At 46.1% G+C, this 288,358-nt stretch overlaps 1 protein-coding gene across 1 annotated transcript; it reads left to right on the plus strand.

The window, feature by feature from the left end:
* Nucleotides 1-2,351: 2,351 nt before the first annotated feature.
* CCT3 (chaperonin containing TCP1 subunit 3) lies at nt 2,352-195,384 on the plus strand. Its single transcript, XM_069217997.1, has 14 exons — nt 2,352-2,507; nt 18,969-19,030; nt 39,640-39,690; nt 40,782-40,844; nt 42,911-43,007; nt 43,813-43,930; nt 55,639-55,825; nt 56,321-56,470; nt 56,675-56,807; nt 64,309-64,390; nt 99,287-99,467; nt 100,226-100,471; nt 151,095-151,226; nt 195,013-195,384. The coding sequence occupies exons 1-14, from the start codon at nt 2,477-2,479 to the stop codon at nt 195,109-195,111; spliced, it is 1,632 nt and encodes a 543-aa protein (XP_069074098.1). The 5' UTR covers nt 2,352-2,476; the 3' UTR covers nt 195,112-195,384.
* Nucleotides 195,385-288,358: the final 92,974 nt, after the last annotated feature.

Below are 288,358 nucleotides of genomic sequence, written 5' to 3' on the forward strand. Positions count from 1 at the left end.
TATACTGGGGCACGTTGTGACGCCACGTGGCGCTCTGGAAGCTTTGCCTACCTGTGTTAAAGGGTGGTATAGCAGACCCTGATCTGGAATTGTATTATATAGCAGGGAAGTTGCAATGGGTAGCTTGTTGGTGGTCCTAACTTTAGGATGCTTTCGGCATGCAAGAGAGTGGTTCCCTGGCTAAGGAGTTATTGACCAGGATTTTGTTATGGCCTTCCCCTCCGCTAGTGTATAAAGTTTGAATATGCTTATCACAACTGCACGTTATGTTTGGGCAAGGGCTTTTATGAGGTTGCATGCCACAACACTGTATACTCGTGAACTTCCGCTCCTGGTTGCTCACCGCTGGGAGCATCGAGGGAGTTGGTTTGGCCTCCACTGTTAGAAGACAGCCAGGGTTGAGGTATTGAGTGATCATGCCATGTTCCGTGTGGCAGCAACAGGGTGCCCTCAATGTGTTGCTGAAGATGCTGTTTTTTTTTCATATGGTCTGGTCTTGCTTCCTCTTGTCGCCGTACTGCACTTTGGTTCTCCAGGTGGTCCATAGAGCCATTGATCATGAATTTGCACTTAGCCCATAGTAGTTTTTACTGGGCCTTCACAAGCACACCGCGGCCCCCAAGGCTATGGATAGATTTCTGGATCTGGTCCTGATGCTCGCTTGCAGACGAGCTCAGGGGCAAGATATATATATATAGATGGCGGCTGAAACTGGTAAGATGGGTGGACTGTGAGCGAGAGACACTTCGCAGGAAAGAGGGCAGAAGGGTGCCGAGGGTGCCGATCTTGCCCACATGGGACACCATACTGTTGGCTTGTCCTCGGGTGAGTCGTGGATGACCCAGTCTCAGAAGTCTCTTCACCTGCTGCTGACTCGTAAGTCACGGTGCTGGCCTGAATGAACGCTGTTGAGGAACCCTATTTGTGACAGCCTTAGCACAGAGTGTGTGAGCATGCCGTAGTACTCTGTGGGTGGATGAGTGTTTGAGTGACTGTGATGGAGGGTGGTGTAACGGCTCTGCGGAGGGATGGGCTCCTCAGATGGGTTTATGTTCTTATTTTATATCTGTGTTGGTTCTAGTGATACTGACCTAACCACTTGTTAACGATATTACCTCTACATGCTCTGCCTGACGATTTTTTTATATAATTGTTTTATTATTTTGTATATTTCGCTGCAACAAAAAATTAATAAAAACATTTTAAAAACTATACACTGACTTATACATTCATGTATTGATTATAGGTTTGCAACCAATTTGATGACTCGGTTTGTAACTTTGCTAATCTTTTAATAAACCTTTCTGGTTTTAAAACGTAACTACTCCAGGTCTTCCTTGCGAAGTCAAATGCACTTTACCTTTTTAAATTGTATTAAAATTTGATGTTTAGCGTCAGTTGGAACTAAAGATTGATTAGTGACCGCTTCATGGACCTGAATTTCCACAAACCAATGCGCTGAAGCATAAGCAGCATAATTTTGTAATTGTAATTACTTTGCTTTTGATGACCATAAGTACTTTAATTTTGTATCTACAACGTTCATCTCGTAAAAGAAATATGTACCGAAATGTTGCATTATTTAATTTACTTACCAAAGTTAAAATGGAGAGACTCGTCGGTTTAAAAACACAGGGTTTGAAGGATTTTAATGTTTACTGCAGTGATCACGCCTCTTTTAGAAGAAATGCTAAGGCGCCTAGGAAACCAGCAAACGTTGCCATATTTAGACAGGGAGCTACTAACGAATAAACAGCTGCGCTCACTGCAGCAACTATGTAACCACAGACACCGCGCCTGGCTTGTCGTCAAATACTACAATTTCCATGCACTCTAAATGCACCAATGGGTCCAGACAGCAGCACTCTCCCAGCCCAGCCTTTGGGAAGAGCATGCATCGCCTACAATTCCAAACCAAAAAGTGCAAAATAGCCAAAACCCAACATTTCCCATCATGCTTCAGCTGTCAATCTCTTTATTTGAGGGCATGTTCACTAAACTCCTATTGATGTTTCTTTATGGCGAATATACTATGTTCACTGTCCACATTAGTCTTTTTATAGTATAATTAAGATATAACTCTACATTTTACAACAAAAACCTGTCTCCCTTGGAAGTTTACTTTTACAGGACTACAAGCCCCGACATCAACCCCGACTTCCTCTTTCCTGGAAACATGCGCACAGCTCCACCTATCTGCACGCGGACTGGAGAGGAATTAACGGCGTTTCACGGCAACCGAGCTTGATGTGACCCCTGCTTAGAAGGGCGGGTATCTGGTCTCTCGCGTATCTGATTGGATAAATACACCGGCATATTACGAGTCTTCGCATGCGATTGGATTATACATCCTGTCTTTCTTTTCTTTCTCCCTTGACGGCTCTGTAGAGTGTCTCAGTGAAACAGCTATCCTTTCTGTACAAACCCCCGTCTCCAGAAGGTTCTCTCCGGGGTTTGGTCCTCTCAAGCCTCCAAGATGATGGGCGGTCGGCCAGTTGTAGTGCTCAGTAAGTAAGAGTGGGAGATGTATTTCTTGTAGTGGGTGGGGCCCATGGCTCTTTATCCACGAGGATGGATGCTTGACGCTGTCAGTGCTGGTGCCGAAGGTGGCCGGCACTCAAACAGCACAGTTCAATACATTGCCTGGCGGTTGGTTTGAAAGGCTGCGAGCGAGAACCGCCTAGAGCTCTTACTCAAGGTTTAAGGTTAAATTATTTCTCCTACCTCCTGCTGCTCTGTAGTAGTATGCTTTCCCGAGCTGACATCGCAGGGGGTGGGAGCAACCCAGTTCCGATCCAAGACAATTAAACCGCTCTCTGGCAGATAAGTCAGGTATGAATGACGTTTGTCATTGTTGGTGGCTGTGACATAATCTCTCTGGGTGTTGCTCTTAGTCTCATAGATGCGTAACTCTAACCCGGAATAAAAACTGGTTTATCTTTACCGGTGCCAACCTCATTACTTACCATTTCAGAGGAATACACGTGTTTTTCTGTCTTTATAAGGCATCTAATAATATTCTCTTTGTACAAGAACTAGATTAACATTTTTATTAGGTCACGTTTAGCCCTTTCTTCATGTCGTACTATTTGACTGCTGCAGCAGCGCTCATTCCCCCACTAATGGCGGTTTAATTCACGATGCTCCCAAATATGAGTACTACCATTAAGACCCTTCTAAACTGGGCAGTGCCATCGAAAAGTCGTGCAGCATTCCAGCATACAAATGTATCTGCAACCTTCAGTGTCACTTCCTTTTTAGACCTGCATTGTCCTCCTAAGCATGTTTTACTTATCCTTGGAGAGAGAACTTTTTGAGAGGTATGGGATGACAAGGCATTGTGTAGGTTATGATCTGAACACTCTTGTTCTGTCCGTTCTCTCGCACTGTCTCGATATTTTGCGATTCATCTATTACTACTCGTGTCTGTCGCCATCCTTGTGTCTTCCTTGGCACTTTTACCTGTTAGTTTTGCTACCACGGATGGTGGACTTAAGTGAGGGAAAGCTAGGGATTTTTCCCCAGATCCACTGGTATATCTGTTGATCTTTAAATGCAGAAGCATATTTTAACCTATCAGTGGTGAAAATTATTTGGAAAATTGGAAGTGGACTGTGCCTTTGGCAGTGAAGTATTAGCTCCATTTATAAGTGATGATCAATGCTGTTTTTATTTGTGGGTTTAGGATTTCTGCCAAAGCGCTGCTTGACCTCAAAGGGATCCTAACTGGATAGGAACGTGCACAACACCCGCAAGTGGAGGAGAAATTACATAAATACATTTAGGGAAGTGAGGGTTATATACTTTAGTGATTGGCATAATTATAACCCTGGAGCATGTAAACAATATCTACAGTCGTAGGTGGTAGTTACTAAATATACAACAGTGGTACAGTTGTAAGATACATAAGTTGAAACAACTTGTAATAACTTTCAAGCAGTAGTTGTGGAAAAGATAATAAGGTGACATTATTATTAGTACATAAGTGAAACATGGAGCTCACTTGGCCCTCTGCGTGGCAATGTGAAGTTGACCTATTGTTTCCAGTCGTGGTGTTATTCATTTTAGCACCAGTCCAGTGTAATGCAACAATGAGAAGTTTTTGTATCTTTATTTAAATCTTTTTATAAACAAGAGTAACAAAAAACAAAGAATAGCATAAGCTTGATAAAGGCAATTCAATCATAGTACGAGATGTGCCAAGAATGAAAGGAAGGATTGCAAAAAAAGAGGTGGCGAAAGGCGAACGGTAAGAAGATAATAAAGAAGAGAAACATGACAAAATGGGGAATAAAAGGTACGGCAGAGGCCACAAGCATGTTCCGAGAGGCAGGGTGACATACAGTTATGGAGAAGATTCCTCATTGTCATCAATTGCGGGATCTTGAGGTAGGTTCTGACCGACTGCCATATATCGTTAGGTTGTGAAGATGGAGGTTGCAGGGAAGCATAGAGTTCGCTAGTGGTGTCGCAGTAGGTCGGGTCCCACAGTCAAGACACCACTGTATGGCGTGTACTACTGCCCCAATGAAGGGCAATCTGTCATTTGTCCAACAGTAGCGCTAGAGCAGCAAATCGTCATGTACCCTCAGGGGCTTAACAAACCCTAACGGGGCCAGCAGTGGATCAGGTGCAAGTTCCTGTTCTATCATGCAAGACAATAGAGTGAGCGTCCTCCCAGAATGTAGAAATAGCAGCACAGTTCCAGGCTAAGTGAATAATGTCAACGTCTTCCGCAGTGCATTTGGGGCAGCAATGTGACCGAGTCGGGTCTAGTTAGCAAGGGCATGGGGGGTGGGGTGGGTGTAAACACAATGCAGATATTTATAATGCAATAGCTTGTGGCGGTTATTATTTGAAATCAGCTTAGTTTATGCGCAGCAGTAGTACCATGTTTTATCTGGGAAGGAATGTCTCAAGTCTCTCTCCCAAGCAGCACTTGACTTTTCTGTCCCACAGGGTCTGAACTGGAGAGAGGTGATGTGCACTCAAGATATTAGATGGGTGCAATCAGGAGCAGAGTTAATTAAGGAATGGGGGGGGACTCCCTAGGTTCTTCAGGGTATGTAGGCAGAGTAGCGCGCAGTGTGCTTTGTAACTGATGCAATGTAGACCAATCAGTATGGGAGGTGTTGCGCCCGTTGTTAAATGAGACTGAGCACACCATGGAGTCGACCAACATGTCGCCAGTGGTGTATAGCATCAATGTTGCGAGTGTTTGCTGAGTTAATTGCTCATAAGTGAGTGACAGCCACAGGTTATTGGAGAGGGGGATGTGCAGAGAATATAGGGTATCATAGCCCAATTAGCGTCGTAGCTTGGTCCAGGCCCAACATGCTGTGGGAAGTGTCTGGATTTCTAGATAAGTCTTGAGGCAATAAGGTAGAAAGGGTTGAGGGAGAGGCTTGTGACTGGTTCGGCTTAAGATACTGGATTTTAACGTCTGTATGATACCAGAAGTATGTAAAATGTACCTGGGCAACTAAATTGTAGAGCTAGAGGTCAGGAACTCCAAAACCACCTTGATCACACAGGAGCGTAAATGTGCTCCAGCGTATTTGAGACTGACCACCCACCCACACCAAACGTGTAAGCAGTCCAAGCAGGGTGTCAAAAAATTGTCCAGTTAGGGCAATAGGAATATTTAAAAACAAGCATTAAAAAACGAGGAAGGACTTTCATTTTAATTATGGCTACTCGTCCAGCTAAGGATTGGGGCATGGTCATCCACTGCTCGATTTGAGCTGAAAGCTTCTCAACTGCTGGGCCATAATTGCTCCAAATCACTTTAGCGCTGTTTCTCTGTAGATGTATGCCAAGATATTTGGGTGATTCTTAAGACCAAATTAGAGGATAGTTGAATGCCCAGGGGACTGAGGCCGCGTTGAGCAGAAAGAGCTCTGCTCTGTTCCGATTAATGGATAAACCAGAAAAAACTCCTAAGCAAAACACTTATTCAGTCAATGTGGGGAGATTGATTGTGGGATCCTAGGCAAATAACAGTATATCATCAGCATAAAGCAAGGCCAGCAGAAGGCTACAAAGTAAACGGAGACCCTGGTGAAGATGATACTCCTGCAGATGAAATACCAAAGGATCCATGCACAAATAAATAATAGGCAGGAAAGCGGGCAGCCCTTCTGGGTGCCACCGGTAATTAATAACATTTTGAAGAGGGCGATACTAACCAGGAGGCACGCAGCTCCAGGGCTATGTTGTTGATGACCACAAATACCGTGCTCGGGTTAATTGAGGTAGAACGGTGGGGAACAAACCCAGATTGCATGGGGTCAATTATTCGGTCAATCAACAAGGCTAAACGTGTAGCACTCACCTTCACTAATATCTTATTGTCATATTTTAACATGGTCAGGGGCCTTCCTGATGTACATGGATGAGGCGGCTTTCCGGGTTTGAGGAGTGAAATTACTGCTTCTTGCATAATAGGAGGGAGGGCACCATGCTCTAGGGACTCAGCGTAAATCTTCAACAGGTGTGGGACCAAGGACGTCTTTATATGCTTTATAGAAGTCACCAGTAAAGTCATCTAGCCCAGAGGCTTTAGAGCCATTTAGGGCATCTGTGGCTTGAGAACTCTCTTCGCTGCTGAAGGGAGAGGCTAAAAATTGCTGTTGGCCATCGTCGAGCCACACCATTGCAGATCTCGGCTAGGTGATCCGCAAGGGTATCAGCAGTCGTGGTGGTGCATGATGTGTAGAGACTTATAGTATGTGGTGAATGCCAACTGTATGCTGGGAGTGTCCATGGTCATCGGGCTGTCTTTGTGCAGTGAATTGGTGATATTTGAAGCCTGATATATAAAGCCTGATGGAGTGGTGCAATAATTGGGGAAAGTGTACGTCCAGGCCCCTCCCTCTCCCCGTATAAGCACCTCCTGGTGTATTTACCGAGGTAAAACCACCTCGCATTCAGCAAGCTCCTAGTGTGTGAATACTGGGTAGGTGAAGATGATATGACCTGGCAGTCTATATCATGGAGCTTCTTTTCAACCTTTGCTAGTTCCCCTCTGAAAGAACAGAGTACTCCAGCATGTTTAGCTATACACATCTCCCTGATATAAGCTTTGAAGGCTTCCCAGAGTGTTGCACGGTACCAGCATTGAGCGTGAAATACTCGGTTATTGCGTCACGGATCTCGGTATGGAATACAGTGTCATGCAGCGCATTTACAGGGAAACTGCTTGTTCTAAGCAGTGGAGTTTGACAAGGGATTCACAGAGTAGCCACCACTGGGAAGTCGTCTGATAGAGTGCATGGGTAATGGGAGGGTTCTGAGAGTCAGAGGAGTGTCGTAGGGGACTGATACCAGTGGTTAATGCAAGGAGAAACTCCTTCACCGATACTTTTGTCGTGGAGAGGGCTCATCAGTCTCTTGGCAAAGCACTCGCAGGGGGGGACTGACAAGGGACTTGTGTGGACTAGAGTAAAAGGTACAGCTTATAGTGGAGGGATTTTGGGTGCGCCGGGCATCAGTGAGCTGGGAAGCGTCAAGGATATTAGTTAATGCTTGTAGGGAGCGTGGTTTGGTGTCCAAAGAAGAGCCAGTGGTATCAAGCTGTGGGTGACACGTTAGGTTAAAATCGCCTCCAAAAAGGATGTGATCCGGCTGAAGTCGATCCTTGTGAGTCAGATGTCCTGGAAGAACTCGGGTGAATGTGTATTTGGCGTGTATACGTTAAGAAGTAGAAGCAATGTGCCAGACATCCGTATACCAGTGTATATTGCCCCTCTGGACCTGAAAGAGGTTCTCGACACCCGAAGGGGATGCTTCTGTGAGTAAGTGTGCAGACTCCCTGAGAGTAGGAGCTGTAATGTGAAAAATAAATGATTCCCACTCCAATGTTTAGCAAAAGTGCAGTTAGTGCCAGATTGGTCTCCTGCAAAAACGCTAGTTTAATGCCGTGCCTATTTACGTAAGGAAGAACCTACTTCCCTTTCCTAGGGATATTAGGACCTCTAATGTTCTGTGTCGCAGGGGACATCAATGGCATAGTTGCCGAGCATTCGTAGTGCCATGTAGGGAAAGGTGAATGTATGATGTTAGGACAGAGGGTGCAATGTGAGTTGTGCTGGAGGATATAATACATGTGGTTATCAAGTACAAATATAACAAGGTCAAACAGTCCCCCACACCACAGGGAGCAACCCTCTGTGAAATTCCCATGAAACCCAACCTGAACATAAAACTAAAAAGTTGGTGTATACCTTGGAGATGTAGCAACACTCCATACGAGGAAAAACATTGCCATGTTCTAAAATAGGAATGTAGATTGTGTGTGTGTGTGTGTATATATATATATATATATATATATATATATATATATATATATATGTGTGTGTGTGTGTGTATATATATATATATATATATATATATATATATATATATATAACACGCAGGGGGCATTGATTTTAAATATGTATTTTCTCGACAGCCAGTAGAGGAAGTTGGACGCTCGGGCATCAGGAGCAGTGATCTTTAAGGGGAGGGGCACTCTGTGAGTCTAATTGTGAGAGGTTCAGGGAGCCACCTGAGGAGTGCCGTCCAGATGTGGCCTGCCCCAGGTTATGTTGTTTGCAAACAGTGCAGCATCTGCAGGGGTATTGAAGATATGATGCTTGCAATTCGTAGGTCTGCTAGATATAACATACCATACCGTTGGTCATATTTCTGTAACAACCACTTAACTTAAGCATACTTGCGCTGCGCTTCCTGGACCACAGGGGTGAGGTCCGGGAACGGTGACAAGGTCATTCCCTGATACTGCAGCGGGTCCTTGTCTCATGCTTGGAGTGCAGATTCCTGATCTCTAAAGTTGGGCAACCAGGCAATTATCTGGCGTGGAGGGGCACCTGGGACTAGGCATGGCCAAGAGACTGATGAGCCCTCTTCACAACAAAAGTATCAGTGAAGGAGTCTCTTCCAAACAGTTCAACAAGCAATTTTTCAACAAAGGTGTCCATGCTCCCGATGTTAGTCGGCTCAGCCACCCCAGTGATGCAAATATTGTTGTGGCGTGAGCAAGCTTCGAAGTCTTCGTTTTTGGGAGCAACAGTTTTTGGTAAGCGCTCAATCCTCTACACACATTTGGTAAGGGCGGGGTTACTGTCATCAATATCCGATATCCTATATTCAGCACCATCCAATCTGTTGGAGTGCCCATCTAATCGTGCCCTCCAGTTGGGAGGCAGAGGTGGCATCATTAGCATGCCCAGGTCTGTGGAATCCTCCGACTCCTGTCTCCTGGGGGTCCTGGTGGAGTCAAAAGACAACTGCTGCTGTTTGGGGTCCCCGTTGCCCATTGTATGGCAATAATTGAAACCTGTATGGTATATAAACAGGCAGTCCGCAACTGCAGCAATGAGGGGGTGGCCCCAACAGCATTAAGAGGCCAACTATGTGTTCTGCCCCGAGTGCGGCTAGTGGGGCTAGCAGGAGCCTAGTAGTGAAGTCCGTGTTGGAGTATAGGACCCAAGGCCGCGTGTCGTATAGAGCGCTCCAGGAGAGCAAAAACGCAAACACTCTTGATGCAGGTGGTTGCTCCGAGGTGTTCTAGAATGAATGGTAATAATATTGGCAATTGCATATGTACTGCTGAGTGTACAGGTGGGGTAAGGTCGCTGGCCACTCACCATGTTCTTCAAAGTCACCCGCGCCTGAGGGTCTCTTCTGTGCATAGGCGGTGAGAAAGTGATCAGCCAGTCCCAGGGAGACTTCTCGCCAAAGGCAGCAGCCCGCTCATGTGGCAGGGGAGATGTGACTTCCTCTGCGGCCACTGCCCAACAGGAGCTGTAGGTATGAAGCCCTCCACTGGCAGGCAGCAAACTCCTAGGAGAGTTGCATGCAAAGGGGGTGCCGTACTCTATGTAGGGCGTGCATGTCTCAGCCTCATCCTCAGGCTCGCCTGTGGTCCCTGTCACCAAGGGGGCCCGAGGACTGCATCAGGCCACAGCGGACGGCAATGAGCCCCTCGTTCTCCACCGTCACTGAGGCACGGCCCAGGCCTCCATGCAGGAGGGTAAGTGCAAAAACCAGGGGAAACCCTATAACTCTACCTTGCCTAGGGTACATATAACATCAACAAAGAAAAGAGTGGCAGGTAGAGACAAATTTCATCTTAAATTATAAGAACAGTCCTATATTCTGTTACTTCTGAGTTTATTTCTTTCTCAAATTTATTTCAACCAAATTATTCAAATAGCAAAAAAGGAATTATGGTAATAGAACACTTATAACCATTATTACAATAACAATACACCGGATGACACTTGACAAGACATACATAATAGGCCACATCAAAGATTTACCACTATAAAAACATCTTAAAATAATGCCCTATATATTTGAGTGGTGGTCACTGTTATCACTCCACATGTGATCCACTTTTATGTGCTAAGGCATTGGGCTTTTTTTTAACATCATCAACATGTTATATATTTCTTTCCAACAAGCATGATATAATGCGTCTCAAATCTTTCCAATATAATCCATTATTTAACCAACCCAATACATTTGCAAAACAAAAAGGTCGACGCGTTTCGGCCTGCTGATTTAAGGCCTCCTCAGGACTGAAAAAGGGCAATCGTAGTTCTAGAAAAGACAAAAGAAAGAACTTAGGAAAAGCTTACAAATATACATTCATCCATATAATAAATAAATCAGTTTAAAGGTGTATGATACATGCCTACAGAATATATCATATTACTTAAATTTATTTGGAACCATTATTCACTGAATTTAGTAGTTTAAACCTCTATGCAGACCTGCATAAAACGATTTTATAACTCGCTGTGGACAACTCCTTCACTGCTTCTGGAGTGGACAAAGTTATTTCTCCATATATACTCTATTTAAATTATACCTATAATAACAGGCTGGTGTATTTACCTTAATTAGAAACCGAGTAACAAGCACCCAAGATCTTGTGTATCATCCTTAGTTAACATAGTTAACTTAGTTGTTTGTAAAGAACTACTGGCAATTAGGTAAGTGAGCGACAGTGTACTGTACGGCAACCAATCTGTGTGGGTGAGCAGGAGGATCTAACGTGTAAAAAGGGGTAAAGGCCATATATGAGCTACACCACATCTGAAGGTGACCACCTATTTGAGCACTTAATTTCATTGTATTATTGCACTTACAATTATGGGTTTCCCTGTGAAAAGCCTCAGATTAGAGTGAAAAAGCTAAGGCTGGATGAGTTATGTAGACCTTGCTTTGTACAATGCTACATCTTTTAGACTCCTCAGAACACCTGACAAATATTGTCGTTGCTTAATAATTTTTTACAGTTCTTGTATTTAAAGTTGAACTGAAAAGAAGCTGTGGTTCATCACTCAGGATCACTGCCACAGTTAAAGGTATTGGTGTGAGGCCTGGGATGGAAGGGTGAGCATTTAAAGTAGAATCACATCAGTGATTAGTGCTTAAGCAAAGCCAAATCAAAATGTTCTTTGTGTTTTAGGACCTGACATTAGGCTCCATGGACCATATTTGTCCCTAAGTTCTTAGTAATAAACAAGGCATTATAGAATCTTTTTTGTTTTAATGTAGCCTGCATTGCCATTGTTCTCTTGCTTTGGGCCTAGTGGAAAGGAGTAAGTTATGGTTTTACTGTTGACAAATTGACACTAAAGCAATTCACCTGCATGTTGCTTCACATTACATATTGCAGTCAGTCATTCCAATGTGTCCCCTGCCGGTGAATGAGTGCAAGGTGCTGCTTAATTTAGGAGCCAGATGAGCCTTGAAGATAGAATAACTAGGACTTGTCAAAATATCATCTACTTATAGACTTATGTTCATCCTGGCTCATGGTTTATTTTTGTAGAGAATGAAAACCTTATACTTTAAATACAATTTAGATGCGTTTGTTGTTTAAAACTCCCTCTGCGCATACATTCCCAAACAAGCAGTCTGGGGATGGTTACAATGATTTAGAGGTACAAAAGAAACCCAAGTACATCAGAAATCTAAATAGAACTGGGACTGCTGCATAATTGGTAATAACTTAATAAGAAACAAAAGTTATGAATAAAAATAGAAAACTAAATACATTCTTAAGTGTTGGAACCTCATGGAGACAGCAGTGAAGTCTAAGGTCAGTACTATTTTTTTTTTTTTTTTTTTTTCATCTGGGTAGAGGTTTTGGTCCAGACCTCTAGTACCATGACATTAGTCATGTTTCCTAGTGTTTTCCAAGTTGTCAAAATCGAAATGTTCCTCAGAAAACCTTCCAGAAGGCAACAGGATTATGACCAGTCTTCTAGGAACCAGGATAAACCATTTTGTTCTGTCAAGAAACAGAAATAAGATGTGGTTTTGAAGGACCAGCAATCCTGAATATACCAGAGTAAGACGAAGAGATGCCCAGTCATGAATGGTTGAAGGACAGATTCCTCAATTCTTAAATGAATGGAAAATGATAAACACAGACAAGTGAGACTTACAGGTTGTCAGGATAGATATTAGATTGAATTCCAGTCATTACCAAAGTCTTCAGGGATCGTTTATTTTTCCATATAAAATAATCAACTAAAAAAAAATCTCCTTGTGGGAATACCAGCTTTATTACAACTGGAAGAAATCTGTCCAGTTAGAATGAAGGAGAAATGTCTAGAGGTCTACTCATTTGTATTTCTGGTTCAGAAGGCAGCATGAGGGTTTAGCCTTGTAACATATTATATTCCGGAACTGAACAATTCTGTCCAGAATATCCAATTCAAGATGACAATACTACAGAGAATTATTGCTTTGATCCTGTTAAGTTATTTTTGATTACTTAGAGAAGCATATCTACATATGATACCAAATAATCATGAAAGTTTACTGCGATTTTTCTGTGGGGAATCCACTCTGGCAGTTCATGGTTCTTCAGCCTGAAATTGCCAACAAATAGTCTTTACAAAGGCGATATCCTCTCTGATTGTGCATCTTCATTTACAGGGACATCCAGGATACCCTTGTCTGGATGATTGGTTATTTCATGCTCCTTCGAGATAGCAGTATTTTCTCTTCTTAATCAAGATAATGACTGTGATAAACTGTGTGTGATTTCTTCTTATTGCACCCAAGTACCTACTTCAACCTTCGAGAGACCTCAAAAACAATGGTGCAAGGTGCTAAATGGATCTATGGAAGGTCTTTCTCCCGGAGGAGCTGGAGATCCAAGGACATATCACAGCCTGTGTTTTCACATTTTGATTTGCCAGACTCTTTCTGTCCGTTTTTGTTGCCCCTGCACAAATTCTGTTCTTGAACAATTAAACTTGTGCAGAGTGCAGATCCTCTTTCAATTGAGATAAAACAGAAACTAAATTTAGTGGTTGAAAATGGAGAACTTTTTCAAAGATGTAGTTATGCACCCTCAGAAACGTTTGATCTTAACAGATGGCTGACAAATAGACTTGGGCCACTTAGAATCGGTGTTCTTGCAAAGTCAAATGCTCAACAGAAGAGGACATCATGGAATTTAAGAGTTAACTGCAATCTATAGCGCTCTTCAGAAATCCAGGTCCATTGTTCTTCAGAGGGATGTTTCTGTCAGGTAAGAAAACACTGTCAGTAGCTTACATCAACCTTCTGAGCAGTACTTGAGCCAAATCTCTGATTCAAGTGGTAAATCTCCTAGACGTATGGTGTTAAAGCAGTCTCTTAAGTCTAGTCACTTCAAAGGAAAAGTCTGCACACAGGCAGATTGTTAAGCAGAAACACATCCCATTATTGGCAAACCAATCAGTCCTACAAATTCTGTTCCAGAATATTTGCAAGAGGTTTGGGGCTCCTTTTCTGGACCCTTTTGTATAATGGAAAAGAGCCCTGATACAGATTTTTTGTATAGTTCAACAAGAAGGGAGGCTGGAGTATGGATGCATGCCCAATGGAGTGGTGAAGGAGGTTACCTTATGCCCACCCTCCATTTCCTCTTATTCCAAAGGTCTTAGCCAAGATTCAGGAAGAGAAGGTAGAAGTAATATTATGGTTCACTTCAGCCACAACAGTCTTTGTTTCCTGTATGGAAAACCCCAACTTTGCACGCTCCTTGGGTACTTCTCCTCTTCTTATCTCAAACAGCCTGTTTTAGAACTTGAAAGGTTGAGCTTATCGTGTCGTCCATTACAACTATTTGACACATCAAAATTCTAGGAGACCCTGTACCTTAAAAGTTTATTCCAAACACTGGGTGTCTTTTGATAGTTGATGATCTTCTCATGGTCTGTCAGCTCACTCATGTTTTTTCTTCAGTCTTGCAATTTTCGTTATTTGGCTTTCACTTTGTTCTTTCATTATTTTCTCTGAAATGGCAATGGTTTGCTGTTAACTCATCAAGGGAGTTTGTGGAGCCCTGATTGAGATTGCACAATTACAAGATCTCTTTCACAGAATTCTTCCCTATTTTTGCATCTTTCTTATGTTTTGATCTCTGTAGGGGGGTCGTCCTTTGGAACCTATGCAAACAGCAGATCTTAATCTTCTTTTTGATAAAGTTAGTTTTTTGGCTGCAGTTACGTCTGCTTATAGGGTTAAGGGATTTCTGCCCTACTGTGTCGGTCTCTTTTTTTTTTAAAGCTTGTTAATAATTAAGTGATCTTGGAACCTGGCCCTTGTAACTCTTCTGTTAATTTATCATGAGGTGCCTTTTAGGTTGAGCCTAGACAGCGCTTGCGCTGTCGCTTAGATAACAGTTATATAATCTGTGGGCTTACAGCCTGCCCCCTGCTTGTCATTTGTTAAAGTCAGTGTCCTTTAAAAATCCTTGCTTGTTAGTGGTTAATATGTGCCCTTTGTCCCACCTTTTGCTCAGTTGTTTACTTCCACGGAGCAACGCTGTAGTACTTGTGCCCTCCCATTATAGTAACTGTAAAGGGACTACTTTTTTCTTTGCTCAAGAGTACTGCACACAAGCGCTCGCTCTTTCCAGTTGTGCCAACCTCCAATTAAGTAAACAACACAGTGCCCACTTCACAGCTGCCGCCCTTCGTATTTCACCATAGCAGCCGCGTGCTTTACTTTTCCCCAGACGGTGCACACGTGTGCCAGATTCACGGCTGCCCCATTTCATGGTTTTTTTTTTTGTTTTGTTGTTTTGTTAGTACCCATCACGGAAGAGAGAAAAACACACACCTGCATCATCTTTCGCCAGACATGGGCTACTTTAACATCAGTGCAAATGTCACGCTATTCATGCCCTTCTTGGTTCCTCTTTCTCCCAATCTCCATTCGGCGTTCACCCTCATCGTCAGATAGGTACTCAGTTGCCTTGGTCTGTTTGCGTCCTCCTCCTCTGTTCAGTGCTCTGTTGTTGCTGACTCAGGACAGGCTCGGCTCGCCATCAAGAGGTGGTGTTCAGGAAGGGACAGCAAATCTCCCACAAAAAGGGTTTCGTTTGATGGCTAATTTCTTCTTGCATTTGAAATTCTAAGCCGTAAGTCTTGAACTCACTGTACTTCAACCGTCAAAAGAAGCTTGCATTGACGTTCAAAGTATTTTTATAGCGCTATCTTAGTACTATAAATTGTGGCCATATTGAAAAAATACAAGAGCCGAGCAAATGTTTGTGCGGTTAATCAGAACTGCATCATTGATAAGCCACTCCAGTGTATATATGTAGTTTGTTAATCACAAATTATCATTACCCAAGCGCCACACTTCTAGTGTGTGACTTGTATTGTGTTTGCTGGCGGGCTGTTTGAATAATTCTTATGGAGCACGGTTCTATTGTATCTTCACACTACTCAGATGCTTGGCTGCATGCGTTTTTTGAAATCTGAAAGATTGGGTCATTTTAAGCTACGCAGCTCACAGTCTTTGTAAACTGACATCTGATGCTCCTTAAAAAACAGCATTCACATGCCAAGCAGTCCTTTCTGTGTGTGTGGGGGGGGGGGGAATATATATGAACATCTGCGTAGAAAAGTGAACTCTGTATACGTGAAATATTACCTTGCACTTAAACTGTGGCTTAAGCAGTTTAGTGCACTGGTGGGGGTTATACGAAGACACAAAAGAATCCACTTGTAAAGTTGTTCTCACAGTGGTCCTGGATATTACTAGTCAGAAATTGACAGCTGGCATTGGTTTGACAAGAGGAATCAGGGAGGAGCTCAAGTGTCGTAAGCCGGGCAGTCTGACCCACAGATTCCTAGACTATAAAACTGGCTCAGCCTATGAGACCTCTTTTGACACAATCTTGGGCCTCCTGCCAAAGCAGTTCTTCTTTGAATGTAGGAATGGATCTTTACATATTATCAGTTTCACTGCCACCTGGGGAAGCAACCTGGGCGTGATCAATCTGTGCCCGGCGTGTAGGCTTGTCCTTGAGAGTCTGCATCATTTTATCCTAATTTGCTAGGCCTACAAGCTCCCCCTTAAGAAGTGGCTCTTACCAAAGTGCAAACTGCTAGGTCTTGGGCATTATGAGGTGGCCCTAAGAATCCTCAAGTCTGATACTAGAAAAGTGGTAGTCATAAGTGTCACCAAGTATTTACAAGTGTCTTGGCTCGTATGGGGAAACGTGTACAGAGAATATTTTATGCACCTCCTTCAGTAGTAGTTGAAGATAGATTATGCAGCCCTAGGTGAATGTCTTACATGGATACTTTCCTTGTCCATTTCTTCTTCCACTAATAAGGCTGGATCTTCCCACTTGCACATCTTAACTAAAAGTTTCTCAGTGAAACTGTGATGTTATAAAACTTGGGAAGGTGCCCTTTTTTTAACTGTATGATTACTTGTCTATGCTGTTTTGCACATACGTTGTAGAGCTATTTTAGCTGTTACAGAAGTAATTGCTGATTGTATTACTTTCCTGCTGGACTGTTTTATTGTAGCAAATTGTGATTTTAATCTATGCATGTTTTATGGAACAATTTTCCGAAATAAACTATTAATATGGTCAATTTGATTTTCTTTGATTATTTACGTAGCTTTAGAAATTCCATGCGATTGCTTATGTAGAGCGATCAGCAAATTCAGAATGCAAATGATCCTCCAGCAGACTGTGCTTTACAAGTCACACTTCAGATGATGGCCTTAGATTAAAGCTCAGTAGTTCAAACCAGCAAGAGTCTTAATTTTTCCTTTTTTGGACTGCCTCTTTTAATATTAATTAATAACTGACTCATTTATAGACCATCCATATTTTGATGTAGCAAGAGAACACACCACAAGATACAAATTTGTGTTTTTTAGGTCGAGCGTAAGCGTTCGACCTCGTGTATACTTTTAGTATACTTCTTATGGCTTAAAGCGATTTAATTTGTTGGTTGCAGTATCCTATAAAAATTCATGCTCGCTAGAGGTCAGTTCTCCCTTTTTATCCCTCTTTTTTTTTTTTTCTTCAGAGCAGTGACCAACTAATGTAGTATTCCACTTTAGTTTCTTTATCTGTTGCTGTGACTGACTATTTTTGTTTATTTCTGTGGTGCTCCACTTTCACTGTGAGTGTTTTAAGCTGGTAGCTGCATGCGTTTTATTGCAGCTTTCCGTTCCTCCCACCTCCTCCCATGTCAGTGTCATTTATTTTGGCTGTATTCCAGTGCTTTCCTTGTTTACCTCTGGCTCCTAAAATAAATGTATTTTACAAAAGAAACAGCCGGTCGTTTAGCTCACTGCTCACCAAAGCCATAAAATGCCCTTTCTAGTAGAATGTAGCTAAGCCTAGAAGCAATGATGTGAAACTTGCTTAGTGTCGTATCTGGAGCCTCTCTGGGTCCCTCCCTGCCAGCGCTCGCAACATCGCACACAGGGCACTGCTTATCTCCTTTATTGGAGCCATAAACCTTCTTAGGCTGCTCTGCCCGTTGAAATGTGAGGCAAGAATGCTTGAAAGACTTGTGATTTTGTTAAAAGAAAATACTTTTCCAGTAGTGCAGTCATCTCGTCTCTCCTCAAGGGCTTGTGATTTCTGATGTCAGTAGCCGTCAGTGACGACCAAAACATGGCAGGAAAAGACGGAATTATGAGACGGGGGTTGACCAATTTAAGTGGCAAGAAAAGTCCAGTTCTGAATTTATAATGCCAATAGCTCTAACTCCAGAAAATGTGAGACCTATTACTTTACAATAGCTTGTTAATGTATTATGTTGCTCATGAACTAGGCTGTTATGAGTTAAGTTGTTATGGACATTTCAAGTAATACTTGTGAAAATTAAACATTTGACTGGAATTAATTAATCTGGTTGTCATCATCTTACTTGTTTACAGTGATGTTCGCATCACCAATTAATTCAAGTTGAAGAGCTTGGGACGAAGATTGATTTTGGGGCAGGCATTGAAGATTGCTGAAATAAGCCTTGCAGATCATAAAGGCAACAGTGATGACTAAATAGTCCATAGTGTCAATGGCAAAGGGAGTGGTTGTTATTTGAAGTTCCACCCCCCTAAGAATGTTCTCTGTGATGGTGGTTTGTGCACTGTATTTGTAATGGAAACTTTTTTTTTTTTTTTTTTTTTTTTAACATCCTCTCCCAAAACACTTGCATGCTTTTTGGTGTATCTTTTCGCCTTTGCAAAAGTACTTGATTGGAATTGAGAAGGGACTATTTAACATATGAAAAGTACACTTAATCATCACACTGCTTGTAACGTTCTGTTCTTTCCCATATACGCATATATAAAACAATCATTCTTTACTATTTTTGTCCCAGTATGGACAAAATCACTACAGCAGCTTTAATGAATAGACAGCGTTTGTGTGTTGAATGCATGTTAACTCCATATAAATACCTCTGTATAGTATCTTTGAATAGCGTGCAAGCCTATTTACACAATTTTCATAATTGGACTAAATAGCATATGTGTTCCAATTGGGCCACAATGGTATTATTCGTAACAATGTATAGCAATTGGGTAGTAACAGGCTCATATTGACAAGAGGTGTACAAACAGCACTTAAATATGTCTGATTTCTTAATCTGGAAAGGTCAGCTTTTTTTCTTTTTGGGTTTCAGGCCAGAACATGAAACGCGAGTCCGGCAGAAAGGTGCAGACTGGTAACATCAACGCGGCTAAGGTAATGTTCCAACCTGTCCATCACACTGAGAAACTAAATACTGATAACTTAAGTGTTGCTGTTTACATTGTTTGTACAAATTGATGTACGTGATGTAGGATTTTCGATAGTCTGTTAAATTCACCTAAGCAGTTATTCTAATCTTTAGTAAGGTAATGTTTTGGAAGTGGATGGTCTATCCATTTTTCTTCTAGAGAAAATCTGGTATTTGAAATCCTAATACTCTGCTGGCATACTAGTTTATCTTCACCCCTAAGCTACCGCATATCTGTCTCTGCCTTTTTTTTCCCCTCTGTACAGCACTTGGTTCCAGTGCTTTTGGGTGGTTAATGTTTTCACACACTCGTGTAGAATGAGCTTGCATTACATGAACGTGCTTGTGCTGTGAAGTCACTCCTTGCTTTTCTATTTCAATATATATCTTGATTCTTCTACCATATGGTCATGTTCAGGTACAATTTGTATTTGAATGCATTTGGTGAATTGAGCTCGGTACTTACTGTTGTAACCACTCTGTAATTGTCCCGTACCACATTATCGCTTCTTTCTAGAAGTTGTTCCTGGGTCATTGACTAACTTTTAAAATTGGGCAGTCTCTCCGTTAAAATGTTGTGATGTTATATGTAGAGTTTTGCATGAGTGTCAATGTCGTCCCCTGATTGGGAGTTAGAGTAGCCATGGACAACAGGGCACTGACCGTGGTGGTGAGATTATTTGCCACTGGTTTCTGGTCTCCTGTGAACTGGGCCAGGCACAACCCTTTCCACACTTGACTCTGTATTGAGGGCAGGTGATCACAGGGTTCTCAGGAAGGTAGGGTTGTGGCAATAGCTCAACAGCAAAATCAATACAAAACGTAAGGACTAGTCAAGTGTTTATCTTTATTAAAAAAGGAATGTACTTTTAATCTTGTAGCAGAACTGAATACTATACAATCCAAGTAATACTCCATACAAGATTATGCAAGTTGCGCTTTCATCTTTAAGCGCTACACTTACCCTTCCTTGTCCTTTAACTGTGGGAACGTGGTGAACCTCTCCTCCTGGGCAGTCTCTTCCCCCCAGCAGGGCCAGGCACCCTCTTACCCTCTCAGCAGTCAGACAGGATTCGGGGCTCTTGAGGAAGAGCCTTTGCTTTTCCATCACAAAGTGCTTTCTTCAGCATCTCTAAGTGCTCTACAGAGTACTCCCTTCCTAGATCAAGAATAACTTCGAACGGGAACAATGTGGCATGGTTTGGCTCCAATACATTTTCCCAGCCGGGGACTGTGGATCCCTGTCTAAAGCGTCCAAACCAGCTTTGGGTTGGCTGCCTTAGAAACGTTCTTTCCAGGCTCATCTCCATACACACCCTTTGTGCAAAGTGATGGCTCAACCAGCAGGCAGCAGTGGGGCTACCTCCAAGCAGGAGTACCCACAACATTGGTACAATAAAGTGCACCTAGTTGTGATGAGCCTTTTTCAAATAGTAATCCTAGATTGGGCAGGCCCTTCCTTAGGAACTTCATTGCCTTGAACCACAGAAACTGCAGTCTCACGCCTCATTCCTACTATCCAGCAAATAGTAGTGCACACAATCTGTTTCAACTCTCCAAATACAAGAATGCAGGAAATATAGTTGGAGTGTCAGTTAACTACCCTTATCCTCTACTACGTTCCATGGTACCACCAGGGACATCTAAAATGGATCTTGCTGGCATCAGTACTCCTACTCTTATGCACACAGGGTTCAACTACCATGTACGTGTCCGGTGTTCACTTTAAACACACTCTTACTCAGTATGCACATAGAATGTCAGTGTTGGGTTCCAAGTCGCACATGACCAAGGAACTGTACATGAGGGTGTCAGTAGACCATGCTCTCGCTGACAAAGGGGGGAAAAAAAAGGTCTGGTCAAACTTCAAATCAAAAAAACATGGTAGACTTCTGCCTCCACCACTTTCAATGTTACACTTGGGACAAGGACAGTAGTCCACTGTCTTATTAGAAAGTATGCCTGGTTTTCCCCTCGACATCATTTGACAGGTCTTGGACCTCATGTTCGAGGACAGGCCTGGGCCTCTGCTCTCATGCTACGTTTGCATGCCGCCAGGGCAAAAAAAAAAAAACGGGATACTAGTTACACATGCAGTCGAGCATTCAGGACAAGGGTACACATGTATCCATGTATGCACAAGTATTTTTTTTTTTTTTTTTTTCTTTTTTTTTTTAAGAATAAAAAGACGAATCTAGGTATAGACAATAATAGGCTTGGCAGCCCAAAGTGACCAGAAATGGCCACATTTCATTTGTTTTAATTTTTTAAAACATCCAAAATTGTGTAAAATAAGTCACTGTTTCTAAAGTGAATAGAAATACGAGTCTCAAACCTCTTTTTAAATAGCGAAAATAAAGAAAATGCAGGACGATGTTAGCCTATCAGCTGCACAGTTAGAGTGTTAAAACTGAGACTGTACCTTTTTAAGGGTCTTACCTTTACTTCAGTATCCCATCATGGACCAGAGGCAATTCATTTTTCCAACTGCTGTCAACAGAAGTGCTGAGCTTTTGCCTTTTTTGTTATATTTTCTCTAAAAAACTTTTCTGAACCTGATCTAACCAGTGTGACTCTACGTCCTTAAAACCTAGATAGGTCTTTTCATTATATTCTGATATGATTTCACCAAATTTGCCAGTCAGAATGCCTTCACTTTTAGAGAAATGCCCTAACTGTGCTGAGAAAAAAGTCCAGTCAGACCCTCCTGACCTCTTTATTCTATGTCTTCCTGAAGATCACCACCCAGAGTTCTGCAGACATTGATAAAACAAAATGTTGAGAATAGCCCTGAAGGTTTGGAGAAGGCTCTGACTGCTTGGTCTATTGGAAAGGCTTCAGGAAACTGCCTCTGTATGACAAGAACAGAGAAAGCTATCCACCTACATCTGCACCTTCATCTCACTCTAGTGATTACCCAAAAGTTAGATCTAAAGACTGCGGGAAATCACATAATAAATGAAGATCCTGAACAACATTAAGGCCTACATCATTAAGCATAGGTAATGTAGCCACTTGCCACTGAGACATGGTACCTCAAAGATGTCGAAGACAAAGTAAATAGACATTGAAACCAATACCTGCACCAATGTTGAGAAAATCATCATTTAAGTAGGCTTCTTTTTTTGACAAAAATAAATAACTATATTAAAATCTTTACCCACTTCTCCATTGCGGAGGCATGCAGCAGTTTGGCTCTGTTACCTTTAAAAGGAGGACAGTACCACACTCCTCGGATTTAGAGGACTGTAGGGCATACCCAACCATGGGGAATGGCACACATCTGGCCAGTCTGGTCTCCCACTACTTCATCCTGAAGGTCTGTGTCTCCATGCTTTTCACTGGCACCACCAGCTTCTCCTGGTTCACTACAGTGACCAAGGTCGCTGGTGGTCCCACAAGATCCATCGAGACCTGTGCATAAAAACACTCCACGGAAAAGATGATGTAATAAATATAGATCTCCAGAACAGTATACATTACTGTTAAGATGTGGCGGAAGATCAACTTCACACAGAACCTCCAGGCATAGACTCTGTACATCAATGTCCTCTACGTGTTCATCTTTTAAAGACTACTCTGACTCTTTAGAATTCACCACCAGCCAGAGTATCGCCAATAGACATTAAGATTTTCAATGAAGTATTTATTGGTAAGGGTAGTTACCAAGCGGAACATCCCTAAACCAACACCTACCACTTCGACGTCAGTCATTTTTTAAACTCTTCACTATAGGGGTTCTTCAATTACGTTCTTGGCCTTGGTTTCTGTTCCTTTGGAAACAGCCATCCAACATTTTCTAGCACCAGCCTCTGCTCAAGCTGCACTTTCCAGACTAATGAAAAAATAGAAAGCTCTAGCTCGAGATCCCCTGTTTTTGAGATTGGAACCTCCTGCTGATAGGGCAATAATCTTTGTCACAAATAATTCTCACGTTGTTGCACCTTCATCCTCTGTTCCTCCTGACAAGGAGAGTAAACAAATGGTTTCAGTCTGCTGACAAAGATGCGACTAGCATGACAACTGCAAGCGCAGCTGCCTAATTAGGTGGATACAACAGATCTTTGAAGATACTTCAAGCCTTATGGAAGGTATTAGCCCAGAGGGTTCAAGTCCCTCAATGGCAGCCTCAACAACAGTAACAAAGGCAGTCTTATCCTGAAGAGCCCTCTAGAAGCAGAGGAGGCCAATAAACATCTTCTGCTGCGGGGAAACCTCAGCAAAAACATGGAGGTCTTCCTCCCAGTCTCGGTCATGCTCTCCTCCACTTACTGTACCACCGAAGAATTCCTTTCATTTTTATCAAGGCTTGCTTCGCTAGGAAGTGAACACCCTACTTTAAAAGAATAAGGTGGAGGAGGTACCTTCTTATCAAAAAGGAATAGGTATTTATTTCTGTTACTTTCTGGTGCAAAAGAAAGATCCATCAAGAGAATTCAGACCATTCTCGATCTGAGACTAACAAACAAATGGATAAAGACAGATTCAGGATATTGGCCTTGCACCAAATCTACCCACAATGGCATCAAGGGACTTGGATATGCTGCGATGGATCTTAAAGATGCGTATTCCACATTCCAGTCATAAGGAAACACTGGAATTTCTTGAGATTTGTAGTAGGAAAAAAAATCACTACTAGTTCAGAGTTCTCCCCTTCGTCCTCAAGTTAGTTCCTTTCACCTTTTCAAAGTGCATGGGAGCAGTAGCTGCTTACCAATGAAAACAAAAGATTTACGTTGACTTTTAACTAGACAATTGGCTAATAATAGTATTATCTCCAGATACAGTAAGAAAAAAAACTTTTATATGTCAGCAAACATCTTGCAGAATCTAGGATTGAAAATCAATTTTCAAAAGTCAACTATAATCCCAGTAAAAAAGGATTTACTATTTGAGGGCAACACCATGCACCATGTTGCAAAAGTGTTAGACTCCAGTCTATCCAGCAGAAATGCTGCAGTCTGAAACAAACACTCCACCCAACAGGGCGCCTAATGTACTTACTGGATCAATGGAATGTGTACTTTTCTAACACTGAATGTCAGACTCCATCATATATAGCAGTTACAATAATGCCAGAAGGATGAATGGAACCAGAAATCAGGAAGCTGAGAAAACAAGTTAAAGTTATCCCATTTTCTAGGTGATGCAAAGCAACTAATCTTCTGCAGGTGGTTCCTTTCATCAGGGCATTCCTTCACACACTATAGTAACAAAAACAATCCCTTATTGGATGGGGTGCTCACACAGAAGGAGAAATCCTATCTCTTCGATTTAGTGCTGTTGCAGGCTGCCAGTCTAGCTCTGAAATAATATCTCCCTTCATTCGTAACCCATGGACATCTTGTATCAGTCTGACAATACAGCTAGAATGTATTATCTGAACAAGAACGGAGGAGGTAATCAGGACTCTCAATCCGCTACCTTAAGTCATTTGATTCAAGGAAATCATGACGGGATCTCCAACAGTAAAGTATTGCAAGACCTCTTCAAAGACAGGGGTTATCTTCAAATAGATCTTTTTGTAGCCCCAAACAACCAAACGTGCCTAAACTTCGTCCTAAGATATTATCAACCTGGAAGCATGGGAAATGCCCTTTTCATCAGTGTGTCGTGGAAATTTCACTACTCTTTTCCTTCCATCCCTCTGATTGCAGTAGTGTTGATTAAACTACTTTGTTCCAAAGTAATAATGATTCTAATAGTCCCAGAATGGCTTTGGTAGGTGTGGTTCTCAGATCTTCACCTATGCGAGAGACCACATAGGAAGTTGCTTTGCAGACTGGACTTTCCCTTCAAGTTCCGAGGCCAGATCCTAAACTCTAACGTTCTGTAGATGAATTTAGTGGTTTGACTCCTGAATTTTGCAATACAAACCCTTAGATCTTCCACAGATTCACAAGATTGCATGAACCTCTTCAAAGCATATGATGTCCTTGTGGAGGGCCTCTTTCAAGTGGAAGAGATTGCGCATCTGGTACATTCAGAATAACCACAACCCTGTTACATGCTAAGACAAGATGGTTATTCCAGATCTTTTGCACCTGGCAAGATACAGCTTTTATTTTTCCTCCATAAATGTTTCTTTCAGCAATTACTGCATATAGGAGATCTCTTCACTAATGGGTTTCTTTAAATGGCTGTAGTATAGGATTTCTTAGATTTTTTTTTTTTTTTTCTTTTCTTTTTTTTTCTATCATTCAAACCCCTTAAGCACCACCCTGGCTGAGTAAAACTCACTGTCATCACCCCGTTGGGAACAGTGGTCTCCTGGCAGGTCTGCCCGACAGGGTTGTAATGTGGCATTCGGACCGCCACAGTTGTGGGAGTCCGACTTTCACCTCAAGACCGCCAGCCTCGTAATGAGGCCCTAAATTTAAAGTGACTGCAACATTTATCATGGAAGACAGCCTTCTTGTAGCCACTACAGTATTGGTATGCAGAGTCTGGGAAATTCAAGCTATATGCTCAAAAGACCCTTATGCAGTTTTTCATAAGAACAGGGTTGTAATGAGAACTGGTCCTTCCCTTTTTCCAAAGGTAATGTCATATTTGTATGTCAATCGGACAATTTGTTTACCAACCTTTTTCTTAAATCCCTCTAGCCCTGTGGAAAGTACCCTTCATTCATTGGATTGTCAAGAGTATTAACATCGTATCTTGAAAAAGCATAAGAGTTCAAACACACTGACCATCTTTTTGTGAACTACAGTCCTGTTAGGACTGGTTTATTTCAATACATGCATTTCCAGCAGGGTTGTCCGTTCCATTTTCTGTTAGCAATTAAATATCTCCCTGTTAAGCTTGAAACTTACTGAACTAGTGTGGAAGCAGCAACTATGACTAATGAAAATAAATGTACCAATCGCTCAAATACATAAAGCTGCGCTATTGAGATCAATACATACATTTACCAGACACTATTGTTTGCATTCAGATTTGAGAGCAGATGCCGACGTTGGACGGACATCTTGAAGCCCTTCTCCTTTTCTGTGTGTTTTTTGTAGTAGGACAAGCTTGCTATTTTACTCAATATTTGACTATTGGTGTGGGTCCCCTAGCAGAGAAGGAGACATTTCTCACCTGTAATCTGATTCTCTTCCAGGGGAGTTTTCATCAAAATCGTAAGCAACCCTCCCACATCCCCTTGATAAGAGTTTAAAACAAAACTTCATATTTGGTGCCCATGATCTTGAGCTTCGTAAGAATGCATTGTCACCCCTTGTGCATGATGGGATACTGGAGTAAGGGTTGCGATTCTCAAAGTCACAGTGACTTATTTAATATTCCAGCTATGCAGCCTATGGGTCTGTGAATGATAATTCTAGTCATTTTAGGAACACTGACTATATTTATACAATTGGGGATGTTTTTAAAGATAAAACCTAAGTGGAATTGGGCTAGTTCTAGCCATTTTTGGGCTGCAAAGCCTATTTTCTATACTTAAATACATCTTTCTATTCTTTAAAACTGAGCTTGCACCTATATGGATATATATTTTGCAAAGTACTCCGGGATCCCACATGTGGCCAGGGCAAGTCGGTGCTTATTACATCGGTGAGGTTGACCTGAAATAAAACTAGGATTATATGTACAAACTGTTCTTTCCCCTTTGTAGAATTATACCATCCCTTTAGGGTGCTCTAGTCCAGAATCTCAGATCATATTGACCTACTTTGGAAATGCATATAACATATACCCTGTTGCCATAATCAAGCCCGCACACACACTTCATACGCCAGGTTGTGCGGTAGGAAGGAGGATGCGGCTGCAGCTCGTCAGATGGCCTCAATCTATTGTCTAGTTTCTTGAGATTCCCTGAGACCGATTTGGACTTGTACTGCTAGCTGATCATGTTGAGGCTTCCCGCCCGCTTTGGTCTCTTTGACCTCCGCTAACTCTGTCGCTGTCTCCACTGTATCTGGCTCGCCTGTGGAGATGGGCGGGTACGTGTGTGCAGCTGGGCGGTAGAGCAGCAGGTGCTGTGCTGTTGTGGTTGCAGTAGCTGTGGTAGCGGTCGCGAGGGAGGTCTCCTACAGCAGCTGTAAAGACCCAGGGTTATGCCTTGGTGGTGAAATGGCCAAATTAGATCCTGAACTCTTAGATCACTGGGTGTTGCTGTGTACTAATAAAAGCAGACCCTCAGACAGAGACTCTCTTTACTCTATTGACTTCTTTGGGTCTGTTGATCCCATTGACCATTCCATGTGTCCATCAATTATCGTGGCATGGTGAGGCTGTGGGTGGAGGCGGTGGCATCCAGCAAGATCAGGGGGAGGAGGTAAGTGACTGCTGCTTCTTCTCTGGATAATGTTTCTGGTTGTTCCAGGCTGCTGCATTGTACTCAAATGACAACGTGTCATTTTTCTACATTGCACCACCTTGACTGTCTTGACTTTAGGGTTCCCTGCCTGTAAAAGTGATTCTGGTGATTGTCTGTCGTGGGACCTTCGGGAGAAAAGTTGCGCTGCTAAAGCCGCTTAACAGGTCCTTCAGGCAAAGATTGGGTCCGTATCATATTGGCAGGTTATAGACGTTGGAGGCTCGGCACCCAACGCGCCTGGAAAAGGACTTTAGGACTCGCAAGCACTCTGAATCCCTTTGCGCAGAGGAAAGGGTCGGGGATTGTCCAGGTGGTCTCTAAGGAGCCTCCTCGTGTGTTGACTGAGAAGGTGTCACCTCCTGCTGGTGCCTCTGTCGATCGTACCGTCTTGGCGCTACCAGCAGGGGGAGAGCGAGTATTGTAACTGTTGTTCACAGCCCAGCAGGACATGGCGAGCGAGGACATGTGACATTTGATGGTGGCTCCAGTATCTCATGCTGACAAGTGGTTCTTGGCAACACAATCAGGGTGGCCCTCTTCCCAGCTTGGACTTAACCCTGCTTGTTGTTCATATGGGGTGGTATTAGCTGGTGTACCATTGTTATCTAAAAGTTGGAAAGAGTCTTACTTGGGTTTAAAAAACAATGTGCCACAGGAATGCAGACTTTTCACACTCTGAATATAATGACATTCTTCTAGTTAGGAGGGTGTGCTGGGTAGGCCGCTAGGCAAAGTCAGTTCAAAGGGATTGTGTTGTGATGAATTGTAGCTATCCAGCAGTGGCTTTACGATTAATTACAACAGGCTGCAAGGTGGATAGACTGACTGGTGGTGCTAGTATCACTGCTCTTTCTTTAGGCTACTTTTATAAACCGATCTCATCTCATTTGCTTGGATGCCTGCATGTCCCGGTCATCAAGTCAGGATGGTGTGGGTCCTTTTGCTGTCCTTACCAACAATAGATTCTTACTGCTTAGTGATCTGGAAGAAGTCAATTGACTCCCTATCCCCATGAGAGAGGTCAGGATCCCATGCTGTAGTGAAATGTCGACAGGGTGCCTCAGCAATCGCGATCCCAGTGAACTGTCAGGTGATGTAGTCCACCCTTTGATGCCGGTCTCTCCGCCTTCAGTAGTCAGTGGGATGATGCACAGCCTCTGTTGCTAGTTGACACATTTGCAATCAATTTTGGCGGCACCTTGTCCCTGAAGAGCACTCCGTCTAGAATAATTTTTTGAAACATTGCTGGGGTAAACAATAAGCTGGCATGCCCGGAATAGGGCAAATTTGTAGACTGTTTTGATATAAACTTACTTCAGGAAACTTGAGCAGGTAAATCCTGCTTCCCTTGTGGGTTTTCCGAACTTTCGTCAAGGAAGGGTAGGCCTTCGGGTGGAGCTAGCTACAGTTAAAACGACTTTGCAGTGTACTATCAAGGTCCTCGGTCTTGCCTCCCCTGATGTTTAGTTCTCAAATTTACTTCAGGTGATTGTTCTAGTGGTTACAATGTTTATTGTTGGAGTGCGGGCCCAAGGGCTAACATCCTGATCCTTGAGCTGCTCAATGCCCACCTGCGGACACTCCCAGCTGGCCTTTTTAGAATTATAGCTGGTGATTTAAAATACAATTTCGAACCCCCCTGGTCTTGGTCTAGGCTTCCTGGGTGACACACTGGGTGTTGGGCAGGCTAATGATAAAGACGGTGTTTGGGTAATACCTGCTTTGTCACTTCCCCCATCGAAATAGTCTTCTTCAGCCCTTCAGCGTAATGCCTTCACCTTGAATAATGGCCTGGGTGCCTGTAACGGATGGGCTCAATCTGATAAAGGGGAGGAAACACACTTTTAAACGACTGGGGAAGTACCAGCTTGATTGATAATATTCTTCTAGATGTCAGGTTATGGCCACAGCTGATTGACATGGGCGCAGTCTCCCATCAAGATAGGGACTGCAATGCCTTGGACCTCACTCTGAGATCACTAGGTGCTATACTTTGTAGAGCTGACAATGAACTATTTGATAGGAGGCTAGTGCTTACAAACCATAGATGCAGGTTTAAGTTCTGTAGACTGTACCATCAGACAAGGATTTGTTCTTGCTCTGTCCATATTTCTATTGTATATTAACATTCTGGTGGCTCAGTAAGACCTTTGTAATCCTGATGTCCGATACTGGATAGCAGAAAGGTCCAAGCACTCTTGTTTGCCAATGGCTCTCTGTTGGCCTCCAAATCACCCAGGGTTATACAAATTCTGTTAAATCAGTTTGGGGTCCTTTGCAAACAGACAGGCCTGAAAATTAACCAAGTTTATGATGCTCTATCCCTGCCAGTCCTCTCATGCCCATCCTGTATTAGACAGCATCACCTTGGAGAGAGTACATACATTGGAGTACTTGGGTGTTTCTGCCCACAGAAAAATTCAGTAGGACACTGCAAATCCAAAAGAATAGATTAAAATTAGGGCAGCACACAGGAGGGTTACTGAGAGCTATAAGGGGGGGGTCCACTTTTAGCCCAATTTCTCCTGCTTTACAAATTTATAACATGCAAGCTCTTGAAGCATATTTATAATGGGGGGGGCCGGGGGGCTCTGGGGCCATGCTAATGTTGGTGAAGTGGAATGTGAGGAGAATAAGTTCCTGCAGTCCTTACTTATTCTCCCAGTTAGCACACCGCTTGTTCTATTAAGGCTTGAGCTGGGGCATAGACCCTTGGCATTAAAAATTGGTCTTAGACCCCTGTTGTATTGAAGGGAGATTCTGATGGATACACCTACCTGTGGATTCTTCACCTAAATAATTTTCCCCCATGTGCCAGCTTTGACAGAAATTTTTCTTCTAGCTCTGCACGTCGACGTCACAATTGCCTGACTCCACGCGACGCCGTATGACGTCATCCAGGCAATAAGAAGCCCTCGTCGACGTGCAGATGTCAGTTCCCTTTTTTCCGTGCCTTTGAGTAACGGTTTTCCTTCTAGGCTAACAGGGAGCTACAGTTGCACTTCGGTGTTACTATGTCTCAGCCGAGAAAATCTGGCTTTAAACCTTGTAACCAGAGTGGGGGTCGGATGTCGGTCACGGACCCCCATGAAAATTGTTTATGGTGCCTTGGCTCCGACCATGAGGTCGAGTCATGCGGATCGTGTCAACGCATGAATCCTAAGGCACTTAAGGAGAGAGAGGCGAAGTTATTCCTGGCCCGTTCTAAGTAAAGGAAGGAAAGGCGTCATCGCAGAGAGTCTGCTTTGAAGACTCATCGACACCACAGGGACTCTCAGCGTCGACCGACGTGGGAGGTTAGCCCGACCGTCACACCTCCGACTCCGGCTTCTTCGACTTCCTTTGCCTGGTCCATCATCGGCCTCTATGCCGGCGCCGGTTGCACAGGCTTATCCGGCTTTCCCGGCGCTGGGTACAGATCCCGCTGCATTTTTAAATGCAATGTTTAATATCTTTTCCACCAGGGCGTCTGGTGGAGGGCATGCAGGTCCGTCAGGCCCTTTTGGCTTTTAACTTGGGTGCTCCGGCTTCTTACAAGCCGACACCTTTTATGCCCTTTCTTCCTTCTGGAGCCACTTTGGCGCTGATGCTCTTGGCGTCGCCCAGGAGGCCTGCGACGCCGACGACGTCTGCTGTCCCGGCGCCAGTGGATTCACCACGGATCCAGTCTACAGTGAAATGGCTTGTGACGCCGGAGGGTCCGGCGTTGGATGGATCCGAAGAGCGGCGCCAGCAAAGATCTTATCGGCGCCGGGACTTGAAATCAAGGCTCTGATCCAGGAGATTCGCTTTACGGCTCCTGGTGGAAGAGGAATACAGCAGGCAACATTTGGAGGAAGGCGAGATCTTGGAGCCTTCGGGTGATTTCCAAGGCTTGGACACAGCAGGTGGCATTGACACTTCCCCTGAATGGGATCTGGCTTCCCCAGGGGAGTATACTGAGGAAGCTGCATCATTTCATGCAGTAGTAAGGAAGGCTGCAGATTTTTTTTTGGACCTTCCTCTTTCTGCTGCAGAGGTGAAAACAAACCTTCTGACTGAAGTGCTGCATCCGGCGTCTGCGGTGGCGGAGCCTGTCTTGCCCTTCAATGAGGCTCTTTTGGACCCCATTAAAGATATCTGGAAGAAGCCAGTGACTTCAGCAGCTATCAGCAGGGCAGTAGCGAGACGCTATTGTGCAGCTCCAGGTGACCCGGACTTTCTCTCCAAACATCCAACTCCGGAGAGTTTGGTTGTTCAGGCATCGTGCTCCTCTCGGTCAGCTCCTGGTTCGTTCCCCGGGACCCCTGCGGACAGGGAGTCTAAGAAAATGGACCAGGCAGCAAAGAAGGCCTTTTCTTCGTGCAGCATGGCCTTGAAGTCGACCAATGCGACCTGCATTTTGGGGCGTTTATATTCATGCCCTTATGGAGGAGGCTAAGGGTCATTCTGAATTGCCACAGGAGGTGTTGCATCTATTAACGGACGCTCAGGCGGCGGCGACCCAGGTGATTCAATCTGGGTTGGACACCTCGGACTCCGTGGCAAGAGCTATGGGTACATCCATAGTGACGAGGAGACAGGCTTGGCTGCGTTCATCAGGTTTCTCCCTGGATGTGCAGGCTACTCTCCTGGACCTGCCTTTTGACGGAGCAAAACTCTTTGGGACAAAAGCAGATTCTGCCCTTGAACGCTTTAAAGAGAGCAGAGCCACAGCGAGGTTGTTGGGACTTCAAGCAGCCACTTCCTCTAGATATTTTAGAAAATTTAGGGGTTTTGGTTGTGGCACCTCCTTTCGTGGCGGGTTCCAGGTGGCGCAGCAATCTGCAGGATCCCTACCTTACAGATCCTTCAGAGGCAGGGGTAGAGTACGAACTAGAGGGGCCACTTAGCAGCACTCTGCCTCTTCCTCTCCCTCAGGAGGGGTGCAGCAGGGAAAGCAGCCTTAGTCCTCCACCAGTCCCTGCTCACGTGTCTCCGGTAGGGGGGAGACTTGCCTGTTTTCTTCCCATGTGGGAGTTTATAACATCAGACTCCTGGGTCATCGACATAGTGAAGAAGGGGTATGCTTTTCCCTTCCGGGAATTCCCTCCTCCCTTCCCTCCCCGCCCATCCTTCTGTTTGGACGACCTTCTTCTGTTACTACAACAGGAGGTGTTATCCCTTTTGTCAAAGGGCGCAGTGGAGTTGGTCCCTGAGCAGGAGAGGGGTCAGGGCTGTTATTCAAGATACTTCCTGATCCCCAAAAAGGATGGTCGGTTGAGACCAATCCTGGACCTGAGGATTTTGAATTTGTTCCTCAAACAGGAAAAGTTCAAGATGCTGACCCTATCACAGGCTCTTTTGGCGTTGATCGAAGGAGATTGGATGGTGTCTGTCGATTTTGCAGGATGCGTACTTCCATATTCCGATCCTCAAATCAGACAGGAAGTATCTCCAGTTTGTAGTGGGGTCGCAGCATTATCAGTTTGCGGTCCTCCCGTTTGGTCTTACTTCAGCACCTCGAGTCTTCACAAAGGTGATGGCGGTGGTTGCAGCAGAGCTCAGAAGAAGGGGGATAGCGGTATTTCCCTATCTGGACGATTGGTTGATCAAAGCCAAGTTTCCAGAGCTCGTGCGGCGTCACCTGCAGTCGACAACTCAGTTGTTGTTCTACCTGGGTTTCTCAATCAATGTGCCCAAATCTCCCTGGGAGCCCTCAACGCCTCCTGTTCATAGGGGCAGTACTGGACACAACTTTGAATCGGGCCTTTCCTCCGCCCCAGCGGGTTCAGGACATTCAGGCATTGGTTCCATGTTTCGAAATGGAGCGGTAGTTCCAGTCCTTAGTCAGCTCGGTCTGTTTGCTTCTTTCATACTGCTGGTCACTCATGCACGCTGGCACATGAGGGCTCTTCAGTGGTGTGACCGCAGGCAGTGGTTTCAGCACAAAGGAGATCTCAAGGATTCCTTAAGGATCTCCAGAGACACTGCTGTGGATCTTCAGTGGTGGGCTGCAGTCGGCAACCTGTTGCAAGGAAGGCCGTTCTCGCTGCCTCCGCCAGTGGCCACAGTTGTAACGGATGCTTCCACTCTAGTGTGGGGAGCTCATCTGGGGGACCTGGAGATCAAAGGCCTTTGGTCTCCAGCGGAACAGAGGTTTCAAATCAATCTGTTGGAATTGCGGGCAGTACGTCTGGCTCTCAAGGCCTTTCTCCCTTCCCTTCGCGGTCCGTCAGTCCAGGTCCTGACGGACAACACTACTGCGATGTGGTATATAAACAAGCAAGGAGGAGTGGGGTCATATCTTCTCTACAGAGAAGCTCTTCGACTCTGGCCCTGGCTTCAGGACTACAAGATTTGCTTGGTAGCAAATCATTTGGCCGTGATTCTGAATGTACGAACGGTTGTTGTCAGTCAACGCATCTCGGTCGACCACGAGTGGCGCCTTCATCCGGATCTGGTTCTTTACATCTTCCAGATGTGGGGGTGTCCGCATATAGATCTGTTTGCTACTCAGGAGAACTCGCAGTGCCTGTTGTTTTGCAGCCTCCAGTATCCGGTGCAAGGAGCTTTGGGGGACGCGTTTCAGATGTCCTAGAAGGGTCAGTTGCTTTACGCGTTTCCTCCCATACCCCTAATTCCTCGAGTTCTAAGGAAGATCCGCCAAGACTGGGCCCAGGTCATCTTGATAGCCCCGGATTGGCTGAGAAGGGTGTGGTATTCAGACCTTCTCCAACTCTCTCTGTGCCCTCCGCTCCGTCTCCCTTACAAGGTAGACCTCCTCTCGCAGTCGCAGGGTCAGATTCTACACCCCCACCTCCAGAGTCTGCACCTTCATGCCTGGAGATTGAACGGGGCAATCTGAGTGCTTTTTCTATTCCGCCTGAAGACAGGCGGCACTCCACCAAATCGATCTATGCAAGCAGGTGGGCCAGATTTGTAGGTTTGTGTGGAGAGAACCAAATTAATCCCTTAAAGGCTCAATTGTCTGACATATTATTTGCTCTTTCCTTGGCACAGAAGGGTTGTGCAGTTGCCACAGTTAAGGGCTATTTATCAGCGCTGTTGGCTTTTCTGTGCCTCCCAGACCAACCCTCCTTGTTTAAATCACCACTTCTTTTGAGATTCATTAAGGGTCTCACTAATAGGTTTCCGCCCACTCCGTTTGTTATGCCACAGTGGGATCTTAATTTAGTATTGGCATTTCTGATGGGATCGCCATTTGAGCCGATGCACTCTTGTTCTTTGTGTTTGCTGGTCTTAAAAACTGTATTTCTGGTAGCCATAACATCGGCCAGAAGAGTGAGTGAGCTTCAGGCTCTTACTGTAGAGTCTCCATACCTTTCCTTCTTTAGAGACAAAGTGGTGATAAGGACCAAGGCGGCTTTCCTCCTGAAGGTTGTTACACCCTTTCACTTGGGGCATTCTATTACTCTCTTCCTTTTACCCTCCGCCTCATCCATCCAAGGAGGAAGAGAGGCTCCACCGATTGGATCCACGAAGAGCATTGAGCTTCTTTGTCGACAGGACAAGGGAGTTCAGGCAAGACGATCAGCTCTTCGTTGGATACGTGGGGAAGAGGAAAGGCAGAGCAGTCCACAAGAGAATGCTGTCCAGGTGGGTCATTCTCTGTATCAAACTTAGTTATTCGTTAGCAAAGAAAGAACCACCTGTGGGGCTTCGTGCTCATTCCACCAGAGCTAAGGCTGCTTCTTCGGCCTTGGCTAGGGGTGTTCCTGTGGTTGACATCTGCAAGGCGGCAACTTGGGCATCCCTCCATACTTTTGTCAAACATTATTGTTTGGACTCTGAGGTCAGGAGGGATGGCCATTTTGCACGCTCAGTGCTGCAGGATTTCTTGGTTCGACCATTCAGGCACCCACCTCCGGATGGTAGTACTGCTTTTGGACTCTATTCTTTACGTGAGGAATCCACAGGTAAGTGTACCCATCAGAAGAATAAGTTACTTACCTTCGGTAACGCCTTTTCTGGTGGATACATCAACTACCTGTGGATTCCTCACGGTCCCACCCGCCTCCCCGTTGCCTGGCTGGTCTTACCACGAAATCCGTGGGTGAGCACCGTTTTCCTGTATATTTGTGTAGGAAGTTGGCTCTGTATGTGCTATTTCAAAGTAAGGAATAGCATGCACAGAGTCCAAGGGTTCCCCTTAGAGGTAAGATAGTGGCAAAAAGAGATAATACTAATGCTCTATTTTGTGGTAGTGTGGTCGAGCAGTAGGCTTATCAAAGGAGTAGTGTTAAGCATTTGTTGTACATACACACAGGCAATAAATGAGGAACACACACTCAGAGACAAATCCAGCCAATAGGTTTTGTTATAGAAAAATATCTTTTCTTAGTTTATTTTAAGAATCACAGGTTCAAATTCCACATGTAATATCTCATTTGAAAGGTATTGCAGGTAAGTACTTTAGGAACTTTGAATAATTACAGTAGCATATATACTTTTCACATAAAACACAAGTAGCTGTTTTAAAAGTGGACACAGTGCAATTTTCACAGTTCCTGGGGGAGGTAAAGTATTGTTATTTTTAGCAGGTAAGTAAGTCACTTACAGGTCACAGTTTTGGGTCCAAGGTAGCCCACCGTTGGGGGTTCAGGGCAACCCCAAAGTTACCACACCAGCAGCTCAGGGCCAGTCAGGTGCAGAGGTCAAAGAGGTGCCCAAAACACATAGGCTTCAATGGAGAGAAGGGGGTGCCCCGGTTCCAGTCTGCCAGCGGGTAAGTACCCGCGTCTTCGGAGGACAGACCAGGGGGGTTTTGTAGGGCACCGGGGGGGGACACAAGTCAGCACAAAAAGTACACCCTCAGCAGCGCGGGGGCGGCCGGGTGCAGTGTGCAAACAAGCGTCTGGTTCTCTGTTGATTTCAATGGGAGACCAAGGGGTCTCTTCAGCGGTGCAGGCAGGCAAGGGGGGGGGCTCCTCTGGGTAGCCACCACCTGGGCAAGGGAGAGGGCCTCCTGGGGGTCACTCCTGCACAGAAGTTCCGTTCCTTCAGGTGCTGGGGGCTGCGGGTGCAGGGTCTTTTCCAGCCGTCGGGACTTTAGGTTCAGGCAGTCGCGGTCAGGGGGAGCCTCGGGATTCCCTCTGCAGGCGTCGCTGTGGGGGCTCATGGGGGACAACTTTGGTTACTCACGGTCTCGGAGTCGCCGGAGGGTCCTCCCTGAGGTGTTGGTTCTCCACCAGTCGAGTCGGGGTCGCCGGTTGCAGTGTTGCAAGTCTCACGCTTCTTGCGGGGATTTGCAGGGGTCTTTAAATCTGCTCCTCTGTAACAAAGTTGCAGTTCTTTTGGAGCAGTGCCGCTGTCCTCAGGAGTTTCTTGTCTTTCTTGAAGCAGGGCAGTCCTCTGAGGATTCAGAGGTCGCTGGTCCTTGGGAAAGCGTCGCTGGAGCAGGTTTCTTTGGAAGGCAGGAGACAGGCCGGTAGGTCTGGGGCCAAAGCAGTTGGTGTCTTCTTTTCTTCCTCTGCAGGGGTCTTTCAGCTCAGCAGTCCTCTTCTTGTAAGTTGCAGGAATCTAAATTCTTAGGTTCAGGGGAGCCCTTAAATACTAAATTTAAGGGCGTGTTTAGGTCTGGGGGGTTAGTAGCCAATGGCTACTAGCCCTGAGGGTGGGTACACCCTCTTTGTGCCTCCTCCCAAGGGGAGGGGGTCACATTCCTATCCCTATTGGGGGAATCCTCCTTCTATAAGATGGAGGATTTCTAAAAGTCAGAGTCACCTCAGCTCAGGACACCTTAGGGGCTGTCCTGACTGGCCAGTGACTCCTCCTTGTTTTTCTCATTATCTCTCCTGGACTTGCCGCCAAAAGTGGGGGCTGGGTCCAGGAGGCGGGCATCTCCACTAGCTGGAGTGCCCTGGGGCATTGTAACACGAAGCTTGAGCCTTTGAGGCTCAATGCTAGGTGTTACAGTTCCTGCAGGGGGAGGTGTGAAGCACCTCCACCCAGAGCAGGCTTTGTTTCTGTCCTCAGAGAGCACAAAGGCCCTCACCGCATGGGGTCAGAAACTCGTCTCTCAGCAGCAGGCTGGCAGAGACCAGTCAGTCCTGCACTGAACAATTGGGTAAAATACAGGGGGCATCTCTAAGATGACCTCTGTGTGCATTTTTTAATAAATCAACACTGGCATCAGTGTGGGTTTATTATTCTGAGGAGTTTGATACTAAACTTCCCAGTATTCAGTGTAGCCATTATGGAGCTGTGAAGTTCGTTTTTGACAGACTCTCAGACCATATATTCTTATGGCTACCCTGCACTTACAATGTCTAAGGTTTTGTTTAGACACTGTAGGGGCATAGTGCTCATGCACCTATGCCCTCACCTGTGGTATAGTGCACCCTGCCTTAGGGCTGTAAGGCCTGCTAGAGGGGTGACTTACCTATGCCACAGGCAGTGTGAGGTTGGCATGGCACCCTGAGGGGAGTGCCATGTCGACTTAGTCATTTTCTCCCCACCAGCACACACAAGCTGGCAAGCAGTGTGTCTGTGCTGAGTGAGGGGTCCCTAGGGTGGCATAAGACATGCTGCAGCCCTTAGAGACCTTCCCTGGCATCAGGGCCCTTGGTACCAGGGGTACCAGTTACAATGGACTTACCTGGGTGCCAGGGTTGTGCCAATTGTGGAGACAACTGTACATTTTAGGTGAAAGAACACTGGTGCTGGGGCCTGGTTAGCAGGGTCCCAGCACACTTCTCAGTCAAGTCAGCATCAGTATCAGGCAAAAAGTGGGGGGTAACTGCAACAGGGAGCCATTTCTTAACAATTTGTATAATTAGGTCATGTATATAATGATGGCATGTATATATGTATTTCTTTCTCTAATTTATATATTTCAAGGAAACATGGTCGGACTTGATTGTGTACATATGTTTCCATATGAAAAGTGCTGTTGCCGTTAGTTTCTTTTTAATTTTATTATAATAAATGTTGGGGTTTCACTTTACTTGATGCGATTATGTTCTCTTAAAGGTCAATGTTTATCTGTTCGCCTCAAAGGCACGTAAAAAATGGTGATAACTGACCTCTGCACGTCGACGAGGGCTTCTCATTGCTTGGATGACGTCATACGGCGTCGCGTGGATTCGGGCAATTGTGAAGTCATCGTCGACGTGCAGAGCTAGAAGAAAAATTTCCGTCTAAGCTGGCGCGTGGGGGGGAAATTCTTTAGGTGAGTAATCCACAGGTAGTTAATATATCCACCCGAAGGTAAGTAACTTATTCTTTGGGCTTCTTCCGAATTGTTGACTTATCGGTTGGGTTTTGATGACATTTTGAGGTGACCTGGCACCACTAGGATACCCTAGCTTCAGTTAATTAAATGACACCTTACTGAAATTGGTTTTGAGGAACTGTGGTCAGCCCAGCAGAGCACTTGTGCACTCTCAAAATCTGTGTTTAAGGACGCTTATTGGCAGTATTGGGATGAAGGATTTTTTTAGACACGGAGGTGGGGGACTCTCTCTCTCTGCTGCCTTCCTGGAATTCAAAGATGATTATATATTAGAAGGCTATTTAGATGAGAGAGTTACCAATGGCAAAGTCACTCTATGTGAAATTCCGTATTTGGGTCTCTGCCCCAATGCACATCAACAGTAAAATTGCAACAACCCGGTTCTGTGCTGTTACTTTTGCTCTTAAGCACCAGAATCAGTTGAGCATGTTCTCATATTTTGTTCAATGTATTGCGGATCTAGGAGGAGGTGGCTTTTGCCTTTGTTGCAGATTTTCGGCCAAAGCTAATAAGACTGTTTTTTAGGATGTCAAAAACTGACACATCGCAACCTGTCGTCTTCACCATCTCCTGTCTTCTATTAAATATCTAGCGGACTTGGGAAAGCAATCTGCATTTGTGGTTGGCGCCTTGTCCGCCTTGTTTCTTTTATAGTGCTGTGTGAAGTTTTGACTGATTTTCTTTTCTAATGAATTAACCATGACTCAATCTGATTTTTATATGGTTTTTAATTGATTTTGTTTTAATATCCTTTTTTAACTATGTGCTTTTATGGCAAGTTGCCAAACTAAATATCATGAATATATACATAGAACATATATTTTGGAGACAGTTGCAAGCTTTGACCTTCCATGTTTATGGTTTACATCACGTAATATATGTAACTCCATTTATTAGCCTGTGGGTTGAAATTCAATGACAACTTTCAAGCTTTACATTTTATGGTCATCTTGATTTTAACAAAAATTGTTTTTTTTCCTTGCTACCTTATGACCATGTTAGACCACTTTAAACTTTTTTTCTTTTTACATTTTCAGACTATTGCTGACGTTATTCGAACATGTTTGGGACCAAGGGCTATGATGAAGGTGATGTATTTTGAATGCACGCATCTTCTGTTACCATCTGTGTCTTGGATTGTTGCACACCGGGAGGGGGTGGTTCTTTAACACAAATAAAAGTTAACTGATGTGTCTGTGCCTCCTGTCTCCTAGACTGGTCGAGCACTGCCTGGGTTTCTGCAAAATGGCCCTCTTCAACTGATTCACTGGTAGCCTCATATCACTTTCCATAGACTATTTTCTATTTTTAACAGTTAATATCTTCCATCAAGACAGACTTCGTAAGACATCTAGAAGATTAACAATATACTATTTAATGTGGTTTTACAGTGGGAGGGAACTAAATGTTGCTGATTGTTTTTGGGAAGAGAATGGAAGATTCATATGGGAGTTGTTTTACCCTCCCATTCAAAAATAAGTATTAAACTGTTGGTGGCCATGTAAATGTTGTTTAGCTTTTGAATCATGACCTTTTTGTGATAACATATAATAATTCATACATAATGATGCACATTAATAATATCTCTCTGGTGCTGCCCCTAGCTCACTATTTTCATGTTGTGCTGATAGTGGGAACAGATTAGAATCTATGATGAACAAAGCAAGGATGAAAGGCCCTTCTATGTCATTGGTCACTTTTGTTTGGGTTATTGGAAACTGGTTAAATTCATGATGGGATTTATATTCTTTTTCTGACATCCTCGAAGAGAAAATTACTTTGGGCATGATAACAAGTAGTTTTTATGCCTCCCTTTCCATTCAATTATTTTCCAACTGCAGGGATGTAAAAGAAAATCCCACCAAGGCAGTACAATTGGCTTTTTAAAATGTATATATTTTACTGGTGATACCTCTGTTTTTTTTTTCTTTCCCATATCCTGCTCTTTAATTAATGTTAACTTGTGAGCTTTCAGCTGTTTAGACCATTGTTCGCCCAGTAAAATAACATGTTAAAAAATAGAAAATACCCTTTCAGCTTGCATTTCTGGGGAATACAATTATTCTTCCATAGAAGCACTATTTAGAAACCCATATCGATACACTGAGGAAGGGTCCGATTTATGCCAAAATGTTTCATCAAAATGTTTGTTAAACAGCATTTTTGTTTCTCCTTTTAGATGCTTTTGGATCCAATGGGTGGCATTGTTATGACCAATGATGGGAACGCTATTCTGAGAGAGGTAAATATTTATTGTATACATTTTAAAGCAGGTGATTCAGGTTTATCCAAACCTTTTGTGGATGTTGCATTTAAAGGAAAAATAACAGTTAACTGGATGCAAACAGATAATATTAGTGTACTCAGTAAGATAAGGGGAAAACTAAGTTTAAATAGGGAACAGACCTTTCAGGTTGAACCTTTTTCTTGTTTTCTGCATTAATTTCCTTTTAGTGCGGAACTTTATTATTTACTTGAATGAATGTCCTATGCATCACACACAGGGTGAGTTGTAGTGACTCATCAAATTGCCTGGTAAAGCATGGGGCATCTCATCTCCTTTATTTTTTTTTTTTATTTTTTTTTTTGCCTTTTACTCGAAAGGCTGCATGTGGATGGGACCGAATGAGGGGCATGTGTGAAATGCAGATAACAAGGCTATAAGTTTCAATGTTGAAACTTGCAGTGACCAGTACCAGCTTTTTTCTTTGAAATCCAGTCGTCTGATCATCACGGTTTGATTTATTCAGGATGTGTAAGTTGTCTTCTTGGAGCTACAATAACCCTTATTGTTCATTTCCAAGATCTTGAAACCATGAAGAGAAAACTGCTAGCCATTTTTCTTTATTTCCTAGGGGATGTGATGGTAGTTCTTTCCCGAAGCTTTGTAACACTTTTCTTTCTCTTGCGCCAAAGCATTTAACTCTGAGGAGCAAGAAGCAAAGCCTCCAGAGGTTTGCTGAATTATTTATTGGTATGGAAGGTAAACAGGAGAAAGATCTGTATTTAGACTCAGACAAAAACGGTCCTCCGTAATTGAGGTATAATCAAGCACGTATAACCACACACACTCTGAAGTTGTGGTGTTAAGTCATTAGAGAAGTGAGAAATCATCCAAATTTCCTATTCTCGTTGCTTTGATACTGTATGTAATTAGAGAAGTACATCCCACTTTTGGTTTTCAGTCAATATTTTTTCCATAGGAACATAATTTGATTAACTCTAGAATGACCAAAACTATGATCATATTTTACTAATCAAGCTTGTGATGGAGGTACTTCTTAAAGGCCTTGTTAAAGGTCAAGAAGGTAGCACTTGTAGTTTATTTGAATAAGTGTTCCGTATTATTAGAAACCGATCTTTCACAGTGCACAAGGGTAGGTACGGTGTATGTAACCGATCATTTGATGTGAGTTAAGTGGGGTGTTGGCTGGAATAGTGGCAGCTGACCCTCTTTCCCTTAATCTGGCACCAATTTTAGAGGTTAGGCAGTACTGTGTGATTATTGGTGTTTGTTCCTATGAGCAAAGCAAGCTCTTTCTAATTTTAAAAACTTCGATCCTCAATCGCACTCTGCTGCCCTTGTTTGGAGATGACAAATGAAGTAGTGATTTTGCTGTGAGGTTTCCTACAGGGTGCCAAAACTAGAAAAAGTAGACCTGCTTTCTTCTGTAGTTAAGTGGCCGTTGATATGGTTTCTGTGAGCGTGAGGCATATGCTCTTTACTACTTTTAGTAATGTTGTCAAGTTGGAGAGTAGATTGAGCTGTGTTGACATTTTTGCACGCTAACCCCTTAGCTAAAGAATTGGTGGGCCTTGCAATGTTTCTCAAGAGCCGTGCACTGTCTGCCATTGTGTCAGCAGATGTGTTCAGGACCTTTATTTTTGGATCCATGGACAGTGACGGTTTTGCAGAGGCCCTCGTTTTTCTTTCCTCCTTAATTAAAAAACAAAATGTGTACTTGAGAAAATTCCTAATCCGGTTAAAGTTATAGATAAAATTATCAGCTCAACTGACTTGGAGCAGATAAACATAAATGGAAGCTAAAATCAGTCCATGACTGTTAAATGTGCGTGAAATGCCCATGCCCGTGGCCTTGATGGGCTGCAACAATGTGTGCTCTTTGCCAAGGTCAAACCTGTATGTAGCGCACAGGCTTTGAACTCCTCGTTGAAGTCGAAGGCCCAATTACAGATAGAAACCAGAGCAATTTCTTGTTCAGCCCAGCAGTTCCAATTGTATGTGTCTTTGAATAACTTGATAATGGACAAAGAAAAAATGCACCACTTAACATTCTCTTTTTGCAGATTCAAGTCCAACACCCGGCTGCAAAGTCCATGATTGAAATCAGTCGTACTCAAGATGAAGAGGTTGGAGATGGAACCACATCAGTAATTATTCTTGGTAGGAATTTGTTTGCTTCTGTCAATAGTGTTGGTACACAAATTCGTTTTTATCTTACTTAGTACATGCTGTTTTATGGCAAGCCTTATCCCCAGTCGCCCCAACCCATACATGGCGTCTTTGGATAGAGCGTGTTTGGGCACTCCAAAGGCAATTTCCCTCTTTCATCCCACTTCTGCTTCTCACAGGTTGTATTTAACCAGCAATTCTGACCCCCTGAAGCAGAGTATCTGAGGCTTTTACCTGCCTGGACTAACTGTATTATCTCATTCACGTTTTGCTAATTACTTCCTCCTGATGCCCAGACATGTTATCACTGTACAGTGTCTGGCTCCTGCTTTGAATGGAGTGTACATCAGTCCTTTTAGACTGGTGGTATAGATAATGCTTCTTTGAGTAGTATGTTAGGTTAGCTTGCATTGAAGCACAGTAAATCCTTGCATAACCTTCTGGATTGTTAGCCATCTGTATGCTGCCGTTAATCTAAATGCCCAAAGCCCATTTAATGTATTGTGATTGCTGTCATTAGTAGGTATTCCTAGAAAATTTGAAAACTTGTTTTTCAGCTCATCATGAAATGCATGTTTCTTCCAGCTATTAATTTTTTAATTAGTTACACGGTGATTTGGTGATCAGTGTTAAAATTAATATTCAAAGCAAAATCCAGCTTTATTTAGTTTTAAATATCCCTGATAACTTTAGGAAATATGACCATAATAACTACAGTAATAATTGTACTTATAAGTAATGTGATTGAAAGGTTTCCGTGTTGCAGTAGAGTAATACTTATACTTTGTGATTGTAGCTGGAGAACTTTTAGCTGTTTCTGAGCAATTTCTAGAACAACAAATGCACCCAACTGTCATTATCAGTGCATATCGGAAAGCGTTGGATGACATGGTAACTACTCTTAAAGAAATCAGGTAAGCAGAACTATAGCACTTCATCTTGTATTTTAGTTTTCCAAACATTCAGACTTGTTTCATTGCTACATATTTCAGCACCTTCCTTTCCCATGTTCAGGTTTTGTTTTCGAATACTACCTTTGCTTAGACTTCATTTTCTCAGTGGTGCAAGAAGTGGCAAAATCTGAAGTTTGTTTTGTAAACCAAATGCTTTCCTTAAAAACGACCAGGTGACCTATTTTGTTTTTGATTACTGGGGAAACACTTTCCTCTTAGAGCTTGAACAATGGCCACATAATAGAGCAGTTGGAAAAGGCTTGGCAAGTTTAGCTAGAAGTATAGGTTCATAATCTCATCCCAAAGCTGGGACACTCGGATTTTACTGAGTAGTTGTATGCATTTGGAAGAAATAATGTGAACTGTTGCTGATGGTCTTTTCTTCTAAAATATAAAAATTACGATGAGAGATTTCTATTTATATAGTTAAGAAGATTTAAGCTCTGCCATTGGTACAGACCATTGCTTCATCGCTTCCCAAAGCTGTGCCCCATAACAATATTTTTAAGTCCTTCCTTATGTTTTTTTCTTTTAGTTAACAGTAGTTTACTGGCGATACTCCTTGCTTTTAATTTCTAGGTCTGCATGTGGGAGGGAGACTTCTTGGCCACATATCCTAAGTTACAGGTTGATTGTTTCTGATGCTATGAACATTGTAGTCCAGGGATTTATGCCATTTGATATGCACCCCATGTTGAATTTGTCAAGTTGCTGTCTCTGGTAAAGAAAGGTCTGTCCAGTCCCGTATAATCCGGGTCTTTTGCCTGATGGAACGTTTTAGCGAGAAATGTAAATTCTCTGTCCCTTGAGGAAACCAGCTTCATAAAGTCTTTATCGCTACGCTGTGGCACATTTATTTTGGTTCTTTATGCTGCTGTGGCATCTGTAGTGATATTTGACATACCAGGTTTATGCCACTGCTTTATCCAACCATTTCTGGTCAGTCCCACCTATAGTAGTGTTTCTCCTTTGGCTCGGTTGTTTAAAAACCTTGATTTCTCAGGAAGAATGTTTTCTTGCCTGTCATTGCCCTGAAACAAGTGTTGGAAAAATCAGTAGGTCTCAATTTGGGAAGCCAGTCAGTTGTAATATTTTATTTCGGCGATTAAGCCATAAACGTTTACATAAAACAACAATAAAACTAATTTTGATAAAATGCCATACTTAAAGTACAAAATATACAGGATAATATATACTTAATTAAAAATCCACAGTCGTTAGGGTGGTAGAATGAAGGATTCTTCCACTAGTATATGCAAAACTTGTTATTATGACATCATACCATAATTATAATCTAATGCAAAAGTATCTGATGATACAAAATCCCCGAATATAATAGAATAAATTAATTACAAGAAAGTGGCCACAGGGCCCTGCAACCATAGCAGATGACGAGTAATCTCTGCCTAGGATAAACCTCAAATAGGTCCACTATGTACAGCAGGAATATCGGTGCGGTTCAGTTCAGTTCAGTTCAGTTCTGTTCAAAGTCTTTATAAAATAACTGGAAGCTTCTAAAAGTAGGTTATGGCTTAAATAATCAATACGTTGCAGGTTTAGGACAAGATGTGGTTACTGCACAAGAGCTATCCCAATAGAACAATTGTTCACAGATAGGTGGCCATTGAGTTCATGCTGTGAGCACTGACAGCCATGCGCGAAGGGGAGAGACCAAACAAAACAAAAAAAACTTGCTGTTGCAGTCCAGCAGCCTAGGCGACAGAGGGAGGATTTGCAAGCAGAGCTTCTCCATCTGCAATCATATTTGTAGAATTTACCCAAGAATCTGAATGCTTTTTTTTTTTTTTTTTTTTCTTCTTTTTCCTGCATGTTTGTTAGCCAAAAAAGCTTGGGTATTATTGAAACGGCGACTACCTCTTTCTACTGAGCTTCTGCAAATCTGTATATATACTTTTTGGGAAATTAATTGCGCATCATAGTTTCATCTGTTATTTTTTCATATTTTCTTTTGTACAATTGTATACATTTTCCCGTGTTGCATAGATTCTCTGTCACCTCCCCTGGCGCTTTTTGGATTTTGGTTGTTCCTTTTTGTGCAGATCTGCAGAATATGGCGTCTCCTCGCTGTGGCCCGTTTTAAAAATAAGCTCAGGCTGCCAGTTTTTGTTTTTCTTTTGTCTGCAAATTTTAATAAAAAACTGTCTGAGAATTTTGGAAAGGTACTTTGGAAGGGAAAAGAAGGGGCCACCTCAAGGGAAAAGTATTATTATTATTATTATTAAGAAGGGATGGAAAAAGGGGCGGAGACACATTTCATATGGTGGATAGACTGACTTGTGTGATTGCTCAAAGCGCTTATTATTGAGAGGGTCTTGACCAATAAAACATTTTAAGTTTATTTTTCTTTCTGCATTTTTAATTCAGCTATGAAAAATTAAGATTTGTGTTATTTTAAATAGAACACGTTGGCTGGGGACTACTTTGAAGTTGTTGTTTAATAGGGAGTGATAAAGATTTACAAATTAAAGAGCAAAATCCATGCTTATTTTAAATTCTATAAATGTACTATTTGGTATTTACAAGTGCCTGAAAATTCTGAATCATGCCTGTCATTGTATACATAGTTGGGCCATGCACCGTGAGAGCCCATGCACTCAGAGCATTTGTATAAAACAAATGTAACTTTAAATATTTGTAGTGTTTAGGATGAGGCTTCTTTGTTTAGAATACTATCGGAACAACAGCCATTTTCTGCAGATCCTGTTGTGGTGGATGCTCTGTAAAACATGGTGGTTAAACAGTTTTTAACCCCAAAAGCTTTACTTATACATTTACGTGTTGGATTTTCTGGGGACTTTTATTCATGGTAATCAGTCTTACGGTGATTGTTGTGGGGTGAATTTGGTTAATATTTTTGCAGGATGGTTCTTTGGTAGTGGTCTCATTCCAAGGATGACATCCCGATTCCCAAGTTAATGTGTCAGTAACTTGTCCAGGACAACATTTTTTTGCTTTGCATTTTGCTTGTTGTAGTCTTGTTTGTTCCATTTTAAAATCAGGACTACAAGTCCCATAAGCTAAAGGAAAATCCTAGGAAACTTTAGCTTCCTGACGTGCTGTTGTTTACGTGGTCTTTCTGGATGCATTTTGGTGGTCAGCCTGTAATAGAACGTACAGGTGAGTTCACCCCAATGTACATAGGATTGTAAGCATATTACATTTGTGTTTGACTGAGCCAGGGGACCTGCTTTCCCAGTTTTTTTTAATATTCTGCAGAACTGATACCTAATCATGTTAGTGCCATAGTTTGTCCCTCTCCAGCAAGGACATTAACCATATGCGCTTGCGTATGAGGAGTCCAAACTTCCACTAGACAAAAGTATGTCCTCTATCCAAAAAGAATATTAATCGCCAGAATTATTTTGACATTTTTATATTATATGCACTCTGATCTGCATAGTACACATTTTTGCAGAACGCATATTCATTTTGGGACTTTTAGTTTAATTTTTATAATGTGATACAAGCTGCAAATACAAAGCAGAAACCTGACTAGATGAACTACACATGTTAGAGTCTGTGAAACTTGACCTGTGTGTGCGTGTATTTATAAAAGTAACCTTGAGGAGAGCTTACAGTTTATGCTGTAGAATGGCCAACATTTTATAACTAATATGTCAGTTCAAGACTGACTGAGGATCGTCATTATCATGTGAGGTGGCTCTGCTCAAGCGTGTGAAAAACCATGCACGTTTTATTCGACTCCCCGGACTGCAGGAAAGGGACAGTGATCCAGTAAGCACGCATTCTGGTAGTACAGTTATTTATTCATTGCCACGCGGGCAATGTTGCCTGAACCAACTACCAGGCAAATATGTTTTGCACCTGGGAATAGTGTGTTTTTTAATGGCCTTGTTTTAAAAAAAATATTGCAGTAGGCCTGCTACACAGTTATTTATATGCAGGGCTACCAGAATTATGTGGCAGAAAAGACTAAAATATGTGGCAGGGTTGACCAATTAATGTGGCAAAAAAAAGTCCAGTTATGCATTTACAATGCCAATAGCTCCAGGTCAAGTAAATGGGAGACCTGTTCTAAGTCCCCTCACTCCCATTTATCCCCCCCCCCCCCCGAAGGTATGCCTAACCTGCATTATATTAAAGTGGAGAACAAACATTTACTGTTTTCAACAAGTCCTGACAGTAAAAACTTCACATTGTCGTTTTTACTATAGCCAGGTTACTAGCCCCATTGACTAATATGGAGTTACATGCCCACAAAGCAGCAGTGCTAACTTCCAAATGGGACTACTTAAACTGGTACTGCAAGGTATCAAAAGATTTGTTTCATTAAACCCGACTTGATGCCCAAGTCTAATTTAGTGTAAGTATTTAACAATGGTCAATTTTAGACATTTGCCACTTTTGATGCCAACAGTTTCCCTGAAGTAGTTTGAAAACGAACTACTGTATCCCGGGGCACCTTGCCCCCCCCCACCCCCCTTCACCTCTTCACCCCACCATGCAGATGAGGTGTAAATGACTCTCTGGGAGGAAAACAAAAGACCTGCATCGGGAGGTGGTGTGATCTCCCACTGGCAGGATGCCCGGCGCAGTGTGAACCACAGATGGCGAGCTTCAAAGGGGAAGTCTCCGCTGAAGAGCAAATATGAGTCACTAGTTTGGGACACCACAATAATTGAAGCAGACAGGCTGGCCTCCCTGGGAGGAAAACTAGTGTTTCAAATGGTTTTCAAGGGTTAGTGTGCCCCCCAGGTTGCGACACCTCTGAGTTTGGCTAGGGAGCTCATACACCAGAAGAAGAGTCTGGCCATCTTTAGAGTGCGCAGAAGTGTGTTCCCGGATAGCTAGATACCACGCTTAGCAGAAAGTAGCTACCAGGTGGTTTGGGTTGCCCAAATTAACTGGTAGCCAATTGGCTGGTTAGTCGCCCTACCCTTCAGCCTTGTAGGTGACATAAAAGTGGCACCCATTACACCTAGAACTCACATTACTGCTGGAACCAAAGAAGACAGAAGAAGGGCTGTACCTACTGAGTTGCTGGGCTGCACAAACAGAAGCTGCAGTAAGACTGGACTGCACCTGCTGCACCCTAGCACTTTCAAAGAGGAGAGGTCCTGCTGTCATGGACATGGAGAGAGACCCAAGGGCGGAATCAACTTCCACTTAACAAGAACTCAGTGTGTCTCCAAAGACCAGTTGGGCTAGTCCGCTGTTAAGCTACAGAACCACAAAAGGCTAAGGAGACTGCTGGCTAGTGTCCAGCTGTTCCACTACTGCGCTTGCCTTGTCAACACTAGTGCATGCGGGGAGACTGAGTCCTGACCTGCGGCTAGAGGTAAGACTGGACTCTTGCACCTCGCATTGCTGTTGCTGTAAACTTAGTTAGCCCATACCAACTGGTCCTGCACAGGACCCTGCTAGAGTGTTGTAGGAGTCAAGGACTGCGGCCACAGGTGACAACTGACCTTTGTGGACCCAGGGCTTGGCCCTCAAAGGACTCATCTCCTCATAGCATCCTTTGCAAGAACTGCAGCCTCACCGTCCTGTATCCTTTCCATCAGGATCACTTCCTTTGACTTCTGTAGCAGAAAGAAGAAAGGTTACGGAAAAGGACTAGCAACTGCTCAATACAAGTAACTGTCCTTCTGCTTCTGATGGGTTGCTGTGACAGACTTCCTATTGGAGATGGCCCGTCAAAGTACCTGCTAAGGGCATTTCCAGCTCTTAAATTTGTGACTAGCCTTAAACAAGATTGCGGTAGATTACAACTATTTATTGCATTTTTGAAATCCAGTAATTTCATGTTTTAGTTGAAAAATATCTGTGGTTCCCCTTGATAGATTTGTCATTCAGGTGTCAATAAATTGGTACTGATTTCTTTTTTTTCCTTTTATTAAGCTTTTGATTCTTTCTTATTAACTGTTTTGTTACTCTTAAGTGCTGTACACTTGTTCCTTTGTCTAAGGCTGACTGCTCAGTGCCACAGCTACCCAGGACTGAGCTAAGGTTTTTCAAACAAACCTAACTGGACCTGATAAAGATTGTGCATTATTACATGAAGAGGTCTCACAACCACACCACAAAATAATCCACTTTCCTATGCATGCATTTTCACATGATTGTTGGCAGACGATCTCCTGACCAGCCTTTATGGAGCAAACTGAGTTTGGCCCTCCAAACACTTGCACGAACTTAAACTAGAGTTGTATCATTGCTAAATGTAATTACTTCTCTGAAAGGAAGTAAGTACTTGTGGCTAAACTATCTGAAATCAAATACCAGGACTATACCTGTCTGATAATCCATGATCTACCACAGACCACTATCCAGGAGAGCTGCTTCCAGACCGAGTTAAAATAAGCAGAGGAAAAGAAGTAAAAAATGGACTGCTCCTTTAATTAACACATTTGATTCCAAATTAAATTTTACTGATTCACCCGCCATGTAACCAGTAAGAAAGGAAGCAGCAATTTTCGAATAGGGACTCCTTAGCCACAGAATATGACACACAATATTTATCAACGTTAGCAACCTGAAACTCAGCAAATGGAATCAAACCTTCAGTGGCAGAAACCAAAATATTCAAATGTCACAAGGGCGAAGTGAACGCAACAGGAGTACCAGTTAAGAACCTTGAAGAAGCACATCCAATGGCTGGCCAGTGGAACCCCCGACTGCCCTGGTACTCAACTCCCAGGGAGTTTTCTGGAGTAGATGGATAAGCCTCATTGGAAAATGTTAGGAGGGCAAGCTGCCCTGGTAGGGCAGGACAAGGAAGGAGATAACATAGCTTGACGGTTCTTCACCCTGTAGGGCTCCGACAGAGCAGCAGCTTACCATAACTACCCAATCCTAAAATTAGTATTGTGGTTGCACCCAACTTACTAACCTAGCACTGTTTAAGTGCACTCGTAGCGGAATCTCTGCAATTAGAAAATGAAGTGTGAAGCCTCTTCCAAGACTGCGGAAGCCCTTTGTGAATCGGACCCATAGTAGCATATTGTAGGAAGTTGGCTCTGTATGTGCTATTTCAAAGTAAGGAATAGCATGCACAGAGTCCAAGGGTTCCCCTTAGAGGTAAAATAGTGGTAAAAATAGATAATACTAATGCTCTATTTTGTGGTAGTGTGGTCGAGCAGTAGGCTTATCCAAGGAGTAGTGTTAAGCATTTGTTGTACATACACATAGACAATAAATGAGGTACACACACTCAGGGACAAATCCAGCCAATAGGTTTTTATATAGAAAAATATCTTTTCTTAGTTTATTTTAAGAACCACAGGTTCAAATTCTACATGTAATATCTCATTCGAAAGGTATTGCAGGTAAGTACTTTAGGAACTTCAAATCATCAAAATTGCATGTATACTTTTCAAGTTATTGACAAATAGCTGTTTTAAAAGTGGACACTTAGTGCAATTTTCACAGTTCCTAGGGGAGGTAAGTATTTGTTAGGTTAACCAGGTAAGTAAGACACTTACGGGGCTTAGTTCTTGGTCCAAGGTAGCCCACCGTTGGGGGTTCAGAGCAACCCCAAAGTCACCACACCAGCAGCTCAGGGCCGGTCAGGTGCAGAGTTCAAAGTGGTGCCCAAAACACATAGGCTAGAATGGAGAGAAGGGGGTGCCCCGGTTCCGGTCTGCTTGCAGGTAAGTACCCGCGTCTTCGGAGGGCAGACCAGGGGGGTTTTGTAGGGCACCGGGGGGGACACAAGTCCACACAGAGATTTCACCCTCAGCAGCGCGGGGGCGGCCGGGTGCAGTGTAGAAACAAGCGTCGGGTTTTCAATGTTAGTCTATGAGAGATCTCGGGATCTCTTCAGCGCTGCAGGCAGGCAAGGGGGGGATTCCTCGGGGAAACCTCCACTTGGGCGAGGGAGAGGGACTCCTGGGGGTCACTCCTCCAGTGAAAGTCCGGTCCTTCAGGTCCTGGGGGCTGCGGGTGCAGGGTCTCTCCCAGGCGTCGGGACTTTAGGTTCAAAGAGTCGCGGTCAGGGGAAGCCTCGGGATTCCCTCTGCAGGCGGCGCTGTGGGGGCTCAGGGGGGGACAGGTTTTGGTACTCACAGTATCAGAGTAGTCCTGGGGTCCCTCCTGAGGTGTTGGATCGCCACCAGCCGAGTCGGGGTCGCCGGGTGCAATGTGGCAAGTCTCACGCTTCTTGCGGGGAGCTTGCAGGGTTCTTTAAAGCTGCTGGAAACAAAGTTGCAGCTTTTCTTGGAGCAGGTCCGCTGTCCTCGGGAGTTTCTTGTCTTTTCGAAGCAGGGGCAGTCCTCAGAGGATGTCGAGGTCGCTGGTCCCTTTGGAAGGCGTCGCTGGAGCAGGATCTTTGGAAGGCAGGAGACAGGCCGGTGAGTTTCTGGAGCCAAGGCAGTTGTCGTCTTCTGGTCTTCCGCTGCAGGGGTTTTCAGCTGGGCAGTCCTTCTTCTTGTAGTTGCAGGAATCTAATTTTCTAGGGTTCAGGGTAGCCCTTAAATACTAAATTTAAGGGCGTGTTTAGGTCTGGGGGGTTAGTAGCCAATGGCTACTAGCCCTGAGGGTGGGTACACCCTCTTTGTGCCTCCTCCCAAGGGGAGGGGGTCACAATCCTAACCCTATTGGGGGAATCCTCCATCTGCAAGATGGAGGATTTCTAAAAGTTAGAGTCACCTCAGCTCAGGACACCTTAGGGGCTGTCCTGACTGGCCAGTGACTCCTCCTTGTTTTTCTCATTATTTTCTCCGGCCTTGCCGCCAAAAGTGGGGCCTGGCCGGAGGGGGCGGGCAACTCCACTAGCTGGAGTGTCCTGCTGGGTTGGCACAAAGGAGGTGAGCCTTTGAGGCTCACCGCCAGGTGTGACAATTCCTGCCTGGGGGAGGTGTTAGCATCTCCACCCAGTGCAGGCTTTGTTACTGGCCTCAGAGTGACAAAGGCACTCTCCCCATGGGGCCAGCAACATGTCTCGGTTTGTGGCAGGCTGCTAAAACTAGTCAGCCTACACAGATAGTCGGTTAAGTTTCAGGGGGCACCTCTAAGGTGCCCTCTGGGGTGTATTTTACAATAAAATGTACACTGGCATCAGTGTGCATTTATTGTGCTGAGAAGTTTGATACCAAACTTCCCAGTTTTCAGTGTAGCCATTATGGTGCTGTGGAGTTCGTGTTTGACAAACTCCCAGACCATATACTCTTATGGCTACCCTGCACTTACAATGTCTAAGGTTTTGTTTAGACACTGTAGGGGTACCATGCTCATGCACTGGTACCCTCACCTATGGTATAGTGCACCCTGCCTTAGGGCTGTAAGGCCTGCTAGAGGGGTGTCTTACCTATACTGCATAGGCAGTGAGAGGCTGGCATGGCACCCTGAGGGGAGTGCCATGTCGACTTACTCGTTTTGTCCTCACTAGCACACACAAGCTGGCAAGCAGTGTGTCTGTGCTGAGTGAGAGGTCTCCAGGGTGGCATAAGACATGCTGCAGCCCTTAGAGACCTTCCTTGGCATCAGGGCCCTTGGTACTAGAAGTACCAGTTACAAGGGACTTATCTGGATGCCAGGGTCTACCAATTGTGGATACAAAAGTACAGGTTAGGGAAAGAACACTGGTGCTGGGGCCTGGTTAGCAGGCCTCAGCACACTTTCAATTGTAAACATAGCATCAGCAAAGGCAAAAAGTCAGGGGGCAACCATGCCAAGGAGGCATTTCCTTACACATATACAGGCCAAGCCCTACTCCTCTAAGGTCAGTATGTCCATTAATTCCTGATGCTGAGACTACTCTCCTGTATCCTAAAGCGGCTAAGTGCCCCAACTAAAAGTGAGGTGACTTTGAAGATCATTTAAAACTCAGTAGCAAAACCTTCTCTGTCTCTAGGAGACCCATTTAACTTCAGTGGATCAAAAAAGAATGAGTCATAAAGCCTGTCTGACTGTTTATTCCTCAAGAGAATACCAGCTTGGTCGCCATTTTCTGAAGAAAACTTCAAAGAATGATCGTGTCTAAAAACTACAAATAAAGTACATTTCTGATACTCACACTTCGATTAGTTGGCCATCCCTTTAAATAGCCAGAGCATATGTCCCAAATGTTAGTCAAGGTATACATTTACAAAACGTTTCTAGCCCTAGTGTTGGAGTTTAAGATGAGACATCATTCTGACCTGCAACTTTAATGGACTTGAGTCATGTAGACCAGTGGTTCCTAACCTTTTGACTAACGTGGACCCCCACTTTATTATCACTGGAACCCAGGAACCACCACTGAATCATTAATGGAATCTGCCCCCACCCCTTCCTCCCCCCCCTTGAGTCATTACTGAAAGCTGGCGACCTAATCTGTTAATATTGTTTAATTTTCTAAGCAGTCGCGGACCCACTGAGGAGGCTTTACGGACCCCCAAGGGTCCACGGATCACAGGTTGGAAACCAGTGTTGTAGATTGCCACCAGAGACCAGCTTTTTTTTTTTTGTTTTTTTTTTTTTTTTGTTTTTTTTTTTAGGAAACTTGAGTTGATATTCGATTAAGTAGTTCTTCAAGTCTCGTGCTAAGTGTAACACCCCTGGGCTAAAGAGGTCACTGTTTTTTCTCAGATGTATGCTGCACATGCTTACAGATTGACTTCATTTAGTCAGTAACCAGTTAATTTCTCTTGTCACAAAAGTAGGCATGGGTCTGATCACACTATCAGTTTATTTGCTCTTTAACCCAGTTGCGTGCCTGCTGTTTTGTATGAAGAACTTTGGTTTATTCTGAAAGGAAAATGTTTGATCTTTTTGTTTCAAAGAAATGCAGCCTAAATCTGGAACCTGCTGTTTGCTTTAAAACTGTTTATTCCTCTTGTCTTTTAGTACCACAAACCAATTTATTTGCCAATATGCCTCTTTAAACATTAATGCTTCCCCCCCCCCCCCAATTGCTTACCTCTAAACTTGCTTCGCTTTGACCTCTTAATGCTAACTTATGGAAGACTTTTACGTTTGTAAAATATTATTTTGATGTAGCATTTGTATACTGTGCCACACTAAATTAATTATAAATTGACCACACTGAATATAAACAAGTATGTCCACTTTTTAGGTCGAGCACATAAGCGCTTTGACCTGTTGTAAGTATTGTGGGCTTTTAACCACACCCACCTCACGCCCTTCACTTTGTCGTTCGTGGGCTTGCCTTTCAAAAATCCTTTCTTATCATTTGGTAAATGCTTTGTTTGTCCCGCCTTGGGGAGGTTTTGTTACCGCCCTACAGACTGACCCTGTTACATAGATAATTACACGATTGCTGAGATGTTTGACTGTGAGCAAACTTTTTTCCTTTTGTGTCTCTCCTTCGCGCTCATGCTGTCCATGATTCTTTGAATCAGCTCACTTATGTCAACTGTCCAATTAGGAATTGTCAGTGCCAATAGCTCTAACTCTAGCAAATGTGAACCCCATTGCATTGCAAATGCTCATTTACTCTTGCTTGCACTTGTCTGAGACATTGTGGGTCTGCTGCCTTCTTGCACTTTATAGCTACCATTTTTTTTGTGCAGACCCATCTGAGCGCAGTACATGTTTTTTTAAATCTGAAATCGCTACATCTGTATCAGTCATTCCTTTTTGGTTCCTGATGAGTGGAACACTGCTGCACAAAAAGCTGAAATCTGGGGGTTTTCACATTAAATTGATCCTCCCATCTCACAAGTGGTATATTTGATCTGTCACAGCACCCCGGTAGACGTGAACAACCGTGAAATGATGCTAATGATAATAAAGAGTGCAATCAACACCAAAGTCATTAACCTTTGGGCTGACCTGGCATGCAACATTGCTCTTGATGCTGTGAAAACGGTGGAGTTTGAAGAAAATGGCAGGAAAGAGATTGATATCAAGAAGTATGCAAAAGTTGAAAAGGTAAATAGTCTATATATTTGAGTGAGCTGTGTTTATGCTGTCAATTATCAAACAGTTTAGCGCTTCTAAGAATTGCCCTAAACTACTACAAGACAATGGGTATTGTAATCCATGTACACCTTTTGAATGGGAGCAGAGATAGCCAGTACAACGTAGGCAATAATCAAAGCAAGTGTTTCCATGATAGTTATTAATTTGAACAGTGCAAAAGGGGCTGCACTATAGCATTGGAAGCGAGTGTAGCTTTTTATTTGATAGGTTAATCGAAGTGAAGTGGAGATTGGAGGGTTGGCATATGATGGGAGTTTTAGCATATGATGGGAGTTTTAGCATGTTCCATGGAGCTAACAAAGCTTTGAGATTGTTGATAAGGCTTCAGTGACTAGCTAGCAAGTGCGTGGGAACAGTTGGAGAATTAAGAATTTATTTAAATTTTTTTTGAAGAATTTCTGTATCTATTATTTATCTAATTTCTTCATGTTGGTCTTTTGCCAGATTCCTGGAGGTATTATTGAAGACTCTTGTGTGCTGCGTGGTGTTATGGTAAACAAAGATATTACTCACCCTAAAATGCGCAGACACATCAAGAACCCTCGCATTGTCTTGTTGGATTGCTCTTTGGAGTACAAGAAAGGAGAGAGCCAGGTGAGGCTTGTGTGCTTTACGTTGCAGACTGTTGGATGAAAGTGTAGAATGTAACTTGATACTCTAATCTTTGGGCTCTTAGACTTTTTTTTTTGTATGGACTGTTGCCATGGGTATGTTAAAGGGAATAATGTTCTGAAGTAAGAGTGTACCTGGTGATTGGAAATATTAACTGGGCTTTCTGATGTGGCTCTGTCCTTTCAGACGGAGATTGAAATCACTAGAGAGGAAGACTTTGCTCGTATTCTACAAATGGAGGAAGAATATATTCAGCAGATTTGTGAGGATATCATCCGTCTAAAACCAGATGTCATCTTCACAGAAAAAGGAATCTCAGGTAATTGTATAATTCTATTCTTTTTAAAATGTGGTTTGTTCCGTCAAGTGGTGGTCCTTGTTTTTACTGGCAATTCGAGGCTGCTTGTTCCAAGTTATTAATTGCTCTACATCTGCACCGATAACATTGCCTTGTTTTACTTAGTCAGTGTAGAGAGTAATAGTAATATTGGGTTTTGAATTTTGCAAAGTTCTTTTAACTCTTCACGGTTCAATAAAAAAACATTGTGTTTTTTTTGTCTGTAATTGAATGGCTGTCTTGTGTATAAATTATACCAGTGTAAGATTAATCACCAAATATGTTGATTATCTTGCTGACTAGCTCAGTTTGGGGAAGAGATGTGAATAACTTACTGCTGACTCGATGATATCCAATAAAGCTTTGTTGAAACCCTGAAAATTATTTTTGTACTAATCTTCTTTCATTGGTAGTGAAACCGCACATACACCCCCAATTGCTTTTGACTTTAGCGTGTTTTGGCACGCCTTTAATTTCATAGACCTCATAGATACAAGACCTAATCTACAAATATATACTGAATGTAATTACATTCGGTATCATATATTAGAAAGTGAGACTTCAAAGCTCTTTAAAGTGCCTCAGCTTATTGATAGAACAAACAGAGACACCATTTTATTCTGTAACCTAGTTCCTGGAATCTCTAGCTGTTTACTTCCAAATTTCATTCAGCACCTCCGAGAAGTAATAGTTTAGGGTCTGAGGAAGAGCTTGGGACTTATTTGGTTTCATAGAACTTAAAGCCATGAATAGTTTTTGGGACCAGCCAACGTATTGCCTTAATATTGGGCATACCCACCTCAACTTTATCTGCACATCAACCCTCAACCTTTTTTTCTTTTGGCTGGCTATGTGGTCTTATTTCATTAACTCAAAATTATCTGCACTGTTCTAATTTACACTAACAGCAATTTAACGATCAAAGATTGAGGCGTTCTTAAGCATTCAGTTGATCAATGGAGCAGAACATAAAGACATGGACCAGGCCTCTTTTATGAAATGATTTAAATATTAGGCATATTTATGAAAGATAAAATAAATGAAAATGCTCTGCCTTTGTGACCACCATTTCCTGAGGGACAAAAGACAGGTCTTCCTTCAAAGTTAACACATGTCACTTCCGTCATTTTCCTTCTTGGGACCCTACACAGATGGTTATTGTTGGCATGTTGACACCAAAGACAATGAGGGTTTCTGTGATTTCTTTCAGGTGGACCATAAAGATATTAAAAAGTAATGGTGGCAGCAAGAGGACCTTAGACATTGAATGCTCTAAATGAATGTGTTGCTTCTGATTGAGCATGCTTCTCATTCAACATGAGTATGCTCCATGAACAATGACTACATCTAAAACCGAGAATATACTCACTAACGCTTAGCCTCTCCACAATTAAGGGATTTGCTCATAGACCGCATAAATACTTTTTCCTTGGATTTGGCAAAAGTTGCTGTAAAACCTAACAGCCCTAACTCCTCCTCTTGCAAAATACTGTGTGAAGGCTGCCATCGGTGCACCTTCTTGAGCCAATCATTCCTCACGTTTGCTGCAGTGAACACCGCTAAATCACATCTTCAGAAGTATTATAGATCTCCAAACTCTTATTTTTTCCACAGCTATTTACAGTGCCATTTCCTGTTTATCAATAGTTCTGGGCAAAGAGAGCAAGAGACTAGTTTGGGTTACCTCAAACGTTGCAGCATAGCTACCATTTTAATGAAGGGGGCTAGTGCAACTGCAGTGTTAGTTTTATTTTATTAAGGGACTCTCTAAGCATGTTGCTGCTGTTTCACTCCAGAGGAAGAAAGAGGATATTGCAAGGCATTTTTACTGAATTAATGATAGTCTCTAGACAAGTAATTAGTATAGTAGCATGCACAAGGCTATTGCTAGTGTTGCAACATGGTTGAAGTTTACCACCTTAAACACAAATGCCCAACAGAATTTGTTTTTGCTTTTTCAGTCAATCAAATTATTTTTGGGCTGAAATTTAGCCATAAAAGATCTTTACATAAAGAGTTAAAATATAATCGTAAGATTCAATAAAATACATATGAAGCATAAGATTACGTTATAAACAATTTTAAAATAATAAAATGCTCAGATCAGTTTGTTCAGCGGTACACAAGCAAAAAACTAAATACTTTTCCTAATATTAATCAAACTCTGTATAAAATGTATTATAATGGCCAGGGTGATAAGAGTAGGGGAAGGTCTGCAACAAAAAAAAAAGCGCATGGTGACACTGCCTTACGTTAACAGTGCAAAGTATCAGCATCTAATAGATTTTGCTGGGGTTTATATATGTAGGAAGCTGGCTTTTTATGTAGTGTACCAAAATTAGGTACACTATGTAAAAAGTCCAGACGACTCCGACTGGCTTACAGGACTTAAATTAATAAATCCAAATGCTTTTTTATGTGGTAGTGTGGGCGAGCAGTTTAGGCTTGTCAGAGGATAGTGTTAATCATTTGTTGTACACACATTCAGATTAGAAATGCACTCAAGAAGAAACTCTTGACCAATTTAGAAAAATGGCATAGATTTTATATTAATTTAGATGCCAAGATCTTCGGGATAAGGTAAGTACTTTTCGAGTTAGCGAAATTTAAAAATACAGAGCATACAGCTATCCTATTTGGTGCATGAGCCTCAAACACGGGAATGTTATCCTAAGGGAGAAACATACACTGCATAGGGTCACTTGCAAATGATTTACAGTACTGTTCTTCTGGACTTAAGGTAAGTAGGGACCAAGGTCCGAGAAAGCACCTACAGTTCAAGTTCACCTGCCCTGGTGTGTCGAGGTGCAGAGGTGGTTTCAGCGGTGGTAGCCTCAAACGCTACAGGGTAAAGTCAATGGTGAAAAGTACTTGCAAGAAGAGGCTGCAAATGGGGCTGGGGGACCAATCTGGCAGAACCCTCAGACATGGGGAGGGGGTGGGGGGGTGGCTCGGTTCAGCTCTTGAGGGTCTCTGTTCCTCAGGGACACAGTTGGTTGCAATGGACTAAGGCTATGGGGCTCGGGTGCATAGTTGTTTTGTCTGGTGGAACGACAAGTTTTAGGTTCTCGCAGTTCTGGTGCACCTGCAGAAGAGGGGAAAAGAAACACAGCAAGACAACTTCTGACGTGTATCTGGCCTCTCTTGAAGTCTCTTGATGTGTAGGTACGTTTTGGGAGCAGTGGTGTTCGGACTGAACACAAACAAGCCTTGGTGCTGTTAAAGAGGGCAATAGGGTCGTGGTCACCAGGCACATTTGGACTAGCACCATCAGAATAAGAAATGGTAATCTCTTTGGTACTCTTTTGGTTTGTGAGCATAAACTTGTACATGTGAAGCCAATTCCTCTTCTAAATTGTCAGTTTCTTCAGTGAGTGCTACCACAGCTGAAGACAAGAAGGTTAGATTGGAAGACTTACCCCAAACTGATCTTGAGCCATTTACATCCTTCTAGATGGATGCCTCCTAAAGGGCTTTAGCTTTATGTTAGCCTATTTTGTTGAACTCTTTAGGGCCTACGCAAGGCTGGCCGGATGAAAAGGGGGGGAGGGGGGGGGGGGTCCGGTCCTGTCTTGTCTTTATCAAGCACAACCCACGCAGTGGGAGATATGGCGTGCTCTGAAGCGCATGGGGGTCAAGGCTCCTCCCTCTTCCTGGCGACTCTGGGTACGAGGTGCTATAGCGGCCTGGAGTCACCCCACGATAACTGCTGCGGTTTTGCAGAAGTCCACGGGTACTGTGTATCTGTGTGTCGATACCCACCAGGAGGAAACTATATCAAGTAATGAATCAAATTAACCATGAAGCGAGTTAGACAAAACCTTGCTTGTGGGTTTAACATATACAAAAGATAGCGTTCGATCAAAGACTGGAGATAAATGGTGCCATATAACGTAATCAATGGCTTATTGTGCTTATTCATTCTGGACTTCTCAGCAAAAAAGGTTTTTACACCCATTTTCTGGAATATATTTTAAAGAAACCTTAGCCACTGTATGCCTGCTTCCAAAGACAATCATTTAAAATAGCTCTGTTAACCTAGGCTCAAGTTTCCCCCAGATGGCAGCCCATAAAAGTCGAGTTTTGATCTTTATCAAATCCTCCACATACAGGACCCCCAACTCCTCAATATGCACAAAGACCGAGCAGCTTTGCAGTACTGTCCAAGTCTCGCAGACAGTGTGTTTTTTTTTTTTTGTCCTCTGAATCAATTTACAGTCCCAAACTCCCCACAGTCCCACCCCATATGCCGTCACAGATATAGATTTGAACTTTTAAATTGTCCTCATTTGAGGTAACTATTTCAGTACCAACCTAGTGGTAAATCTGAACACTGCCTTCAATACTATAGGGAACTATTGGTTCCTGGCCTTATGTATGTTCACCCTTGTGAAAGACCAGGGTATCAGGATTCCAAAATAATAGCAAGAGAACCCAACCAAGTACTCACAATGAGGCGGCCCCTGGATTTGGATATTCTAGATACGCATCTCATGGTAAAAATATTAGTAACATTTGTTGATGGACCCTTCTGATGCATAGAGGTGTGTAAGAGTCCAACAGTCTTTGTAACCCATTTGCAGTCCTGACAAGCACGACTGCATCGCCGGCATCTAGCAGTACTGGTATTGGTAGTCTACCTACTTAGGGGTAAATGTTTACCTTGCTGGAGCATGAAATGATCTAAATTGTTAATATACAACGTGAGGAGAAACAGTACTAAAACACACTCTTGATGCACTTGCTTTTTCAGTGAGCACAAGAGCAGAGTAAGTTACAAGAATGCCAAGAAGTCACAAAAGGCTATTGTGTAAAACTGCTGTGCGTTGATGGTCAAGAGATCTCCTGCTGCCTGTGATTCAATTCCACCAGGGCAGACTACTGACAGAAGTAACCAAACTTATGAAAAGACATGCCATCAAGAAGGTCCCATGTTTATGCAATAGAAAGATAATCTGTTCCTGTTGCTTTCTAGTTCGAAAGAAAAGACCCAGCCAAGAATTTAGACCAATTCTTGGCAGCATCCCACAAATGTGACTTTTTCACAAACTGTCATCCAATTCTACCCATCAGGGATGATGGAGAATGTGATTTTTTTTTTTTGTCACCCCTGTTCATTGTAATGTATTTACTAGTTTTCAGTAATCCCTTGGTCCTCATCAAGCTAAGCTACTCTGAAACAGGATGATTTAGGTTACTCCACTTCGGGGTGGCCACACTTGAGTTGCATCACCAATCTCCTCCATGTGTTGGGGGAGCATTAACACAGGAGGCTGCTATGCAAGCCGGGTCCTTTTTTTCATGTTCTAGATCAGCGGTTCTTAACCTGTGGTCCGGAGACACCTGGTGGTCCCGGACATCTAGTCAGGGTGTCCGCGACTGATCACAAAATTAAATGATAACAGAGTAATATGTGTAAATAAATAAAAAATTTACTATTTTAAAACACTCTGTAAATGTGAAGGAATCTGAAATAGGAGGCTAAAAATTAAGTTTTATCCTAGGATTGATTCATTTGAGCAGTGCAAGTGCATCAAACAATGTGGTATGGGTGATGGGTGGCCTCAATGATGATTAGAAAAGCTTCAACCTTGCAATTAAATGTAGAATTGTATTTTTTATGTGTTTGTAATTTAAATATTTACACATTTGTGTGATAAATGCTTGTTTCTATATTTTTGTGTACTGTTTTGGGGTTCAAATCATTGAAATTGCGTGGGCTTGGGGGTCTGTGGCTTCCTGTGATGACTCAGTGACGAGCTCCAGATTCCATCAGTTATTCATTGGGGGTTCCTAGATTCCATTATTGATTAAGTGGGGGTCCACAGAAGTCAGGTTAAGTACCACTGTTCTAGATCTTACACCTCAACTTACTGTGGCTGTGCTTGGAAGGTTCGCTTATGAACATGTCTAGAATGGGTGTTAAAATGTGCCTCAGGCGAGCATGGGCATTCTACTAGGCCAAACACCATCCTTCCTTGCCTCAGGAGGAAACACATAGGGTAATGGAAGCCCCCATTGTGCATGCAAAAAAGCTGATATTCGGAAGCACCTGGAAGATTCCACTCTCCTATATTTGCTATGTCTGGTGAAATCTGAGTTGCAATGCTCATCAATTTAAATACATCTTGCAACCATAACAGCACATATAAATTGTCCTTCACACGATTTTTTCAAACCTTTTTAACAAAGGCTGTAAATGAGAGAATGGGAAAAATGTTTTTTCCAGCTATTAAACATTCTCTCCTTCAGGAGTAATTATTTCAAAGCACATAATTACTGCCTTTGTGTCTATCCATAAAACTTGATTGCAATATTAATTTTAGAATCCAGCCTTTCTTGAGGGTGTGATGTAGGCCTTCATGGTTAGTAAAATAACACCATTGTGTTCTCATAAAATGTATGTTTCACACGAATAGAGTGGTCATGAACACTTACCTAGGTTTCCTTCCCAAAAGTAGTTTGCATGTGTTTTTTATTTTTTATTTTTTAAACATTTTTTAATGCCTTTTCCCTCCCAACCTTTATATCTTATCACTTGCCAGAGAGGTCTACTTACATTGGATGTCAGATAGGTTTTAGATTTAGTCTGGACAAAACCTAAGACTTTAGAAAAGTTTGTTGTTTTTCAGCTATGGACCATGTATTTGCGTGTATTTAGACATGCTCAAACAGTCCCTTTTGAAGATGGCGACTCTCATATAGAATTTGGTGTTGCTTTAAAAAAAAAAAAAAAAAAAAAAAGCTTTAAAAAATCCCTCAATGTTGGACCAAAGAATCGCTCTGCAGGAAGCAGAAAAGCTACTGCCAATACCTTAAACATTTTTGTTTCAGAGATGTCCGAAAAATAAACTTGAAGATTTATTCATACCATTAGAAGATTAAAATGTACAATTATAAGATGGACATAGGCTATCCCCCCCCCCCTTTTTTTTTTTTTTTTGTTGTAACTTATTTTTTAAAAAATAAATTTTCTTCAAGAAAGTTTCTTTAGTTGTATGTAGGACACCATCGGATTGCAGACTAAGAAGTGTTAAAAAATAAAAAAAAAAAAAAAAAAGCACCAGGCATTTTCCACCTATACACGCAGGATCTGGAACAACCTCCCAGTGTCCATCAGGAGCACCCCAATGCTGCTTCCTAGAGTTGAAGACTCTTCTTTAAAGAACGCTATATCAGAATGCATTAACCATCCATAATGTGGCTACCTCTCCTATCATTCATTCACTTTATGCTTGTCTTTGACCCCGTACAGTGATTCACTGCCTTTTGGCTAGGTTTGCACAATAGAAATACCATGTACATACTTACATTATCTAGTGCTCTGGGATCCTATGTGTAGACACAACTTTTAAATATGTTTGACTGAAATGAAGATTCCAGCAATGAGAACTAGGTTTACAAGTAATGTTTTTCTCGTTAAACAGCTTGGCGTGATGGGGCTCTTTTGGTTTGTTAACTTTTATTAAATATATTTTTTCAGATTTGGCCCAACATTATTTGGTAAAAGCCAACATAACTGCTATTCGCAGAGTCAGGAAAACTGATAACAACAGAATTGCAAGGTATGTTCAGGCACTTACATATTTTTTCCTCAGTAGTTAAAGCAAGTAATTGTGAGTTCCTTGAACGTACACTAATTTACTTGCTTTTTTTCTAAAAATATATATTGTGCTTCATGAGACCTTGTTTTGTGTTTGTTCTTTCTATTCCCCCAGACATATAAGGCACATTTGTCAAACAAGTTATGTGCCAGATGCAAACTTGCATCACACTTACAAACTAGCATCCTACTGCTGATCACTTGCTTCTGATATTATATATTTTTTTTCTCCCTCATCATGTTCAAGCTTTAGATGCATTTGCTAGTGGAATTTCTCGACCTCGAGATGGGGATCCTTCATTTAAAAAAAAAAAAAAAAAGACAATAGAAAATGTTATACCGTAATCCAGGGTTACTCCAGTATTGGAAGCTTTCATAGATTCACATGCTTGAATACTTCCCCGTCGTCGAGATGGGAGACCCCAGTGTAATACAAAAGATATGCTTAAATGCATAACTACATTACATGCATTAGGCCTTTAGCTTAGTAACATATCAGTCATTTTTGTAAAAAAGACCCAAACTCAAAATTCAACCAATCAGGCTTCACTACCCTCTAGAAGCCTCCTGTGAGGAACTGCCTTCCCTCAGATTTTCCACCGCACGTCGTGCTGAGGAGTCTCCTTTGAGTTCTGCTCAGTTTTTCTCAAACTTTTTTCCTGGGTTTTCGGGATTTACATCTCTTCTGGTGCTTCACACTGGCTGCCATGTCAGAGACACCAAAAATTGGACTTTTCAGATCCTGTGCGACCTGTCTGGAAAAAAAGATTATATGTGGATGACCCACATGATGATTGCATATACTGCTTATACCCAAATCACAAGACTAAAAGACTGCAAGGTATGTAGAAACATCTCTACAAAGACTTTAAAGGACAGAGATGGTAGGCTTCTTTTGTGGCTTCAAAATTGTAAATCCTGCCATCCACCCTCTGACCAGGACAGTGCCTCATCTTCTATCCCTGTCACAAAGACACCTGTTAAAAGAAAAAATGAAGGCTCAGATATTAAGGAACCTCCTGAAAAGGCTCCAAAAAGTCATCTGAGGGCTTTTAAAAAATTCACAGCCCTGTGAAGAAAATGCAGTCTGGCATTCCGAGAGGGTCAGGCTCCCTCATAAAACCGAAAAAGAAAACTCTTTCTGAGCCCCTAAAGCCAGCTCTTAAAATTAAACATAAATTCAAGAAGCCAGGATCTGTGCCGTCGATAGCACCGTCGACTAAGTTCTCTTCGACTTTATCATCAACAGTGACATCAACCATAGTTACTATTTCAGTGTCGATGGCGGCGGCCTCCGGATCCTTGTCGACGACTCTTTCACCCTCGTCGAAGGGGCGACCCATCTCGTCGCAAGGGATCTACTTGTCTACTGTTCTCCTCCCCTCCCCAAATCGACTGTCTCGTCTATAGACCTCACGTCGACGACGGCTACCTTCTTGTCGACAACAGCTACTCTTCTATCATCGACGATAAAACGAATGCCTACAAAAAGGCAAAGACCATCTTCATTGCCTCTTTACCCGTCGATGGAACATATGCCACTTATAAAGATGTCTAAAACTCATCTAACGCCATCCATGACATCCCCAAGTAAGGTATCAAGGCTTTTACTATCATGCCTGTTGGAGGACGATGATGATGGGGTATATGGAGTGGCTAGGCGTCCATCCCAATTACATGTTAGGAAATGGTATGTTTGCCCTCTGATCTGGTTTCTGACCTTCAAGCCATGCTGGGAGATTATAAAGAACGCTTCCATCCACAGCCTATAGTCATTCCCAAGCCAGTGGTTTCCGCACCAAGTACTCCAGTCGCTACATATGCAGGTACAACCTACCACTCAGCATGTTTCTCTGCAGAATCCGCTAATCCATGCTTCGTCACATGATGAAGAGGAAGACTGAGAAGTACTTACAACACAGGATGAGTGGAACGACTATATATTGCCAATTCATGCCTCTCTGGAGCCAACTTCTGTCGAGTCCCCTCCAGAAGTTATTGGTACATTACATAATCTATTGGAGAAAGGAGCCACACGATTTGAATTGCAATTGCCCACAACCCAGCAAGATTGTTTATTGTATGACTTTAAAGAACCTCATAGGAAAGTCATCAGAGCTATCCCAATAATAGACCATGTGTGGAATTGGGGTTAGAAAAAATGCGTAACCCTGCTACCGTACCAGCGGTCTTGCCTAAGCTGGATAAAAAGCACAAAGCAAAGGATGACGCTCCTGCCTGCCTGAGGTCATCCGAAGCTGGATTCAGTTATTTCCCAAGTGGCACAAAGACCTTCTAGGAACCCTTCTGCACCTCTGACCGCGCCTCCGGACAAAGAAGGTAGGCGCCTTGATAACATCGGGAAAAGATTCTCCTCAATGTCTGCCATTGTGGTGCGTGCAGCAAACTCCTTAGCGATCCTTGGCAGGTACGATAGGCAACTATGGTCGGACATCACTCACTCCTTAGACTAGCTTCCAGAAATGAATAAAGCAGAAGCTAGGAAAATTCTTCTGGAAGGGCAGCGCTCGTCTTCAGAGATAATAGACTGCACGTTAGATATTGCTGCTGTGGGTTTTAGGCTTTTGGCTGGATCAGCAGTGTTAAGGCGCGAAGGATGGCTTAAAGTCACTAACTTTCGACCTGAAGTCCGAAGAAAGATTCTGGACCTTCCTTATGATGGGGAAGCCTTTTTCGGCAAACATGTTGACGATGCCCTCCAGACAATCAAAGCAGACGCGGACACTGCCAAATCGCGAGGCTCCCTACAATATAAGAAAACAGCCTTTCAAAGTGCCAGAGGCAGAGGGCAGTCTTTCTTTCGTGGAGGATACCAGCAATACCGGTACCCAGCTTATTCCTATAACTTCCAACCTACCAGACCCCAGTATCACCAAAGACAACCGCCTGCACCGGCATATAGCAGGCCTCCTCACAGAGGAATGTCTGGGAGACAAGCCAAAAATCCCTCCCATGGGTAATGACAACCTCCAATAGTCGGCTGCCTCTTCTTCCTCACTAAAACACCACCTTCATTGTTGGTGTCAAATAACGAACGACAAGTGGGTCCTAGACATAATACCATTCGGTCACCTTCTAATATTTATATGTATGCCCCCGTGGACATCTCCCTCCCAAGTAAATCAAAGACATCTCCATCTTCTCAACCTAGAAACGGAGGTGATGTTAACCAAAGGGGCAATAGAATTTGTACCCCATACTCAAAGGGGAAAGGGTTTCTATTCTCACTTCTTCCTAACCAGGAAAAAATATCGTCTATGGAGACCCATACCGGATCTAAGAGAGCTGAACAAGTATCTGGAAAAAACAGTAATTCCGCATGGTGACATTGAAAGACATCTTGCAGCTTCTCAACAGGGTGGACTACATGGCTTCCCTAGACCACATACCCATCCACCCAAAACACGAAGTTCCTAAGATTTATGGTAGCCGGCAGGCACTTACAATTTAAGGTGCTCCCTTCCGTGCTCAAGTCCGCTCCCCGGATTTTTACCAAGTGTCTAGCCCCTGTTGCAGCATATCTAAGGCGCAAGCAACATCACATTTTTCCATACCTAGACGATTTATTAGTAAAGGCTTCCGACATCCAGTCAGTACGCAGTTCTCTCAAGGCGACCTTACTCCTTTTCAGACAATTGGGCCTCCCTCTCAACCTTGACAAGTCCCAGCTTCTGCCATCCATAAGCATAGTCTTCCTGGGCGCCGTACTGGATACAGTCCAAACCAGGGCTTATCCAACAGTGGACAGACAACACAAGTTAGTCAGGCTAGCGAGAATAATTCAATAAAGTCTTTCAGTTCGTCACCACAAGTCAATGCTGGGTATGATGTCATCTTGCATAAATCCTATTCCCCTCTGTCGCCTTCATATACGTCCATTCCAGGAAAAGCTAGACAAGCAATGGAAGCAGACACAAGGCTCTTTCAAGGTAATACATGTAACCCCACGTATGGCATCTTCTCTCGATTGGTGGATAACACCGAGAACATTTCCAGAGGCCTATGCTTCTTAACCCAGGTCCCTCCGCTAACTAGGTCAACGGACGCATCAATGGTGGGATGGGGTGCATGTCTGCAGGACCTTCAAGTAAGTGGCAAATGCCCCCACCTCACATCACTCTTCACATAAACTGCTCTGAGTTCGAGGAGGTTGATCTGGCATTGTAGGCTTTCCTTCCAAGAATCCAAGGCTCTTCAGTGCTTGTCCCAATGGAAAATACAACCACGATGCACTACATCAACAAGCAAGGAGGGACTCTGTCGCATCTACTATCCAAAGAAGCACAGACCATTTGGAGCTGGTGCATTTGACACTCAATGCGCATAAAAGCGGAGCAAATAACAGGAACGCACAACACCACTGCGGATTCGCTGAGCAGGCTTAACACATCTCCCCACGAATGGGAATTGAACCAGGAAATGTTGGGCAGAATATTCCTCAGGTGGGGAAAACCAAATCTGGACCTGTTCGCGATGTCCCAGAATGCCAAATGCCAATTTTATGCAAGTCGGCATCACCAGCTAGGATCGTGGGGAAGTGCCTTTTCAATAGCATGGTCAGGGATTTAGGCTTGCGATTTTACTGTCCTCCCACGAGTGATCTGCAAAATCACATCGGAGCCCTGTCAAATACTCCTAATTGCACCAGCCTGGCCGCGTCAACCTTGGTACACGGAGCTACTGCTGCTGTCGTCGTGTCCACCCATCAGGATAACACTGATTCCGGAATTGCCAACCATCAATCAAGGTCAGGTGAGACGCCCAGATCCCAAGTCTCTCAACTTATTTGCATGGCTCCTGAATTCAATGAGTTCGTCCAGTTAGACATTTCTAACGACTGTAAGGACATCCTGGCTAAAGCGCGTGCAGATAGTACAAGTAAGACATACCAATTAAAGTGGAAACGCGTCTGCCTGTGGTGTGTCTCCAAGAACATACACCCCCTTTCTTCCACTCCGGAACAAATCTTACCTTACCTACTTTATATAGCACGCTCAGGCCTTGCCCATGTGTTCATCAAGGTTCACTTGGCAGCCATTCCTTATACAGTAGAATATCTAAGGACCATCCCTCTGGTGTCACAGACTTCTAAAACAATTTATGAAGGGTCTTTTTTGGTCTTTTCCTTCAGTTAATGCCCCTCCTCCAGCTCGGCAGCTTAATACAGTCTTGGGCCAGCTGATGAATGAACCATTTGAGCCCATCCGTAAAGCGGACATCAAACACCTCACATGGGAAGTAGTGCTCCTCTTCGCTCTAACATCTGCTCGCAGAGTCTGCGAAATACAAGCATTTACAATCCAAGAGCCTTTTCTACAGTTCAGAGGGGATAGAGTTATCCTACGTACCAACCCTAAATGTATCCCCAAAGTACCATTAAACTTTATTATCAATGAGCCAATAGTACTGAAGTCCTTCTTGCCACAACTTCAAACTGGAGCAGAAAGATCTCTCAATTCTCTTAACTTGAAAAGATGTCTCAAATTCTACTTACACAGAACAAAGTCAATCAGGAAATTGAACCAACTCTTCATAGCCTCCAGTCTACTCAGAAGAGGACATTCAGTTACTAAATAGACCATTTCCAAGTGGATTTCGAACACAATAGCCTTTTGCCATCGAAAGGCTGCTCGACCTTTGGGCGTGAGTGCGTACCCATTCCACTAGAGCGGTTTCCACCTCTCATTGTTCTCGGGCGTATCCCTAGCAGACATCTGCCGAGCGGCAACATGGAAAATGGCACATGCTTTCACTAGGCACTATTGCTTAGATGCTGAAATGCTCCGAGATGCAGCGGTTGGCCAAGCAGTCCTTAGGCATTTGTTCCAATGAAGGTGAGCCATTTCTCTATTCCCGCCATCCGCTCCTACTGGTTAGTACCACGTTTTCTGTATAATGGATTTGCCTGTAAAAATGTGTGTGTGTGTGTGTGTGTGTGTGTGTGTGTGTGTATGTGTGTGTATATATATATATATATATATATATATATATATATGTTCGATGGCATGTGTAGCTGCAGATACACATGCTGTGCACAGTCCGCCATCTGGTGTTGGGCTCGGAGTGTTACAAGTTGTTTTTCTTCGAAGAAGTCTTTTCGAGTCACGAGACCGAGGGACTCCTCCCATTTCGATTCCATTGCGCATGGGCGTCGACTCCATCTTAGATTGTTTTTTTTTTTTTTTTTTCCGCCATCGGGTTCGGACGTGTTCCTTTTCGCTCCGTGTTTCGGGTCGGAAAGTTAGTTAGAATCTCGGAAAAAAACGTCAGTATTGTTTGCGTTCGGTATCGGGTTAGTTAGAACAAATCGACACCGAATTTTGAAGAGCTCCGGTGGCCCTTCGGGGTTTTTTCGATTCCCCCGTCGGGGCCTGGTCGGCCCGGCCACGTGCGACTTCAATGGTGATGGAACTGACCCCATTCCGCTTCTACCCAAAATGCCATCACAAGTATCCGTATACGGATCACCATCTGGTTTGTAACTTGTGCTTGTCCCCCGAGCACAAGGAGGATACTTGTGAAGCCTGTCGAGCGTTTCGGTCGAGGAAGACGCTGAGAGACCGAAGAGCCAGGAGACTACAAATGGCGTCCACGCCGACAGGTCAAGATCGTTTCGAGGAGGAAGAAGAAGCTTTCTCCGTCCATGAGTCGGATTCTGAAGAACTCTACGCCGAAGAAACACCCAAAACCGTGAGTAAGACGTCGAAAATCAAGACTCACGAGAAGTCCACAAAAGCCCAGGGGACGCCACCGCCAACAGGCCATGGCATAACCCGCAAAAATAGGTGACCCATCCAAGGCACCGAAAAAGGGCATGCTGGTGTCGAAGTCATCCGACTCCGCTCGAGATACCGCCACACAGCAACCTCGGAGCCGAGACAGCGGCTCCGAGAAACTTCGGCACAGAGACAGCGGCACCGAAGAATTTCGGCACCGAGATACCACGCCGAAAACAAAGAAGGTTTCTTCGGAGCCTAAAAAGACTTCCGAAAACGTTTCGGTTCAAAACATCCAGCCTCGGAGCCGAAAACTAGTTCCTATACAGAGGAACAAGGATTAACCTCCCAATTACATAGATTTGGAGAGGCGCTTCAAGCTGTAGAGCCTGACTACACGCAAAGAAGGCTTCATATTCATGAGGACAAAGGGAAGATAACCACTCTTCCCCCCCCCCCCCCCCCCCACCAATCAAAATAAAAAGGAAACTTGCCTTTCAACAAAAGGACAAGCAACCACAGGCAAAGGTGGCAAGGAAAACAACCCCACCACCGTCTCCACCACCATCAATACATGCATCACCAGCAACAACTCCACCACTGATGCACTCACCAGCTCATACTACAATGAGTCAGGATGATCCCGATGCATGGGACCTTTACGATGCTCCAGTGTCTGACAACAGCCCAGACTCCTATCCTACAAAACCGTCACCACCTGAGGACAGTACATCCTACACACAGGTGGTCGCAAGGGCAGCCAAATTTCACAATGTCACCTTACATTCTGAACCAATTGAGGATGACTTTCTGTTTAACACCCTATCCTCCACCCATAGCCAGTAGCAAAGCCTTCCCATGCTCCCAGGAATGCTAAGACATTCAAAACAAATATTTCAGGATCCAGTTAAAGGCAGAGCCATAACTCCAAGGGTGGAGAAAAAGTACAAGCCACCGCCAACAGATCCAATCTATATTACAACACAACTAACACCAGACTCAGTAGTTGTCGGGGCAGCTCGTAAGAGAGCCAACTCTCATACCTCAGGAGACGCATCACCTCCAGACAAGGAGAGCCGCAAATTTGATGCAGCGGGCAAAAGGGTTGCAGCACAAGCAGCAAATCAATGGCGTATTGCCAATTCACAAGCACTTTTGGCAAGATACGACAGAGCTCATTGGGATGAAATGCAACATTTCATCGAACACTTACCCAAGGAGTTCCAAAAAAGAGCGCAATAGGTGGTGGAAGAGGGACAAAGTATCTCAAATAATCAGATACGGTCTTCCATGGATGCAGCAGATACAGCTGCGAGGACAATAAACACCGCAATCACGATACGAAGGCACGCATGGCTACGCACTTCAGGGTTCAAGCCGGAAATCCAACAAGCTGTGCTCAATATGCCATTTATTGAACAGCAATTGTTTGGGCCGGAGGTGGACACTGCCATTGACAAACTCAAAAAAGACACCGATACAGCCAAAGCCATGGGCGCACTCTACTCCCCGCAGAGCAGAGTCACATTTCGAAAAACACCTTTTAGGGGAGGGTTTCGAGGTCAACCCACAGAAGCCACAACCTCACAAACAAGGCCTACTTACCAGGGTCAATATCAGAGGGGAGGTTTTCAGGGGCAATATAGAGGGGGACAATTCCAAAAAAATAGAGGAAAATTCCAAAGCCCCAAAACTCCTCAAAATAAGCAGTGACTTACAAGTCACACATCCCCATCACATAACACCTGTGGGGGGAAGACTAAGCCAATTTTACAAACATTGGGAGGAGATAACAACAGGTTCGATGGCATCTGTCGCTGTAGATACACATGGTATGCATGAGCTCGCCATCTGGTGTTGGGTCGGAGTGTTACAAGTTGTTTTTCTTCGAAGAAGTGTTTTCGAGTCACGGGACCGAGTGACTCCACCTTCTGTGCTCATTGCGCATGGGCGTCGACTCCATCTTCGATTGTTTTCTTTCCGCCATCGGGTTCGGACGTGTTCCTGTCGCTCCGAGTTTCGGAACGGAAAGATAGCTGAAGACGGAAGATTTTCGACGGTATCGTTGCGATCCGGTTACAGATAAACACATACGACGACGCGTTGAACATCGAAGCGCTTCGGTGCCCTTCGGGGTAGATTTCGGCACCCCGTCGGGGCCTAGTCGGCCCGACCGCGTGGAGGACAACGCCGATGGAACGGACCCCGTTTCGATTCTGCCCCGAATGCCACAACAAATATCCTTATACGGACCTACACTCGGTCTGTAATCTGTGCCTGTCACCCGAGCACAGCGAAGAATCCTGTGAGGCCTGTCGGGCGTTCCGGTCCCGAAAAACTCTGCGCGACCGTCGAGCGAGAAGACTGCAGATGGCGTCCACGCCAAAAGAGCGTCGACAGTTCGAGACAGAAGAGGAACAGGAGGAATCCTTTTCCATCCAGGATTCAGACTCCGACGAGCTACACTCTACAAGAACTGTGAGTAAGACGTCGAGATCAAACCTTAAAAAAGGAAAGAAGGCCCAGGGGACGCCACTGCCAACCGGCCATGGCTCCACCCAAATTCTCGGTGACCAACAATCGGCACCGAAAAAGGCCCATTCAGTGTCGAGATCGTCCGACTCCGGTCGAGACACCGGCACGCAGCCTCCTCGAGACCGAGAGAGTGCTAAACAGAAGCATCGACACCGAGAGTTCGGTGTCGACACGGATCGACGCCGAGACAGTGGCGCCGAAGACCATAGAGGCCCAGAATTTTCGGCACAGAAAAAGAGGAAGGTTACCTCGGAGCCGAAAAAACAATCGACAGGGTTTTCGGAGCCGAAAAAAGCGACATCAGACCCTGTTTCTGGCTCCTACACTGAAGAGCATTCTATGTCTTCTCAAATGAAGAAACATAGATTTGAACAAGAACTGCAATCCACTGACGTGGATCACACGCAAAAGCGTATCTTTATTCAGCAGGGGACTGGGAAGATCAGTACCCTTCCACCTGTCAAACGAAAGAGAACGCTTCAGTTTACTTCTCAGCAACAAACAGCACAAAAGGTAACACCTCCTCCCTCGCCTCCACCTGTAACTCCGGCTTCGCCAACTTACACCCCGTCACATTCGCCAGCTCACACCGCCATGAGCCACGATGACCAAGATCAGGATGCGTGGGACTTGTACGACGCACCAGTGTCTGATAACAGCCCAGACACATACCCAACTAGGCCATCACCACCGGAAGACAGCACAGCCTACTCACAAGTGGTGGCTAGAGCAGCACTATTCCATAATGTGGAACTACACTCGGAACAAGTTGAGGATGATTTTTTATTTAACACCCTCTCCTCAACCCACAGCTCCTACCAAAGCCTGCCGATGCTCCCAGGCATGCTACGCCATGCAAAGGACATTTTCAAGGAGCCAGTTAAAAGTAGGGCAGTGACGCCTAGGGTGGACAAAAAGTATAAGGCGCCTCCTACGGACCCTGTATTCATCACCTCTCAGCTGCCACCAGACTCTGTGGTGGTAGGGGCTGCCAGAAAACGGGCAAACTCACACACTTCTGGGGATGCACCTCCCCCAGATAAAGAAAGTAGGAAGTTCGATGCAGCCAGGAAGAGGGTTGCTGTCCAAGCAGCAAACCAGTGGCGCATCGCAAATTCACAAGCGCTGCTAGCGCGATACGACAGAGCCCACTGGGATGAGATGCAGCATCTCATTGAACATCTCCCAAAAGATCTGCAAAAAAGAGCAAAACAGGTTGTTGAGGAGGGTCAAAACATTTCCAACAATCAAATACGCTCCTCCATGGATGCAGCAGACACGGCCGCAAGAACCATTAATACGTCGGTTACCATCCGTAGGCACGCATGGCTCAGAACGTCTGGATTCAAGCCAGAAATTCAGCAGGCAGTGCTTAACATGCCAGTAAACGAGAAACTTCTGTTCGGTCCGGAGGTCGACACAGCCATAGAAAAGCTCAAGAAGGACACTGACACTGCCAAGGCCATGGGCGCACTCTACTCCCCGCAGAGCAGAGGATCTTATAACACCTTCCGCAAAACACCTTTTAGAGGAGGGTTTCGGGGTCAGGCCACACAAGCTAGCACCTCACAGTCCGCACCGCCCACCTACCAGGGACAGTACAGGGGAGGTTTTCGGGGCCAGTATAGAGGGGGGCAATTTCCTAGGAATAGAGGAAGATTTCAAAGCCCCAAAACCACTACCAACAAGCAGTGACTCACACGTCACTCACCCCTCCCACACAACACCAGTGGGGGGGAGGATACATCAATATTACGAAGCATGGGACAAAATAACTACAGACACATGGGTCCTAGCAATTATCCAACATGGTTATTGCATAGAATTCATGCAATTCCCTCCAAACATACCACCAAAATCACAAAATTTATCAAAATACCATTCACAGCTTCTAGAGATAGAAGTTCAAGCACTACTGCAAAAAAATGCAATAGAATTAGTACCAAGCACACAAATAAACACAGGAGTTTATTCACTGTACTTCTTGATACCAAAAAAGGACGAAACAATGAGACCAATTCTAGACCTCAGAGTAGTAAACACATTCATCAAATCAGACCACTTTCACATGGTCACACTACAAGAAGTGTTACCATTGCTCAGAAAACACGACTACATGACAACCCTAGACCTCAAGGACGCATATTTCCATATACCAATACATCAATCACACAGGAAATATCTAAGGTTTGTATTCAAAGGAATACATTACCAATTCAAAGTATTGCCTTTTGGTTTAACAACCGCTCCAAGAGTATTCACAAAATGCCTAGCAGTAGTCGCTGCACACATCAGAAGGCAGCAAATACATGTGTTCCCGTATCTAGACGACTGGCTAATCAAAACCAGTTCGCTCACACAATGCTCAAACCACACAAATCAAGTCATACAAACCCTCTACAATCTAGGGTTCACCGTCAACTTTGCAAAATCAAACATTCTGCCAAGCAAAGTACAGCAATATCTAGGAGCCATAATAGACACGACAAAAGGAGTAGCAACGCCAACTCCACAAAGGATCCACAATTTCAACAGGGTCATTCAACACATGTCTCCAAACCAAACAATACAAGCAAGAACAATACTACAGCTCCTAGGCATGATGTCCTCATGCATAGCCATTGTCCCAAACGCAAGACTGCACATGAGGCCCTTACAACAATGCCTAGCCTCACAGTGGTCTCAAGCACAGGGTCACCTTCTAGATCTGGTGTTGCTAGACCGCCAAACTTACCTATCGCTTCTATGGTGGAACAGTATAAATTTAAACATAGGGCGGCCTTTCCAAGACCCAGTGCCACAGTACGTAATAACAACAGATGCTTCCATGACAGGGTGGGGAGCACATCTCAATCAACACAACATAAGAGGACAATGGAACATACATCAAACAAAACTGCATATAAATCATCTAGAATTATTAGCAGTTTTTCAAGCACTAAAAGCTTTCCAACCAATCATAACCCACAAATACATCCTTGTCAAAACAGACAACATGACAACGATGTATTATCTAAACAAACAAGGAGGAACACATTCAACGCAGTTAAGCTTGTTAGCTCAAAAAATATGGAAGTGGGCAATCCACCATCAAATTGGTCTAATAGCACAGTTTATTCCGGGGATCCAGAATCAGCTGGCAGACAATCTCTCTCGAGATCACCAGCAAGTCCACGAATGGGAAATCCACCCACAAATTCTGAACACCTACTTCACACTCTGGGGAACACCACAAATAGACTTATTTGCAACAAAAGAGAACGCAAAATGCCAAAACTTCGCGTCCAGATACCCACACAAGCAATCCCAAGGCAATGCCCTATGGATGAACTGGTCAGGAATATTTGCTTACGCTTTTCCTCCTCTCCCTCTCCTTCCTTACCTAGTAAACAAATTGAGTCAAAACAAACTCAAACTCATTTTAATAGCACCAACGTGGGCAAGACAACCCTGGTACACAACACTGCTAGATCTGTCTGTAGTACCACACATCAAACTGCCCAACAAACCAGATCTGTTAACGCAACACAACCAACAGATCAGACACCCGGACCCAGCATCGCTGAATCTAGCAATCTGGCTCCTGAAATCCTAGAATTCGGACACTTACAACTTAGCCAAGAGTGTATGGAAGTCATAAAGCAGGCCAGAAGGCCATCCACTAGACACTGCTACGCAAGTAAGTGGAAAAGATTTGTTTGGTACTGCCATCATAATCAGATACAACCACTAGAGGCAACTCCAAAACATATAGTAAATTACTTGCTCCATTTACAAAAAGCAAAGCTAGCCTTCTCTTCTATTAAAATACACCTTGCAGCAATATCTGCATACCTGCAAACTACATATTCAACTTCCTTGTATAGGATACCAGTTATCAAAGCATTCATAGAAGGGCTTAAAAGAATTATACCACCAAGAACACCACCTGTTCCTTCATGGAACCTAAACGTGGTTCTAACAAGACTCATGGGCCCACCTTTCGAACCCATGCACTCTTGCGGAATACAATTCCTCACCTGGAAAGTTGCCTTTCTCATCGCCATTACATCTCTAAGAAGAGTAAGTGAAATTCAAGCGTTCACAACACAAGAGCCTTTTATACAAATACATAAAAATAAGGTCGTCCTACGACCTAATCCAAAATTTTTACCAAAAGTTATTTCTCCATTCCATCTAAATCAAACGGTAGAACTACCAGTATTCTTCCCACAGCCAGATTCTGTGGCTGAAAGAGCACTACATACATTAGATGTCAAAAGAGCATTAATGTACTACATTGACAGAACGAAGAACATCAGAAAAACTAAACAGCTATTTATTGCATTCCAAAAACCTCATGCAGGTAACCCAATATCAAAACAAGGTATAGCCAGATGGATAGTTAAATGCATCCAAATCTGCTACCTTAAAGCAAAAAGACAACTGCCCATTACTCCCAGGGCACATTCAACAAGGAAAAAAGGTGCTTCAATGGCCTTTTTAGGAAACATCCCAATGCAAGAAATATGTAAGGCAGCCACTTGGTCTACGCCTCACACATTCACCAAACACTACTGTATAGATGTGCTATCCGCACAACAAGCTACAGTAGGTCAAGCTGTATTAAGAACTCTATTTCAGACAACTTCTACTCCTACAGGCTAAACCACCGCTTATGGGGAACTAACTGCTTACTAGTCTATGCATACCATGTGTATCTACAGCGACAGATGCCATCGAACTGAAAATGTCACTTACCCAGTGTACATCTGTTCGTGGCATCAGTCGCTGAGATTCACATGGACCCACCCACCTCCCCGGAAGCCTGTAGCAGTTCAGAAGTTACCTTCAATTTTGTACATTTGTATATATATTACTTAATCCTTTAATAGGTACATACTTACATTTTTCATTGCGCGGGCACTATTACTATAGTACAACTCCTACCTCACCCTCTGCGGGGAAAACAATCGAAGATGGAGTCGACGCCCATGCGCAATGAGCACAGAAGGTGGAGTCACTCGGTCCCGTGACTCGAAAACACTTCTTCGAAGAAAAACAACTTGTAACACTCCGACCCAACACCAGATGGCGAGCTCATGCATACCATGTGAATCTCAGCGACTGATGCCACGAACAGATGTACACTGGGTAAGTGACATTTTCATTCTCTTCCAGGGGATCCTCATCAATAGTCATAAACATTGAATATTCCCGCCCTTGTGCGGGGACCCCGGAGCATATATAAAATACACGCATATTATACATGTGTAAAACAGCAATGCAGGCTATAATGTTAAAAACAGGCTAAAATGCTTTATTTCTATGAAGTGTGGTTTTTTTTTTTTTTTTTTTTACATTATAAAATTACAATATACAATAGAGAATAAATATCTACCCAAGCCCCCAAAACTGAGCTTAGGGAAGTAAGCAGCAGTAAACTCTAGAGAAAAAGAGAAAAAACTGCATTGAAAAACAATGGAGCATTCTTAGCCAATAGGCTGCATGCAGGTTAACACAGGAGAACCATAAAAACTTTGGCACCGTGCCTTTAAGACCCTGAGCACCTCCAGTATCCCACCATGCCTCAGGGGTGAAGGAAAGGTGACAGTTGGTTCACAGTTAGGTCAGTTCTTTTTTCCGGCTTCTTCTGAGAGGATCCTGGAGCATTGAGCTCTCAGTTTTTTTTCTGAGTTTTCTCAGAAAAATCCTTTGAAAGAGCGTTTTTTCCTTTTTCATTCGACAAATAACATCTTTGTCTGAGCTTGGCAGTTTTTTCCTGACCGAAAAATGCCTTCACTTTTTGTCAAATGCCCTGCTTGTGGGAAGAAGAAGGCCCAGTCAGACCCACACTCTCTGTGTATAGTGTGCCTGCCTCAGAGTCACTGCCCTGACACTTGTAAGCACTGCAAGGATATGTCAAAGAGGACTCTGAAAGACAGAGAAAAGATCAGGCTACATGGGCTTCAGGAGAGGCAGAAAACATCGTCCTCTTCACTTCCCAGACATGCAGCAGGCCATTCTCAGGAGAGAATGGCTAGGTCGACGTCAGCAGGTAGGAAAGTACCTGTTTGTTCCCCGTCGACGTCGTCGCTACCACCGTCTCACCGGCATAGATCGCCGTCGGCGGCGACACACCCGACGTCGAAGGAGACGGCGTCGAGGGAACACCATCGCAGGGGCAGGTCTCCGTCGACGGCAGCCCGCCGATCGACGTCGAGCCATCGCCGGCGTGCCCGGTCGCCGCCAAAGGCTGTGCGCCCCCGACGTCTAGAGACACGACGTCGAAATCACCACGACGGCATGAGAGACATCCGCCGTCGGCCTCCCACCGCTCCATGTCGAGGCACACGACGGCGAGCAGGTCGAGGTCCAAGGATCGACGTTCGACGTCGAGACACTCAACGTCGAGGCATGAAAAACCTGTGGGGCGCCCTTCGACGTCGACACAGCCATCGACGTCGACACAGGTTTTACCTGTCCCGCAGGGAGTAGAACATCCCCCCACGCCAGACAAGGCTGCGCCATCTCCAGTGGTCTCCATACCGAGCGACTCTTCTCGGTCAAGAGCGGCATCATCTGGGCATGTCTCGCCCATCAATCTATCTCCAAGATGGCTGGAGAGCCTTAACAGACCAGCGGCTTCCCCAGATTCGCAATATTCGCGAATGTACTCGCCTACTGCCTCCCTGCCAAGAACGCCATCACCGACAGCAAGGGCAGGACGGGCTCGTTCTGCTCCTCGTCAACCGGCCGCGAGGCCTGGGCGCTCTGCTACAGCGTCTCGCAGCAGGTCTCGTTCTCAACGACGATCCAGGTCTCGTTCACGAAGAAGATCACCTTCTTGGTCGTCTTCAGGATCATCTGTCGGGCGTTATTCACCCACCCTAACAGATTCACCACCTGCTAGGGTCTCACCGGTGGATGACATTACCACGTTTAACGAGGTGCTGCTAAGAGGAGCGCAGAAACTAAACATAGAAGTTCCAGAGCCATCTACCTCCTCGTCAGTCATCTTTGAGACTCTACAACAGAGATCAGCATCAAAAAAGCTGCTGCCTCTAGTGCCTGGTTTGTTGCAGCCAACCATGGACACTTTTCTGGCCCCAGCCTCGCTCAAATCTGCCCCGGCTAGGATTCTCAAAAAATACAAGGCTCCCGAACAGGACCCTCTGTTCCTAAGGAAGGATCCGCCACCGGACTCGGTAATATTAGCCGCAGCCCGAAAGACCCACTCGGTGGCATCATCATCCACGGTCCCCCCGGATAAAGAGCAGGCATCTAGACTCTCTGGGGAGAAAGATATGCGGGACGGCGGCTTCGGCAATGAAAGTCTCCAGTGCTTCTGCACTCCTGGGCAGGTATGATCGTTCTCTGTGGGACTCTCTCAATAGATTCACAGAGAAATTGCCCAGAGAGGACGGACGAGATTTCCAAGAGATCCTGCAAGAAGGATGCCTGGTATCCAACCAGGTTATCAGCGTGGCAGCAGATGGGGCAGATTTAGCTGCACATGGGTACGCGCATGGAATCTGTGCAAGGAGGTCCTCCTGGCTGAGGCTCACTGGCTTAAAGCAGGAAGCACAACAACGCATCCTGAATCTCCCATTTGCCGGGAACTCTCTTTTTGGTGCCCATGCAGACAAGGAAATGGCCCGCATGAAGACAGAGGTGGATACCATGAGGGCAGTGGGCCTGGAAAGAAAGAAAGATTTCAGAAGGAGGTACAGGCCTTATGACAGGTGCCCTTTCCAGCAGAGGGTTCAAACCCCTCACTGGTCCCAAAGGTCACAGCAACGACAGGGGCGCCCTCTTTTTCAGCGAAGGAACACAAGGGAGCGAGGGTCAAGTAGACCTCAGCAGTCCACTCCAAAAGCACCCACCAAACAATGAGATCTCGCTTCCCTCGACACTGTACACCACTCGGGTGGGGGGAAGTATTACAGCTTATCTTCACGAGTGGCACTCTATCACAAGAGACAAATGGGTGCTCAATATTGTCGAACATGGCTACTCTCTTCTTTTCAAACAGCCTCCGCCACACTTGCCACCAACCAAAGGCAATCCATCTCATCTCAGCCTGCTGCGCAAAGAGGCTCTCGCCCTCCTACAAAAGAATGCCGTAGAAAAGGTTCCACCTGCGCACAGAGGAAAGGGGGTTTACTCCCGTTACTTTCTGGTGGCGAAGAAGGGTCGAGAGGGCGTTTTTAGGCCAATTCTGGACCTACGGCTGCTGAACAAATACATGAGGAAACCGAAGTTCAGGATGCTAGCGCTTCACCAGATTTTCCCTCAGCTACATCAGGGAGACTGGATGTGCTCCATCGACCTGCAGGATGCTTATTTTCACATCCCAATAGCTCCAAAACATCAAATTCCTGCGCTTCCAAGTAGCGTTACAGCATTACCAGTTCAGAGTTCTGCCATTTGGCCTGAAATCTGCCCCACGCGTCTTCTCGAAATGTATGGCAGTGGTAGCGGCGCATCTTCGAAAACAAAAGATATTCATATATCCATACCTAGACGACTGGTTACTGAAGGCTTCTTCTCCGGAGCAGGCGAGAAGCCATCGGGACATTGTGCTCGGAGTTTGCGAGTCTCTAGGTCTTCAGGTCAATTACCAAAAGTCAACCTTGATTCCAACACAGAACCTTCACTACCTGGGAGCTATCATAAACACAGAACTCCAAAGAGTGTATCCTTCGGAGGAACGTCTATCCTCAATAGACAGGAAGTGTCAGGACCTGTTGAGAGCCAACGCACCTACGGCACGTCAGGTGACATCGCTGCTGGGCTCCATGGCATCATGCATTTTTATTGTCCCAAATGCCAGACTCCACATGAGGCCCCTCCAAGAGGCATTGGTGAACAACTGGAGCCAAAGGACAGGTCGCTGGGAGGACAGAGTGCGACTACCGGCAGTAGCACTTCAGTCATTGAGATGGATGCACAGATCTCACCTGTCAGTGGGTGCTCCGTTTCACCAGGTAGTTCCATCCGACACTCTGGTAACGGATGCGTCTCTTCAGGGATGGGGGGCTCATCTGGGTCCCTTGCAAGCTCCGGGCCTATGGTCAGACAAGGAAAAGCAGTACCACATCAATCTGCTAGAACTCAGAGCGGCCCATCTGGCTCTCAAGTCTTTCATACCACTAATTCAGGGGAAAGCTCTCCTAATACAAACGGACAATACAACCACGATGTATTATTTGAACAAACAGGGGGGGAACGATATCCCTACCCCTATCTCGAGAGTCCCAAACGATATGGGATTGGCTCCTGGCCAGAGGAATGTCACTTACAGCGGTTCACCTGCCAGGTCAACAGAACGTGGAAGCAGATTTTCTGAGCAGACACCTAGAGGACGCTCACGATTGGGTCCTACACGGCGAAGTCGCAGAATACATCTTCGCTCAATGGGGTCGGCCTCAACTGGACCTCTTCGCAGACGAAGTAAACAAGAAATGCCCAGACTTCGCATCCAGGTTCTACCGTCCGGGATCTCGAGGGAATGCCCTGTTGATCGACTGGTCAGGGATATTTCTCTACGCTTTTCCGCCGATTCCCCTCATACCGGCAGTGATCAACAAACTTTACAGATCCAGGACCAGAATGATTCTCATAGCGCCACAATGGCCCCGTCAATTCTGGTACACAGATCTCCTCAACCTATCGGAACAACCTCACAGGAGGCTGCCGTGCAGACCGGATCTTCTGAGCAGGATGGAGGGCAGGGTTCTGCATCCCAACCTACCCTCTCTGAGCTTGACAGCATGGCTCCTGAATTCCTGCAGTATGGGCACCTAGGGCTCTCGCAGGAATGCATGAACATCTTGAAAGAGTCCAAACGGCCTTCCACGCGGCGTTCTTACGCTTTTAAGTGGAAGAGATTCTACATATGGTGCTGTCAACAAGGTCAGAATCCCATACGGGCTCCGGAAGATGTCACTGTCCTATTTGCTTCATCTGGCAAAGTCCGGTCTGCAGGTATCATCTATTAAGGTACATTTGTCTGCTATTACAGCCTATCGCAAGTCACCTTCTCAGGAATCCTTCTTTACGAAACCTGTAGTAAAGGATTTCTTAGAAGGTTTGAAGAAAATGTTTCCGCCCATTCGGAGACCTTCTCCTCCATGGGAACTGAACATAGTATTGGCAAAACTTATGGGCCCTCCTTTTGAACCTATACATAAGGCCTCTTTACAGCACCTTACGTGGAAGGCGGCTTTTTTAGTGGCCATTACTTCAGCGAGGAGGGTCAGCGAAATCCAAGCTTGGTCTTCCAAAGAACCGTACACGGTTTTTCATGACAAAAGAGTGGTTCTGCGAACTCACCCATCTTTCCTTCCAAAGGTGGTGTCAGAATTCCATATTAATCAGACTATATCTTTACCGACTTTCTTTCCCAATCCGGAGACTCCGGCAGAGAAAGCTTTGCACTCCTTAGACTTGAAAAGAGTGCTGAAATTTTATCTGGATAAGACAAAATCGATTAGACACTCTAACCGATTGTTTGTAAATTTATGGCCATTTGAGGACAGGAGAGGCAGCATCTAAACGAACGATATCAAGATGGATAGTTTCTTGTATTGTTGATACTTACCAGCTGGCTAATAAACAATTACTAGCGAGGCCTAAAGCGCATTCCACAAGGGGAAAAGCGGCTACTGCTGCCCTCCTTAACAATGTTCCAATATCTGAGATTTGTAAGGCTGCTACATGGAAGTCTGTACATACGTTTACTAGACATTACTGTTTAGACTCAGATGCAAGAGCGGATGCCCAAGTGGGGCAGGCCTCTCTAAGAAACTTATTTGCATAATACGTATCTATTCCTGCACTTCTATCGGACAGTCCGCAGAGTTTAGGGATGGGCTTGCTAATCTAGTCAATGTTTATGACTATTGATGAGGATCCCCTGGAAGAGAAGGATAAGTTACTTACCTGTAAATCCTAGTTCTCTTCCAGGGGTATCCTCATCAAAGTCATAAACAACCCACCCTCCTCCCCGGACGCACGTCTCCTAGAAGTGCAGGACAGAATGTATATTTAATCAGTTACACAGATTGTCACCGTAAAAAAGAACTGACCTAACTGTGAACCAACTGTCACCTTAACTTCACCCCTGAGGCATGGTGGGATACTGGAGGTGCTCAGGGTCTTAAAGGCACGGTGCCAAAGTTTTTATGGTTCTCCTGTGTTAACCTGCATGCAGCCTATTGGCTAAGAATGCTCCATTGTTTTTCAATGCAGTTTTTTCTCTTTTTCTCTAGAGTTTACTGCTGCTTACTTCCCTAAGCCCAGTTTTGGGGGCTTGGGTAGATATTTATTCTCTATTGTATATTGTAATTTTATAATGTAAAAAAAAAAAACTTCATAGAAATAAAGCATTTTAGCCTGTTTTTAACATTATAGCCTGCATTGCTGTTTTACACATGTATAATATGTGTGTATTTTATATATGCTCCGGGGTCCCCGCACAAGGGCGGGAATATTCAATGTTTATGACTTTGATGAGGATACCCCTGGAAGAGAACTAGGATTTACAGGTAAGTAACTTATCCATACTTGGGTACTAGCAATTATCCAGCATGGTTATTGCATAGAATTTCTCGAATTCCCTCCAACAGTCCCACCGAAAACACACAGTATGTCAAAACAACATATAAATCTTCTAGGATTAGAAGTTCAAGCATTGCTCCAAAAAGAGGCAATAGAATTAGTACCAAAACAAGAACTAAACACAGGAGTTTACTCACTGTACTTTCTGATACCCCAAAAAGACAAAAGTCTAAGACCTATACTAGATCTCAGAATATTAAATACATACATCAAATCATACCACTTTCACATGGTTACATTACAAGAAGTAATCCCATTGCTCAAACAACAAGACTACATGACAACACTGGATCTAAAGGATGCATATTTCCATATACCAATACATCCTTCACACAGAAAGTACCTAAGGTTTGTATTCCAAGGGATACATTACCAATTCAAAGTGTTGCCATTCGGAATAACAACTGCGCCAAGAGTTTTTACAAAATGTCTAGCCGTAGTAGCTGCACATATCAGAAGGCAGTAAATACATGTGTTCCCGTACCTAGACGATTGGTTAATCAAAACCAACACGCAAATACAGTGTTCACAACACACAAATTGTCATAGAAACCCTACACAAACTAGGTTTCTCAATCAATTACTCAAAGTCACACCTTCTGCCGTGTCATACACAGCAATACCTAGGGGCAACAATCAACACAGTAAAAGGAATTGCCACTCCAAGTCCACAAAGAGTCCAAACATTTCACAATGTAATACAAGCCATGTATCCAAACCAAAAGATACAGGTCAAATTGGTAATAAAACTGCTAGGCATGATGTCTTCATGCATAGCCATTGTCCCAAACGCAAGGCTGCACATGCGGCCCTTACAACAGTGCCTAGCATCACAATGGTCACAAGCACAGGGTCAACTTCTAGATCTGGTGTTGATAGACCGCCAAACATACATCTCGCTTCAATGGTGGAACAGTATAAATTTAAACCAAAGGCGGCCTTTTCAAGACCCAGTGCCACAATACGTAATAACGACAGATGCATCCATGACAGGGTGGGGAGCACACCTCAATCAATACAGCATCCAAGGACAATGGGACATTCAGCAAAGACAGTTTCATATAAATCACTTAGAACTGTTAGCGGTGTTTCTAGCGCTGAAAGCATTTCAACCCATAATAACCCACAAATACACTCTTGTCAAGAGAGACAACATGACAACAATGTATTACCTAAACAAACAGGGAGGAACACACTCGACACAGTTGTGTCTCCTGACACAAAAAATATGGCATTGGGCGATTCACAACCACATTCGCCTAATAGCACAATTTATTCCAGGGATTCAGAATCAGTTAGCAGACAATCTCTCTCGGGATCACCAACAGATCCACGAATGGGAAATTCACCCCCAAATACTGAACACTTACTTTCAAATTTGGGGAACACCTCAAATAGATCTATTTGCAACAAAAGAAAACGCAAAATGCCAAAACTTCGCATCCAGGTACCCACACAGGTACTCCCAAGGCAATGCTCTATGGATGAATTGGTCAGGGATATTTGCGTACGCTTTTCCCCCTCTCCTTCCATATCTAGTAAATAGATTGAGTCAAAACAAACTCAAACTCATACTAATAGCACCAACATGGGCAAGACAACCTTGGTATACGACACTACTAGACCTGTCAGTAGTACCTCATGTCAAACTACCCAACAGACCAGATCTGTTAACACAACACAAACAACAGATCAGGCATCCAAACCCAGCATCGCTGAATCTAGCAATTTGGCTCCTGAAATCCTAGAATTTGGACACTTAGACCTCACACAAGAATGCATGGAGGTCATAAAACAAGCTAGAAAACCTTCCACTAGACACTGCTATGCAAGTAAATGGAAAAGATTTGTTTATTACTGCCATAATGATCAAATTCATCCATTGCATGCGTCTCCAAAAGATGTAGTAGGATATTTACTACATTTGCAAAAATCCAATCTAGCTTTCTCTTCCATAAAGATACATCTCGCAGCAATATCTGCTTACCTGCAGATTACTCATTCAACTTCCCTGTTTAGAATACCTGTCATTAAAGCGTTTATGGAAGGCCTAAAGAGAATCATACCACCAAGGACACCACCTGTTCCTTCATGGAAACTCAACATTGTCTTAACAAGGCTCATGGGTCCACCTTTCGAACCCATGCATTCTTGTGAAATGCAATACTTAACGTGGAAAGTTGCATTTCTCATTGCCATCACATCTCTAAGAAGAGTAAGTGAAATACAGACGTTTACCATACAAGAACCATTTATTCAAATACACAAGAATAAAGTAGTTCTAAGAACAAATCCAAAATTCTTACCAAAGGTTATCTCGCCGTTCCACTTAAATCAAACAGTAGAATTACCAGTGTTCTTCCCACAGCCAGATTCAATAGCTGAAAGAGCACTACATACATTAGACATCAAAAGAGCACTAATGTACTACATTGACAGAACAAAAGTAATTAGAAAGACAAAACAACTATTTATTGCCTTTCAAAAACCTCATACAGGAAATTCAATTTCAAAACAAGGTATTGCAAGATGGATAGTTAGGTGCATCCAAACCTGCTATCTTAAAGCAAAGAGAGAGCTGCCTATTACACCAAAGGCACACTCAACCAGAAAGAAAGGTGCTACTATGGCCTTTCTAGGAAATATTCCAATGAACGAAATATGTAAGGCAGCAACATGGTCTACGCCTCATACATTTACTAAGCACTACTGTGTAGATGTGCTATCTGCACAACAAGCCACAGTAGGGCAAGCCGTACTAAGAACTTTATTTCAAACTACTTCCACTCCTACAGGCTGAACCAATGCTTTTGGGGAGATAACTGCTTACTAGTCTATGCACAGCATGTGTATCTGCAGCTACACATGCCAACGAACGGAAAATGTCACTTACCCAGTGTACATCTGTTCGTGGCATTAGTCGCTGCAGATTCACATGCGCCCACCCACCTCCCCGGGAGCCTGTAGCCGTTTGGAAGTATATCTTCAACATTTGTACATTTGTAAATATATTACTTTAACCTTCATTTGGTACATACATATTCATTCCATTGCATGGGCACTATTACTAGCATACACAACTCCTACCTCACCCTCTGCGGGGAAAACAATCTAAGATGGAGTTGACGCCCAGTGGAACCGAAGTGGGAGGAGTCCCTCGGTCTCGTGACTCGAAAAGACTTCTTCGAAGAAAAACAACTTGTAACACTCCGAGCCCAACACCAGACGGCGGACTATGCACAGCATGTGAATCTGCAGCGACTAATGCCACGAACAGATGTACACTGGGTAAGTGACATTTTAGATATATATATATCTATCTCAGACATAAATTTATCTAAATGCAGATACTATCTCATATGGTAGAATGTTCTTACAAATACAGAAAATGTGCTAATCACTGCTTGCTATTCTTATTCATTCATATGAATCTATTAAAGTTCCAATACTGGAGTAAGAAATAAAGTTACTTATCTGTAACTGTGGATCTCCAGTATTGGAAGCTTTCATTGATTCACATGTGGCCCACCCACCTCCCCTTCGGAGCTCACCTTCTCTCTTCTCTCTTCTCGGTGTTTCTTAATATTGCAGCACTTATGCTCGGAAAATCTGAGGAAAGGCAGTTCCTCAGAAGAGGCTTCTAGAGGGCGGTGCAGCCTCATTGGTTGAATTTTGAGTTTGGGTCTTTTTTACAAAATGACTGCGATAAGTTACTAAGCTGAAGGCCTAATGCATGTAATGATGTTAAACATTTAAGCATATCTTATGTATTACACCGGGGACTCCCATCTCTGCGACGGGGAGGTATTCAAGCACGTGAATCTATGAAAGCTTCCAATACTGGAGAACTACAGTTACAGGTAAGTAACTTATTTCTTCTGGAGAAAGGACTTTTCTACATTAAGTAGCGCTCACATTTTTGTACATGTGGGTTAAGAGCGAAAATAGATGTAATTTGGAGTTTTGATGTTATCAATGGTGGAGCACTGCTTATGGATATATGGTAGCACAATGTGGGTTCTTTGTACGATTAATTGGCTGGTTACACAAGTATTGCTGTATGATTATGCCTGTATCGCTCTGGTGCCATATATTTATGATTTCTTATTTATGTATGTAGTTGATCAAAATTGAATAAGATAGTATATTAACTCATTGTAAATGAAATAAGTAAAAAATCATGCATGAAGGAGAAGAAATGCCACTTGGCACTGAATGGTAAATTAATTGTAATTGGACAATTATACACAGGTAAAACTAAAGATTATAAAATTTTAAATTATAAAAATGTAGAATTGAGGATTTTTCTGGTTGTCAGAAATAGGATGATGTATTTGATAGGGCATGGTAAAATAATGTATTTGGTGGTTGTTCTGGGATAATGTCGATAGTATTTTTTTCATGTCTATTAAACTGCAGGATATAGTTTCTAGAGGCGGTAGGGCTTGGGTATTGAATTATGGGCTATGAGTAAGACCGACACTGTTGAAACGCGTTAGCTGAAATTGTGCAGCGTATGATGAAAGAAGAATAAATCGATTGGACAAAAGATGTCTGGAGTGTTCCGGCTTTTCCTTTCGTGAGACAAGTGAAAGGACAGTTTTTGGATAATTACGGGTCCTGCGCCCGTGGCGGAGCACCAACCCCGATGGTGGTAGCAGTCAGTAATTAGCAGGGACTTTGGATGATTATATATGAGAGACATACATTTATCTAAAAAATGCTGATCCTATCTTATATGGTAGAATGTTCTTACAAACAGAAAATGTGCTAGTCACTGCTTACTATTCTTATTCAAGCATGTGAATCTATGAAAGTTCCAATACTGGAGAACTACAGTTACAGGTAAGTAACTTATTTCTTCTGGAGAAAGGACTTTTCTACATTAAGTAACACTCACATTTTCCCATACTGATGCCTCCCTCTAGCATCTCCCTTGTTCGGAATCTTGCACGAATGTTACTGAATGTGAATCCTCTATAGCTCTTATCTGCTTTCATGAACATAGGTGGCTCTTTTGGCTACTTCTTTTTGTTTGTGGATTTTCCTGTGCTTTATGTACTTTGAAGAGTGTACTTTCGGTTTATTTACGATTTTAGTAGAACCTCTCCCTTTAAAATAATGTAAAAGAACAGATGATGGACGGAATGCAGAGCAAATCAAACATTCACCCCCAGTCGCAAAGATCTGGGTTTAATCCATCGTTTGTTTGGCTCACCACGCCACCCCAGTTTGGACCCAGCCATATGCAAATCAGTCTTGACCCTGTTCCTCATGGGAACAGTCCAGCCTGAACTGCCAACCCAGGTCCTCCCTGGACCGGAAACAAGCATCGTAGGACCGGTTTCAGGGTATCACCCTTCATCAGCCAGGCTAGCTTGAATCCAGTGGTGCAGTGAGCACGGGACCCACGTCTGGGCATACCCTTCCCACTTGGGGCAACAAATGCAAAAAGAACAGATGATGGAAGGAATGGACATTATACGTTAAAATAAAGTATGTCAGTGGAACATTTTTAGGTTTAAATATTTTTGTTATTTAGAGACAAACACAAGAGCAGTGCAATATAGCATACCCAGTAGAGCCGTTGATCCACACCTCGCAACAGCCTTTCATGTCCCTAAATATTCACCAGGTATCAAGTACCTAATATTTTCTTCATTAAATTTGATATGAAGTGTAAATAACAGACCCAATAATGGCCAATATAGTAAAAAGGAAAGACAAAATGTAATGAAATTCAAAGAGATACACTGTTATCTTCCAAATCATTGTTGCAATTCCCTCCCATGGGAGAATTCCCAGGCCTTCCGGCTTCTGTCTCACTCCCCTCAGTACCAAAGAAGTCATGGTTGTATTGCGTCAGTCATAAAGGCTATAGTCCAGTATCTTTAGGGGGTACTCCAAAACCGCTCTTTGGGAGTATACCTGTGAAAATACACAGGATTTCCTATTGCCTGGTACACTAAGGGGTGCAAGAAATGCTGTCAACACTTCCTAGTCTTTTACCATCATCTCTTCTTACTCCAATAAGGGTTCTATTGGCTCTCTTTCTTGTCAAAACATCAGTTCAAATCAGGGAAAAGGAAGAAGCATGGAGAGTGGGTAGTTCATACGGAACGCTACGTTTCTGGGAGCATAGATTAGTTCATTGGAAGTAAGACTAGCGCCCATGTGATCACCAAGGGTCCTGATCACCTAAATCTAGGAGGGTCCCTGCATGTGTTGCAGTACTATAGTAAGAAAGTTGGTATCAAACACCTAGTTGTCAAGGAGTACTTTTACTTCTTCAGAGAAGAATAAGAATTTTTTAGGTCCTGGTGAATCACTGCTAGATCCTTGAGACTGTTCAGGCGAGAAACATGTTGACCCATGGGTATGGGTTTTGTAGTGTAGGAATGACCAGCACACAACCCTCTTAGGCAGACACCAACAGTTGGTTGAGGTTTTAGGCATACATTAGGCATACATTAGGTATAGATGTGAGGGAACCAGATCATTATACTCTGTTTTCCCTTCCTTTGTTTTGAACCTTGACGGGTGTCAGGTCATAGTAAAGATTGCCTTTTTTTTGGCACCTGTATTAAATTTTAAGGCACTTTTGTGTCAAATTCCTCTGTCTTGCACTCAACTCTGCCATTGATCTTTTTGATGTAATTGCCAAAGAGCTCTCTAGCGGGGCCCGTCAGGCATTGCAGCTCCAGCCTGACGAGAAGCATGGCCTGATGATGAAGCATGTCACTGAGGGCTAGTGTTCCTGGCAAACAAATGCTTGCAGGGATCACAAGGCTCCTGCCGTAATAGGTAGTGTGAATTCTTATTCCTTGCAACAGTGCACTTCGTTTTTTGACTATATCCATCAGTACCACCTTCTTTGCCCTGGCTGTCAAGTTTTGGTCCCTCCATTTTGATGAATATAAGGTGACAACTGTGCCTCCCATATCCGGATCACCTCCATGGGCGCTTGAAAGAAACCTAGGTGCAGACTTTACTGCTCGCAGATTTGACTTGCCTACCACTTTCGTCATGTGTCGACAGTGTCTCTGCAGGTGCTCATTGGGACATCCAAGAACCTAAGAATGGTTGTCCAGCACTAGTTGTCTACCTGTTCTATTTTAGCATCTAAAGTCTGAATCCTAACGGTCACTAAGGATCGGAAGGATTCCATGTTTTGAACAGCAGCATCACCCTCCACAAACCTGAGCCTGCTGATTTTGCAGAGTCTTGCCAAATTACTGCTCCATACCTTGCTGCTTGGTCACCGGTCTCTTCACTGCGTAAGTTGTCTCTGCCATTTTCTTGCCAAATGTGTTCACATTACCGTATTTAAATGCAACTGTGCGGTTTCCCCCAAGTCTCCCTTCTGTCTGTCTCAATTCCTCCTCCTCCTACTGTACTTCTGCAGATGATTCTTAAAGTGACTTAAAGTCCTTTCTTTGATCTTGCATGGCTTCTGTATTCTATCAGGTAAGGAAAAACTACCCGGTTTCAGTTAGGCAAGACAATTCGTTTTTTGTTGCAGTCTCTGCTGTGTACAGTATGTCTCATACATAAAGTGTATCCCAAGTATGGTGATTGATGTCTCCGTCCTACTACTGGGCTCCTCAATGAACAGCACTACCCAGGCCAGACCTGCTGCTGCCACCCAACAGACTTACCTCAACTAGGCCTGCCACTGCCCCCAGTTGTAAATCTTGTATCACGTGCATCTCTTCCATGTTTGTGGAGGGTATACCTCTAATTCCTCCATCAAAGTGGGAGACTATTGAAGGCACTAAAGGGGATGCCCTATCCCACATTGCACCCTCCTGTATCTCATCTCGACGTTGCTAGGTAGTTCTGTGCCAAAGCAGAGGATATCAGAAAGGAGCCAGTTGCAGCGGCTTCCAAGACACATGGCGATCTTGTGCTCCGTTTGCGCAACCAACCTAGCTCCAACCACCTTGTCTAACATTTTAAAGAAAGATTCACACACAGAGGGTAGCCTTTCTCTGTGCAGAAAGAAAGGGGGCCATTAGAATGATGTATTATGAACATGTCCAGATTGATAACTAAAACTGTCTTCTCTTCAAATGATCAGATTTCAAAGCCTTCATACCAATTTTCTGGTAAAGCGTCATCCTTAGTGGTAATGTGAGATTTAGTGTTGATACTCTGGTGTCCATGCCTGCACATTCTTCAGTGTTAACTACATTTTCAAAGTCATCAAGTTGAATATTGGGCCCATCATCGTATGCCTCAGTGGAATCGTGTCCATGCAATTTGAAGAACTTAAACTACTGCAATGTGTGAAGAAAGTAAACTAAAAGTTGCAGGCAAGGAGGAGGCAAAAGGAGAAACTGGAACCCCCAGGTGAAGGCTATTTCCGAATGCCAGCCCTCTTTTAAAGGCAACTATATGGAGGTTAATTTTGAGAGACTTTAACCACAGAATGGAGACTTGGCTCCTCAGTGTCACCTTTGACCACAAGGACTTTTTCATGCTTGTTACCAGCTGAAGGCACACAGTCCTCTAATCCACCCAGGAGCTCTGAGTATTACGAGAGGACAACCTAACTAGGTAGTTGGAGGCAAAAAATCCAGTCTACATGTCTTTGTTGTTGCTGTTACATAGGCGGTCAGCTGTAGCAACATATTTCTGCCTAAAGTCAGTTAGCCTTGTCTGCCCCGTGGTAAAAAGTAATGAATCTTCTCTCTGAGTAATGCATTTTCTGCTGACTCTAACTTAGTCTAGTAAGGCGCTTCTCTACTAATTCTTACCTCGTTCATTAAACAGATAACTTTTATATCCTTTTAGAGTCTTCTGTAGGGAAAGCAATTGCTTCTTGGAACCCAATCTGGCCTTAAATTAAATGCCACTATATTTGCTAACTAAGGAATTAAACCCAGGCTCTATGGGCTCTTGTTTGAAAGGGCCAGAGTTTTCTGTGCCTACCAGTACCTCGAACTGCATAGTACCAGAAGAGAGAATGACCAGGCAATATCCTGAGGTCAAACAAAATGTACAGATCCTTCTGACACCCACCCAGTTAAACTGGAGAGTAGTTTTAAGCCTTTAGGTCATCACGTACATCTTCTGCTATCAATCAGTTTCTTGCTACCAAAGCCAGCAATAAACGTTTGAGGCAGGGTGGCAGGTCCTTTGCTGTTCTGAGTCCTACTCTCTGGAACCCTCTCCCTCTGAAAATCTGAATGTGGACATCTCTCCTGGAGTTTTGTAGACTGCTGAAAACTTGGTTGTTCTGAGATTCTTGCTATCCCTGTCCTTATAGAAAGCACTGGGAAACTAAGAGTAGCCATTCGCTCTAGAAATGCAATGATTGTTTGATTGATGTCCACAAACCCAAATCATTACACAATCTAGAAGGCCAATATATTTCTTCTGTGTTGAGTACAGCACTAGAGGAACTCTCTCGTCCGGGACCAGACATAAATTAACCTCCCTCCCCCTCCCTCCAATCAGTCAAAATAAAGCTGCATCACTAACACTCACTAGTTCGTCCCTGAGCATGTTTACTGTCTTCCATGCTACTACCCAGAACAAAAACCATTGTCCTGATCATGATTCCAGTGGGTGTTTATAAAAGACAGTGTTTGGTCTAATAAGATGCACACCGCGGTCACTGGGACATACAGCATGAATAAAAAAAATAGATTCCTACAATATCTGCCACAGCTCAGCCTGTTTTAGTCAAAAGTGTTTCTGGCCGATATGCCATTTGAACACTCAGAAATTGGAAACCGACTAAAAACTGGATTGGAAACGGACTATGAAAAACAGAGTTGTTAGTACACCTCATATTAATGGCCAAAAAAATCTGATTTCCGTAGGATGACATTTGATGACCTCTAAAAGCAGACCTAAGCAAGGTATTGTCAACAACCATACATGCCTCCTAGACATATGGTGGTCCAAATCGACTTGCTTGGAAAGTCAATATGATAGAGACTTCTAGCTGCAGGTTCCTTACCTTAGAATTCTCCCCAGGCGTCAGACTGGATCCGGAATATAGGATTTTTTTTTTTTTTTTTTGTGAGCAGTACCCCTGCGTGCCGCTAAGTGGCGTCTATTTACTCCACGTCCGAAGTCAGCCTGCTGGAAGTGACATCGCACTAACCATATAGGTGCCACCCAGGCACACTGGTGTCACTTTCTTTTCACAGCTTTCCTCGTGTGGAGCTATGAAGAACACTGACCACAGGTGTGTCAAAAAAACTAGGGGCCTGAAAATGGCATCCCTGTCCCTAGAAATCTGTTCGCAGAGCTGGGAGGATGGGTGGGATGGTAAGGAATCTGCAGCTAGATAAGTAACTTGTTCATCTGATAGACTTCTAGCTTCAGATTCCTTACCTTAGAATAGATACCAAAGCAATACTATCCCTGGAGGTGGGTCTGCGAGAAAATTTCAAATGAGAAAGTCATGCAGGACTGAACAGGCAAAGTGCGGCATCCCCACGGACCTAACTGTCCGAGCAGTAATGTTTAGTAAACTTGTGCAGAGATGCCCACGTTGCTGCATGGCAGATGTCCAGGACCGGAACACCACATGCTAACACATTGGTCGCAGATTTAGCTCTGGTGAATGAGCTCACAAACCATCAGGCGGTTGCTTCTTGGCCAGTGCATAGCAGATCTTTATGCAGCATACGACCCAACAAGAGATAGTTCGCTTCTACACTGCTTGACCTTTCTTCGCTCCCACGTACCACACAGAGTTAGTCATGCAGCTTGAACTCATGGGTCCAGTCAAGGTAGAACACTTATGCTCTTTTTGGGTCTAGTCAGTGGAGTCTCTCCTCTCCCCTAGAAGGGTGTGGGAGTGCATAAAAATTAGGCAAGGTGATTGATTGGCCTACATGAAAAGGTGTGCCCATTTTTGGCAGAAAAGAGGCCCTTGTACGAAGCACCCATTTTTCAGGATATATAGAGAGGGACGGCCGCTTAGCTGACCAGGCCTGCAGCTCACTCACTCACTCGACGAGCAGATGTGATTGCTCCAAGGAAGGCTGTTTTCAGCGTGAGAAGCCTGGTGAGGACAATTGTGGAAAGGCTTGAAAGGAGCGCACATCAAAAAAGTTAGTCAAATTAAGGTCCCACTGGGGCATAATGAATGGGAAAGACGGAAAGAGATGAGTAAGACCTATGTAAAATATGGAACATGTACAAAGAGGGTTGATCAGGCGTTGATCATGCGACCGCAGGAAGGTAGAAATGGAAGATAAATAGCCCTTAGGAGTGCCCGAAGTAGAGCCCTGCTGGGCGAGGGATAGAATGAAAAGTAAAGCCTCAGAAAGGGGATCAATGGATTTTTTATTTTTTTTTATTTTTTTTTCCTTGCACACCTTGCCACAAATTTCTTCCAACGGCAGGCGACTACTGTATTGGCGGAGTGACGCCTGGATGCCAAGCTGACATCACAAAAAATCGCCTTGGGGACGAATTCTAAGGTAAGCAATCTGCAGCTAGGTATAGTCTGCACCAGATCAGGTGTGACCAAAGGTAAGTAACTTGTTCTTCCAGCTTTAATCAATCCAGGCCCACCATATTGCCAAACTCAACATGACTAATCCCAGCCAAACCAATAGATTGCTTAATGTCCCTGCAAGCACAGTCCAACTACTCATGCAGATTCAACACAATCCCTTATACATGCTGTTGTGCTGACATTTGCTCAAGTGGAAATACATACTGTTGGAAGGTCTGGGTAAATGGTGGCAACCAAGAGGTAGCGCAATGAAGGATGATTAAAAGAAAAAAACACCAAAAATTCTCACTACCAAATACCTTTAATGGCGGTGGATAGAAGAGTATTGCAAATCTTTGAAGGTGACCCGGTCATTCCAGGATTCCTCAAAGCCTCTGCCTCACTTAAGTATATACTTGAGGGCATGTGCTGGATTAGTGACAAAAAAAATGTACATCCAGTTCTAAACTTGATACGGAGTAGTGTTTTATCCACAACAGTGTATTCACACTTGGTATCCTCAGTTCTTTAACTTCATTGTATCATTTGCCATCCTTCCTGGTGATGTCAGGGTATGCACACAGCCTCTTACTCTGGTTTCTGAGCTCACCTACTTCTTGTGCTACTGGAAGTAAGTTGATCTTATTGCAAAACCACAGTATCCTGATCATGAGTGGCCTGAGACAAGAGGTTTTAGGAGATCTTTGACCAGGAGAGTGGGTTATAATTTCACTAACCAATATTAAAGTCCTCCTTTCCCAAGAACAATTTATGAATTGTTATATGTATTGTTTCATTTGCCCTATTAGGGCCCCACCAAAAAGTCTAGTAAGCACACATCTTATTGCACCTTCCATGTCCTGAATGTAATTCTGGTGCTGCGCTACACCTCAAGACAAGATACCCCATCTACCTTCAGCATGAGGCACTTTTTTGGAGGAAGTGGATCACCAACAGGGCATTCATCCGAAACAATGAAGCAATATCACCATTAGTTGTCAACCCAGCAGAAGGGGCAAGTGTCTTGGTCCGGGTGAAGCTGCTTTCATGAAACTCAGTATGTGTGTGCTGTTTTGTCCCACTTGTTGAATATGTATAAGCTTCCAGCAGAATATATGCTTTCATTGGTCACTAAACACACCAGGTATCTGGTAGGACGAGACTACAGCCATAATAGAAGAACTTTGGTTGATCACCTAAAGCTATGCTTCAGATCCCATAGTTCAAAAACACCTTTTGACCACACTTCATTGAGGAACACCAGCAGGCCAAAAGATGTTCATGTAGTGCAACACTACTAAGCAAAGTACAGTCTGACAGGGGAAGTGATAGACCCCCGTACCAGTCACCACATCACAGTCCAAAAGAGCAGCTGCTGTTAATCAGAAGCATGTTTTAGCTGGAGGAGAGACACAAATTAGAACATTACTATACACAACCCTGCTGGGCAAAGTCCTAGTTTCTCCATGGTCATATTAGCAGTGCATTTCTACAAACTGTAGCACTGAATCAACTATCCTGTACCCCTTCTGCACAAGGCTTACAACATTGTCAGTAATGAAGGTGTAGACACAATGAATAGTGACTACACTGTTTAACTGCTACCAGACGAACTCCCACAGGGCATAATGTATTGCGTCCAAAAGAGAGTGACACAGCGAATAATCTAATTGTGGACTCCATGCACCGCAACAACGCTGGGCCTCCCTGTTCGGCGACATTGGTTCGCAGCATCTTTGACAAGGTTCTGCCCCTCAGGCTTTCACAGTGCCAAATGTTTTTAAAAGTGAAAATCACTGTGGATGTAGTCCACACTGTGCAATGGTAGCATTCAAACATATACTGCCAGTTTGGAAGCTGACCTGGTGTTGCAAACTCGAAAATAGCTTGCTGCACCAGTTTCACTGCAGTGGCCACACAACAATGAGATTCCCTTCCCCCAGGCAACTCTTCTAGCATTGGTCGTAAAATAGGTAATGTGTGCTTGTTTGGTGGTTCACCACACAAGTAGCACACTGTTTAAAGCACAGCAGTTACTCTCATTGGGGTTGTCTTTAGGGTCTCATGGATGCCGTTGCATGGAAGAAAACAGCAGTGACTCAGCATCTGATCAGGTTCTAGTGTTGGTGCACGGTCTATGGCATCGCATCCCACAGTAAGTTTTGTGGTTTAGCTGGTTGTATCGCGTATCGGTTTAGGACAGTGATCCCAATCTTGGGAGCGCTCATAAATCCACCATTTACATTCTTGTTTGGCTGTGCACCACAACTATTTTAATGGAAAGATTGTACCAAAAAAATGTTAAATGTTATTTCTGAGGTGCTACCTTGCTGCTGGGATTTATTGTAAGGTCCCCTCACTAGTGAACTAATTTTGGAGGTGAGTAACGTTTCTTTGTAAAAATTGCAGTTGACACCAGTATTGCATATATTTGATCTGAATGTATTGTTTGTGAATGGCACCTCCTGGGTTTTGCTGTGATTTTAGCATTTGTATTATTATTTTTTTCCCTGTTCAGGGCATGTGGAGCTCGTATTGCCAGTCGTACCGATGAGTTGCGTGATGAAGATGTTGGCACTGGAGCAGGGATGTTTGAGGTTAAAAAAATTGGTGATGAATATTTCACCTACATTACAGACTGCAAAGACCCCAAAGCTTGCACCATCCTCCTTCGAGGTGCAAGCAAAGAAATACTAGCTGTAAGTGAATTATCTTTTGTTTTATGTTTCTCACGATTTTCATTCCCCGTTCTCTCACAATTGAATGAAGAGTAATTTGTCAAGAAACAAAAGTGTTGTTAATTGCTTGCTTTGAGTGATATCTTAAAGAACCCCTTGCCTGGAAAGTGGAATTTAAAAAATCTGAATGTGAAGGCTTTGATGGAATACCCAGTCTTTGATTTCCATCTGTAATTCAGCGGTTTGAGCTTCCGCAAACCCTTGTCCAGACTTATTACTGATTTCCCCATTGACTGACAAATGTAGCAGTCTTAAAGGAGCAGATTCCAATGAACCTGATTATGTTCCAAATGCTAACCTCTAATGGATATTGGTGCTGGTGTCATGTCATAATTCAGGGCTCAAAGATAGCTATTTTGTAGACGATTAATCAGTAAATATGAAGGTAATTTGGGGTACAAAAATTCTCTCTGCAAGTATAAACAGACAGCGGTAATCTGAAATGTATGCTACAAAAAACATCAAACTTTTCCAAGAGCCCTCTCCATAACCACAGTTAGTCTTAAATGCTCTATTTACAATAAAGAAAAAAAGAGAAATGGGCATTCACGTCCTAATATCTGTTAGACTACTTCTTTTCAGTTCTACACATCTTATTCACTAAATCTCACCCTGTATTCTGATATTTTCCTTGATCTTGAGAGTTTATTTTGGAAGCAATATAGAGACCATATCCTTTTATTCTGTTTTAATGCCTGAGCTTTTTACTTTTACTGCAGGAGGTTGAACGCAATCTTCAGGATGCTATGCAAGTGTGTCGTAATGTACTGATCGACGCTAACCTTTTACCTGGAGGAGGTGCTACGGAGATGGCCGTGGCCCACATTTTGACAGAAAAATCTAAAGTCATGACTGGAGTGGAGCAGTGGCCATACCGTGCTGTGTCACATGCGCTGGAAGTAATTCCAAGGACACTCATTCAGAACTGTGGTGCGAGCACCATTCGTGTGCTAACATCGCTAAGAGTAAGAATTTTCTTCATTCATTGACTACTAAGGCCTTCAGCATTGGTGTGCATAGATGTGCGATAATCATTGTAGTTTCTTCCATATTCAGACCAAGTCCAGTAATTCCAGGCAGGAATCTCAGACAAACTTTAAATATACATTTTCTTAATTGGAAAAACCTGTAAACAAAAAGAACATGCCTATATTTGAATAAATGTATTTTTTAGGACATGTAATTTAAAGAAAGCGCTAACACGTTACTTGATACTGAAAAAAACAGTGGTAATGGTTTTCCTGTATTATGACTGCTATGAAATTGATATTGATACGTCTTGTGCATTGCCTCAGCATTTCTTAGTCATTCAGGCTGTTCACATTTGGGGAATAGAAAGATTAGAGACACAGGGGGTTATTACAACTTTGGAGGAGGTGTTAATCCGTCCCAAAAGTGACGGATATACCACCAGCCGTATTACAAGTCCATTATATCCTATGGAACTCGTAATACGGCTGGTGGTATATCCGTCACATTTGGGACGGATTAACACCTCCTCCAAAGTTGTAATAACCCCCACAGACTCTAAGAACCTTAGGCTCTGTTTCTGGTTTGCCAGAGTGTAGGAAGTTGGCTCTGTATGCACTATTTCAAAGTAAGGAATAGTATGCACAGAGTCCAAGGGTTCCCCTTAGAGGTAAGATAGTGGCAAAAAGAGATAATACTAATGCTCTATTTTGTGGTAGTGTGGTCGAGCAGTAGGCTTATCCAAGGAGTAGTGTTAAGCATTTGTTGTACATACACATAGACAATAAATGAGGTACACACACTCAGAGACAAATCCAGCCAATAGGTTTTTATATAGAAAAATATCTTTTCTTAGTTTATTTTAAGAACCACAGGTTCAAATTCTACATGTAATATCTCATTCGAAAGGTATTGCAGGTAAGTACTTTAGGAACTTCAAATCATCAAAATTGCATGTATACTTTTCAAGTTATTCACAAATAGCTGTTTTAAAAGTGGACGCTTAGTGCAATTTTCACAGTTCCTAGGGGAGGTAAGTATTTGTTAGGTTAACCAGGTAAGTAAGACACTTACAGGGCTTAGTTCTTGGTCCAAGGTAGCCCACCGTTGGGGGTTCAGAGCAACCCCAAAGTCACCACACCAGCAGCTCAGGGCCGGTCAGGTGCAGAGTTCAAAGTGGTGCCCAAAACACATAGGCTAGAATGGAGAGAAGGGGGTGCCCCGGTTCCGGTCTGCTTGCAGGTAAGTACCCGCGTCTTCGGAGGGCAGACCAGGGGGGTTTTGTAGGGCACCGGGGGGGACACAAGCCCACACAGAAATTTCACCCTCAGCAGCGCGGGGGCGGCCGGGTGCAGTGTAGAAACAAGCGTCGGGTTTGTAATGGAAGTCAATGGGAGATCTAGGGATCTCTTCAGCGCTGCAGGCAGGCAAGGGGGGGGTTCCTCGGGGAAACCTCCACTTGGTCAAGGGAGAGGGACTCCTGGGGGTCACTCCTCCAGTGAAAGTCCGGTCCTTCAGGTCCTGGGGGCTGCGGGTGCAGGGTCTCTCCCAGGTGTCGGGACTTTGGATTCAAAGAGTCGCGGTCAGGGGAAGCCTCGGGATTCCCTCTGCAGGCGGCGCTGTGGGGGTTCAGGGGGGACAGGTTTTTGTACTCACAGTCTTAGAGTAGTCCTGGGGTCCCTCCTGAGGTGTTGGATCGCCACCAGCCGAGTCGGGGTCGCCGGGTGCAGTGTTGCAAGTCTCACGCTTCTTGCGGGGAGCTTGCAGGGTTCTTTAAAGCTGCTGGAAACAAAGTTGCAGCTTTTCTTGGAGCAGGTCCGCTGTCCTCGGGAGTTTCTTGTCTTTTCGAAGCAGGGGCAGTCCTCAGAGGATGTCGAGGTCGCTGGTCCCTTTGGAAGGCGTCGCTGGAGCAGGATCTTTGGAAGGCAGGAGACAGGCCGGTGAGTTTCTGGAGCCAAGGCAGTTGTCGTCTTCTGGTCTTCCTCTGCAGGGGTTTTCAGCTAGGCAGTCCTTCTTCTTGTAGTTGCAGGAATCTAATTTCTAGGTTCAGGGAGAGCCCTTAAATACTAAATTTAAGGGCGTGTTTAGGTCTGGGGGGTTAGTAGCCAATGGCTACTAGCCCTGAGGGTGGGTACACCCTCTTCGTGCCTCCTCCCAAGGGGAGGGGGTCACAATCCTAACCCTATTGGGGGAATCCTCCATCTGCAAGATGGAGGATTTCTAAAAGTTAGAGTCACTTCAGCTCAGGACACCTTAGGGGCTGTCCTGACTGGCCAGTGACTCCTCCTTGTTTTTCTCATTATTTTCTCCGGCCTTGCCGCCAAAAGTGGGGCCTGGCCGGAGGGGGCGGGCAACTCCACTAGCTGGAGTGTCCTGCTGGGTTGGCACAAAGGAGGTGAGCCTTTGAGGCTCACCGCCAGGTGTGACAATTCCTGCCTGGGGGAGGTGTTAGCATCTCCACCCAGTGCAGGCTTTGTTACTGGCCTCAGAGTGACAAAGGCACTCTCCCCATGGGGCCAGCAACATGTCTCGGGTTGTGGCAGGCTGCTAAAACTAGTCAGCCTACACAGATAGTCGGTTAAGTTTCAGGGGGCACCTCTAAGGTGCCCTCTGTGGGGTATTTTACAATAAAATGTACACTGGCATCAGTGTGCATTTATTGTGCTGAGAAGTTTGATACCAAACTTCCCAGTTTTCAGTGTAGCCATTATGGTGCTGTGGAGTTCGTGTTTGACAAACTCCCAGACCATATACTCTTATGGCTACCCTGCACTTACAATGTCTAAGGTTTTGTTTAGACACTGTAGGGGTACCATGCTCATGCACTGGTACCCTCACCTATGGTATAGTGCACCCTGCCTTAGGGCTGTAAGGCCTGCTAGAGGGGTGTCTTACCTATACTGCATAGGCAGTGAGAGGCTGGCATGGCACCCTGAGGGGAGTGCCATGTCGACTTACTCGTTTTGTCCTCACTAGCACACACAAGCTGGCAAGCAGTGTGTCTGTGCTGAGTGAGAGGTCTCCAGGGTGGCATAAGACATGCTGCAGCCCTTAGAGACCTTCCTTGGCATCAGGGCCCTTGGTACTAGAAGTACCAGTTACAAGGGACTTATCTGGATGCCAGGGTCTGCCAATTGTGGATACAATGGTACATTTTAGGTGAAGGAACACTGGTGCTGGGGCCTGGTTAGCAGGGTCCCAGCACTCTTCTCAGTCAAGTCAGCATCAGTATCAGGCAAAAAGTGGGGGGTAACTGCAACAGGGAGCCATTTCTTTACACAAGCCCCCCCCAGCCCACAGGCCAGGAGACTCAGCCCAAGCTGGGAGAGTCTTCCTAGTCTGTCAGGCGAGGAAGAGTAGGAGAAATAGGCTGGTTAGTTGCAGGGCCTACTCTGCCTTACATCCTTCTGTTCAGGTCATTCCCTTTGGGGATCTGACCTACTTCCACAGTGATAGGACCTAGTCTGAATTGCCTCTTGTCTGCCTCTTCAATGTCTCCACCCATTCTTTCTATTTTGGTCTTAGAGGTATCCACCTCTGCTAACCTTATCTTGGCCAGGGTTACCCCTAGCTTACCCAGAGAGGTTACCCAGAGCTGGAGTAACCCCACCATGACTAATAGGGTCAGGGGGCCTAACTTGCTATTTGGCATGGGGTCAGACCACCATGCTAAGGATAGTGCAGCCATAAAGGCTAACACCCAGCAGAGGCCACTGACCGCTGTCAGTGCCCAGAACCACACCTTTAGCTCTTCACCTAAAAGGGAAGGGGCTAAGTTACAGGCCTCTTTGGGTTCAGGTTGCCTGTCTGCTGTATTAGAGTGGGGGGGGTTACCACATCTTGTAGTAAACACCCTTCTTCCACTCTTTCTTCTGTTAGCTGAGGAGCCACCCACTCAGGTTTAACAGTTGCCTGACTAGCCAGGACTTCTTGTGGGTCAGGTTGGACTTTATCAGGGCCATTTTTGGAGTTCTCCCCTACTGGAGCAGAATCTCCTTGGCTTGCTGTAACCTTGGCTAAAGGTTGTCCACCCTTCCTACTCTGTTTTCTTTTCTTCTTCTTCTGGGGCCTGCTTGCATTTACTGCAGAGGCAGGACTTCCAGAATCCTTGGGAGAGGACTGGCACTGGACCAGTTTCTCTCTTGGGCTCTGACTAACCTCTGGGTAGTCATTTCCAAGGAGACAATCAAGGGGGAGGTCTGTACTGACTACTACCCTTCTCCAGCTAAGAGTGCCACCCACTTCTATGGGCACTAAAGCCACAGGCCTCTTAGTGACCCTGTCTAGGCTAACTCTTACCCTGGCAGTCTCACCTGGGATGTACTGGTTTGAGAGCACCAGCCTGTCATGCACAATAGTGTGACTGGCACAAGTGTCTCTCAGGGCAGTGGTTGGGATTCCATTCACCAGTAGGTGGTGGAAGTGTCTACTTCCCTCTGGAATCTCCAACTCACCTGTTGGGCCCTGTTTCCAGTTGAAGGCTAGGAAGACCTCCTCATCTGAGGAGTCATCTCCCATGGCTACACTGGTTACCCCTGGAATTTTGTTCTGGGGTTTGTTTTTGGGACAAGAAGTGTCCTTGGTGTGGTGCCCAGACTGTTTACAGTTGTGGCACCATGCCTTAGTGGCATCCCAGTTCTTACCCTGGTACCCACCTTTGTTTTGGGTTGTGTCTTGGGGCCCACCCACCTGTTCTGGTTTTTGGGGGCCTACAGAGGACTCTTTTTCTTTGTTTCTAGTGTCACCCACTTTCTCCTGGGGAGTTTTTGTAACCCCTTTCTTTTGGTCACCCCCAGTGGAAGTTTTGGTTACCCTAGTCTTGACCCAGTGGTCTGCCTTCTTTCCCAATTCTTGGGGAGAAATTGGACCTAGGTCTACCAGATACTGATGCAACTTTTCATTGAAGCAGTTACTTAAAATGTGTTCTTTCATAAACAAATTATAAAGCCCAACATAGTCACACACTTCATTTCCAGTTAACCAACCATCCAGTGTTTTTACTGAGTAGTCTACAAAATCAACCCAGGTCTGGCTCGAGGATTTTTGAGCCCCCCTGAATCTAATTCTATACTCCTCAGTGGAGAATCCAAAGCCCTCAATCAGGGTACCCTTCATGAGGTCATAAGATTCTGCATCTTTTCCAGAGAGTGTGAGGAGTCTATCCCTACACTTTCCAGTGAACATTTCCCAAAGGAGAGCACCCCAGTGAGATCTGTTCACTTTTCTGGTTACACAAGCCCTCTCAAAAGCTGTGAACCATTTGGTGATGTCATCACCAGCTTCATATTTTGTTACAATCCCTTTGGGGATTTTTAGGATGTCAGGAGAATCTCTGACCCTATTTAAGTTGCTGCCACCATCGATGGGACCTAGGCCCATCTCTTTTCTTTCCCTTTCTATGGCTAGGAGCTGCTTTTCCAAAGCCAATCTTTTGACCATCCTGGCTAACAGGGGGTCAGCTTCACTGAGAGCATCCTCAGTGATTTCAGAAATGCTGGACCCTCCTGTGAGGGAAGCAACATTTCTGACTATCATTTTTGGAGACAGGGCTTGAGAGGCCCTGGTCTCCCTATTTAGGACTGGAAGGGGGGAATTGCCCTCCAAGTCACTAATTTCTTCCTCTGTGAAGTCATCCTCAGAAGGGTTGGCTTTTTCAAACTCTGCCAACAGCTCCTGGAGCTGAATTTTGGTAGGTCTGGAGCCAATGGTTATTTTTTTGATATTACAGAGAGACCTTAGCTCCCTCATCTTAAGATGGAGGTAAGGTGTGGTGTCGAGTTCCACCACATTCATCTCTGTATCAGACATTATTTTGCTAAAAGTTGGAAGACTTTTTAAAGAATCTAAAACTGTTTCTAGAATCTAATTTCAAACCTTTAACAAACTTTTAAACTCTAAAAGACAATGCTAAACAGGGACTTAACACACAAGGCCCTAGCAGGACTTTTAAGAATTTAGAAAAATTTCAAATTGCAAAAATGAATTTCTAATGACAATTTTGGAATTTGTCGTGTGATCAGGTATTGGCTGAGTAGTCCAGCAAATGCAAAGTCTTGTACCCCACCGCTGGTCCACCAATGTAGGAAGTTGGCTCTGTATGCACTATTTCAAAGTAAGGAATAGTATGCACAGAGTCCAAGGGTTCCCCTTAGAGGTAAGATAGTGGCAAAAAGAGATAATACTAATGCTCTATTTTGTGGTAGTGTGGTCGAGCAGTAGGCTTATCCAAGGAGTAGTGTTAAGCATTTGTTGTACATACACATAGACAATAAATGAGGTACACACACTCAGAGACAAATCCAGCCAATAGGTTTTTATATAGAAAAATATCTTTTCTTAGTTTATTTTAAGAACCACAGGTTCAAATTCTACATGTAATATCTCATTCGAAAGGTATTGCAGGTAAGTACTTTAGGAACTTCAAATCATCAAAATTGCATGTATACTTTTCAAGTTATTCACAAATAGCTGTTTTAAAAGTGGACGCTTAGTGCAATTTTCACAGTTCCTAGGGGAGGTAAGTATTTGTTAGGTTAACCAGGTAAGTAAGACACTTACAGGGCTTAGTTCTTGGTCCAAGGTAGCCCACCGTTGGGGGTTCAGAGCAACCCCAAAGTCACCACACCAGCAGCTCAGGGCCGGTCAGGTGCAGAGTTCAAAGTGGTGCCCAAAACACATAGGCTAGAATGGAGAGAAGGGGGTGCCCCGGTTCCGGTCTGCTTGCAGGTAAGTACCCGCGTCTTCGGAGGGCAGACCAGGGGGGTTTTGTAGGGCACCGGGGGGGACACAAGCCCACACAGAAATTTCACCCTCAGCAGCGCGGGGGCGGCCGGGTGCAGTGTAGAAACAAGCGTCGGGTTTGTAATGGAAGTCAATGGGAGATCTAGGGATCTCTTCAGCGCTGCAGGCAGGCAAGGGGGGGGTTCCTCGGGGAAACCTCCACTTGGTCAAGGGAGAGGGACTCCTGGGGGTCACTCCTCCAGTGAAAGTCCGGTCCTTCAGGTCCTGGGGGCTGCGGGTGCAGGGTCTCTCCCAGGTGTCGGGACTTTGGATTCAAAGAGTCGCGGTCAGGGGAAGCCTCGGGATTCCCTCTGCAGGCGGCGCTGTGGGGGTTCAGGGGGGACAGGTTTTTGTACTCACAGTCTTAGAGTAGTCCTGGGGTCCCTCCTGAGGTGTTGGATCGCCACCAGCCGAGTCGGGGTCGCCGGGTGCAGTGTTGCAAGTCTCACGCTTCTTGCGGGGAGCTTGCAGGGTTCTTTAAAGCTGCTGGAAACAAAGTTGCAGCTTTTCTTGGAGCAGGTCCGCTGTCCTCGGGAGTTTCTTGTCTTTTCGAAGCAGGGGCAGTCCTCAGAGGATGTCGAGGTCGCTGGTCCCTTTGGAAGGCGTCGCTGGAGCAGGATCTTTGGAAGGCAGGAGACAGGCCGGTGAGTTTCTGGAGCCAAGGCAGTTGTCGTCTTCTGGTCTTCCTCTGCAGGGGTTTTCAGCTAGGCAGTCCTTCTTCTTGTAGTTGCAGGAATCTAATTTCTAGGTTCAGGGAGAGCCCTTAAATACTAAATTTAAGGGCGTGTTTAGGTCTGGGGGGTTAGTAGCCAATGGCTACTAGCCCTGAGGGTGGGTACACCCTCTTCGTGCCTCCTCCCAAGGGGAGGGGGTCACAATCCTAACCCTATTGGGGGAATCCTCCATCTGCAAGATGGAGGATTTCTAAAAGTTAGAGTCACTTCAGCTCAGGACACCTTAGGGGCTGTCCTGACTGGCCAGTGACTCCTCCTTGTTTTTCTCATTATTTTCTCCGGCCTTGCCGCCAAAAGTGGGGCCTGGCCGGAGGGGGCGGGCAACTCCACTAGCTGGAGTGTCCTGCTGGGTTGGCACAAAGGAGGTGAGCCTTTGAGGCTCACCGCCAGGTGTGACAATTCCTGCCTGGGGGAGGTGTTAGCATCTCCACCCAGTGCAGGCTTTGTTACTGGCCTCAGAGTGACAAAGGCACTCTCCCCATGGGGCCAGCAACATGTCTCGGGTTGTGGCAGGCTGCTAAAACTAGTCAGCCTACACAGATAGTCGGTTAAGTTTCAGGGGGCACCTCTAAGGTGCCCTCTGTGGGGTATTTTACAATAAAATGTACACTGGCATCAGTGTGCATTTATTGTGCTGAGAAGTTTGATACCAAACTTCCCAGTTTTCAGTGTAGCCATTATGGTGCTGTGGAGTTCGTGTTTGACAGACTCCCAGACCATATACTCTTATGGCTACCCTGCACTTACAATGTCTAAGGTTTTGTTTAGACACTGTAGGGGTACCATGCTCATGCACTGGTACCCTCACCTATGGTATAGTGCACCCTGCCTTAGGGCTGTAAGTCCTGCTAGAGGGGTGTCTTACCTATACTGCATAGGCAGTGAGAGGCTGGCATGGCACCCTGAGGGGAGTGCCATGTCGACTTACTCGTTTTGTCCTCACTAGCACACACAAGCTGGCAAGCAGTGTGTCTGTGCTGAGTGAGAGGTCTCCAGGGTGGCATAAGACATGCTGCAGCCCTTAGAGACCTTCCTTGGCATCAGGGCCCTTGGTACTAGAAGTACCAGTTACAAGGGACTTATCTGGATGCCAGGGTCTGCCAATTGTGGATACAATGGTACATTTTAGGTGAAGGAACACTGGTGCTGGGGCCTGGTTAGCAGGGTCCCAGCACTCTTCTCAGTCAAGTCAGCATCAGTATCAGGCAAAAAGTGGGGGGTAACTGCAACAGGGAGCCATTTCTTTACACAGAGGCAAGAGGGAGGTTAATGAATAGAGAGAATACTCTTCATAGTGAACTAAAATTAGAAAAAATGAATTTTCTTAGATATTTATAACAATAACATAGAGGAGCCAACCTAACCTTAACAGGTGATTGCCAGCAGCCTTATGAGACATGTCAAAGTCTAAGCAGTGTGATTAAGCAGAGAAGCCTGGCCCTATAACATGTCATTCCAAACAACAGTGCTTGGCAAATATGTGAACAACTCTAAATGTTTGGGATTGAGGTGATTCATGTAAGAGTAGCAGTAGTGGCCTTTCCTTTGGTAACAAGCTAGAAAACCTAGAAATTTGCAACGAGCCAGCACTTATTTTCACTGTTTACAATTAATGCCTATCAGGCTACACTTTTTTTTTCCCCCCCTCTTCGTCCAGTTTGACCTTTTTGAGTGGTATTGCTGCAATGCAGATTTGTATTCAGTCTTTGACTATTAATGAAGATCCTACAACGCAGAACGTACTACCCAAACCAGGCACCATGCGAAAACCACATTGACTTGATATGGTCACATTTTTTTGTTCATCCTGTGAAGGGCGATAGGCCCACCTACACAAGTGGTGTACTGTTTTGGACAAATGTGGAAATACAAGGTGCTACGAATTTTGTGGTTCTGAAAACGTCCCCTCTCAGAAATGGCAGGAAAAATTGTGCATTAGGCACAGTTTGGGGTTGTACCATTGTTACTCTTATCACTTAAATAGGTCAGTTTTCTTGTGGAAAATGTTCTGCCTCCACGTTTTGGAGTCTTTCCTATTGCAGCGATAGGCCTGACCACACAAGTAGGGAGGGGTTCCCTTTTTTTCACGAGAAGTGTGGCAACTACGAATAGTAGAACATTTTGTCATTATCAATAGAATTTCTCTTCATTGGTGGCATCCATATGTAAACCTATGTGCAAGAAAGAACAATTTACAAAATGGCTTCTGAATCACAAGATAGACTTGACAACCCAGTTTCTCAGCAGCTGAGGTGTTAATAGTAGTGACTTGTCTTACTTTGGTAGTGCTGTTCTGGCTCCAGCCACAAATCAACTTGCATCCACCACATATGAAGTTATAAGTGATTCTTTCTTTGATAACTTGAGAATAATCCTAAAAGCACAGTATTTAAAACTAAGAAATCAACAGTTGTGTTGCATTATATTAAGCAATACACTTAAATTTCATGCAGGTTTCAATGGTAAACATTTTTTTAAGTAAGTGTAAAGAAATAATACAAATCTCTAAAATGTCAGTTATAGATGTCTAAATACAAGATAAAATGACTAAGGAGCCATCATTCTGTGGAGAGAAACACTTACAACATCATGATTAACAAATTCACCTTAAGTTAATGTCAGCCCCCCACAGTTAAGTGAACTTAGAAAATCGTAGTGTTTCAATGATGAACAGCAGCTTTAGTAAAGGAGCCTACTCTCTGGTAGACCTCAGGGCAGTTAAGCATTTGCAAGTAACTTAATGCCTTTCTCAATCTCTTGTATCATAACCTCCTAAGCACCGGAAATAGAAATGTACTTGAATATATCTGGTAAAATTTACAAAAGAAAAAAAATAAAGCAAAGTCTGAGTGGAAAATTGATCACAGGGGCCTACCTGCAGACTGCTGGCATACAGGGAGTGCAGAATTATTAGGCAAGTTGTATTTTTGAGGATTAATTTTATTATTGAACAACCATGTTCTCAATGAAACCAAAAAACTCATTAATATCAAAGCTGAATATTTTTGGAAGTAGTTTTTAGTTTGTTTTTAGTTTTAGCTATGTTAGGGGGATATCTGTGTGTGCAGGTGACTATTACTGTGCATAACTATTAGGCAACTTAACAAAAAAATATATATACCCATTTCAATTATTAATTATTACCAGTGAAACCAATATAACATCTCAACATTCACAAATATACATTTCTGACATTCAAAAACAAAATAAAAACTAATCAGTGACCAATATAGCCACCTTTCTTTGCAAGGACACTCAAAAGCCTGCCATCCATGGATTCTGTCAGTGTTTTGATCTGTTCACCATCAACATTGCATGCAGCAGCAACCACAGCCTCCCAGACACTGTTCAGAGAGGTGTACTGTTTTCCCTCCTTGTAAATCTCACATTTGATGATGGACCACAGGTTCTCAATGGGGTTCAGATCAGGTGAACAAGGAGGCCATGTCATTAGATTTCCTTCTTTTATACCCTTTCTTGCCAGCCACGCTGTGGAGTACTTGGACGCGTGTGATGGAGCATTGTCCTGCATGAAAATCATGTTTTTCTTGAAGGATGCAGACTTCTTCCTGTACCACTGCTTGAAGAAGGTGTCTTCCAGGAACTGGCAGTAGGACTGGGAGTTGAGCTTGACTCCATCCTCAACCCGAAAAGGCCCCACAAGCTCATTTTTGATGATACCAGCCCAAACCAGTACTCCACCTCCACCTTGCTGGCGTCTGAGTCGGACTGGAGCTCTCTGCCCTTTACCAATCCAGCCACGGGCCCATCCATCTGGCCCATCAAGACTCACTCTCATTTCATCAGTCCATAAAACCTTAGAAAAATCAGTCTTGAGATATTTCTTGGCCCAGTCTTGACGTTTCAGCTTGTGTGTTTTGTTCAGTGGTGGTCGTCTTTCAGCCTTTCTTACCTTGGCCATGTCTCTGAGTATTGCACACCTTGTGCTTTTGGGCACTCCAGTGATGTTGCAGCTCTGAAATATGGCCAAACTGGTGGCAAGTGGCATCGTGGCAGCTGCACGATTGACTTTTCTCAGTTCATGGGCAGTTATTTTGCGCCTTGGTTTTTCCACAGGCTTCTTGCGACCCTGTTGACTATTTTGAATGAAACGCTTGTTTGTTCGATGATCACGCTTCAGAAGCTTTGCAATTTTAAGAGTGCTGCATCCCTCTGCAAGATATCTCACTATTTTTGACTTTTCTGAGCCTGTCAAGTCCTTCTTTTGACCCATTTTGCCAAAGGAAAGGAAGTTGCCTAATAATTATGCACACCTGATATAGGGTGTTGATGTCATTAGACCACACCCCTTCTCATTACAGAGATGCACATCACCTAATATGCTTAATTGGTAGTAGGCTTTCGAGCCTATACAGCTTGGAGTAAGACAACATGCATAAAGAGGATGATGTGGTCAAAATACTCATTTGCCTAATAATTCTGCACTCCCTGTATTTGTATCCCCAGAGGCCCCTTCTATAAGTCAAGATTTGAATGCATTTCCTTTGTAGATTTCCAATAAAGGCGCAATAGGCTTTTAGTCTACCTTGGAGGCCAGAATGACTAAAAACCCACCAGATTGTTTGAATTTTCTGTTTTCTAATGGTTATATCTATGGATGGTTCTAGTGGGGTCTAAGGGTACCCCAGAGTAGGCAAACTAATTGATCACTTCTATTTGTTTGCCTTTGCTAACTGAAGTGAGACGTAACAACCAGTAGTACACCCTCAGCTGCACGAAGGCGGCCGGGTGCAGAGTAGCGTTAGGTGCCCAATACGTTCCAATGGAGATCGGTCACTGAAAAAAGAGGCGTCAGGCTTTGGCTAGGAGTTTGGTCGGCTTGAACCAACAGTGGAGCTCAGGCCTCGTGATGTGCGGGCACAGGAAGGCTCTTCTGGTCCTCTTCTCCACGGCTCAGGGCAAAGGGTGCAGAGATGTCCTTAGGTGTTGGATTTTCCTCACCGTAGCGGTTGCTGTAGAGGTGGGCTGCGTTTAGAGGCTGTAGGCCTTGTCTGGGAGTCCAGGAGGGGTGAAACCACTATGGACTTCAGCTCTGGAGGGCTGGACACCCTTGTTGGCACCGGTTGTCCACTACAACTCTGGTCGGAGAAGGTGGGTGCAGTGGTGACTTCAGGTGTCAGGTTTTGGTGGTTCCAGAGGCTTCAGAATCCCTTCTTTATGAGTTTGCTGGGTGAACAGGTCCACTCTTCATAGGAGGTCTTTATTGAAGGCAGGCAGTCCTTACGGGTTTCTGGAGTCGTAGCTGCAGGACAAGTCGACTTTGGTGCAGATTTCGTTGAGGGATGCAGACAGGCCGGTGGGTTTGGTACCAGGTCAGCTGCTGCCTTTCTCCTCTTCGGCTGTCGCGGCTCTTCAGTATCCTTGGTCTTCTTAGGTTGTCAGGATCTGCTTCTTTGGTGCTAGGGGCTCCTCTAAGTACTGAATTTAGGGGTGTGTAGGGTAGTAGCCAATGGGCTACTGACCCTTGGGGGTCACTATGCCCCCTATATGACCACTTCCTGTGGGAAGTGGGCATAACCTTGTCCCAGAATACCTAGGTATGCCATCGCGAAGATGGCTACCTCTGAAATTATGTGCCCACCTTAGGGGTGGTACTAGCCTGGAGGTTGCATGCCTACCTGACTAGCTAATTTGTTCACATGGCCAGGTGCCTTGTGGGCTCTGGAAAGGGGGGGGGGGCGACTTCCTCTACTGTAAGTGGAGCCAGTTCACATTTTAAAGGTAGCAGCCCTTTGAGGCTTGCCACCTTAGGAATGCTAATCAGCAGGTCATCCTGTGGGGTGGGGGGGGGGGGTCACACCCTCTTCCCATACTGGCTTTTGTTCTGGACCTCCTGAGAGCAGAAGGCTCTCACCCTAGGGGGCCAGAACCATGTCTCAGGTGGCAGGCTTGCAGAAACCAGTCAACAAACACACCAGAGGCTGGTAGGGTTTCAGGGGGCACCTCTAATGGGCCCTCTGGGTTCATGTATTGGTAAATCCAAGACTGACATCAGTGTGGGTTCACCAATACGAGATCTTTGATTTCAAACACCCCTATCTTAAGTGAAGCCATCACTTAGCTGGGGAACTTGTATTGACCAGTGTCCAGCACATGCATTTAAAATGGCTTCCCTTCCCACTTACTATATCTATGAATCGACAGACATAGCAGGGGCAAATCTGCTCTTGCAGATATACCCTCTCATGTAGTATAATGCACCCTGCCTTATGGCTGTAGGATCTGCTGTATGGGTGACTTAAATATATTGCTTGCAGTGTTAGGGGACATAGCAAACAGGCTGTGTGCCATGTCGTGTTTTCACTTTTGCCTGCACCAAGACATGCAGCCTACAAGGGCAGCGTGTCATGTGCTTGGTGAGGGGTCCCTTAGGTTAGCACAATTTGTGCTGCAGCCCTTCGGGACCCTCTCTAGCACCTCAGGCCCTATGTACTTGGGGTACCATTTACTAGGGACTTACAGAGGGTGCTAAAGGATTTGCCAATTGGGGAAACAATTGTACAGTTTAGGGAAAGAGATCTGGCACTGGGAATCCTAGTGCACTTTCAGTCAAAATCAGACACCAGGCAAAAAATGGGGTGTAACCATGTCAAAAAGGGGCACTTGCCTACAGTATTGAATTAGTTCAACCTGACATTGTTCTGGAATCTCATTTAATGTAACGTTTAAGGCAAAGGTGACTTTATAAAGTCACCACTTGGTTGCCTGAACCTCTGGTAACCCTTCCTGACTTCCCCCGAGACTACAGGGGGAAGCAAGTGTGGAACGGGGAGCAAAGAGAACTGTTGCTGGGAAGAGGTGTGATCTCCTCCAACAGGATAATTACTGGCCTGTGGCCATAGATGGCTCGTCTTCAAAGAGACTGCTGTCCCAGTGAAGCAAATGGCAGTCACACCCTAACCTGCCTTCTCTTTGTAGGCAGCCAGGCTGACATCTCTTTCAGATAGGGGTCTTTATGCTGGGTTCTCTCAAGACTCTAGGGGTGTGCCTTACGGCTGCACACAAGGATAGAAGACCCGAGTCATCTTGGATTCAGGTAGAGGAGGGTACTCTGGGATTCTTTTTGACCAAACCCACAGAAAGGGAGGAAACCTAAAGAGTTGCCCAGTGGGAACTGCTGTCTTGTTGGCTAGTAATTCTCCCAATAAACGCAAGATGGTGTTAAAGTGGAACCCTAGCATTCGGTACTCAGATCACTACTGGACTGGAAAGAAGACAAGACTGCCCTGCTGGTCCCTGAACTTCAAAAAGGGAGACTGCACAAAATGAACTGCATCTGCTGCACACAAGGAAGCTGCAAGGAGGGCTGTGTGTGCTGTGCCCACTTGTGGACAATAGCTTCACTTGTGCCTGGTGAGAAGTGACACCAAGGACTTGGTCGCTAGCCCTCTGTTAAGCACCAGGGCTCAAGAAGCTGGCACTCTTGCGAGCCCAGCTGAACTTCACGGTCAAACCCACATTCTATAGCAGAGAAGAAGACCGAGGATTTCACAAATTGAACCTCCCAGACTCCCCTTGGAATCTGACTGAGTGCTCCTGAGCTTGCTCTCCTTACAGACCTGCTTCTCGAGTCTTCAGTCCAGATTCTCCTTTTCCACATCTTAAACAATCAACACCCCCTCCTCAGGGCCCAGCGGGTTGTCCTTCTGATGGATACAACTACCTGTGGATTCCTCACCTCATGAATACTCCCATGGCGCCAGCATTCGACGGAAATCTTCTGTTCGATGGCATCTGTCGCTGTAGATACGCATGTTCTGCAATAGCTCGCCATCTGGTGTTGGGCCGGAGTGTTACAAGTTGTTTTTCTTCGAAGAAGTCTTTCGAGTCACGGGACCGAGTGACTCCTCCTTTTGTCTCCATTGCGCATGGGCGTCGACTCTATCCTCGATTGTTTTTTTTCCGCCATCGGGTTCGGACGTGTTCCTGTCGCTCCGAGTTTCGGAACGGAAAATTAGCTAATTTCGGAAGATTTTCGTCGGTATTGCTGCGTTCGGGATCGGCGTACTTCCATTCAACACCGCATCGAAGATCGAACAGCTCCGGTGCCCTTCGGGGTAGTTTTTTCGATCCTCCGTCGGGGCCTGGTCGGCCCGACCGCGTGCTGAAGAACGCCGATGGAACGGACCCCGTTTCGTTTCTGCCCCAAATGCCACAATAAATACCCCTACACAGACCAACACTTGGTCTGCAACCTGTGCCTGTCACCTGAGCACAGCGAAGACACCTGCGAGGCCTGTCGTGCGTTCCGGTCCCGAAAAACACTCCGAGACCGTCGAGCCAGAAGACTTCAGATGGCGTCCGCACCGACAGCCCACCGGGAGTTCGAGGAACAGGAAGAGGAAGGTACCTTCTCGATCCAAGACTCCGACTCCGAAGGATTCGACGATACACAAACCGTGAGTAAGACGTCGAAAACCACACAGAGGAAGATTTACAAGGCCCAGGGGACGCCACTGCCACCAGGCCATGGCTCGACCCATAAATTCGGTGACCGACCATCGGCACCGAAAAAGGCCCAAACAGTGCCGAGATCGTCCGACTCCGGTCGAGACACCGGCACGCAGCCTTCTCGGGACCGAGAAAGTGCTGGAGACAAGCCTCGACACCGAGATGCCGGTGTGGACACGGCTCGACGCCGAGACAGCGGCACAGAAACAGATCGACGCCGAGAGGTTTCGGCCCCGAAAAGGAAAAAAGTCACCTCGGAGCCGAAAAAACACGCAGACAAAGTTTCGATGCCGAAACAAACTGCAAGCGACCCAGCTTCAGGCTCTTATACAGAAGAGCACTCGCTAACCTCCCAAATGCAGAAGCATAGGTTTGAGGAAGAGCTACAAGCAACTGATGTGGACCATACGCAAAAGCGTATCTTCATTCAGCAGGGGACAGGAAAAATAAGCACCCTTCCCCCCATTAGGAGAAAGAGGAGGTTGGAGTTCCACACGGAACAAACACCACAACCAAAAGTGGTGAAAAGAGTTACACCACCACCCTCACCTCCGCCCGTGATTGACGTTTCACCAGCACAAACTCCATCACACTCCCCAGCTCACACCACCATGAGCCAGGGTGACCAAGATCAGGGCGCATGGGACCTATACGACGCCCCAGTGTCAGATAACAGTCCGGAGGCATACCCTGCGAAGCCATCTCCACCAGAAGACAGCACCGCGTACTCTCAAGTGGTGGCTAGAGCAGCACAATTTCACCACGTAAGCCTCCACTCAGAACAGGTCGAGGATGATTTCTTATTCAACACACTCTCCTCCACCCACAGCTCATACCAAAGCCTGCCTATGCTCCCTGGTATGCTCCGCCACGCAAAAGACATCTTTAAGGAGCCGGTTAAAAGTAGGGCAATCACACCAAGGGTAGAAAAAAAGTATAAGCCGCCTCCTACGGACCCGGTTTTCATCACTACACAGCTGCCACCAGACTCTGTCGTTGTAGGAGCAGCTAGGAAAAGGGCCAACTCTCACACATCTGGAGATGCACCACCCCCAGATAAAGAAAGCCGCAAGTTTGATGCAGCTGGTAAAAGAGTCGCAGCACAAGCTGCAAACCAGTGGCGCATCGCGAACTCCCAGGCACTACTTGCGCGCTATGACAGAGCCCACTGGGACGAGATGCAACATCTCATTGAACATCTGCCCAAGGACTTACAAAATAGGGCAAAACAAGTGGTTGAGGAGGGACAGGCCATCTCCAACAACCAGATCCGCTCCTCCATGGACGCTGCAGATACAGCTGCACGGACAATTAATACATCTGTAACTATCAGAAGGCATGCATGGCTCCGAACGTCTGGATTTAAACCAGAGATTCAACAAGCAGTTCTCAATATGCCTTTTAATGAAAAAGAACTGTTCGGTCCAGAAGTGGACACAGCGATTGAGAAACTGAAAAAAGATACAGACACTGCCAAAGCCATGGGCGCACTCTACTCCCCGCAGAGCAGAGGGAATTACAGCTCATTCCGTAAAACGCCCTTTCGAGGGGGGTTTCTGGGTCAAAGCACACAAGCCAGCACATCACAAGCCACACCGTCCAGTTACCAAGGACAGTATAGAGGAGGTTTTCGGGGACAATATAGAGGAGGGCAATTCCCTAAAAATAGAGGAAGATTCCAAAGCCCCAAAACCCCTACTACTAAACAGTGACTCACATGTCACTCACCCCCTCCACACAACACCAGTGGGGGGACGAATAGGTCATTATTACAGAGCATGGGAGAAAATCACTACAGACACTTGGGTTCTAGCAATTATCCAACATGGTTATTGCATAGAATTTCTACAATTCCCTCCAAACATACCACCAAAAGCACAAAATTTAACAACACACCATTCCAATCTCCTGGAGATAGAAGTGCAGGCACTATTGCAAAAGAATGCAATCGAATTAGTGCCAAACACACAAATAAACACAGGAGTTTACTCACTGTACTTTCTGATACCAAAGAAGGACAAAACACTGAGACCAATCCTAGACCTCAGAGTAGTGAACACTTTCATCAAATCAGACCACTTCCACATGGTCACACTACAAGAAGTATTGCCATTGCTAAAACTGCACGACTACATGGCAACTTTAGACCTCAAGGATGCTTATTTCCATATACCAATACACCCATCGCACAGGAAATACCTAAGGTTTGTATTCAAAGGAATACATTACCAATTCAAGGTACTGCCTTTCGGATTAACAACCGCACCAAGAGTCTTTACCAAATGTCTAGCGGTAGTCGCAGCACACATAAGAAGGCAGCAAATACATGTGTTCCCATATCTAGACGACTGGCTAATCAAGGCCCATTCGTTAATAGAGTGCTCAAATCACACAAATCATATCATACAAACCCTCTTCAAACTAGGGTTCACCGTCAATTTCACAAAATCCAAAATTCTGCCACGCAAGGTACAACAATACCTGGGAGCCATAATAGACACATCAAAAGGAGTAGCCACTCCAAGTCCACAAAGAATTCAAAATTTCAACACCATCATACAACGCATGTATCCAACACAAAAGATACAGGCAAAGATGGTATTACAACTCCTAGGCATGATGTCATCATGCATAGCCATTGTCCCAAACGCAAGACTGCACATGAGGCCCTTACAACAAGGCCTAGCATCACAGTGGTCTCAAGCACAGGGTCACCTTCTAGATCTGGTGTTAATAGACCGCCAAACTTACCTCTCGCTTCTGTGGTGGAACAACATAAATTTAAACAAGGGGCGGCCTTTCCAAGACCCAGTGCCACAATACGTAATAACAACAGATGCTTCCATGACAGGGTGGGGAGCACACCTCGATCAACACAGCATACAAGGACAATGGAACGTACATCAAACAAAACTGCATATCAATCACCTAGAACTTCTAGCAGTTTTTCAAGCACTAAAAGCTTTCCAACCAATAATAGTTCACAAATACATTCTCGTCAAAACAGACAACATGACAACAATGTATTATCTAAACAAGCAGGGGGGGACGCACTCCACGCAGTTAAGCCTGCTAGCACAAAAAATTTGGCATTGGGCAATTCACAACCAAATTCGCCTAATTGCACAGTTTATACCAGGGATACAAAATCAACTCGCAGACAATCTCTCTTGAGATCACCAACAGGTCCACGAATGGGAAATTCACCCCCAAATTCTGAACACTTATTTCAAACTCTGGGGAACACCTCAGATAGACTTGTTTGCGACAAGGGAGAACGCAAAATGCCAAAACTTCGCATCCAGATACCCACACAAACAATCCCAAGGCAATGCCCTATGGATGAACTGGTCAGGGATATTTGCTTACGCTTTTCCTCCTCTCCCTCTCCTTCCTTACCTGGTAAACAAACTCAGTCAAAGCAAACTCAAACTCATATTGATAGCACCAACTTGGGCAAGGCAACCCTGGTACACAACGCTGCTAGACCTATCAGTGGTACCCTGCATCAAATTGCCCAACAGGCCAGATCTGTTGACACAGCACAACCAAAAGATCAGACACCCAGATCCAGCATCGCTGAATCTAGCAATCTGGCTCCTGAAATCCTAGAATTCGGGCACTTACAACTTACCCAAGAATGTATGGAAGTCATAAAACAAGCAAGAAGGCCATCCACCAGGCACTGCTATGCAAGCAAATGGAAGAGGTTTGTTTGCTACTGCCATATTAATCAAATACAACCATTACACACAACTCCAGAACATGTAGTGGGTTACTTGCTTCACTTACAAAAATCTAACCTAGCTTTCTCTTCCATTAAGATTCACCTTGCAGCAATATCTGCATACCTGCAGACTACCTATTCAACTTCCCTATATAAAATACCAGTCATTAAAGCATTCATGGAGGGCCTTAGGAGAATTATACCACCAAGAACACTACCTGTTCCTTCATGGAACCTAAATGTTGTCCTAACTAGACTTATGGGTCCACCTTTTGAACCCATGCACTCCTGCGACATACAGTTCCTAACCTGGAAGGTGGCATTTCTCATCGCCATTACTTCCCTGAGAAGAGTAAGCGAGATTCAGGCGTTTACTATACAGGAACCTTTTATACAACTACACAAAAATAAAGTCGTCCTAAGGACCAATCCTAAATTTTTGCCAAAGGTTATTTCACCGTTCCATCTAAATCAAACAGTGGAACTTCCAGTGTTCTTTCCACAGCCAGATACCGTAGCTGAAAGGGCACTACATACATTAGATGTCAAAAGAGCATTAATGTATTACATTGACAGAACAAAAAACATCAGAAAGACTAAACAACTCTTTATTGCATTTCAAAAACCTCACGCAGGAAACCCAATTTCAAAACAAGGTATAGCCAGATGGATAGTTAAATGCATCCAAATCTGCTACCTTAAAGCTAAACGACAGCTGCCCATTACACCAAGGGCACACTCAACCAGAAAGAAAGGTGCTACCATGGCCTTTCTAGGAAACATCCCAATGCAAGAAATATGTAAGGCAGCCACATGGTCTACGCCTCACACATTCACCAAGCACTACTGTGTAGACGTGTTATCCGCACAACAAGCCACAGTAGGTCAAGCCGTATTAAGGACATTATTTCAGACTACTTCCACTCCTACAGGCTGATCCACCGCTTTTGGGGAAATAACTGCTTACTAGTCTATGCAGAACATGCGTATCTACAGCAACAGATGCCATCGAACTGAAAATGTCACTTACCCAGTGTACATCTGTTCGTGGCATCAGTCGCAGTAGATTCGCATGTGCCCACCCGCCTCCCCGGGAGCCTGTAGCAGTTTGGAAGTTACCTTCAATTATTTATATATGTATCATCTCAACCTTAAATAGGTGCATACTTAGTCACTCCATTGCATGGGCACTATTACTACAATTCAACTCCTACCTCACCCTCTGCGGGGAAAAACAATCGAGGATAGAGTCGACGCCCATGCGCAATGGAGACAAAAGGAGGAGTCACTCGGTCCCGTGACTCGAAAGACTTCTTCGAAGAAAAACAACTTGTAACACTCCGGCCCAACACCAGATGGCGAGCTATTGCAGAACATGCGAATCTACTGCGACTGATGCCACGAACAGATGTACACTGGGTAAGTGACATTTTCATACTAGTCTCTGCACGTCGACGAGGACGTCACTCTAGCCCACGCGACGCCGTCTGACGTCATACAGGCAATAAGAGGTCCTCGACGACGTGCGGACGTCAGTTCCCTTTTTTCCGTGCATTCGAAACGGTTATCTTCGAGGGAGCAACTGTTACTCTTGCGGTTACAGTGTAAAAAAATCTTGCTGCGTAGTCTTTCGCTGTGGAAATAATGTCGCAGAGGAAGTCTGGATTTAAGCCTTGTCGTGAGTGTGGAGGCAAGATGTCGGTGACGGATCCTCATTCCGATTGCCTTTGGTGTTTGAGCTCCGACCACGACGTCTCGACTTGTGATTCATGTCAGCACATGAATCCAAAGGCCCTCAAGGAACGTGAGGCGAAGCTGTTTATGGCCAAGTCAAAGGGGAAACATCACAAGAAGTCTTCTTCCCCAAGACATCGGCGTCATCGAGACTCCCGGCGCCGTAGAGAATCTCGGCGTCATTCAAAGGAGACTCGCTCCAGGTCTCCGGATCGGCGCCGAAGGACATGGGAGGTCAGTCCCACGGTTACGCCGCAACCTTCGACGCCGTTGCCCTCTCCGGCGTCTCCAACTTCACCTGGACAGGCGTCGGTGATTGAGGTATTGGAGCCTCAAGTGTTTTCTCCGGCGCAGACGCCGAGGCCGGCGTCGGGGTCGCCTCCGAGACAGGCACCCCAGTATCCGGCTTTTCCCACCCCTGGAGCCGATAGTTCCGCATTCTTGAATGCAATGTATGCCATCTTCCAACAGATGGCTCCAGGGGGTGCTCCGGCTGGGCCTTTGGCCTTTTCTTTGGGTGATCCTGCGCCTCTTCGGCCGGCACCCTTTATGCCCTTTCTCCCGTTTGGGAACGTGGGCTCGGCGCCACTGTCGGCGCCGGTGGCCGCTCCGGTGGCTTCAGAAGGATTGGCCCCGGGGATTTCCATCCCGTCGACGTCGGGATTTCGGCCTGTGACTCCGGTGGGTCCATCTGCGGCAGTTGCTCTTCCGTCGGCGCCGAAGTTACCTGTGGCGCCGGATGCGGCGTCGGTGGCTTCTGAAGATCGGCGCCGATCTTCGACTTCGGCGGAGGCATTGTCGACTCCGCGTATTGAGCAACGACTTCATTCAAGGAGACGTGCTCTCCATGTATTAGAAGAGCAGGAGTACCAACGAGCCCTAGAGGAAGGAGAGCTAGAGGACTTGGGTGATGGGCTGCGTGGACTGGAGTCGGCCAGTGGGCTGGACACTTCCCCTGAGTGGGACCTTTCGTCCCCGGGGGAATATACTGAGGAGGCTGCTTCCTTTCATGCAGTGGTACGGAAGGCAGCTAGTTTTTTGGACCTGCCTTTGCCGGTGGTGGAGGCAAAACAAAACCTTTTGACAGAGGTGTTACATCCGGCCTCAGCCGCGGCGGAGCCTCTGTTACTATTTAATGACGCTCTGCTGGATCCGGTGTTAGAGGTGTGGAAGAGGCCGGCATCTTCCCCAGCAGCTCACAGAGCCGTGGCCAGGAGGTATCGGACGGCTCCAACTGACCCTGGTTTCCTATCTAGGCACCCTACGCCGGAGAGCTTGGTGGTGCAGGCCTCCTGTTCGTCCAAGTCAGCGCCTGGTTCTTTTCCGACGGTGCCTGGGGACAGAGATTCAAAGAAGCTAGAGGCGCAGTCGAAGAAGATTTTTTTCATCCTGCAGTCTGGCGTTAAAAGCCACCAATGCAACCTGTATCCTGGGGAGGTATATTCATGCTCTGATGGATGACATTTCCTCTTCGTTTACAGAGCTTCCCCAGGGTCTTTTGGATCTTGTCTCAAATGCCCAGGCTGCTGCGACCCAAATTATCCAGACGGGACTGGATACCACCGACTCGGTAGCCAGGGCAATGGGCACAACTGTGGTGGCAAGGAGACAGGCCTGGCTCCGTAACTCGGGCTTTTCGGCAGATGTACAGTCCACATTATTGGATCTCCCGTTTGATAGGGACAAACTGTTTGGAACTAAGGCTGATTCGGCCTTGGAACGTTTTAAAGAAAGCAGGGCCACGGCTAAGTCGTTAGGGCTCCAAGCTCCTTCTTCCACGGCCTCTTCCAGATTCTTCAGGAGGTTTCGTGGATTTGGGCGTGGCTCTTCCTCCTCTTCCTTTCGGGGGAGATATCAGCAACCTGCTTCTTCCCATCCCTATAGGTCTTTCAGGGGGAGAGGTAGGGTCCGCACCAGAGGAGCCTCTCAGCAGCACTCTGCCTCTTCCTCATCCTCTGGCGGGGTGCAGCAGGGGAAGCAGCCTTAGGCTTCCACCATTTCCCACTCACTCCTCTCCTGTAGGGGGAAGATTACAGCATTTTCTCACCAAATGGAAGACTGTTACATCGGACACTTGGGTTCTCAGTGTTGTGGGAAAAGGCTACACCCTTCCCTTTCGGGAGTTCCCGCCCCTCATCCCGCCCCGCCCTTCGTATTGTTCAGAAGAACACCTCCTGTTGCTAGAACAGGAGGTGCAAGTCCTCCTTTCAAAGGGCGCGGTGGAGTTGGTCCCGGAGCAGGAAAGGGGTCGAGGAGTTTACTCAAGGTATTTCCTGATTCCCAAGAAGGATGGTCGTTTGAGACCAATTCTGGACCTGAGGATCTTGAATTGGTTCCTCAAGCAGGAAAAGTTCAAGATGCTGACCCTAGCACAGGTGCTTTTGGCGTTGAACATGGAAGACTGGATGGTGTCTGTCGACTTGCAGGATGCTTACTTTCATATCCCGATACTCAAGTCACACAGGAAGTATCTCCGGTTTGTGGTGGGATCGCAACACTATCAGTTTGCGGTCCTTCCGTTTGGTCTTACTTCAGCACCTCGAGTCTTCCCGAAGGTGATGTCGGTGGTTGCGGCAGAACTCAGAAGGAAGGGGATAGCAGTATTCCCTTACTTGGACGACTGGTTGATCAAAGCCAAGTCCCCGGAGCTTGTGTCGCATCATCTGCAGTCAACAACCCAGTTGTTGTTCGACCTGGGTTTTTCGGTGAACGAGCCCAAATCTCACCTAGAGCCCTCTCAGCGCCTCCTGTTCATAGGGGCAGTACTGGATACAACATTGGGTCGGGCCTTTCCTCCGCCTCAGCGGATTCAAGATATTCAGGATTTGGTTCCAATGTTTCGAAATGGAGCGGTAGTTCCAGTCCTCAAGGTCCTTCGTCTGCTCGGTCTTTTTGCCTCCTGCATTCTGTTGGTCACGCATGCTCGCTGGCACATGAGGGCTCTTCAGTGGTGCCTCCGAAGGCAGTGGTCTCAACTCAGAGGGGATCTAGAGGGTACTGTCAAGATCTCCAGAGATGCTGCTGTGGATTTGAAGTGGTGGATTGCAAGCAACAATCTTTCACAAGGAAAGCCGTTCCTGCAGTCGCCACCAGTGACCACAGTCATAACGGATGCTTCCACTCTAGGGTGGGGAGCTCATCTGGGGGATCTGGAGATCAAAGGTCTTTGGTCTCCAGAGGAACAGATTTTTCACATCAATCTGTTAGAGTTACGGGCTGTACGTCTGGCTCTCAAGGCCTTCCTCCCTTCCCTTCGTGGTCAGTCGGTACAGGTCCTAACGGACAATACTACCACGATGTGGTACATAAACAAGCAGGGAGGAGTGGGGTCGTACCTTCTCTGCAGAGAAGCTCTTCGACTATGGTCCTGGGCAAAGGACCATCGGATTTGCTTGATAGCAAACCATCTGGCCGGAGTTTTGAACGTGCGTGCGGACAGTCTCAGTCGCCACTTCTCGGCAGACCACGAGTGGCGTCTCCATCCAGATCAAGTCCGTTTAATCTTCCAGAGGTGGGGGTTTCCTCGGGTAGATCTGTTCGCCACTCGAGAGAACGCGCATTGTCCGTTGTTCTGCAGCCTTCAGTATCCGATGCAGGGAGCGTTGGGGGACGCGTTTCAAATAACCTGGTGCGGCCAGTTGCTTTACGCGTTTCCTCCCATACCCTTGATTCCTCGAGTATTGAGGAAGATTCGCCAAGACCGGGCTCTAGTAATCTTAATAGCTCCGGATTGGCCAAGGAGGGTGTGGTACTCCGACCTTCTCCAACTCTCAATGTGCCCGCCGCTCCGTCTCCCTTTCAGGGCAGACCTCCTCTCGCAGTCGCAGGGGCAGGTTCTACACCCAACCTCCAGAGTCTGCACCTACATGCCTGGAGATTGAACGGGGCAACCTGAGTTCCTTCTCTCTCCCGCCTGAGGTAGTGGATGTTATATTAGCGGCCAGGCGACACTCCACTAAATCTATCTACGCTAATAGGTGGTCTAAATTTGTTGCGTGGTGTGGAGAGAGGCAGATTGATCCTTTGCATGCTCATCTATCGGACGTTTTGTCTTTTGCTCTATCTCTGGCGCAGAAAGGTTGTGCAGTGGCTACCATTAAGGGTTATTTATCGGCCTTGTCAGCCTTCATATGTCTTCCAGACCAACCATCTTTATTTAAATCCCCTATTGTTATCAGATTCTTGAAAGGTCTTCTAAATCAATATCCTCCAAAGCCATTCATTATGCCGCAATGGGATTTGTCCTTGGTCCTGACTTTCCTTATGGGGTCCCCTTTTGAACCTATGCATTCTTGCCCCTTGAGGTATTTGGTTTTAAAAACAGTCTTCCTGATAGCTATAACATCAGCAAGGAGAGTGAGTGAGTTGCAGGCCTTATCAGTAAAGCCCCCTTATACAACTTTTTATGGGGATAAGGTGGTGTTGAGGACCAAGGCTGCTTTCCTCCCGAAGGTTGTTTCACCCTTCCATTTGGCTCAGGCAATTACTTTGTCCACGTTCTATCCTCCGCCTCATCCTTCCAAAGAGGAAGAAAGACTGCACCGTCTGGATCCAAAGAGAGCGTTGAGCTTCTTTATTGATAGAACAAAGGATTTCAGGCTGGAGGATCAGCTGTTTATTGGATACGTGGGCAAGAGGAGAGGAAAGGCAGTCCACAAGAGAACACTATCCAGGTGGGTTGTTCTTTGCATTAAAATATGTTACTCTTTGGCAAAGAAGGATCCTCCTGAGGGCATTAGAGCTCATTCCACCAGAGCTAAGTCGGCCACTTCGGCCTTGGCCAGGTGTGTTCCTGTGGTCGACATCTGCAAGGCCATTTTGCACGGTCAGTGCTGCAGGATTTCTTGGTTTGACCATTTAGGCACCCACCGCCGGGCGTGGTACTGCTTTGGGACTCTATTCATGAGGTGAGGAATCCACAGGTAGTTGTATCCATCAGAAGAACGAGTTACTTACCTTCGGTAACGACTTTTCTGGTGGATACATTAGCTACCTGTGGATTCCTCACGGTCCCACCCGCCTCCCCGTTGCCTTTCTGGTCTTACCAAGTAATCCTGGAGTGCGCTCCTCTTGGTCTTTGAGGGTGCAATAGATGTGTATATAATATATTTATATATATGTATATATCTTTGTGTATATACTTGGTGTGTGTATATATTTTAAAAGAGAAAGTTTTATATATATATATTTATATAAAAAGATTTACAGTTATTCATACAATGTTGTGTGTTTTTACAATATAATGAGATGTTGCCTTGCTCTTTCATTGCATTGCCTGGTTGTTCTCATGCACGTAAAAAATGATTGGTACTGACGTCCGCACGTCGTCGAGGACCTCTTATTGCCTGTATGACGTCAGACGGCGTCGCGTGGGCTAGAGTGACGTCCTCGTCGACGTGCAGAGACTAGTAAGAAGATTTCCGTCGAATGCTGGCGCCGTGGGAGTATTCATGAGGTGAGGAATCCACAGGTAGCTAATGTATCCACCAGAAAAGTCGTTACCGAAGGTAAGTAACTCGTTCTTCTCTACCACCACTGGTTACGCCAGAGGTAAATCCACCAGCCGTGCTTTCTCGGGTACCACAATCATCAGCACTAGTGGCACTGGTTCTGAGGCACTCGATATCATGTTTTACCAGATGGTCACACTCAAGTCAAAAACTAGATTCTCTATCCCGATCAAGGTCATCAAGATCACATCACATGACCACTTCTTCGGGTCTCCACTCTACAAACAGATTCACTTCCGGATAATACATATTTGAACCTTCCAGAAGGTTCTTATCAGGGGTGGCAAGAAATTAAATACCAGCTTGCCGGCTGTAACAGCCACCACTTCGGTCATTTTTGACAAGCCACCAGATCAGAATCTGTTATTTCTCTGAGTGGATCCCACACCAGACTGTCCTTGTTTCCGCTGTCCGGAAACTCCATACCACATCCCCTTCCTCTACTGTTTCTCCTGCTAAAGAGTAAGAAGTTGGAATCTGTTGGCAGGAAAGTATGTGACACTTTTGCTGTTACTATGAATGCAACAAGCACATCTATCCTTCTTGGAAGATATTACAGGTCACTCTGGGATTCTCTACATCAGTTCATAAAGGAACTGCGCTGAGATAGAAGTCAAGATACCCAGAAATCATCATTTGGGGAGATGAGAGCATCCAACCAGATTATCAGTGCTACAGCAGATGCATCCATCCTAGGAGTCTATGGGTATTGTCAGAGTTTGGCTCTACGTGGTGCATCCTGACTCTGACTCACAGGGCTGAAGCCCAACACCGGATGTTGAACCTCCCTTTTTCAGGGAACAGATTGTTCCGATCTCATGCTGACAGAAAAATGCCTTGCAAGAGAACAGAACTCTACAGTCAGTCTGGAGATAAAGGAGCAATATAGAAGCATTCTATAGGTCCTGAGAACGCTGATATTTCCATCAGAGGGTTCAAGCCCAATCTTGCCTCAAGAACATCTACATCAGCCACAAGAGAGGCATCAGTCAAGAGACAGAAGAGGTCAACAGCAACCTGCCCAAGTTACTAAACCCATCCCCTGTGGGAAGCAAGAGTTTCCTCCTCTTCACCTTACTCTGTTTTCACTCCCTTAGTTAAAAGCATAATGTTTTATCTGGAAGAGTGGAAAAATATAACCCTCGACAAAAGAGTTCTGAAAATTGTGCAAAATTGATACTGTCTCAAATTAATGTATTCTCCACTGTACCACAAAAGAGATCATTGCCATTCCATCAAGCGTAACTTCTGCAAGAAACTTGTAAATTGGTAGCTCTGCAATAAGCAATAATCATCAGTTTTGGAAAAACCTTTTGTAGGTTTTTGCAGGTGGATAAGGGAAGTGTTCTTTGAAGTATGTTTTTGTACCTCTGAGCTGAAGGTTGTTAGTCAGCCATAAATGAGATTGTCACTTTTGTTTCTGTTGTTGTTACAATCTGATAGAGAAATCTAGCTGCAAATGCCTTCCCTTTTTGTAAAATGCCCTGCTTGTGGTAAAAAGAAAACTCAGACTGATCCACACTCAGTCTGCGTAGTGCGCTTACCTCAAAGCCACTCTCCTGAGACCTGCAAACACTGCCAGAATCTGTCAAAAAGAACTTTGAAAGACAGAAATGATTTGTCTCCATGGCCTACATGAGAGGGAGAAAACATCATCCACCTCTCTTCATAAGAAGGTCTCCAGAGAAAAAGGGTTTTCAGAAAAACGGCGAGCAAGATCTACCTCAGCAGGTAGGAAAATACCTGTTTGTTCCGTGTCAGTGTCATCACTCCCCTCAACATCGCATCAATTTTGTCAACTGACGTAGAGAAGCACACCTCCGTCAACGGTGATACATGACGTCGAAGACACAGCCAACTCCGATGGATAATTCTCCGATGGCGGTCACCCACCGCTAGACATTGAGCCAGCATCGACGTGCTGATACTCCGTCGAGAGCACGCCGAGACCCATTGACGTTGAAACAATCATTGTCGAAGACAACAACATCAAGGCAAAGATCGAGGTCTCCTTCGACGGCAACAAGACACCGTTCGGCGTCGAGACACACCCCTCTGGTGGCCCAACACTCGACGTCAAGACATTCGACATCAAGGCATGAGTGGTCTCTGCCAACGACACTGCATCGTCGGTTAACATAAAAAAAAAACTTCTACATAGGACACAAGACAGTTCACGCTCACCACGACGTCGACCAATGACGGCACAAAGAACAACTTCACCTAATGCGACTTTAGCGACATCGGTGCCTCAGACGCATGACCCTAGAACGACCATACCAACTAGGTAATCTATCGCAATCTCAAGAGACTCGTCACAGTCTAGGCAAGTCTCTCCTATAAATCGAAGCCTTAACAAGAGCCCGGCCCATCAGTCTCCAGATTCTCAGTAGTCGCAGATGTATTCCTCCTCAACATCCCTTCCAAGGGCACCATCTCCAACGCCCTCCTCTATGTTTACATACGGCGGCCATTGTTTATTGCGTTGCCCTGACGATCGTGGAAGCCAAAGCCCCATAAAAGTCAGCGCTTGCAGCTAACTTTTACGGGGCTTTGGTCGTCTGCTTGCTGTCACCGGCTCCACGTCTGCTGCCCGCCTGCCTGCTGTTCCAGATTTGTGGCATCTTTACAGTGCTTTGAGTCAGGTAAGGCTCTTTGGTTATTTATTTATTTGTTTTTAATGTAGTGTGTTACTGGGGTAGGCGTGTGAGCAGATTGCGCTGTGTGTGTGTGTTACTGGGGTGGGGTGAGAGCAGATGGCGCTGTGTGTGTGCGCGCTGTGTGTGTTACTGGGGTAGGGGTGAGAGCAGATGGCGCTGTATGTGTGCGCGCTGTGTGTGTTACTGGGGTAGGGGTGAGAGCAGATGGCGCTGTATATGTGCGCGCTGTGTGTGTTACTGGGGTAGGGGTGAGAGCAGATGGCGCTGTGTGTGTGCGCGCTGTGTGTGTTACTGGGGTAGGCGTGAGAGCAGATGGTGCTGTGTGTGTGCGCGCTGTGTGTTACTGGGGTAGGGGTGAGAGCAGATGGCGCTGTGTGTGTGCGCGCTGTGTGTGTTACTAGGGTAGGGGTGAGAGCAGATGGCGCTGTGTGCAGATGGCGCTGTGTGTGTGTTACTGGGGTAGGGGTGGGAGCAGATGGCGCTGTGTGTGTTACTGGAGTAGGGGTGGGAGCAGATGGCGCTGTGTGCAGATGGCGCAGTGTGTGTTACTGGGGTAGGGGTGAGAGCAGATGGCGCTGTGTGTGTGTGCGCGCTGTGTGTGTTACTAGGGTAGGGGTGAGAGCAGATGGCGCTGTGTGTGTTACTGGGGTAGGGGTGAGAGCAGATGGCGCTGTGTGCAGATGGCGCTGTGTGTGTTACTGGGGTAGGGGTGAGAGCAGATGGCGCTGTGTGCAGATGGCGCTGTGTGTGTTACTGGGGTAGGGGTGGGAGCAGATGGCGCTGTGTGCAGATGGTGCAGTGTGTGTTACTGGGGTAGGGGTGAGAGCAGATGGCGCTGTGTGTGTTACTGGGGTAGGGGTGGGAGCAGATGGCGCTGTGTGCAGATGGCGCAGTGTGTGTTACTGGGGTAGGGGTGGGAGCAGATGGCGCTGTGTGCAGATGGCGCAGTGTGTGTTACTGGGGTAGGGGTGAGAGCAGATGGCGCTGTGTGTGTTACTGGGGTAGGGGTGGGAGCAGATGGCGCTGTGTGCAGATGGCGCAGTGTGTGTTACTGGGGTAGGGGTGAGAGCAGATGGCGCTGTGTGTGTTACTGGGGTAGGGGTGAGAGCAGATGGCGCTGTGTGTGTGCGCGCGCTGTGTGTGTTACTGGGGTAGGGGTGAGAGCAGATGGCGCTGTATGTGTGCGCGCTGTGTGTGTTACTGGGGTAGGGGTGAGAGCAGATGGCGCTGTATGTGTGCGTGCTGTGTGTGTGTTACTGGGGTAGGGGCATTGTTTTGAAAAAGGGGGTGGGGTGGTTGTTCCCCCTCTAAGCCCCGCCCCCCGCTGTCACTTCAGTGCGGCCCTCGGCCACAAACCATACTGCAATTTTGGCCCCCGAGAAAAAGTTTGTGAGTACCCATGCTCTAGAGTGACATGTTGTTGTATTTTTTTTTATTTTTATTTTGCAGATTTTTTACCACAGGTCATCATAAAGGTTTTAGAATGATTGATTTTAAGGCATAAGTCTTCCATATAGTTGTCAAAGTTTGCCAGTAGTCGCTGCAAAGCTACTGGGGTACGTGCCATCAAAACCGCGTCATCCGCGTACATGAGTGCTGGAATCTTTCGGGAGCCGACTTGTGGAAGATCTCTACAAGCAGTAGATAGAACAGCCTCCAGTTTATTAATGTGTAGGGAGAACAATAGGGGAGCTAAAACGCAACCGTGACGTACCCCCTGCTTTACAGGAAAGAAGGAGGTGCATTCCCCCTGAGACCCGTAACGCACCCGAGCTTTAGCTCCAGAACATAGTTCCCTAATAAAGTGGACTATTGTATTTTCTACCCCCATATGCAGCAAAATGGGCCAAAGTTTGCTATGAATTACACAGTCAAACGCCGAGGTCAGGTCTACAAATACAAGGTATAGAGCTCCTGTCTTAGCTTTCGTGTATTTACCAATCAGGATATCTAAGTTCAGGGCCTGTTCCACAGTCCCTATCCCAGCCCTGAAGCCGTATTGTAAGTCTGTTAGTGTATTATTAGCTTCCGTCCATTCCCGCCACCTATTTAGGACAATACGTCCTACAATATTTGCAAGGGTGTCAAGCAGTGAAATTGGCCTATAACATGCTGGATTTTGAAGGTCACCTTTTTTGAATATTGGGACAATAATGGACTCTGCCCAAGTCGGGATAAAGGCTGTGGCACAACAGGCTCGTAAGACCGGTGTCAATAAAGGGCCCCAAAATGTTACATTAGACTTATAAATATCAATTGGTACTCCATCTGGGCCTGGTGCTTTTCCATTCTTGCTGGCGTTGATGGCATCAATTACCTCATTTTTTCCCCTGTTTTTTATGGCCTTTTTATACTCGTGTCTAAGAGTAGTGGTCTCGTGCTTGTCAGGGTTTTGTCTATGTAGATGCTTTTTAAGTCTCTTGTGGGCCCATGTACATTCAGTATCGAACCAACCTTTGTTTCCCCGAGGTCTAAATTTGCCTGTGCTTACTGTGAGAGACTGTTTGATTCCCAGGGTGATTACTGTAAAAGCTTTAATACACTCCTGTGGGCTAATGTTGTCTGAAAGGCAAGTTTCAATCTCATTAGAATAATCACTCGAGAGTTGTTCCATAAAACCTATTGGTTCAATCTGTGACCAACGAATAGAATAACCATTCCTTGAGCCCAATTCAATATTCGCTACCTTGTCTACTATACCCCTTGTGTTTATTTGTAGCTTGAGGCAATGCAAGGCATAAGCTTTGTGGGTAGTGATCGCTGAACGCGATGTCATGGATTTTGTACTCAGATGTGCAAAAACCGAGATTGTTCGATATAAGTATAAAATCAATTATAGTGTTTGCACATCTACCGTTGAAGGTAGGTTTAAGCTGTGGATTACTATCATTTAAACCATTACAGAAAAAAGATCAAATTTGAATAATACATCATTCAACAAATTGCCGTATTAATTGTGAGTAAAATGAAATAAATCGTCATTTTCACCTACACCAAAGGAACAAACCTTCTCATCTGTTTAGGAGCACAGGTGGATGTTAGTCGCCCCCACCCCCCCACCATAAAAGTCTCTTTATGTGAGGAATTGCATACGCAATCCAGATCGTCCTGCAGTTGCCTGAGTGTATGTGAGATTTTTTGTAAGGGGGCGTTATTATAGGAATTAATGATCACTAGATGTGCTCCATTTTTTTAGTTTGCATAGTATCAATTGGTAAAACATGTTAGAAATTAGGCTAATCACCTTTATTGAATCCTACTTATTGGAAATAAATGTACACAATCCACCTTTCGCCTTGCCCCGAAGGCAAGGGATTGCGGGGGTATGAAATGTCCTGAAACCATTTATATGAATGGGATCTACGGTCCACGTCTCCTGTAAACACACACAAGAAAAGCATCTAATGAAATCTAACCAGTCCTCGTTCTCAGTTTTGTTACGCAGACCTGCCACGTTCCAGAATAGAAGTTTCTCCCGATGTAATTGGGCCCAAACCAGGAGGATCGCGTTGCCCTTCTTTCCTTGTTGGAGTGGAGATATTAATCTCCATCTCTATGTGGAGAGTGGATGTTGGTATGGGAGTGGCCGGATGGACGGGAGCACCGCATGCTGATATTTCGTCAATGAGATCCCGTTGGGCTCTTTTTTTCCTTTACCATCATTTCGTCCCCTTTGCTCCCCACCAGGCCATCATACCCCTTCAATAGATCAGGAGCGGTACTCATCAATGTAGATCTCATCCTGCCCGCAGCCTGATCTATTGTCAGTCAATCAACTTCCTCCAAAGAGAGAGGATGAAATCTGTTCTTAGTAGGGATCATATAATTTCTTTCGAGTCTGCTTTGTTGGTTTGAAGGATCTATACTAAGTTGGTCATACCTCCCATTAAAATTATAAAAAAAGCCTAGGGGAGCAGTGAAATGCCATGGTCAGAGGTCTGTCGCGGGCTTAAGTTTCTCAATGTCCTCGACCAATTTTGGGGTTTTAAATGAAAGTACCACACAGTCACCTCTTAGTGTTTTCTCGCTCTTGCCCACCCATTCAACCCTCCTGACCATTTTAATATCTTCGAAAAGTATATCTATCCTACCAGGTTTCATCCGGGTCCCTATCCAGTTCAAGGATTTGTTTCTCGGGGCCGTCCATGCTTCCCTGTTATCCATGGGTAAGGTGGGAACATTTTCAAGAACTACTACATAAGGAGTTAGAGCAGGAGGGAGGTCTAGTGTATCTCTTGGTGTTGGTAATATATCCAAGGAAGATTTCGGTCTATTCTGTGATTCCGAGCCATTTATATTCACATTTGATTGTTGGGAGCTTCTGGTGCTAGTTGGAAAAGTATAGGGTTCTACATGACGTTGATTAACCCGGGGAGTGATTGGTGGAAGTTGTCGCTCTTTAGGGGGATGTAAGTTCCGATTTGAATCAATATCGCCACAGTGTTGAGGGATTATAGGCGTTTGGCCTAGAGTCCGAGCCTTCACTAAATGGAGTATTGACTCCACGTTTTCCTCCACTTGGATTAGGCGCTTTGTCAATGACTCAAAGGACGTCTTGACTAGATGTTCCAGGGCGATAATGGTGTCTAAGGTGTTAGTTTTTGCTTTAACTATAGTTTGAGTAGATTTCTGACAGGGTTTTATGTTGTCAAAATTAATTTGAGTTTGTTCCGTGGGTTGAGTTCCGGTGTTGCCATGTCTAATAATGACTGCTGGCTCTTGGCTGGATGCTCTACCCTTTCTGGCTATCTTAGGTTTCCTTGTACGTTTGGGTGGAGGTGGATAATCGTCGGCCTCTGAGATCGACTCATTTAGATAGTGGATGCATCCATTTGGGCCTTTTGTTTGATCCCCACTTTCCAACAACTTTGTCTGTGTTGGAGAAGCTAATACTAGCGGTGGGGGTTTATTATGATTAAATGAAGATCCCAACGGGCCCTTCTGAGTTGATATCCTTTCCTCGACATTAGTAATCTGTTTGTCGATAGCGCCCATAGCTCCTGAAATAAATTTGAGTATTGAGGAATGATCTTTATGGGAAGATATATCCTCTGCACTAAGTTGCTTCCTCTTACCCATTTTAAACTAATTACTATACACTCAGAGGTTCAACTAATAATACTCTAGGATGCTTCTAGCCAATGTCTAGAACTAATAAAACAAACGCAACAAGGACCATCTCCAATGGCCTTGTGTCAGCACGAAGATAAAAATAACCTTGCCAAAATTCAAATGATAAAACTGTAGTGATGTGTAGCAAATCACTCAACGGCAAGAAGCAAGGAGCAAGAGTACCTGCCTAGTTTCCTGCTGAACACACGTTCTCAGGACCCAATGTAGCAGAAGAAATTCCCAGCCCAGCCTGGTGATGAAGGGCGGGCCCACCCTTGGCCCGGGCGCCGTGCGCGTCCCGCACGGCCAAAATTAAAGGGGCTCAGCTCCGCCACAGCCGCCACAGTCCAGCGCGTCTCGAGAGTCACAGGCCATCTGACATTGGCTACTTGCGAGGATCACAGCGGTTCACCTCCCTGTAGTACAGAACACACAAGTGGACTCCCTCAGCCGAAGTTTTTCAGACTCTCACGACTGAGTGCTTCATGACAATGTCGTAAGAGACATTTTTCAACAATTGCAGTATCCTCAGATAGACCTGTTTGCTGACAAAAACAACAAAAAAGGCAGAGTGTTTGCATCCAGGTTTTACCGACCAGGGACAAAGGGGAATGCCCTGTTGAAAGACTGGTCAGAGACATTTCTCTACGCTTTACCTCCCATTCCACTAATTCCCACAGTGATCAACAAATTCTACATGGCTGTAGGAAGTTGGCTCTGTATGTGCTATTTCAAAGTAAGGAATAGCATGCACAGAGTCCAAGGGTTCCCCTTAGAGGTAAAATAGTGGTAAAAAGAGATAATACTAATGCTCTATTTTGTGGTAGTGTGGTCGAGCAGTAGGCTTATCCAAGGAGTAGTGTTAAGCATTTGTTGTACATACACATAGACAATAAATGAGGTACACACACTCAGAGACAAATCCAGCCAATAGGTTTTGTATAGAAAAATATATTTTCTTAGTTTATTTTAAGAACCACAGGTTCAAATTTAACATGTAATATCTTGTTTGAAAGGTATTGCAGGTAAGTACATTAGGAACTTTGAATCATTTCAATTGCATGTATACTTTTCAAGTTATTCACAAATAGCTATTTCAAAAGTGGACACTTAGTGCAATTTTCACAGTTCCTGGGGGAGGTAAGTTTTTGTTAGTTTTACCAGGTAAGTAAGACACTTACAGGGTTCAGTTCTTGGTCCAAGGTAGCCCACCGTTGGGGGGTTCAGAGCAACCCCAAAGTTACCACACCAGCAGCTCAGGGCCGGTCAGGTGCAGACTTCAAAGTGGTGCCCAAAACGCATAGGCTTCAATGGAGAGAAGGGGGTGCCCCGGTTCCAGTCTGCCAGCAGGTAAGTACCTGCGTCTTCGGAGGGCAGACCAGGGGGGTTTTGTAGGGCACCGGGGGGGACACAAGCCCACACAGAAATTTCACCCTCAGCGGCGCGGGGGCGGCCGGGTGCAGTGTTAGAACAAGTGTCGGGTTCGCAATGGAAGTCAATGAGAGATCAAGGGATCTCTTCAGCGCTGCAGGCAGGCAAGGGGGGGCTTCCTCGGGGAAACCTCCACTTGGGCAAGGGAGAGGGACTCCTGGGGGTCACGTCTGCAGTGAAAGTCCGGTCCTTCAGGTCCTGGGGGCTGCGGGTGCAGGGTCTTTTCCAGGCGTCGGGACTTAGGTTTCAGAGAGTCGCGGTCAGGGGAAGCCTCGGGATTCCCTCTGCAGGCGGCGCTGTGGGGGCTCAGGGGGGACAGGTTTTGGTACTCAGTCGTAGAGTAGTCCGGGGGTCCTCCCTGAGGTGTTGGTCCTCCACCAGCCGAGTCGGGGTCGCCGGGTGCAGTGTTGCAAGTCTCACGCTTCTTGCGGGGAGATTGCAGGGTTCTTTAAAGCTGCTCCTTTGGATAAAGTTGCAGTCTTTTTGGAGCAGGTCCGCTGTCCTCAGGAGTTTCTTGTCGTCGTCGAAGCAGGGCAGTCCTCAGAGGATTCAGAGGTCGCTGGTCCCTTTGGAAGGCGTCGCTGGAGCAGAGTTCTTTGGAAGGCAGGAGACAGGCCGGTGAGTTTCTGGAGCCAAGGCAGTAGTTGTCTTCTGGTCTTCCTCTGCAGGGGTTTTCAGCTAGGCAGTCCTTCTTCTTGTTGTTGCAGGAATCTAGTTTCTAGGTTCAGGGAGAGCCCTTAAATACTAAATTTAAGGGCGTGTTTAGGTCTGGGGGGTTAGTAGCCAATGGCTACTAGCCCTGAGGGTGGGTACACCCTCTTTGTGCCCCCTCCCAAGGGGAGGGGGTCACATCCCTAATCCTATTGGGGGAATCCTCCATCTGCAAGATGGAGGATTTCTAAAAGTTAGTCACCTCAGCTCAGGACACCTTAGGGGCTGTCCTGACTGGCCAGTGACTCCTCCTTGTTATTCTCATTATTTTCTCCGGCCTTGCCGCCAAAAGTGGGGGCCGGGGCCGGAGGGGGCGGGCAACTCCACTAGCTGGAGTGTCCTGCGGTGCTGTGACAAAGGGGTGAGCCTTTGAGGCTCACCGCCAGGTGTTACAGTTCCTGCCTGGGGGAGGTGTTAGCATCTCCACCCAGTGCAGGCTTTGTTACTGGCCTCAGAGTGACAAAGGCACTCTCCCCATGGGGCCAGCAACAGGTCTCTAGTGTGGAAGGCTGCTGGAACCAGTCAGCCTACACAGATAGTCGGTTAAGTTTCAGGGGGCACCTCTAAGGTGCCCTCTGTGGTGCATTTTACAATAAAATGTACACTGGCATCAGTGTGCATTTATTGTGCTGAGAAGTTTGATACCAAACTTCTCAGTTTTCAGTGTAGCCATTATGGTGCTGTGGAGTTCGTGTAAAACAGACTCCCAGACCATATACTCTTATGGCTACCCTGCACTTACAATGTCTAAGGTTTTGCTTAGACACTGTAGGGGCACAGTGCTCATGCACTGGTACCCTCACCTATGGCATAGTGCACCCTGCCTTAGGGCTGTAAGGCCTGCTAGAGGGGTGTCTTACCTATACTTCATAGGCAGTGAGAGGCTGGCATGGCACCCTGAGGGGAGTGCCATGTCGACTTACTCATTTTGTTCTCACTAGCACACACAAGCTGGTAAGCAGTGTGTCTGTGCTGGGTGAGGGGTCTCTAGGGTGGCATAATACATGCTGCAGCCCTTCGAGACCTTCCCTGGCATCAGGGCCCTTGGTACCAGAGGTACCAGTTACAAGGGACTTATCTGGATGCCAGGGTGTGCCAATTGTGGAATCAATGGTACATTTTAGGTGAAAGAACACTGGTGCTGGGGCCTGGTTAGCAGGGTCCCAGCACACTTCTCAGTCAAGTCAGCATCAGTATCAGGCAAAAAGTGGGGGGTAACTGCAACAGGGAGCCATTTCTTTACAATGGCCAAACCCAGGATGATACTAATAGCCCCAGAATGGCCCGTCAATGGTGGTACATGAATCTCTTCCACCCATCAGAAAAGCCTCACAGGAGGATTCAGTGCAGACTGGATCTTCTCCACAAATTAGAGGGAAAGGTATTTCATCCCAACTTTTCTTCGCTGAGCTTGACAGAATGGCTCCTGAATTCCTGCAGTATGGCCATCTAGGCCTCTCACAGGAATGCATGAATATTCTAAAGGAGTCCAAAAGACCCTCAACACGGCGCTCTTATTCATTCAAGCGGAAAAGATCTACATGTGATGTATCCAGAATGGCTCCAATCCAATTCTGGCTCAAGAGGACGTTATTCTACCCTACTTCCTTCACCTTGCGTAATCAGGGTTGCAGTTTTCATCAATTAAGGTACATTTGTCAGTCATTATTGCTTACCGTACATCGCCCTCACAAGCGTCATTCTTTACAATGCCAGTGGTTACATATTTTCTAGAGGGCTTGAGAAAAGTATTTCCACCAGTTTGTACACCTTCCCCTCTGTGGGAATTGAATGTGGTCTTGTCTAAACTCATGGGTCCACCCTTTGAGTCTATACACAAAGCCTCTTTACAACATCTTACATGGAAGACAGCTTTTCTTGTTCGATTACGTCAGCCAGAAGAGTTGGTGAAATTCAGACTCTCTTCAAAAGAACCCTACACAGTGTTTCATGAAAACACAGTAGTTTTGGGAACCCATCCTGGGTTCCTACCTAAGGTAGTTTCTGACTTTCATATTAATCAGACCATATCTCTTTCAACGTTTTTTCCCAAACCATCTATGCCAGCAGAGAGATCTTTGCACTCCCTAGACTTAAAAAAGGGTGTTAAAGTTTTATCTCTATAAGACTAAAGATATCAGACAATCTGATCAATTGTTAAGAAACTATGGCCCCATGAGAATGGGCAGAGCTGCCTCAAAGCAGACTATTTCCAGGAGGATAGTCTCATGTATTGTAACTGCTTACCAATTGGTTAACAAACAATTGGCTGCCAGACCTAAAGCCCATTCGACAAGGGACAAGGCGGCTACGACAGCCCTTCTGAAGAATGTACCCATCTCCGAAAGCTGCAACATGTAGATCAGTACATGCCTTTACAAGGCATTACTGTCTAGATTCAGATGCGAAGACAGACACTCAAGTGGGTCAGGCTTCATTGGGAAATGTATTTAATTAATACAAATAAACTGCTTGTGCTTCCACCTCTCCGCCCGCAGGGATATGGGATGGGCTTGCTAATCCATTCAGTGCTTATGACGAATGATGAGGATCCCCTGTAAGAGAAGTTAGCTCCCTGTAAATCCTAGTTTTCTTCCAGGGGTATCCTCATCAAACTCATAAGCAACCCACCCTCCTTCCTGGATGTAATTCTGGAGGTACAGCAGTTTAATTGTCTAGCCTATTCCTCTCATCGCCGTTTAAAAAAAAAAAAAAAAAAAAAAAAAACTGATCTAACTGTAACCCAGCTGTCACCTCACTCACCTCTAAGGCATGGTGGGATACTGGAGGTTCTCAGGACCTCAAAGGCACAGTGCCAGTTTTTTGGTTCTGCTATGTCAATTAGGGTGCAGCCTACTGGCCTCTGTATTTTCACTGCAGTTTTTCTCTCTATATATGGGATTGTTTATACTTTCTACACTCTACTCTTTGACTGCAGAAAGGTGTTAACTCTTATTGAAGAGTTTTTTATTAACGAAAAACTTTATAAAAATAAGACATTTTTTGCCTTTTTGTCAACATAGTCTGCATGGTTGCTCACACATACATATGACATATATGTACTAAAATTCTCTACACAACTTTTTCTCTTACATATACATTTATTGTATATATATATGTTTCTATGTGCTCCAGGGTCCCCTCATGTGGGTGGGAATATTCAGTACTTATGACTTTGAGGATACCCCTGGAAGAGAACTAGGATTTACAGATAAGTAACTTATCCATCTTGGGCAATGGTTGTGAAGAGGGCAGCGGAGGTCCGCAACCTCAAACTACTCTTCGTGGCAGTCAAGACTAACATCTTGGCAGAAGTGCTTCAGCCCTGAGCTTCCTCTTCTTAACCCCTACTCCCATTTCACAAAGCACTTACAGATGTCCGGCAGGAACCTGATCCAAGCCCAGCACAGGGACTGCTGTGAACAGAACAATCGCCCGCGGAACCCATCTTTCCTCACCCAAAACCCAACTCCAGAAAGCTTGGTGGTTCAGGCTTCCACTTCCTATGGCACGGTCCCTGCCACTCTCCCAGATAGGAAATCCAGGAGGCTGGATACCTTAGGCAAGAAAATGTTTCCTTCTACCAGACTAGCATTGCGATCAGTGAATGCCTCTTGCACCACTACTCCCACACACTGTGCGACACGATAACACTAGTGCTGCCACAAGTCCCGGCAGAGGCCTGGGACATTCTCCCAAGTGGTCAAGGACGGGAGAGATGCAGCCAAGTTCCCCATCAGGTGTGGTTTGGATACGACCCACTTGCTGGGCTGAGCGGTTTCATCAACTGTAGCACTTTAGCATCCTGCCTGGCTGAGGACATTTAGGCTTTTCAGGGGATGTCCACGCAAACCTTATGGACATGCCCTTCGAAGGTGCTTGTCTCTTCGGAGAGAAGGCAGACTCTGCGCTGGCACGCTTTAAGGGCTTGCAGGTTACGGCCAAGTCGTTGGGCCTCTGTGATCACACATCCCCCAGTCTGCCTTTCGTGGATACAGAAGGGGCGCGCCACGGCGGCAATCCTATGCCAGCCACCGTCCTGCGCAAGCTTGGTGTGGTGAATACCGACCCTGAGGGTTAGGTAGCCAGACGTCGGCCACAAAAACCAACCCGCTTCAGCCTCTAAACCCTCCTAGCCTGACTATAAAAGATCATGGGTGTCCAGTTGGTGAGAGAATCCGCCATCATCTCTACCACTGGCAGTCTACTACATCAGCCAGGTTTATCTTACAGATCATTTGGAGGGGCGGCTCCCCCATCTTCAAATCCCCCTCTCTTCTTATGCCTCCAACATGCAATCAGTTGAAGAAGGATCACCTTTTGGTACTCCGTGAGGAAGTCACAGCTCTCTTGGCCAAGGGAGCCATGGAATGAGTTCCGATATTGGAAGTAGGCAGTGGTTGCTATTCTCGCTACTTTGATACCCAAAAAGAACAAGGGCCTTTGCCCTATCTTAGACCTCTGAACTCTCAGTCTCTTCCTCAAGAAGGAGAAATTAAAGATGCTCACTTTGGCTTAGGTCTTGTTTGCCCTAAACCTAGGAGACCGGATGGTAGCATTGGACCTGTATTTCTAAATTCCCACCCTGCCTGCCCCACTACCTGTGTTTCAAGGTGAGCCACAGGCACTTTCAGTACGCCATGCCCCCCTTTGGCCTTACGAGTGCTCCTTAAGTGATCACCAAAGTGATGATGGTGGTCACAGCTCACCTGCGGAGATAAGGGGTTTGTTTTAGTCTTCCCCTATCACGGCGACTGGCTGTTGAAGACTGGCTCGCCCCAGGCTATTGTCTCCCACCCCCAAACTAAAGCGGACCTCCTGCATTCGCTGGGGTCCACTATAAACGTTCTGCAATTACATCTGACTTCTTCTCAGACGCTCCCTTTCATCGGAGCTGTTCTGGACACAGTGCAGTTTCTGGCTTATCCTCCAGAGCAGCGAGTCCTGGATATTCAGGCTATGCTACCGATGTTGCAGCGTCTATCCTGGATTTTGGTCAGAATGACTCTTAGGCTGCGGGGCTCATGGCCTCCTGCATCCTGCAGGTGACTCGTGCCAGATAGCATATGCAGGCTCTTCAGTGGGACCTGATGTTTCAGTGGGTGCAGCATCAGGGAATCTGTCCGACATGGTCCAGATCATGGAGGGAACTGCAAAAGACCTGCAGTGGTGGCTAATGAACTGTGATTGGGTCAGAGGCAGATTCCTCTTCTTTTATCAACCAGAGATCACAGTAGTGACAGATGTGTCACTCCTGGGAAGGGGCCGCCATCTGGGAGAGGTAGAGAACAGAGGACTCTGGTCTCCAGCGCAATCCAGACTCCACATCAACTTGCTGGAGCTCTGAGCGATCCGGCAAGCTTTGAAAGCATTTCTTCCCTTTATTGAGGGAAAGATAGTGCAGGTGTTCACGGACCACACCACCTCCATGTGGTACTTCAACAAGCAGGGTGGGCTGGGGTTTTGGACCTTTTGTCAAGAGGCCCTGCACCTCTGCACGTGGCTGGAACAGCAGGACATAACCCGGGTGGTTCAACACCTGGCAAGTTCTCTGAACGCCAGGGCGGACAAACTCGGCTGTCGATGCCTAGCTGATCTTGAGTGGTGTTTCCACCTGGCAGTGGCGCAGGGAATCTTTCAGCAATGGGTAGACCCTTGGTTAGATCTGTTTGCCTCTGAATAGAACGCACAATGTCAGCGGTTTTGCAGGATGGAGTTTCCAAGGCCACTTTAGCTTGGAGATGATTTTTGTCTAGCGTGGAGTTCAGGCCTCCTGTATGCCTTTCCGCCCGTACCACTCCTGCCTAGTTATCAAGAACGACGGGGCACATGCCATCCTTGTGGTTCTAGACTGGGCACAGAGTCTGGTATCCTGAGCTTCTGAACATAAGCATTGATCCTCCGATCAGGAGGATCTTATTTCGCAGGAGCAGGGGAGGGTCTTTCACCTAAAAACTATCCACTTTCTTGCGTAGAGATTGAGCGGCGACAGTGGACGGCTTTCGATCTTCCTCCCAAATTCTGTAATGTTCTGGCACACAGATGTCCCTCTACCAAGACAGTGTATGCCTGCCTTTGTCAAGGGTTTGTAAATTATTGTACAAAAGTCTATTGATCCTCTTTCTGTGATATTCTTCTCTTCATTCTTACCCATGCCAAGCAGGGTTCTGCTCTGGGTAATCTTAAGGGTTACCTTTCTGCTGTCTGCTTTTATGCAGCTGCCTGACCAACCCTATCTCTCTAAGTCCCCTATTGTAAAACCTAAAAGGATTTGTACATATGTCTCCCCCCCTGCCCCCTTCATTATGCCTCAGTAGGACCTCAGTTCAGTTCTCACCTACCCAATGTGTGCTCCTTTTGAGTATCCACATAATTGTCCCCTCCGGCTACTCACCATCAAGAGAGCTTTTCTTGTGGCAATAACATCGGCCTGGAGAGTGAGTGAGCTGCAGGCTTTATTATCCAAGCCTCCATTCCTGTCTGTTTTTCCAGACAAACTGGCGCTTCGCACTAGGGCATCTTTCCTCTTGAAGGTGTTAACTCCATTCCATGTGGACCGGTCAGTCACCCTGTCCACCTTTTACGCTCCTTCACATCCCTCTAAAGAAGAGGAGCGACTCCACAGTCTGAACCCAAAAAGAGTCCTGTTGTTCATCCTTGACCACACAAAAGAGTACCGGGTGTGCAAACCACCCTTCGAGGGATATGTTGGAGCAAAGACAGGTCGAGCAGTACAGAAGCCAACCATTTTGCACTGGGTAACGTGTACTCTATATAAAGATCTACTACGCTTTGACTAAAAAGCGACCTCCTGTGGGCTTGAGAGCCCATTCTTTCAGAGGATAATCTGTAACAAATGCATTAGCACGTGGAGTCCCAGTCCTGGACACCTGCCATGCAGCAACGTGAGCATCCCTGCACACACTTACCAAACACTACTGCCTGGACAGTTAAGCCCACAGAGGTGGCCATTTCGCCTATTCAGTCCTACTGGACTTTCCAGTTTGAAAAATGTGTCTGCCGGAGTCATTATTGCTTGGATATCTATTCGAAGGTAAGGAATCTGTGCCTTGATGTGTCTCAGATCAACAAGTTACTTACCTTTGGTAACAGATTATCTGGGAGAGACTATATCTAGCTTCAGATTCCTTACCGACTGTAGGAAAGTGCCACTTTTTGACATGGTCTCCCCCACTTTTTGCCTGATACGTGATGCAATTTTGACTGAAAGAGCACCAGGTTCATGCTATTCAGGTTCCCAGTGGCAGATCTTTCCCTAAAACTGTGCAATTGCTCCCCAGTTAGCAATAACTTTGGCCTCCTATAAGTCCCTAGTAAATGATGTACCTAGGGCATGGGTTCCAAAGAGGGTCCCCAAGGGCTGCAGCATGTATTGTGCCACCCTCACCTAGCACATGCAGAATACCATTGCAGGCTGTGTCTTGGTGCAATTAAAAGTGAAAACACGACATGGCACTTACATGCAATATATGTAAGTCACCCCTACAGCAGACCTTACAGCCCTAATGCAGGGGGATTGTATTACATGTGAGGACGTATCTGCAAGAGCAGATATGCTCCTGCTAGGTCTTTGTCGATTCTTAGACCTAGTGAGTGAACAGAGAAAACAGTTTAAATAAATGTGCTGGTCACTGGTCACTATGAGTCCCCCAAGGATGTTTGGTATCAAATATCTTGTATTAATAAATCTGCACTGATGCCAGTGATGGATTTATTAATACATGCACCCAGAAGGCACCTTGGAGGTGCCCCTTGAAAACCTACTAACTACCAGTGTGCGGACTGACTAGTTATAGCTAGCCTGCCACCACCAGGCACAATTCTGACCCCCAAGGGTGAGAGTCTTTGTTCTTGGGCGGTCAGAAACAAAGCCTACTCTGGGAGAGGTGTTTACACACCCCACTCAACAGGATGACCTGCGAATCTGCATTCCCAGGGAGGGGGCTTCAAAGAACCCCCACCACCCCAGGTATACAGATCTGGCTTCACTCAAAGTAGCGATGCAGACAAGAACCCATTCACCCCTTATTAATAAAAACCCAAGAACTTCCGTGGAGCAGCAGAGATCTTTCCCTGCATCTTGCAGACACCCCAAGAGACCTGAGAGGACTACAGACTACAAAAACCTGACACCGGAAAGCACCACTGCACCCTTGCCACCTAGCCTGAGCTGAGGTGGGCCAATGTGGTCCCCCAACCCACCAGAGACCAAGCCCACCTTGAACTTGACTACTGTAGACTTGCTGATTCCACCTGCAGCCTCTGCTCGCGGGCCCCCTCAACTGCGAGTGCTCCCGGTGGGGAAAACCAGATGCCTCAGGACATCTCTGCACCCATCGCCCATGGAGAAGAGGACCGAAGGTGTCCCTCCTTCTCCGAGCATCTCAAGATTTGAACCCACCTGTGGGTTTTTGACTGGACTCCCTGTCCAAACCTGTAGCCTATATTCAACCGGGCCAATCAGACGCCGTACTACACCTCTGTACCTGGCGGCCTCGTGTGACCTGTTGATGTGGTTCTGACCCCTGCGCAATACCTTAAGTCCATAGATTGGTCCCGTAAGTCGCTGTGCTGTACCTGAATGCAGTACTTTTTTTTTCTCTCTCCATAGGATAAGCTTACCACTTCTGAAAAATGCAGTGTTGACGTATAAAACCTGAAAGTATTTTTCTTGCAAAATGTACCTACCTGATCGTATTGATCCTGGTGCCTAAATATATATACAGATACTTGTTATTTTTGTAAATTGATGTGAATCTCCTTATTGAGTTGTCTCATTTATTGATTGTGTATGTATTTGCAGCTGTCTAATACTCCTCTCTGATAAGCCTAAGGCTGCTCAACCACACTACCCCCCTGCCCCCCCCCCCCGAAAGAGCACCTTGGAATTGCTAGAATAAGCCCCTGGTAAGGAACCCCTGGCTCTTTGCACGATATCTCTTTTTTTTTTGTGTTGTACTTTTTTTTTATTTTCATAAACCAATGCAAAATACAAAAAGCATATCAAATAAAGAGCCAACTTCCTACACCGACACACCCATTCCTCCCTGCTCTGCTGACAGATTTGTAGGCTTAGGGACTATCCTTTAAGGGTCCTATTTTGGACGTACCAATGTCAGTCCACTTCATAGCTCTGCGCTCCTGGCGTGGAAAGTCATGAAAAGTAACTGATTTTCCGCGCGCCGAGGTGGCATATATAGGTGACAGCAACGTCACTTCTGGCACATACGACGCCGATGACTCACAGAACCGAATTAAGCCACCTACCTACCTGCGTGCAGGGGTACTGCTCACAAATTCTTCTGGATCCAGTCTGACGCCTGGGAAAATCAAAGGTAAGGAATCTGTGGCTAAATATTGTCTCTACCAGATATTTAGTTACGCTAGGTAAGTAACTTGTTCAATAAGTGCATCTCTGGATAACTGCAAAGACTTGTCAGTTTGTTGCTGTATGATTTGCAAAGGATAGCCTCTCACTTTACAATTTCAAAGAACATTACAAAAAGCCAGTCAGGTCAGAGTCTGTTATAGACTGTGTCTGGACGGTCTGATACTGCTGAATCCCTTTCATTGGTCAAAAATAGTATGCATCTAATGCAGCTAGCCTGATTCCATCATCATAGCAGCAGTTCTGAGTTGGGTGTGAAATGTGGTTTTATCAAGTTCAGCCGTCTGGGGGAATATGGGGTAAGAATAGATAACCTTGTAAGAACAGTTAGTTCCATGGTGGTCACCTCCAAAAAGGCAGCTAAACCGATGCAAGACCAGCTATGACCAAGGCAAAGTTTCTAACAGAGGTTAACCACTCTCTGGGAAATCAAGGAGTCTCACAGCTCTTGCTGGAGGATGGTTTCACTCCTGAGGTAGTCGTAGAATTGGCATTAATGGGTATCGCACTCCAAAACACCACTTAAATGATTGGGTCCCCAGAGTTGTTCATACCTCCTATAGCCAAATCCACCAAGAAGTTAACATATCCCTCTCGTCATAATTTTAGCTTTTCTCTTTAAGGGGGACACACTATCAGTACCTTGGTATCAGGGAAAACTCCCACCCATTGACTTGCTAAAAGTACTTTTTAAAGTGATAGTGAGCAACCACCTTAGTGGGGGTGGTACTAGCATGAAGTGGGCATACCTCCTAATCTGCCTAATTTTCTTGTATGTCTTGCTGCCAAGAAGTGGGGGCGGGGGGATTATCTCCGCCATTTGGAGAGACATGGGTCGCATTACAAAGACGGCTAGGCCTCTGAAGGTTCCCGCCCTGGAATGTCCATCCTGTCTGGAGGAGGTATTATCACCCCCACCCAGTGCAGGTTTTTGTCTCTGGCCTCCGAGAGCACTGTCTTTCACCTTGGTGGGGTCAGAAACATGGCTAAGGTGGCTGAACTGGTCAGGACCAGTCAGTTAACAGACTGGTAGTTAGTAGGTTTTCAGGGGCTCACCGTTAAGGTGCCCTCTGGGTGCATGTATTGGTAAATCCCACACTGGCATCTGTGTGGGTTCACCAATACGAGATGTTTGATACCAAACATCCCTAACTTCAGTGAAGCCATCATGTAGCGGGGTAACTTGTAGTGACCACTGTCCAGCACATGTATTTAAAATGACTTCCCTGGTCACTTATTATATCTGAAAATCGACAAAGACATAGAAGGGGCATATCTGCTTTTGCAGATATTCCCTCAAATGTAATATAATGCACCCTGTTAGGGGACATGGCACATAGGCCATGTTGTGTTTTCATTTTAGTTCTGCACCAAGACACGCAGCCTGCAATGGTAGTCTGCATGTGCTAGGCGAGTGGTCCCTTAGGGTGGCACAATTTGTGCTGCAGCACTTAGGGATAATTATTTAGCACCCTAGGCACCAGGGGTACCATTTACTAGGGACGTACATAGGGTGCTAAAGGTTTTGCCAATTGGGAAAAGAGCTGTGCAGTGTTTGGGGAATTATATCTGTCACTGAAGACCTGGTTAGCAGGAACCCAGTGCACATTCACCAGAAATTACATCAGATACCAGAGAGAGTCTGGGCTAGCCATGCCAAAAAGGGTGCTTTCCTAAACTTCCCCCAGACCAAGCACTTAAAAAAAAAAAAAAAAAAAAAATGGCTACCAGCATGGATGACGTGAATCCTACAGCTTGTAGTCCCTTGGTCTTATGTAACATTTTCTATGCACTGATTTATACATGTATGATTCATTGTGTGTGTGTGTGTGTGTTTTGTGAAGTGCTCCCAAAAAATGCTCCAACATCCTATGATGGTAAGAGGCACTATAGAAAAAATGAAATGCATGTGAGAGAGGAGTTATGGGGCGGTGAGAGGCACTAAAAGATGGTGATGGTGAGGAAATCATTGAAGAGCCCCAGTAAAGATTGCTGTATCCTGCTGCACTATAAGGTCATAATTTACTATGCTGTAAAAATGTATACAATGTTTAATAATGAAAAATGTGTTGTAGAATGCACTGTTTTTGCAATTTTGTCCCCCCACCCATTATCTCCCCCCCCCCCCCCACCCCCCCCCCCCCGCCCCAAAGTCCCATTGTAGTGGCCAGACTTGCTCGCTATGCACCTATGGGGACTGGTCTGAATAAATTTGCCAGGGCTGCTATGGGTGCCCATTCCGCCCCTCTCCAATCCAATCTGTCCCACTCCAATCCAAAGCAATCCACCCTGCTCCAATCCACCCCACTTGAATAGAAAACAATATGCCCCACGCTGCAAATAGTCTGCCTACTGCAATCCGCCTCGCTCCAGTCCACCCCAGTCTAATCTCTTCAGTCCAGTTTAATCCACCTCACCCCAATCAAATCCATCCCACCCCAGTCAAATTCACCCCATGTCAATCTAATCCACCTCACCCCACCCCATTCCAAAACAATCTGCCCCACTCCAGTCTGCCCCACTCTGGTCTGAAACAATATGCCCACTCCAATCTGTTCACTCAAGTACAAAACAATCTGCCCCACTCCAATTTCCTGCCACACCAGTCTTCTCCAGTCCACCCCACCCAACTCCAATCCACCACACCAATCCAGTCGAATTTACCTCAGTCCAATCCACCTCACTCCAGTCCACCCCATCCCAACCCATCTAATTCACCTCATTCCATTCCCCCCCCACCCCAGTCCAATACACCCCATTCCATCCCCCCACCCCAGTCCATTCCACTCAACTCCATTCCACCCATCCCAGTCCAATACACCACACTCTGTTCCTCCCCAATCCACTCCACCCACCCCAGTTCAGCCCACCCCACTCTATTCCTCTCCAATCCACCAACCCCAGCTCAGTCCAGCCCACTTGGTTCCTCCCCAATCCAGTTCAAAAAAATCCTCTGTTCCTCGCCACCCAGTTCATTCTACCCCAGTCTATTGCCCCAATCCAATCTACCCACCCCGGTTCAGTCCACCCCAATCCATCCAACCCAGCACATTCGAGTTCAATACATCCCTACCCCTACTCCAATCCAATGAATTCGGTGCACCTCACACACTCCAGTCCAATCCAACCTACCCCAGTTAAATCTAATTCCTCACTCCACTCCACCACAAATCATTCCACCCCACCCAAAATCAATCCACACCACCCCATTTCTATTACTCCAATTCAATCCATCCACTCCAATCTTATCTACCCCACTCTAATCCACCCCACCCCACCCAAAACACCCCTCTCTACCACAGTTCAATCCACCCCACTGAACTCCAACCCAAGCCACCAGGTTACCTCGGTCCTCTTCAACCCACTCCACCCTATTTCACCCCTCCACTCTTACGGCACTGCACTCTACAACTTTCTGCCACTGAACTCTACTTACCTCTACAGCACTCTGCTCCTCCTACACCACCCTACAACATTCTACTCCAACAAATCCACTCTACAACACTACTCTGACACTCCACACCACTAAATGTGAGCCATGCTGAACAGCAGCTACACTGGTGTACAATATGATAAACACATTGCAGAGCTAATCTTTTGTATAGTCAAGACATATTGGCTTTGCCAATGTTTGTTTTAAATGTAAGTCCGGCCAGTTTTTTTCCCTCCGTTCTGGACACCTTAAAGCCCCGTCCAAAATGATGTACTAGTCAAAACGGATCATATTGGTTTTATTTAGAAATGGTTTTATAAATGTGTAACTGTATGTTAAAAGTAGGCGAATGCTGGAACGGAGATTGATGCACAAATTTTCAAGTCTGCACCTTTTATTGCTAAATTAATGCAATCTACAACAGTGGTTCCCAACCTTTTGACTTCTGTGGACCCCCACTTTATCATTACTGGAACCCGGGGACCCCCCAAGAGTGTTATTAATGACAGCTGGGGACCTAACCTCTTAATATTTAATTTTCTAAGCAGTTGCGGACCCCCTGCGAAGGCTTTGCGGACCCCCAAGGGTCTCCGGACCACAGGTTGGGAACCACTGATCTAGCTGTATAGCAGTTCAGTGAGCACAATGCTACCTTTGCCAAGGTTTCTTATACTTAATAACTATTGTTAAGACTATTATGTGCATCAAAGGTTCACTAATCTTATCCAATGACATGGCATTTGTGGTGCTAATCTTTTGGCTGCTTAGCAGTCTAAACAGTATGAAAGAAATACATTTATATGTATTTTGTGGAATGCTGTGTTACGGAATTCCGTTACTGTGTACTTCTTGTCATTAAGATGCGTTTTCTTTTTTTTTTTTTTTTTTTTTTTTTTTTTTCAATAGGCAAAACATACCCAAGAGGGAAGTCAATCGTGGGGTGTTAATGGTGAGACTGGAACACTGACTGACATGAAGGAATTGGGAATTTGGGAGCCGCTAGCAGTAAAACTACAAATCTACAAAACTGCAGTTGAAGTAAGGATAACACCAGGTTTTACTTGTGGCGGGGATTTTTAATGAGGTAGAAGAGGACTAACAAAATAAAGTGAAGATCAACTTGGAGGTCATAATACCTAGCATGATTGATGTGGTTGGGAAAGCAAATTACATGAGATAGCACTTACAGAACTAAGCAGGAAAGACATTTGCTAAGTTATTGATACTGCATAGCACTGAAAAGGATAGGCTGTGATAGTATTGGCTGTTTTCAGGGATAGATGTACTAAGGGATGCTTCACTCACACAGCCACAAAATCAGTCCTGGGTTGAGTAGCATACATCTTACATCATGTGCATACATTGTTTGCTACTGTTGGGAAATTGTGTGTTCGATGGCATCTGTCGCTGTAGATACGCATGTTCTGCAATAGCTCGCCATCTGGTGTTGGGCCGGAGTGTTACAAGTTGTTTTTCTTCGAAGAAGTCTTTCGAGTCACGGGACCGAGTGACTCCTCCTTTTGTCTCCATTGCGCATGGGCGTCGACTCTATCCTCGATTGTTTTTTTTCCGCCATCGGGTTCGGACGTGTTCCTGTCGCTCTGAGTTTCGGAACGGAAAATTAGCTAATTTCAGAAGATTTTCGTCGGTATTGTTGCGTTCGGGATCGGCGTACTTACATTCAACACCGCATCGAAGATCGAAGAGCTCCGGTGCCCTTCGGGGTAGTTTTTTCGATCCTCCGTCGGGGCCTGGTCGGCCCGACCGCGTGCTGAAGAACGCCGATGGAACGGACCCCGTTTCGTTTCTGCCCCAAATGCCACAATAAATACCCCTACACAGACCAACACTTGGTCTGCAACCTGTGCCTCTCACCTGAGCACAGCGAAGACACCTGCGAGGCCTGTCGTGCGTTCCGGTCCCGAAAAACACTCCGAGACCGTCGAGCCAGAAGACTTCAGATGGCGTCCGCACCGACAGCCCAACGGGAGTTCGAGGAACAGGAAGAGGAAGGTACCTTCTCGATCCAAGACTCAGACTCCGAAGGATTCGACGATACACAAACTGTGAGTAAGACGTCGAAAACAACACAGAGAAACATTTACAAGGCCCAGGGGACGCCACTGCCACCAGGCCATGGCTCGACCCATAAATTCGGTGACCGACCGTCGGCACCGAAAAAGGCCCAAACAGTGCCGAGATCGTCCGACTCCGGTCGAGACACCGGCACGCAGCCTTCTCGGGACCGAGAAAGTGCTGGAGACAAGCCTCGACACCGTGATGCCGGTGTGGACATGGCTCGACGCCGAGACAGCGGCACCGAAACAGATCGACGCCGAGAGGTTTCGGCCCCGAAAAGGAAAAAAGTCACCTCGGAGCCGAAAAAACACGCAGACAAAGTTTCGATGCCGAAACAAACTGCAAGCGACCCAGCTTCAGGCTCTTATACAGAAGAGCACTCGCTAACCTCCCAAATGCAGAAGCATAGGTTTGAGGAAGAGCTACAAGCAACTGATGTGGACCATACGCAAAAGCGTATCTTCATTCAGCAGGGGACAGGAAAAATAAGCACCCTTCCCCCCATTAGAAGAAAGAGGAGGTTGGAGTTCCAGACGGAACAAACACCACAACCAAAAGTGGTGAAAAGAGTTACACCACCACCCTCACCTCCGCCCGTGATTGACGTTTCACCAGCACAAACTCCATCACACTCCCCAGCTCACACCACCATGAGCCAGGGTGACCAAGATCAGGACGCATGGGACCTATACGACGCCCCAGTGTCAGATAACAGTCCGGAGGCATACCCTGCGAAGCCATCTCCACCAGAAGACAGCACCGCGTACTCTCAAGTGGTGGCTAGAGCAGCACAATTTCACCACGTAAGCCTCCACTCAGAACAGGTCGAGGATGATTTCTTATTCAACACACTCTCCTCCACCCACAGCTCATACCAAAGCCTGCCTATGCTCCCTGGTATGCTCCGGCACGCAAAATACATCTTTAAGGAGCCGGTTAAAAGTAGGGCAATCACACCAAGGGTAGAAAAAAAGTATAAGCCGCCTCCTACGGACCCGGTTTTCATCACTACACAGCTGCCACCAGACTCTGTCGTTGTAGGAGCAGCTAGGAAAAGGGCCAACTCTCACACATCTGGAGATGCACCACCCCCAGATAAAGAAAGCCGCAAGTTTGATGCAGCTGGTAAAAGAGTCGCAGCACAAGCTGCAAACCAGTGGCGCATCGCGAACTCCCAGGCACTACTTGCGCGCTATGACAGAGCCCACTGGGACGAGATGCAACATCTCATTGAACATCTGCCCAAGGACTTACAAAATAGGGCAAAACAAGTGGTTGAGGAGGGACAGGCCATCTCCAACAACCAGATCCGCTCCTCCATGGACGCTGCAGATACAGCTGCACGGACAATTAATACATCTGTAACTATCAGAAGGCATGCATGGCTCCGAACGTCTGGATTTAAACCAGAGATTCAACAAGCAGTTCTCAATATGCCTTTTAATGAAAAAGAACTGTTCGGTCCAGAAGTGGACACAGCGATTGAGAAACTCAAAAAAGATACGGACACTGCCAAAGCCATGGGCGCACTCTACTCCCCGCAGAGCAGAGGGAATTACAGCTCATTCCGTAAAACGCCCTTTCGAGGGGGGTTTCGGGGTCAAAGCACACAAGCCAGCACCTCACAAGCCACACCGTCCAGTTACCAAGGACAGTATAGAGGAGGTTTTCGGGGACAATATAGAGGAGGGCAATTCCATAGAAATAGAGGAAGATTCCAAAGCAACAAAACCCCTACTACTAAACAGTGACTCACATGTCACTCACCCCCTCCACACAACACCAGTGGGGGGACGAATAGGTCATTATTACAAAGCATGGGAGAAAATCACTACAGACACTTGGGTTCTAGCAATTATCCAACATGGTTATTGCATAGAATTTCTACAATTCCCTCCAAACATACCACCAAAAGCACCAAATTTAACAACACACCATTCCAATCTCCTGGAGATAGAAGTGCAAGCACTATTGCAAAAGAATGCAATCGAATTAGTGCCAAACACACAAATAAACACAGGAGTTTACTCACTGTACTTTCTGATACCAAAGAAGGACAAAACACTGAGACCAATCCTAGACCTCAGAGTAGTGAACACTTTCATCAAATCAGACCACTTCCACATGGTCACACTACAAGAAGTATTGCCATTGCTAAAGCTGCACGACTACATGGCAACTTTAGACCTCAAGGATGCTTATTTCCATATACCAATACACCCATCGCACAGGAAATACCTAAGGTTTGTATTCAAAGGAATACATTACCAATTCAAGGTACTGCCTTTCGGATTAACAACCGCACCAAGAGTTTTTACCAAATGTCTAGCGGTAGTCGCAGCACACATAAGAAGGCAGCAGATACATGTGTTCCCATATCTAGACGACTGGCTAATCAAGGCCCATTCGTTAATAGAGTGCTCAAATCACACAAATCATATCATACAAACCCTCTTCAAACTAGGGTTCACCGTCAATTTCACAAAATCCAAAATTCTGCCACGCAAGGTACAACAATACCTGGGAGCCATAATAGACACATCAAAAGGAGTAGCCACTCCAAGTCCACAAAGAATTCAAAATTTCAACACCATCATACAACGCATGTATCCAACACAAAAGATACAAGCAAAGATGGTATTACAACTCCTAGGCATGATGTCATCATGCATAGCCATTGTCCCAAACGCAAGACTGCACATGAGGCCCTTACAACAAGGCCTAGCATCACAGTGGTCTCAAGCACAGGGTCACCTTCTAGATCTGGTGTTAATAGACCGCCAAACTTACCTCTCGCTTCTGTGGTGGAACAACATAAATTTAAACAAGGGGCGGCCTTTCCAAGACCCAGTGCCACAATACGTAATAACAACAGATGCTTCCATGACAGGGTGGGGAGCACACCTCGATCAACACAGCATACAAGGACAATGGAACGTACATCAAACAAAACTGCATATCAATCACCTAGAACTTCTAGCAGTTTTTCAAGCACTAAAAGCTTTCCAACCAATAATAGTTCACAAATACATTCTCGTCAAAACAGACAACATGACAACAATGTATTATCTAAACAAGCAGGGGGGGACGCACTCCACGCAGTTAAGCCTGCTAGCACAAAAAATTTGGCATTGGGCAATTCACAACCAAATTCGCCTAATTGCACAGTTTATACCAGGGATACAAAATCAACTCGCAGACAATCTCTCTCGAGATCACCCAACAGGTCCACGAATGGGAAATTCACCCCCAAATTCTGAACACTTATTTCAAACTCTGGGGAACACCTCAGACTTGTTTGCGACAAGGGAGAACGCAAAATGCCAAAACTTCGCATCCAGATACCCACACAAACAATCCCAAGGCAATGCCCTATGGATGAACTGGTCAGGGATATTTGCTTACGCTTTTCCTCCTCTCCCTCTCCTTCCTTACCTGGTAAACAAACTCAGTCAAAGCAAACTCAAACTCATATTGATAGCACCAACTTGGGCAAGGCAACCCTGGTACACAACGCTGCTAGACCTATCAGTGGTACCCTGCATCAAATTGCCCAACAGGCCAGATCTGTTGACACAGCACAACCAAAAGATCAGACACCCAGATCCAGCATCGCTGAATCTAGCAATCTGGCTCCTGAAATCCTAGAATTCGGGCACTTACAACTTACCCAAGAATGTATGGAAGTCATAAAACAAGCAAGAAGGCCATCCACCAGGCACTGCTATGCAAGTAAATGGAAGAGGTTTGTTTGCTACTGCCATATTAATCAAATACAACCATTACACACAACTCCAGAACAGGTAGTGGGTTACTTGCTTCACTTGCAAAAATCTAACCTAGCTTTCTCTTCCATTAAGATTCACCTTGCAGCAATATCTGCATACCTGCAAACTACCTATTCAACTTCCCTATATAAAATACCAGTCATTAAAGCATTCATGGAGGGCCTTAGGAGAATTATACCACCAAGAACACTACCTGTTCCTTCATGGAACCTAAATGTTGTCCTAACTAGACTTATGGGTCCACCTTTTGAACCCATGCACTCCTGCGACATACAGTTCCTAACCTGGAAGGTGGCATTTCTCATCGCCATTACTTCCCTAAGAAGAGTAAGCGAGATTCAGGCGTTTACTATACAGGAACCTTTTATACAACTACACAAAAATAAAGTCGTCCTAAGGACCAATCCTAAATTTTTGCCAAAGGTTATTTCACCGTTCCATCTAAATCAAACAGTGGAACTTCCAGTGTTCTTTCCACAGCCAGATACCGTAGCTGAAAGGGCACTACATACATTAGATGTCAAAAGAGCATTAATGTATTACATTGACAGAACAAAAAACATCAGAAAGACTAAACAACTCTTTATTGCATTTCAAAAACCTCACGCAGGAAACCCAATTTCAAAACAAGGTATAGCCAGATGGATAGTTAAATGCATCCAAATCTGCTACCTTAAAGCTAAACGACAGCTGCCCATTACACCAAGGGCACACTCAACCAGAAAGAAAGGTGCTACCATGGCCTTTCTAGGAAACATCCCAATGCAAGAAATATGTAAGGCAGCCACATGGTCTACGCCTCACACATTCACCAAGCACTACTGTGTAGACGTGTTATCCGCACAACAAGCCACAGTAGGTCAAGCCGTATTAAGGACATTATTTCAGACTACTTCCACTCCTACAGGCTGATCCACCGCTTTTGGGGAAATAACTGCTTACTAGTCTATGCAGAACATGCGTATCTACAGCGACAGATGCCATCGAACTGAAAATGTCCCTTACCCAGTGTACATCTGTTCGTGGCATCAGTCGCAGTAGATTTGCATGTGCCCACCCGCCTCCCCGGGAGCCTGTAGCAGTTTGGAAGTTACCTTCAATTATTTATATATGTATCATCTCAACCTTAAATAGGTGCATACTTAGTCACTCCATTGCATGGGCACTATTACTACAATTCAACTCCTACCTCACCCTCTGCGGGGAAAAACAATCGAGGATAGAGTTGACGCCCATGCGCAATGGAGACAAAAGGAGGAGTCACTCGGTCCCGTGACTCGAAAGACTTCTTCGAAGAAAAACAACTTGTAACACTCCGGCCCAACACCAGATGGCGAGCTATTGCAGAACATGCGAATCTACTGCGACTGATGCCACGAACAGATGTACACTGGGTAAGTGACATTTTCAATTTTAGGCATGTGCAGGTGTAGATACACATGCTGTGCATACTCATTCCATCTGGTGTTGGGATCGGACGTGTACAACTTGTTTTCGTTTGAAGAAAGTCTTTTGATTCATGAGGTTTATTGACTCCTCTCTCATGCAGTTTTACGCATGAACATCAACTCCATAGTTATTTTCCTCCCATCTGATTCAGCATGCTTTGTCGAGGCTCTGAGTCGATTCCGTGTGGCAGACTTTGTCAGGGCCTCTCGAATTTTCTCTGTTTTGATAGTTACAGAACAATCTACACAACAGTTTCTTCTATCAACTTCTGCTATTTCTACGTCAAGACAGATCTCGTACTGGGCTGTGGCCCAGCTGGACCTTCTTCAGTGTGACTCGCCTTCCAGAATGGTTGCGGCTTAATGAAGACACTTTTCATATACTGTTCACAGTGCCACTCCAAGTGCTTGTGGGCAGACCAGCACGCATTCTGCAACCTGTGCCTTTCACCAGAACACAGTGAGACTTACTGCTCCGCCTGCCTTGCATTCAGGTCTAAGAAGACCATCCGGAATCGTCGGGACTGACGCCTCACATGACGCGCAATAGAGCGGAGAAGGAACAAGAGGATCCCTGATAATTTGGGGGAAGATGTCAGGAGAAAGTTGAAGAGGAAATAGACACTGGGGCAGGTAAGTGTTTAGCCCAGATCTGCATCAGCCTTCCACACAGCGATATGCCGGCCACACAGTGATTACCACACCCGAACAAGGCACGCTCCGCCCCTCCAGGGGGGTCGGCTTCCAGCCCTCATTCTTAGTTGTTCGGACCGCCACTGCTTTCAAGACTTGGCCGGCACTGATCCAAAGCTTTATAGTTGACATTGGGATCTACTCCAGCACCGAGCCAAAACTCCAGAAGCAAACACTCTTTGATGTTGACAAGATTCTCAATGCCGAGAGACACTTCATAGCCAAAAAAACTATCCGCACCGGAACATACATCGGGCTCCAGACTGACAACAGAGTCGAAACGGGTGCCAACAGGGAAACTACTTCGGAGGCCACGTAAGTATCTGGATAAGAAGTTGCTTCAAAGTCCAGACATACTAAACAACACAGTCACCCCTCTACGGAGGGCTCTGAGGTACAGCAGCAGAATCTCGAGCAGCTGCAGGAGGAGCTGGACTCTCTGCAACAGCATATTGGGCATTCATTCTCAGGCAGGAAAGGCAGCAACAGCAGCATACCCAAACTAATGGGGTACTTGAGAGGGTCATACAGAGGGAATAACAGAGGCAGAGGTGAGGGACAAGCGGCTAAGCCTGCCACCCCCATTAAACAGTGACTCTGCCTTACAATAACTGTCAGGGAAAGGTTGCAGGGATGCCTATCACAGTGGTGCAATATCACTGCCGACCAGTGGGTCCTACCTATTGTGGAACATGAGTTTTGCCTGGAACCCGCATAAACACCACTAAACATGCTACCATGAACACACTTCAAACATTTACACCTTCTCAAACAGGAGATAAAGGCTATATTAGTAGAAAGGGAGCCAGTGCTGCACCACCACAGTAAAAAGGGGAGTGGTGTACTTGCTGTACTTTCCCATCGCAAAAAAGGATATTTCTCTCAGGCCCATGCTAGACCTACAACTTCTCAACAGGTACATGAAATCATACCATTTGCACATAATTATGCTCCAAGATGTCATACTCCTCTTAGGACAAGTTGACTTTATGACCACCATGGATTTAAAGGATGCCTACTTCCACTTACCAATCCACCCAGCACACCGGTGTTACCTCAGGTTTGTGGTATCAATTCAAAGTTCTGCCCTTTGGGGTCACCACCACACCCAGCTTCTTAACAAAATGTTTGGCTGTGGTTGCACCTCATTTAAAAAGGAGCAGCGTCCATGTCTTCCTTTACCTGGAAGATAGGTTGATAAAGAGCTCAAGCAAACAACGTCTTACTCACATGCAAAAAAACTTTTTAGCTACCACACACTCTGGCCTTTATCATAACCCTGGGAAAATCCCATCTACAGCTATTACAAATTCAACCCTTTCTTGGGGCAACCCTAAACTCCGTTGCAGAGAAAGCCTATCCCACTCTAATCCAAGTTTTTCAAGCTCTGCTGTATTTCTTTTTCAGCCAGATCATCCGTTAAGACTCTGCACAGTTATGCGCTTTTTAGGGATGATGGCATCTTGCATTGCAATTGTACTGCACTCTAGGCTTCAAATGCGTCCTCTCCAAGAGTGCTTAGCAGATGAGTGTTCACAAGTGGAAGGTCGTTGGGAGGATCTCGTGTTGAAGGCCAGTGCATATCACTCTCTGAAGTTGTGGACCACCAAAAATTTGCAACAGGGCAGGTCTTTTCTAGACCCTATTCTGCAGGTGACCTTTACATCAGATGCATTCCTCACAGGAGGCGGGGCACGCCTACAAAACATCAATGTTCAATGTTGGTGATCTCTCCATCAACAAACATCGCACATGAACTACCTGGAGTTCTTAGTGATTCAACTAGCAGTCAATGCATTTTTCTGTCACATTCACCACAAAACAGTCCTGATCAAAACAGACACAATGAGTGCTATGTATGACCTTCTGAAACTGGGAGCGCACACTCGTCCCAACTGCCCAGGTTAGCACAGAGCATTTGGAGATGGGCGATAAACCACAAAGTGCACCTGTAAGCGGGGTATTTACTGGGAGTGGACAACGCCTTTCAGACCTGCTCAGTAGGATACATCTCAAGTCCTACTCTCATACTTCCAGAGTTGGGGATTTCCCGACATACCTCTGTTCACAACTGCCGAAAACGCAAAGTGCCTACGCTTTGCCTCCAGATTTCCACACTCAGTCCAAGGGACATGCACTATGGATGAACTGGTCAGGGATATTTACATATTTTCGGCCTCTCCCACTACTTCCATATGTGGTCAGGAAACTACAGTAAATCTCCCTCTCACTAATTCTAGTAGCTCCCAGGTGGGCCAGACAGGTCTGGTTCACTATCCTCCTTGAACTCTCTGTAGTTCCCCAACAAGCTGGACCTCCTAATGTCACATCAGAGAACTCTAAGGCATCCCATTCCAAAGCAGCTCAACCTAGCAATTTGGCTCCTGAAATCCTAAGGTTTGGATAACTTAAATTAACTCCATGAGTGCATGGATATCCTCAGGGAAGCCTGTTGCCCCACCCTAGGGTGTGTGATGCTGCAAAATTGAAGAGGTTTGTACACTACTGTATTCCTAAACGGATCAATCCTCTAAAATCACAAGTACAGGACATTGTCTGCTACCTTCGTAACTCGCAACACTCAGGACTAGCTTACACGTCTATCTGCTTACATTTAGCAGTGGTGGCAGCCTACCTACATAATAGGAATCCCTCCTCTGTCTTCAGGATCCCCGTAGTAAAGGCTTTCAGGAAAGGATTGAAAAGAATCATACCTCCTACACTACTGCCAGTTCCATCCTGAAATTTCAATACAGTTATCACAAGGTTAATGGGGCCCCCTTTGAGCCCCTTCACTCTTGTCCCTTGCATTTTCTGTCATGGAAGGTAGCTTTCTTAGTCGCTATTACCTCTTAGATGGGTGAGATAGATTCAAGCGTTAACCCAAGAAGAACCCTTTATCAAAGTACATTCTGACAATGCAGTTCTTGGAACTAACCCAAAGTTCCTACCTAAGGTGATATAATCTTTTCTCCTCAATCAAACAATAGAAATACCAGGTTCGATGGCATCTGTCGCTGTAGATACGCATGTTCTGCAATAGCTCGCCATCTGGTGTTGGGCCGGAGTGTTACAAGTTGTTTTTCTTCGAAGAAGTCTTTCGAGTCACGGGACCGAGTGACTCCTCCTTTTGTCTCCATTGCGCATGGGCGTCGACTCTATCCTCGATTGTTTTTTTTCCGCCATCGGGTTCGGACGTGTTCCTGTCGCTCCGAGTTTCGGAACGGACAATTAGCTAATTTCGGAAGATTTTCGTCGGTATTGTTGCGTTCGGGATCGGCGTACTTACATTCAACACCGCATCGAAGATCGAAGAGCTCCGGTGCCCTTCGGGGTAGTTTTTTCGATCCTCCGTCGGGGCCTGGTCGGCCCGACCGCGTGCTGAAGAACGCCGATGGAACGGACCCCGTTTCGTTTCTGCCCCAAATGCCACAATAAATACCCCTACACAGACCAACACTTGGTCTGCAACCTGTGCCTGTCACCTGAGCACAGCGAAGACACCTGCGAGGCCTGTCGTGCGTTCCGGTCCCGAAAAACACTCCGAGACCGTCGAGCCAGAAGACTTCAGATGGCGTCCGCACCGACAGCCCAACGGGAGTTCGAGGAACAGGAAGAGGAAGGTACCTTCTCGATCCAAGACTCCGACTCCGAAGGATTCGACGATACACAAACCGTGAGTAAGACGTCGAAAACCACACAGAGACACATTTACAAGGCCCAGGGGACGCCACTGCCACCAGGCCATGGCTCGACCCATAAATTCGGTGACCGACCATCGGCACCGAAAAAGGCCCAAACAGTGCCGAGATCGTCCGACTCCGGTCGAGACACCGGCACGCAGCCTTCTCGGGACCGAGAAAGTGCTGGAGACAAGCCTCGACACCGAGATGCCGGTGCCGACACGGCTCGACGCCGAGACAGCGGCACCGAAACAGATCGACGCCGAGAGGTTTCGGCCCCGAAAAAGAAAAGAGTCACCTCGGAGCCGAAAAAACACGCAGACAGGGTTTCGATGCCGAAACAAACTGCAAGCGACCCAGCTTCAGGCTCTTATACAGAAGAGCACTCGCTAACCTCCCAAATGCAGAAGCATAGGTTTGAGGAAGAGCTGCAAGCAACTGATGTGGACCATACGCAAAAGCGTATCTTCATACAGCAGGGGACAGGAAAAATAAGCACCCTTCCCCCCATTAGGAGAAAGAGAAGGTTGGAGTTCCACACGGAACAGACACCACAACCAAAAGTGGTGAAAAGAGTTACACCACCACCCTCACCTCCGCCCGTGATTGACGTTTCACCAGCACAAACTCCATCACACTCCCCAGCTCACACCACCATGAGCCAGGGTGACCAAGATCAGGACGCATGGGACCTATACGACGCCCCAGTGTCAGATAACAGTCCGGAGGCATACCCTGCGAAGCCATCTCCACCAGAAGACAGCACCGCGTACTCTCAAGTGGTGGCTAGAGCAGCACAATTTCACCACGTAAGCCTCCACTCAGAACAGGTTGAGGATGATTTCTTATTCAACACACTCTCCTCCACCCACAGCTCATACCAAAGCCTGCCTATGCTCCCTGGTATGCTCCGCCACGCAAAAGACATCTTTAAGGAGCCGGTTAAAAGTAGGGCAATCACACCAAGGGTAGAAAAAAAGTATAAGCCGCCTCCTACGGACCCGGTTTTCATCACTACACAGCTGCCACCAGACTCTGTCGTTGTAGGAGCAGCTAGGAAAAGGGCCAACTCTCACACATCTGGAGATGCACCACCCCCAGATAAAGAAAGCCGCAAGTTTGATGCAGCTGGTAAAAGAGTCGCAGCACAAGCTGCAAACCAGTGGCGCATCGCGAACTCCCAGGCACTACTTGCGCGCTATGACAGAGCCCACTGGGACGAGATGCAACATCTCATTGAACATCTGCCCAAGGACTTACAAAATAGGGCAAAACAAGTGGTTGAGGAGGGACAGGCCATCTCCAACAACCAGATCCGCTCCTCCATGGACGCTGCAGATACAGCTGCACGGACAATTAATACATCTGTAACTATCAGAAGGCATGCATGGCTCCGAACGTCTGGATTTAAACCAGAGATTCAACAAGCAGTTCTCAATATGCCTTTTAATGAAAAAGAACTGTTCGGTCCAGAAGTGGACACAGCGATTGAGAAACTCAAAAAAGATACGGACACTGCCAAAGCCATGGGCGCACTCTACTCCCCGCAGAGCAGAGGGAATTACAGCTCATTCCGTAAAACGCCCTTTCGAGGGGGGTTTCGGGGTCAAAGCACACAAGCCAGCACCTCACAAGCCACACCGTCCAGTTACCAAGGACAGTATAGAGGAGGTTTTCGGGGACAATATAGAGGAGGGCAATTCCCTAGAAATAGAGGAAGATTCCAAAGCCCCAAAACCCCTACTACTAAACAGTGACTCACATGTCACTCACCCCCTCCACACAACACCAGTGGGGGGACGAATAGGTCATTATTACAGAGCATGGGAGAAAATCACTACAGACACTTGGGTTCTAGCAATTATCCAACATGGTTATTGCATAGAATTTCTACAATTCCCTCCAAACATACCACCAAAAGCACAAAATTTAACAACACACCATTCCAATCTCCTGGAGATAGAAGTGCAGGCACTATTGCAAAAGAATGCAATCGAATTAGTGCCAAACACACAAATAAACACAGGAGTTTACTCACTGTACTTTCTGATACCAAAGAAGGACAAAACACTGAGACCAATCCTAGACCTCAGAGTAGTGAACACTTTCATCAAGTCAGACCACTTCCACATGGTCACACTACAAGAAGTATTGCCATTGCTAAAGCTGCACGACTACATGGCAACTTTAGACCTCAAGGATGCTTATTTCCATATACCAATACACCCATCGCACAGGAAATACCTAAGGTTTGTATTCAAAGGAATACATTACCAATTCAAGGTACTGCCTTTCGGATTAACAACCGCACCAAGAGTCTTTACCAAATGTCTAGCGGTAGTCGCAGCACACATAAGAAGGCAGCAGATACATGTGTTCCCATATCTAGACGACTGGCTAATCAAGGCCCATTCGTTAATAGAGTGCTCAAATCACACAAATCATATCATACAAACCCTCTTCAAACTAGGGTTCACCGTCAATTTCACAAAATCCAAAATTCTGCCACGCAAGGTACAACAATACCTGGGAGCCATAATAGACACATCAAAAGGAGTAGCCACTCCAAGTCCACAAAGAATTCAAAATTTCAACACCATCATACAACGCATGTATCCAACACAAAAGATACAAGCAAAGATGGTATTACAACTCCTAGGCATGATGTCATCATGCATAGCCATTGTCCCAAACGCAAGACTGCACATGAGGCCCTTACAACAATGCCTAGCATCACAGTGGTCTCAAGCACAGGGTCACCTTCTAGATCTGGTGTTAATAGACCGCCAAACTTACCTCTCGCTTCTGTGGTGGAACAACATAAATTTAAACAAGGGGCGGCCTTTCCAAGACCCAGTGCCACAATACGTAATAACAACAGATGCTTCCATGACAGGGTGGGGAGCACACCTCGATCAACACAGCATACAAGGACAATGGAACGTACATCAAACAAAACTGCATATCAATCACCTAGAACTTCTAGCAGTTTTTCAAGCACTAAAAGCTTTCCAACCAATAATAGTTCACAAATACATTCTCGTCAAAACAGACAACATGACAACAATGTATTATCTAAACAAGCAGGGGGGGACGCACTCCACGCAGTTAAGCCTGCTAGCACAAAAAATTTGGCATTGGGCAATTCACAACCAAATTCGCCTAATTGCACAGTTTATACCAGGGATACAAAATCAACTCGCAGACAATCTCTCTCGAGATCACCAACAGGTCCACGAATGAAAAATTCACCCCCAAATTCTGAACACTTATTTCAAACTCTGGGGAACACCTCAGATAGACTTGTTTGCGACAAGGGAGAACGCAAAATGCCAAAACTTCGCATCCAGATACCCACACAAACAAACCCAAGGCAATGCCCTATGGATGAACTGGTCAGGGATATTTGCTTACGCTTTTCCTCCTCTCCCTCTCCTTCCTTACCTGGTAAACAAACTCAGTCAAAGCAAACTCAAACTCATATTGATAGCACCAACTTGGGCAAGGCAACCCTGGTACACAACGCTGCTAGACCTATCAGTGGTACCCTGCATCAAATTGCCCAACAGGCCAGATCTGTTGACACAGCACAACCAAAAGATCAGACACCCAGATCCAGCATCGCTGAATCTAGCAATCTGGCTCCTGAAATCCTAGAATTCGGGCACTTACAACTTACCCAAGAATGTATGGAAGTCATAAAACAAGCAAGAAGGCCATCCACCAGGCACTGCTATGCAAGTAAATGGAAGAGGTTTGTTTGCTACTGCCATATTAATCAAATACAACCATTACACACAACTCCAGAACATGTAGTGGGTTACTTGCTTCACTTACAAAAATCTAACCTAGCTTTCTCTTCCATTAAGATTCACCTTGCAGCAATATCTGCATACCTGCAGACTACCTATTCAACTTCCCTATATAAAATACCAGTCATTAAAGCATTCATGGAGGGCCTTAGGAGAATTATACCACCAAGAACACCACCTGTTCCTTCATGGAACCTAAATGTTGTCCTAACTAGACTTATGGGTCCACCTTTTGAACCCATGCACTCCTGCGACATACAGTTCCTAACCTGGAAGGTGGCATTTCTCATCGCCATTACTTCCCTGAGAAGAGTAAGCGAGATTCAGGCGTTTACTATACAGGAACCTTTTATACAACTACACAAAAATAAAGTCGTCCTAAGGACCAATCCTACATTTTTGCCAAAGGTTATTTCACCGTTCCATCTAAATCAAACAGTGGAACTTCCAGTGTTCTTTCCACAGCCAGATACCGTAGCTGAAAGGGCACTACATACATTAGATGTCAAAAGAGCATTAATGTATTACATTGACAGAACAAAAAACATCAGAAAGACTAAACAACTCTTTATTGCATTTCAAAAACCTCACGCAGGAAACCCAATTTCAAAACAAGGTATAGCCAGATGGATAGTTAAATGCATCCAAATCTGCTACCTTAAAGCTAAACGACAGCTGCCCATTACACCAAGGGCACACTCAACCAGAAAGAAAGGTGCTACCATGGCCTTTCTAGGAAACATCCCAATGCAAGAAATATGTAAGGCAGCCACATGGTCTACGCCTCACACATTCACCAAGCACTACTGTGTAGACGTGTTATCCGCACAACAAGCCACAGTAGGTCAAGCCGTATTAAGGACATTATTTCAGACTACTTCCACTCCTACAGGCTGATCCACCGCTTTTGGGGAAATAACTGCTTACTAGTCTATGCAGAACATGCGTATCTACAGCGACAGATGCCATCGAACTGAAAATGTCACTTACCCAGTGTACATCTGTTCGTGGCATCAGTCGCAGTAGATTCGCATGTGCCCACCCGCCTCCCCGGGAGCCTGTAGCAGTTTAGAAGTTACCTTCAATTATTTATATATGTATCATCTCAACCTTAAATAGGTGCATACTTAGTCACTCCATTGCATGGGCACTATTACTACAATTCAACTCCTACCTCACCCTCTGCGGGGAAAAACATTCGAGGATAGAGTCGACGCCCATGCGCAATGGAGACAAAAGGAGGAGTCACTCGGTCCCGTGACTCGAAAGACTTCTTCGAAGAAAAACAACTTGTAACACTCCGGCCCAACACCAGATGGCGAGCTATTGCAGAACATGCGAATCTACTGCGACTGATGCCACGAACAGATGTACACTGGGTAAGTGACATTTTCATTTTGTTTCCACATCCAACCACATTAGTACAAAGGGCACTTCACACGCTAGATATTAAGAGCCCTTATGTACTATAGAGACAGAACACAAACGTAAATCTCAGCAATTATTTGTAGCCTTCGCTAGACCTTATAGAGGGACTGCTATTTCAAAACGGGGAATTGCTTAGTGGCTAATCAGGTATATTGAAAAATGCCATGCCAAAGCCAAAAGGCAGCTTGTAGCACCTCCAAGACTACACTCTTAATAGGAAAATAGTAGCTTCATCTGCTTTTTTTTAGGCAATATTTCCATTGCTGACATTAGTAAGGATGCTATTTGGTCCACACCACAAACTTTTACCAAACACTACTCAGTGGACGTACTAGCAAAACAGCAGGCCCAGATGGGACAAGCTGTTTTACGTACACTTTTCCAGTGTTCTGCAATATCCTCTGGCTAACCTTATAGAGAACTGCTTTACAGTGTATGCCCATCATGTGTATCTACAGCTACACATGCCACGAACGGAGTATGTTATATAGCCTGTAGACGTCTGTGTATGGCATGTAGTGCTGTAGATTTACATACGCCACCCTTCTCTCCGTAAGCCTTGGTTGTTGCAGATACCTTTATTCCCTTTCTTTCTTCATCTGTTTCGTGAACATCCTTATGCTTCACTTTACTCATTCTGTTCCAGACCCGTTCAGCGAGAAACAATCTAACTAGGGATCTGATGTTCATGTGCAGTACTGTATAAGGGAGGTGTCACTACACCTTGTGACTCGGAAGACTTTATTCAAACAAAAACAAGTTGTACATGTCTGAGCCCAAAACTAGATGGCAGGAGTATGCACAGCATGTGGGAATCTAAGCACTACATGCCACAAACAGATATCTACAGGGTAAGTAACACATTCCTTTTGGTAAATCATTGAACCATGAAATGTGCTCTAGTAGTGTCTCTTTAGCTGTGTAAAGAAATGGCTCCCTGTTGCAGTTACCCCCCACTTTTTGCCTGATACTGATGCTGACTTGACTGAGAAGTGTGCTGGGACCCTGCTAACCAGGCCCCAGCACCAGTGTTCTTTCACCTAAAATGTACCATTGATCCCACAATTGGCACACCCTGGCATCCAGATAAGTCTCTTGTAACTGGTACCTCTGGTACCAAGGGCCCTGATGCCAGGGAAGGTCTCTAAGGGCTGCAGCATGCATTATGCCACCCTAGAGACCCCTCACTCAGCACAGCCACACTGCTTACAAGCCTGTGTGTGCTAGTGAGAACAAAATGAGTAAGTCGACATGGCACTCCCCTCAGGGTGCCATGCCAGCCTCTCACTGCCTATGCAGTATAGATAAGACACCCCTCTAGCAGGCCTTACAGCCCTAAGGCAGGGTGCACTATACCATAGGTGAGGGTACCAGTGCATGAGCACTGTGCCCCTACAGTGTCTAAGCAAAACCTTAGACATTGTAAGTGCAGGGTAGCCATAAGAGTATATGGTCTGGGAGTCTGTTTTACACGAACTCCACAGCACCATAATGGCTACACTGAAAACTGGGAAGTTTGGTATCAAACTTCTCAGCACAATAAATGCACACTGATGCCAGTGTACATTTGATTGTAAAATACACCACAGAGGGCACCTTAGAGGTGCCCCCTGAAACTTAACCAACTATCTGTGTAGGCTGACTAGTTCCAGCAGCCTGCCACACTAGAGACATGTTGCTGGCCCCATGGGGAGAGTGCCTTTGTCACTCTGAGGCCAGTAACAAAGCCTGCACTGGGTGGAGATGCTAACACCTCCCCCAGGTAGGAGCTGTGACACCTGGCGGTGAGCCTCAAAGGCTCACCCCTTTGTCACAGCCCAGCAGGGCACTCCAGCTTAGTGGAGTTGCCCGCCCCCTCCGGCCACGGCCCCCACTTTTGGCGGCAAGGCTGGAGGGAACAAAGAAAGCAACAAGGAGGAGTCACTGGCCAGTCAGGACAGCCCCTAAGGTGTCCTGAGCTGAAGTGACTCTAACTTTTAGAAATCCTCCATCTTGCAGATGGAGGATTCCCCCAATAGGGTTAGGATTGTGACCCCCTCCCCTTGGGAGGAGGCACAAAGAGGGTGTACCCACCCTCAGGGCTAGTAGCCATTGGCTACTAACCCCCCAGACCTAAACACGCCCTTAAATTTAGTATTTAAGGGCTACCCTGAACCCTAGAAAATTAGATTCCTGCAAACTACAAGAAGGAGGACTGCCTAGCTGAAAACCCCTGCAGAGGAAGACCAGAAGACGACAACTGCCTTGGCTCCAGAAACTCACCGGCCTGTCTCCTGCCTTCCAAAGATCCTGCTCCAGCGACGCCTTCCAAAGGGACCAGCGACCTCGACATCCTCTGAGGACTGCCCCTGCTTCGAAAAGACAAGAAACTCCAGAGGACAGCGGACCTGCTCCAAGAAAGGCTGCAACTTTGTTTCCAGCAGCCTAGAAAGAACCCTGCAAGCTCCCCGCAAGAAGCGTGAGACTTGCAACACTGCACCCGGCGACCCCGACTCGGCTGGTGGAGATCCAACACCTCAGGAGGGACCCCAGGACTACTCTGATACTGTGAGTACCAAAACCTGTCCCCCCTGAGCCCCCACAGCGCCGCCTGCAGAGGGAATCCCGAGGCTTCCCCTGACCGCGACTCTTTGAATCCAAAGTCCCGACGCCTGGGAGAGACCCTGCACCCGCAGCCCCCAGGACCTGAAGGACCGGACTTTCACTGGAAAAGTGACCCCCAGGAGTCCCTCTCCCTTGCCCAAGTGGAGGTTTCCCCGAGGAACCCCCCCCCTTGCCTGCCTGCAGCGCTGAAGAGATCCCGAGGTCTCTCATAGACTAACATTGCGAACCCGACGCTTGTATCTACACTGCACCCGGCCGCCCCCGCGCTGCTGAGGGTGAAATTTCTGTGTGGGCTTGTGTCCCCCCCGGTGCCCTACAAAACCCCCCTGGTCTGCCCTCCGAAGACGCGGGTACTTACCTGCAAGCAGACCGGAACCGGGGCACCCCCTTCTCTCCATTCTAGCCTATGTGTTTTGGGCACCACTTTGAACTCTGCACCTGACCGGCCCTGAGCTGCTGGTGTGGTGACTTTGGGGTTGCTCTGAACCCCCAACGGTGGGCTACCTTGGACCAAGAACTGAACCCTGTAAGTGTCTTACTTACCTGGTTAACCTAACAAATACTTACCTCCCCTAGGAACTGTGAAAATTGCACTAAGTGTCCACTTTTAAAACAGCTATTTGTCAATAACTTGAAAAGTATACATGCAATTTTTATGATTTAAAGTTCCTAAAGTACTTACCTGCAATACCTTTCAAACAAGATATTACATGTTAAATTTGAACCTGTGGTTCTTAAAATAAACTAAGAAAAGATATTTTCTATAACAAAACCTATTGGCTGGATTTGTCTCTGAGTGTGTGTACCTCATTTATTGTCTATGTGTATGTACAACAAATGCTTAACACTACTCCTTGGATAAGCCTACTGCTCGACCACACTACCACAAAATAGAGCATTAGTATTATCTATTTTTACCACTATTTTACCTCTAAGGGGAACCCTTGGACTCTGTGCATGCTATTCCTTACTTTGAAATAGCACATACAGAGCCAACTTCCTACAAGCTGCATCTGTAAAATCTCCAACATTAAGATAAAACATTTGGGAAATTATGTTGGGAAATTACACTTCTCTCTTAGGGGATCTCCATTGATAGTCATAAGCACTGAAACGTCCTGCCCACGTAGGGGGATCCTGGAGCACTTTTTCACAATATATCTTAAGTGCATGAGTTCGCCTTTCTTCAGTAAGACCTGCAGGGTCACCTGAGAGGCAAAACAATATGCAGCCTATAGGAACATGCTACAGTGGCCCTCTTCTTTTAGTACTCAAAAAGGGGCCAGGAGAATCATATCTGTTATTTTCATGATGTTTATGTAAAACAGCTTAAATCTTTCACAACCCTTTTTTTTTTTTTTTTTGTTGTTAGAGTACAGCGATGAAGAGTTGCAGGACTGTGTAGGCCCATAGGCTGTCATTATGTGAGTTGAAAATGGCGACTGCCTTTAAGAACCTAAGGACCACTAGTACCCAGTCATGCTCAGCAGGTGACAGTTGCTTCAGGTTTTTTTTCTGGCTCTTGCTGACAGGATCTTAGATCGCTAAACTCTGCCTTTCAGGGTTTTTCTTTTCAAAATTCACTAGTAGAATTTTGAGATAACCACTTCATTCGATGTATTACATCTCTCCCTTGCACTTTCTGCAATTTTCTGACTGGAATTTATGGTATTTTGTCAGTAAAAATGCCATCTTTATTTGACAAGTGCCCTGCCTATTGGAGAAAGAAGGCCAAATTAGACCCACACGATGTCTGCATCAGTTGTCTTCCAGCAAACCATGTTCCTGAAAATTGTAATCACTGCAGGAAGTTTTCAAGGCGTACCATGAGGGGAAAAGGAGAAAATTTGCCTTCATGGCACAGAAGAACGGCACGGGCAGCAAACAGTCTGAAGGTGGGACTTTAGGGCGAGGAGAGGGTCAGTCCTCTATAGGGCACTGCCAAGTACCTTTGGAGGAGGTGGAAGGTAAAAAAAAAAAAAAAAGAGGTTTCCAGCACAGAAAAGATTACATTCCCTGTCAACGTCAAGATGATCAACATTGAGACAAGGTGCCGCACCGACTTGCTCACTGTCAAGGGCTGGATCAACATCAAGGAAGAGACGGAGGTCGATGTCGAGGCAGGGTAGGTCAGCGTCGAAGACTCGTAAGCTGTTGACACACTGAAGGAAATCTATGACGAGGAGTAGGTCAACTTCAAGGTGTTGCGACTTATCGATGTCAGCGTGGTTCACCGTTGCAGTGTCGATAGAGATCGGCATCAATGAGCAGATCAATGTTGAGGCATCACCGGAGGTCACTGTCAAGGAGCATATCTGTATCGAGGACCCATCAGAAGAAGACTCATTTCTTCGTCACCAGGATTTGATTACTCCAGGATGTACTCTCCATCTTCGCTAATAGTATTACTGGACTCCTTCACCACCATTACCATCTCTGCCTCCAGCGCCACTCCCACTGGTGCCAATGCCTCCACCTGTGGAACCACCTCTTCCAAGACAAAGATCATGGCCCAGAATGCACCATTGTTCACAACACAGGGTGCCACAGATCCAGGCGTTCGTCGTCACTTCTATCCACACGATGATCTTTCATCACAGTCGCTCATTCTAGATATACGTCTTCACTTCCTCAGGACGGTATTCACCCACACTAGCAAACTCTCCACCACCTTGAGTCTCTCCGATAGATGACATTACTACCTTACAGGAGGTTTTGGTAAGAGGAGCAGCAAAGCTAAATATCCAGATGTCAGTACCTACTCCTTCTACATCAGTGATATTTGAGACGCTTCACCAGCATCTACACCGCTCATTCTTCTGGTGCCAGGCCTCCTAGAACCAGCAATGGAACTGTTTTTGACTCTGGCCTCAGCAATGTCTGCTCCATCAAGGTTGCAAAAGAAATATAGAGCAGGATCCACTCTCTGTTCTGACCCTCCTCAAGACTCAGTGGTCATACTGGCGGCTAACTGACACTTCTCATGCCTCTTCTAAGCCACCAATTACAGAGAGCAAGAATTTGGGTTCTGTAAGTCACAAAGTATGTAGTATGGCTGCAACCACCCTGAAGGTGGCAAGTGCAATTGCCCTTCTCAACAGATATGACAGGGCACTGTGGTAGTCTATCCAGAAATTTGCTAAAGACCTACCCAGGGACAAACGAAAAGACTTCCTCGAGGTAGCAAATGAGGGTTTGATGGTTTCAAACCAAATCATTAGTGCAGCTGCTAATACCTCCTTAATGGCGGCACACAAATATTGTCATGGTGTGGCCTGGTGCCAGCACTCTTGGCGGTGCCTCACATCTTTGAAACCGGAGTCACAACAATGGATCATCAATCTTCCATTTTCAGGATCTACCCTCTCTCTTAGGCAGCCACGCCTATAATGAAATGGCTCAGATGAAATCCAGGATGATTACCCTTTAGGCAGTTGGCCTGGAAAGAAAGTTGTTCAAGCCCTACCAGCGAAGATAACACCCTCAGAGTTCAAACCCCTCAGTGGTATCAAGGTCACCAGTAACCTCAACAGTGGTCTTACCTCAAAAGGGAAGGCAGCCTAGGGGAAGATCCACCCAACAGCCGGCGCATGGAGGAAAGCCTACAACAGGCAACAAAACCTTAAATCCTTCCTTCCCTCTCTTCCATTACTCACTTTGGTAGAAGTAGTATTTCACACTTTCTGGCAGAGTGACAAGAAATCACAAAAGACACCTGGGTACTGATTATTGTTCAGCATAGGTATTGTCTCAGGTTCATGAGACCTTCTGCAACTATACCAACAAAACCATCCAATCACCACCTGCAAATGCTGCAATTAGGTGTCAACATCTTTCTTCACAAACATGCTGTGGAGGTGTTTCTCTCGTAGGGGATTTCCATGTATAGTCATAAACACTGAATAGTTCCTCGCGCCTGCTGGGACCCCGGAGCACTGTTTTGTAGTGTATTCTTAAGTGTAGATATTAGCCTTTCTTGAGAAAAGGTCTGTTAAGCCACTTAAGAATATCAATGTGCAGCCTAGGTGAAAAGCTACACAGGCCAAATTGTTTATTCTTGAGGTTGGAAAGAAAGAAAGCTGTAGTACAGATACACCTTCAAGCACATATTTATTCTAGAAATGTAGTAAAAAACATATTCTCAAACTTTATTTACACCTCCAAATGAGAATGAAAGCAATGCAGGGCAGTGTAGCCCATAGGCTGCCATTATACAGGATGTAAATAGAGCTGTGCCTTTAAGAAAGGAAAGTCTTCCTGTATCCCATCATGCACAGCAAAAGGCAGTTGCCTCAGTTCTTTTTTCCGGCTCCTTCTGACAGGACCCTGAAGCATTGAGCTCTACCTTACAAAGCTTTTTTTGACAAAAATTCAATTAAAATCCTTTGGATTTCATTTTCACTCGACGTTTTTCATCTAGAGTGAACATTTTCTAGCTTTTCCTGTCAAATTCTGACAAATTTAAAGTTTTTCTGTCTTCAGAATGCCTTCTCTTTTTGACAAGTGCCCTAGCTGTGGCAGGAAAAAGGCCAAAACAGACCCACATCAAGTCTGTATTATTTGCCTACCATCAAGTCACAAACCTGATGCCTGTAACATTTGCAAAACTTTCTCCAGAAGAACTCTTCGCGACCAGGAGAAAATTCGGCTTCAGGCAAGAGAGGACGGCAGAAGAAGAGGGCAATCTGCCACAGAGCGAGGAGAAGGTCAGTCTTCTACCAGGGCTCTCACTGTGTCCTCTGGAGCAGCTGCCAGACCTGCTCACAAACGTCATAGGTCTCCGACGTCGAGAGCATAGACGTCGAGACCAGGAACGGCGCCAACATGCTCGCCGTCTAGGACCAGCTCACCGTCGAGGAAGAGACATTGTTCGACGTCGACAGCCGTATCGCCGCCGAGACGGCGTAGACAGTCGCCGTCAAGAAAATCTTGCTCCAGATCGCCGTCGACGCGACGGGGACGATCGCCGTCATCCCATCGACATCGTAGGAGATCACCGTCGAGGGGCTCTCAACGACAAGAGGAGGCAACGCCGAGAGGTACTCGTCGTCGTCGTACTTCGACGTCGAAGTGTGTTGACGTCGAGGAGGCACGCAAAGAGGCCAAGGAGGGTTTATACCACCTCAGAATCCTCAGCTTCTCTCATTCTTTTACCACCTTCACCTCAGCCGTCTCCTCAACCGTCACCTCTACCACAGACACCTCTGGTACCTACAGCTCCTCCGCCGGCTCCTCCTTCAGAGTCCGCACCAGTGACTCCAGCAGAATCCACAAGATATTCCCGACACTCTTCGAGACGATCTTCTTCCTCTCAACATCGTCGGCGTGAATCTGCTCAAATATCTCCTCGTTCCCACCATAGACAGTCCTCCTCATGTACAAGGGATTACTCTCCGACTTTATCGGACTCCCCAGCTCAGAGTTTCTCCCATAGACGACGTGAACACCTTCCAAGAGGTCCTAGTTCGTGGTGCTACCAAATTAAACATCCCACTGGCAGTACCCGCGCCAACAACCTCTGTTATTTTCGAGTCATTACACCAGCGTTCATCTTCAAGACCATTACTACCGCTGGTCCCAGGACTACTTGAACCAGCAATGGACATATTTTTAACACCGTCCACAGCTAAAACTGCTCCTTCCAGACTTATAAAGAAATATCGTTCTCCGGAGCAGGACCCTTTGTTTCTGAGGTCGGATCCGGTGCCTGACTCAGTGGTTATAGTGGCTGCTAAAAAGTTGCATTCTACATCTGTCTTCCTCTTCACCACCGGACAAGGAGAGTAGAAAGATTGATGCTGCAGGCCGCAAAGTATGCTCTACCTCAGCCATCACGATGAAAGCAGCTAGTGCCACTGCACTGTTAGGCAGGTATGATCGTGCCCTTTGGGACTCTGTGCTGTAATTTGCGGAACATCTCCCCAAAGAGAAAAAAGAGGATTTTTTTGGAGATCGTTGGTGAAGTTGCCATGGTCTCCAATCAAGTGATCAGTGCCGCTGCCGACTCCTCAGTGTTATCCGCCCATAATTATGCTCATGGAGTGTCTTTAAGAAGACACGCTTGGCTACGCCCGACGTCACTTAAACCAGAGGCGCAACAGAGAATTCAAAATTTGCCCTTTTCAGGTTCCACTTTGTTTGGTTCTCATGCTGACGACGAGATGTCGAGAATGAAAACGGAACTAGACACTCTGAAAGCGGTGGGCATCGAGAGAGCAACAGAAAACATTCCGTCCCTCTCACCGTAGACTCTTTACTCAGAGATTTCAAACGCCACAGTGGATATCTTCAAGATCCCAGCAACAGCATCAGAGAACCTTCTCGACCCAACGAAAGCCAACAAGGGGTCGCTCTACGCCGCAAGCCCAGACAGCTCGTCAGACACCAGCGTCTAAGCCCAGAATCCTCGCTTCCCCCTCCTCCGTTACCCACTCCGGTAGGGGGAAGTATCTCCAATCATCTGGACGAGTGGCAACGCATCACATCAGACGCCTGGGTGTTGAATATTGTGCGGAATGGCTACTTTCTCAGGTTCATCAGCCCTCTGCTGTCTATTCCACCCAAACCAGTGAGTCACCACCTCGACGTTCTCCAATTAGAAGTAACAACCCTATTACAAAAGAGAGCGATAGAACCTGTCCCGATCAACCAGCACGGAAAGGGAATCTACTCGAGGTATTTTTTGGTACCAAAGAAAGACGAACACGAGTTTCGTCCCATCCTAGATCTAAGGGTAGCAAACAAATGGATTCGAAGAGAGAAATTCAGGATGCTATTTTTACACCAAATCTACCCCCAACTTCGTCAGGGCGACTGGCTCTGCGCAATAGATCTCCGCAACGCCTACTTTCACATTCCGGTGATCGAGAATCATCGAAAGTTTCTAAGATTCCTCGTCGGAAAAAGTCATTACCAATTTACGGTACTACCTTTCGGCCTTAAATCAGCACCGAGAATGTTTTCCAAATGCATGGCGGTGGTGGCAGCCCATTTAAGGAAACATAGGATATTCGTCTACCCCTATCTAGACGATTGGCTTATAAAAGCTTCCACGTATCTAGAGGCTCAAGAGCATTTCAACTGAACTCACCAGCTTCTCCAGAGCCTGGGCCTTCAGGTCAACCTCTCCAAATCCACAGCAACACCTGTTCAGAGGCTGCATTACTTAGGTGCCATCATAAATACCACGCAAGGAAAGGTGTTTCCTTCAGAGGAATGACGACTATCAATTCTACAAAAGTGCCAGCAGCTCGAGAAAATGCCTCAGACCACTGCAAGAGGGATATCCTCTCTCCTGGGCTCCATGGCGTCTTGCATCTACCTCATTCCCAATGCTCGCCTCCATATGAGACCCTTACAGGAATGTCTGGAGGATCAATGGTGTCAACTAGTGGACGATTGGGAGAACAGCGTCCTTCCTTCTCCCCACGCCATACAATCCCTCAAGTGGTGGTGTTCGCCGAACACTCTTCTGGAGGGCATTCCATTCCAACAACAGCCGCCAACCCAAACCATTGTCACGGACGCATCGCTGCTCGGATGGGGAGCGCATATGGATCACCTTCGGATACAAGGCACGTGGTCACAGAGAGAGCGTCTGTATCACATCAACCTTTTAGAGCTTCGCGCACTCCATCTTGCGCTCAAGGCCTTCCTCCCCTCACTCAAGGCGAATACTCTGCTTCTCCAGACAGACAACATGGCCACCATGTATTATTTAAACAAACAAGGAGGCACCAGATCCAAGACTCTGTCGACAGAGGCTCAAACAATCTGGCACTGGCTTCTGGCCAGGAACCTCTCGCTAGTGGCAACTCACCTTTTGTGCATACAGAATGTTCAAGCGGATGCCCTCAGCCGAGCAATGGACGAAAACCACGAATGGGTTTTGCACAACGACGTCGTCCGTTCCATTTTTGCCATGTTGGGTACCCCTTCTATATTCCTATTCGCAACCCCAGAAAACAAAAAATGCCAAAACTTTGCCTCCAGATACTACCATCCAGGGACATTGGGGAATGCCCTGTGGATAAACTGTTCAGGAGCATTTCTTTATGCCTTTCCACCGCTTCCCCTGATACCGGCAGTCCACCTGAAGCTGTCCAATGCGTACGCCAAGATGATTCTCATTGCCCCAGAATGGCCACGCCAGTGGTGGTTTCCAGACCTCCTTCACCGGTCACTCAAACCACACATCAGGCTACCTTGTCGCCCAGACCTTCTCACGAAGTTCCGAGGCCAGATAACTCATCCCGACCTCTCATCGTTGAATTTGACAACATGGCTCCTGAGTTAGTACAATATGGTCACCTGAACCTACCGCAGGACTGCATGGAGATTCTAAAGGAGGCAAAGCGCCCCTCCACAAGAACAGCTTATGCCTGCAAATGGAAAAGATTTCTGCATGTGGTGCTTGGACAATAACGTCGACCCAATATCATGCGGAGAGGAGGCTATTCTCCCATACTTGCTAAGTTTGGCGAAGTCTGGATTGCAATTGTCATCAATAAAAGTACACCTGGTGGTGCTAACGGCATATAGAAAGAGCCCTTCCCAATCCTCTTTCTTTAGGATTCCAATCATAAAAGACTTCCTGGAAGGTTTGAAAAAGGTCTTTCCTCCTATTAGAAGGCCATCTCCTCCATGGGAGCTGAATATTGTCATTTCGCGTCTGATGCTACATCCTTTTGAACCAATACTTAAAGCAGCACTCCAACATCTTACGTGGAAAACTGCTTTTCTGGTCGCAATCACATCAGCTCGTAGGGTCAGTGAGATCCAGGCCCTTTGCGCTCAAGAGCCTTTTACGGTTTTTCATTCTTCAAAAGTAGTAATGAGGACACATCCAAGATTTTTACCTCGTTTCAGACTTCCATGTGAACCAAACCATTTCATTACCAACTTTCTTCCAAAATCCATCTACCCCCGCTGAGAGAACCCTACATTCTCTCGACGTAAATAGGGTTTTAAAATTTTACTTGGATAGAACAAAATGCTTGCGCAAATCACAACAGCTGTTTATTAACTATGGCCCAGTTAGAACAGGTTTAGCCACTTCCAAACAATCCTTATCCAGGTGGATTGTCTCATGTATCTTATTCTGTTACCAGTTAGCAAATAAATCTCTCGATGGCAGGCCAAAAGCCCATTCCACTAGAGGGAAGGCAGCGACTGCTGCTTTGATGAGAAATATTCCTTTGACAGAAATATGCAAAGCGGCTACCTGGAAATCTGTCCATACTTTTACTAAGCATTACTTCCTTGATTCAGACGCTAGGGCAGATGCACAGGTCGGACAGGCCTCTCAAGAATTTATTTTCATAATTTATGGTTTCGGTATTGCTCTGTCTACTCCACCGCGGTTATGGGGATGGGCTTGCTAATCTATTCAGTGCTTATGACTATACATGGAAATCCCCTACGAGGGAAGGAATGGTTTCTTACCTGTAACTCCAGTTCTCTCGTAGGGGTATTTCCATGAGTCATAAGCAACCCTCCCTCCTCCCCGGTGGATATCTGCAATGATAACGATGTTGTTAATACAAAGAATGTTCCTGTTTTTTTTTCATGTCATGTTACAAGCCTACAAAAAAGAACTGAGGCAACTGCCTTTTGCTGTGCATGATGGGATACAGGAAGACTTTCCTTTCTTAAAGGCACAGCTCTATTTACATCCTGTATAATGGCAGCCTATGGGCTACACTGCCCTGCATTGCTTTCATTCTCATTTGGAGGTGTAAATAAAGTTTGAGAATGTTTTTTACTACATTTCTAGAATAAATATGTGCTTGAAGGTGTATCTGTACTACAGCTTTCTTTCTTTCCAAACTCAAGAATAAACAATTTGGCCTGTGTAGCTTTTCACCTAGGCTGCACATTGATAGTAAGTGGCTTAACAGACCTTTTCTCAAGAAAGGCTAACATCTACACTTAAGAATACACTACAAAACAGTGCTCCGGGGTCCCCGCAGGTGCGAGGAACTATTCAGTGCTTATGACTATCATGGAAATACCCCTACGAGAGAACTGGAGTTACAGGTAAGAAACCATTCCTTACTCACCAACAGGGAACAGGCAGCATTTATTCCAGATACTTTCTGGTAAGAAAAAAGGCAAGAATTAATTCAGACTCGCTCTCGATCTGAAATTGGCCAACAAATGGATTTGTCAAGAAAAGTTCTGAATGCTGTCATTACATCAAATCTATCCCCAACTACAACATGAAGATTGGCTCTGCTCCATCAACCTTCAAGATGTGTATTTTCATATACCAATTGCCAGAAAACATTGCAAGTTCTTGAGATTGGTGGTGGGCAGGACCACTATTAGTACCAAGTACTTCCATTTGGCCTAAAATCAGCATGCAGCTGAAATGCATGGCAGTAGTGACTGCCCACCTCAAGCTACATTGAGTATTCTTCTTCCCAAACTTAGACAATTGGCTAATAAAGGCATCAACTTGTCAAGAAGCCCAACTTTATTTCGACTGGACCTGCAGTCTACTTCATGGCTGGGGCTTCTTGTCCACCAAAGCAAATCAACAACTGCCCAAGTTCTAACTTTGCATTACTTGGGAGCATCCGGCGAAGAGATACTTATTGATCCTTCAGAAGTGTCACTCTCATATGAAGGTCTCTTGCCCTACAGTAAGGGCAGTGTTGTCTCTTCTTGGCTCAGTTGCCTCCTGCATCTTCCTCACTCTAAATATCTGTTTCTACATGTAGCCTCTCCAAAAATGTCTTGAGGACCAGTGGAACCAACTATCAACTGGAAGGACAGGATCAAGCTGTCCCTTCATGCAAAGAATTCCTTGAAATGGTGGTGCGCTCAGCCAATCTTATTTAAGGAATGCCATTTCACCAACAGGTCCCCTCTCGGATCATAGTGACTGATGCATCCCTTCTAGGATGGGGAGCCCACATAAATCAATTCCAAATTCAGGGCACATGTTCTTAGAGAGAGATGACCTATCACAGCTATCTCCTCAAGCTCCACTCAGTTCATATAGTGCTCACAGCTTTTTGCCCATCATTCATAACCCAGACCCCGCCTGTTCAGACACAGTACAACCACCATGTACTATCTCAGCAAGCAGGGGTGGACGAGGTCCAGGCCCTTGTTACATGAGGTCCTTACAATTTGGAAATGGTTGATAGCCTGAAATCTACAGATCATGGCAACTCACCTTCCAGGTGTGCAGAATGCTCAAGCAGACTCTCTCGGCAGAGTTCTGCAAGAGAACCACAAATGGGTCTTGTACAATGATGTCGTTCAAACTTTTTTCGAACTGTGGGGCACTCCAACCATCGACTTGTTCGCCACCTCAGAAAACAAAAAATGCCGAAGCTTCACCTCGGGGTACTTCCAACCAGGGACAGTGGGGAATGGATCGACTGGTCCAGCAAATTTCTATATGCCTTTCCCCTGATCCCATCAGTCCTCCCCACTTGAGAGCCAGGATGATCCTAAAAGCCCCGAAGTGGCCAAGTCAAGGTGGTTCACATATCTTCTTCACCGCTCAGAACATCTACATCTCAAACTGTAATGCAGACCAGACCTACTAATGAAATTCGGAGGCCAGATGGTTCACCTGTCCTCTCCTCCTTGAATGTGACTGCATGGCTCCTGAACTAGTGTAGTATGGACACCTGAACCTTACTGAAGACTACATGGATTTCCTCAGAGGCTAAGCGACCTTCCACTGGTTCCGCATATGCCTTCAAGTGGAAGAGATTTTGCATTTGGTGTTCTTCCAAGATTGTGGACCCTACAACTTGCTAGTATGTCGTTCATAAATTTCTTTTTTACATTTGGCAAAATCTGGCTTACAGTTCTCTTCAATAAAGGTTCACTTGACGGCCGTTACTGCTTACAGAAAATGTTCTTCATAGACTTCTTTTTTCAAAATCCCTGTAATCAAGGATTTTCTAGAAGGGTTAAAGAAGGTTTTTCCCTCCTGTTAGGCATCCTGCTCCTCCCAGAGAACTCAACATAGTCCTTTCACAGCTTATGCAGGACCCTTTCGAGCCCATTCTCAAGGCATCCCTACAATATCTTTCATGCAAAATAGCTTTCCTTGTAGCGATGACATCAACTCGCAAAGTTAGCAGATCCAATCATTATGCTCTCACGAACCATACAGAGTCTTCCACTCTAACAAAGTGGTCATGAGGACTCACCTGAAATTTCTCCCTAAGGTTATTCCAATTTCCACATCAAGCAGACTATCTTATTACTGATGTCCTTTCAGCATCCTTCAACCCCAGCTGCAAGAATACTTAACTCAATAGTTGTGAGGAGGGTCTTGGAAGTTTTATCTTGATAAAACACTAGACATTAGCAGATCGAACCAATTGTTTATTAACTATGGCCCGGTCCATACAGGGTTCGCCACTCCCAAACAATCCATTCCGATGGATAGTGTCCTCTATCCTGTTTTGCTTTCAAAAAGCGAACAAAACCCTATCAGCCAGACTGAAGGCACACTCCACTAGGGGTAAAACGCCCACTGCCTCTTTAATGAGGAATGTCCCGATAGTGGAAATCTGCAAAGCAACTACGTGGAGATCTGTTCACACATTCACCAAGCACTACTTCCTGGATGCAGAGGCTCAAGTAGGACAGGCCTCCCTCAGAAATCCATTTGCTTAAATGGCTACCTTACTCATCCCTTTGTCTTCTCCAACGCTCTTGGTGGGGATGGGCTTGGTACTCTCTTCAGTGCTTATGACTATCAATCGAAATCCCTTGAGAGAAGGAATGGTTTCTTACTTGTAATTCCAGCCCTCTCTTAGGGGGAATCTCCATTGAAGTCATAAGCAACCCTCCCGCCTCCCCAGTGAAGTTGACCAAGGTAACCATGGAGCCTACATGTCATTCACACATCTCCTCAAAAAACAACTGAAGCAACTGTCACCTGCTGAACATGATGGGATACTGATGGTCCTGAGGTTCTTAACAGCAGTGTCTCTATTTTTAGTTCACATAATGACAGCCTGCTACACTGTCCTGCTTTCCTTCATCTCTATACTCTAACAAAAAAGGGTTTGTGAAAGAGATTTAAGCTGTTGTACGTAAACATCATGAACATTATACACAGATATGATTCTCCTGACCCCTTTTTTTTAGTACAAGACGGAGAATTATGCCACTGTATCCTGTTCTTATAGGCTGCATAATATTTTCTCTTAAGTGACTCTGCAGGCCTTCCCGAAGAAAGGCGAACATCTGCAGGTAAGAAGATATATTGTAAAAGTGCTCAGGGATACTCGCAAGTGGGTGGGAGTAATCAGTCCTCATGGCTTCAAAAAGATTTCTCTGAGAGAACTGGGGTTACAGGTAAAAAACAATTCCTTTGGCTCCATTCAAAATTAAAAATAGGTTCTAAAATTCAGCTGAGGAACCTTCCCAAGCTCCATGTAGGCTGTACTATCTTGCAAAAATTAAAGGCACCCAAATGAAAACAGTAAGGCCTAACATAGTACATCCCTTGGCCATTAGGGTAGGTACATCAACTTGAGAAGCAAAATAATGCATGTGCCTTACAGTCTGATCCTGAAACGAATATTAACAATTAGAGCTATACAACCTATTGCAACCTTCTGCCCAACTAGCTTAGAACTGTATGTGCCAACAAATACTGTAAAAAGCATCTCCTGGAGAAAATTATCACAATAATGAAAAAACAATGGTGGAGCCCTTCTTATGCAAGCGTTGCACTACCTTTGGGCTTCATGTTTTCCTGGTGCATCAATGTCCTCCCCAACTAACCACTGATTTAGCCATCCATCGGGCAGGATGTAAGAATAAAAAATAAAAATAAAATAGGGCAAGGAGACAGTGAGCCCGGCACCTCAGACCTTCAGCACCAAATCCCACTGGTGCAGCTTATAGTTGCACCTTCCTTACATGAGCTATTCTGTTTATCCAAATGTTTCAGTGTTTGTAAGACGTGGACGATGTTCTCCTGTTCGGAGTGTTACAAGTTGTTTTTCTTAGAAGTCTTTTCGAGTCACGAGACCGAGGGACTCCTCCCTTTCGGCTCATTGCTCATGGGCGTCGACTCCATCTTAGATTGGTTTTTTTCCGCCATCGGGTTCGGACGTGTTCCTCTTCGCTCTGTGTTTCGGTTCGGAAAAGTTAGTTAATCGGACAATTCAACGGTATTGTTTGCGCTCGGTATCGGGTTAGTGATAGCACATCGACACCGAAGAAAAGAAGAGCTCCGGCAGCCCTTCGGGGCTTTCACTCCTCGGCGGGGCCTGGTCGGCCCGACCGCGTGCGTCTTCAAGGCTCATGGAACGGACCCCATTCCGCTTCTGCCCCAAATGCCACGCTAAGTATCCTTATACAGACCAACATTTGGTCTGTAATTTGTGTTTGTCCCCCGAACACAAAGAGGATACGTGCAAGGCCTGTCGGGCTTTTCGGTCGAAGAAGATGCTGCGGGACCGGAAAGCTCAGACTTCAAATGGTGTCCACACCGGCCGGACACCCCGACGTCGAAGAAGAGTCATTCTCCATTCCAGATTCGGACTCTGACGAGCCCGAGAGTGAGCAGCCGACGAGGCAACAAACTGTGAGTAAACCAGCCCCGGCAAATACTCACTCGAAAATCGTGAAGGCCCAGGGGACGCCACCGCCGACAGGTCATGGCTTTACCCGAAAGCACGGTGACCAAGCATCGGCACCGAAAAAGGTCTCACAGCCGAAGACATCCGACTCCGGTCGAGATACCAGCTCCGAATATACTCTGCACCGAGATACCGGCTCCGACCAGATCCGGCACCGAGAAATCGGTACCCCGAAAGCCAAAAAGGTTTCTTCGGAGCCGAAAAAGACTGCTGAAAAGGTTTCGGTGCCAAAACACCCAGCCTCGGAGCCGAAACAAAGCTCCTATATGGACGAACCGGGCCTTTCCTCACAATTACAAGCCCACAGGTTTGAACAAGAACTGGGGATGGGAGAGCCAGACCATACCCAGAGGAGGCTCCATATACAGAAAGACAAGTGGAAAATAAGTAAACTTCCCCCAATTAAGATGAAGCGGAAGCTCGCATTCCATGAGGCGGAAATGCAGCCAAAAGCAAAAGTGGCTAAAGAAAAAACACCAGTTTTCTCCACAGCCATCGCCACCGGCCTCACCACATCTGTCTCCAATAGCAACACCCCCAATGGTGCAGTCACCAACGCACACAGGGATGAGCCAAGATGTCCCAGATGCATGGGATCTGTACGATGCACCAGTCTCTGATAATAGTCCGGATTGCTACCCGGCAAGGCTATCACCACCAGAAGACAGTATTGCTTACATGCAGGTGGTTTCCAGGGCAGCTACTTTTCATAACGTAGCATTACATTCAGAACTGATAGAAGATGACTTCCTGTTCAATACCCTGTCAACAACACATAACCAATACCAAAGTTTGCCAATGTTACCAGGCATGTTAAAACACGCCAAACGGGTGTTTCAAGACCCAGTTAAGAGCAGAGCCATCACACCTACGGTCGAAAAGAAATATAAACCTCCCCCTACGGACCCTGTATACATTACGCAACAGCTGACTCCTGATTCAGTGGTAGTGGGAGCAGCCCGGAAAAAGGGCGAACTCACAAACATCTGGGGACACACCACCACCCGACAAAGAAAGTCGGAAATTCGATGCTGCAGGCAAAAGGGTAGCAGCACAGGCAGCCAATCAATGGCGAATTGCCAATTCGCACGCTCTATTGGCAAGATACGACAGGGCACATTGGGACGAAATGCAACATTTCATTGAACACCTTCCCAAAGAGTTCCAGAAGCGTGCCCAACAAGTTGTAGAGGAAGGCCAAACCATCTCCAACAATCAAATCAGGTCGGCTATGGACTCAGCAGACACGGCGGCCAGAACAGTAAACACAGCGGTCACCATTCGGAGACGCGCGTGGCTACGTACCTCTGGATTTAAGCCACAGATCCAGCAGGCTGTGCTGAATATGCCTTTCAACGGACAACAATTGTTTGGGCCGGAGGTGGATACAGCAATAGACAAACTAAAGAAAGACACTGACACGGCCAAAGCCAGGGGCGCGCTCTACTCCCCACAGAGCAGAGGCACTTTTAGGAAGCCACACTTTAGAGGGGGGGTTTCGGGCCCAAACCACAGAGCCTTCTGCCTCACAGGCCAGACCCACATACCAGGGCCAATACCAAAGAGGAGGCTTCCGGGGACAATATAGAGGTAGACAATTCCCTAAAACAAGAGGGACATTCCAAAGCCCAAAAACCCCACAAACTAAACAGTGACTCCAACGTCACAAACCCCCAACACACAACACCAGTGGGGGGAGACTCAGATTATTACCAAAATTGGAAACCCATAACTACAGACTCGTGGGTCCTAGCCATTATCCAACATGGTTATTGCATAGAATTCCTACAAATACCACCAAATGTGCCTCCAAGAGCACACAACATGTCCAAACAGCACTTAGATCTGTTACAACTAGAAGTTCAAGCGTTGTTACAAAAAGAAGCAATAGAACTAGTACCCAATCATCAAAAAGGAACAGGTGTTTACTCCCTGTATTTCCTAATTCCAAAAAAGGACAAATCACTGAGACCCATACTAGACCTCAGAACACTAAATCTCTACTTCAAATCAGATCACTTTCACATGGTGACACTTCAAGACGTGATTCCCTTGCTCAAACAGGACTACATGTCAACATTAGATCTCAAGGATGCTTACTTCCACATACCCATACATCCTTCCCACAGGAAATACTTAAGGTTTGTAATCCAAGGCGTGCATTACCAATTCAAAGTGCTACAGTTCGGGATAACAACAGCACCAAGAGTATACACAAAATGCCTTGCGGTAGTAGCTGCTCATATCAGGAGGCAGCACATGCACGTATTCCCTTACTTAGACGATTGGTTAATAAAAACCAGCACTCAGCAACAGTGCCTTCAACACACAAAGTACGTCATAGAAAGCCTTCACAAGCTAGGGTTCTCTCTAAACTACCAAAAATCACATCTACAACCGTGTCAAATACAACAATACTTAGGAGCAACGTGGAAAATGTCACGTACCCAGTGTACATCTGTTTGTGGCATGAGACGCTGCAGATTCACATGCTGTGAATTATCCTGCCATCTAGTGTTGGGCTCGGAGTGTTACAAGTTGTTTTTCTTCGAAGAAGTCTTTGAGTCACGAGACCGAGGGACTCCTCCCTTTCGGCTCCATTGCGCAAGGGCGTTGACTCCATCTTAGATTGTTTTCCCCGCAGAGGGTGAGGTAGGAGTTGTGTATATAGTAAAGGTGCCCATGCAATGGAGTAAGTATGTATGTACATAATGTGATTAAAAGTGATATATATTTACAAATTTACAAATGTACAAGTTTTATCAACATATAATATATAGTTTTTATCAACTTGAAACGGCTACAAGCTCCCGGGGAGGCGGGAGGGCGCATGGGAATCTGCAGCGTCTCATGCCACGAACAGATGTACACTGGGTAAGTGACATTTTCCGTTCGATGGCATGTGTAGCTGCAGATACACATGCTGTGCATAGACTAGTAAGCAGTTACTCCCCAAAAGCGGTGGCTCAGCCTGTAGGAGTTGAAGTTGTTTGAAATAATGTTCGTGATACTGCCTGTCCTACCGTGGCTTGTTCTGTTGTTAACACATCTACACAGTAGTGTTTTGTGAATGTATGAGGAGTAGACCATGTGGCTGCCTTACAGATTTCTGTCATAGGTATATTTCCTAGAAAGGCCATTGTGGCGCCTTTCTCTCTAGTGGAGTGTGCCTTTGGGGTAATAGGCAGGTCTCTCTTTGCTTTAATATAGCAGGTTTGAATACATTTCACTATCCATCTGGCAATGCCTTGCTTGGATATTGGGTTTCCTGCATGAGGTTTTTGGAAGGCTACAAACAATTGTTTTGTCTTGCGAAATTATATAAATATAGTATATTATAAATTATAATAAATATATGTGTGTGTACATATGTATATGTATGTGTATATATATATATATATATAATAGTATTTCACTTGAGTTACATGGAAAACGGCTCACAATTGAATAGTTTGCTGGGAGTTGTATTGCATGTAGTTCAGAGGAAACTCCTGATACCAAATATTGGGGGAAAATATATATTGAGTTTAATGTGAAAAAGGTATGGAGACATCTCTTATTAGAAATTTTGTGATACTGCTGATAATTATGACAAATGTTCATGGATGTCACCAAACTAGGGGGTTTAAACTGTGATGCAAGCATTGATCACATATGCGCACTGTGCACTTCTTTGGTGTTTAAGAACCAGCATAACTTCCAAGTCCCCTGTGCCAGATGCACCCACTTGCATCATAAGGCCTTCAGAGAGTGAGAGCATGAGAAGAAGAAGAAATGTTGTTCCCAGTCAGGGCTCCTGCCTTCGGCTCAATCCAAGACAATGTCAAGTCAAGTTGAAAAGAAAACACAAACTCCAAATGGGGTTTTTGCTTCAAGGAGCAGTCCCGTAGTGTGCTCTCCAAAAGCCCAACTTATATGTCTGATTTGATTTTGATCCAAATCTTAGTCGGGAGCCGAAATACCAGAATTCACTGGGCAAGTGTAGAGATTGCAGCAAATTATGGCCTTCATGGAGGCCATGCTACAGCCCTTCAAGATGGTTCTGGATCCCTCTGGTGTGCTTTCGTTCTCCCAGGTTCTGTTGAGACCTCCATTCGAGCTTCGGCCAGCTGGTCCTCCGATTTTGTCATCTGACCATGTGTCACTTCTGCCTACACCATCCATGGTTCTGGACCATGCCTTGACTCCCTTGGGCCTCAACAAGTGATTCTTTTTCAGTGCCACACCTTTCTCCAAATGTGCAAGTATTGAATTCGGCTCCATCTCTGCTACCTACTTTTATGATTACGGCCAGACTTCACTGACTGACATGTAGAGAATCTTGAATATTTGGGCTATGATTCAGATGTTTGAGGCGAGAGCTATTGTTCCACCTTTGACAGTTCGGAGGCTGTGTAGTGTCCCAGCATCTTGCATCCTCTTGGTGCCCTATGACTGCGGGCACATGAGAGCCCTTCAGTGGAATCTTTGCCTGCAGTGGGCCCAGCATTGGGAATGCTTTGGATTTCTGAAGAGGTGGCTTCAGACTTTCAGTAGTGGATTTCTAATGCCAACCTGAAGTGTAGCAGGGCATTTTGCCCTCTCAAGAATCCTTGGTGTCAGATGCACCCAGTTTAGGCTGGGGTTGTCCCTGAATATGAGGTACAGATAAAAGATTTCTCATCTCCCATGGAGCAACATCATTACATCTGGCTTTTAGAACAAGTGGCATCTGCACCCATAAGTGGTACATGGTGTCTTTGCCTAAAGGGGCATGCCCTTGATAGATCTTTATGCTACCATCTTTTGCACTTTCGAAGTTTGCTTAATGAGGGTTCCAGACAGCGGCTTGGGATTCAACCCAGACTTTTTCCAAGCATTATTGCCAGATTATTCAATTGAAAAACCGAAATGGAGAATTGAAAGTCAGTGCTCAACCTTTTTCACCAATGTGATCCTCATCAACAACTATGTATTGTGTAATTTGTACTTTGGTGGTCTTCACTATAACATGAGAATCTATGTAAGAGTCAAAGGTGGCAAAGAAAAAAATGACGACAGTTCTTTTTTTTTGTTTTTTAACAGATTCATATGCTCCATTAACAGACTGCTGAGGCTACCAGTGGTTTGTGAAGTGCAGGAATCTTATAATTGAAATCTCAGAGGAGGGTTGGAGCTCTGAATCCCTCCCCCCTTATTGGTGGCATTTGGTTACATAATGAGATGGATTGGCTTGGAGTAGTGTCTGTCTGTTTTTCAATGTTGTTTGCTTTACTGAGATAGTGTAGTGTCAGCATTGTCTACTGCGGATTCCCATCCTGAAATCAGAAAATAATTCAAGCATATGATGCCGTGAAAAATATCAGTACTGAAGAACTGTAGTTAAGGCTAAATAACCCTCACTTCAATAATCCCTGTGGCGTTTCTTGTGGTTTCCTTTGGCTCATGTACCTCCAGCTCCACATCCTACAAATGTCATGATCCCAGAGGCACCCTTCTAAAGAGACAATATTCCCCCAGAGATAGACATTTTCATAACTTTTACACTTCATAACATACATAATTCACAATGTTTTGTCAAGAGATGCAGTAAAATTGAATATTTGCAGTATGTGCTTCTGTAAAACACCTGCTGTGCACAGTCTTGCAATTTAGTGTTGGGCACAGACGTTGCATGCTTTTCTCTGAAGAAGTTTGTTTCAAAGTTCCTTTTTTTTTTTCTTTAAACCCCACCCTCCTCACCCACACACCTTCCCTTCTCCCCCACCACTATTGAGCACACTATCAAGTATTGCAGTACCGCCGCGCTACAGAAGGTGAAGACTTTGACGGCAAGACACCAGAAGAAGAAACACTTGACATGATAACCTTGTGAGACTCAGGATTCAAATGATTGAGAAAATCAGGGCCCAGTCGTACAAGAATGACTGGTGTGGAAAATATTACTTTTACATTTTTTCTTAATAGCAACAGAGTTCCCATCATCAGACCAGCATTTGGTCTGTAATCTGTTTCCCGAGGACCATAAAGATTCAGTGTCTGGCTTGGAAAGCCTTTTGGTGCAGAAAGACCATTCTGCAATGTGAAGATAGATGGTGAGAGATTTCAGGATGCTCTGCTAAAGGTCTCCTGAGCCATCGACTGGACCTTACTCTAGCGGAGACCAGGATGAGCACGTTTGTTGATCCAAGATCAGTGTAGAGCAGTCTGGATTACGTATCCTGTAATGTCTGCGTCAGAGACCATTCTACTGGCCCTGTGGCAAAATCCAAACCGAGGACTTTGTTGCAGCATGGGCACGCCGCTGTCACTGTGTGAAAGTATCTATTGATGTGCTCCGGGGTGAGGTAGGCTCTACGTAGTATAAAATAGTTAATAAGCTTAAATCGTGTGTTGCGAGAGGACTTTGGCAGCTGCTCTAGGAGAGTTGTCCATTCCTTGTCTGGAATGGGGGTCCCCAGATCCTCTCCCCACTTTGTAGGGTCTCAAGTGGTAATATTATGTCCTCCTGCAGCCTTCGATATAGATAGGAAACAGCCTTCATCTTCCCCATAGAGAGTACTATGTACTGGCTAGTGGCATACGGCCTCCGCTCAAACTGTCCGGCTCTCCAGTGCGCACGGATGGTTGCCGTAACCACGCTGTGGAGCAAAAAGTGGTGCTGAGTGATATCAAATTCGGTGTGGAACTCCTCAAAAGGGAAGAGTTTAACATCCCGATTTGAAAAAAAAAAAAAAATACATCTCCCACTTTTGTCACTCCAAACTTCAGCCACTCCACTATCCCAACCCAACTTCCCCCATGTGGGATACTTTTCAGCATAGTCATGGGCAGATACAGGGAGTATGGGATGTAATCCAGCTCAAAGTCTTTATCCGTCAATTCTGGGGCAATTTAACAGAAGAGAATCACTATATTAGTCCTCCAATTTCCCTGCGTCCACTTGCAATGGGACTCCTTTGATGTGGATATTAGAACTGCATGAACGGTTTTCAAGGTCTTCCAGGCGGCAGAGTATATCATCATTTCCATCCCGGAGTCTGACTGAGCTCTTCTTTTGGTCACCGGAGTGCCCCAGCATGTCCGGTCTTTGACCCATGTCGCCCAGGTCTTTTATCAATTCTTTGATATCGGCTGCCATCTCACATTTAAGGGCTGCAATATCCTCTCTCTGGGCTCCAAAGGGGTGTTCCAGGAACTGGCGAGTCCAAGGTGCCTCAGGCTTTCAGCAGCAGGTGCTGCCGTCGCAGGGGATGCGTTTGGTGGTGTGTGGGCATTACTCATATTTCTTAGCGGGAGGTTTGCTCATCAGGTCTTTTAAGGTGGTATCTTTGAGAGGTGAATGGCCATGTTGCTAAGTGGGACTGGTCAGGCGATGGGGCAAGGGTTGCTCCTCAGCGGTGCAGATTACTGTGTAGGCCAATTCACCCCCATGCAGCTATCTCCAGTGGAGGGTGTCTCCCACGCAATAGAGGTAAGCCCTACATGGCTTCAGGGTAAAAGCTTCTGCGTCAATTCAATAGGCCTTGTCTCTACTATGTTTAGCTGGGCAGCAGCTATCGTTGTGTTTCAGGGCACATGCATTTCGCACAGAGGTAGCACGGCCGAGTCTTACACCAAGGATTGTGTGCTGAGTTGTAATGCCCTGTCTCGCTAGTAAGGGTGGTTCACAGTCGCACCACGTCTCCTGGGCTCCTGGAAGCGACTGAAAATTCCAGTGTGGCTGGGGTATTGCAGTCTTTCTTCACATGGGTGGTTTACTGAGGACTCAGCAAGTATCCCACTCTGCTTCACGCTGACCATGATTCACAGCCATTGCTCATGTTGTATGGAGTTGAGACTGCAGGTTTCCAGCAGTGCTCGTTCCCCAGCTTTTGCCTTATTTTGTAGTAGGCCTGTGCACCGTGCTGCTCCTCATTTGTCTTGCCATCGCTATCTATGGACCTTCGGGACTCGGGGAATGCCCAAGGTCATGTGTGCGGTTCAGATCGCGCTGATATGAATCACAGGGCTGCCGCCATTTTAGAGTATTGACTGCTGACCCTGTAGTCCTATGCGATTTCAGGGTCCTCGTCATCTCCGGAGCCCAGGGCTTCATGAGTCGCTCTGCTAGTTTTCCCCAGCGCCTCTGGGTTGAAGCGGTGTAGTTGGTGCCCCGGCAGCGCTGCCCATGCATTTGAGTTGCATAGCTGCGGTGAAGCTCTGTAATGTTGCTGCTATATGGGTGCTGTTTTGACCATCTTGGTTGTAATGCGCTAGATTCAGATGTGCCATTCCTGGATGGAGAAATGTACAACCACTGGCATCTAACTGGTCCAGATATAAATTGCTGCCCTCATATGTTGGTGAAAATGTCCCTGGTTCTCTTTCAAACTACCTGTTGTGCTGAGATTTAAAAAAATAAAGTTTTGACTCATCGAGTGGCGGATCAGCTCTTTGTAGAGTTCTCTGGGGCAAAGAAAGGCAAGGCGGTATAGACAAGGACTCTGTCAAAATGAATAGTCCTCTGCACCAAGATCAGCTAGGAACTAACAAAGAAGCAGCCCCATGAATAGTTGACAGCCCATTCCACCAGGACCAATGCTGCTATACTGGGATGGCACATGGAGTACCTGTACTTGACATCTGTCTGGCTATGATGTGGGCATCAGCACATGCGCTTATGAAGAACTAAACCTTTTTACAGCCAGATCCGTCAGGAGGGGTAGTTTGCTCGCCCATGTCCTGTAGGATTTATTAATCTGAGCCATTCCACAGATTCACCACCTCTGGAGTTACTGGGTTTGTATCTTTTCTAAAAGTGAGGAACCTGCAGTTAGAAGTCTTCATCAGAAAAAGTCCCTTACCTTCAATAACACTTTTTGTGGTGGATACTCGGCAGATTCCTTAATTCCATCCATCCTCCCTGTTCTGTGGGCTAATCTCCCTTTCAATCTGAAAAGGTCCGCGACTTTCACACAGGTATAGACTGATTATTGTTTGGCTCCGCATCTGAGGGCACAGACAGTGCAGAAAGAAACAGAATTAAGCCCACAGGGCTAGTGTTCATATATGTGACTCTGTTCTTCACTTCCGTGGCAGAACGGAGCTGCACGACGTCGCCTACCGGCATGCATGAGCAATGCTGATAAAATCTTCCATACCCAGTCTGGCGCCTGGGGATAGTCCAAAGGTGAGGATTCTGTAGTTAGAGTATCCACCAGAAAGCATTAACAAATGTTAAGTGGCTTGTAGTTTGTAGGGGCAAACCGAAAGGTCACGATCCCATGACTTGTCAAAAAATCTATTTTGTGACACTTGTTATATTTGGCTCAAGCCAAGTTAAAGGATGTCTTTCTTCCTACAAAACTCCCTTAACATCCTCTGGGACCTAATTTCGTGTTTATCAAAACGGTATGAGTCTATCCGTAATGCTTCATTACAGTATTTGTCTCGGAAGACAGATTTTAGTGGCTATCCCCGCTGCTTGTATGGTTAGTGAGATTCAAGCCCTTTTGGAAGTTGAACTGTTTACTGCTTTCCAGGATGGTTATGAAGACCCATCCGTTATTCATTCCAGTCGTAGTTTTGAATTTTCATGTCAACCAAACTAGAATTACACCAGTTTTCTTTAACAATCCAACTATCCTAGCTGACATTCTTTACATTCCCTTGATATAAAGAGTGTTTGGCCTTTTAATTGGCCCCACCCCTTATCACTTTCGCCAGTGCTGAGAGCTGTGAAATCCGATCGGCAGCAAGATTGCAGTAGGACAACTAAGGAAAAACTAAATGAAACAATGTATGTCGCAAAACATGTAATAACTTGGTGGGTGAGATGACCGTTTAAACAGTTGGGTATTTATATTTGTAAGAGATTAAGGTACACTAATGGTTCAGATTGTTTTAAAATGAGCTTACTCCTGAACAATGGTTTGTCTGTCCCAACTTGTTGTGAGGAGGGAGTTGCCACCATATGAGTGTAGCACAGTGATGCATAATGTATGGCCTGTGGACTGTTAGATCAGCAGACCTTTCCTTGAGTCCTACATGCCTTCCTTTGGAGCACCCGAATTAACAGTTGCAGCAGAGAAATAACGTTGCTCATGTTCTGTTTTTTTCTTTTTTTCTTTCTGTGATTTCTTCTGGCAAAGCAATATCGTTTTGTTTACTATAGTCCGTTTAGCTGGTTTTATGTGTAGGGCTTCCCTGCTGATTGAACAAGCTGCAATGACTGTAGAAACAAAGCACTTTTTTTTTTTTTGTTTTTTTTTTTTTTGTTAAAAGGTAACAATATTGTAAAAGTATTTTTTGTGCTCCTATGGTTCTGGACTTTGTTTCTACAGTATATAAAAGGCGATCTACTTGCACCGTAAAAGAAAAAATGTCAAACTAATCTGTGGAAATGCATAGTTTTTGTAGGAAAACTCTGAGGTCATGCGATCACAACAGAATTTAAAATGTCTGTGTAACTGGAGTCTTTCATTCAAAACCTAACGAAACACATTATAGAAGTTAGCACTATTAAGGTCTAAATAATGTGATATGTCTTATTTATTAAGGTTTTTTTTATGATATAGAGCTTTGGTTGTATGCCCTGTCTAAAAGACTCATTCGTTGTAAAAGACATAGATGTGTGAGTATATCAGTGGTATATTTGTTTCTGACTGCTATTTCTTGTACATATTTATATTGTAGACTGCAATTTTATTGCTTCGTATTGATGATATTGTCTCCGGGCACAAGAAGAAGGGAGACAATCAAGACAGAGGAGCTCCAAATCCAGATCAAGAATAAAAGAACAAATTTAGCTTGAACATGTAGAATATTGCAGTACTTACACAGCCGAATTCAACTACTCCACTTTCTTGCTGCAGCTTCTTTTCCATTCCAGCAAGGAAAGTGTCAGACAAATAATCATTGTTCGAAGCAGATTGTTGAAGATGAGACCTCACGAGTAAGGGACTCTTGCCCTATTCTAGTTGAGAAACTGTTTGTCTTCACTTGTGTGGAAACTTATCCGTAACTTTTTGCTGCCAACAATAAAGGTAAAAAATTGTTTTGGACTCAGTTATGTGTTGTGTGTATTTCTCCATTATAAGAACACACATGACAGAATAATTGTACTACAGAATTGCTTTACACAAGGGCATTGCTATTCTGGAAACTCGTGTGAGCTCTGAGCTGAGATTTGTAGGATAAGAGTATGTCTAATTAGTCGTAACTGATACTGTCTAGAATCAGAACTTTCTAAGACTTTCTACATTTTCTTTGGTTTTTATTTGCCTACTCGTGGCAGTCTTTGGGTTTGTGGAGGTCTGGAGAGATTTTGGGAAGAATAAAAAGTAGCAAGTCATTTTTTAAAAGAAATTGCACGTGATGGTGGCACAATTTGGATGTGCATTACGTGCTGCTGTAGATCACATGCTGTGTTCATTCCTGTGATCCAGTTTTGGGAATAAATGTTGCAACTTGTTTGTCTTTGAAGAAGAGCTTTCTATCTGGAGATCACTCATACCACTTTCCCAGAAACCAGAATGCACCAGGACATATATTCACCACAGGATGTTTTTCCTTTTTCCAATGTCTGGTTCGAACATATCTTTTGAGAGCTCCAGGACAGTCACGCTACAGAAGCCACAGACATTTTACATTTGATTTACAGCAATACCAACAAGAATCTTGTGCACCCATTGACCGCTTTAAACCTAAATTGAATCGAGATATCCAGGGCTAGGCTGCATGAGAATTACTATTGATCTGATAGAGACTTCTAGCTGCAGCTTCCTTACCTTAGAATTCTCTGGCGACAGCTTCGAATCCGGAGTTTTTTTTGTTAGCAGTACCCTGCGCGCGCGCCGTCGGGCGTCGTCGTTCGAATCCGCGTGAGTCGACAGCCGTCTATGACGTCACGGTTGTCTATATAGATGCCGTCTCTGCGCGCGTACGTCAGTTCTTTTCCTTCCGCTCTGGTTAAGCGCAGTTCCGGAAAGAGCTACCCTGCTTCGACTGTTTTGTCGACGCTTTTTTGACTGTTTGAAGTCATGCCTTCGAGAAAGACAGGATTCAAACTGTGTGGTGCGTCTCATCGCACCATGTCGGTGACGGATTAGCACCATGTTTGTCTTTGATGCCTGGAGAAGGACCACGATTCCACCTCGTGCTCCGACTGTCGGGCCATGGCGCGAAGGCCTTGAGGGAGAGATCCCTCAAGCTTCTTGCGGCCCGACATTCGTCTTCGGTCGGCACGACTCCGCGGATGTCACGGCACCGCTCCCGGAGCCCCAAGTCCTCTTCCTCGCATTCGAGGTCATCCGAAGGTAAGAGGCGCAAGAAGAAGTCCAAGCGGACTTCGTCTTCGCCACGGCTGTCGGCCGACGAGGCATCTAGGGAACGTCGACATTTCGAGCGCGGTTCTGCTGAGCCGTCGCCAGGGTCGACTCCGCGTCTTCCCCCTTTTCCGGGGACCGGATCGACCCCCGCTCAAATTAGAGTTTTACGAGGCCATGTGTCTTGTTTTTGAGCGGGCTGTACCCTCGGGTGGGCCTTCGGGCCCCACGGGGTCAGCAGGGGCCCCTTCGGATGCGACGCAGAGTCTTTGGCCTTGGCGCCGTTGGGGACCCCAGGATCCGATACCGGATCCGGACCAGTGCCTGTCTCTCACAGTCGACCTCCTTCGGCGCCGGGTCCGACGTCGACGATTCCACCACCAGCGCCCACCAGTGGCAGCCCCATCCTTATTCCGTATGAGCCGGGGCGACGTCGACTTCGGGGCCAATTCAGCCCAGATCATTGTCTGAGCATTATTTAGATCAGCCAGACGCAGGAGAGGAATGGGAGGGGTCTGAGGACCCTTTAGAATGTGGCTTGCAACAGGACTGGTAGGATCTAGGGGAGGCCAGTGGCCTGGACACGTCTCCAGATACTGGTATGCTCTCTCCTCCTAATGCGGCTACGGAGGAGGGTGCCTCTTTCGCTATGGTGGTGCGTAGGGCAGCTGAGGTCTTGGACCTAGATTTGCCTACGGTGCCTGTCAGGACGAATATCCTGACAGAAGTGCTTCAGCCGGGGGTGACAACATCAGAGCCGATGTTGCCCTTCAATGAGGCTCTTACAGACGTCCTTCTGGGTACGTGGTCCAAACCCAGCACAGGGGCTCCTGTGAATGACAGTCGGCCACCGCCATAGGCCCGCTCCGAGCGACCCTTGTTTCCTGACACAACACTCCACTCCTGAGAGCTTGGTTGTCCAAGCCTCGACTTCCTGTGGTGCCTTCCCTTCCGCTCCCCCGGATAGGGAATCCAAGAGGCTGGATCAGCTTGGGAAGAAGATGTTTTCTTCCACCAGCCTGGCATTGAGGTCCGTAAACACCTCTTGCCTATTGGGCCGTTATTCGCATACTTTATGGGATACGGTGGCACAGGTGCTGCCCCAGGACCCGGAGGGTGTACGGGACACTCACCCAGGCTGTCAAGGATGGGAGAGATGCAGCCAAGTTTACGATCCGGTGTGGTTTGGACACGACGACTCGCTGGGCAGAGCGATTTTCATCGTCCGTGGCCTTACGTCACCTCGCCTGGCTACGTTCTACTGGCTTCTCAGGGGATGTCCAGTCCAGCTTGATGGACATGCCCTTTGATGGCTCTCGCCTTTTTGGTGAAAAGGCAGACTCCGCGCTTGAGAGGTTCAAGGATTCTCGGGCCACGGCCAGATCCTTGGGCCTTTCAGCGCCAGCACGACAACAGTCTCTTTCGCCCCTTTCGAGGCTTCGGAAGGTGCGTGGTACCACGCCAGCCACAGTTCAGCCACCGTCCTCGGGCTTCACAGCATCCCGGAAGAGGACGTGGTTGTGATACCATCAGACCCAGAGGGTCTGGCCAGAGGTCGGCCTCCACACAGCCCCCCTCCACTGCGCCCAAGCCCTCCTAGTATGGTTCTGCAGGATCACGTCCGTCCAGTTGGAGGGAGGATTCGTTTTAATCTCCCTCACTGGCTTTCCATCACCACGGACAAATGGGTCCTGCAGATCATACGGAAGGGCTACTCCCTTCCCTTCCAGTCTTTCCCTCCTTCTATCCCTCCGACAAAGGAATGGCTGATGGAGGACCATCTAGCTTTGCTCCGCGAGGAAGTTACGGCTGTCTTGGCCAATGGAGCCATAGAAAGAGTCCCGAAATCAGAAGTAGGCAGTGGTTGTTATTCCCGCTACTTTCTGATTCCCAAAAAGATCAAAGGCCTGCGCCCTATCTTGGATTTAAGGGACGTCAATCTCTTCCTCAAGAAGGAGAAATTCAAGATGCTCACTCTTGCTCAGGTTTTGTCTGCCCTAGACCAAGGAGACTGGATGGTAGCGTTGGATTTGCAGGATGTGTATTTCCACATTCCTATCCTGCCAGCCCACAGGCGTTACCTGCGGTTGAAGGTGGGCCACGAGCACTTTGTTTACCGTGCTTCCTTTCGGTCTCACCAGTGCCCCTCGGGTGTTCACAAAGGTGATGGCGGTGGTGGCAGCTCATCTGCGCAGGTCAGGGATTTCAGTCCTCCCCTACCTGGACGATTGGCTGTTGAAGGCTTCTACGCCCCAGGCTCTCTTCACCCACCTCCAGACGGCGGACCTCCTGCATTCGCTGGGGTTCACTATAAATGTGCCGAAGTCACACCTGACTCCCTCTCAGAAGCTCACTTTCATCGGAGCTGTTCTGGAGACAGCACAGTATTGGGCTTATCCTCCCGAACAGCTGGTCCAGAATATTCAGGTTATGATACCGATGTTTCGTCCTCTGTCCTGGATTTCGGTGAGACAGACTCTGAGGTTGCTGGGACTTATGGCTTCCTGCATCCTGTTGGTCAAGCATGCCAGATGGCGCATGAGGGCTCTGCAGTGGGACCTGAAGTTCCAATGGGCACAGCATCAGGGAAATCTTACCGACGTGGTTCAGATCTCGGGGGGGGGGACTGCAAAAGATCTGCAGTGGTGGTTAGTGAACTGCGATTGGGTAAAAGGCAGACTCCTCTCCCTTACCCAACCAGATCTAACGGTAGTGACGGATGCGTCACTTCTGGGATGGGGCGGCCATCTGGGGGAGGTGGAGATCAGAGGTCTCTGATGTCCGGCGGAATCCGGGCTCCACATCAACTTGCTGGAGCTTCGGGCGATCCGGCTAACATTGAAAGCATTTCTTCCTGTTGTGAAAGGGAAGGTGGTGCAGGTGTTCACGGACAACACTACTGCAATGTGGTACTGCAACAAGCAGGGCGGTGTGGGGTCGTGGACCCTTTGTCAAGAGGCTTTACGTCTCTGGACATGGCTGGAACAGCAGGGCATAACCCTGGTGGTTCAACACCTGGCAGGTTCTCTGAACGCCAGAGCAGACAAACTCAGCCGAAAATGCTTTGAGGATCTCAAATGGTGTCTCCAGCCGGAGGTGGCGAAAGGACTCGGCAGTGGGGAGAGCCTTGGTTAGATCTGTTCGCCTCCGCAGAGAACGCGCAATGTCAGCAGTTTTGCACGTTGGAGTTTCCAAGGGGGCTATTGCTAGGCAACGCTTTTTGTCGCGAGTGGAGTTCAGGCCTCCTGTACGCCTTTCCGCCTATACCACTTCTGCCCAGATTTCTCAAGAAAATCAAGAACGACCGGGTCCAGGTAATCCTAGTGGCTCCAGATTGGGTACGGAGAGTTTGGTATCCAGAGCTTCTCAAAATGAGCATCGGTTCTCCAATCAGGCTGCCTCTTCGGGAGGATCTTCTGTCGCAGCAGCAGGGGAAGGTTCTCCACCCGAACCTGTCAACTCTGCGCCTTCATGCGTGGAGATTGAGCGGCGACAGTTGATGGTTTATGACCTCCCTCCTGAAGTCTGTGATGTCATTCTGGCAGCCAGGCGTCCCTCTACTAAGTCGATCTACGCCTGCCGTTGGAAACGTTTTGTTTCATATTGTACAGAGAGGGCTATTGCTCCTCTTTCTTCTTCTCTGTCTAACATCCTTTTGTTTATATTGTCTCTCGCCCAGCAGGGTTCCTCCTTAGGGACTCTCAAGGGCTATCTTGCAGCCTTATCGGCTTTTCTTCAGTTGCCCGATCAACCATCTCTGTTTAAATCACCTATAGTACAGAGGTTTTTGAAAGGGCTTGTGCATTTATTCCCACCTGTGCCTTTCGTTATGCCCCAGTGGTATCTTAATTTGGTTCTTATCTTGCTTATGTGTGCTCCCTTCGAGCCCTTGCATAACTGTCCTCTCCGGCTGCTTACTATTAAGACAGCCTTTTTGGTGGCAATTACATCTGCCAGGAGAGTGAGTGAGCTGCAGGCTTTATCTTCAAAGCCACCGTATCTCACAATATATCCTGACAAGGTAGTATTAAGAACTCGTGCCTCTTTCCTCCCCAAGGTGGTGACCCCTTTCCATCTGGGTCAAAACATCACCCTGCCCACCTTCTTTGCACCACCGCATCCCTCTAAGGAAGAGGAGAGTCTCCATCGACTGGACCCAAAAAGAGCATTATCGTTCTACCTTGACTGCACTAAAGAGTTCCAGGTGGGGTACGTTGGTGCAAAGAAGGGTCGGGCAGTGCAGAAACGATCCATTTCGCGCTGGGTCGTTATCTGTATAAAGATCTGCTATGCTTTGGCAAAGAAGCAGCCTCTTGAGGGCTTGAGAGCTCATTCTACTAGGGGGAAATCTGCTACCACTGCGTTAGCACGTGGCGTACCAGTGGTGGACATCTGTCAGGCTGCAACATGGGCTTCTTTGCACACGTTTGCAAAACACTACTGCCTGGATAGCCAGATGAGAAGAGAGTGGCATTTTGCCCGGTCTGTTTTGCAGGACTTTCTGGTGTAAAAATCTCCTTCAGACCCACCGCCATGGGTTATAGCTTGGGTATCTATTCTAAGGTAAGGAAGCTGCAGCTAGAAGTCTCTATCAGATGAACAAGTTACTTACCTTCGGTAATGAGGTATCTGGTAGAGACTCTATCTAGCTGCAGATTCCTTACACCCACCCAAGCCTCCCCGCTCTGCGGATATTTTTCTTATGTAGATATATATATATATATATATATATATATATATATATATATATATATATATATGTTCAATGGCATGTGTAGCTGCAGATACACATGCTGTGCACATCCCGCCATCTGGTGTTGGGCTCGGAGTGTTACAAGTTGTTTTTCTTCGAAGAAGTCTTTTCGAGTCACGAGACCGAGGGACTCCTCCCATTTCGACTCCATTGCGCATGGGCGTCGACTCCATCTTAGATTGTTTTTTTTCCGCTATTGGGTTCGGACGTGTTCCTTTTTGCTCCGTGTTTCGGGTCGGAAAGTTAGTTAGAATCTCGGAAAAATCGTCGGTATTGTTTGCGTTCGGTATCGGGTTAGTTACAACAGATCGACACCAAATCAAGAAGAGCTCCGGTGGCCCTTACGGGGTTTTTTCGATCCCCCTTTTCGAGGAGGAAGAGGAAGCTTTCTCTCTCCACGAGTCGGACTCGGAAGAGCTCGAGGCCGAAGAAATGCCGAAAACCGTGAGTAAGACGTCGAAACATAAGACCCATGAGAAGTCAACAAAAGCCCAGGGGACGCCACCGCCAACAGGCCATGGCTTAACCCAAAAAAATAGGTGACCGAGCCAAGGCACCGAAAAAGGGCACGCTGGTGTCGAAGTCATCCGACTCCGGTCGCGATACCGCCACACAGCAATCTCGGACCCGAGACATCAGCACAGAGAAATTTCGGCACCGTGACAGCGGCACCGAACAAATTCGGCACCGAGAAACCACCACGCCGAAAATTACAAAGGTTTCTTCGGAGCCTAAAAAGACATCCGAAAAAGTTTTGGTTCCGAAACATCCAGCCTCTGAGCCAAAAACAGGTTCCTATACAGAGGAACAAGGATTGTCCTCCCAAATGCAAAAACAGATTTGGAGAGGAACTTCAAGCTGTAGAGCCAGACTATACTCAAAGGAGGCTCCACATTCATCAAGACACAGGGAAGATAACCACTCTTCCTCCAATTAAAATAAAAAGAAAACTTGCCTTTCAAAAAAAGGACAAGGAGCCACAGGCAAAGGTGGCAAAGAAAACAACTCCACCACCGTCTCCACCACCATCAGTGCACACATCACCAGTAGCAACTCCTCCACTGATGCACTCCCCGACTCATACTGCCATGAGTCAAGATGATCCTGATGCATGGGACCTTTACGATGCTCCAGTATCGGACAACAGCCCAGACTCGTAACCTGCCAGGCCGTCCCCTCCTGAGGACAGTACATCTTACACACAGGTGATCGCAAGGGCAGCTGCTTTCCATAACGTCACCTTGCATTCCGAACCAATTGAGGATGACTTTTTGTTTAACACGCTATCCTCCACTCATAGCCAATACCAAAGACTACCTATGCTCCCAGGAATGCTAAAACATTCAAAACAAATCTTTCAAGATCCTGTTAAAGGCCGAGCCATAACTCCAAGGGTGGAGAAAAAGTACAAGCCACCGCCAACAGATCCTGTTTATATTACAACCCAGTTAACACCGGACTCCGTAGTTGTCGGGGCAGCTCGTAAGAGAGCAAACTCTCGTACCTCGGGGGACGCACCACCTCCAGACAAGGAAAGTCACAAATTTGATGCTGCGGGCTAAAGGGTTGCAGCACAAGCAGCAAACCAATGGCGCATTGCCAATTCACAAGCACTTTTGGCAAGATATGATAGAGCTCACTGGGATGAGATGCAACATTTGATATAACACTTACCCAGGGAGTTCCAAAAAAGAGCACAACAAGTGGTGGAAGAAGGACAAAGTATCTCTAATAATCAGATACGGTCTTCAATGGATGCAGCAGATACGGCTGCAAGGACAGTAAATACTGCAATAACAATAAGAAGGCACGCATGGCTGCGCACGTCAGGTTTCAAGCCGGAAATTCAACAAGCCGTGCTAAATATGCCATTTAATAAACAGCAGTTGTTTGGGCCGAAAGTCGACACTGCTATTGATAAACTCAAGAAAGACACTGATACAGCAAAAGCCATGGGCGCACTCTACTCCCCGCAGAGCAGAGGCACATTTCGCAAAACACCTTTTACGGGAGGGTTTCGAGTACAACCTACAGAAACCACAACATCACAAAAAAGGCCCACTTATCAAAGCCAATATCAGCGGGGAAGTTTTCGGGGGCAATATAGAGGGTGACAATTCCAAAAAATAGAGGAAAATTCCAAAGCCCCAAAACTCCTCAAAATAAGCAGTGACTTACAAGTCACACATCCCCATCACATAACACCTGTGGGGGGAAGACTAAGCCAATTTTACAAACATTGGGAGGAGATAACAACAGATACTTGGGTACTAGCAATTATCCAGCATGGTTATTGCATAGAATTTCTCGAATTCCCTCCAACAGTCCCACCGAAAACACACAGTATGTCAAAACAACATATAAATCTTCTAGGATTAGAAGTTCAAGCATTGCTCCAAAAAGAGGCAATAGAATTAGTACCAAAACAAGAACTAAACACAGGAGTTTACTCACTTTACTTTCTGATACCCAAAAAGGACCTATACTAGATCTCAGAATATTAAATACATACATCAAATCAGACCACTTTCACATGGTTACATTACAAGAAGTAATCCCACTGCTCAAACAACAAGACTACATGACAACACTGGATCTAAAGGATGCATATTTCCATATACCAATACATCCTTCACACAGAAAGTATCTAAGGTTTGTGTTCCAAGGGATACATTACCAATTCAAAGTGTTGCCATTCGGAATAACGACTGCGCCAAGAGTTTTTACAAAATGTCTAGCAGTAGTAGCTGCACATATCAGAAGGCAGCAAATACATGTGTTCCCGTACCTAGACGATTGGCTAATCAAAACCAACACGCAAATACAGTGTTCACAACACACAAATTCTCTCGTAGGGGATTTCCATGTATAGTCATAAGCACTGAATAGTTCAGCGCGCCTGCGGGGACCCCGGAGCACTGTTGTGTAGTATATTCTTAAGTGCAATCATCAGCTCCTTGACAAAAAAGGTCTGTAAAAAACACTTAAGAATAACAATGTGCAGCCTATGTGAACAGCTACACAGGCCAAATTGTTAGAAGAAAAAACAGTTGTAGTGTAAATTCACGTTTAAACCTCTATTTATTCTATAAATACATAAATAAATACATTCTCATATTTTATTTACACCTCTCATGAGAATAAAACAATGTAGGGCAGTGTAGCCCATAGGCTGATATTATACAGAATGAAAATAGAGCTGTGCCTTTAAGAAAGTAAAGTCTTCCTGTTTCCCATCATGCACAGCAAAAGGCAGTTGCCTCAGTTCTTTTTTCCGGCTCCTTTCTGACAGGACCCTGAAGCATTGAGCTCTACCTCACAAAATCCTTTTGTGACAGAAATTCATTTAAAATCTTTTGAATTTCAATTTCACTCGACGTTTTTAACATTGAGTGATCATTTTCTATTGTTTTCTGTTAGATTCTGACAGAATTTTGAGGTTTTTCTACTTCAGAAATGCCTTCACTGTTTGACAAATGCCCTTCTTGTGGCAGAAAAAAGGCCAAAACAGATCCACATCGGGTCTGCATAATTTGCCTTCCTTCCAGCCACAAACCGGAGTCGTGTGACATCTGCAAAACCTTCTCCAGAAGGACCCTTCGTGACCGGGAGAAGATCCGACTCCAGGCGAAAGAGGACAGGAGGAAAAGTGGTCATTCTACCACAGAGCGAGGAGAAGGTCAGTCTTCTACCAGGGCTCACACTGTTTCCTCTATAACTCCGACCAGACCGGCTCAAAAACGGCACAGGTCTCCGACGACGTCGAGGGCGTCGAACGGCGCCAACATGCTCGCCGTCGGAGTGGTTTGCCGGCGAGAAAGAGACATCGCTCGCCGTCGACAACGATTTCGCCGTCGAGACGGCGTGGACTTTCGCCGTCGAGATCTGGGTCGCCGTCGACACGGCGAGGACGTTCCACGTCGAGGAGATCTGAATCCGGCTCGCCGTCGACACGGCGAGAGCGATCAACGTCGAGGGGTGCTCGACGTCGTAGGCGTTCACCGTCATCACGGCGATGTCGAGGGTCGTCGTCGAGAGATTCTCAACGGCGAGAAGAATCGACGTCGAAGAGCACTCGCCGTCACCGTACTTCGACGTCGAGGAGTGTGTCGACGTCGAGACAATCAAAAAGGCCTAGAAGGGTTTATACAACCTCAGAATCCTCGGCCTCACTCATCCTCCTTCCAGCGTCTCCACAACTCTCTCCTCGACAATCACCATTGCCACAGACGCCGGTAACACCTACGGCGCCTCTTCCGGCTCCCCCTTCAGAGTCTGTTTTGAGGACTCCAACGCGGTCTGTAAGACGTTCTGGACATTCCTCTAGACGCTCTTCTTCCTCTCGGCACCGTCATGAATCACAGAGATCTCAGCATTCACATCACAGGCGTTCTTCTTCGTCTACACGGGACTACTCTCCAACCCTATCGGACTCACCGTCCCCGAGAGTGTCCCCCATAGATGATGTGAATACGTTCCAGGAGGTTTTAGTACGAGGGGCGACCAAGCTGAACATCCCGCTGGCGGTACCTGCCCCATCGACGTCGGTGATCTTCGAGACTTTGCATCACAGGACATCTTCCAGACCTTTGCTTCCACTGGTTCCAGGTCTCCTCGAACCAGCAATGGATATTTTCCTTGCACCGGCCGCAACAAAGTCTGCTCCTTCCAGACTTATTAAAAAATATCGTCCACCAGAACAAGATCCTCTATTCTTGAGGTCGGACCCAGTACCTGATTCGGTGGTCATAGTAGCGGCAAAGAAACTGCATTCAACCTCACCGTCTTCTTCTTCGCCTCAAGATAAAGAGAGCAGAAAGATAGATGCTACAGCACGAAAAGTATGTTCTACTGCAGCCGTCACGATGAAGGCAGCCAGCGCTACTGCGTTATTAGGGCGATGCGACCGTGCCCTCTGGGACTCTTTAATGCAGTTTGCGGAACATCTTCCTAAGGATAAAAGGGAAGATTTCCTGGAGGTCGTGGGTGAGGGAGCCATGGTTTCTAACCAAATTATAAGTGCTGCAGCTGACTCTTCGGTGCTATCCGCACACAATTATGCACACGGGATAGCGCTCAGAAGGCATGCATGGTTGAGACTTACATCACTCAAACCTGAAGCGCAGCAGCGAATACAAAACTTGCCTTTCTCGGGCTCCACCTTGTTCGGTTCTCATGCCGATGACGAGATGGCTAGAATGAAGGCTGAACTAGATACCCTGAAAGCGGTAGGCATGGAAAGACCGAAAGAACAAAGAAAGGTTTTCCGGCCATATCAACGACGACTTTTCACACACCGGTATCAGTCGCCACACTGGATGTCTTCGCGCCCCCAGCAGCAGCAACAACAGCAGCATCAAAGGGGTTTCTCCACTCAGCGAAGGTCGACAAGGGGTCGTTCAACACCTCAAACTCAGGCAACTCGACAGGCTCCCACGTCTAAGCCCTGAATCTTTGCTTCCCCCTCCTCCGTTATCCACTCCGGTAGGGGGAAGTATCTCAAATCATCTGGACGAGTGGCTACGCATCACAACAGACGCCTGGGTATTGAATATTGTGAGACATGGTTACGCTCTCAGATTCACCAGTTCTCCACCATCTGTTCCACCCAAAACAGCCAACCGCCATCTCGAAGCTCTTCAGTTAGAGGTCAATATTCTATTGCAAAAAAGAGCCATAGAACCCGTTCCCATCAGCCAGCAAGGGAAGGGGATTTATTCGAGATATTTCCTTGTACCGAAAAAAGACAAACAAGAGTTTCGTCCCATTTTAGATCTGAGGACAGCAAACAAATGGATTCGCAAAGAAAAATTCAGGATGTTAGCCTTACACCAAATTTACCCACATCTACGTCAGGGCGACTGGCTCTGTGCGATAGATCTTTGCAACGCTTACTTTCATATCCCAATAACCAAGAAACATCGAAAATTCCTAAGGTTCACCGTCGGAAAACGCCATTACCAATTTGCAGTTCTACCTTTCGGCCTAAAATCAGCGCCAAGAACTTTTTCCAAATGCATGGCGGTAGTAGCCGCCCACTTGAGGAAACAGCGAATATTCGTCTACCCCTATCTAGACGATTGGCTCATAAAGGCCTCCAGTTGTCTCGAGGCACAACAGCATTTCGAATGGACTCTACAACTGCTGCAAAAACTTGGTCTTCAAGTCAATCTCCTGAAATCTACAGCAACACCTGTTCAGAGGTTGCATTACTTAGGGGCCATTGTAGATACCAGGCTAGGAAAGGTGTTTCCTTCGGAGGAACGACGGTTATCGATTCTCCAAAAGTGCAAACAACTGCAGGAAAGACCTCAAGCCACTGCAAGAATAATAGCTTCTCTACTGGGCTCGATGGCGTCTTGTATCCATCTGGTTCCCAATGCTCGCCTCCATATGAGACCATTGCAGGAAAATCTGGAGGATCAGTGGTGTCAACTGAGGGACGATTGGGAGAACAAAGTCCTTCTTTCTCCTCACACCCTACAATCCCTCAAGTGGTGGTGTTTACCCAGCAATCTCTTGGTGGGGATTCCGTTCCAACAACGGCCTCCATCTCAAACAATCGTAAGAGATGCGTCACTGCTCGGATGGGGGGTGCACATGGAACATCTTCGAGTCCAAGGAGAGTGGTCACAGAGAGAGAGTCTCTATCACATCAACCTGCTGGAACTTCGCGCAGTCCACCTTGCGCTCAAAGCCTTCCTTCCCTCTCTGAGAACGGAAACTCTCCTTCTCCAGACAGACAACGTGGCCACTATGTACTACGTGAACAAACAAGGAGGCACCAGGTCCAGAATTTTATCCAGAGAGGCTCAGACAATCTGGCATTGGCTTCTAGCCAGGAACCTGTCGCTAGTGGCAACTCACCTGCCCGGCATCCAGAATGTTCAAGCGGATGCCCTCAGTCGGGTAATGGACGAGAACCACGAATGGGTACTACACGACGACGTCGTTCATTCCATTTTCGCACTCTGGGGTACCCCCTCTACAGACCTTTTCGCAACCCCAGACAACAAAAAATGCCCAAACTTCGCCTCCAGATATTACCATCCAGGGACATTGGGGAATGCCCTATGGATAAGCTGGTCAGGAGCATTTCTTTACGCCTTTCCACCGCTTCCCCTGATTCCGGCGGTCCTCCAGAAGCTGTCCAATGCTCAGACCAAAATGATCCTAATTGCTCCGGAGTGGCCACGCCAGTGGTGGTTCCCAGACCTTCTTCACCGGTCACTCAAACCACACATCAGGCTACCATATCGTCCGGACCTGCTCACGAAGTTCAGAGGGCAGATATCTCATCCCAACCCCTCATCGTTGAGTTTGGCAGCATGGCTCCTGAGCTAGTGCAATATGGACACTTGAACCTACCTCAGGACTGTATGGAAATTCTGAAGGAAGCAAAGCGCCCTTCCACACGATCAGCCTATGCAAGCAAGTGGAAGAGATTCTGCATTTGGTGTTTACACAACAACATTGACCCGGTTTCCTGTGGAGAACAATCTATCCTGCCATACTTGTTAAGTTTGGCAAAATCGGGCTTACAACTGTCGTCAATAAAAGTTCACTTGGCGGCTGTCACGGCATACAGAAAGAGTCCTTCACAAACTTCCTTTTTTCGGATTCCGATTATTAAGGATTTCCTAGAAGGTTTAAAGAAGGTTTTTCCTCCCATTAGAAAGCCTTCTCCTCCATGGGAACTGAACGTTGTCTTATCACGTCTGATGCTGCCGCCATTCGAGCCGATACATAAGGCATCGCTGCAACATCTCACATGGAAAGCTGCTTTTCTGGTGGCAATCACTTCAGCGCGTAGGGTCAGCGAAATCCAGGCCCTTTGCGCTCAGGAACCCTACACGGTTTTTGATTCTGCAAAAGTGGTAATGAGAACTCATCCAAAATTTTTACCTAAGGTAGTCTCCGACTTCCATGTGAACCAAACAATTTCATTACCGACTTTCTTTCAGAATCCAGCTACTCCTGCTGAGAGAACTCTGCACTCTCTGGATGTAAAGAGAGTCTTGAAATTTTACTTGGACAGGACAAAAAGCTTACGAAAATCACAACAGCTTTTTATTAACTATGGCCCAATCAGAACAGGTTTGGGCACATCTAAACAATCTTTATCCAGGTGGATTGTTTCATGTATAATGTTATGTTATCAAACAAATCCCTTGGTGGTAGGCCAAAAGCCCACTCTACCAGAGGGAAAGCAGCTACTGTAGCCTTGATGAGAAATGTCCCTTTGGCAGAAATATGCAAGGCTGCCACTTGGAGGTCGGTCCATACCTTTACTAAGCATTACTGCCTTGATACAGACGCTAGGGCAGATGCTCAGGTTGGACAGGCTTTGCTCAAGAATTTGTTTGCATGATTCATGTTTTTCTCAGTATTCTTATATCTACTCCACCGCGGTTATGGGGATGGGCTTGCTACTCTATTCAGTGCTTATGACTATACATGGAAATCCCCTACGAGAGAAGGAATAGTTTCTTACCTGTAACTCCAGTTCTCTCGTAGGGGTATTTCCATGATAGTCATAAGCAACCCTCCCTCCTCCCCGGTGGAGTTGACATAGAACATGAATATTATGGAGGTTGGTACTCCAACAAATGTTTTGTTTTTTCTTCATGTCAGGTTAATAGCCTCCAAAAAAGAACTGAGGCAACTGCCTTTTGCTGTGCATGATGGGAAACAGGAAGACTTTACTTTCTTAAAGGCACAGCTCTATTTTCATTCTGTATAATGGCAGCCTATGGGCTACACTGCCCTACATTGTTTTATTCTCATGAGAGGTGTAAATAAAATATGAGAATGTATTTATTTATGTATTTATAGAATAAATAGAGGTTTAAACGTGAATTTACACTACAACTGTTTTTTCTTCTAACAATTTGGCCTGTGTAGCTGTTCACATAGGCTGCACATTGTTATTCTTAAGTGTTTTTTACAGACCTTTTTTTGTCAAGGAGCTGATGATTGCACTTAAGAATATACTACACAACAGTGCTCCGGGGTCCCCGCAGGCGCGCGGAACTATTCAGTGCTTATGACTATCATGGAAATACCCCTACGAGAGAACTGGAGTTACAGGTAAGAAACTATTCCTTATGTCATAGAAACCCTACACAAACTAGGTTTCTCAAGCAATTACTCAGTCACACCTTCTGCCGTGTCAAACACAGCAATACCTAGGAGCAACCATCAACACAGTAAAAGGTATTGCCACTCCAAGTCCACAAAGAGTCCAAACATTCCACAATGTAATACAAGCCATGTATCCAAACCAAAAGATACAGGTCAAATTAGTAATGAAACTCCTAGGCATGATGTCCTCATGCATAGCCTTGTCCCAAACGCAAGGTTGCACATGCGGCCCTTACAACAGTGCCTAGCATCACAGTGGTCACAGGCACAGGGTCAACTTCTAGATCTGGTGTTGATAGACCGCCAAACATACATCTCGCTTCAGTGGTGGAACAGTATAAATTTAAACCAAGGGCGGCCTTTTCAAGACCCAGTGCCACAATACGTAATAACGACAGATGCATCCATGACCGGGTGGGGAGCACACCTCAATCAGCACAGCATCCAAGGACAATGGGACATTCAGCAAAGAGAGTTTCATATAAACCACTTAGAACTGTTAGCTGTGTTAGCTGTGTTTCTAGCGCTAAAAGCATTTCAACCCATAATAACCCACAAATGCACTCTTGTCAAAACAGACAACATGACAACAATGTATTACCTAAACAAACAGGGAGGAACACACTCGACACAGTTGTGTCTCCTAACACAAAAAATATGGCATTGGGCGATTCACAACCACATTCGCCTAATAGCACAATTTATTCCAGGGATTCAGAATCAGTTAGCAGACAATCTCTCTCGGGATCACCAACAGATCCACGAATGGGAAATTCATCCCCAAATACTGAACACTTACTTCAGAATGTGGGGAACGCCACAAATAGATCTATTTGCAACAAAAGAAAACTCAAAATGCCAAAACTTCGCATCCAGGTACCCACAACATCAGTCTCAGGGCAATGCGCTATGGATGAACTGGTCAGGGATATTTGCGTACGCTTTTCCCCCTCTCCCACTTCTTCCATATCTAGTAAACAAGTTGAGTCAAAACAAACTCAAACTCATACTAATAGCACCAACATGGGCAAGGCAACCTACACAACACTACTAGACCTTTCAGTAGTACCTCATGTCAAACTGCCAAACAGACCAGATCTGTTAACACAACACAAACAACAGATCAGACATCCAAATCCAGCATCGCTGAATCTAGCAATTTGGCTCCTGAAATCCTAGAATTCGGGCACTTAGACCTCACACAGGAATGTATGGAGGTCATAAAACAAGCTAGAAAACCTACCACTAGACACTGCTATGCAAATAAGTGGAAAAGATTTGTTTATTACTGCCATAATAATCAAATTCAACCTTTACACGCATCTGCAAAAGAAATAGTAGGATACTTACTACATTTGCAAAAATCTAAACTAGCTTTCTCTTCCATTAAAATACATCTTACGGCAATTTCAGCTTACCTGCAAATTACGCACTCAACTTCATTGTTTAGGATACCAGTTATAAAAGCGTTTATGGAAGGCCTAAAGAGAATTATACCACCAAGAACGCCACCAGTTCCTTCATGGAACCTCAACATTGTCTTAACACGACTCATGGGTCCACCTTTTGAGCCCATGCACTCTTGTGAAATGCAATACTTAACGTGGAAAGTTGCATTTTTAATTGCCATCACATCTCTAAGAAGAGTGAGTGAAATTCAAGCATTTACCATTCAAGAACCATTTATTCAAATACACAAAAATAAAGTTGTTCTACGGACCAATCCTAAATTTTTACCAAAAGTAAACTCACCGTTCCACTTGAATCAAACGGTAGAATTACCAGTGTTCTTCCCACAGCCAGATTCTGTAGCTGAAAGAGCACTACATACATTAGACATCAAAAGAGCACTAATGTACTACATTGACAGAACAAAACTAATTTGAAAGACAAAACAACTATTTATCGCCTTTCAAAAACCTCATACAGGAAATCCAATTTCAAAACAAGGCATTGCTAGATGGATAGTTAAGTGCATTCAAACCTGCTATCTTAAAGCTAAAAGAGAACTGCCTATTACACCAAAGGCACACTCAACCAGAAAGAAAGGTGCTACCATGGCCTTTCTAGGAAATATTCCAATGAACGAAATATGTAAGGCAGCAACATGGTCTACACCTCATACATTTACCAAGCACTACTGTGTAGATGTGTTAACTGCACAACAAGCAACTGTAGGACAGGCTGTATTAAGAACATTATTTCAGACAACTTCCACTCCTACAGGCTAAACCACCGCTTTTTGCGGAGATAACTGCTTAGTAGTCTATGCACAGTATGTGTATCTGCAGCTACACATGCCACCTAACGGAAAATGTCACTTACCCAGTGTACATCTGTTCGTGGCATGAGACGCTGCAGATTCACATGCGCCCTCCCACCTCCCCGGTAGCCTGTAGCCGTTCTTAGTTGAATGAAAATTGTAAATTTGTAAATAAATATTCTTTTGATACCGTTAAGTACATACATTCCTAATCCATTGCATGGGCACCTCTAGTATACTCACAACTCCTACCTCACCCTCTGCGGGGAAAACAGTCTAAGATGGCGTTGACGCCAATGCGCAATGGAGCCGAAAGGGAGGAGTCACTGTCTCATGACTCAAAGACTTCTTCGAAGAAAAACAACTTGTAACACTCCGAGCCCAACACTAGATGGCAGAATAATGCACAGCATGTGAATCTGCAGCGTCTCATGCCACGAACAGATGTACACTGGGTTAAGTGACATTTTCCATACATATATTTGTATGTATGCATTTGTGTACATATGTATATTTTTGATACTGGTATTTTTACCTTTCTTAAAGGCATGAAAGTATTTTTGCTTCAAACAGTGAAAGAGGTAATATCCATAACTGTTGGTTCTTCCATGACTCTGCGCTTCCGGCGTGGGAAGTTGTGGAAAAGAACTGACGTACGTGCGCCGAGACGGCGTCTATATAGACAACCGTGACGTCATAGACTGCTCCAATGACGCTGACGACGCACGTAGAGCTGGTCAACACACGTGGATTCGAACGCCGATGGTGCGCGCGCAGGGTACTGCTAAGAATAACTCCGGATTCGAAGCTGACGCCAGGGAATTCTAATGTAAGGAATCTGCAGCTAGATAGTCTCTACCAGATACCTCGTTACTGAAGGTAAGTAACTTGTTCTTTGGGGAGTATGTGGGAAAACACGCCATTTATATTTTGCTCTGAAGTGAAATAATTTTTGTGAATGGACCAGCCTTGGGTCTGTATGTAACCTTACCCTACAGAGGAACCACGACAAGTCTGCCTATCTGATTTGTAGTGTCTTTTGGTGGAAAAGAACCATTTGTCACCAAAGGGATAGAAGGAGGGTGCATTGTATGATGCAGAGATAGGGGTTTCAGAGGAACTTACTCCAGTAGCAAATGTGATTTGTCCTCCAGAAGTCCAGAACCCACTGGGCAGTTGAGTCCAGAATGTCTCCCCCAGTGACTCCAAACTCTGAGATCATTATCTTTAGGGCCTTCACCAAAGCCAGCACCCAGGACAAAGACCACATCTCAGATTTCTCAGACTTCACACACTAAAGATATACCCTTCTGGGCTTGATTCAGAGTGGAACATCTGTTTAAAGCCAAGAAACTGCCTCGAGAGAGCCAAGCCCGGAGCCTACATATGGACCCAAAAAGATCTTGACAGTCTGGCAGAATGGCCCTTGGACTCAAGAGACACCTTTGGTGACTGAAATGCTTCAAGCAACAGAGCCCGAACCGCAGCACTGAAATACACAGCTTCGTCCCGAGAGCCTTCACAGCCTGTTTTGAGGCAAAGATCAGCTGAAAACACACTTGAAACAAGCACTGAGCTAGGCTCAATTCACCCTGCTACTGAAGAACATTGTAATCAGCCTGATGTACGAGAAAGCAGAAACTATATTGATCCAATGTCCGGGCACATCGTAGCATGGCCTCCACCAAATGAGCAAGCTAGTTGATTCACCTTTGAAGATGCAATTTCAGAATTACTTGTTGCTTTCCCTATACCAAAAAACGAGCTGAGGAACCATACATGACTGCCGGTATGGCCACCCTTATGCTCACCTTTTCCCAGCTCACTCCATTCACACACTAAAACCAGGACCCAGATAAAATATCTGCAAAATCCATGAGGACCTTATGCCTACTGAAAACCCGGACAACACTTGGCATGATTATAACATGGACCCTGCAGATGACCCATCTTTAGAGCCATATCCCGTTAAGGTCTCACCACCCTTCTACACCACCACTACCTTTCACTCAGTCATCCAGCAAGAGACTGCTTACTGCAAATTAAAACTTGCAGTAAGGCAAAGGGGTAAGACTTTCCTATTGAGACACTGATAAAAATAGAGCGGGCACACTCAAAGACAATTCCAGGCCAGTAGGTTTTTATATAGAAAAATATATTTTCTTCGTTTATTTTAAGAACCACAGGTTCAAGATTTACAAACAATACTTTAAATGAAAGGTACTTCACTTAGGAACTTTAGGAACTTTGAATTAGCAAAATAGCATATACATTTTTCACACAAATGGCAATAAGCTATTTTAAAACTAGACAGTGCAATTTTCAACAGTTCCTGGGGGAGGTAAGTGTTTGTTAGTTTTGTAGGTAAGTAAACCACCTACAGGGTTCAAAGTTGGGTCCAAGGTAGCCCACCGTCGGAGGTTCAGAGCAACCCCAAAGTAACCACACCAGCAGCTCAGGGCCAGTCAGGTGCAGAGGTCAAAGTGGTGCCCAAAACGCATAGGCTTTAATGGAGAAGGGGGTGCCCCGGTTCCAGTCTGCCAGCAGGTAAGTACCCGCGTCTTCGGAGGGCAGACCAGGGGGGTTTTGTAGGGCACCGGGAGGGACACAAGTCAGCACAAAAAGTACACCCTCAGCGGCACAGGGGCGGCCGGGTGCAGTGTACAAACAGGCGTCGGGTTTGCAATGTAGTTCAATGGGAGACGTAGGGGTCTCTTCAGCGATGCGGGGGGGAGCTCCTCTGGGTAGCCACCACCTGGGCAAGGGAGAGGGCCACTTGGGGGTCGCTCCTGCACTGGAGGCCGGATCCTTCAGGTCCTGGGGGCTGCGGGTGCAGGGTTCTTACCAGGCATCGGGTTCTTAGAAGCAGGCAGTCGCGGTCAGGGGGAGCCTCTGGATTCCCTCTGCAGGCGTCGCTGTGGGGGCTCAGGGGGGTCAACTCTGGCTACTCACGGGCTCGCAGTCGCCGGGGAGTCCTCCCTGTAGTGTTGGTTCTCCACAGGTCGAGCCGGGGGCGTCTGGTGCAGAGTGCCAAGTCTCACGCTTCCTTCGGGAAACGTGTTGTTTTCAAAAGTTGCTTCTTTGTTGCAAAGTTGCAGTCTTTGTGGAGCAGAGCCGCTGTCCTCTGGAGTTCTTGGTCCTTTTTAGATGCAGGGTAGTCCTCTGAGGCTTCAGAGGTCGCTGGTCCCTGTGGAACGCGTCGCTGGAGCAGTTCTCTTGAAGTGGGGAGACAGGCCGGTAGAGCTGGGGCAAAGCAGTTGGTGTCGCCGTCTTCTCTGCAGGTTTTTCAGCTCAGCAGTCCTTCTTAGTCTTAGGTTGCAGTAATCTATCTTCCTAGGTTCTGGTGAGCCCCTAAATACTGAATTTAGGGGTGTGTTTAGGTCTGGGAGCCAATGGCTACTGTCTTTGAGGGTGGCTACACCCTCTTTGCCCCTCCTCCCTGAGGGGAGGGGAGCACATCACTAATCCTATTGGGGGAATCCTCCATCTGCAAGATGGAGGATTTCTAAAAGTCAGTCACCTCAGCTCAGGACACCTTAGGGGCTGTCCTGACTGGCCAGTGACTCCTTGTTTTTCCTCATTATCTCCTCCTGGACTTGCCGCCAAAAGTGGGGGTTGTGTCCAGGGGGCGGGCATCTCCACTAGCTGGAGTGCCCTGGGGCATTGTAACACGAAGCCTGAGCCTTTGAGGCTCACTGCTAGGTGTTACAGTTCCTGCAGGGGGAGGTGTGAAGCACCTCCACCCAGAGCAGGCTTTTGTTTCTGTCCTCAAAGAGCACAAAGGCCCTCACCACATGGGGTCAGAAACTCATCTCTCAGTAGCAGGCTGGCACAGACCAGTCAGTCCTGCACTGAACAATTGGGTAAAATACAGGGGGCATCTCTAAGATGCCCTCTGTGTGCATTTTTTAATAAATCCAACACTGGCATCAGTGTGGGTTTATTATTCTGAGAAGTTTGATACCAAACTTCCCAGTATTCAGTGTAGCCATTATGGAGCTGTGGAGTTCGTTTTTGACAGACTCCCAGACCATATACTCTTATGGCTACCCTGCACTTACAATGTCTAAGGTTTTGCTTAGACACTGTAGGGGCATAGTGCTCATGCGCCAATGCCCTCACCTGTGGTATAGTGTACCCTGCCTTAGGGCTGTAAGGCCTGCTAGAGGGGTGACTTACCTATGCCATAGGCAGTGTGAGGTTGGCATGGCACCCTGAGGGGAGTTCTATGTCGACTTAGTCATTTTCTCCCCACCAGCACACACAAGCTGGCAAGCAGTGTGTCTGTGCTGAGTGAGGGGTCTCTAGGGTGGCATAAGACATGCTTCACCCTTAGGGACCTTCCCTGGCATCAGGGCCCTTGGTACCAGGGGTACCAGTTCCAAGGGACTTTCCTTGGTGCCAGGGTTGTGCCAATTGTGGAGACAAGAGTACATTTTAGGTGAAAGAACACTGGTGCTGGGGCCTGGTTAGCAGGGTCCCAGCACCCTTCTCAGTCAAGTCAGCATCAGTATCAGGCAAAAAGTGGGGGGTAACTGCAACAGGGAGCCATTTCCTTACACAGGCCATCCGATATTTTCCCACGCTTAAAAGCATTTTGAAATGTTCTGCAGAGAATTACAAGGACCCAGTGAAAACATTAAGGTCACACAGAATGTAGAAGGATTAGCAAGATCCTGTCTAAATTTGTGGGCACGTTGCAGTTGACTCCCTTGTGGTCCACATGGTGCGCAAGAAGGCATTTGCGCAGACCACAGAAGATATACCGCCACCTAAAAAAGAGAGCAAGAAAATTGATGCTGCAGGCATGTGAGTAGATGTTGGGGCCACCAAGCAATAACCAATTTGCAACTCTTCCCGGTCTCCAGGTAAAAAATATCTGTGAGAGTAGATGGAGGAGTTTATGAAGAATTGTTCAGATGCTTTTAAGTAGCAAGGGAAAGAAATTGTCCATGAGGGCATACAAATTTCTAATGCCAACATCAAGTGTGCTCGCAAACTGTAGATACGGATGCCAACGTGCTCGGTACTAGTGTCCACCTCCGACTTTATGCTTGGCTAACAGTGTAGCTTTTGTCTGGAGGTCCAGCAGCACCACATTGACTTGCCCTTCGATGGTGACCACCTGTTAGTGCCAAAAATCAGAGAAAAAAAAAAGTACACTGCTGGAGCAGTGGCTGTGTTGCAAAATCAGCCCCAGAAACATGGCTTTCGTTGCGAGCAGCAGCAGGCACTTTCCAGCAAAAGCCAGACAAGCTGCAGCTACCCTTTCCTTAAACAAATCAAGCAAAAATCATGAGATGTCTTGCTTCTAACTGATCATGGAAAGGTCAAAAACGCCCAAATCAAGGGCTCTTAAGGCTCCAAGCAACAGCTTTGTGCCCATTTCCACTGACTACTCAAAACCGTTGGGCTGCATCAGGCTTTTGCAGCACAACAATATAACCTCAGACCAGTGGGGGCTCTCCATTGTCGTTCATGGATTTGTTCCTGGAATTTCACACCACACCACCCAATGTACCACCTTATGGCATTGCCATCACCCAAGATCAGCTATAGCTGCTGCATGGAGAAGTGCATGCATTACTGAAAAAGGAAGCTATAGAAGATGTACCAAATCAGCAAAGACGAGAAATATATTCCCTGTACTTTCCCATCTCCAAGAAAGAATAGACATTATGGCTAATGTATACCGTCTACTCAATCAATACATCATGTCGGAACCTCAAGACGACCCAGGTGCTTCAGCAGTACTTCCAGCCACTTGGAGGCACCAGCAGTAGACCTCTTTGCAAGAAGCAATAACACAAAATGCCAAAGCTTTGCTTCCAGGTAGCCACAGTTCCAACTGGTGGGCTGTGCACTATGGTTCTGATGAATACATCTACCTGTGGATTCCTCACCTTTTGAATATCCCCATGAGCCAGCATCCCAAAAACCTTTCTACATAGCTCTCCCACAGCGACAGATGACACAATAGCGCGGCTAAGCACGCAACTATGTGTGACGTCACTGGAGCCTTAAGAAGCCAGCGTGTTGACTCCAGTTCCCTTGTTTCGACGCCTTGGACGCGTAACAGTTTTTCCTCTCTCACTTACTTTACTGTTGGTTACAGTGTTTCAGGGAACTGTTTTTCTGCAACAATGCCTCTACTGAGGAAGTACGGATTCAAGCCCTGTCAAAAGTGCGAGGGCCAGATGTCGATCATAGACCCTCATGGTGACTGTCTTTGGTGTCTCAGCTCTGACCACGTCATTGACACCTGTTCCTCATGTCAGAAGATGAATCCAAAGGACTTGATAGAAAGGGAGGCTGAGATCGTCGTGGCCAAGGCTAGGAAAGCGAAGAGGAGTTGTTGGAAGTCACAGTCTCGCTCTGAGGCACCGTCTCCACACTCCTCAAAATCATTGAAAAGGAAGCGCAAGAAGAAGCGGCATCAGTTACCAATGCCGGTCATACATGTTTTTCAGACGTCCATATCTCCGCGTCCATGATCGGCTGAAGGCTCTCTGACTCAATCCCCCATCGCTGGTCCGACGTCGCCTTCGACTCCATTGAGACTAGTGAGACCATAGACTTCACATGTGCCTCCTGATCTGGAGCCAGAAATGGTCCCTCTGACTCCAGTTCTCTCTCAGCCTCATCGACAGGAGCAAGGGTATCCAGCCTTCCCTCCTCCTGGAACTGATCCTTCCAACTTCCTCAAAGTCCAATGTCTTATTCTTTGGGAGGTTTCCTGGCGTCTTATCAGCAGGCTGCGTTCCTGTCTTTCATGCTGATGGCCCAGTTACCCCAGCCTTTGCTGAGGAAGATGACTCCTTCGCTGACTGACACTCGGCAGGAGTCATCAGCGTCATAGGGCTCCATGCTGGCGTCTTATCGTTCAACTCCAGTCCCTGTGGATTAGGCTGCTCCAGTGTCCAAGTCTTCTGCACTGATTCCAGTGTCACCTCCCCATTGCTGGAGTCGAGGCATAGATCCCGCAGAGAACTTCAACAGCTTCTGGAGGAAGAACAGTGTTTCTGTCCAAAGCAGGATCCTGACTTGGAGGAAGGTGAAATTTTGTCAAATGATGACTGTTTGGCGCCTAAGCTGATTCTGGCTTGGAGAGGTTCAAGGACAGCAAGGCAAAAGTGAGGTCGTTAGGCCTTCAATCCCAGCCTAAGAGTTAGAGACCATTTCCTGTGTTCTGGGGGTTTGGCTGGAACTATTCCTTTTGTGGCAGACTGTTCCATCAGCAACAGTCAACCAATTCCCTTTACAAGTCCCACAGAGGGCGTGGCAAAGGGAGAGCCTTCCTCCTCCGCTTCCTTACCAGCCAATATTACAGGAAAGTAGCCCTAGTTCTGCCAACTTGGAGCATGCTTTGGATAATTCATTTTCTACCACAGTGGAGGTCCATAACATCGGACCTGTGGGTTTTGAGTATTGTAGAAAATGGATACACCCTACCCAGGAGTTTCCGAAGAACATCTGTTGCTTCAGCAGGAGATCCAAACAGTACTCTTGAAGGGTGCAGTGGAGTTAGTTCAAGAGCAGGAACGGTGTCAGGGATGTTACTCACACTACTTTCTGATCACCCAAAAAAGAACAGTTGTTTGCATTCGATACTAGATCTCAGGATTTTGAATTGGTTCCTCAAGGAGGAAAAATTCAAAATGCTGACCCTAGCACAGTTGTTTGTTGTGCTGGACAAGGAAGACTAGATGATTTCAATCGAGTTGTAGGATGCATATTTTCACATCCTCATTCTCCAAACGCTCAGAAAGATATGTCTTTGTTTTATGGTGGGGTCACAGCATTATCAGTTTGCAGTCCTTCCGTTTGGTCTTACTTCTGCACCTCAAGTCCTCACAAAGGTGATGGCAGTGGTTGCAACACATCTCTGTGGGGATTACAGGTATTCCCTTACCTCGATGATTGGCTGTTTAAAGCGAAGTCTCCGGAGTTGGTGTTGCATAACTTGCAGTTGACAACTCACTTGTACAACCTGGGCTTTTTCATAAATGTGCCCAAGTCTCACCTGGAGCCCTCTCAGTGTTGCCTGTTAATAGGGGCAGTACTGGACACTTTAATGAATCATGCTTATCCTCCCCCTCAGAGGATTCAAGACATTGAGGCTACGATTCCAATGTTTCAGAACTGAGCAATGGTTCCAGACCTGAAGGTCTTAAGTCTGCTCGGTCTGATGGTTTCCTGCATTCTGTTGGTCACCCTTGCATGCTGCCACATGAGGGCCCTTTGGTGGTGCCTCCGCAAGCAGTGGTTTCAGCACAACGGAGATCTGTCAGTCAGAATCTCTAGACAGACGGCAGCGGATCTTCGATGGTGGAGTGTAGATGGCAGTCTCTCTCAGGGAAAGTCATTTTGTCCTCCAGTGGCCACAGTAATAAAAGATGCCTCGACTCTAGGGTGGGGAGCACATGTGAGGGATCTGGAGATCAAGGGAATTTGGTCTCCAGGGGAACAGTTGTTACATATCAGTCTGTTGGAGCTGTCAATGCAGCTCTTGACAGACAATACTACTGCAATGTACTACATAAACATGAAGGTGTAGGGTCATAACTTCTCTGCAGAGAGGCTCTGCAACTCTGGTCCTGGGTTAAGGACCATCAGATTTGCATCATAGCAAATCACTTGGCAGGAATCCTGAATAAGTGCGGACAGTCTCAGCCGGCAGTTTTCAGCCGATCACAAGTGGCGTCTCCATCCGGAGGTGGTGTTAAACATCTTCTGGCTATGGGAAACTCCTCAGATAGACCTGTTTGCCACTCGTGAGAAAGCGCACTCCCTGTCGTTATGCAGCCTCCATTATCAGATGCAGGGAGCAGTGGGGGCGTGTTTCAATTGGATTGAGACTCCCAGCTGCTCTACGCGTTACCCTCCCCCCCCCCCCCCCCCCCCCCTAAAAAAATTCCTTGGGTTCTGAGGACGATTCGCCAAGTCTGTGCTCAAGTAATATTAATAGCCCTGGATTAGCCAAGATGACTGTGGTGCACAGACCTCCTTCAACTCTCACTGTGCCCTCTGCTCCGTCTCTCTCACAGGGAAGACCTCCTCTTTCAGTCGCAGGTTCTAAACCCCCAGACCCTGCACCTACATGCCCCAGAAGTGAATGGGTAAACCCAAGTTCTTTTTTCTTCCGCCTGACGTGGTGAATGTTATCTTATCGGCCAGGCAACATTCCCCTAAGTCAGTGTACTCTGGCAGATGGGCTAAGTTTGTGAAGTGGTGTAAAGAAAATTCTATTAACCCTTTAAAATCAGCAAGGATGTTCAATTGCAACAGTTAAGGGATATTTGTCTGCCCTTTTGGCTTTCTTACGTTTACCCGACCAACCTTCCCTAGTCAAGTCCCCTATAACCTTAAGGTTTAAATTAAAGGGACTTACTAATAGATATCCTCCCACTCTGTTTATAATGCCTAAGTGGGTTTTTAATTTAGTTCTTAATGGGTTCTCCATTTGAACCCTTACATAGTTGTCCTTTGAGGTTACTCACTTTAAGGCAGTTTTCCTAGTGAAAATGTCTGCTAGGCGGGTCAACGAATTGCAGGCGCTTAGTGTTAAGCCTCCTTTCACAACTCCCTGTGTCAATAAGTTGTTATTAAGAACCTGAGCCGTTTCCTGCCAAAAGGTGGTTACTCCCTTCCATTTGGGCTAGTCTACCACCCTTCCTACTTTTTATCCTCCTCCCCATCCCTTTAAGGAGGAGGAAAGGCTTAATCGCTTGGACCCAAAGAGAGCTGTCAGCTTTTACATAGACAGAACATTAGAGGTCAGACTTGATGATCAGCTCTTTGTGGAGTGTGTTGGCAAGATGAAAGGAAAGGTGATCCACAAGTGGATACATTCAAGATGGATCATCCTTTGTGTTAAGATCTGCTACACCATGGCTAACAAGGAGCCACCAGAAGGGCACAGAGCACATTCCACTAGAGCTTATTTTTCCACTTCTGCTTTGGGTAACAAGGAACCACCGGAAGATATCAGAGCTCATTCCACCAGAGCAAAGTCTTCCACCTCTGCTTTGGCTAAGGGTGTCCCTGTTGTTGACTTTTGTAAGGCAGCAACTTGGGCCTCCCATGAGGGTGAGACTGCTTGGGGATTCTATGTAAAAGGTGAGGAATCCACAGGTAGATGTATCCATCAGAAGAACAAGTTACTTACTTCTGGTAACTCATTTCCTGGTGCATCAGTATCTACCTGCGGATTTCTCACTGACTCATCTGCATCCCCGTTGTCTGTTTGTGTATACCAAAAAGGATATTGGTTTATTTTTTATCTGGTTTGCGACATGTTGCATCTGTCATGTTGGTTTCACCCTTTTGCCTCAAAGGCACGAAAAAAGTAGGTGGAAACTGACGGCAGCACGCCGACAAGGACTTCGTATAGCTCAATGATGTCAGACGGAGTCTTGTGCGGAGCCGTGCTATTATGACGTCCTCATCAACGTGGGAGAGCTATGGAGAAAAGTTTCCATGGAATGCTGTTGCATGGGGATATTCGAAAGGTGAGGAACCCACAGGTAGATACTGTATCCACCAGAAAAAGTGTTACTGAAGGTAAGTAACTTGTTCGTCAATTGTTCAGAGATTTGTTTACCCCTGATGGTCGAAACTTTAACATTCTCCTTAGATTTATTGGTCCTCCATTTGGGCTGCTACACTTTTGCCTACTACAGTTACGTTCCTGGGAAATATGCTTCCTCGTTGCGATCACTTAACTCCGCAGTATGAGTCAAGTGCAAGCTTCTAACAGTTGAGGACCCATTTAAACAAGTGCAAAAAGATAATGATTTCCTCATTTTCTGCCAAAGGCAGTCTCACCTTCCTATAGTAATCAGACTTTTGAATTAACCTATCCGATGTGACATCTAGCTGCAGATTCATTACTTTAGGTTCCTCCCTAGGTGTGAGACTGGATCTGGGAATTTTTTTCATAGCACATCTGCAACAGAAGAGGGCCTTATGCGACTTCTTATAGACGACGTCCACCGGGTGGGACATCGAGAAAGCCGATATAACCCCCTCTCTGCTGTCAGTTCCTTCTTTTTCCCTGCTTGCAATGTGGTTATGGAGCAGTTAGGGGGCTGTTTTACGGCCCGTCTCGACAGTTTGTTGAGGAAACTGTGTATTTTTGCAATGTCTCCAGGGTTTATGCCCTGTGGATCTTGTGGCAGACACATGTCGGTCACTGATCCTCATACCATCTGTATGTGGTGCCTTGGAGAACACCTTTGTAGGAAAGTAGCATCTTTCTGTCATAGGTACCCCCACTTTTTGCCTGGTGTCAGAGTGTTTAAACTAGTGCACTGGGATCCTGCTAACCAGGACCCCAGTGCCTGTGCGCTCTCCTCTAAATTTGGTTGCTGGTAAACTTTTACAGCCCACAATTGGAGTACTGGTGCACCCATGTAAGTCCCTAGTATATGGTAATTAGGTACCAAGAGCATTGGTACACCAGAGGTCTCCCATGAGCTGCAGAATTTATGGTGCCACCCATGGGATCCCATCCAAACTGTCTGTAGGCCTGCCAGTACAGCCTACATGAAATGGTGCATGCGCCCTTTCACCACCAATACAAGGCTCACCTTATATCGCGGTCACTGCACTTAAGCGCTGTAAGTCACCCCTCTGGTAGGCACTTCAGGCCAAGGGCAGGGTAAGTGTGAGGGTACTCCTGCATGAGCAGGGTAGCCCTACAACTCCCTGAATCAATTCTCTGGGCTTTGTAAGTGGGAGGGGAAGCCATCTTAAGGTATGTAGTGGACACTGCTCAACATGAGTAGTCCAAAAACATAATGGGTTCTCCGAACTGAGGCATGTTTGGCATCAAACATGTTGGAATCATGCAACTACACTGATTCCAGTGCTAGTTGCATGATCCCCTGTACTCTTCGGGTTCCTTAAACGGTCCCCCAGTTCTGCCTGTGTAGCCTTATGGGGTTTGGCTGCCAGCCCTCGCTGCTGCTGACCCCAGACACTGTTTTGCCCTCCTGCTGATCTACTTAGCTCAAGCAGAGGAAGGCAGAACAAAGTATTTCCTGCAAGGGAGAAGCGTGACCACCTCTCCCTTTGAAATAGGTGTCTCTGGGCTGGGGTGGCCTCTGAGCTCCACCAGACTGCTTTGAAGGGCACATTTGGTGCCCTCCTTGCATAATCCGGTTTGCACCAGTTCAGGAATCCCTGGTTCCCACTCTTGCGCAAAACCACACAAAAAACAGGGGAATGACCACCCCCCCCGGTCTAGCTCCTCCCCTAGGAATGTGCACAGAGTTCCGCCAGGTGGTCGGTTGCTTCTGCCATGTTGAACATAATATGTGCCAAGGCCGCTGGGAGAATCTGACTGGTTAGGCCAGGTAGATGATGTCCCTGACCCCCCTCTGATAGGTGGGTCACTTCAGAGAGCGACCAATCCCCTCTTAGGGTTACTTAAGGACTCCCCTGAGGGTGGGTTCTCAGATTAGTTGAGCAAGACTCTTCAAGGAACTCTGCAATACATCTTCTGCTCCTGGCCTCCGGAACTGCTGCTGGTCTTCTTTTTGAACTTAAACGACTGTATCCAGTTGTGAGGGCTCCCACTGCAACATTGTTTCTCCAGCTCCTGCAAGATTTCTGCAACATCTTTGGCTGTGCATCTTCCAGGGTCACAAAGACTGCCTGCATACAAGAAGCGAAGCAAGAAGGAATCTCCTTTGCAGCGAAGGAGTCACTCCCCTGCATCTGTAGGTACCTCAAGACAACGATGACCTGCAGGTGGATCCTGCTGCCCCATGGACAACGTAAAGGCTCTGCTCACAGTTGGTGGCTCTGTGGTCCTTTCCGGGTCCAACTTGTCTTCTGACCAACTTGAGAGACGGGGGACCCTTGCTGCAGTCACTGAAACAGAACTCCTGTGCATCTCGACTGTTGCTCTTGCCAAAGCTTGTTTGCTCGTCCTCCAAGGATATCTTCAAGCTCCAAGAAGCCCCGGCCTCTGGCACTTTGCAATGCCAGGTTCAGCTCCCCTTCTACTGCTCCTGTGACCCCTGTTTGTTGTGCAGCTGAGGCCTCCTGGCAACTCCCTGTGCCTGCTGCCAGCAGGTCACTCATGGGGGCTCCTCCAGCTGGCTTTCCTTCCTGCTCAAGGCCTGCCCTGACTCCGCTCCAAGTGTCGAGTCACTAGGACCTTGCTGGCCCTTCAAAATCTGCACAATTCCTTGCAACCACAATTTGCATTTTTCAAGGCTTGTTGGTGGCCCTGCTGGCCACTGACTCTCCTGCAACCTGGCGACTGCCGTGAGACAGCTCATGGGTGACTCCAAGGATCTCCTGCATCCCCCTGGACTCCGCAGCTGTACTACTTCTACCGTCCTGCAGGAACTTCGCCCCAATGAGGGGGTGGGAATTGCCTACCTGCACCGCCTGAACATCTGTTAGTGGTCTGGACACCATTCCCTTCTTTTTCAGATTCCTCCAGTCTGGAATCCACCTTTGGGTTCCTCCGACCTGGTCCATTGCTCTAGACAGCAGCTGGACAACCGAGGCTTTCATTGACTCCATCAAGGGTTTCCGATGCCACTTCACCCCTATGCACCTGGGCTCCCTGGTGTAGTTACTCCAGTCTTCTGGGTATCCACGGGTGGGGGCACTCTCCAGCCTTTTTGTGCCAACTGGTTTCTTTGTGGTCCACTGGGAATGCTCCTAAATCCATAAAACTCCAACCATGACGGTCCTATGTTAGCCTATGAGACACCCAGCTCGATAACAACTCTGCACCCGGGCGCCTGTGGAATTTCTATTACTTACCTCTCGTAATTCCCTATCCCTCCTACTTTGCTATCTGGACACCTAAACACTATCACTAAGGGTTGCCTGGACTCAGTATAGGATGCCACACCATAGGTGTACACCATAAACTGAGCCAGCCTCCTACAACCATGACTCTGAGGAGTGTGGTTTCTGTTGTCGTCTTTGGCCGAAGGCATTGAGGGAGTGTTGCGTGAAAAGTCTGGTGACGCGACTGTCGGAGGCAGCGCAGCTGCGTTAGTCCACAGACTGATCGAGGAGCTGTGTGCGTGGGGGTGAGGGGATTGGGATTGGGGCACGCCTATCACCCTCACATCAAATGAGGCTCCAAAGCAAAAACAGTCAAAACCGACGCATAAGTTGAGCGTCTCTGAATGTCCCTGCATGAATTCTTTGGGCCTTAGCCCCACACTGGTGCGCTGTTGAGCCCCAAGGAGTTGAAAGGTGCCCTGACTGAGTCCACGCCGGCAGGGTGGGGTCTGGTCAGCCAATGACGTCAGTGGCGCCAGTCGACGCCAAGCCCATTACTCTTTCCAACATCAATACGATGCTGCATCAGTGCCAGAAGCATTTAATGCAGTGCCGATGGAGCTGTCTGCTTTAGACAACTCTCCTTCTGTCCCTATACAACCTGTTACTGTTTTTCCTACAAGAGCACACAGTTTTGAAGAGGAGAATGTTGTGTGTCAAAACCCTTTGGACAACACTGTCCAGCCTCCTTTGGGGGACAGTTGGCTGACAGAACTGGGTGAGGCTAGTGGACTTGAGTTCTCTCCAATTTTTAGACATACTTTCTCCTCCTGGTATGGCAACTCAGGTGAGTTCTTATGCTGAGGTATTGAGGAGAGCAGCTGTAGTCTTAGATTGGCAGCTTCCCTCAGTGGAATTACCCACAGATCCTTTAGTGGATGCCCTTTACCAAGGTGAGACAGGAGTGGAGCCTTTCCTCCTTTATGAATCTTTATATGACCTTTTGTTAGGAGCTTGGGTGAAACCAGTAACTGGAGGTCCAGTTGACAGGGCTATAACCCATAGGCATTGACCCAACCTTGGGGACCCAGTTTATCTCTTGTGATATCTCGCCACAAAAGGTCTGGTGGTGCAGGCTGCTACGGCTTCAGTGGACCCTAGTGTCCTTCCTTTGTTCCATCAAATAAAGAGTCCACATGGCTCAAACATGGTGGGAGAAATGTTCTCTGCTGGCAGTTCAGCATTGAGATTGTTAAACACAGCATGTGTTCTGGACAGATTTTCCAATGCATTATGGGATACAGAGGGACGCATACTGCCTTCTCTTCCAGAGGAAGCCAGGGGTGAACTCCTACAGGTGGTGCAAGATGGCCAGAAAGTGGCTAAATTCACCATAAAATGTGATATGATACCACAGATTCAGTGGGTAGACTTATGGCTCAGTTAATTGGCCTGCAGACATGCATAACTGCGTCAGTCTATGTTTTCAGAGGCTGTACAGAATAACCTGAAAGATATGCCATTTGATGGTGTATGTTTATTTGATGTACATGCTGATTCAGCTTTGCTGCGACTTAGAGCTGGTCGGTGTGACAAAGCCACCTAGACGTCTTTGAATGCTCCAATAGGATTCTTTCTTTCTGATTTTTGAGGAAAGAAATGTTTATACATGACTGAGTTGGAATATGTATTTCATCTGGTGACAACCAGTGTAGTGGTTCTGCTTAATGCAGGGGTACATGGTTATTGAGATAACCCTGTGGTTTTTTACATGATTTGTCATGACCCTTATTCTGGCCTAATAGGATAATGAGGGATATTATAGGTGCATCTTTTTGGAAGGACTCTTTTTAACTGGAGTCGTTCTTTAAAGTAAACCCTACTGTCCCATAATAAGTGGCTTTTGTTATTATTATTTACTCTTTGGTGCAGAAGTGGTGACTTTCTACTTCAGGTCTGTTTTGATTCTTAGTCGATACCTGATATACAGGTCAAACATCTTTCTGTACTCTGAAGAAGAGCTTGAGCTCAAGTGTTGATACCTTCATGGTATGTACCGTACTCTAGGTGGAGTGTCTTTTGTATGCTATGGTGAGCTGGGATTACTCCGATTGTGAGCTATTAGACCCTCATTTGAGAGTTCAGAGTTCCACCCTCTGTAAAGTGCTATTTTCTCTAGCTTACAATATCATACATTTGTGATATTGTGTCCATTAGATGGTACTTTTGATATTTGCAACTCCATGTAAGTCTCAGCATATGATTTACCGTACAATAATCGTCTTATTAGTCTTGGTTAATATGTTGGTGGCTATTAAACTTTTATATGGTATTTGTATGACCTTTATGTTTCATTTATGGGCGTTCATCAATAGAATGATGTTCCATTGATTGGATTATACAGCACTGAGGGTGTCTTTCTCAAAATTCCTTCTTGTATTTTCAAAGAAGGTAGCTTGTAGCGTACATTATTAGTTTATGTGGGTTCTACTTTTACCCCTGGCACTTGCATTATGTTTAAGTGATAGATCACACTACTTATGATTGATAGTAAAAGTTGTCTACTTTTGCTAGATGTAGTACGTTGTACACCAGAAGGTTATCGTCTTGTGAGCCTTAATACAGTGTTTTTGTTCTTAAGATTCTAATCCTCACCTTCATGTAGACATTTGTTGGTGTATACATGTTGTTTGGACATTGGTTTTTTTTTTCTCCTGGGATTATGTCACGCCATTATAGGCTTCCAAGGAGACGTAGTCTCTCAGTCGATTCTATTCACTGTGTTGTAAAGAGTACTTAATATTCTTGACTCTTTAGGGGTTGCTATGGTGCTTTATAGTGCTATTACTTAAGATTTTGGTCTTTTCTGAAGGAAATTTCCCTCTAATGGTTTACCTTTTCTTCCTTATGAAGATGTTCATATATGTTTGTACATGAGGGGAATAGGTGTTTGCCTCATAACTTCTACTTTTTGTAGAAGGCTTTTATTACTATATGAAAGGATCGTTGCGGTTCTAGGTAACTATTTTCATCATTCAACTGACTCTAGATGTTGGTAGTTTGGGTTCAGACTTTGCGGAGTGTTGTCCCTAGATGGAATGTACAAAGTTGGTTGGATCCTTTTTTATCATAAACCCAAAAACTTAAAGGATTCTAAGTATGGGAGACCATTTCTAGATCATCTGTAGATGTGTCTCTATTCATATAGTAAGGTCACGTACTAACCTTGGTTTCTGCTAGGCTATAAAGGTTTCTTTTTCATACTCATTATCTTATTCAACTTCATACTACTATTGCTTGTTGGTGGTGTCTCGGGCAATTTGCATTACTCTGACGGTTTGGATGGCTGTTGCTTTCCTAAGTGGTATGATCCCCACTGTAGGTTGCATACTGTTGTCAGTGATATCTGACTGATTACTCTGCCTTATGTTTGTATCTATAAGTAATACATTTACTCTTGTTAGTACATAGATGTTTATTTTACTCCCATATCAACATATATATATTGGGACATATCCTAGAGGTATTTGTAATATCTCTCATGAAGATTCCTAGGGAACAGACTGATTCTGTGCCAATAATTCCTACTGTTGTCTTCAACTTCTTTTTAACAGAGCATTTTTGATGCTTTATCCACAGGAGATGGAGATTTCTCTGTTTTTACAAAGCAGATCTGGCTAGGATAGAACTTAATAGGGCAAAAAGGTATTGGTCAGTGGCATGGCCTGCTGATCTGTCGTAGTTTGGACTCTTGCTCTGAGCAAGATTGCTGGTCTCAGGATGACAGTACTTTAGTTTGTAGGTGACTAAGTCTCTTCCTATAACTAGTTGTAACTGTTGTCCAAACCTTACCGGCTTACGAGCAGTACCTCATCAAAAACATAATAGTAAAAGGTGATTTGTAGCAGTCGCTTACGCATGGACTCAAAGTACAATATCTCAGGGTTGTCGTGGTTAAACGGAAATTACCCTTTTCTCACAGATTTATTATGTCTCATACAAACAAAGGCAATAACACAGATGCAGTGAAGTTATAATAGGTTTTATTCAACATAACTGCAATTTGTGATAAGTTGCATGAACTGCAATGATTAGGATAATGAATATACCAAGCAACAGTATTGTGAAGAAGAGAGTCATTGTTATAAAGACCCCCACCTTTGTGCAATATATGAAAAAAATATATGTATAGGTATAAGATGGAATACGCCCTAATACCCTAAGGAGAATAGGTCAAACCTCCTACCTAAAAGGAGAGCTGGGTTCGTTAAACCTAAACTGCCAAAGCCGTGTCCATGAGAGGAGCCCCCAACCCTTGTTACCTTGGAATGAGGTCTCTATCTCAGACTCCGCAGGGACACGAAGACTGGGTTAGCGTCAAGATGACTGCAGCATCGGTATCATCGATGGTGGCGATGCCCTCTGGTCGGAATCCCTCTGATTATCTGTCTAAAGTGTATTGTATTTATACAGATCTACAAGGTCCCCTGACATAAGTGTTATTCATAACAATAGATAACAGGCATGCTTGGGACGGCAATTAATATCAACAGTCCCTCGAAAGTATAGAGAGGGAAAATCCCTAAGTGTGAATACCTACTGTATGTTTGTCTTTCGTGATTGATCTTGACACCTTGGCGCAGTGACACTGATAATAGAACCCATAACAAGTGGCCTAACTATAAACAAGGCCGCCATCTTAAAGGAAATAAATAATTAAATGGACTAAGACAGAGCAAGCTAAGTAGGTTAAAAGTCACTGGGTGACGGGGGCATGAGATTACAAGCCTACGGCTAAGCTAACTCCTGTTATCCCTTTAAAACAAACTAGGATTCACTACACCCTCCCCATTGCCGTAACAGGTATGATGAAGGTAAAGCAATCCAAACGCTAAAAAAGCTGCTACTGAACAAAAAGCCAAAAAACAAAAACAAAAACTCAAGCTAAAAAATTTACTTAATGACAAAATAATTGCTGTGTGTTAAAATTCCTTTAAAAAACATACAGAGATGTTAATATCAACCATGACAAGTATAGCAACTTTTAGTATAATCGCTTATTTTAGAACCGGGAACTGGTAAGCAAATTCATAAAATCATGTGTTATATGCAGGATCTTGAAGAATGTCATCGAAGTCACCATTTAAGGATCTTAAAAACGAGTCAACATCGTCTGAAGTGAAATCGAGAGCTGGATGGACAAACGGATCCACAGAGCAGAAGTGAGCCACATTCATCGGTGTATCGACACTCGCTCCAGCGCCCTCATCCATATCAGATCTTATAACAGAAAGTTCATAGGTGGCCTCGCGGAGCAACCTCAGTCTCAAGGGGCATGACCGTGAATGAACCCTCATTGGGGACAACAGCAGTTCGTGGTCCACAGGAGATGTCGGAGCAACAGCAAGACAGACCATAGGCAGATGTTCAAAGAGGCACCATATGCAGCGGAAGACCGGCTGTACACACCAGAGTAGCGGCCGGAATGACAGCGACCAGTCAAACTCCAGTTCCACCAGCAAAGGTGTACCGAATATCCGAACCATGCGTTCACAGCACAGTGGGGTTGACGGGAGCAGCTCCATTGCTCTGTGTTGCTGGAAAGAAACAACCACCGCGAATCAAAAGAAATAGCAGTAGTAGTCCGCCAATTAAAGCCAAAATAATTGGAAAGCCACCAAACACACTGGATGGCTGATGGGATGACTCCGAAGACAGTCTGAAAGATGGACACAAAACCAGACCCGACAGCCTTAAAGAAATGAACAATCCCAGTTGTGCTTGAAGCATTGAATATTCTGGATACCAGCTCTCCAAAGTGTTTGGGGAAATCGGTATTTAAAAGGGATTGTATCTCGGCTGATGATCTCGCAATCTGGAGAGCATACGTCTCTTTTGAGGATGTCAAGGCGACCTGTTTCTGAAACAATAGCGCCTTTAGTCTACTCAACTTGTCATAGTTCATATTAATAATATCTATGTGGGGCCACATTTCAGATACTTGTATCTCTCGTGTGGGGGGCAACAAAACATGTCCACAACACGCAACGACCTTCGTGACTAAAATTGCGTAGGCAATTCCAGGTCGCAAGCCGCAACAGCTTTCGTCGTTCAGTAGAACATAACTTCCATTGGAAAGTACATGAAACACTGGACGAATCAAGGGGACGGGAGTACCCTTCAGAAAACAGGCCAAATTCGCGACCCCGCATTGCAAAGACCGTGAAGGGACACCTGTTTGCATATCATAGAATGACGAACAGCAGTCTCACATTCACTTCCGCTAAGAAAGACCTCCTGTTCACCGTTCAGACATTTGTAGTCAAAGGGCAACTCCCACTCCTCCTTAATAAAGCTATCTCCTAGTTGCTCATATCGTCCCACCGCAAAATGTTTCAGGCAGCTCGAGAAACGAAAGGTTGAAATCGGTAAATTAATAATGCTGTGCAAGAGCCAGATAGTTGAAGGACTCTCTGCTACCATGAAGGGCAACGTATCTAATTTCTCCACTTGAAGCAGGGTGAAACGAGCCTCCCTTTTAGCCATTGTCTCTTGTTCCCTGGAAAAATTAAAAGCAGCAAATAGTTCACTCCCATTAATGTACTTCCATGGAATGTGGCCACTTTTCAGTGTCTGTAATGTCCAACCCAGCTGTATGATGGAACGTAGCTGCGTTTGCCCATGATATAACCGGGACAAGTCAGTCTGAGTGATATCAATAGCAGACGACACTATGTTTGATAGTGAATAAATCCTGTAGGACAGCGTGTTCATGCCATTGTCGACAACAGCTAATGTTTTTTCCAAATTCTCCTTATCTAGTTGCCTTAAACGTGCAGCAGCCTCAATTTGGGAAAGTTTCCAAATTTCATTATACATAGCATATAAAAACCGTTTCGAGCGTTGTTTCCTAGGACCTAACAGGAAATCCTGCAAGTCTACACTGTCAGAAAGAGTGTTCAGGTGTTGCTTAACCGCTGTTAACGTGTTCGTCTGCACCCATTGCTGGCACAGCTTACCCACACTGTATGTTGTAATTATACCTGTATGTTGACCTGATATAAAGCAAGGGTCAGGCCTGTTAATGGAAAAAAACCCTGAAGAATTTAAGAAACGCTTTTGACACTCATCAGTGTCGGAGGGCCAAACCAACCACCCGCCGGGACGGGAAAGTGAAGAATTATAGGCACCAGCCTTAACCATTGCATCTAGCCTGTCTTCTGAGACATTGAGAAAGTGTTGCCAATCTTTAAATTTTGTCGGAGTAGGGATACTGGGCATGTTCAGGTCTTTGATTTTCGCTAACCCCAGACATGATGTCTGCTCAATAGTGTCATTTAAGAAAATCATTTGCACAGGAATCAGGCAAGCTCAAGACAAAGCCTCCCTACCCTGTATCTGCCAATCTTGTGTCCCCCATACACTTTTCAAATCAATAGTATCTTTCCAATATTCGTAACCCTCAATCGAGAGCCGGGAAACAAAGGGATCTGAATAAATCAGTTTCGTATCTGTTAGCAGCAGTTTTCTAATTTGTGCCGGAGGTAATTTAAAATAATACGACTCTGCTTTTTTTGTATCATGCCCAGAAAAGTATGTAAATTTTTCGCTGTAATACTTCGTACTCCCCACCTGTGGTGTCGAACAATGTTCCCATTGTGTATAATTCAAGAGAGGCCTATATCTAGTTGCACGGTGTAGGTAGTGATGTCCCCAATTGTTATAGCAGAACATTTCCCCATAATTCATTGTATAATCATATACATCATCACTTCCAAAAGCGGAATAGTCCTTCATTTCAGTCAGCATTGAATCAACTGTTTGGACATCCCAATCATCAGAGACAACATTAGGTGTAATAACATCAGACATTGAAATTTTGAACACATACGGTATTTGAATAATCTCTGTAGGCCCATATATATCGAACAGAACTTTGTCCCACACAATCCCATCAGTAATTGGTATAGCTGTAATATTGACAGGGGACAAATCACGTCAGACCTTATGTGAAGAATGATGTGGTGTTAAAATTTCATCAACAGGCTCCACAGAGGAGCGATCAGCGATATAGTGACCATTAATTAGTAAAAAGAAAACAGTCACAAAACCAATCCATAAAAGTAATGCAATGAATGTCAAACAGAACCAGAGATAGTTCCATGGATATATCAAATAGTTCTCCTTAAGCCATTGATGGAATTTGCTACTTCTCGAAAGTTTGTCAGACTCAGTTGAGGATGAATCCGAAGAAAAATCATCAATGTCTACAAAATAGCCAGAGGAAGTCTCTGCAAACACAGGACCCGTCGAATTCTCATCCATTGCTCGTGGAAGTGTTCGTGTAAAACACAGCCAAATCCTGAAGCGGGGTGGTCTCCGAAGTTGTTACTGGAACCAACAAAAGTTAATTTTCCGCCCTCCCCATGGTCGAGGAAGTGTTCGGAACAGCAGTTGACATAGTTGCATAGTCCGTAGTAGTGATATTCATCCTATCATGTAGATGGATGTCGTGTTGGGTAGTGAGAGGGGATCAGTAACTACCCAAGGGACCTCCTGGTCTACTGTGAAGAATCGGCCACATGGTGTAATTTGATGTCATCAATGGAGATGAATCTGTTTGATTTGGAACCAGACAATGGTGGAAGGATGACAGTCCTGGTGCCTTTTATCCCCAAGACTGGTACAGGTGCTCTGTATGATGGACCAAACTCTTTTTTCACAGTGATCTTTTCACAAACCAGATCCCCAACGTTAGGAATCCAGCCAGTCGAAGTTTTCGCCAATTCCCTTATTCCCAAGGTGGCAGCACTTGTGGATGATTTATCATCACGGAATTGTTGAAGCTCCTGTAAAACAGCGAGACGTTCTTTTATGTCAAATGGTGTTTCTGCTGCCACCATACCAGGGGCATCAAGATCGGGGACATACATAGGTGTCCCGAAGAGTACCTCATATGGAGACCTTCCCCCCAAGGACCGTCTTGGCAGATTATTCAGTGCTCTCTGGACCCCATATAGGTGATGTAACCAACTGCGGCCTGAACCTAATACTCGAGCTGTTAAGAACTGCTTTAGATCACGATTCCGCCTCTGCACGACCAAATTTCCCTCGGGATGGTATGGTGAGGAGTAATGGAGTTCAACACCCATCGTTCTCATGGTGTCCCTGAAAGCTTTAGAGGCAAATGCAGGCCCTGGTCCGAATGGAATGCTGCAACCGCATATGTACCGATAAAGATCAGCAAATCTTTTTTAACAGTCCGGGCGTCAGCCGACCGCTGTGGCCATACCTACAGGAATCTAGAACAGGAATCTACAGCCACTAAAATGTATTTATATGCACCATCAGGCTGCAAGGGACCACAATGGAGTGGCTTGTCTGACACTAAGAGAGATGTCTGCGGAGGGCGTTTGATATTTGAGCCCTTAATCTGCTGACAAATGTTACAGCAAAGGACATACTGTTTAGCCCGTCTGCATAGACCAAGCCACCAGTACCGTTGTTGTAGAATGGTGATAGTGGCCTGTATACCAGCATGTGCAGAAGCGACACCCTCGTGTGCGGCTGTAATCAGCTCTAATCTCTGGTCTTCATTGGGGATTACTCGATCACCTACCCCAGGAATCGTTGCATAAGAAACATTCTGTGCACTAATATGGTAAGTATAGTTCGTAGGGTATCCTTTCGGAAGGGTCTTGCCTGCAGCCGAAGCTTTAATGCCAATCAGTATTTCATTATCCAACCTCGTCCGAGAACGAGTCACTGCAGCCACAGAAGCCGTAGCTACTGATGCTTTGGCCGCTTCATCAGCCAATGTATTGCCGGCAACGTGTATTCCTACACGTTGGTGTCCTAATGTATGAACTACATGGACACATGGTAGCTTCTCCTTAAGATCAGCCACCCTTCCCCACAACATTTTGTGTTTAATGGTGTTCCCTTTAGAATCTCTAAACCCGTTCAGTTTCCAATGATTGAGATAATCATTGTATGACTGGACGCAGTAATATGAATCACAGACTATCAAAGTCTGGGTTCCTGGCTCAGTATGTTCGAGCGCTAGAAGAAGAGCCTTAAGTTCGGCCAACTGGGCTGTGCAGTCCCCTAAGGTCTGTGTGTAGGTATTGTGAGGATGGAAAACTCCGTCTTCCATCGTCCCGCAAACGGCTGCGCAAGCCGCCGAGTATTGATGTTTAGTACCTAAAGCCGGTTGTGCCGACCCGTCAGTATAAATGATGGTATTATAACTGTCTATTGGCAAGATATGTAGAGGAGCGGGGTACTCCTGTTCATACTGGAGAAATTCTTGTTTCTGAAGTCTTGGGTCAAACACATAATCAACATCAGTGGCGGTCAGAGATGTTGCCCATTGAATCCAACGTGGATGTAATGCCTTAGTGTTTGGAACGCTCGCTTTAGTGACAGCGTCTAGGGCCGGCACCGGGGAGACAACAATAATTTGTTTCCCCTGGGCAAGTGGCCTCTCCTTTATGACGGCCATCTGAATTGCTGTCAGAATCTTTTCTGTAGGTGCAAAACGTTTCTCAGCATTGGAGTATAAGTGTGATTTGTATGCTATCGGCACTGTGTCACCCTCATTAAAGGTAACATAGGTAAACCAAAGGGCTCCAGCAATTATTCTGATGACCAAATTTATTTTATTGTCACGTGTATATAAGTGTCTAGCTTCTAGCATGTCCCGTTGTATGTCCCTAAGGATGTGTGTGTGTTCAATCGTCCATTTTCTGCTAGAAAAGTTGGGCTGAATTAAGTCATAAAGTGGTTTGATGCGTTCCGCATAATCAGGAATGTATGTTCTGCCAAAATTAAAGAAACCCAGTAATGACTGTAATTTCTTAAGTGTGTTCGGAGGCTGTAACTGAGCACATTTTTCTAGGAAGTGCGGGCCAGGCTCTTCCCCTCGTTCGATAGCTCATATCCCAGGAACAATACACTAAGAAAGGCTATCTTGCTTTTCTTAAAATTAAATTTATAACCGAATTCTGCAAATCCCAAAATGATCCGATCGACCCTCGCAAGATGAATGTCGAGGGCGTCGTCAGTGAGATAGATATCATCCACATAGGACAATGCATCGGAATCAAGCTCGTGCAAAATCGATGTCACACGGGCTGAAAACAGTCATGGGCTATTTTTATAGCCTTGGGGTAAACGACAGAAGCGTTCTGAGAGCCAAAGGAAAATGCACTTAGGTCCCTACTTTCATGTGCTAAATTCTGGCAGAAAAACCCATTTGATATATCCAATGTAGTTTTATATTTTTTACGCACTATATTGTTTATCAGTGCTGTGCTGTGTGAATTTTGTATAGCATATGTGCGAGTATGACTATTTAAATGTCTATAATCAACCACTATTCTATATGAATAATCTGGTTTCGCAACGTAAAATAATGGATTATTCATGGCCGATGTACAAGGCTCAATTACTCCCTGGTATTCAAGTTGTGACAGTATCTCTGTCACTGGAGCTTTCGCTTCATGTTTAACAGGGTATTGTGGCTGCGGGTGCGGTGTAGACCTAATGGAAATAACATGACAAGGAGAGTCCTTGTCCCAACCTACATGATTACGGTATAATGCAGGTGCCTGCGCTAAAGCCCATTCAGCAGCAGAGGCTCTTTTGTGTGCCTCTGGAACAAGATCGGAGAAAGAAGGCAAAATGACATCTTCCCCATGTGGGAGCTTGCGGACATGTTCAGGTGGCCAGTCTCTCTCGGCCAACAGGATAGCACTAGTAAGTTCATCCCAAAATATTACACTAATAATGCGTTCCACGTCTCCCTCTATCTGAATTGTTAAATCATAAACCCGATCAGGTGGGAGAACGCGGACATCCGCTGTCTCAACCGCGATGTAATCGCTAGTTGCTGTCGCATCCAGATGATCTTTCAGACTCTGGCGACATATCGTGACATCTGCTGCGCTGTCCAACAGAGTCACTGCCCACTTCTTGTTCCTCAACAGTGTTCTCAATACTACTGGCATTTTTAACGGTCAGTGCTGCCACTTTCTTCTTTTTAAATTGTGGCTTTTGCTGAGGAGTCTTTTCTTCTTTTTTAATGGTAGACTGTGTCGAGTCTTTCTTTTCTTTCACGTATTCCGGACGTTGATCTTGACGGCCCCCTCTCTCGCTACGTTTATCCGGTGCGTCCTGAAAGGAACGAGAAGGACGTGAATCAGTATATCTGTCTGGGGTTCTAACCTTATCCCTATTCCTGAGATTATACCTCTTTTCGGAGTACTCCGGATGTGGAGAATCAGCTCTTTTATTTCTCCTGTCTTTGAAATCTTTTTGTTTGTCCCAGCGCTTTTTAGAGCCCTCTTGTGCTTGTTTTGTAGCTTCCTTATGGGCGGTACTCGGTATGTCCAATTTTTTAGGTTTGGCTCCCAAACCATCCCGTCCTATACTAGTATAGGTATCGGAGATTATTTTCGGTAGCTGTCTCTCTTGTTCCATATCTGGAGTTTCCCGGAGACGCTGGCGTATTGCCAGTGCCACCGCTTCCCCTTTAATATTACTTAGTATTCTCGAGGAGACGGCGTCAAAGTTACGCATCAATTTCATCCCCAGATCCAGGGCCGGTGCAACCCCATGCTCATTTTGTATTTGTTTTAACACTTCCGGTAAATTGGCAAGTGTAGGGGTACCATGTGTGGTAGTATAAATGGCAGCGAAGACTGTACCCCAAGTGGCACATTCATCCACCGAGGGAACCATCCCGAACGGCAAGCACATAGTGAGCAATCTATGTTTCTCCTGTGGCCCCGTATGGGGGAACACAGCTTCCAGCTGATTTGTTTTCTGAGCAATCCAGAACGGTATTTTTTCCCGTTCCGTGGGCACTTTACCCATAATAGTATGCACTGTTTGTGGATTAATCCCAGTAGCCAATTGATATCCACCAGGTACTGGTGGTGCTGGACGCGCTGGTGTAGTGTTCAATGTTCGCATTACGAACTGAACCAATCGTCTATATAATGCCACTAATTCATTATATAATATTCGTAAATCTGCGAGCGGCATAGTCTGTATGCCCGGGTGAGGTGTATATGTGGCAAACATGGGCCATGTAGGCCCTTCATTACTTAAAGGACCTAGCCTCACCCGTCGTAGTACATGCGGTAGGGCGCCTTCAAACCAGTTCTGATGCTCTTGATATGTGAGCGATATTTCATGATACTGGTATGCTTCGTATCTTACGGGTACGTTCGCAATGTCATAAGTGTGAAATGTGTGCGTTCGTTGGTCAGCCTCAGGAAAGGCAACCCAACAGTAAAACGCTTCTGTCTGGTAAGCTTCAGTCGCTTCTATAATCAGAGTAACATCCCCGCCCTCTTCTGTAAGGCCATGCGCTAATAAATGTTGTGTAAGTGCATGTCTAGCATTTGCAGGAATGTCTATGGTATTAGCCATAGTTGTTTAGAGAAACGGAACACCAAAATAGGGGAAGTTTTTCCTTTTGTGAGTTCGAGCTCGAACAGCCTAATTAGGTGTTACCTGTTTGGCTGAGGAGGATTCTCCCAAAGACCACGGACGTCTCCATATAATGGTACTGAGGGTACCTGTTGTCTGTGAGACAGTGATAGTCAGGATCACCGTAAATTAGTGCCTAAACACCATCGTTGGTGGCGCCATGTCGTAGTTTGGATTCTTGCTCTGAGCAAGACTGCTGGTCTCAGGATGATAGTACTTTCGTTTGTAGGTGACTAAGGCCCTCATTCTGACCCTGGCGGTCGGTGATAAAGCGGCGGCCAAGCCGCCAACAGGCCGGCGGTCTAAAATATGCAATTCTGACCCTGGCGGGAACCGCCAACACAGCCCGCCAACTTAACACTCCGACCGCCACAGCGGTACAAACAAACAGCGCGGCGGTTCCCGCCAACAGCCCGGCGGCAGACAATGTACCGCCCACCCTATTACGACCCACCAATCTGCCACCTTTTCCGGGGCGGGAGCACCGCCGATAAGAACACGGCGGAAACAGACTACGAACGGGAAAACGCTCACCTCTACGCACTCCACGCGAGATTCCGGCAGTATGGAGCCAGAGTTGCAGGTCATCCCCGCACTCCTATTCCTGCTCATATACCAGGAGCACGCCCGGCGGCGCGGAAGACATCGGTGAGTACTGCACCTACGACACAGGGGAGGGAAAAGATTACCGGCACACACCCACCCACCCACACCCACTACAACACACACATCAATGCATTCCCACAGATCACTGTCACAACCCACAAACCACCCCCCTCCGAAATAATGCAAAGACCAAAAGAAGAGATTATAAACGGGCAGATATATTGAAATATGTACACCAGTAATCCCAATAAATAAATAAACTATGTACAAAATATATACAGCTACTAAATGTAGTCCAACCACTGTCCGTGGATCACAGGGGTCCTGTGCAAAGGGGCAAGGCCCAGTCCCACGACAAGAACTCCACGGAGAGAACACTGCAGGGGCATCAGAAAGAAAATAGGACAGGCACCTCAGGGGGAAGGGAAGGGGGGGCACCTCAGCCACTTGAGTACACGACGCCAGATCCACGAGGGGACTCCATGACCACTGGCCCATCCTGGGGAGAGCAAAGCCACAGTCCAAACAGTCCATACAGTGGGTGGCCTGCCCACTGGGCCATCCTGGGGAGAGCAAAGCCACAGTCCAAACAGTCCATACAGTGGGTGGCCTGCCCACTGGGCCATCCTGGGGAGAGCAAAGCCACAGTCCAAACAGTCCATACAGTGGGTGGCCTGCCCACTGGGCCATCCTGGGGAGAGCAAAGCCACAGTCCATACAGTCCATACAGTGGGTGGCCTGCCCAATGGGCCATCCTGGGGAGAGCAAAGCCACAGTCCATACAGTCCATACAGTGGGTGGCCTGCCCACTGGGCCATCCTGGGGAGAGCAAAGCCACAGTCCATACAGTCCATACAGTGGGTGGCCTGCCCACTGGGCCATCCTGGGGAGAGCAAAGCCACAGTCCATACAGTCCATACAGTGGGTGGCCTGCCCACTGGGCCATCCTGGGGAGAGCAAAGCCACAGTCCATACAGTCCATAACAGACCCCACTGCCACTGGAGGAGGCAAGTTGGCCAGAGGACATCCTGCAGCCCTGCCCGAGATAGATCCTGCCCTGCCACGTCTGCCAAAGGGCCAGCGGTTCTTGCCCTGAAGGGCCCAGTTCAGCGGTTCTTGAGACGGCGGGGCCCAGTTCAGCGCTCCTTGCCTTGAAGGGCCCAGTTCAGCGCTCCTTGCCTTGTAGGGCCCAGTTCAGCGGTCCTTGCCCTGAAGGGCCCAGTTCAGCGGTTCTTGAGACGGCGGGGCCCAGTTCAGCGCTCCTTGCCTTGAAGGGCCCAGTTCAGCGGTTCTTGAGACGGCGGGGCCCAGCGGAGCGGTGCGTGAGACGGCGGGGCCCAGCGGAGCGGTGCTTGAGACGGCGGGGCCCAGTTCAGCGGTTCTTGCCCTGAAGGGCCCAGTTCAGCGGTTCTTGAGACGGCGGGGCCCAGTTCAGCGGTTCTTGCCCTGAAGGGCCCAGTTCAGCGGTTCTTGAGACAGCGGGGCCCAGTTCAGCGGTTCTTGAGACGGCGGGGCCCAGTTCAGCGCTCCTTGCCTTGAAGGGCCCAGTTCAGCGGTTCTTGAGACGGCGGGGCCCAGCGGAGCGGTGCGTGAGACGGCGGGGCCCAGCGGAGCGGTGCTTGAGACGGCGGGGCCCAGTTCAGCGCTCCTTGCCTTGAAGGGCCCAGTTCAGCGGTTCTTGCCCTGAAGGGCCCAGTTCAGCGGTTCTTGAGACGGCGGGGCCCAGTTCAGCGGTTCTTGAGACGGCGGGGCCCAGTTCAGCGGTTCTTGCCCTGAAGGGCCCAGTTCAGCGGTTCTTGAGACGGCGGGGCCCAGTTCAGCGGTTCTTGAGACGGCGGACGGTCTATGGCCAACTGCTAATTGCCTGGTGGTGCCCTCCTGGGCAGCGGGGATGGTGCTCCTTCACTGCCCACCTGGGCTGTGGGTGGTGGGGCCCTCCTGGCCAGCTGGGCTGGGTCCTCCCTGGGCAGCGGCTATGGGGGTGGTGGGCTCTCCCGGGGCAGCTGTGCCGGTTCCTCCCGGGGCAGCGGCTATGGGGGTTGTGGGCTCCTCCTGGGCAGCAGGCCTGCTGCCTGACCTCTCCGACTTGCTGCCCTTGCCCTCCTTAGTCGTGGGCCTGTGGCCCTTTCCTCCCTTTGGAGCTGTGGCTGGTGACTGTCTCTGGGTGGTGTCCGGGGGGGATGTAGAAGGCGGGCTCCTGCGGTGACCCTTCCGCCTTCTGCTCCTCTTCCCAGGGGGTGGGCTGGCTGTCCCCTTGCTGCTGGGCGAAGATCCAGACATGCGGGCTGGCGGGCTCCAATACCCCTGCACCCTTGTCAAGGGGGCTGCAGGGCTGGTGGTGGCTGAGGTGCTCTTCTTACCCCGACGAGAAGGAGGGGGGGGCTCAGGGTCAGGAAAGAAGTTAGTAGTGGCGAGGAAGAGCTTCTTGGGACAATGGAGAGTGGTAGGTACAGTGGGAATGGGAGTGGAGGGAGAGGATGTGGTTGTAGGTGAGTCACGTTTGCTGTCTTTGGGTGCAGGTGCAGGAGGGATAGGCTGTCGTGAGGTGGATGGCTGTTGGGTGGGTGGGTGGCTGCGTTTGTGTGGTGTGGAAGAGGGGGTGACAGACACAGTGGGAGAGGACACAGGGGACGTGTAAATGGCAGTGGGGGTGGTGACTGCACGTGTGCGGACTGGAGTGGAGGGTGTGCTGGTGATGGAAACACTGGCTGATGGTGAGGTGAATGGAGGTGTGAGTGTAGACGTCACAGGGAGGGAGGAGGGAGACGAGGAGGTGGGGGTCACAGAGGTGGTAGTGACTGTTGGCATGTCTGCATCGGAATGTTGCGTGTGTGAATGTCTGCGTGATCTGTGGTGCTTATGTTTGGATGAGCTTCTCTTGGGTGTTGAGGTGTGTGCAGGCTGGTCTGATGGTGTGGGTGGGACAGGCAGAGGAACAGGAGACTGGGAGGAGGGAGTTAGTAGAGGCAGGCAGGAGACAGGGACAATGGCTGCCGTCAGTGCTGAGGCCAGAGCCTGGAACGATCGCTGATGGGCAGCCTGACCCGAATGAATGCCCTCCAGGTACGCATTGCTGCGATGAACCTCCCTCTCCACCCCCTGGATGGCATTCAAAAGGGTAGTCTGCCCAACAATGAGCGTTCGGAGGAGGTCAATGACCTCCTCACTGAGGGCAGCGGGGGTAACAGGGGCAGGGCCTGAGGTGCCTGGGGCGAAGGAGATGCTCGGCTTCCTGGCAGAGCGGGCACGGGGCGAACGCTGAGGGGCTGCTGGGAGGGCGGAGATGGTGCGCTGGGTGGCGGCTGTACCTGTAATGGCGGGGGGCACAGATGGTGCCACCCCCGCAAGGGAGCCCCCTTCCGAGGACGTGTCCGTGTCGCTGCAGGGTCCAGTCGTCCCCGTCGTGGAGCTCCCCTCGCCCTCCGTCTCACTGGTCCAGTCTGACTCTGTGGCATGGCCCTCCTGGGCCATGTGAGATGCAGCTCCCTCCTGCCCCGATGCCACTTCTCCTCCGCCTGATGATGCTGATGCACACAAGCACAGAAAGACAAACAAAAAGGGGGGGGAGAGAGAAATAAAGGGATATTGAGTACATGGATCTCCGGTACAGTTAGCGGACATGACAGACACAGATGCCCCCTGCACTAAGTTGCGCACTTGGGGTCCGCTACGCATTCCGTGGAACATGCCCTACACGCCTAGAGTTGACAACTGCACCCATGGATGACACGGCCCAGGGATGGCTGTACTGACAAACTACTGAGGGTGGTGGCTGGGGACACAGGGGCTTACGGGGGTGCCCAGCCTACAGATATCGCCCTGGCCTAGGGGGACCCCCAGCCCTCCTCCCCCACCCAGACACCTCCACTGCGCGACAACAGAGTAGATAATGCTTGTACTCACCCCCTTGTGTCTGCTGTGCTGCCCTCACGCGCCCATCCAATTCAGGGTAGGCCACCGCCAGGATCCGGAACATCAGGGGGCTCAGTTGACGGCAGGCACCCCGCCTACGTTGGGAGGCCATCCCCAGCAGAGACTCGGCGGTCTTCTTGGTCCCGCGGCGGATGTCCTCCCACCTCTTGCGGCAGTGGGTGCCCCGTCGATGGTGGACCCCCAGGGTCCGGACTTCCTTGGCGATGGCACGCCAAATCCCGATCTTCTCATGGGCGCGGACCTATGTGACACGTACAGGGAGGGAGAAATACCACGTTCAAGTTTCTCAGCATTTTCCTTTCCAGTGGCCCAACGCCCCCCATCCCCGCCAGGCCCCCCGCCATGCCCCCCGCCAGGCCCAACATGCCCCCCATCCCCGCCATGCCCCCCGCCAGGCCCAACATGCCCCCCATCCCCGCCAGGCCCCCCGCCATGCCCCCCGCCAGGCCCAACATGCCCCCCATCCCCGCCATGCCCCCCGCCAGGCCCAACATGCCCCCCATCCCCGCCAGGCCCCCCGCCATGCCCCCCGCCAGGCCCAACATGCCCCCCATCCCCGCCAGGCCCCCCGCCATGCCCCCCGCCAGGCCCAACATGCCCCCCATCCCCGCCATGCCCCCCGCCAGGCCCAACATGCCCCCCATCCCCGCCAGGCCCCCCGCCAGGCCCAACATGCCCCCCATCCCCGCCAGGCCCCCCGCCAGGCCCAACATGCCCCCCATCCCCGCCATGCCCCCCGCCAGGCCCAACATGCCCCCCATCCCCGCCATGCCCCCCGCCAGGCCCAATATGCCCCCCATCCCCGCCAGGCCCCCCGCCATGCCCCCCGCCAGGCCCAACATGCCCCCCATCCCCGCCAGGCCCCCCGCCATGCCCCCCGCCAGGCCCAACATGCCCCCCATCCCCGCCAGGCCCCCCGCCATGCCCCCCGCCAGGCCCAACATGCCCCCCATCCCCGCCAGGCCCCCCGCCAGGCCCCCAAGCCAGCCAGTGGCCCCAAATCCATATTGAATTAAACTCACTTGTTGGTCTGGAGGACCGTAGAGTAGGGCATACTGGGGGAGGACCCCATCCACAAGTTTCTCCAACTCCTCTCCAGTGAAGGCAGGGGCCCTTTCCCCAGCCGCAGCAGCCATTGTCCCTTCCAGACCGAGGTCACAGCAACACTTGCAGTATAGGTCCTCTCCTGTGAAAGTTCAAGTCGCAAGTGGATAAGTAGATAGAAAATGGCGGTGACGTCCGCGGCGGTGCGTACCGCGGCGGTGCGTCCCGCCACCGCCGGCGCCCTTCGCCATTGGCTCCTGAAACCCATAGGCTTCAATGTTAACCAATGCGGCTTTGCGCCGCGGTCTTCGCCCGCCGCCGCCCGCAGCGGTGTGCCACGCCAGCGCATTGACCTCACATCCCATTGTCACACTTCACAGGTCAGGCAGCCGCCATTTCCAGGGCCCACATGGCTCAATTTCAACAGCGTCACACAGGCCTAGGCCTTGCATAGCCACTCAGACACGCCATTCACTGCATAGAGAATCGTTTACTGTGCTAGCTGTGAGTACGTACCTGTGGGTTGCTTGACTGTGTGCTCCATGTTGTCCTTCCTAGGCACCGTCCGCTGGGTTGGGCGAGGAGACGGATGAATCCTCCCGTGTACCGACCGCTGGTGGACCTGTCGACAATGGAAGAACGCCACATTATCCTGACCTACCGTCTTAACCGTGCCACTATCCATGAACTGTGTGCCCAGCTGGAGCCCGACCTGATGTCCCCCATCCGCCAACCCACAGGGATTCCCCCTCTGGTGCAGGTCATGTCAGTACTCCATTTCTTGGCAAGTGGGTCATTTCAGACAACCGTGGGAATTGCTTCTGGGATGTCTCAGCCCATGTTTTCGAAGGTGTTATCCAGAGTGTTATCTGCCCTGATGAAATCCGTGAGGAGCTACATCATTTTCCCTGAGGTGGGCGAATTGGCTACAGTGAAGGGTGATTTCTACGCCCTTGGACATATTCCCAACGTAATTGGTGCCATTGATGGGACCCATGTGGCTTTGGTTCCCCCAAGAGACAGGGAGCAGGTGTACAGGAACAGAAAAAATTACCATTCAATGAACATCCAGGTGGTGTGTTTGGCTGACCAGTACATCTCGCATGTAAATGCCAAATTCCCAGGGTCAGTGCATGACGCCTACATCCTCAGGAATAGCAGCATCCCTTACGTGATGGAACAGCTACAGAGACACCGTGTATGGCTAGTGGGGGACTCTGGGTACCCCAACCTGTCGTGGCTACTGACCCCAGTAAGGAATCCCCGGACCAGGGCAGAGGAACGGTACAATGAGGCCCATGGGCGTACTAGGAGGGTGATCGAACGCACCTTTGGCCTCCTAAAGGCCTGGTTTCGCTGCCTGCATATGACAGGTGGATCCCTAATGTACTCACCTAAGAAGGTGTGTCACATCATCGTGGCCTGCTGCATGCTTCACAACCTGGCTTTGCGCCGCCAGGTGCCTTTCCTGCAGGAGGATGGTCGAGACGGTGGTGTTGTGGCAGCGGTGGAACCTGAGGAGAGTGACGAGGAGGAAGACGACGGGGCTGAAACAGACAACAGGGACAGAATCATTGAACAGTACTTCCAATAGGACACAGGTAACATTTCAAAGATAATTTAGTAAATGTTAACTACTCTCCAGCATCTCTGCTGCCTGTCTATTTGCCCCAGTGTATGATGACTGAGTTTTGGCTTTTCCCTCCCTATTTCAGATCTGGGGTCCCCACTACGAGTCCTGTGCTTCGTTTCCCCATGGACTACAGCTTTGTGGCAGCTGTTTGTTGACTTCACCATGTACAAGGACATATTTGCACTGTCATGTCAATTACAATCTATTGAAATCACAGCCAGACTCCAGATATTTTGGTGCAAAATAGGTGTTTATTTAAGTGCTCAAAATGGGATGGGTGGTTTCAAGTGGGTGGGGGCTATGGTGAAGGAATGTCCATGGCAGAGTCCAGAGTAACAGTCACACAGGTGCATTGTCCAGAGGCCTGTGGAGAGATGGAGCATGGGCAGTTCAAGGATGGACAGGGTGACAATGTGGGACAGTGGGATGACATCAGGTGGTATCCATTGCTGGCGGGGGTCTTGACATCCTACTCTGTCTTCTTGCGAGATCTCAGGGCCCTCTTGCGGGGTGGTTCTTCTCCTGCAGGAGGTGGGGGTCTGGTGGGCTGCTGCTGTGCGGGGGCCTCCTGTCCACTAGCGCCGGCGGAGGTGGTTGGCTGTTCTTGGTCCAGGCTAGTGGCAGGGGCCCTTGGGTGTTGTTCAGTGTCCGCCCTGTTGTTGACAAGGTCCTGCAGCAGCCCTACCATGGTAACCAGGGTGGTGTTGATGGCTCTGATGTCCTCCCTGTACCCCCGATAGTGTTCCTCCTGCAGCACCTGGATCTCCTGGAACCGGGCCAGTACCGTCGCCATCGTCTCCTGGGAGCGGTTGTATGCTCCCATGATGGTGGTGAGGACCTCGTGGAGAGTGGGTTCCCTGGGCCTCTCCTCCCCCCCCTGTCGCACAGCTGCCCTCCGAGTTCCCCTGTTTCCCTGGGCCTCTGCCCCCTGGCCGGTGTGCCCACTACCACTGCCCCCAGGTCCCTGTTGTTGTTGGGGTGGTGGGTTATCCTGGGTGCCCTGTAGTGGTAGACACACCGCAGATTGACGCGCCCTGGAGACAGAGGCATGGGCCCGCTGGGTGGGAGCTGTGCTGGTGTTCCCAGAGGGGTTTGGGTCTGTAGTGGCCTGGGCCTGTGTGAGGGGAACCGACTGTCCAGAGGTCCCCGATGGTCCGGGCTGGTCATCGGTGTCCAGGTCGACAGAGCTGCTGTCATCGCTGACGGCCTCTTGGGTGGGGGGTGTGGAGAATTCTGGCCCCTCCGCCGCGGTGTGTTGACGGTCGGGTCCTGCAGGGGTATAGAGGTATGGTTATAGTTTCAATGTGTGGCATATGGGTGTATCTGTGGGTTCTCGGGTCCCCAAGTGCTGGCATTCGTGTGTGGGGGCTTTGGTGAGGGTGGCTTGTGGGGGGGATGTGTATATGCATTGGGCATGCTTTGGTGATGGGTGTCCATGCTTAGTGGACGCATGCAGGCCTAGGTTTTGGGATGTGTGGGTTGTGATGGTGAGACATTGGCGGGGAATAGGTGTGCTGGGGGTGGGGGTGAGGATGGTGGTGGGGGTGACGATGGTGGTGGGGGTGAGGGTGGGGGTGACGATGGGGGTGGGGGTGAGGGTGGGGTTCGAGGATGGGGGTGAGGTTTGGGGTCTGATTTGGCATGCAGGTGGGGGGGAAGCAGTATTGAAGCTTTAACTTACCAGTATCCATTCCTCCGCCGACTCCTGCGAGGCCGTCAGGATGCAGGATGTTCAAGACTTCCTCCTCCCATGATGTGAATTGTGGGGGTTGAGGTGGGGGTCCTCCGCCAGTCTTCTGCACGGCGATGTTGTGCCTGGATACCATGGAACGCACCTTCCCCCGTAGGTCGTTCCATCGCTTCCTGATGTCTTCCCGATTTCTGGGGTGCTGTCCCACTGCGTTCACCCTGTCGACAATCCTCTGCCATAGCTCCGTCCTCCGGGCAATGCTGGTGTATTGTATCTGTGTGCCGAACAGCTGGGGCTCTACCCGAACGATTTCCTCCACCATGACCCTGAGTTCTTCGTCTGTGAAGCGGGGTTGTCTTTGGGGTGCCATGGGGTGGTGTGTATGATGTGTGGGGTGGAGTATGTGTATTTAAGTGAGTTGAGTGTGGTGGTGTGTGTTGTTTTGTGTGTGGATAGTGTGTGGGTGATGGTGTTGAGTGGCTGTGGCTGTTATTTTTTGGATGCTGGTGTCTCGCTCTTGCCTTCTTTACGAATTTTTTAGCGTAGGGGTTTGTGGGTGATGTGGGTGTGTGTTTTATATTGTATTGTGTGTGTGGGAGTGGTGTGTGTATGTGTATCAGGTGTGTGGGATTCAAATCGTCCAATGTGGCTGAGTTTTGTTCGTTTGTGTGTATTCTGACCGCGGCGGTGTGTCCCGCCAATGGAATACCGCGTTTGAATGACCGCCGCGTGGATTCGTGGGTCGTAATGGGATGGGCGTATTTCTGTTGGCGTGACGGTGGAGGTTTGGTCACCTCCACCTTTCCGCCGACCGCTGGTCTGGCGGTCTGTTGTGGCGGTCGGATTTTCGGAGGTTTGCCTTCTGCGGGTCAGAATGACCGTGGCGGGTTTCCGCGACCGCGGCGGGATTATGGAGGATTTCTGACCGGCGGTAGGCGCCTTTTACCGCCGAGGTCAGAATGACCCCCTAAGTCTCTTCCTATAACTAGTTGTAACTGTTGTCCAAACCTTACCGGCTTACTAGCAGTACCTCACCAAAAACATAATAGTAAAAGGTGATTTGTAGCAGTCACCTACGCATGGACTCAAAGTACAATATCTCAGGGTTGTCGTGGTTAAACGGAAATTACCCTTTTCTCACAGATTTATTATGTCTCATACAAACAAAGGCAATAACACAGATGCAGTGAAGTTATAATAGTTTTTATTCAACATAACTGAAAGTTGTGATAAGTTGCATAAACTGCAATGATTAGGATAATGAATATACCAAGCAACAGTATTGTGAAGAAGAGTCATTGTTATAAAGACCCCCACCATTGTGCAATATATGAAAGAAATATATGTATAGGTATAAGATGGAATAAGCCCTAATACCCTAAGGAGAATAGGTCTAACTTCCTACCTAAAAGGAGAGCTGGGTTCGTTAAACCTAATCTGCCAAAGCCGTGTCCATGAGAGGAGCCCCCAACCCTCGTTACCATGGAATGAGGTCTCTATCTCAAACTCCGCAGGGACATGAAGACTGGGTCAGCGTCAAGATGACTGCAGCATCGGTATCAGCGATGGTGGCGATGCCCTCTGGTCGGAATCCCTCTAATTATCTGTCTAAAGTGTGTTGTATTTATACAGATCTACAAGGTCCCCTGACATAAGTGTTATTCATAACAATAGATAACAGGCATGCTTGGGACGGCAATTAATATCAACAGTCCCTCGAAAGTATAGAGAGGGAAAATCCCTAAGTCTGAATACCTACTGTATGTTTGTCTTTCGTGCTTGATCTTGACGCCTTGGCGTAGTGACACTGATAATAGAACCCATAACAAGTGGCCTAACTATAAACAAGGCCGCCATCTTAAAGGAAATAAATAATTAAATGGACTAAGACAGAGCAAGCTAAGTAGGTTAAAAGTCACTGGGTGACGGGGGCACAAGTTTACAAGCCTACGGCTAAGCTAACTCCTGTTATCCCGTTAAAACAAACTAGGATTCACTACAGATCTCTGTTTCACAAATATCGAACAAGCAGTTCGGGTCTGAATATACAAGCAAATTATTTATATTCATAGGGTCTTTTGGCAAAATTGTCCTTCTGTCATGGGTAACATTATCCCCATGCTTTCAATGTCATGATGGCTTTTATTACTGTGGTCCTTTCACAAGTTCTTATGGGGTGAGCATGCATGGGTTTGGATCCCATGAATGGTGCGATTCGTTTTACATTCATATTGTTGGGTGGCTTTTGACACAAATTTGTCATACTAACATGTATAATTTTATTCCCATTCTTTTAATGTCTTATGGCTTTATTCACCAGTGGTTCCTTCCACAGGTTTTTATGTTGTATATTATGTTATTGCTCACCTAAAGTATGAATGTCCGGTCTTTTTCTTTTGTTCTAGACCGTTTTGTTCGAGTTAGAGACTTTTAATAGTCGCAGTTCGCAGACCCTCATCTGAGGATGGTATGACTTTGGTATCTGATTCTAAAGTAAGGGATCTGCGGCTAGATCCCTCTATCAGATGAACAAGTTACTTACGTTTGGTAACACATTATCTGGTAGACAGGATCTAGCCACAGATCCCTTAACGATCCTCCCCACTCTGTGAACTTAGTCCTCTTTTGTCTCTGAGATTTCATTATGGAAATTCACATTCTGAATAGAGAATTCAGTGATTATTTGACACAAGGGTGTCTTATTTTAGCACACTGTTTCAAAGGCAGTTTCTACAGGTGGCTCCACATATTGGGAGTGGAAAGTAGTCACGTAAGAAACTGATGTCTGCATGTCAGCTAGGGGTTTATATGGACTCAGTTAACGTTACATCCTGTGGATGACATCGATATGAAGTCATGCAATGCTTTTCCGGTGCGCAGACGTGCTATGGAAAACATTTTTGGATCCAGTCTTGTGCCTGGGGATGATTCTAAATTAAGGAATATGCAGATAGATCCAGTCTCTACCAGATAATGTGTTATCAAAGGTAAGTAACTTGTTCTTCACCCCCTACCGCAGTTAGTTGAGGAACATGCCTTCAACACACTAAATGTCGAGAGCCCATATGTATTATATTGACGATACAAAATCATTCATGAAGATCAAGCAGCTATTTTTGACCAGCCTCAGGGAAAGCAATTTTCAAGACTACACTTGCCAGGTTGATTGTCAAATATATTCATATTTGTTATTTGGAAACCTAGGGCACATTGAACCTCGAAGGTGGGAACCAACTAAGGCCCCCTTAGACAATATCCCACTCATACACATTTGTGACATAGTTTACTATCCACACTGTCTCAAAACATTGCTGTGTGATCATTCAAGTCTGACAAGCCAAGGTGGGAGAACTGGACTAAAAACTATATTCCAATCATCATCCATTGCTAATCTAATGCCACCACTCAGTACTTTACAGTCTGTGCACAGCATCGGATCTACAGCAGCACATGCTGTAAAGGGAAAATATTACTTGGTGACATCCGCAGCTTCTGGCTACCTTGACGCGAGATCATGGTATGACAATCAACAGTCCTTTCTAAATGTATATTTACCTACCAGTACACATGTACTTTATAACTTCCATTAAATGCTTCTACCCACAGAGTCCTCACCTTTTGAATATTCCTCAGGTGTCAGACTGGCTCTGGAAACTTTCATCAGTAGCTGTGCAGCTCCACACTAAAGCTGTACCATTCTGGAAATGACGTGCAGAACCTATATAGGTGCCAATTCCACATGCTGACATCAGTTTCTTTCTTACTCAAGCATTGGAACTTTCGTAGATTCTAGGGACAATCGGATCTCTGACGATGACGAGCCTCATCTTCTATGTCTGTCACCAAGACACCTGTGAAGAGACTTAGTGAGGAATCGACTTCCTCTAAGGAACCTCCAAAAAAGGTGCCTAAAAAGACATCTGAGGGTTCCTCAAAAGCACGTAGCCCTTCAAAGAAGCATTTGTCACAGTCTGAAAAATCCAAGGCATCAGATCTCCTCTTAAAAAATAAATCAAAAAAGAAGACTCTCTGAGCCCCCAACGGCGCCTCTGCAGGTTAAGCATACATTCAAGAAACCAGCCTCTGCACCGTCAACTGTATCTGTCAACGGCTCACGTATCAACAATATCAACCGTTGTCACCATGTCTGTCAATGGCAGCCTCAACAAAGTCCTCGTCGACGGTCTTCTCATCCTCGTCGATGGTGCACCCCATTTCGTCACCGCGAGTAGTCTCATTCCTCGACACTGCGCACCTCGTCGACGATCCTCCAATCGACCCTCATTGAAGGAACACCGTCAACTATTCCACCGACAACGCTACCACTGTTGACAACATCTCTGTTGATGACACTTCCGTCGACGACGCATCCATCAATGATCACCTTGTCGACGCCACCACTGTTGATGATGGCGACTCAGCTTTCGTCGACTATCAAGGAAACACCGACAGAGACCATGTACATTGACTCTTTCCTCATCAACGGAACAGATTGGACTTAAAGGTTTCAAAACATTATTTGACACCATCCCTCACATCTCCAAGTAAGGTGTCGAGACTATTGCCATCACACCTTTTGGAGAGGATGATTCAGAGGATGATGGGCTATATGGGCTGGCTAGAAGCCCTTCACAACTACATGTCAAATGTCAGGAATACTCTGATGATGATTCATACTATGACCAGCAGTATTACGAGCAGCCACAATGGCAAAGGCTGGTATGTCTACCTTCCAGTTTAGTGTTGGATTTGCAAGCAATGTTGGCAGATTACAGGGAGTGTTTTCCGCCAATACCTACATCTGTGCAACAACCAACGATTTCCTGAATTCCGTCAACCCCTCAGCAATTTCAACAGCCGCAAGTGTTAACTCCTCAACCACGGGGTTCCCCCTAGACTGTACCCACAAGTACAAGTACAAACTTCTTCGGACGAAGAAGGTGTGATCCATACACCACAAGATGAGTGGGATGAATATATAATACCAGCGCCTGCCTCTCCTGGAACACCTTTAGTGGAATCTCTTCCTGAGGATATAGGGGGTTTTCACAACCTGCTGGAAAGAGCAGCCACGCGCTTTGACTTACCGATGCCTGCAACTCAGCAGGACTGTTTCCTGTAAGATTTCAAAGAACCTCACAGGAAAACGGTCAGAGCTATTCCAATAATTGACTATGTTTGGAGTCAAGGGTTGAAGATAATGTGTAACCCTGCAATAGTACCGACAGTGTTACCTAAATTTGATAAAAAGTACAAGTCAAAGGATGACGCTCCTGCCTGCCTAACAGGTCATCCAAAGCCTGACTCAGTCATCTCACAGGTGCTGCAACGGTGCTCTAGAAACCCTTCTACACCTTTAACCACGTCACCAGATAAAGAAGAGGCACCTTGATAACATCAGAAAGCTATTCTCCTCAATGTCTGCCATTGTGGTACGAACTGCAAATTCTCTAGCGCTCCTTGGCAGATACGACAGGCAGCTACGGTAGGACATAACTCAGTGTTTGAAAGAATTCCCAGAGAGTACCAAGGTAGAGACCAAGAAGGTACTAATGGAGGTACAACGTTCCTCTGCGGAGATAATTGACTGCGCACTCAACATCGTCGCCATGGGCTTTAGACTACTAGCTGGATCAGCAGTTTTGAGGTGTCAAGGGTGGCTCAAAGCCACTAATTTCCTACCCGAGGTCTAAACAAAGATTCTTCCCTTCGATGGAGAAGCGTTATTCGGGAAGCATGTCGATGGTGCGCTTCAAGCGATAAAATCAGACACTGATACCGCCAAATCTCTAGTCACTCTACAGTATAGGAAAGTGCCCTTTCGTGGAGCCAAGTGCAACCTTCAGTTCATGGAGGATACCAACAGTACAGATATCCATCTTACTCCACCACCTTCAACACTGCCAGGCCCCAATATCAGTAAAGGCAACCACCCCCAACGGCTTATAGCAGACCTCCTCACAGAGGAAAACGTGGAAGGCAAACTAAGGAAGCCTCCCGTAGGCAATGACTGGCTTCAAGGACCGGCTACCTCTCGTTCTTTCCCATCGACTTTTCAGGGAACGCTGAAACACCACCTTCATCGTTGGTGTCAAATAACCAAGGAAAAATGGGTACTAGATGTAATACAATTTGGCCACCTCCTAGAGTTCATACAGATACCCCCAGTGACGACACCGTCTCAGGTGCAACAAAAACATCTGCATCTGCTCAACTTAGAAGTGGAGATCATGTTGAGCAAAGGAGCAATAGAAGTTGTACCCTATTCCCAAAGGGGGAGAGGCTTCTACTCCTGCTTCTTGATTTGAAAAAAGTCTAGTTTGTGTCGGCCAATCCTAGACTTAAGAGAGCTAAACAAATACCTAAAAAAAAAAAAAAGCAAACATTCTGTTTGGCCACATTGCAGGACATCTTACAGCTTCTCAACAGAGCGTACTATATGGCATCCCTGGACCTTCAAGACACCTACTTCCATATACCCATTCACCCAAGCCACAGAAAGTTCCTGAGATTCATGGTAGCTGGCAAGCATTTTCAATTCAAGGTCCTTCCCTTTAGGCTCAAGTCCGCATCCCAGATCTTTACCAAATGTCTGGCTCCAGTCGCAGCCTACCTAAGAATCAAACAACACCAAATTTTTCCCTATCTAGGTGACTGGTTAGTAAAAGCTCCTGACATCCGGTCAGCACACAGGTCTGTCAGAGCGACCTTATGCCTTTTCAAGGACTTGGGCCTTATTCTCAACCAGGAGAAGTCACTGGTCCAACCATTGATAACGATAGCCTTCCTGGGCGCTATACTTGAGACAGAACAAACCAAAGCCTACCCAACGCTGGACAGAGAGGAGTAACTAATCACCCCAGTGAGACGAATACAACGAGAAAGTCTCTTTCAGTTTGACGCTACAAGTCATTGATAGGGATGATGTCATCTTGTATAAACCTCATTCCCCACTGTCCCCTTCATATGTGTCCTCTCCAAGAGGAGCTAGACCAGCAATGGAAACGAGCAAGGGTCTTTCGAGGACATAATCCAGATAACTCCACTCATGATAGCTTCTCTCGATTGGTGGACAGTTCCCACGAACATTTTGAGAGGCACACACTTCTTGCCTCAGATTCCCCCGCTAACCATAACAGACGCGTCAATGAACGGATGGGGCGCATGCCTGCAGGACCTTCAAGTAAGCGGAAAGTGGCCTCCCTCTCACCGCACTCTTCATATCAGCCTCCTCAAACTGAGAGCAGTGTATTTTGCATTGCAAGCCTTCCTCGCAAGAATTTACGGATCAGCAGTGCTTGTCGGAACAGACAATATGACGACAATGCACTACATCAACAAACAAGGAGGAACTCTCACATCTGCTGTCCCACGAAACACAAACCATTTGGGGTTGGTGCATTCAGCACTCAGTGCACGTAAAGGCGGAATATGTTCCAGGCCTTCAAAATACCATTGCGGATTCGATAAGCATACTAAAGACATCTCACGAGTGGGAATTGGACCAGAAGACACTGGACAAAATATTCTTCCAGTGGGGCAAACCAAACCTGGATCTTTTCGCAACCTCCCAGAACGCCAAATGACGGTTTTACGCAAGTTGGCATCACCAACAAGGGTCGTGGGGGGATGCCTTTTCGATTGCATGGTCAGGAATTTTATGCCTACACCTTTCCTCCAACTCCCCTCCTCCCAAGAGTGATCAGCAAGATCAAATCTGAACCCTGCCAGATAATACTAATAGCTCCAGCGTGGCCACGTCAGCCTTGGTACACGGAGTTACTACTACTATCTTCATGTCCACCCATCAAGATTCCAGAGTTGCTCACCATCAACCAGGGCCAAGTAAGACATCCGGATCCCGTACTCTTTGAGCTTATCGGCATGGCTCCTGAACTCAATGAATTTGGCCGCTGAAGCATCTCAAAGGATTGCAAGGACGTCCTTGTTAAAGCCCGGGCGGATTGCACAAATAAAACATAATGCCTAAAGTGGAAGCGATTTTGTTTGTGTTGCGAGTCTATGAATATATTTGTGCCCTGGAAGAGATCTTACCTTACTTGTTGCAACTAGCACGCTCAGGGCTTGCCCATGCGTCCATCAAAGTTCATCTGGCAGCCATTTCTTGGTATAGGAGAATATCGGGTAAACCATCTTTGTTCTCAAAGGCTTATAAAACAATTCTTGAAAGGTCTTTTCAGATCCTTTCCTCCAGAGACAGCCCCTCCTCCGGCATGGCAACTTAACACAGTCCTAGGCCAGCCGATGAAGGAACCCTTCGAGCCCATACATAGGGCGGACATCATATACCTCACCTGGAACGTGGCACTCCTCCTTGCCCTTACTTCCGCACGTAAGGTCAGCAAAATCCAGGCATTTACAATACAGGAACCCTTCTTACAATTCAAAGACAACAGTTATTTTACGCAACAATCCTAAATTCATCCCCAAGATACCTTCGGAGTTTCATTTTAGTGAACCTGTAGTACTGAGGTCATTCTTCCCAAAGCCCCAAACTGCGGCAGAGAGATCACTCCATTCGCTTGATCTGAAGAGATGCTTCATGTTTTATTTGGATAGGACGAAAACCTTTAGAAGAGCAAAGCAGCTGTTCATAGCCTTTAGTGCCCGTAGAAAAGGATACCCAGTAATTAAACAGACTGTTTCTCGATAGATTACAAATGCAATCGTCTTTTGCCATCAGAAAGCCTGTCAACCGTTGGATACTAAGGTGCGTGCACATTCCACCAGAGCTGTATCCATGTCCTGTGCATTGTTCTCAGGGTTATCACTACCGGACATCTGTTGAGCTGCAACATGGAAAACTGCACATACCGTCACAAGGCACTTTTTCCTGGATACGGAGAAGCCGCGGGATGCAGCGGTTGGCCAAGCAGTCCTTAGACATCTGCTTCAATGAAAGTGACCCATTTGTTTGTTCTCACCATCCGCTTTTACTGTTTCAAGTCACATTTTCTATAGCGTAATACATTTCTGTTTTCCATGCTCTAAACAACAAGCATAACCTGTAAGAAGTGCTCAAACTGTCTGGTAAATAGCAGAATGTTGATATTGTAGACGCAGAAAATGTGCTAATCACTGCTTGCTATTTAGATTCAAGCATGTGAATCTATGAACGTTCCAATACTGGAGTAAGAAATAAGTTACTTACCTGTAACTGTACTACTCCAGTATTGGAAACTTTCATAGATTCACATGCGACCTACCCACCTCCCCTGGGGAGCTCACCTTCATTCTCTCAGTGGTATCTATATTACAGCACTAATGCCTGGAAAATCTGAGGGAAGGCAGCTCCTCACAGGAGGGTTCTAGAGGGTGGTGTAACCTGATTGGTTGATTCTAGAGTTTGGTCCTTCTTTACAAAATGACTGTGATATGTTACTAAGCTGAAGGCTTAATGCATGGAATGTATATATACATTTGAGCAGACCGGGGACTCCCATCTCAACGACGGGGAAGGATTCAAGCATGTTAATCTATAAAAGTTTCCAATACTGGAGAACTACAGTTACAAGTAAGTAACTTATTTCTTCCTGCGCCACTGGACACGGATCCAAAGTTATTTCTCATCCCTTTGGGACACTTTAAGTCAAAGTCTTTTCTGTGTTCAAGGGAAATGCCACCTCCCAAAAAAACAGTCCTTAATCCCTGTAAGGACCGTTGCAAACAGATGTCTGTGGCAGACCCTCATCAGGTTTGCTTGTGGTTCCTGGGATTGAGCCAGACTTCAGGGAATGCAGTGGTGGTTTGCTGATGAACCCGAAGGCCATATAAGATTGCAAGCTGAAACTCATGTCGCCAAGCACCAGAACAGACCGTGACAAAACTGGTACAAGTCGAAGGGTCGATTGCTGCCCTGGTCCAGAAGTTGTAGGAGTTGTTTGTAGCGCTCCAAGTTCTTGTAAATTGAAGAAAATTCATTTAAAAATCTAAGCGGGACTCTCCCCTTTCCCACCACTCACATTAACCTCAGAAAGTGTGATAGTGTAGCCATGCATCTCTATCACTCCCAAAGTTGTTTGACCTCAGATCCTATTTCACAACTTGTCCTGGCACAAACAATTTCTGGGACTGTTTAAGGCAGCAAGGCAAATCAGAGTGGCACAAGGCTATGCTCTAACGTTTTGAATCTTTACTAGTTGTGTCTGGTGTACCTACGGGCCCCAAGGAGCTGAGAGGCCCTCCACCTGGGATGCTCCCAGTAGGTTCACCTTGGTGCAAGTTGGACCCTCTGAACCCACAATTGTGCCTTTCCTAACTCTTGCACCACCTCTGGCACCATGCCAGTTTCTGGAGTCTCAATGCTGGCTCCAACACTAGAGACTGAGGTGCTCATTGTGCTCACTGACTCAGTAGGTGCTGCTATGACCTCTACCACAGCTATGCTTGATTTTCATAGAAACTCTACTGTCTGCTTGACTTGCCTCCTCCATTTGGTACAGATGCTGACAACGTATGATCTGGGTAATGAAATAGACCAGCCATGCCACAAAGAAATGACGTTCAAGAAGCCTGTGGCTTTAACACTTACCTTGAGTTGGGACTCCTTGTCTGAAGAAAGAGCATCTTACGCAATGGTCATACGTAGGGCTGTGGAAGTTCTTGACCTTCAACTCCTCACCCTAGAGGTCGAAACCAGTGTCTTGATGGAAGTACTCCAACTGGGGCAAGCATCTACCGAGCCCCTTCTCTCCTTCAATGAGGCACTGACAGATACTTTCTTAGGGGCCTTGGTCAAAGCTTGCTCTGGCCCCCTAGTCAATCTGCAGATTGTGTGATACCACAGCCCTGCCCCGGGTGACCACAGGTTTGGTCTCACCACCCCTTCTAGGAGCCCTTGGTTGTGCAGGTGTCTACCAGTTGACAAACCAGAATACTTTTACAACTGCTGTCCCAGGCAGGGAGTACAAAAGAGTGGAGACCTTTGGGAAGAGGGTCATTTCTTCCACCAGCTTCGCCCTGAGGTCTGTGAATGTAAGGGTCCTTCCGGGCCACTTTTCGCAAGCTCTTTAGGGTGTGGTAGTTCAAGTCCTCCCAGGTGTCCCAGAAGATCTCCACCCTGTCCTAACCCTCGCCATACAGGATGTTTGTGATGGGGCCAAGTTCACAGTTCGAATTCCCCTACACTGGTGGCTCACCAATGTTTCCCTTCCTCATCAAATAACTGTTAAAGGAGGGCTTGCCCCAGGGCAGTTGTTAACCACCTCCAGACTATGGCAAACCTCCTGTCATCTTTGGGGTTCACTATCAACATCCAAAATCACACCTGACTCCATCTCAGATGCTCTCTGTCTTTGGAGCCATTCTGGACACTGTTCAGTTTTGTGCCTTTGCAACAGAAGACCGTGTCCAGGACATTTAGGATGTGATCCCGATCTTTCAGTCTCTGTTCTGGATCTTAGTGAGGTAGCTCTGAGGTTGCGGAGACTGATGGCATCCTGCTGGTCAAGCACACCAGGTTGCAAATGTGAGCTCTGCAGTGGGATCTGAAGTCTTGGTGGGTCCAAGATCAAGGGGACATCTCTGACTAAACCCGGATTTCAGACGAGATTATAAAAAAATCTGCAGTGGTGGTTATTGGACCACAGTTGGGTCTGCAGTAGATCCCAATTCCCACATCTCTCACATTGGACAGGCAGGTGTTGCAGATTGTCCTAAAGGTGTACATTTCGCCTTTTATTGCCTTCCCGCCATAACTTCCATTGTCCCCAAAGTGGCTGACTGAGGACTATCTGTGCATCTTACTGAAGCGTGTTTAGGTCATTGCAGACTCCTTTCCCTACCAACTTAGAGTTGACAGTGCTGAGAGATGTTTCCCTTCGGGTTGGCCATCTGGGAGATGTGGAGATCAAAGATCTCTGATCTTCAGCAGTGGCCCAGCTCAATATCAGCCTCCTTGAGCTGTGGGCCACCTGCTTGGCATTGAAAGCCTTCCTTCTGTCAATCAAGGGGAGGCTGGGTCAGGTATGGACAACACTGCTGAAATGTGGCATTGCAACAAGTGAGACGGAGTGGAGTCCGGGGTCCTGTGCCAGGAGGCACTATGCCTCTGTAAATGTCTAAACTATCAAGGGCTTTTCCTGGTGGTGAACACCAGGCAGGATCTTAAAATCAGGACAGATTAACTGAGCAGCCTATGACGCCTAGTGGATCACAAGTGACAGTTACCCAGAGGTAGTCCTAGGTCTTGTGCGTGAACAGGGAGAAACTTCGGTCGATCTATTCCCCACTACAGAGACCACACAATGTCAGCAATTCTGGAGTTTCCACGGCGTCTCTTGCTAGGAGACAAGTTCTGCCTGGAGTGGAACTCGAGATTCCTGTATGCCTTCCCACTGATACCTCTTCTGGCCTGAGTTCTAAAGATCAGGACCTGCCAGGCCAAAGTCAGCCTTGTGGCATGGAGAGGATGTCATCCAGAGTTACTGGGCCCCTCCAGAAGGACTTGTTTTCAAAGCATCATGGCAGGGTTCTGCACCCTCAGAGACTGGATGAGAAATCGTGATAGAGGGGATACCATCTCCTAGGTCCTGAGACCTTCCAGCATTTCCAGTAACTGACGTCTTCACCCGTCACTGCTCTTGAAGGTGAATATTCTCACACGCTTTTAAAGTTTGCCTGGAGAAGGTCTTTCTTTGCTTGCATCTAGCTAGGATGTGAGAATGTGATGTGAGAATCCAGAAGACAGAAAGCACAAAGTGTAGGCGTCGGGCTTAGCTATCTTCCTGCCACAAGCAGGAAAGTTTGCTATAGGGGATAGCATTTTTTTGCACAAAAGAAAAAAAAATGTTTTCTGCCAGGAAAAGTCAGAAAAAATAAATGGTGACAAGTGAGATTTGTTTAATAACATTTCCCAAGAGAAACGAAGCCTACAAAGGCAGCACACTGCTCCAGAGTCCTGTCACCAGGAGCCAGTTAAGAAATGAGGCAACTGCCACCTACAGGGTATGTTGGAAATACTGGAGGTCTTGGAATCTTAAGGACACAGTGTTTCTTTTCAGCTTAACATTGCTGCAGCCTATTTGGCTACATTGCCCTTTATCTTTTTCCCTTCACATATTTTAAAAGTTTGTGTAAAAAATGTTAAATGTCACCTACTGTTCATAGATATTACTGTTTTTAAATCACTTTTTAATCATGCATGCTAATGGAATTGGCCAATGTAGCCTGCAGTATATGCTGCTAAATTATTTTCGGTATAAAATTCCCTAGCCCTTCCTAAGTAAGGCAAAGATGTAATACACAAATTTATAATTTGGAACAGGTACACCGAAATTGTGCACATAGATAGGACTCTTCAGTTATGATTTAAAACCGAATTCCCTAGACGAAAACTATAATTACAGGTAAGAAATCGCTTGTTATATTCACTACTGAATGTACGCTTAGCAGTTTCAAATTGCACAAATATACTCTGGATGAGAGCCTAATGTAGGCCATACAAAGGGTGATTACTGACACAGATCAGCACTGTATCGTATTGAAGCTGCTACAAACATCTCCTTATCCTGAGATGTAAGCTGCAACAGCTTCCCTATGACACACTAATTCATACCACAACACCACAATGAGAAGCAGAGAGAGACACTATCCGATTTGACTTCTTTCCATTGCCAATAACTCTTATTTTTGGACATCCCTATTTTCAGCCAGCCATGCGCAGTCCTGGTTTTACTGCTGGCTGTGTATGGATTTGTATAATTAAGGCAATTCTACAAATGCAGTTATCCTCTGCAGTCTAATGTGGTGTGACTAAGAGCTTGAAACACTTTCAATATATCCAACAGATGCTAGCTATTACATAACATGCTTTGGCTGGGAGGGTCCAGACACAATACCACCTTGTACTCTGTGACTACACTCAAGGCCTATCACCATAAGGTTGTCACATTGGGAGACTATAAAGAAAAAATGCCCATTTGTAAAATTAGTCTTCCTTCAGTGAATCATAAGTACGGAAAAGTCCCGTGCATGTGCCTATTTCCAAGAGTACTAGTTTTAAAAAGCACATTAATATGCACACACATCATGTACTTTCCAAATGCATTTAAAACTCTGGAAAATCGTTTGGGAAGCCGAGCTGCAGGCTATATTGGCCGAATCTAATTAATTTATCAAACAAAATCAGGTTGTAATTTAAAATTGTCATTTGTTTAGTAAAAATGGCAAATTCTTCCAAAAGCCTCTTTTAAACTGAAATGAAAAAAGGGAGGCTGGACTGGATGAGGCCTCAAAAGGTTGAGAGAACTGACTGCTTTTTTTAAGTAAGAATGTCACACCAGTATCCCATCATGCTTTGTCAACAGGATCTTGGAGAACAAATCTTGGTCTTTTAAGGTTTTTTTTTTCTTCAGAACTTCAAAACATTTGAAATTTCACTACACTCAACATCCTTAAAGGTCAAAATATCACCCTCTTTTCTTCCCAGGAAGCTGCTTCTGACACTTTTGAAGTGATAGAACAGCAACTTGTCATCACTTACACTAAGGATCCTGGTGGAGTTATGCGCACACATAACATGAGGTTCGGGGATATGTAAGTTTCTGTCGAGGAATATTTTAATGTTGTTGGGCTCCCCATCTTAGAGCTTCCCCTTCTTTGGCGACAGTTATATTGTAACCCAGGATTGTTCCACTAACAATCACTCCCACAAACAGCTGGGGATGCACAGCTTCATTGGAGTATTATTATCGGTCTCTTCTCCTGCAGTGCCAGCTTTTCCTTAGAGAGAATCGAACCACCACCTCTTTAACCATGTACAGACTTTCCCGAGCCTATTTATCGGCCGTATCAGGTGTCTGTCAGACCTAGGGGTGAGCATTCTGAAGAGTCCTGCGAGAGTTCACTACCTGGATGTTCTCGAAATAAAGATTCATTTATGTGGACTCGGTGCTGGAGCACTTCAAGGACAGCAGGGCTATGGCCAGGTCCTTGCGTCTTTCCAAGGCCCCGTCTCCCTCAGCCTCCCTTTCGCACCTTTTGTGACCATATATGCCCATACACGTCCAGCCACCACGGTCCGCAAGCATCCAAAGATGTGGATTCCATAGACCTCGTGGGTCATGCAGCCAGAGATCAGCCCAGTCCGCTCCTGACTGCCCCCCAACTCCACTGTCCCATCAGCCGTAGCCTTCAAACCTCTTTAGTTTTCTCTCCGACCTTCTTGGGAAGCCAGTGAGGGGCAGGATATTCCTTCACCTGCACCACTGGAGGTCAATAAGATCAGACCGCTGGGTTCTCAAGATTGTCCAGAGGGGGTTGCACCTTCCCCTTTGTGACTACCCCTCCACCCATGCCACCTTCTTAGGATGGGCTGACCACAAGCCATCTAGCATTGCTCCACCAGGAACTAGGAGCTCTCTTGGCTGAGGGAGTTATAGGGAGGTTTCCAGCATCAGAAGTTGGTCATGGCTATTCCCGCTACCTTCTGGTGCTCAAGAAGAAGTACAAAGGCCATCCTAGACCTGCGCACTCTCAATTTCTTCCTGAAAAAGGAGGAATTCAGAATGCTCACACGTGCTCAAATCCTGTCTGCCCTGGACCTGAGAGACTGGATGGTAGCGTTGGACTTGAAGGATGCATACTTCCACATCCCCGGCTTGCCTGCCACAGACATTACCTGCAGTTCACAGTAAACCAAGAGCACGTTCATTTAACTGTGCTCCACTTAGGCCTTACCAGTGCCCCTCGGGTGTTAACCAAGGTGATGTTGGTGGTTGCAGCCCACCTGCAGAGATCGGGGGTGCTAGTCTTTCCCTACCTCAATGACTGACTGTTGAAGGCGGGCTCCACTCGGGCGGTCTTCTCCTGACTACAGCAGACCTCCTGTATTCTCTGGGGTTCACCATCAACGTGCTGAAGTTACACCCGACTCCTCAGACCCTTCCTTTCAGTTGAGCTGTTCTGGATACAGTGCAGTTTCGGGCTGATCTTCCAGAATAGCAAGTCCAGGATCCACAGGCTGCGATACCATTGTTTCAGTCTCTATCATGGATTTTGATAGGATTGACACCTGAGGCGGCTGGGCCTCCTGGATCCCACTTGTGACATATGCCCAATGGCATATGTGGGCTCTTCAGTGGGGCCTGAAGTTCCTGTGGGCTCAGCCTCAGGGGAATCTCTCTGGCATGGTCCAGATCTTGGAGGGAACTGCAAAAGATCTGCAGTGGTGGTTAATGAACCGCAATTGGGTGAGCGGCAGACCCTCTCCCTTTCCCAACCAGATCTGGCAGAGGTGGAGATCAGAAGTCTATGGTCTCTGGCGGAATCTGGACTCCACATCAAACTACTGGTGTTCCGGGAGATCCAGCTGGCATTGAAAGCCTTTCTGCCCACCCACATCAAGTGAAGGCTAGTGCAGGTGTTCATGGACAACAGCGCCTCCATGTGCTACTGCAACCAACATGACAAAGTGGAGTTGTGAACCCTTTGTAAAAATGCCCTGCGCTTCTGGACATGGCTGGAATGTCAGGGCATATCCCTGTTGGTTCAACACCTGGTGAACTTCTGAACGCGAGGGCAGACTTACTTAGCTGAAGATGCCTAATGGATCACAAATATCTCCATCGCAAGAAATGCAAGGTCTCTTTCAGCAGTGTGGAGATCCTTGGTTAGATCTGTTTGCTACCGCAGAAAACATGCATTGTCAGCAGTTTTAACGTGCTGGAGTTTCCAAGGTGGCTCTCGCTCAGTGACGCACTTCATCTCAAGTGGAGCTGAGGCCACTTGTATGGCTTTCCGCCCATACCACTCCCAGCCAGAGTTATCAAGAAGATCCGGTACGACCAGGCCAAAGGCATTCTTGTGGTTCTGGACTGGACTCAGAGTTTGGTATCATGAGTTGTTGAACATGTCAATCGGTCCTCCAATCAGGCCGCCCCTTCAGGAGGATCTTCTGTCACTGCAGCAGGGGAGTGTCCTCCACCCAAACCTGGCAACACTCTGCCTTCATGAGTTGAGATTGAGCTGTGACAGCCTACAGCTTTTGACCCTTCGCTTAAAGTTTGCAATGTAGCTTGGTAGCCAGGCGTACCTCTACTAAAACGGTATACGCCTGCTGCGGTGGCAAGTTTGTGGCATGGGGTACAAAAAAAGCATATTGACCCCCTTTCTGCTTCCCTTTCTCGGGTACTTTTATTTATTCTTTCTCTTGCCCAGTAGGGACCTGCGTTGGACATCTTAAAGGGCTCTCTTTCCATCTCAGCTTTCTACAGTTGCGAGATCAGCCATCCCTGTTCAAATCCCTTTTGTGAATGGTCTTTTGAAGGGTCTTGAACACTTTTCCAACTTCATCCTTCATCATGCCTTAGTGGGTCCTTTATCTAGTACTTACTTTTCTGATGTGCGCTCCTTTTGAGGCACTGCACAACTGTCTTCAGCCTCGTTATCATAATGAAAGCCTTGCTAGTGGCTATAACATCTGCCTGGAGGGTCAGTGAGCTCCAGGCCTTGTCATCTAAGCATCCATATCTAAACATCTCAGACAAGCTGGTTCTTCGCGCACAAGCTTCCTTCCTGCTGAACATTTTCACTCCCTTTCACATAGGCTAGTCCTTCACTTTACCTACATTTACACTTAGCTGCATCCCTCTAAGGAAGAGAAGCGACTCTACCGACTGGACTCAAAAAGAGCTTTGCCATTCTACCTTGACAACACAGTTCTGGGTGGACAACCAACTCTTCGTGGGGTATGTCGGTGCAAGGAAGGGGAAGGCTGAGCAGAAACAAACCATCTCCAGATTGATCATGCCCTGCATTAAAAACTGCTATGCACTGGCCAAAAAGCAACCCCCTGAGGGTGTACATGCTCATTCTACTAGAGCTAAAGCTGCGAGCACTGAGTTGGCATGCGGCGTTCCGCTTCAAGCAGCAACATGGGCATCTCTGCACATGTTTACCAAGCTCCACTACCTATATAGTCAGATCCATCGGAACAAGCACATTTATTGTTTGCTCCATCCTGTTCGTGAGGCTCCCAAAAGTTCCTTAAGGCGAGCTATGAAAATCTGACAATTGGTGCCTATGTGGAGGCTTGAATATCTGAGTGTGTCTCCGCCTAACTGACTGTAGTTCATGTCACATACTGAACTGGATTGTCTATACATAGTCTCTGGTTTGTATCAGTCATTTTCTGTATTGGCATAGTGATGTGTGAACATTGACGACTATAGGTTTCCAGCCTGATGTCTGGGAATAATTCAAGCTTGTCAATGTATGAAAGATACTTAGGCTTAAAAACTGATGTCAAAAGATACTATTCTTGTTTGCCATCATGGACTAGATGATGAAGAGGCCAAGATATTCACTGTCCATGGACAAAGACACTTCAACGACTTCGAGACCTACAATTTTGAAACACAAAATATAAAGCATGTCTCTTAATTGTCTTCTTCATGACTAAAGAGACTCGAGTAGATCACTACACTAACCTTGGATTTTGAATACTTAGGGGGTCATTCCGACCCCGGCGGGCGCTGCCCGCCGGGCGGAGACCGGCAGAAGACCGCACCGCGGTCAAATGACCGCGGCGGTCATTCTGACTTTCCCGCTGGGCGGGCGGGCGACCGCCAAAAGGCCGCCCGCCCGCCCAGCGGGAAAGCCCCAGCAACGATGAAGCCGGCTCCGAATGGAGCCGGCGGAGTTGCTGGTGTGCGACGGGTGCAGTGGCACCCGTCGCGATTTTCAGTGTCTGCTAGGCAGACACTGAAAATCATTATGGGGCCCCCAGGGGCCCCACGACACCCGTTCCCGCCATCCTGTTCCTGGCGGTTTTTACCGCCAGTACCAGGATGGCGGGAAGGGGGTCGGAATCCCCATGGCGGTGCTGCGAGCAGCGCCGCCATGGAGGATTCTTTGGGGCAGGGGTAAACCGGCGGGAAACCGCCGGTTGCCCTTTTCTGACCGCGGCTTTACCGCCGCGGTCAGAATTGCCCATGAAGCACCGCCAGCCTGTTGGCGGTGCTTCCGCGGCACTCTGCCCTGGCGGTTTTCAACCGCCAGGGTCAGAATGACCGCCTTAGTCTCCTACCAGTGATGCTTCCCCTGTGGTTGAGTTCCCTGTTTTGCCTTACCCACCAACACTGTTTCTTCAAAGGATCTCACCAAGAATGTGCACTACCACTCCACAGACCTCTCCAAAGGTAGTGGTTCATGAGGTGACTCCAGGATCTGCTACTTCTGCTGTTGATTCTGCTTGTGGACCTCTAGCTACTTCTCCGGTAATATTTCCACCCAGAAGGTCTCCCATTCCTCGCAGATGTCCCAGTCAGAAGGTCAGCTAAATTAAATTTACTTATGCCCATGCCACTGGTGAGTGAGTCAGTCATTTTCGAATTGTTATAGAAAAAAAACTAGCATCTAATCCCTATGCTACATTTGGTTTCAGGTCTAATGGAGCCTCCCATGGATCTTTTTGTGGCTGTACACATGGGAAAGTGAACCCAGCAAGTTTCTAAAGCAATGCCCATACCATTGTTTTTCTCAGAGCCAATCCTCCCATAGATTGAGTTGTCATCCCAATGGCAATGACAGGTCTTCCCACTGCTCTGGAGGCTATAGTACCCTTGAACATAGGGAGCAAATGTCTGTGCTCTTTCTTATATGCATGTGCAACTGCCTATGATAGATGTGTTATAGACTATTTATAGAGTGCCCAATACCACCACAAATGTCTTGGAGCCTTGTTATTCTCCAGAGGTTTGCTAATGACCTTCCAAAAGAAAGGTGAGAGTTCTCTAATCAAATGTAAGTGTAGCTGCAGACTCATTTGACAAGAGAGCACATCAGTTCTGTCACAGTTTGGCGATGAGGTGTTCCTTAAGATTTGGTATGATTGGTTTGAAACCCAACATTCAACAGCAGATTTTCAACCTCACCCTTTTTTTTTTAATAGGACACAGACTTCGTATCCCATGGAGATGAGGAAATGTCTAAGATGTAGTGCAACATGAAGACTTTAAGAGCTGTTGATCTGTAGAGGAAGAAAGATTATCAGAAACACCACTTTAATCCTCAAGATGTTAATATTTCCAAAATATTGTTCAGACCCCACAATGGAGTTTACCACATCATCAGAGGCAAGAATGACAACAACTGGGCCAAAGGTGAGGAACAGGTCATCAGTATCATCTGGCTTCAAGGGAGCCTCCAGCAAGGAAGTAGTGACTTCCTCTTTTTCCTCTGTCTCTTCTTGCCACTCGTAAGGGGAAGTGTCATGAAAGATTTACAACAGTGGTAAAAGATTATAAGGGACAGTTGAGTGCTCAGTATCGTGCAAAGAGGCTGACGTCTTAAGTTGATTCAAAGCCCCTCCACCAGCAAAATCTCTCAAAATGTTGAATCACTTCACACACTCTGGAAGAAGCAACCAGGTTGTCACAGTATCGGACCTAGTAGAAGATTCCGGATTCCCAAAAATGGAGAAATCTTTTTTTTCTTCGAAAAAAGGAATCAAGGTGTGGGTTTGGACACATTCTAAACCTTATGGCAGCCATTATATGGAGAAAAATAATCGATTTAGTTCTTCACTACTTTATAGAGGAAACTGGAAATGTGTTTTAGACCCATCGATAACCTATTTTCACATTCCATTCACCATGAAACAGAGTTCATGAGGTTGATCATGGGCAATGACCATTATCTATTTAAGGTCCTTCATTTTCTGCTTCGAGAAATTTTTCAAAGTGCATGGCACATTTAAGAAAGAGGAGACTTCTGTCCTCATCTCAATGACTGGTTGTTGAAATTGCCAACACCTCGGCAGGCCATGATTTTAAGTTGATAGTCAACTCTCCCCCACCTGAAGTTTCAAGTCATTTGTGTCAAAACAATCCCAAATCCAGCCCTATCTGTTCACTGTCAAAGGGTGTTGTTGAATACCACCATGCAAGTGTTTCCTTTGGTGGAGAAAATATTTTACCTGCTAAAAATATCTTACCTCCTGATGGATACTTCTAACCAAAGACTCCTCACCTTAGAATATCCCTTAGGTGCTTGATTGGATCTGGAAAATTTTGTAGCAGTGCTTTCAGATGCATATAGGTGCTGCCCCAAAGCTGACAAAGCAGAGACGCATTTTAGCACAAACCATGTGCACTAACATCTGCTCCTTTCTTTCTGCGTCTTCTAATGTGGGTTCAGAGCTCTTCTGAAGACTGAATGAAACTTATTCATAGTGTTCTAGGGAGCAATGTTTCCTCGGAAAACAACAAGATTCAGGTTGTGCTGTGACTGCAGGAAACAGATGTCTGTCAGACCCGCATGAGTCTGCATTTGGTGCCAGGGCTCTGAGCATGACTCAGTCATGTGATAAATGTACCCTACTGCTCCCAAAGGCTATTTAACTCGACGATCAAAGATGTATGTTGTCGAGCACAGGAAGAAGTTGCAGGCTTTGTGCCGGTCCTATTCCAAGTTGGGGACCCGGTCCCTGTCTCTGGGCTGTCCCATAACTGCTCCACTTCTAGATGAGAATTTTCAGGTAAGTTAAAGCACAAGCATAAAAACGTGAAGTGGGGACCTGACTTCATCCTCAGAAGGCACAAACATTTCACAATGTAAATCGTACTCCCTCAAGGCTGCTGGACACAGAACCAATCACTTAGTCTGCCCCAGTGCATCCTCAGTTCCCTGGGCTGTCGTTGAATACCCACATCAGATTAAAGCCTTCAAAGAGGCCATGCTGCAAATTTTCATTGAGCTTCCAGCTCCCTAAGGTGTGCCTTTGGGCCTCACAGAAGCCTCCAGTTGGTTACCACCAACAGATCCGTCTCTGGCACTATGGGGGTCATTCCGACTCCCGCCGGCCGCGGTAACCGCAGGGCCGGCGGGAGGCGACGAATGTCCGCACCGGGGTCAAATGACCGCGGTGCATATTCTGAGTTTCCCGCTGGGCTGGCGGGCGACCGCCAGAATGCCGCCCGCCCGTCCAGCGGGAAACCCCCTTCCACGAGGATGCCGGCTCCGAATGGAGCCGGCGGAGTGGAAAGGGTGCGACGGGTGCAGTTGCACCCGTTGCGATTTTCAGTGTCTGCTATGCAGACACTGAAAATCTCAATGGGGCCCTGTTCGGGGGCCCCACGACACCCGTTACCGCCATCCTGTTCCTGGCGGTTTTTACCGCCAGGACCAGCATGGCGGGAAGGGGGTCGGAATCCCCATGGCGGCGCTGCCTGCAGCGCCGCCATGGAGGATTCCTCAGGCCAGGGGAAAACCGGCGGGAAACCGCTGGTTTCCCTTTTCTGACCGCGGCTTTACCGCTGCGGTCAGAATTGGCCTGGATGCACTGCCAGCCTGTTGGCGGTGCATCCGCGGTCCCCGGCCCTGGCGGTCTATGACCGCCAGGGTCGGAATGACCCCCTATCTGTCTCATTGGGACCCATGAGGCCCATAATATCTCCAGTACAGACTTCCACTCAGGCACCAAGTTCCATGCTGGTTGCTGCCGCAATGATGCCAGTTGATATTATATGAGGGAGACTTCTAGCTGCAGAGTCCTTACGTGTGAATTTCACAGCCGTCAGACTGGATCTGGAAACATTTGCGTGAGCAGTACCCCTGCATGCAGTCGGATGGCTTTGTTCAGTTCCGCACGGCGGCATTGTTGGAACCAGAAGTGACATTGTGGTCACCTATATAGGTGCCAACCAGGCGCGCAGAGGTCAGTTCTTTTCTTTCCGCACCAGTTAGCGTTGATCTGGAGAAGAGCTACCCCTCTGTCTCTTTTTGAGAGACACTGGAAAGTCATGAAAATTAACTGACATCTGTGCAGCTGGTAGTGCCTATATAGTCACTGCACTTAGCTATTTTTGGAGTGTGTCGAAGAATGTTATCTAAGAAGGCAGGTGTGAAGCTGTGTGGCACGTGTCACTGCTCCATGTTGGTAACGGACCCGCACTTGGTGTGCTTATGGTGTCTTGAGCGCGACCACGACTCAGTTGTGCTCGGACTGCTGCGCCATGGTGCCAGAGACTTTGAGGGAGAAGTCCCTAAAGCTGCTTGCGGCGGTCAGACGATGCAAGTTAGCACAACTCCTAGGAAGCCTCAGTCTTAATCGAGAAAAAGGTTGCGGAACTGGTCCAGGAGTTCCAAGTCCTCTTCCTCACACTTGAGGTCCTCTGGACACTTGGGGAAGAGGCACAAGAAGAAGTCTAAACAGATTCTGACTCAACCTCATTAGTGGACCAATGCAACAAGTGAGGAGCATCGGAGTTCCAGGCACAGTTCTGCCGAGCCATTGCCAGGTCCGATTCCACGCCTCCCCCCTGTTTCTGGGAGCCAGAGCGACCACCGCTCAGTTGAAAGACTTTTGTGGGGTCATGCACCACATATTCGAGCGGGCAAACCCCTCCAGAGCACCTTCGGGCCCGGAGGGTCAGAGGAGGCCCCATCAGGCTTGGCCCAACGGCTCCAGCCTCCGCTCCAATGGGGTCTCACGGATGTCATCTCTGATCCGGATCAGCGCCAGTTGTGTCAAGGCAACCTTCTCTGGCGCTGATCCTTATGCCAATGCTCCTGATGCTGCTGTTTCCCACTGGCGGCACCAGCCCGATTCTCATTCCCGACAGCTCGGAACGACGTCTGTTGACACTGATTGTGGCGCGGGCTTTGGCTTTAGGTTGTTGCCTGAGCGTTTCCTGGAGGAGCCAGGCATGAGAGACGAGTGCGGGAGGTCACTGGACCCTTTAGAATATCAGTTAGAGACCCCAATTGATGTCTTGCTGGGCCCTTGGTCCAAGCCCAGTGCAGAGGCTCCTGTAAATAAGACAACTGCCCTCCGCCATCACCCTGCCTGGGTGATCCTAGTTTCCTCGCCCAACACCCTACTCCTGGGAAGTTGGTAGATATGTTCATCTCCAAAGAGAACACGCAATGTCACCAATTTTGCACTTTGGAGTTTCCAAGGACTCCTGTATGTCTTTCCCACCATATCACTTCTGCCCAGCGTTCTCAAGAACAGAAATGACCGGGCCCAAGTTGTTCTTGTGGCACCGGACTGGGCACAAAGAATCTGGTATCTTGAGCTACTGAAAATGAGCATCAATCCTCTGATCAGACTGCCCCTTCAGGAGTATCTTCTATCGCAGCAGCAGGGGAGGTTCTCCACCCGAACCAGTTTACTCTCCGCCTCCATGCGTGGAGATTTAACTGCAACAGTGGATAGCTTTTGATCTTCCTCCCGAAGCCTGTGACGTTATCTTGGCAGCCAGACTTTCTTCCACTAAAATGGTATACGCCTGCCGATGACAAAAATTTGCAAAATATTTACAGAAAAGTTTATCAACTCTCTTTCTGATATTCTTCTCTTTGTTCTTGCCCTTGCCCAGCAGGGCTCTGCTGCGGGCAGTCTCAATGGTAATCTCTCTGGTCTCTCCACCTTCCTGCGGCTGCGTGGCCAACCCTCTTTATTTAAGTCCCCTATTGCAAATAGGTTTCTCAAAGGGCTTGTACATATGTTTCCCCCTATGACCTTTACCATGCCTCAGTGGGATCTTAATTTAGTTCTCACATATCTCATGTGGGCTCCCTTCGAGCTGCTGCACAATTGTCCCCTCTGACTGTTTACCATCAAGACAGCCTTTCTAGTGGCAATAACATCTGCCCAGAGGGTGAGTGAGCTGCAGGCTTTATCATCCGAATCTCCCTTTCTTATGGTGTTCCCTGACAAAGTGGTGCTCGCACCCAGACCTCTTTCCTTCTGAAAGACCCCATTCAGTTTGGGACAATCTGCCTACCTTTTATGCTCCTCCACACCCCTCTGAAGAAGAGGAGCGACTTCGCAATCTGGACCCAAAAAGAGTGTTATCGTTCTACCTTGAAAGTACGAAAGAGTTCCAGGTGGACAACCAACTCTTCGTGGGCTATGTAGGAGCTGAAAAAGGTCGGGCAGTACAGAAATTAACCATTTTCCACTGGTTGTTCTCTGTATCAGGATCTGCTATGCTTTGGCTGAAAAAGCATCCTTCCAAGGATTAAAGGGCCAATTCTACCAGTGGAAAAATTTGCAACCCCGGTGTTAGCTTGTGGAGTCCCAGTCCTGGACGTCTGCCAGGCAGCAGTGTGGGTATCCCTTCACATATTTGCCAAACACTGCTGCCTGGTCAGTCAGTCGGGTCCGCAGGGACAGGCATTTTGCCTGTTTGGTCCTGCAGGACTTTCTAGTTTATAAAGATTGTCGACAGCCCACCGGGAGGAGGATATGGCTTGGGTATCTATTCAAAGGTAAGGAATCTGAGGATATTGCAGGGGTGGGCTGACCATAGAGCTATCACACTAAAGCCCTGTCCTGCTCCACCATTGGTTTTACCTGGACACTGTCGGGCAATCACGAGGGAGCACGAGGGGTGCCAACAGAATCCCAATACGTAATTCTGCTCCTAACGAACTGTGAGATGAGAAAAGGCATTGACAGGCGGAGAAGCTGTTTATTACAACTTGGGGGGGGGGGAGAAATGTAATTTTACCCTGTTTATTTATGTACTTGTACATTGAATGTGTAGATGTTTACTGAAAAAAAACAAATAAAGTGTTTCAAAAAAAAAAAGGCAAGGAATCTGCAGCTATAAGTCTGACAGATGAGCAAGTTATTTACCTTTGGTAATCCATTATCTGGTGGAAAGTATATCTAACTGCACATTCCTTACAGCCACCAATGCCTCCCCGCTCTGCGGACAGATTTCTAAAATTAGGATTGATTTCTTTAAGGGCCTTAGTTTGGGCACACATTTGTCGGTTCACTTCATGGCTCAGCGTTCCCGCAATGGAAAGTCATGAAAAGTAACTGACATCTGTGCAGCTGATAGTGCCAATATAGTGACTGCACTTGGCATTGGCAGTGCAGGGGCCCCCATGGACAGCCCCGTCGCACTTTCCACTGCCTGAGTTATGGGCATTGGGAAGCCGATGGGTGCTGCTGCACCCACCGCACCACCACATTTCCGCCAGCTTGATTATGAGCCGGCATCAATGTTAAGTCCGGCCCAGCGGGAAACTTGTATTAGGGCCGGTGGTGTTCTGGCCGCACAGGCGGTCAGATGGCTGGATGAGTTTGGTGGTGGGCTCAGAGGAACATAAAATTTGGTTGGGTAGGTAACAAATAAACCCCCTAAATAATTTAGACATCAGTGTTCACTGGCTGGGTGATCAGCAACTGGAATGTTACCTGCTAAAATGGCTGAGAAATTGGGATTAAGTGTTCAATAGGATAGTCCCCGGGCTGCCAGTATTGCAAGAACATTTACTACAAAGGTGATATCGGCTCCCATAAGATCAAGATCATGTTCCAAGCACCAGCATGAACAACAATTTCCTACTTATCAGTATTATTTGTGTTGAATTAGACCAAGCCTTGTCAATGAAGACGAGAGCTTGACTTGAAAGTCTTGACAGTGTCACTGGAATGATTCCAAGCGACCATTCAAAGTCACCCCTGAAGGACCAGTGGATGTGGTCGACCTGACACATCCAGAAGCATTGTGGGGAAGGGAGTAGAGAGCACTGATAAGACCACTCCAACAGGATTGGAATCCATGCTTCCTTCCACCACAATGGAGCCAAAAATCTTAATTATGCTTCTTGATTCCTGATCTGGAGAGTTACTTGGTGGATCAGCGAGAACAGAGGAAAAACATAACTGAAGCCAATCCACTTTTGAAGGAAGGAATCTGTCGCTAATTATAGTAGATCCGGCCTCCAACTTTTGTGTATCAGTTTCTGAAAAGTCAAGTGGGAGACAAACAGACCTATTCTGCAGAGGTGACGCTTCTCCATAAATTCTGTGAACAATAAGTCGTTTGGTTTCCGCTTCCTGCATTCTCTGAGGAACCACGTTTTCTGGTATGCTACACTGTTACTGCTGGGAAGGTGCTTTGCTATAACTGAAATGCTGTGAGTGAAGCAGTATTGACAAAAAACCTTGGATATCTCTACAAGCATTTGAGAATTCATTCTCCCTTGCGGATCTTTTGGGAACCCCACACACACCATGTAAAATGATAGGTGACCATTTGTGGGCAAATAGCTACACTCTGACCCCAAGCTCTGAGGGAGGAAAGCTTTTTTGCTTTTCTGTGAAAGGGGAGTTGGAAGACACCCCTCTAGAGAAACTCCAATGGATTTGTTCTCTAAAGACTCTGGGCCATATTTATACTTTTCGACGCACAACTGCGCCAACGCAGTTGTGCGTCAAAAAATCTAACGCCGGCTAACGCCATTCTGAAGCGCCATGCGGGCGCCGTATTTATTCAATGACGTTAGCCGGCGTTAGCCGGCGGAGCTGCCTGGTGTGTGTGAAAAAAAATGACGTACACCAGGCAGCGCAGGCGTAGGGGAATATGGAGCTTGGGCGCCAAAAAATGGGGCAAGTCAGGCTGAGGCAAAATTTGCGCCTCAACCCGATTTGCGCCATTTTTTTTTAACTCCCAACCCCCATTGAAATGACTCCTGTCTTAGCAAAGACAGGAGTCATGCCCCCTTTCCCAATGGCCATGCCCAGGGGACTTCTGTCCCCTGGGCATGGTCATTGGGCATAGTGGCATGTAGGGGGGCACAAATCAGGCCCACCTATGCCACAATAAAAAATAAAAAAAATTACTTACCTGAACTTACCTTATGTTCCCTGGGATGGCTCCCTCCATCCTTAGGCGTCCTCCTGGGGTGGGCAAGGGTGACAGGGGGGGTCCCTGGGGGCATGGGAGGGCACCTCTGGGCTCCTTCCGAGCCCACAGGTCCCTTAACGCCTGCCCTGACCAGGCGCTAAAAAACGACGCAAAAGTGGCTGGACGTCATTTTTTTTGACCCGCCCACTCCCGGGCGTGATTTTTGCCCGGGAGTGTAAATACGGCGCACATGCCTCGGAGTCATTTTTTTAGACGGGAACGCCTACCTTGCATATCATTAACGCATAGTAGGTGTCCACGCTAAAAAGTGACGCAAACTCCATGGACTTTGGCGCTAGACGCGTCTAACGCCAGAGTATAAATATGGAGTTAGTTTTGCGCCGAATTTGCGTAAAAAAAAACAACGCAAATCCGGCGCAAACAGAGTATAAATATGGCCCTCTATATCTAGATGTGAAGAAGGTATACCCTCGCTGATATTAATCCCAGAAGCCTCTTCTTGAGAGTCCTCTGTAAGAACTTCGAGCCTGAATTGCCCAGCAGAGTGGCCTCTTCTTCTGCTCGTCCTGATTAAAAAGGTTATGATTGAAGAACTTTTTAAATGCTGCTCCGGGTTGTCCAGGGATGTAAATGAGTTGATGAACTAAGTTACTTCCTTAACAAAAGTGTCTGTGAATAGGAGACCGACTGTAAAATTGGCCTGTCTCATTTGTGGCAAGATCATAGTTTGGGGTCAATCCACAAAAGAATAGATCTCTGCCTCTCAGCTGAGATTGTCTCATTTGTGTTGCCCAAAAGGTATATTGCCCTTTGGGCAAACCTGCCAATATGTCTAGATTGATGGTAGAGGCCTGCTCCTAGCCAGTAAAGGTTAGATCCAAAAGTAGAGAGTGGTCCTGAAAGGTCTAGCGGCTTGTTCTGGCAAGCCATTCAGGATCTATCTATGCCTTTCTTAGAAGCTTTAAAAATGTACCCAGAAAAGTGCTAAGGTTTTGTTCGATCCAGTGAAGGCTTGTGATTCTCTGCTTTTAAGTAGTTTCTAAGGTCTTTGGTAAAAGGCATCCTGAGCATAGCCTGTACATGGGTTACTTTTCTGGGAAGTGTCTCATTTGAGAACCGAGGATGTATAATCTCTTCTGGATCAAATGCATACTTGAGCAGGTAGGATGGGGGTGATGAGGTGTAAGGCGGTCCTTCCACTACGTCTGCGTCCTCATGCCTTTGGTGTTTGGGGAAAGGTCATCCAGACTTATCCTCATCCTCTTCTGAGTCGGAGTTTGCATCATCATCTATACCCCATGGGTATAGATAATGAAGACTCATCTTCCACAATGTGCCTCTGAAGACTAATCTTCCATAATATGTGGGGCTTTGGGACGAGAAGTCAAATATGCAGCTATAAACCCATCTAAGGCATCAGCCTTAGTCTGATTTCTTGCCTTTGGGCAGAAAATTCTCTCACCCTGATCGAGGTTGTCCATTAGAGGGAGCTTAGAAAGAATGGTGACCCAAAGATTCAAGCAGTTTCCAAATAGCCACAAATGTTTATTTTGCTTCTTCTTTACAGCCAAATGCCACGTCACACCTTGAAATCATCACTGCATTGATTTAACTCTACACTTGCAAAATATTTGCTCCACGGGCATAATCAGCAGAGGCTTTACATTGATAGTGTCTGTACCCAGATCTGTTTTCACCTTTGCAAGCTGCAAAACTGTTGTTCAACATTGACACTATTGAAAGCATTAGACACGCATCCATCCTTGGCTTCTGAGAAACAGACGATGAGAATAGAAGGGGCATGAATGCTAGAAAGCAGAATCTAAGTGAAGTAAAAGCCTAGGAGAGTTTAGGATCGAGGTGGACGTATGGAAAGGGTTTACGAGCAAATGGAGGATTTTACTGCTGAGGGGTGAGGGTGCGCGAGAGGGAATAGATTTAATGAGCATGAGTAAGAATTTGTGAGCCAGCTGGTTGGGAAGTGGAGTGGTCCGGAGACCAAAAGATGGTACAAAAGTGTACGAGGAGACAGAAATCGATATGTAAAAGATAGCTGTGTGAAAAGTATGAGGATAGGGAGATTAGCTCAAGGAAGAGAACAGGTTGTGTGTGAAGCGGAAGTGAGAAAATTGTGAAGAGAGAGAAAGGTGTCAAGCTAGAGATAAGGCCTGTGAAGGAAAAGTGAGAGAAGGGAAGTGTAGGGTGTGGGTAAACTGAGTGAATGAAGGAGATTGAATGATAGTGTTCAAGAGGTGGTATGAGAAAGACAGGATGGTATGTGAGGCAGAAGATGTGAGGGACATTTTATGTGGACATAAATATTAGGTGGAGACCTAGGTTTTCTCCAGCAGGGGATATGCTGTGGACCCATTGCCACCAGTAAATGGTCCAAAAGAAATGTATGGTCATTTAGGGTGTATAAATATTTGCATTGGGGTTATGTGGTTGTACAGGAAGAAAGCAATAGTAAATAGGGGGAAGTAATATTGAAAGAAGGTGAGAAATAGGAGAGGGACGAGAAATGTGGGTTAATGGGTGTAAGAGTGGTGAAAAAAGGATGTGTGGATAAGAGAAGAGGGTGAAAAGAGATGAAGGTGAAACAGAAAGGAGCAAATGAGATGAGAAAACTGTAAAAATGAGAGCTGAGGGGATGAACAGAGAGAGAAGCTAGGGAGCGAGCTGAAGAGATGAGAGAGAAATAGAGAGACCGAGAAAACCAGAGTCATGGGTAGTGGCAGGGGAATAAAATAAAGGCAGTATAAATATGTGCTTTTTAATTTCCCTCGAGAAAACATTTTATTCTTGTCTCTGTCCTTGGCCTCTTTCACACTCTGAGCAGGAAAGACCTCTGTAAAGGTATAGCATGGGTTCCAACCCGTCATATCTAGTGTTCATTGAAAAGTTTGATTTTGTGTGCATGTGAGTGCAAAATAGCTGGGTCTGTTTCAAGTGAAGTGTGAAGTGTGTTCTAGGTCATGGTTAAAGTACTTGACAAAGCAGTGCACGGCATTGGCTAAAGTATGCCTGTAGTCTGGGATGCCTGTACTCCATGCACCTCTGTTCTGACCTGCACTTCAACCGCTACCTCAGTACCCCAGTAATGAGATGTACCCAGACTTGACCTGCATGGTGAACTGATAATGCAATACTAAAACATGCTCAGGTGTCTCGCATTGCGCTTCTAAGTTGTTCTCCAACACAAACCATTGTAAAATGCCACTGTCTATTTTCAAAAGCGATATAACATAGAAACCGGTTCCTGATCTCTGTTAGCCATTTCTACTTCACTCCATTTTTCATTTATTCTTTACAGACTCTCTTCTTGTCACTATTTATCTTTGGCATCACCATCGTTTCACATAGTTCCATATTTCTGGCTTACGTCCTTATCGCTCTATCACTATTGCAAGCTTGTTTTTTCTTCTATCACACCCTCTCTGCACATCTCTATCTTCATCCTGCCAATATGTCCCTGTCACCAACAAGAGCCTACTTGGGAATGATAGCACACTCCTTGCTTTCCATTTCATTGGGGTTACAAGACACCCAAATGTAAACGCTAGGCCTGCTGGTGTTAGTAATTGGTTGACATAGCCATACAGCTTATAACATTTTTCATGGCGAGCTAGCACCACTAGGGGAACACCATTGATCTAGTATTGTATTGAATTCCAGACGAGAAGTAGCTGTAACCGAATAATGCTTTCCATTGGCTCAGTCATAGGCAAGGCATAGGATCATAACATGCAATAGTAGCACTCGCCAAAAGTAGATTTTGGAAACAGGCAGCTGGAGGTCTGGGATACAGGCATGCAGAAAGAAAGCATGACCCTACTCGCAAAACTATAGGTGCTACTGCACAAGTGGTACCTAATTCCTGCACTTCTAGCCAGTGTGTGTCCAATACTCCTCTAGTTGAACATACACTGGGTGCTCTTGTGCAGACAGCTGTAAGGAACCACTGACAGCCTAAGTTGAGCATACAACGCCTTCCACCATTGGGTGCACCCAATTGGAGCAACAACAAGAAAAAAAACACACACACACACACGTGCGTGTTAAGTCACCGACCACAGCCAAATCATAATGATTGTTAAAAAAAAAAAAAAAAATCCATTCATAGATGCTGCTGCAGGAAATCATTACTTGGTCATATTTTACATTCTGCTGTCCTTCTGGCTCTATGTAGCATACCTCTATCCGCTCTACTGCTCTACCAAAACTCGTTCCCTTCTTAATAGGCATGCAGTGAGTCTGACTTAAAACGGGTTTCTTTCACCATTTGCCACACCTTAGTTCATTTAGAAATGTTTTCCCTAGTTAGTCTCTTTACTTTTATTATTAAATAGGATTCGTTGTTTCTAGTTTAATTTTAAATTAGATTATAATATTGTTTTATAATATATATATTCATTTATACTTTCCCTGACTAATTATACACGATTAAAGCATAGTACGGCTGGCACAGATTTAAAAAAAAAAAAGGTTTGAAAAGACTAGCTATTTCAAAACCCTTAATGAGTTCAGGGCCTATTGACTATGACTTCTCTATGGAAGCGGAGTGCCAGGATGGGCATTCTGGCCACAAGTCTACCGGAGAACAATCTGTTAATGTGTTGAGTGTCACATAGTCCACTGTCTCCGCATCAATGTAGTTGATGCAGGACGTGTTAAGTCAATCTATTGTCACCTCACTTCATAAATTAATAAAACATTTACCGCCTCATCCTAGAAATGAATCCTAAGCTGCTCTGGGATGTGAGTCCCAGTCTGTTAATAAGAAACTAGCCACCTCAAAGAAAAGAACAACCGAGGCATTCCAGTTCCAATGCCATTTATCTTCAGTTCCTTTTCATCTTCTGCCCAGCCCGCCCGCCCCCTCCAGAAAATGAGGAAGGCTTTTTTTTCTTAGATGATTCCATTCCTAAACACCTTTCAGATGACCGTTCTGATTTTGATCATTCTTTTCAGCCAAATCTAATAATACTGATGACGATAATATAGAGGACATAAGTCTTCCTCAAGGACCAAAGAATACAAATTCTCCTTCTGAAACACTGCTTGATTTGGTGAGATCTCTGTATTTGGATCCTGATGTTATATCTCACCCCAGGTCAGGCGAGTGGACTCCTACTGCTCCAATTTCCTCTTTCTTATCCCAATGGATTAAGAGACCAATAGATAAATCAAATTGTAATAAACTATGTGCAGTGTGCCACATACACCTTCTTCCTCACAAGTTATCTTCCACCCCAGATAGCAATGGTGGCTTTCCGTTTAAAAAAGGTAAGTGAACCCAAAAAAAGGGATAGACAAGCTTCCTTGTCAATATCAGGATAAGATTTTAGATGTTCTTTGACACCAATTATAGAGATTTTTGAGGATGCATCTCTCATTGGAACTCTGAATCTGCCAGTTCTTAGAGGTTGGACTCAACAGGGTATTTGATCCTGGATAATGTTAATGCTGTATTATCAGCGGAAATAAGAAAAACATCCTATGTGTTGTATGAAGCCAACAAAAAAGAATAAAGTGCAACATGCTCTGTAATAAATCAAAGGAAATTGATTCCTGATCCCTTCTTAGTCAATTCATTTTTTAAGATCCATCATAGATTCTAAGAAATATTCTCCCTTTCTTTAGCAAAATAAGATCAAACTGGCCAAGAAAGAGATATGGTCGATACTAAGGTTAAGAATATTTTATGTCTGCAGGTTAGCAAGAATTGTTGACCAGCTATCTGCATCCATTCAAGCAATGTTCCCCACCTCTGTTCATTATTGAGCGCTCCAGAGTCTAAATGCTCATCATCTTGGCAGAGGCCTCCTCTGCTCAGTGTTAGTTTCCCTCTCTTCAGAGGCTCAGGAGGAGTTGGAGTGGCGGTTTTCCAAGATGGAAGCCTGGAATGGAAGATCTGTTTTTGGCCAGGCCCCAGATATCACATTAGACTCAGACACCAGTAGAACAAGTTGGGGAGCAGGATAAAGAAATATTGTGACAGGAGGAAAATGGTCTCCAGACGAAACTCAGTCTCATAAAAAAAATGCTTAGAACTGCTGCTAAGTTCCTTTGCCATAAAAAGTAAAGTGCCCTCAAAAGCAAACTGTTGTATCCTTCTGTGGATGGACAATGTCTCAACGGTATGTTACATAAGCAGACTAGGAAAAGTAAAATCCAAAGGACTGGTGGTTTTCGCCAAGGACTTCTGGCAGTATTGGCTGGAAATGGGAATATATTCCAGGCCATTCCACTTTTGTTGCAGATTGGCGATACAGGGTCCTTCTCAAAGCAGCGATTGGTCCCTTCATCCCAATTTTTTCGCAGGATTCTGCATCTCTTGAGACCTCTATAGGTAAATCTGTTTGCTTGCTGCCTGAACCACAAACTTCATAATTTCTTCAGCTTGACACCAGATCCAGAATCAGAACCAGTGGACACTTTCCTACAACAATGCAGTTTTCTCAATGCATATACCTTTCCTTATTTTGCAATGATCCTTCGAAATCCTTCTTCATGTCAAATGGGTCCGAGCCACATTGGTGATAACTCCTTTTTGACCTTCAAGTGTGGTTCCCTCAACTTGTGGAACTTTCAGTAGATTTTCCAAGACTCGTTCCCACCTTCCCACAATTACTTTTGAAACCAGAGGGTCAATATCATGAGCTGATACTCAGTGGACATCTTCTTATGACTAGGAAGATTTCAGGTTAGCTTGGCATGTCTCAAGACTTTCGTCAGAGTCTTTGTCTGTTATCAACAACTGAGGGGCTCCAGTCACTCAATCAACTTATAAATACACCTGGCCTCCTGGATTAGCTAGTGTGTAGAAAAGGAGATTAATCCTATAGCTGGGAAAGCCTACAGAACAATCAACTCTTATCTGTCTGCTATTTCTGCAGGTCATGTCCTAGTTAAAGATGAACCAGTAGGCAAACACTTTCTAGTGTGTAGAGCCCTCAAAATAATCAGACTCAAGATTCCTCCAAAACTTAAGTACTCAGCTATTTGGGGTATAAAGGCAGTATTGTACTTTATGCTTTCTCGGCCTCACAAGTAATTTGGTTTGTTAAAACAGTTATCTCCAAAATTAACTATACTTCTATGTTTGCTATCATTTAGAAGAGTGGCAGATGTTAAATCACATGATGTTGATAATAAATCTTTTTCTCCACAGGGAGTAATATTTTGTTTTACAGGGCATACAAAGACTAATTCCTCCTCAATATTTTATTCTTCTTTTCATGAATGTAAAAAAACATGTTGTCTCGTGTCTTTATTGCTACAAATCCTAAACTGCTGCTTTTGCTTTTTGTTCTTCTGGAATATCTCAATTACTGATATCTTTCAAGAAACCTTATCCCCCTGTGGCTCCATCTGCTTTGGCGGTGTGGGTTAGATGGATTATGGCAGAAGCTAGTGTAGACATTTCCATGTTCAGAGCCCAATCGGTTAGAAGAGCTTTCGCCTCAAAAACATTTCTTATAACAGGGCAGCTGGAGGTATTCTTAAAGCAGCCAATTGGTTGAGAGAATCAACTTTTTGAACTTTCTATTTCAAACCAATAGCACATGCTTCTTGTTATGTTATTGCACAGCTATAAACTTGTCATAATCCAGCCTCTTGTCTTGTGATAGAATGTAAATCTCCACTAACATGATGGGAGGTTTCAGTTCTATTAAAGACACAGAGATGAAGATTATACTATACACTGTATCCTGATTGGTGGACTCTGCATAAATCACAACTGACCTTTGCATATTGTTTCTTGTTTCTCCTCCATATTGTATTGTTTATATTTTCTTTGCTGCTAGATATTTTCAGTAAAGGAGATCCGTCATACTCTTCAATTCCATGTCTTTGATAGCATCTAATCCTCCTGTCACATTGGTGGGGGAGATTTAATTTAAAAGCTCTCAGTAATTCATTTCACCTCTAGCCGTCCACAACACCAGGGTGGCTATCAGCAGCTCTAGAACTGCATTTCCTTCAGAAATGGTCAAAGTTTAGTCAAAGGAGGAGGCTGGTGACATAAATAGGTGAGAACACCACCTTATGCTTCTCCCGAGGGCTGGAGTAAATAATAACGATCAGCAAAAAGCAGGCAATTGAGGAGCCAGTCACCTAAAAGACCCCTGGACCACTGAATGCAAAGGAAACGCCCCTTGTGAATGGAAGGCCAAGTCAAGCTGGCGGCAGCTGAGGTTGGGGCGAGTGCTCTGTGACAATACCAGCGGTGGCTCCTCTGCTATGGCCGAGGAGCGCCGCCCCCTCCCCCACCCACCCAGCAGCAGAATCTGCAAACCTATCACAACGAAAGGATAACAAACTATGTTTATTATCCTTTCGTTGTGATAGGGGCGGGGCAATGTGGGATGATGGGGATGAGGGGAGTGCACTGTGCACTTCCCTCAGTGCGCATGTGTGTTTGGCCGGCTGTCTAGGGCAGGTAGGCACAGACTCCCAGTCTGCCTGGGCGCTACCAGCCAATCCTAATACTGCTCTGAGCAACATCAGGATTGGCAGCAGGGCAGGCTGGCAGCCTGTGCCTGCCTGCAGTGACGAGGGAAAGAGAAGCAGTGCAGCAGCAGAGCAGGTTCCTTTTTCTTTTTTTTTAATTAAATATCCCCCCCCCGGTGCCACACCCACCCCTTTAGAGTGCAGCAAGATACGACTGGATGATACTCCCAACAAACTGTGGCACTGGCATGGAGCAAATGGGCATGGGGTTCAAAATGTCATGGAACGCTTATGAGATGAAAGAACAAGAAAAAAAAACTCCGGTGCTGAGTTTGAAAGGGGATGGAAACAAATTATAACATAGTCACCAACAGTTGTCCATAAGGTGCAAGAATATACCTAGAACAATTAATTAATAAAACCAAACCAAATATCACAATGTTATTAAATACAAAAAAGCAAAGGGTGTGTTTAGTATGCCTACCAAGCAGCATGAAAGAGGGGGTCCTTCAAGAGTCAGCTATGTTTAAAAGGTTACATAGACTATTGTTGTTAGATGATACCTTGCTCCTAGGGCTTATAGTTTTTCACTCAAAGCTCCATGTAGTTTTTTTGGTATAATGGCATGTATGTAGCTTTGTTATACTTGCTATTACAACAAAGGAAGGAAGAGAATGCAAGTAAGTGTTTCCTCCTGTCCTGACGTAGAATAACTACACTGCTTTTGTTCTGACAGATATTTCTAAGTGTAGATTTGTCACCTTTAAAATATCCCAGGGTGCTCAACTGGATCTGGAAATTTTTCCATCAGTACTTCAGCACACTGGTAAGTGGTGCCATTTGGCTCAGTGTTGGCTTCATTCCACGACAGAAGTAAAGGAGTGGAGCTCCACGTTAGCGTTACTCCTTTGCATCAATGTTCGTTTCTTTTTTTCTTTGTCATCAGATGTGCACCCAGAGCTCCTCTCCTTTTTTCATTGTTTTTTGACAGTTTTTCTATCCAACGCCTCTGTACAAGGGAACAATGTCCCTAAGAAAAACTACAGGACCCAAACCATGGCGTGACTGTCAGAAGCAAATGACAGTAACTAACTCATTTAAGTTGTGGCTTTTGTGTCTAGGCATAGGACACAGCCCCAAGTTGTGATGAGAATGCCCTCCTGCACCCGTAGGTAATCTGGTATGCTGAAGCGAAGCTGTATTTTCCTGAACATTGAAAGAAGTCAAAGACCTTGCATATGTTGTGCTCAAAGTCGTGGGTGCAGACCTGTTTCCACTTTTTAGGTCAGTCCAGAGACCTATCTTTTCCAAACCCGAAATAATCAGGTAAGATGAAGTCCAACTGAAACATAAGATGAAGCAATACTTGATCCCACCCTGCCACCATCTATGAAAGAGAAGTCGCAACGGGCTTGGGCACAGTCTCCACTTGATGGATCAATTCTGCTATTGATCTCTCTGCATCCCGAGTTTCCCAGGACATCAATGCAGCTGCAGTATGACAGGCCTTTAAGGAGGCCATGCTGTATAATTTTGGCACTCTGGTGCACCTTCAGGCCCCAAGGATCCATTGTGGCCTCTAGTGAGATTACTGCTGACTGATATACCCCCGGCAATCTGAGGTCCTAGAACTCGCCGTTGGTTCAGCATTAACACTGGTGCTGGATTCCATTCTGGTTCCATGACCGGAGCTGGCTCCTCTTTCATTGATGCACCTCGACCCTGACTGAGGTTGCGCTCTGACTTCACTTCAGTGCATCCCATTCCTTCACAACCTGATTCGGACAAAATGACCATTACTATAGAGCATCCTCAGAGGCCCATCACGCTGTTGATTCTGATTAGGACCAGAGTTTACCTCCCAGACATGATGATGATGGGGATGGCAATGATGATGGGGATGATTGATCCCAGGATTATGATGATAACAGTTTATATATGGGCCTGCAGGAGGTCAGTGAGCTAGGTTTTTCTCCAAATACAGGTTTTTTGCTCTCTGTTGGGCCCCCGGCCGAAGAGAGTGCTTCCTTTGCTGTGGTAATTCAGTGTGCTTCCAAGAGCTTGGGCCTACAACTGCCTTCTGTTGAGGTAAAAACAAATGACTTTACGGGCATCTGGTAACCTGGGCCGGCTTACTCTTGAGTCCTTTCTTCCATTCAACAAAGTGCTAACTGATACTGCGATGTGAGCACCTGATCTGATCTTTGCTCTTGTTCACCTATAAACAGATAGGTGCCCAGACACCACAGACCGGCCCTAAATTCTGACGTGGCACCTACTCCAGAGAGTCTGGTGGTCCGCGCCTCCTCCAGCAAAATGAACGACAATTAGTTCTCTACAACCACTGTGGGCAGGGACTCAAAGAGTGTTGGAACATTTTGGAAAAGAATGTTCTCTTCACACAGCCAGGCCCTGACGTCGGTCAATGCAGTTTGCCTACTCGGTGGATAGAAGCACTCCCTCTTAGATATGTCAGCAGTTTTCAGAGAAATGTAGGCCTCCCTGGTCCAAATCAATCAGGATGGTCAGGATGCGGCTAAATACTTAGGGGGTCATTCTGACCCCGGCGGGTGGCGGGAGCCGCCCGCCTGGAGGGAACCGCCGAATGACCGCACCGCGGTCAAAAGACCGCAGCGGCCATTCTGGCTTTCCCGCTGGGCTGGCGGGCGACCGCCAGAAGGTTGCCCGCCGGCCCAGCGGGAAACCCCCCTCAACAATGAAGCCGGCTCCGAATGGAGCCGGCGGAGTTGTAGGGGTGCGACGGGTGCAGTGGCACCCGTCGCGATTTTCAGTGTCTGCAAAGCAGACACTGAAAATCTTTATGGGGCCCTGTTAGGGGGCCCCACGACACCCGTTCCCGCCATCCTGTTCCTGTCGGTAAAAACCGACAGGAACAGGATGGCGGGAAGGGGGTCGGAATCCCCATGGCGGCGCTGCAAGCAGCGCCGGCATGGAGGATTCCCTGGGCTAGGGGTAAACCGGCGGGAAACCGCCGGTTGCCCTTTTCTGACCACGGCTTTACCGCCGCGGTCAGAATGGCCCAGGAAGCACCGCCAGCCTGTTGGCAGTGCTTCCGTGGTCCCCGGTGACCCCCTTAATTTGTTCTGATCTATATATGATTGATTGCTTGGAGGAGCAGTCAGCACCGCTGTGATGCTGTCTCCATGTGTGGATGCAATCCACAGGATTTTCAAAAGTTATGCAGGCTATGCCTTTTGATCGATTAGGCTTATTTTGTGAAAAAGCTGACCCCACCTTAAAATGTTTTATGGAGCGCCAAGACACAACACATTCTTTA

The sequence above is a fragment of the Pleurodeles waltl genome, chromosome 12 (genome assembly GCF_031143425.1).
Source record: "Pleurodeles waltl isolate 20211129_DDA chromosome 12, aPleWal1.hap1.20221129, whole genome shotgun sequence".
NCBI lineage: Eukaryota > Metazoa > Chordata > Amphibia > Caudata > Salamandridae > Pleurodeles > Pleurodeles waltl.

Excerpts from the sequence above, each read along its gene's own strand:
- CCT3 (XM_069217997.1), top strand. The coding sequence starts at position 2,477 with ATGATGGGCGGTCGGCCAGTTGTAGTGCTCA. Across the intron at positions 2,508-18,968 it reads TCGGCCAGTTGTAGTGCTCA|GCCAGAACATGAAACGCGAG; the intron begins GTAAGTAAGAGT and ends TTTGGGTTTCAG. Across the intron at positions 40,845-42,910 it reads GGAACGCTATTCTGAGAGAG|ATTCAAGTCCAACACCCGGC; the intron begins GTAAATATTTAT and ends CTCTTTTTGCAG.